The 285,819-nt window shown below is 42.6% G+C and overlaps 5 protein-coding genes across 8 annotated transcripts in view; all 5 read left to right on the plus strand.

Annotated features, from left to right (window-relative positions):
• Nucleotides 1-11,745, plus strand: part of usp43 (ubiquitin specific peptidase 43) — a 361,500-nt gene extending 349,755 nt beyond the window's left edge. For both annotated transcript variants that reach the window (XM_033044012.1, XM_033044011.1), the window contains 3 exons: nt 5,715-5,873; nt 9,083-9,241; nt 9,996-11,745. In XM_033044012.1, the coding sequence (XP_032899903.1) occupies nt 5,715-5,873; nt 9,083-9,241; nt 9,996-11,230 (1,553 nt within the window). In that variant the 3' untranslated portion in view covers nt 11,231-11,745. The remainder of the gene's footprint in view (nt 1-5,714; nt 5,874-9,082; nt 9,242-9,995) is intronic.
• Nucleotides 11,746-28,342: 16,597 nt separating this feature from the next.
• On the plus strand, nt 28,343-104,221 carry pik3r5 (phosphoinositide-3-kinase regulatory subunit 5). Its single transcript, XM_033044013.1, has 19 exons — nt 28,343-28,555; nt 41,945-42,051; nt 52,153-52,253; nt 60,702-60,770; nt 62,228-62,366; nt 69,552-69,621; nt 73,662-73,836; nt 74,771-74,921; nt 77,256-77,339; nt 77,710-78,397; nt 79,621-79,765; nt 81,597-81,728; nt 84,075-84,206; nt 86,683-86,776; nt 88,303-88,379; nt 94,684-94,777; nt 95,753-95,835; nt 97,522-97,637; nt 100,362-104,221. Exons 2-19 carry the CDS (start codon nt 41,958-41,960, stop codon nt 100,507-100,509), a joined length of 2,592 nt encoding a protein of 863 aa, XP_032899904.1. The 5' UTR covers nt 28,343-28,555; nt 41,945-41,957; the 3' UTR covers nt 100,510-104,221.
• Nucleotides 104,222-108,795: 4,574 nt separating this feature from the next.
• Nucleotides 108,796-166,164, plus strand: pik3r6 (phosphoinositide-3-kinase regulatory subunit 6). The gene is made up of 21 exons (XM_033044745.1): nt 108,796-108,996; nt 130,357-130,513; nt 131,320-131,391; nt 132,925-133,032; nt 135,610-135,701; nt 136,282-136,347; nt 136,822-136,954; nt 138,070-138,139; nt 139,992-140,175; nt 141,108-141,264; nt 142,362-142,448; nt 143,131-143,590; nt 144,413-144,515; nt 146,381-146,503; nt 148,949-149,059; nt 151,396-151,486; nt 153,278-153,348; nt 157,855-157,933; nt 158,837-158,907; nt 162,072-162,187; nt 165,860-166,164. The coding sequence occupies exons 2-21, from the start codon at nt 130,501-130,503 to the stop codon at nt 166,011-166,013; spliced, it is 2,361 nt and encodes a 786-aa protein (XP_032900636.1). The 5' UTR covers nt 108,796-108,996; nt 130,357-130,500; the 3' UTR covers nt 166,014-166,164.
• Nucleotides 166,165-172,003: 5,839 nt separating this feature from the next.
• Nucleotides 172,004-182,215, plus strand: mfsd6l (major facilitator superfamily domain containing 6 like). Of its 3 annotated transcripts, none has more exons than XM_033044017.1 (2): nt 172,004-172,122; nt 176,543-182,215. In XM_033044017.1, the coding sequence occupies exon 2, from the start codon at nt 176,585-176,587 to the stop codon at nt 178,502-178,504; it is 1,920 nt and encodes a 639-aa protein (XP_032899908.1). In that variant the 5' UTR covers nt 172,004-172,122; nt 176,543-176,584; the 3' UTR covers nt 178,505-182,215. The 3 variants fall into 3 exon arrangements, with proteins under 3 accessions (XP_032899908.1, XP_032899907.1, XP_032899905.1); XM_033044016.1 differs by lacking the exon at nt 172,004-172,122 and adding an exon at nt 172,426-172,562; XM_033044014.1 differs by lacking the exon at nt 172,004-172,122 and adding an exon at nt 172,582-172,604.
• Nucleotides 182,216-190,997: 8,782 nt separating this feature from the next.
• LOC116987798 (bMERB domain-containing protein 1-like) lies at nt 190,998-218,469 on the plus strand. Its single transcript, XM_033044018.1, has 6 exons — nt 190,998-191,285; nt 199,257-199,377; nt 203,831-203,904; nt 207,739-207,853; nt 207,986-208,059; nt 217,659-218,469. The coding sequence occupies exons 1-6, from the start codon at nt 191,210-191,212 to the stop codon at nt 217,775-217,777; spliced, it is 579 nt and encodes a 192-aa protein (XP_032899909.1). The 5' UTR covers nt 190,998-191,209; the 3' UTR covers nt 217,778-218,469.
• The last annotated feature ends 67,350 nt before the right edge of the window (nt 218,470-285,819 follow it).

The raw sequence follows: 285,819 nt of genomic DNA on the forward strand, positions 1-285,819 counted from the left end.
CTCTGGACCACATGGATAGGCAATGTTTAGTTTAGTTTTGTTTATTGTCACGTGCATGAGGTACAGTGAAAAGCTTTTGTTGCGTGCTAACCAGTCAGCGGAATGACAATACATGATCACAATCGAACCATCCACAGTGTACAGATACACGATGAAGAGAATAAGGTGAATAATGTTTAGTGCCAGATAAAGTCCAATCAAAGATAGTCCAAGGGTTTCCAATGAGGTAGATAGTAGCTCATGACTTTCCCTCCCGTTGTTGGTAGGATAGTTCCGTTGCCTGATAACAGCTGGGAAGAAACTGTCCCACTATCTGGAGGAGTGCGTTTTCACACCTCTACCTCTTGCCTGATGGGGGAGGGGAGAAAAGGGAGTGGTCGGGGTGTGACACATCCTTGATTATGCTGGTGGCTTTACGGAGGCAGCATGAGGCATGAGGAAGGGAGGTTGGTTTGTGTGAAGGTCTAGATTGCGTCCACACTTTCCGCAATTCCTTGCGGTCTGTTGCAAAACCACACTATGATGGATCCCGATAAAATGCTTTCCACGGTGCATCTGTAGAACTTGGTGAGAATTGTTGGGGGCATGCTGAACATTTGGGATCAGGAAAGCATGAAGAAAATGAACTAGATCTTCAGAGTCTGCAGAAGGGTCCCGACCTGAAACATCAGAATCAGATTAGAATCAGAATCATTTTATTGGCCAAGTTTGTACACGTACAAGGAATTTGACTTGGTGCTTGCACGCACATGGTAACAGCACGATATACAGCAGACAAGTTAAAAAACATTATTATTTTAAAATGTAAAATTAAAGTGCAAGAGTAAAAAGGTGTAGCTTTGCTATATCTTGCAAATGAAGATATCTAAATTCCCCTTAGAGAGTTCATGAGTGTTTGGCTTACAGACCAGAATGTAGTGGTGTAGTGCGGCTGTTAAAGTAGGACTACCACTAGTGGAAAGAAGCTGTTGTTTTGTCTGGATGTGGAGGTTGTGATAGTTCGGAGTCGCCTCCCAGAGGGGAGAACCTCAAATACTTTGTGGTCGGGGTGAGAGGAGGTCAGAGATGATCTTACCCACTCGCTCCTTGGTCCTTGGTTCATCGATGGGGGGACGGTTGCTGCCAATAATGTTCTTAGCTGAGCGAAAGATGCAAGGCAGCCTCCGGGTGTCATGTCTCGCGGTTGAGATGAACAATGATGAAGGAGGTGAGGACAGACTCTGTGATGGTAGTGTAAAACTGGACCATCATTGCCCGTGGCAGGTTGTGTTTCCTCAGCTGCCGCAGGAAGTACATCCTCTGTTGGGCCTTTTTGACTGCGGAGTCGATGGTGGCCTCCCAATTAAGGTCCCTGGATATGATGGTTCCGAGCAACGAAAATGTCTCCCCGTTCAACAAACATCGCCTACATTGTCCTCCAGAGATGCTGCCGAACCCGATGAGTTACTCCAGCACTTTGTGTTCTATGCAGGCAGCACAATCTGGTGGAGGACACTGAGATAGCTTGTGGGAACGTCTAGGGAGACTTCAGGTGTTGAGAAGAGACTTCTCAGCATCAGTTGGATGGTTTTAAGATTGGAGAGAACTGAGTGCATAGTTGCGAGTTTGTCAGGACTGTCAGTCCATCCCAGGACCCGGTTTTGATGTGGGTGGGAGATTCGAGGGCACCATGGCAAAACGGACAAGGGTTGAAGAAGGGGTTTCGGAACGTGAATGGCCCATGACAAGGACTGAGGCATGGAGAGATGCTGCTCTGGTAATGGATGGGTAGAGCACATCTCTGTGTGAGGAGTCTCGTTGGAGCTTTGCTTCCATCTGCCTCTTGAGAGGGCAAACAAAGGAAAAGGGTTACAAACAAATGGAAAGGGAAACGGAAAAGGGAAATGGGATTCGGGATAAGGGAAAACAAGTACAGCCAAAAGAAGAAAGGAAAAATAGAACAGGGATACAGGAATAGGGATAAGGGAAAAAGGATTCAAACATAGGAAAAAGCGGGCAAACAAAGGATAATAGATACAAACTGACCAACTTTAACCACCAGAACTAAATCCTGCCCTGTTGCTACAATTTTTCTTTGGATTTTTTTTGCATAAAATGGTGATCTAGGAATTCAGTTTCACTGGACTTTCGTTCAGCTAAAGTTTTCCACCTGCGACTCGACCTTCAAGGAACCATGCACCTGTACTCCTAGATCCCTCTGCTCTACAACACTCCCCAGAGGCCTACCATTTACTGAGTGGGCCCTGCCCTTGTTTTGAGTATAGGAGCAGGGAGGTTCTACTGCAGTTGTACAGGGTCTTGGTGAGACCACACCTGGAGTATTGCGTACAGTTTTGGTCTCCTAATCTGAGGAAAGACATTCGTGCCATAGAGGGAGTACAGAGAAGGTTCACCAGACTGATTCCTGGGATGGCAGGACTTTCATATGAAGAAAGACTGGATAGACTCGGTTTGTACTCGCTAGAATTTAGAAGATTGAGGGGGGATCTTATAGAAACTTACAAAATTCTTAAGGGGTTGGACAGGCTAGATGCAGGAAGATTGTTCCCGATGTTGGGGAAGTCCAGGACAAGGGGTCACAGCTTAAGGATAAGGGGGAAATCCTTTAAAACCGAGATGAGAAGAACTTTTTTCACACAGAGAGTGGTGAATCTCTGGAACTCTCTGCCACAGAGGGTAGTCGAGGCCAGTTCATTGGCTATATTTAAGAGGGAGTTAGATGTGGCCCTTGTGGCTAAGGGGATCAGAGGGTATGGAGAGAAGGCAGGTACGGGATACTGAGTTGGATGATCAGCCATGATCATATTGAATGACGGTGCAGGCTCGAAGGGCCGAATGGTCTACTCCTGCACTTAATTTCTATGTTTCTATGTTTGACATCCCAAATTGCAACACCTCACACTTCTCTGTATTGAATTCCATCAACCATTCCTCCGCCCACCTGGCCAATCGATCCAGATCCTGCTGCAATCTTTCACAACCATCTTCACTATCTGCAAAACCACTAACTTTTGTATCATCAGCAAACTTGCTCATCTTGGCCTGTATGTTCTCATCCAAATCATTGATGTAGATGACAAACAGTAACAGGCCCAGCACCGAACCCTGTGGCACACCACTAGTCACAGGCCTCCAGCCCGAGAAGCAACCTTCCACCATAACCCTCTGCTTCCTTCCATGGAGCCAATTTGCTATCCATTCAGCTATCTCTCCTTGGATCCAATGCGATCTAACCTTCCAGAGTAGTCTACCATGCGGAACTTTGACGAATGCCTTAGTGAGATCCATGTACACAACATCTACAGCTCTGCCCTCATCGACCTTTTTGGTCATCTAAGAGTCAACTAAATTGGTGGATCTGGATTTACGTAATATGCCAGCCTGGATAACTGGGTTCCTTTCTGGGAGGGCTTTAATTTAATTTAATTTTTTTATTTTAGAGATACAGCACGGAAACAGGCCCTTCAGCCCACCGAGTCTGCACTGACCCGTGATCCCCGTACAGTAACACTATCCTACACACATATGGGGCAATTTACACACACACCAAACCAATTAACATACAAACCTGTACGTCTTTGGTGTGGGAGGAAACCGAGGATCTCGGAGAAAACCCACATGGTCACGGGGAGAACGTAAAACTCCGTACAGACAGCACCCGTAGTCGGGATCGAACCCGGGTCTCCGGCGCGGCCCTGCACTGTAAGGCACTAACTCTACCGCTGCGCCACCATGGCCGCCCATGAAACGGCGACACAAGGAACTGCAGGTGCTGGAATCTTGAGCAAAACACAAAGTGCTGGAGGAACCCAATGGGTCAGGCAACATCTGTGGAAGGAATGGACAGGCGATGTTTCAGGCTGCGATCCTTCCCAGAAGGGTGAAATAGATGGGTTTCACGACAGCCCAATAGTTATAGGATTAATTTTACTGAGACCAACATCGTTATTTAAATTGCAGATTTATGTAACTTGGATTTGAATTCCCCAGCTGTCATGCTGGGGTGTGGACATCCCAGATACGCCAAATGTCCATTTGCAATGCACAAAAATTGACTGTATATTAAAGACAAGGCACACTTGTGGTAACTTGATACTTAACTTGATGGAGCTTGTTTTAATTATGTGACAGCTGTTCACAGCAGACTGGGGAGGTGGTGACTGTAAATGCAAGTATCGAACCAAGCTTTCCTGGATATTGACAGGAAAATTAATCTTTGTTGTGACAGCTCTCTCTGTGCGCCATGGGTCTTTGGCCAATGAATATAATATTGTCAGATGATGAAGTTTTTGTCTCTTCCCTACTGGGAGAATTCCAATCAAAGCGAGATGTATTCGACTCTGTCCTGCATCCAACAGCGGCAACAGTCAACAAATCACAGCGCAAAATAATCCCATCAAATAAATGGCAAGTGTATCACAAAACGTGAAGGTCACTGCGGGCTTTGGAAGGTTGAGGCTGAACAGAACTCTTGTACATGCCATGTTTCTCCTGCTCCATTTAAAAAGACATTTTTGCAGATCAATGTTATTTCTTTACAAGAGACTGAGTCCCCAGGGATGTGATTGACTGACTGCAATAAATGCCAGGGAATGGAGTGTTCATGACATTGCGGGAGAATTTGCTGCTTTACCATCAGTTTTTGCAATACAGCGATCATTGAGAACTGAAGTCTTCAATAAAAGCACAATAGATACAAAATGCTGGAGTAACTCAGCGGGACAGGCAGCATCCCTGGATAGAAAGAATGGGTGATGTTTCAGGTCGACTCCCGTTTTCATTAAAAGCAACTTGAAATATACAATCAAATAGCTCCTTAAACATCTCATCAAGTACAACAACTTCACTCTGTAGTGCTGTGCTCATAGCTGGCTTATAATAACAGGAAGTTACCTTATCAGATTGCCTGCGGGGGAGATTGTTATTGACTGTTTCCTGATTATATCTGCACTAACGAACCACACCTCTCTCAGCATGTCTTCTTTTCTCTGCATAACATAACAAATTGAATTTGCACATCTTTCATAAATTTTCAAGCAAGTTTTATTTTTCATCCTGCTACATAACGAGGGAGGAGCCCTCACTTGGTAAATGTGGTTAAAGGCAGATGTACACAGGCAAAGGCAGGCGATGCACACTAAATTCATCAAGCTAGCTCGCCAGGAATAAAGGCTATGACATTTATTATCCCCCCCCCTTATCCTCCTGAACCTCCTGGAGCGGCCCAGTAGCGCAGCGGTAGAAAACCCACGCGGTCACAGGGAGAACGTACAAACTTCATACAGGCAACACCCCTGGTCAGGATCGAACCCAGGTCTCTGGTGCTGTAAGGCAGCAAATCTACCGCTGCGCCACCTTTATTGGCACCATTCATCATTGGTCGGTGCGGACCTGGTGGGCCGAAGGGCTTTCATGGATGCCAACAAGTTAGTTATCAAATGACCCTCCATGTTGGGCCAATTCTATCATATTCCCAAGTGGTGAAAGCTGAATGATGGACAACACAGCAGCTCCAAACACATGGCCTGTCTCCATTATACATCAGCTATGTAGATGTCTACAGTAATTATCAATACTCCTACTAAAAAAAAATAATGTTTTTAAAGAGTTTAATTACCTAATGCAGCCAATTGTGTAACTGGGATGTAATGGAATGAAATGCTTAGGAACAGCTACATGGTCCTGAAATACTGACATCACTCTATGTTTACCAGCGTTCTGCAGGAACTCAGTGGATGGACAATGGTATGGCTACGATGACAGCAATGTGGAATTTATCCCAGAACAAGAGATCTGTACTCGTAGTGCCTACATCCTCTTTTACCAAAAGAGGAACACTATTCCACCCTGGTCAGCCAACAGCTCGGTGACAGGTGCGTGGAATGCGTTACTGTAACAGTCAGTGTGCTATTCAATGTGCTCCCCTGTTCCGTCAAAGAGTGGACCTAATACATCTGGAAGTGAATCGCATGATGCCCAGGGTAATTGACCAGGTGTTGCAGGTAGGTTTCCTGATAGCTTGGTTGTGAACACAATAAATTCAGGCATGGGATAAGAGGTGGTGAGGGGTAGGGAGAACAGTATTGGGCAGGATATGTTGACAGTATTGAGCGGGATGTATTAAAAATTAGTCAGGGTGAGGATCAAGGTGTAGAGGCCAGAACGAAAGATAATTGAGAGACCCAAGGAACTGCAGATGCTGATTTACCAATAACAAGACACAAAGTGGACTACCTCAATGGGTCTGGGGAACATAAATAGTTCATGTACATAAGTCATAGGAGCAGAATTAGGCCATTTGACACATCGAGTCTACTCCACCATTCAATCATGGCTGATCTAACATTCCCTCTCTCCTGCCTTCTCCCCATAACCTGTAATACCGTTACTAATCAAGAATCTGCCCATCTCCGGCTTGGCTTGGCCTCCACATCCGTCTGTGGCAATGAATTTGACGGATTTACCAGCCTCTGACAAAACCATTTCCCCCTCGTCTCCATTCCAAATGTGCGTCATATTCAGAGGCTACGGCCCTAGACTCTCCCACTAGTGGAAACATCCTCTCAGCATCCAAACAAGGGAAGTTTCATGTCAGGAACTTATTTATGTTCGCCTATTTATGTTCTCCCAAGAAAGATAATTGTGTGGGTGGTGGTCGGAGAGCTTGCGTTATGTGGAATGAGCAGGAGGTGGGGGAGGGGAAGGGGAGGGGGTATCAAAGAGTTGCAGTATGGAACGATAATTGGGGGAAGACAGATAGAGGAGAGAGGGAGGGTGATTGATGATTGTGGGAAAGTGGGTCAAAATGAGTGGGAGGGTATTGAAACAAGGGACAACAGATGCTGGTTTACACCGAAGGACACAAAGTGCCAGAGTTACTGAGCGGGTCAGGCAGTATCTCTGGAGAACATAGATAGGTGACTTTCTTAGTTGGGACCCTTCTTAAAGAACGATTTGATAAAGACACTTCCTAAATAAGGAACAAAGACTCTTCATTGGAAGGATCTTTCTGAGGAAGACCCTTCATTGAAAGGATGTGGACCTGAAACGTCACCTCTCCTTGTTCTTCAGAGGTGCTGCCTGACCCGTTGAGTTACTCCAGCACTTTGTGTCCAGTGGTGGGATGGTGTTGGTTAGACAATCAATATATCAGCAGGCAGAGATTGGGTGGGATTGATCATTGGGAATGAGAGTGGATGTCTCAAGCTTCCTGGTAGTAACCCAGGCAAGGTTGAGTGCTAAAACAGGCATCATTACATTGGTTAAAGCCCAATGTGACACAATAGTGCAGCGGTAGAGTTGCTGCCTTACAGCGCCAGGGACCTGGGTTTGAGCCTAACTTTAGGTGGTGTCTGTACGAAGTTTGTACGTTCTCCTCATGACCATGTGTGTTTTCCACGGGTGTTCCGGCTTCCTCCCACATTGCAAAGACGTACAGGTTTGTAGGTTAATTGGCTTCAGTAAAGATTGTATGCTAGTGTGCGGGGATTGCTGGTCGGTGTGGACTCGGTGGGCCGAAGGGCCTATTCCGGTGCTGTACCTGTAAACTAAACGGAACTAAACAGTCTGAAGAAGGGTCCCGGCCCAGAAACATCACCCATCCTTTTACTCCAGAGTTGCTGGCTGACCTACTGAGTTACTCCAGCATTTTGTATCTGTCTTCGTCTAAAAGTAAACTAAATGTCAGACCAGTGCCATTTCCAGACCCAATCGGTTCATGAACTTCAGAATGATAACAAAAACAGCTTGGGTGCTGCTTGTGACCAATGGATGTGTCCAGTGTGTTACTTCACCAGGTGTGTCATGCACAGAGGGAACTCTGACCAGAAATGTGATTGAAGAGAAAAATCTATTTTGTAATTTTAAAAATTTGCAAAAGTAGTAGAATATCTGATTTAGTTAGTACACAATAGATGTTTTAAAAAGCAGAGGATGTTGTTAATAGATAATGCAATAGTTTTAACCAAGCAATGGTTTACTGACTAGCAAGCACTGGATACACAATGAACTGCAAATACTGGAATCTGGAGCAAAACATACAGGTCTGGAGTAAAGGGCCTGTCCCACGAGCATGCGACTCCATGCAGCAAGCGCGACCTAACGTGGTCGCTTGAGCCGTACGGCCTCGCGGGGCCGGTCCCACTTCGATCGCCGGAGCCATATGGAGTTGTGCGGAGCTGATCCCGACATCGCGCGGGGCTCCGAAAAACTGACCGTGTTCAAAAATTCCGCGCGGCAACGGCCTGCCGGCCCGCAGCCGCCTCAACTGGCATACGAAGCGTCTTGACGCCGTACGTCACACGCGAACTTCCCGCGGACTTCGCTCGAACTTCACGTCACTCACTCGACCTCCGCGCGGCCCCCCCTTCCGGTTTGGTCGCGCTCGCCGCATGCAGGCGCATGCTGGTGGGACCGGCCCTGTACGGGGATCACTCGACCTCCGCGCGGCCACCCGCTTCCGGTTTGGTCGCGCTTGCCGCATGCAGGTCGCATGCTCGTGGGACAGGCCCTTAACTCAGCAGGTCAGGGTGCATCTGTGGAGGGAAAAGATAGGCAGTCTTTTGGGACAGGACGCTTCTTCAGAATGATTTAGATTGCTGGGGCTGTTTCGAATGTGAATTATTTTGAGAGTGTTTAGCTCAATATATTTCGAGGTTTGATCTGATAAATACTCACATGGGTTTGTTTTTATCACAGCTATGTCCGTATGTCTGGTGTTAACTGAAAGTAACATTTACATTGGCCTAAATAATTATAATGCTGTAGTAATTGGATTAGAAAAGTAGAATCTGATGTGTAAATGTTGGTAATAGTCATTCATAACAATTGCTCACATCTCCACAGACAACAAATGGATGTTGGGAAGATATTTGTCTCAGAAAAGTTTTCTCAGCAACTATGCACATCAAATTGTAATTAACTTAATGATGGGATGGTAATGAGTTAATCGTTCATTTTAACCAAAAAGCAATTGACAAATATAATTCCCAGAGTTGGCCAGAGGGTAACAGACTCGGAGTGATTTGGAGTTGAGTCATAATTTAACCCTGTAGATTTAATAGAATTATTTCTTTTAACGCAGGTTCCACAAGTTCATCGATCTCCGATCATTGGCTCAACCGATTAACTGGAGACAACAAGCGAGGGAGCTTAGTATCCCGAGGATCCACAAATTGCACATCCCTTCCTTCATCTCCGGATTCTCCTGTCTTCCCTGATAATCCAATAAAGGATAAAAATGGTAGGATGTGGTCAAAGTGTGGAGCTTCGGTCATTACTGTCAGGGTCTGTTCCACAGTGCCGCTCAGGTGTGACTTTCACTGGTGTGGAAGGTTTGCAAGGAGTGGTCAGGTGTGTAGGAGTGTAAACAGTTCGATGTATGGACAAGTGCTAGACCATCCAGGCAGTTCCCTTCCAGCCTCCCTTCCATTGACTCCATTGCCACTTCACTCTCCCCCAGCAAGGCCACCAGTGTAATTATGGACGAGTCTCACCCTGGTCACCCCTTCTTCTCCCCTCTCCCATCAGGCAAGCGGTGTAGAAGTATGAAAGCACACACCTACAGATTCAGAGACATTCAACCCAGCTGTTATCAGGCAACTGTACCACCCTATCAAAAACTAGAGAGCACTCCTGAGCTACTATCTACCTCATTGGAGACCCTCAAACTATCTTTCATCGGGCTTTACTGAACTTTATCTTGCACAAAATGTTTAGCCAATATCTGATTGTTTGGATCGCATGCAAAACCAAGCTCTTCACTACCTCAGTACATGTGACAAATATAAAGTCTAAAGATATTTCTCGACCCTCTTCCATCCATCTGTATGTCCTGCCGTTCTTAATACTCATGTGATGTTTGTAATGTTGGACATTTTGTATTGGTAAAAATAATATTTCCAAGTGCTAGATTTTGGAAGAAATCAACTTCAGGAAGATAGTATCTAAAATTGTTTGGAAAAATCTTTTAATTGATGGTCTTGTTGTCTTCCCAGGGGGTTTTGAAATACGTCCATTTGTGCGTGGTATTCAGGGAAGGAGCATAAGCATGAAGGGGTCACCTGCTGCTTCTGTACCTAAAGATGCAACTGTAAAAAACACACCACTTCGTTGGTCACTGGGATCTAAGGACAGACCAAAATCAATGCCCGGTGCCCTAGTGGAGTACTTGGAATCTGGTCGCCGGCCCAGATGCACAAAGAAGTCCATTGTCCCAATAATGACAGGTTCGACAGACCTTGACTCAACGCCAACCGCAGATGGACCAACAGATTGTAATGCTGACAGTGCAAAGCAGACGGGAATGGGATTGAATGTAGATCACTGCCCAACGCCTGCTGCAAACAGGGATGGAAAGACACTTTCAGAGCAAACAACCGTCTCTTCCAACAACCTTCAGAGAAGCTGTAGCAAAGAGAACTCTATCGATGAAAAGACAAGTACACTGAAGAGAGACAGCAAACAAAGAGGCACTGGGACCTTGCAAAGAAAGTCATCTAAAATACCAGTCGATAAATCAGAAGGGTCAAAAGGTGCACCAATTGTTAAAACTGAAGAGCCCTTACAACCAAGAGACAACAGAATAAGTAAGAGTAATAGTGGATATAGTATTGGTTCTTTGAGCAGCTTAGCTCTAAGTGACACTTTGAAGAGAAGGAAAGGACATCATGGTATTGAGAAGATGGAGAAATCTCCCTCCCAAAGGAGTACGGATCTTGAACTAATCTCATCTTCAATCCCTCAGGAAGCAGAGAAGGACAGGAACACTGAAGAAACAAAGCTCATTGACAGAAAGTTTTCATTTTTGAAAACAAACTTTTTGAAGAAGGATTCTAAAAGGTCCAGAGAATTTGAGAAATGTCGGACTGTCGAGAATATCGGTGTGTCTTCAAGGATCTCTCTCTCCAACGGAGCTCTGAATGGTAAGCACAGGGCAGACTCTATCAACGAGAGCAGGGCAAAAGTAGAAGTAAACGGTGCCAAAAACTCTGTCAAACACAGGGAGGAATTAAACAACGGCAGAATAAGCCTTTCCGGAGAAGAAATTCGACGATCACAGAGTTCGTCTAACATTGTGGTCAAGGATGATTTGGCCTTGAAGAGGTCGACTTCACTTCAGAAGAATGGGCCGGTTTCACAACAGGCCAGAAAATACGGTACAATGCAAAGGATGAGATACAGCACTTCCTCACTGGGAAGGAAAAAACCTGTGCCTGAATCAAGTTTTTAACCAACTGCTGAGTGATTGAACATAATGAAGTGATTGTAGTTTTATAATTAGTTGCACTATTTTTCTGTTCCTTGTTTTACATTCTTCAATTAATATCCAATATTTGTAAGTAATGTTTGAAATTTTACACCTATCTAAGGATGAACCTAAGATTATATAGATTTGTTAACTTTCTGTGTCATAAGCTCAATCCTTTCCCTTTAACATAATTGGCTTATTTTAATCAGAATGCAATAAGATTTCAATGTAACTCAAGTAATGTTAAAAACCTACAGCAATCTCCTTAACAAATTTTAATCATTGATTTGTTATAAAAGAATACTTTTGTAAAAAAATAAATTTGTATTGTAGATAAATTTTAATGGTGTAACCAAAAATATTAATATTTACAGAAGTTGTTTTGCTGCCAAAACTTGAATGTCACCTGTTAACATCTATTGTGTATTAAATCATCATTTATGTGAAGGAATATGGCACAAGATTTCATATCAATTAAATACTATCAGATTACTGCACACTTTCTGTTGAGAGCCTGTTTTGTTCAGGGATGAGCTACATTGCTCAAACCATCCGGGCAGCACGGTGGCGCAGCAGAAGAGTTGCTGCCTTGCAGTACTTTCAGCACCAGAGACCAAGGGTGCTATTTGTATGGATTTTGCACGTTCTCCCCATGACCGCATGGGGTTTTTTCCGAGATCCTCGGTTTCCTCCCACACTCCAAAGACGTACAGGTTTGTAAGTTAATTGGCTTTGTATTTAAAATAATGGAAATTGTCCTGTTTCTGCACTGTATCTCTAAACTAAACTTAACTATAGAGATATTATTGTTGTTAGTTTAACTTTTCCCTTTTTTCATGAAGCTAATGACTCACCTTGAGGCACACGTCAGCGATGCTGCTTTCTAAGACTCCATCAAAGTCACGGTTCTGATCAACCTTCCTCGATTCAAAATGAGTTTTCATCTTGTCTTCAAACAGTACTCATCCACTTGCAACTTCAGGCTAGGAATGAAGACAGAGAATTCTTGGCAAGACAGAGCACGATTCACACCAGCATTGTTGCTCCAACTGCCATTTTGGTCATCTTTAAAGCAATTGGGGATTCAAACTAGTTACACCTGGACCTTCATTAGACATTGTTTTCAGTAGCTAAATCGTCAATGAGTATTGAAGATGGTGAGGTCATGTTGCAGTCATACAAGACATTGGTGAGGCCACATTTAGAGTACTGTGTTCAATTCTGGGTACCATATTATAGGATGTTCTCAAGCTGGAAAGGGTGCAGAGAAGATTTACAAAGATGTTACCAGGACTCGAGGGCCTGAGCTATAGGGACAGATTGAGGAGGCTGGGATTCTATTCCTTGGAGCGCAGGAGGATGAGGGGTGATCTTATAGAGGTGCACCAAATCATGAGAGGAATAGATCGGGTTGACGCCCAGAGTCTCTTGCCCAGAGTAGGGGAATCGAGAACCAGAGGACATAGGTTTAAGCTGAGGGGGGTATAGATTTATTAGGAACCTGAGGGGTAACTTTTTCACACAAAAGGTGGTGGGTGTATGGAACGAATTGCCGGAGGAGGTAATAATAATAATAATGGATGGGATTTATATAGCGCCTTTCTAATACTCAAGGCGCTTTACATCGCATTATTCATTCACTCCTCAGTCACACTCGGTGGTGGCAAGCTACTTCTGTAGCCACAGCTGCCCTGGGGCAGACTGACGGAAGCGTGGCTGCCAATCTGCGCCTACGGCCCCTCCGACCACCACCAATCACTCACACACATTCACACACATTCACACACAGGCAAAGGTGGGTGAAGTGTCTTGCCCAAGGACACAACGACAGTATGCACTCCAAGCGGGATTCGAACCGGCTACCTTCCGGTTGCCAGCCGAACAAATAGCCCATTGTGCCATCTGTCGTCCCAAGTAGTAGAGTTAGGTGCTATCACAACATTTAAAAACATTTAGACAGGTACATGGTTAGGTTTAGAGGGATATGGGCCAAAAGCAGGCAGGTGGGACTAGTGTATAGGGAACATGTTGGTCGATGTGGGTCAGTTGGGCCAATGGACCTGTTTTGTATAACAATGACTCTATCAGGGTGTATGCAGTTATCAATTCATTTCAAAGAAGGATCTAAATGCTACTTGCCTTATAGAAGTGACCAAATTATCAGTGTTTGTGGGAACCTTTATTTTGTAATGTGACATTCAGAGCTGCTGGTAGCATGATTGAAGCATCCTTCATCAGCAACCCAAGAATTGACAGAAAATATTTTGCCAGTTGTATACATTCTATATACTTCTGCCAACAATTGAGCAAAAATGACATTTTGAGATAATATCTCCAGTACTGTCTACACTTTTGTGATTGAAAGGTACAGCATGGAATCAGGCCCACCAAGTTCACATGGACCATGGATCACCCATTCACAAGAGTTTATGTTATCTCATTTTCACGTCCATTCCTTACACACTAAGGACAATTTAGAGAGGGCCAATTGACCTAAAGACCATCACGTCTTCGGGGTGTGAGAGGAAACGGGGAGAACACGCAAACTCCACAAAGAAAGAAAAGAAGATTACAATAAAATCCGGGTAGCTAGCGCTGAGAGGCAACAGCCCTACCAGCTGCTCCACTGTGCTGCCCGAGTTAGATTTAATAACATATAATAAATTCTAAGAAAAAGCCCAAGGTAGGACTAGAAGCCGCGCGCATCGAGACAGAATCGGTGTCATTGCTCACGGATTTAGGGAATAATGCAGCATTGTAAAACAAGTGATGTTTTTCTTATCTGCAGATGTATATTTAGTGTGTAACAAAAAGCTCAGGGCTACAGTGACAGAAAACTGCCAATAGAATTGGACAAAAACTTAAGATTATAGTTGAGATAAAAGTGTGATAGGTGTGTGAATTAACATTGTCCATTTTCATAAAATAGTTTCAGAAGATTTATGTGTAAGATTGCCTCCAAGCCATGTTTAGATCTGTGGACAAATCAATTGTTTTATAGCCCTGATGTGTGTAAGAGTATGGAAAAATGATGAAACGAGTAGCTATATCATCCTGACTGATCCATTGATTCAGTTAATATGTTATATGCCTTTGACATTCCAGTCATGCACTTTACACCATTGCAAAAACAGAATCCATGCTTTAGATTCATAGACCTAGAATTTTTCAATTTTACCAATATTTATTGAAAGACTTTCCCAAACACTGATTTAAAAAAAACTGATTTCCTTTTATGTTCATAGACCATGTTGGCAATATAATGTTATGCTTTATTATTTATGAATGCAGACATTGTATGCAGACCACTGAGCAGTTGTTATTTTTTGATCTTGGACACTGGACATCAGTCTGAAGAAAGGTCTCGACCCGAAACGTCACCTATTCCTTCTCTCCAGAGATGTTGCCTGTCCCACTGAGGTACTCCAGCATTTTGTAGCTATTACTGGACAATGATTGATTGATTGAATGATGGAGCATAGGAACCGAGTTCACGCCAACTGTTAGGTGACATTTCTGGTCAGGAGGCTTCTTCCGCCTGGTCTGCACTCTTAAGAAATGTCCCAGTCTGAGGAAGGGTCCCAACGCGAAATGTCACTTATCTATTTTCTCCAGAGATGCTGCCTGACCCGCTGAGTTACTTCAGCATTTTGCAAGTAACTTTGGTATAAACCAGCATCTGGAGTTACTTTTTATTGCACACTAGTTCAATGCTATCCCACTTTCCCATCCACTCCCTACACACTAGAGGCAATTTACAGAGGCTAGTTATTGTAAAACCTTGCACGTCTTTGGGATGTGGGAAGAAACTGAATCACCTGGAGAAAACCAACACGGACACAGGGAGAACGTGCAAACTCCACGTAGACAGCACCTGGGATCACCAGGCTCTCTGGCACTGTGAGGCAGCAATGTCACTAACTTCTCTTTGGTCATTTGTCGATTAGTAGTAGTCCCTGGCCTCTCAACTGAAGAGTGACCGCAGGTCTCTCAACCTCCTCGCTACACACCCTGACCTCTGACCTGCTGATGACCTGTCCGAGCAGAGTCTGGTCTCTCTCCATGGATCTGTCACATGGACAAACAAGACTGAAAATACTGAGCAGATCCATGTGGAAGGAGGAACCAAATTAACACTGCAGTTTGATGACTTTTGATGTACAAAAGGAATAGATCAAGTAAAATGTGCAAATTCATGAGAGGAATATTTTTATCTCTGGAATTATACTTAAGCATATTTTTGCTTTTCAGGTTCATGTGAAATAAACTTGGTAATTTTGTAGGGGGTTTCCTTGGAAAGGAAACTATATATAGCAATAATTGCAACAATCCCTGGATTGGCGGGACCGTCATATGAGGAAAGATTGAAAAGACTAGGCTTGTATTCACTGGAGTTTAGAAGGATGAGGGGATATATTATAGAAACATATACAATTATAAAAGGACTGGACAAGCTAGATGCAGGAAAAATGTTCCCATTGTTGGGCGAGTCCAGAACCAGGGTCCACAGTCTTAGAATAAAGGGGAGGTCATTTAAGACAGAGGTGAGAAAAAACGTTTTCACCCAGAGAATTGTGAATTTATGGAATTCCCTGCCACAGAGGGCAGTGGAGGATAAATCACTGGATGGATTTAAGAGAGAGTTAGATAGAGCTCTAGGGGCTAGTGGAGTCAAGGGATATGAGGAGAAGGCAGGCACGGGTTATTGATAGGGGACGTTCAGCCATGATCACAATGAATGGCGGTGCTGGCTCGAAGGGCCGAATGGCCTCCTCCTGCACCTATTTTGTATGTATGTATGTATGTATGAATAGATCAGGTGAATGCACAGAGTGTTGCCCAGAGTAGCGGAATCGAGAACCAGAGGACATAAGTTTCAAGTGAGGGGGGAAAGATTTAATAGGAGCCTGAAGGGTGACATTTTTTACACAAAGTGTGGTGGGTGCATGGAACAAGCTGCTGTTGAGGCAGGTATTATCATAACATTTAAGAAACATTTAGACATACATGCGCGGCACAGTGGCTCAGCAGTAGAGTTGAGTTGCTGCCTCGCAGCGCTTAAAGCGCCAGAGGCCCGGGTTCGATCCTGACTACGGGACCCTCCTGTACGTAGTTTGTAAGTTCTCTTCGTGACCACATAGGTTTTCTCCTAGATCTTCGGTTTCCTCCCACACTCTAAAGACGTACTGGTTTTTAGGTTAATTGGCAGTATAAATGTAAAATTGTCTTAGTGTGTGTAGGATAGCGTTAATGTGTGGGGATCGCTGGTCGTTGCAGACTCGGTGGGCCAAAGGGCCTGTTTCCACGCTGTAGAACTCTATGACTCTTAACATAATAAACCATAATAAAAACCAATATATTAAAACCCCAATTTTAGAGCATGAGAACATGGCCAGAGTGGTGTAGGCCCTTGATAATGCTGGCTGCCTTTTGGAGGCACCACCTCTAATAAATCAGTACCTGTGATGGACCGGGCTGTGTCCACCAGTGTTTGTAATCTCCTTCGTCCCTGGGCATTTGAGTCACCAAACCAGGCAGTGATCCAACCATAGGTACACAAAATTGCTGGGGAAACCCAGCGGGTGCAGCAGCATCTATGGAGCGAAGGAAATAGGCGACGTTTCGGGCCGAAACCCTTCTTCAGACTGGGTCTGCCTGCCCTCCAAGTGATCCAACCATGCTCTCTACCACACACCTGTAGGAGTTCACTATGAGGTGAGGCGGATATATGTTCAAGGCTTGTTGCAAAGAAATGCTATTTCTTTCTTGATAGAAGTAATCTTGAGAATCATAACCTGGTTCATTTTATTCGACTCGGAACAAGAGGTTGTGTACTTAATGGCAGTGCCCCAGATAGTGTGCAGCCATGATCAGGCATGCTTAAGTTTTAAAAACCCAACCTCAAGGTTGTTTGAGATGGATTGCTAATAACAGTGAAGCAAAGGGAAGCTGGAGTCACAAAGGACTGCAGATGCTGGAATCCATAGCAACAAATAATCTCTTCAAGGAACTCAGTGGTTGAAGCAGCTTCTGTGGCTGTGTACGTTACACCCCAACGGAATGTTTGATATTAGTTTAGTTTATTATTGTCGACCCTGTGTACAGTATCGAGGTGCAGTGAAAATATCAGTGAGTGAAAAGACTACACATGATTACAATCAAGCCGTCCACACTGTGTAGAGAGTCTAGAGAGAAACTGTAGATGTTGGTTCATACTGAAGATAGGCACAAAGTGCTGGAGTCACTCAGCGGGTCAGGCAGCATCTCTGGAGAAAAAGGATGGGTGACGTGTTGAATCAGATCTCTTTACACAGCGTACAGTTGCAGAATAAAGGGAATTACATTTAGTGCAAGATAGAGTCCAATGAAAGATAGTTCAAAGGTCTCCAATGAGGTAAATGAGGTCAGGACCGCTCTCTAGTTGGTGAGAGGACGATTCAGTTGCCTGATAATAGCCGGGAAGAAACTTATTAAATCTGAACATTGAATTCTGCAATTTTAGGTGACCTCTTACTAACCCCGCCCCCAAATCCTCCTTTCCTTTCTCCCACCCCACTCCCTTTCTCCACCAACCAAATCCCTCATTATGCCCCACCTTGACTCCCATCTATTTCTCCTCTCCAAACCCCCCACCACCCTCCTCTCCAAACCCCCCACCACCCTCCTCTCCAAACCCCCCACCACCCTCCTCTCCAAACCCCCCACCACCCTCTCCTGATATTTTCCTCCCTTTGGCTTTGCAATCCACAACTCTTCAAACCTGCTTCACACCTTCTGCTCTTATCCCAACCATCTGCCTATCAAGACCCCTCTCGCCTATGTCCACATATTACTGGCCGCATTTAGTCCTGCTTTTCCCCTTTTCCAGCGTTTCTTCTACCGTCCCACCCCGCCTACAATCAGTCTGAAGAGGTATCCCAACCCGAAATGTCCATGTTCTCCAGAGATGCTGCCTGACCTGCTGAGTTGGTGTCTGTATCGTGGGTAGAAGGATATGTTGGACTTGGCTGGAAATACTAGCAACATATCTCCTTAATGAAATGTAGGAAACAAACAGAGGACATTATCATTAAGCATTAGAACCTCTTGCGTAGAGTAGAATAAACCAGATTGTATTTTCCCAATATTACATTAATCAAAAAAGAGACCGCATTTCTCTGCATCAGAACTTGAAGATATATCTGCTTTTCCTTATATTGAGGGCAAAAGGGTGATTAATGAATTGGTTCAAACCGGCTGCAGAAAGAAAATCGACTCGTTTGGAATGTGAGAGAAATTCAAAGGAAATGTAAAGCTTGAGAATTACTGAGATTTTAATATTTCCTGCAATGCATTAAATTGTATTTCAGCAAGAAAGATCATTAATAATTGTCAAGTTATTAAGAGAATATTTATGCTATTACTTACAAAGTGACTTTTTTTTAATGGTGAGCTTGAGAAGCAATTAATATGCAAATGCTGCAGACTTATAATATTCACTGGGTGAATAAGCAGGGTTGATTGTATTTATGAAATCAGCACGAGGGCCGTGTAAATTTGCCAGTGAATGCAGCAATTTGCAATTCATACAGCGTTCCTTCCTTGCCACAAGCTGCTGTCAATTTCCATGTAAACAACAATATGTTTATCCCATTGACTACTGCTTTTCAGTAAAATCAAGGTTCATTGAATCAATGATTCTATTAAAAATACTCATTTATTTAAATACTGATAACATTGACAGTAATCACCATTGCCTTTGACAAATTCTAAGAGTAAAAGTAATTAATTATATTTTGAACATACTTACCAAGTGCCTTATTTTTATGGAATTAATTATTGAAAAATAAAGCAGGGAAACAGGCCCTTCGGCCCAGAGATCATTGATCGGGCAGCACAGTGGCGCAGCAGCTCAGCGGGTAGAGTTTCTGCCTTATAGCACTTGCAGCACTTGCAGCACCAGAGACCCGGGTTAGATTCTGACTATGGGCGCTGTCTGTACGGGGTTTGTACATTCTCCCTGTGACCGCGGGGGTTTTCTCTGAGAACATCAGTTTCCTCCCACACTCCAAGGACGTACAGGTTTGTAGATTAATTGGTTTGGTGTATGTGTAAATTGTCCCTAGTGTGTGTAGGATAGTGTTAATGTGCGGGGATCGCTGGTCGGCATGGACTCAGTGGGCCAAAGGGCCTGTTTCCGCGCTGTAACTCTAAACTAAACTAAACACCCATTCACACTAATTCTATGTTATCCCACTTTCGCATCAGCTCCTTACATACTAGGGGAAATTTACAGAGGGCCAATTAACCTACAAACCCGCACGTCTTTGGGGCGTGGCGGGAAACCGGAGCACCCGGAGGAAACCTACAGAGAGATCGTGTAAACACACAGAGAGCAACCGAGGTCAGAATCAAACCCAGGTCTCTGGCGCTCGGAGGCAGCAGCACTACCAGCTTCACCACTCTGCTGCCTGTGGTACAGTGGAGGTTCAAGCTAATTAATTGTATCTCATTATTTTTGTCATGTGGGTAAACACCCATCCTTTGTAAGTCAAGAGTGTTTAATAGACGAAGATAGACACAAAAAGCTGGAGTAACTTGGAGGGTCTGGGGTAGGTGATAGCGAGTATAACGACTAGGGTTGGGGAGGGATGGAGAAAGATGGTTACTTGAAGTTAGAGTCACAGTTAATGAAGCTAAAGGGCCTGTCCCACTTGGGAGATCTCCACCGCGACCTCTGGCGACCTTAAGCGACTTATAAAAAATCAAGGTCGCGGTGACCTACGACCTCCTATGACCTTCCTCGCTCTATGTGTACGACCTCCTACGACTTTGTTGAAGACTGGCGTCGACCATGTACGTTTTACTCGAGGATGGTCACTGGCAAATTGGCCCGTGAATGAGCACGACCCCCTTCCACCTCAGAGGACCAGACCGAAAACCAACGAGGACCAGTGACCAGTGTCTACAGCTCAAATGATCACCTGATAAAATGGTGTCATGTCACTAAAAACATGACATCAGCTTTTTAAAAAATCATTCTGAACCATGCAAGCAAGGAAGGAACTGGTTTGGAGGATGTCAGTAAAAATACAATTACTGCTGTTTGCAGTAGCCCTTTTGCTTCAGCAGCCTTTTAAGAAAGGCAAAAGGGGAAGAGCAAAGGTGAAGAGGAAGCACAAGAAGAGGCCTCAATGGGTGAATTGAGATGATGTGATGGACTGTCCCAGTACACCAGATGACTGGAAGAGAGTGGCGCTGGGCTTTGACAAAAGATGGAACTTTAAGCACACATGTGGGGCAGTGGATGGCAAGCATGCCATTCTTATCCCTGTCCCTGTACCCCTCATTTTCCTTATCGTACAGGATGGCATTCTGCTGGAACCATTCCTCAAAGTCCCACTCCTGCTGCCTGGTGATGGTGGAGGGCATATCAATCCTAGGGTCAGCTCCAGAGTGAAACTGAAAATAGACACAAAATACTGGAGTAACTCAGCAGGTCAGGCAACATCTCTGGAGAAAAGGAATAGGTGGCATTTCGGGTCGAAACCCTTCTTCAGACTGAGAGTCAGGTTGGAAGGAAACTATATGTATAAAAATTTCAGAGCAAATCAGAGCTGGCACAGGTGACCAAGGAAGGGTGGAGCCCACAATGGTCCATTGTTGGAAAAGGAATATATGGATGCGAACAGTGGAATTGGCAGGGCGAATAGGGTGAGGGAGGGTCGGAGAGATGAGAAACTCAAGGTGTGACCAAGACAAATGAATGAACCAGTTAATAAAGAATTCCACACATCGATGAGCCCCAATACCCATTTTACTACACAGAGTGAAGCAAACAAACTGAGGAGATTTTACCCCTGTGGAGTAGGCATAATGGGACAATGTTATACTCCAAATCCACAATATTTTACAGATAGGCTTCAGTAAAATTAAATTATTCTGGAATAAAGTTGAGTTGAATGCATGCAACTAAAACAATAATTGGAACATTAAAACCAACAAGCCTATTCCAATAATTATGATACTGGGACTTCAACAGTCAAATATGCCCCCTCTGGCCCGGGGTCTGGAACTAGCAGAACCATTCCCATAGCCAACCTACGAGGTCACATTTGTGGGCCGTTATCTCGGCCCTTGGTCGGCCTTGGCGGAACATTCCAGTACCTCTCGGAGGCTGGGACCTCTGTTGGTCTGGCAGAACAAATCATCCGGAAATGGCTCTGGAACTAAGGGTGCCGCAAAATCAGTGGTGGAACGGTTTATAAAAACACAAGAGGTATAGATAGGGTGGACAGCCAGAACCTTCTTCCCAGGATGGAAATGTAATATACTAGAGGGGTTAAACTGAAGGAGAGAGGTGCGAAGTTTATTGGAGATGTGTGGGTCAGGTTTGTCACACAGAGGGTGGTGCGTGCTGGAACACACGGCCGGGGGTGGTGGTTAAGGCAGATATGATAGTGGCCTTTAAGAGACTTTTAGACTTGGATAGGCACATGGATATGCAGGTAACGGAGGGATATGAATTATGTGCAGACAGATAAGAATTGGTCTATGCATCAAATTCAGCACAGATATTGTGGGCCGAAGGGCCTGTTTTTGTGCTCAATGTCATCTCATCTCAATAACTTATTTATTTTAAATTGTCTCTCCCTCGTGTTATATATGCTACATTAGTCTGAGCAATTACATTATATATGGAGATAATTTCAGTATTAATTTCCATCAGTAATTCTGTCTTGTTGCTTTATAACAGTCTAGTATCTGGTAATTTGTATCTGATGCACTCCAGAAAAGTAAATCATATCAGACCAACAAGAGATCTGTTTCTACTTATGTTTAATTGTACTATAAATTACTCTTTCAGCAAACTGCGAACATTTAAATGTGCTTGAAAAGTCATTGTAGATTTAAATATTTTACCTTCATTTGATCATTTGATCATTTGGTCATTTAAGAGTCAATGGAGAATAACGTTTAATTGCCATATGTACAAGTAATAGAACTTCTTCCATGCTGCAGCTTTACAGGCCCATTGAGGCAAAACACTCAAATAAATATACAATAATCAATACCATAAATTAATAACCAGGGGTGGCACAGTGCCGCAGCTGCTGCCTGACAGCGGCAGAGACCTGAGTTTGATCCTGACTACGGGTGCTGTCTGTATTGAGTTTATACATTCTCCCCGTGACTGCATGGGTTTTCCTGGGTGCTCTGGTTTCCTCCCACACTGCAAAGATGTATATGTTTGTTGGTTGATTGGCCTCGGTAAAATTGTCCCTAGAGTGTAGGATGGTGCTAGTCTCCGGGGATCGCTGGTCGGCACGGACACAGTGGGCCGAAGGGATTGTTTCCGCTTTGTATCTCTAAACTGAAGACTAAACAACTACTAGCTAACCAGACCATACTCATGCTAAACTGAAGTCCTTAGTGCAACCAAAAACAAAATCCGTAGTTGATCATAGCTGCTGAGGTAGTAGGAACTGCTATGCAGTGTTCAGGAGCCTGAGGTTGCAGGGAAGAACTTGTTCTTGAACCTGGAGGTCATGATTCTTCCTGATGGTAATAGTGAGATGGCCTGGCCAAGCCCTTCAGCCTCGTGCAAGCAGACACTACCAAAAGGTCACGCAGTCCCAAGCGCCCTTCCAGAAGATCGACACCGATCCAAATGGGGGCTACCTTTTATAGATCAACGAACCCCGAGGGGCCAAACTACATAGGGGTGGCACCCCTTAAATGCCAATCCCACATATTGATTACATTTAGGTATTATTGACAGTTCCCCAACCCAATTACAAAGAGTCCCAAACAATGTTTCTACAGAAGCTTCTGGAAGGAAGTCAGCTAACTGAATAATGCAACATTTACCCTGGCAGTACAAACAATTCAGCCAGGGCTTCACACTTCAGCCAATCATCAAACAGCAGGATAACTGTCCTGCAACATTATTAATATTATTCACAATCCCTTTGCAGCAATCCAATCAAAGCAATGCATTTAAAACATCTTGAAGTTTCTTTGCAGGGTCCTCATACATTGTATCAATTGGGAGGACTTCTGGATCTTTCCCCATACTGCATATCAATCTAGGGCTCAGACTGGCTGGCGCCATTCACAGCCTATAATTTCCCACAGGTTAAGCAAATCTTACAAATGCAAGGATCCTCCATTTTATAGTGTCTTCAATTTGGTCAATATTAACAGGAGGAGGTCATTACCTGTGATGGGCCAGGCAGACCAGACTTACCATTCTCTGTAATCTCCTTCATTCACTGGAGATTCACTGTGATGGATGTTTGTGTTAAATTGTGTTCATTGTGTGTTTTGTTGCTTTTTTCTGTCATGACCGCATGGTACGAAATTTCATTCAAACTTGTTTGAATGACAATAAAGGAAATTCAATTCAATTCATTTCAATTCCTGAGCACTCGAGTTGCCAAACCAGGTTGCTAATATGCTAAAGATAGACACAAAATGCTATCTGAAGGGTCTCAACCAGAAACGTCACGTATTTTTCTTTCTCCAGAGATGCTGCCTGACGGAACCACTGAGTTACTCCAGCATTTTGTGTCTATCGTTGGTGTAAGCCAGCGTCCTACACATTTTGTCTGCTGATATGCTAATATGCTTTCTACCATACACCTGTAGAAGTTCAAGAGAGAAACTAGAGACATTTGGAATGTTCTCAATCCACTAAGGAAGTACCTGCGTGCATGTGTTGTCATGGTTATTGCATTGATGTTTTGGGCCAAGCACAGATCTTCAGCTCTGCCCACACACTCATTTCACTCTTGCTAACGGGAAGAAGATACAGGAGCCTGAAAACTGTAACGTCCAGGTTCAGGAACAACTACTACCCTACAGCCATTAGGCTATTAAACACTACTACATCCAAAATGTCTAAACTACATAGACTTGGGAGGCATTGGTTTTGTCTTTGTGCACTATTATTGTTTGTTTGTTTATTATGTGTATGTATGTGTGTGTGTGCGTGTGTGTGCGTGTGTGTGCGTGTGTGTGCGTGTGTGTGCGTGTGTGTGTGTGTGTGTGTGTGTGTGTATGTGTTTGTGTGTGTGTGTGTATATACACATACCCACACACGCATACATTTATTTTTGTTTAGGTCATGTCATAAGTGACAGGAGTAGAATTAGGCCATTCGACCCATCAAGCCTACTCAGCCATTCAATCATGGTTAATCTATCTCTCCCTCCTAACCCCATTCTCCTGCCTAACCTCTGACACTTGTACTAATCAAAAATCTCTCTATGCCTTAAAAATATCCACAGATGGCCTCCACACCCTTCTGTGGCAAAGAATTCCACAGATTCACCACCCTCTGACTAAAGAAATTTCTCCTCATCGCCTTCCTAAAAGAACGTCCTTTAATTCTGAGTTATCCCACTTTTACATCCACTCTCTACACACTAACGGTAATTGACAGCAACCAATTAACCTACAAACCCGCACATAATGGGGATGTGGGAGGAAACTGGTGCACCTGGAGGAAACCCATGCGGTCGCTTACAGGGAGAACGTGCAAACACCACTCAGACATTGCACCTGAGGTCAGGATCAAATCCAAGCCACTGGTGTCGTGAGGCAGCAGCTCTACACCGCTGTGCCACTGTGCCGCCCTATAAGAATATTAGAATGATAAAATGTAAAATGTTAGAAGAATTAAGATGTTTAACCAAATATCGTTTAGAACAAGTCAAAGGTTTTTACGTATACAGAAAGTAATGTAATTTACCACCTCTAGAAGTTACAGAGCCAGTCAATTGTGCTCTGTGGCAGCAATGTTTAATCTCAGTGTGTTTTATGTGGTAGAGGTGTTTACTGCGAACCATTTGAAAGCTGCAGAGGTTCAGCCTAAAGCAGTTGCAAAGACTTATCTGGTTTTGTGTTGCTTCCTGTATTTTTATTTTTATTTTTGCTATTCCTGTTTCTGCTAACTAGGTTCTTTCAGGATGCCCATTCCCCTAAACATACGGATTGGACATGAAACTTCCTAAAATAATTGTGCACTGATGCTACTATCAATTTAACTTGCATTTCATGTGAATGAAAATGAATGAATAAATAAGCACATATGGTTGAATTTCTGTTTGAAAGATACTACATGTTCTGCTAATTCAACATGAAACATATTGGAAAGAAGGTGATATTTGATGTTTTCTTCCATTTGTAACGATTCCAAGGTACTACCAATGCGATGGAATCCAGGATTCCTCAAGGCAGTTGTAGCTTTTCTATCAACATTGAAACAGAATTGGGCACATTCACCATGTTCAGAGTGTTTTTGACTCTTTGTGCAGAGGTTTGAAGTTGATAAAACAATTCTGAATGCATCTTTCATGAGGATTTGTTTTGTTCCCGGAGGAGCAAGCCCAACTGAGAGCCAGCCACATGCCAGCCAGCATGTGTTCAAGCCTGCGCAAAGCTCTCCAAGTTTTTTGGATGCTGGCAAAATGGGAGCAGAAACAGTCACGGCACAGATGACCAGTCCCGCAGAGACAATCGTGGATTTGCATGGATTATGTGCTTCCGCCGTTCACGGAACGATAGATTTTCGTCGCAAAATAGACACAAAATGCTGGAGTAACTCAGAGGGCCAGGCAGCATCTCTGGAGAAAAATGTTTCAGGTTGAAACCCGGTTCTAGAGTTTATCTTGATCTTGATCCAATGCCGATCAAAGAGTCGAATTCCAGGAGTAAGGAAAGAGTGACTGCCAGTGATATCAATGCAGCATTTTGACCAAGTGTCTATAAAAAAAACCTCAGGAAAATGGAAATCAAAGGTCATTGAAAACATCCTTATGATCAGAAAGGAAACTGGATATGATTGTTGCAGGTAAATCATGCCAACTCCAGGACATCAGAACGTCTTCAGGGCTGTGAAATTGGACTGGCCATCTCCATCATTACATCAGAGGTCAGGATGTTTGCAGGTGAGAGTAAACGGTTCAATTCCTTTCTTAAATTCTCAGGAATTGAAACAGTATTTGCCAGAAGACCCAGAAAACATCCAGGCATTGTCTGGGTGAGGGATTGCACCACAAAAAGTACCAGGCAGTGATAATCTTCAATGAGACAGAGAGCGTAACAACCACCTCTACAAAATATTCACTTTGTTAGACTTTAGAGATCCAGCGTGGAAACAGGCCATTCGGCCCATCGAGTCCACGCCGACCAGTGATCACCCAGTACACTAACACTATCCTATACACTAGGGCAAATTTTACATTTTTACCAAAGCCAATTAACGTACAAACCTGTACGTCTTTGGAGTGTGGAAGGAAACCAGAGAACCCGGAGGACTGGAGAGAACATCCAAATTCTGGTCGGACAGCACCCGTAGTCAGGATCGAACCTGTTTAATCTATTGCTACACCACTGTGCTGCTCTTTGTATTATCATTTCTAACAACAATAGCCAACAATATCCCGGTGATCACCAAACACAATAGGACAGGCCACATAAACTGTGGCTACAGGTGCATATCAGACGCTAGATATCCTACAAGTGATTCACCTCCTGCATTCCCAAAGCCTTTCCAACATCTGGAAGGCACACTTCAGGAGCGTGATGGACCATTTACACATAAGAATGCACCTCCAAAATGCTAGACAGTACCAGGCAGCCCACTTGATTGATATCCCATCCATCTCTTGAAACATTCATTTCTAACAATAGCCAACAATATCCCAGCCCAAAATTGCTCGCAATACTCCAAATTGATGTTGTGGATGTGGAAAATGTGTGTTACAAAGCTGTTGTGGTCAATTGCAGGTAGAACAGTCTGAATGTTCAGTTGGTCAAAATAAATCAGGTGAGGGCATTTGTCTCCTTCATGGCTCCCAATTCTTTGGTCATTTGTTCCTGGAACAAGCTGATTGGTCATCTTCTGCCAGATTACCAGATATAATAATAATCTCCACCATATATATGCTCTGCCCTACCCTTCCTCTCCGCTAGCTTTCCTCAAACACTCACCAATGTTGCATGTGCCTTGATGCAAAGATGCTCTTGAATGTCTGAAACTCTCAAGTCAATTAGTCAACAAATGGCTTGGCAGGTGTGTGCACTAATGAGAGTGTAATGATCACTATACTTGCTGAAAAGGCACAAATGCTCTTGTCCCAGTATCTCGTATCCCAGGGACACCATTATGAACAGCAACAGGTTCCTCGTGCAAGCGCAAGGTTAGTGCTTCTGTTTAGTTAAGAATATATTGCTGCCTCCTGATTTAATTATTCACCAGGAGCCCTTCTGAATTGATATGTATTGGTGAGACCACACCTGGAGTATTATGTACAGTTTTGGTCTCCAAATCTGAGGAAAGACATTCTTGCCATAGAGGGAGTACAGAGAAGGTTCACCAGACTGATTCCTGGGATGTCAGGACTTTCATATGAAGAAAGACTGGATAGACTCGGCTGGTACTCGCTAGAATTTAGAAGATTGAGGGGGGATCTTATAGAAACTTACAAAATTCTTAAGGGGTTGGACAGGCAAGATGCAGGAAGATTGTTCCCGATGTTGGGGAAGTCCAGGACAAGGGGTCACAGTTTAAGGATAAAGGGGAAATCCTTTAGGACCAAGATGAGAAAAACATTTTTCACACAGAGAGTGGTGAATCTCTGGAATTCTCTGCCACAGAAGGTAGTTGAGGCCAGTTCATTGGCTATATTTAAGAGGGAGTTAGATGTGGCCCTTCTGGCTAAAGGGATCAGGGGGTATGGAGAGAAGGCAGGCACAGGATACTGAGTTGGATGATCAGCCATGATCGTATTGAATGGTGGTGCAGGCTCGAAGGGCCGAATGGCCTCCTCCTGCACCTATTTTCTATGTTTCTATGAAATATCCAGGTTTAATAACAAGATATGGAAGTACAATGAACATATTTTAAGCACAGGATTGATTCACCTGCATTTGATGTGAAGTAAGCACCTAATGGGAAAATAGACCCACAGCAGATAAAACCTCATGAAAAACAATTGTGTGATTGGATTAGAACTGTCACTTCCACACCTCCTGACTTAGTTGCTAGTCCCACCTACTTCCTGTGCTTGAGTCTATAGTTTTTTTTTCAGTTCCTGTTTGTTTAAAGTACATGCATATCAGACCACTGAGAGAGAGATCGTGGATTTCAAGGTTACCAACACTATTCTTTTACCCAATATCTTCTTCATCAAGGATGTGGTTAAACTCCATTTCATTGGGCTTGTACACGGCTGTGAAGTTACACTGCAGTCAAAAAAAGTATTAGAGGGAATTATTCGAGAGGGAATAGGAAGTCTCCAGATGCCTTGAAAACTCAAGGTAAGTTTAGAAACTGGTTCTTTACAATGTAAGCCTCTGTCAACTACTTCAGTAAATAATAGTAAGAATTTCCTGGAGTCTGATAACGTAATATAGTGTAAACCTTGGGAATCATATGTGAGAGAACCATCTAAACACACCTCAATGCATCTGTCTAACAAGGTCAATGAATGTTGAACAACTAATTGTCTAACTGCCTCATCTTTAGTTTAGTTTACTGTCACGTGAGCCGAGGTACAGTGAAAATGTTTTTCTGTTGCCTGCTATCCAGTTAGCGGAAAGATGATGCATGAGTACAATCGAGCTGTCCGCACTGTACATACAAGGATCGAAGACAATTTGAAGAGAAATGTCATCACTCGTTTGATGAACATTTTGGGTTCCCCGCCTCAGCCACTAAATATATTGAAGAAGGAGGTAGATCGATTTGTACACCCAAAAAGCACCAGAAGAGCGGGAATCTCATTTTGAGATACTGGATGAGTGTTGAACAGCAGAGCAAGTTTAAAGTACCAAATGGCCTGCTCCAGAACCTCTGTGTTTCTATGTATAATGTGATGCACTGTGACCATGTTATTTCAGGGCAATGTAAATTAAACTCATGAGTGTTTAATGTGATACCTACAAACACGATAATTCAACAAACACCCAACAATTCTAAGTCTGCTAGTAGAAGATTTACTGAGAGAACTAAGTGGAACGTTGTTTGCACTTTACTTTCACTACTAGTTCCTAAATTCTAACGCAGTTGAGAACTCGAGAGTGAGATTATTTTCTCTTTGCCTGTAATGGTTCTAAATGATCATTTAAATGAGGCCATCTTAATCCACATCTGACCAGGCTTTGGAGTTGGGGGAGGCTGTGGAGGGTTAATATGAATGCAGTTATGTCATTGATATTCCACATTATAGAGTCCCAGCACAAAACTAGAAATAATTCAGCAGAAAATGACAAACACAATTTGGTAGAGCATGATGTTTGCATATAACAAAAACACTTATCTGCACCCTCCGCTGTGCCTTTAATTTAGTTATGTTGTTCTGTTGCAAGAGCCTGCAAAACTCATACAATAAAGAAAGCCAATAGCTATAGATGTGATAACTTCTTTTTTGAGGGTATATCTCACCAACATCTTAATTGAATGGGAAATGATATTACCTGCTTATAACATTTATCTTTGCAGAAACACTTTTTTATGGCCTTTCTACACACATAAATGTGGCTTAAAGCTGAGGTTATTCTTGCTTGTATTATTGAGGCATCTCTGTACCAGGCTTGAAGCTGGAGACAATTAGGTTATATTCTTGAGGGTAATAACTCTTGTGATCAACTGAGACTATTTCAGGGAGGGGGGGAGGGAGGGAGGGGGGGGGGGGGGGGGGGGGTTAAACAAATTTAAAGGCCGGTTAAATCTTCCAATAAAATTGCACTGAAAAATGTGGGTGGGGGAAATGTCTGAAGTTTTTGTCAAATGGTTAAAGTTGATAATACATAGTAAATCATGTAATTGTTCACATGTATCTCTATCAGTGTCACTCTGCATCACAATATCTCTGTCTCTGTAAGTATATAATTAGATCTGCCAAGTTCATCATTATCCTTTTCAATATGCAGATGCACCTGAGCAAAATAAGAACATTAATATTTCATTGAGACAGTTAAAAGCTGCATGTTTATTTACTTTAGTTTAGAGATACAGTGTGGAAACAGGCCCTTCAGCCCACTGAGTCTGTGCCGACCAGCGGTCCCTGCACACTAACACTATCCGACACACACTAGGGAAAATCTATGAATTGCGCTAGCCAACAAACCTGTAATTCTTTGGAATGTGGGAAGAAACCGGAGCACCTGTAGAAATGCCAAGCAGGTCATGGGGAGAACACAAACTCCGTACAGGCAGCTCCCGTAGTCAGGATCGAACCTGGGTCTTTGGTGTTGTGAGACAGCAACTCTGTTACTCCATTGTGCCACATGTGTACTGCATGCATGTGCATGAAGTGGACGATGGGCTGAATGGCCGAATTCTGCTGCTACATCTTATTGTCTTGTTGTGCCTGTGATCAGAGGCAATTTGAGTTTCCTGGATGAGTTTCCACTGATGTGCACTGCAGTTACTGAAGTCAAGCTGGTTTATCTTGTAGTTTTATACACAAGGTGAATAACAAGAACTAACCACTTTAAGTTGAAAAAAGCATCGAAGTGAAGTTGGAATGTTGCTTTAGGGAACAAAAGCAATTCCATGAAATTCATTCCTAATTCATGCTGTCGATGGGTTTAACTGATTCTGGTGCTATTCTCTTTGATTATAGTTCAAACTGGTGTTATTTTGACTCTGGGCTCTTCTATCCCCACTGCCTTCAGTCACGAGAAACATTGCCTACATTTTGCTTATCCACTAATCGGTCAGATGATGAACTCAATTCCATGAAAGGTTCGGTGCCATCATCTGTTGCTACTTGGTGATAAATGAATGGCCATTCCCGTGCCAGTGGATGCTACAAAAACCATGAAGCTAACTCAACAAGATCCTTGTGACAATAGCCAAGGTGATGGCCTCTGTAGCTATACCCTCGGATGGAATTTGCCAGATATCCTAAACAAATGAACATTGAATTCCTTAATTTCAGATATCCTCTAACAACCCCCCCCCCCCCCCCCCCCCTCACCACTCCCCCCTTTCTCCCCCACGTCCCTTCCCTTCCCTTGTGCCCGGCCAGGTCTCTCACCTATTTTTGTCCTCCCCATCCTCCTACATTCCTTCCTCTGGCTTCACATTTCACAACTCTTCAATCCTGTCTCACATCTTGTGCTTTCATCTCTGGCCTTTGTTACAACTATCTGCCTATCTCCCCCCCCCCCCCCCTGCTTTTATCCATCTATTACTTGCCATGCTTTGTCCTCCTTCTCCTCTCTTCCAGCTTTCATGTCGTCGTCCCCCCCCCCCCCCCCCTACAATGTCTGAAAAAAGTTTCCAAAACAAAAAGTCACCTACCCGTATTCTCCAGAGATGCTGCCTGACCCACTGCGTTACTCCGGCACTTTGTGTCATAAAATCATAGACTCGGTAACACAAAGTGTCCTCTTGTGTAAACCAACAACTGCAGTTCCTTGTTTCTACATCCGAAAACAATAGGTCACAGGCTTCCATCTTCCATTCTTCTTGGAAAGGGATTTCATAGGAATAAGATCACACAGTTGTTGCTCTCAGTGCAGAGGCATGGGCTGTTGGCTTGTTATTGTTAACTTTTAGTAGTAGTTCTAGGCTCAACATATGCATAAATGATGGTCAATTGGAGGGAAGGTTTTTTTTACCAGAACCAGTGATGTCCATAACATAGAGTTCTACAGTGATTTGTAGATGGAATTATTTTGTCTTCTGGTAAATAGCAGACTGGGTGCCAGTCTCTGCATTTGTGGCCACCATAATTCTCCTCCTTGATGCACTTTGGGAGAGAGATGGAATACAGTGAACGGCAAGACCCTTAACAGCATTAATGTGCAGAGGGATCTTGGAGACCGAGTTCATAGCTCATTAAAGGTGGTGGCACAAGTAGATACGGTGGTAAAGAAGGCATATGGTAGGCTTGTTGTCATTGAAAGGGACATTGAATATAAGAGTCAGGAAGTCATGATGCAACTCTATAGGCCGCATTTGGAGCATTGTGTGCAGTTCTGGTCACCCCATTACAGGAGAGATGTGGAGGCTTTGGAGAGGGTGCAGAAGAGGTTTACCAGAGTGCTGCCTGGATTAGAGGGCTTCAGCTGAAAGGTGTGGCAGACTTGGACTGTTTTCTGTGGGACATCAGTGGCTTCGGGGACACTTGATAGAAGTGTAGAAAATTATGAGAGGCATTGATATGGTAGACTTTCAAAACCTTTTTCCCAGGGTGGGAGTGTCCAACACTAGAGGGCATAGCTGTAGGATGAGAGGGGTAAGTTTAATGGAGATGTGCGGGGCAAGTGTTTTACACAGCGGGTGGTGGGGGCTTGGAAAGCCTTGCTACTGGTGGTGATGGAGACAGACACGATAGTGCCATTTAAGAGGCTTGTAGATAGGAACATGGATCGCTTGCAGGCAGATGAGATCAGTTCAGCCGGGCAACATGTTCACCACAAACATTGTGGGCCGAATGACCCTTTCCTGTGCTGTACTGTTCTATGTTCTTGTAGTGAATGATGCTTTATACCAGTTGCTTAAAGAAATGCCCTCGATTACATGACAAGAGTCACCACACAAACATTTTCTGCTGTCTCCAGTGAGTAACGAGCTGAATGAAACCCTGCCTGTACTTGGATTGAGCTGAGATGGATTGTACATATCATTTCTATGTGTATTGCTGTAATTTTTAGTAGTGGCTTAGACCTTTACTACAGGAGAGATTTCCTGTCAGCCTCTAATATAACCGCCAAAAGTGAGAATGTTGGACTTCAGCGATGTATACAACATCATGGGAGATAGCTGAAGCAGACCCAGCCAATAGCAAGGCACTAACACACTCTGTAGTTCACAAGAAATTAAATTCAATGATTCAATGATACTTTATTGTCACATGTACCTAGGTATGGGGAAAACTTTAACCTGATAAAGGCTACAAAGTAGACCTCACCTGGGCAAAGTCGCCATGTTTCTGGCACCAACAACGTTATAAAAAGTTAATCATCAAACAGTTTTACCTTCTGCTCATAGCGGCAAACCAGGCCTTCCACCTTCATTCTCGGTGAAACCACCCCCGCTGGATCTCCCCTTCGTTCTTGGTGCCCCCCTTCCCCCCCCCCCCTCACTCTCGGCAGGTTCCCCTTCACTCTCGGCAGCCCCCGCCAGGCTCATTGACAACACAATATGGTGATTGGGAACTGTTTGATACTGGCAGGCATGCAGTGCAAACTAACTGATGGTTTAGGTTTCCCCTTCACACCATCAGTCTGAAGAAGAGTCCTGACCCAACATCTCACCTGTCCATTACAGATGCTGCCTGACCTGCTGAGTACCTCCAGCACTTTATGTTTTGTGCACGGTTCCAGCATCTGCAGTCACTTGCGTCTCTGATGTTCTCGATAGATGCTTCTGCCTTCCGCTTGAAATGACTCTAAGGTGTGGACATTTGAGCTGTGGTGACCTTACTGATCAAATGAACTGCAATGGCAGCTGCGGCAGTGAGCTTCAGATCACTGTTGAAGCAAATTTCATATTGCAGTTTTCCAATTGTATCCAATGAGAATCTTAATCATCTCCACCATTGCATCTCATTGGGATCTGTAGATAATATAAACAGATAAGAATGCACTGCAAGAAGCCTTGCAACTCTCAGCCCCATTGTAGTTGCTGTATCTAGAGGCAGCAAATACAATTAATATTGGTGCTGTATCTGCTTGTGGCAAAGTATCATGAGATACGAACATTGGTAATAAGATCCCTGACTGAATTCATCCTGAAAGATACGATAGTGGCACAAGGAAGAGGCTATTAGATAGGCACATACATGGAGGGATATGGATCACATGCGGACAGAGTAGATTCATTTATCATGGCATCATGTTCAGCACCAACATTGTGGGCCGAAGGGCCTGATCCTGTGCTGTTCTTTCTTCTATATCTGCACATGCGGGGTGGCACGGAGGCGCAGCGGTAGAGTTGCTGCCTTATAGCAGCAGGGACCCGGGTTCGATCCTGACTACCGGTGCTGTCTGTACGGCGTTTGCATGGTCTCCCTGTGACCTCCTGGGTTTTCTTCAAATGCTCCGGTTTCCTCCCACACTCCGAAGACGTGTAGGTTTGCAGATTAATTGGCCTCAGTAAAATTGTCCTTGGTGTTTACGATGGTGTCAGTGTACAGGGTGATCGCAGGTTAACGTGGACTCGGTGGGCCGAAGGGCCTGTTTCCACACTCTATCTCTAAAACACACAGAAGGTGGTAGGTGTATGGAACAAGTTGCCAGAGAAGGTAGTTGAGGTAGGCACAATAACATAATTTTAAAGATATTTGGACAGATACATGGATGGGAAAGGTTTAGAGGAATATGGGCCAAGTGTGGGCAGGTGGGACTCGTGTAGATGGGGCATCTTTGCCAGCATGGACAATTTGAGCTGAAGGGCCGCCTTCTCTGCTGTGTGAATCTATGATTATCTATTTTGTCTGAAGATGCTTCCTGACCTTAAACAACGCCTTTCCATGTCCTCCAGAGATGCTGCCTGACGCGTTGAATTACTCCAGCACTTTTGCATTTTACTATAACAGCATTTCAAAGACATTTAGAAAGGCACATGGATAGGGAAGGTTTAGAAGGACATGTGGCAGGTGCAGGCATGTGGGACTAGTGTTGATGGGGCATCTTGGTCAACATGGTTGTGCTCTATGACTCTAGGACTCTGCAAATCTATGATTCTAAGATGAAGTAGAACAAGGACGCAGGTGTCGAGGACATTCATCATCTGCAGATTTACCTCCAAGATGTATGCCAAACCAACATGGAAATAAAGTGCTATTTCTTCAGAGCCTTCAAGTTTAAATCCTTGACCACCCTGCCAGCATTTCGGGGGGTGCCTTCACTGTCGGTACTGCTGTAGTTCACCGCATCCCCAACAAGCAATTAGGATTGGGCAATGCCGTTGCCACTTTGCAAGTGATGCTCGTATATCCTGAAAAAAGAATCGACTATTTTCTTTGGTGTGTGGCCAATGTGGAAGAGAGGTTTAATTACTTGGACTTTAAAATTCTTGAATCTATATAGCAATGGCTATTTATTAGGCATGAAAGGTATCTGGAATTGTGATGAATACATCAGTTATTCATACTGTACTGGACAGTGTTTATGAAATGGATAAAAAACATGATCAATACCACCTTATAGCAATTATGAACAATTTGCTTCTTTGTATATGTTGTATGATTATTTGAGGCCATTATACCTGAAACAAGTGGAATGTTACAAATGGAATGTGTTTAGTTAACTACTTTTGGATAAGAAACGGTATAATCAAAACCAAAATACTTCATCTGCTGTATCCTTGAAAAAGGAAGTAACTGTCAAACTTCCTCTTGGAAGGAGTGTCACTTCCTCTTTTCAGCTGGTAGGAGCATTCCATTGGCTCTTTGCTCTGCAAATAGGGAAGTTGGTTAGGATGGAAAATGAACACCATAAATGAGGCTAAATGATTCATCTTGTTGTCTTACTTCAAACAAGCTGCGCTTGTCACAGGAGCCAACAGATGGGAGTTTTAAAAAACATTGACCGGTGGTGGAATTACAAAAGAAGTTGAGAAAATGTCAGGAAAACTCAGCAAATGAGGCAGCATTTGTGCCAGGTGAAACTGAGTTTATATTTCAGATGCTGGACCCTTTATCAAAAGGTCTTTGATCCAAAATTCTAACTCTTTTTCACTTTCCATGGAGGCTGCCTGACCTGTCGAGTGTTTGTAACAGACTCTGCTTTTGCTCAACTTTTCCAGTATCTGTACTTTTTGATTTGTTGCTGAATTATCTATTCCTTTTCTTGTAGCTGTGCCACATTTTCAGACGTTTTCCTCTGGCCTGAACTTGGTGGGCCAAAGTGCCTGTTTCTGCATTGTATCTCTAAACTAAACTAATCTAAAAAGATAGCTGGAGATCACACGAGAGATACAGCGTGGAAACAGGCACTTTGGCCCACCAAGTTCACGCCAACCAGCGATCCCTGTACACTAACACTATCCTACACACAAGGGACAATTTACAATTTTACCAAAGCCAATTAACCTACAAACCCATATGTCTTTGGAGTGCGGGAAGAAACTGGAGGAGCCGGAGAGAACTCACGGGGAAAACATACAAACTCAATTCAGACAGCACTCGTGGTCAGGATCAAAACCTGGGTCTCTGGCCCTGCAAGGTAGCAACTCAACCACTGTGCAAGCATGTTGTCCTTTTGTCTTGCTCGCCTTCGAAGCGGGAATGCAAAGTACTGGAGTAACTCAATGGATCAGGCAGCATGTCTGGAGGACATGGTCAGGCAACGTTTGGGGTTGGGACCCTTCTTCATATTCCATCACTGCCTGATATGTCATCTGTCCAATTCCCTTCACAGATGCTGCTGTTCTTCCAGCACCTTAGCTGAAGATTACGACATCTGCAGACTTCCATGTCCCTCTGATGATCTAGATAGATGCTTCTGCTTCAAATGACTATGGCGCCTGTAATGTGAGGCTGTGATGACCTTATTTATCAGATGAATTGCAATAGTAGTTGTGGCAGTGAGCAACATGTCCCATTGAAGCACATTTCATATTGCAATTTTCCAATAGAATCCAATGAGTATTTTAACCATCTCCACCATTGTAACCCATTGAGTTTCAGCTCGATTTCCTGCTGTCTGTTGGGTGGAGTTGTCCCGGAACCATGCTGTGATGCATGATGAGTAAATGCTGTCTACAGTGCATCTGTAGAAGTCAGTCAGGGTTGTTGGGGAGAAGCCAAATGTCCTAAGCCATCTAAGGAAGAAGAGACATTAGTGTGTGTCCTTGTTCATTGCTGTAGGGTCTGGCAGATCCGTAGAACAGAAGGATCAAGGTGTACAGGCACACAGTTCCTTGTAAGCGGTGTCACTGGTAAATAGAGTGATAGAGAAAGCATTTGGTACATTGCCTTCATCAGTCAGGGTATTGTGTCAGAAGTTGGGGCATTAGGTTATAAATTGTACAAAGCATTGATGGGGCTGTATTTGGAGTATTGCATTCAGCTTTTGTTGTCCTGCTTATCCACTACGCTGGAAAAAGGGCAGAGAGGATTTATGAGGATGTTGCCAGAACACAAGGGCCTGAGCTATAGTGAATGTTGGAGAAGCTAGGAGTTTATTCCTTGGAGCACAGGAGGCCAACGGGTCATCTTTTGAAGTGTATAAAATCATGGAAGGGTTTTGATGGGGTGAGTGCAGAATCTTTTACCCAAGGAAGGGGAATCGAGAACCAGAGGACAGAGGGGAACGATTTAAACAACCTGAGAGGCAACTCTTTTAAAAAGGGTGGTGGGTTTATGGAATGGGCTGGCAGAGGAGGTCGTTGGCAAGTAAAATAACACAATTGAAAAGACTTTTCGACAGGTACATCGGCATCCCCTGCACTTTTCCACATCTGCAGTGTTACTCTTTTACTGCCATGCATTTTGTGTTTACATCTAAACAGTTTTAGCAATGCTTTCCCTTTCATCTCACGCTTCATCATGTTTACTTCCTGCTGTTGACCAGGCGGCATTACTAACTGATCTTTGACTAACTCCACAACTTTGCATGTCTGCATGATGCACCTCTCCAGAGTTAACTCTGTCTAATGATGTCAGTCATTTCCACGGATAGTCTTCTGGATTCCACAAAAAAACATCTGATCTGTGATAAGCAAATGTTGCAAATTTGCAAATCTGCAATTATTGGTTTCTAGTTGTTGCATGTGGCAGGATACAGACAAACTTTGTTTTGCATGGTTTCCAGGCAAATCATATCATACTTGAATACAATCAAGCTATACACAAGTACAACAAGGTGTTGTAGATTTGTTCAGAAAATATCAGAGGATTATCTCTGTACATCTTTGGAGTGTGGGAGGAAACCGGAGCACTCGGGGAAAACCCACGCAGTCACAGGGAGAACACACAAACTCCATACGTAGTCAGGATCGAACCCGGGTCTCTGGGATGTAATGTTAAAATTGTACAAGGCATTGGTGAGGCCAATTCTGGAGTATGGTGTACAATTTTGGTCGCCTAATTATAGGAAGGATGTCAACAAAATAGAGAGAGTACAGAGGAGATTTACTAGAATGTTGCCTGGGTTTCAGCAACTAAGTTACAGAGAAAGGTTGAACAAGTTAGGGCTTTATTCTTTGGAGCGCAGAAGGTTAAGGGGGGACTTGATAGAGGTTTTTAAAATGATGAGAGGGATAGACAGAGTTGACGTGGAAAAGCTTTTCCCACTGAGAGTAGGGAAGATTCAAACAAGGGGACATGACTTGAGAATTAAGGGACTGAAGTTTAGGGGTAACATGAGGGGGAACTTCTTTACTCAGAGAGTGGTAGCTGTGTGGAATGAGCTTCCAGTGAAGGTGGTGGAGGCAGGTTCGTTTTTATCATTTAAAAATAAATTGGATAGTTATATGGATGGGAAAGGAATGGAGGGTTATGGTCTGAGCGCAGGTATATGGGACTAGGGGAGATTATGTGTTCGGCACGGACTAGAAGGGTCGAGATGGCCTGTTTCCGTGCTGTAATTGTTATATGGTTATCTCAGTTCAATCATTTCAATTCTGGGTGGGCTGCTGTAGTGCTTACAGTGCCAACCTGAACAATTCCCAGAGTCTCCTTTCAAGCCTTTATGGCACAGTTATCTGCCTTTGTGGCCAAAGATAGGGTGGCACGGTGGCGCAGAGGTAGAGTTGCTGCCTTACAGCGCCAGAGACCCGGGTTCGATCCTGACTACGTATGGAGTTTGTGCGTTCTCCCTGTGACTGCGTGGGTTTTCCCCGAGTGCTCCGGTTTCCTCCCACACTCCAAAGATGTACAGGTTTGTAGTTTAATTGTCTTTGGTAAAAAATATAAAGTGTTCCTAGTGTGTACGATAGTGCTTGTGTGTGGGGATTGATGGGCGGCGCGGACTCAATGGGCCAAAGGGCCTGTTTCTGCGCTATATCTCTTAACTAAACTAAAAACAAAAAATATATAATCTTTACTTTCATCTCTTCTGGCTTATCTTGCTTAAACCAGTGCTACTTACACTCGACTGTGTTATTGTGTGAAGTGTTCTCTCCAGGTCTCCATTCTTTAGAAAGGTTTATTTGCCACAAATCCAGTGGCTTCAGTTTGTCAGAGAGTCACAGCCCCAAAAAGTTGACTGTTTCTCTTTCTCCTGATGCTGTCAGACCTGCTGAGTTTTTCCATTGTTTCCTGTTTTTAGTTAAGTATAATTTGTTTTAGTTTAATGATACAGCGTGTAAACAGGCCCTTCGCCCCAACCAAGGCCTCACCCCTACACTAGCTCTATCCCACACGCCTGGGACAATTTACAGCAGCCACTTAACCTACAAACCTGCCATCTTTGGACTATTGGAGGAAACTCTGGGAAAACACACGTGGTCACAGGGAGAACGTACACACTCCACATAGACAGCACCTGTAGTCAGCAGTGAACCCGGGTCTCTGGCATTGTAAGGCACACAACTTTATTGCTGATACACTGTGCCTCCCCAACACAAGTCTTTTGGTACAAGACTTTTTTTCTTTTTCATCATTGATCCAAAACTCAGAGGAAAAACCTAAATGTATATTAACCCATTTGGCCATGCCAGACCTGTTGCCAAAAAACCCAAGATATTTCCTGAACAGGCAAGGCAACATATATAGTGGGGTAATTTCTACATTGGACATCATGGTATTTGCAGCTGGAAGTGTAGTGAGAACACTCCATTTATTTAGGGTTGTTATTTATTATCGTCACGTGGACCAAGGTGCAGTGAATAGCTTTTGTTTGTGTGCGATCTAATCAAATCAGGTAATATGATACATTAATACAGGCAAGCCAAGCTCAAGTACAGAATTAAAGTGAAGAGAAAGATGCCAGAGTGCAGAATATAGTTGTTAGCATTATAGTGTAACAGTTCCAGAGACAAAGTCCAATGTTACAAAGAGGTAGGTATCCAAATACGTGCTATACCGGACTTTATGGGAAAACATTCTGAGGGGAAGAGGCTGTTCCTGTGTCTGGTGATGCATGCTTCAAGCTTCAGTATCTTCTATTTTCACATACTATATTTAGACTGTTTTCTAAATGGGAGAGAATCCTGAAATTTGAGTTGCATAGGGACTCGGGAGTGCTGGTGCAGGATTCACAAAACGTTAATCTGCAGGTCGAATCGGTAGTAAACAAGGTAAAGCAATGCTAGCATTTATTTCAAATGGGTTAGATTAGAAAAACAAAGTGATGCTGAGGCTCTAAGGCTGCATTTGGAGTATTGTGAGCAATTTTGGGCATCATATCTGAGGAAGGATGTGTTGGCCCTGGAGAGCCAGGAAGGTTATAAGAACGATCCCAGGAATGAGTGGGTTAACATATGATGAGTGTTTGACGGCACTGGGCCTGTACTCACTGGAGTTTAGAAGAATGAGGGGGGGACCTCATTGAAATGTACCGAATATAGAAAGGCTTGGATAGAGTGGATGTGGAAAGGATGTTTCCACTAGTGGGAGAGTCTAGGACTAGAGATCACAGCCTCAGAAGTAAAGTATATTCCTTTTGGAAGGAGTTAAGGAGGAATTAATTTTGTCAGAGGGTGGTGAATCTTTGAAAATTGTTTGCCACAGAAGGCTGTAGAGGCCAAGTCAGTAAATATTTTTAAGGCAGAGATAGATAGATTCTTGATTAGTACGGTTGATTTATTGAGCTTTCTCTCTGTATGTGAAACGTTTGCCATTGGAATTAAGTGTAAAAAGCCACAGTCAACATCAGCTGTTTCTGACAACGTTTGAAATCAGATGATGTGGAAAGTTTACAAAGACAGCACAAATCAAATTACTTTTTTTGTGGTAAAATACATCAGATTGTCTTGTAGATTGATCTGACTGTACATATACAAGAGTATATTGTGACACTAACAATTGCAGATGCTGGAATCTTGAGCAAAGGACAAAGTACTGGAGGCACTCAGCGGGTCAGGTAGCATCTGCGGAGGGAATGGATTGTTGGTGTTTCGGGCCGGGACCCTTCTTCGGGTTGATTGTTGTTGGGGGTAGTAAGCTGGAGCAGAGGTAGTGGCGGGACAAAGTCTGGCAAGTGATGGGTGGATACAGTTGGGGGGGTTGATTGGCAAATGGGTGGAGTAAGTGACAAAGGTTAGAGATGAACAGGAGACAAAGGGGTGTCAGATAAAGGGGGGGGGGTGGGAAATGTAAGGGGAAGAGGGCTGGATAATGGGAGCAATGGGTATACATTTGGGTGAGGGGGGGGAGGCATGGGAAAGTGAGAAAGCAGTGGAAGTGTTGTTTAAAATTGAAGCATTTTGTTGAGATGTAATATTTCTTTTTGGTGTATTTTTCTTTGGCACATTTGCAACTGAGTGCTCAATACCATGACCTCATTTAGTTTGCTCTCGTAGTGACATGAGACTTCCTGAGTTTAGTAAAACTACTTGACGTTATGAAATTGAGGAAATGTTATTCTTTCCTCCACAAGAAAAAAACGCTCTTTAAAGTTTCAAAAAATGAGAAAGCCTCGTCAAAGGTCCAAGTCTCCACAACAGCAGCTTTATCAGTTTAAACTGTGGGTTGAGTATTCGCTTCTTATATCCTTTGTTATTTTATGTTCTTTAACCTGAATAGTCAGCTCTTCTCTATTGAAGTATCATTGAAGTTCTTCAATGTCTTTTGGTTCTTTAAGGAGATGATATAAAATGCAGCATACTTCCTGCACAGAAGATCGCATTTATCACGCTCTGGAAAGATGTTTACATGGATTGGACAGAAATAGTTCTTCGAATTGGAAAGGTGAGCCTCTTTGTTCCAAAATATACACCTGCTAGTTGTTAATGGTTTGTTTAACTTGTTGAATTTTTAAATCTTTCATGGTTCTCAATGATGACTTAAAATGCCTTTAGTAAGATAGTGAGATAATATTGCTAATTGAAATTAGTATTTGCATGTTCTTCTCAAAAGGCACATAAATTGTAAAATGTTTTAGTCTTTGGAGATACAGTGCGGAAACAGCCCCCGACCCACCGAATTGGCACAGATATGTGTTCACCTGTACACTAGCACCATTCTACACACGTGGGTCAATTTACAATTTTACCAAAGCCAACAACCTACAAACTTGTTCATCTTTGGAGGGATCTAGAGAACTCGGAGGAAACTCACGCAGTCACAGGGAGAATGTACAAACTCAATACAGACAGTACCCATAGTCAGGATCGAACCTGGGTCTCTGGTGCTGTAAGGCAGCAACTCCAAGCACTGTATCGCCACTTCTGTATATTGTATAGATAAATATCTATTGTAGATAGTATATCTATATTGTATAGATAAATTAACAGTAGTTCATTGGGAGCTGTAAATGCATCCTTACATTGAACTCTGAATTGTAGATCTGTACTAAAATGTACTTTGTTCTAAAATGGTGGACTGCTAGTCCAAAGAAAACATAAAGTGCTGGAGTAACCCACGAGTCAGCAGTATCTGTGGGGAACATGGACAGGAGATGTTTCAGATCGCGACCCTTCAAAAACACCCAAAACCTAAAGACCAAAGTAGTTACTGTCATTCGCCTGTTCTTCTCTCAATAGCTCGAAAATATTTTACCTTCAAATAATTAGCTAATTCTGTTTTTAAAGCCACAATTGTAACTGCAGACACATTTTCAAGAATAGCATTCTGAGATCATGAAGAAGGATCATAAGTTGGGTCCCGACCCATAATGTCACCTATTCATGTTCTCCAGCAACACTGCTGACCCACTGAGATACTCCAGCACTTTGTGTTTTACTCAAGATTCCACCACCTGCAGTTCCTAATGTCTCCCCACTGTTGGTCCAAGTAACAAATAATATGGACGGGCCTGGTCTGACCATTATAACAGAAACTTGCTTCAGGTGGGTCACTGTCCATACCATGACAATTCCAGCTCGGAATTCAAGCAGGGAAATGATTTCATAGTAATTCACATTGACACTTGCTGATGAATGAATGAATGAATTAATCTCTTTATTGCCATTGCACATGGTACAACGAAATTTAAAAGTCAATCCCATGGTGCAATTCACAAGAGCAATTTTAAATATATAAGAAAAGGTAAATATATATACATAAAAAATTACAGATAAATAACAATAGCAGCTGAGGTAAAACCATTCAGTTGAATGTGAGTGTTATTTCTTATTTTGCATTGTTAAGTTCACGTATGGCTATGGGGTAGAAGCTGTCTCTGAGTCTGTTTGTGCGAGTTTTGAAAGACCTGTACCGTCTGCCAGAGGGCAGCAGGTGGAACAGGTTGTGTCCAGGGTGGGAAGGGTCCTTCAGGATGTTGGCTGCCCTGCCAAGGCAGCGAGAGCTGAAGATGTCCTTCAGGGAGGGCAGTGGGCAGCCAGTGATTTTTTGTGCGGTGTTGATGACCCTTTGAAGGGCTCTCCTGTCCGCTGCAGAGCAGCTGGCATACCATGTGGTTATACAGTACGCCAGCACACTCTCGATGGAGCCGCGGTAGAAGGACACCAGCAGCTTCTCCTCCAGGTTGTTTTTCCTGAGGATCCTCAGAAAGTAGAGTCGCTGCTGGGCCTTCTTGATCTGATATGATGACTGTTTAAAACTGTGTAACATCCTGAAATATTTCTACATGTCTTTTTAAAGTGGAGTGCGTAACAAGATGAAGTCATTCATGAAAATTATCCTCACGTAGCTATTTCAAAATAATTCTGATGTTAGATCATAAATTTTCTTTAGAAGGAGGGTTTGTGTTGGGATAACCCTTAGTTTCCCTTGATCCTGCCAATAACGGCACCTAGTCGGTGTCTAACTGCTATTGGAATGGTTCTGGGATCAGCCCAGACAGAGATCCCTGATCACCTTGGGCAGTCTCACTGAGCTAGGTTCCACCTTAGGCCCAACCTTAGTAAAACAAAATGCTGGAAGGGAATTAGATCAGTTGAAAACTTTGGCAGAGAAATGACAGATGGAGTTTAGCCCAGAGGGGTGTGAGGTGACGTGACAGACTGCACATGGCGGGAGCCTTGATGTACAGAGGGATTGAGGAGTTCAAGTCCATCGCTCCTGGAAAGCAACAGCACAAGTGGATGGGGTGGTAAGAAAGGTGTATTGTGTGTGTCACGTTCAACGGTGGAGGCCCTGAGGACAGGAGCAGCTGTTGAGGAAGGCAATGGTGGAATGAGAATCAGGACACCTTATTCTCGCTGGTGCAGAGATTATCATTGATTTTTACCAAGTGCTACAGCCACAACTCTAGTATCAGAGCTGGGCTGAGATCATGGTGTTGAAGGCTTTGAATGTTTTCACGTCTGGCTTTTCCTGGACTGGTGCTGGAACTGTTAGCAGCATATTACTATTGGCCGTTCACCAGTTGCTACTTAAAGAAGCTGCTTGTGAATTCTGCTCTTGCCTGCATGCCTTGTGTATTTGGTCATCAGTGTAATCAATCTGTAGAAGGGTCTCGACCCGAAATGTCACCCATTCCTTTTCTCAAGACATGCTGCCTGTCCCACTGAGTTACTCCAGCAGTTTGTGTCTGCCTTGGTCCCACCGGTTATGTCACTAGTTGTCACATGCCTGGTGGATGATCACTGGCTTTCAGTGAAGGAGGCTACAGATGTGGTTTAAACATTACCTAGATCTGGGCGTGACACAGTGGCACAGCGGTAGAGTTGCTTCCTTATGGTGCCAGACACCCGGGTTTGATCCTGACTACAGGTGCTGTCTGTGCAGAGTTTGTACCTTCTCCCCGTGACCATACATCTCTAAACCTTCTAAATGTTTTCTTTCCTTAGGGAATGAGTGACTACTGAGGAATGACAGTAAACATGGTTGATGGAGTCACTGCTAGGTAGATGGGGCTTCCCCTCAGCCTTTGCAATAATCAGCTGAAGTTAGATGATGCAAACCCTTTAAATACTCTATTCCAAGATGAGCTGCATGACCTCAGTCCCAGTTTCAACCGCAGCATTGAAGCAGTCAGTGGAATGGGAAATGAGACTCTGGTCAGCAGACATAGGAAAGGGTTCCAGACTTTGTTCATTGTTCTATGCCATGTTTAGTTTGGTTTATTATTATCACATGTAATGAAGTACAGTGAAAATATTTTTAGTTATGTGCTATCCAGTCTGCGGATAAGACTATACATGATCACAATCGAGCCGTCCACAGTGTACAGATACAGGGTAAAGAGAAGAACATTTTGTGCAAGGTGAAGTCAAATTAAAGATAATCTGAGCGTCTTCAATGATGTACAGTAGATGGTTGCTCAGCACCAATCTCTAGTTGGTGATAGGATGGTTCAGTGGCCTGATAATAGCTGTCCCATCTGTTGTGTGCTTCACACTTACACAAACGTAAACATTAACTGTTAACTTCCTGACAGGGTTAGCGATGAATCAAATAGTTAGCTGTATGCTCACATGAAACATGCAGATGCTGGTTTATACCCAAGATACACATAGTGATGGAGTAACTCAGTGGGTCAGGCAGTATCACTAGAGAAAATAGGTTGGGTAACGTTTTGGGTTGGGACCCTTCTTCAGACTCGACAAAATGTAGAAACAAAATACTACAGATGCTGGTTTATACCAAAGATACACATAGTGATGGAGTAACTCAGAGTCTGAAGAAGGGTCCTGACTCGAAACATCATCCACCTTTTCTTCAACAGATATGCTGCCTGACCCACTGAGTTACTCCTTGATTATGTTGGCTGCTTTTCTGAGGCAGCATGAAGTGTAGATGGAATCAATAGTGGGAAGTATGGTCTGTGTGATGGACTGGGCTACCTCGACTACAATCTGCAACTTCTTGTGTTCTTGGGCAGAGCTGTTCCTAAACCAGGCTGATGTGGAATCCCATAGTATACTGTCTATGGTATACATTAATATAATCAAGTCAAACACAAGGTACAGTTAGAAATAGTGATAAAAGTACAAGTGGAAAGGAGATTTAAAAGTGTGGAGTGATTGTGTGCTGGATGATAGTAGATACCCCTGGGACCATCAACTATCTAAATGGAAGGAAATTGCAAAGAGTGAAGCGTGCGGAGCTCTAGAAATTCTTGTGCATGAATCACAAGATGTTAACAGGCAGTGCAATAATTGTTAGAATGGCCACTGGTATGTTGGCCTTTTTGCAAAGGGTTTGGAGTTCAGAAACAGGGAAGTATTATTACAATTGCACACAGTGCTGATGAAGCCACACCTCGAGAATGAGGTGTAATAATTGCAAGATGTTCAGCAATATTTATCCTGACAGATCCTGGCTACTGTTAAAGTTGTAACTGATTAATAATGGTCACAGATTTGTCTTAAAACTGTTCATTTAACCTAAGGAGCTGGTTTCAGCACATGCTCTTGAACCTCGCCCTTATCAACATTTAAAAATCATATCTTGTATGACATTTACGAGCCTGTTCTGAAGACAGTGAACTGAGTTGTACCCAGTGGCACTATAATGTAGCCAAAGGGAACATGAAGCTGGTCTGGGTTCTGATTCTCGTTCTGGTTTCAATGGTTTACTCCAGCATTTTGTGTCTATCACCCTTCCGTTGACTCCATTTACACCTCACATTGCCTCGGCAAGGCCACCAGCATAATCGATAATCAAGGGCCAGTCTCACACCGGTCACTCCCTCTTCTCCCCTCTCCCCCAGTAGGCAAAAGGTACAGAAGAGTGAAAATGCACACCTCCAGATGCACTCAACGTTATTCCCTTTATCATGGACGGCTCGATTGTAATCATATATTGTCTTTCCACTGGCTGGTTAGCACGCAACAAAAGCTTTTCACTGTACCTCGGTACATGTGACAACGAACTAAACTAAACAAACTCCACATTTTGGCCTTGTAATGTGCCATCAATTTTAAAAACATTCTAAGATCAGGTGAGACCACTATTCAGGTCATGTGACAGTATATTTGACCACTCTGATTTCACTTTATGACTGACCTGCTTTAATGATGTAACACTCCCATTTTCTTTTAGTTTTTCCACAAGCATGTTTGGCATACCTCATTTTACCTTCTCATTTCTAAGAACACATCTATCTCTGCAGCATCTCTCGCTATTTATACCACCTCTAAACATTGCTATTTACAATCAGAAACATAGATCATTAAATTCATTGAGATTGTGAAATGCAAATTTTGTTGAAAATATGTGTAAATTAAACAACTCAATATTTTTCAGTCCACTACATTAACTAGTGTGATTTACTAAGTTGATGCTTACTAAGTTGATGCTTTAGTTTAGTTTAGTTTTAACGATACAGTGTGGAAACAATTTAGAGATCCTCGTACACGAGCCCTATCCCACACACTGGAGACAATTTACAATTTTTACCGAAGCCAATTAAACTACAAACCTGTATGTCTTTGGAGTGTGAGAGATAACCAGAGCACCCAGAGAAAACCCACACAGTTACAGGGAGAACATACAAACTCTGTACAGACAGAGATCCGTGGTCTGGATCGAACCTGGATCCCTGGCGCGGTAAGGCAGCAACGATCACTGTGTCGCAGGTACATGTGATTAATTCAGAAAATGAGTAATGTTTTGTACTTTGTGCTTTGGTGAACAAGCATGTACGGCTCAAATCGCACTGGTTGTGGGTGTAAGGTGTGGGGAGTTTGATAAATGGATGAGATAAACACATTTGCATCATTGAAATAATGTATGATATAAATCATCAGTGATGCAAAGGTTGTGTTTGCTGAATGTTATTGGTAATCGGTGACAAAAGGCCATGTTTACCAAATGCAATGTGCACTGTTCATTCAGATTTTTATTTTAATATTGACATCCTCTCCATTTCTAAGAACACAAACAAGCCTACATTATCTCTCACTATCTGTAAGCCCTGGGTCGTGTGTAGCCTTGAATGTTGTGGTGCCAACATACACGAGGTGCAACAACTACTAAATAAAATGTAATAACAAAGAACTGTAGATGCTCCTTTACACAAAGGATGGACACAAAATGCTGGAGTAACTCAGCGGGTCAGGCAGTAGCTCTGGGGAGCATGGATAGGTAATGCTTCGTGTCAGAACGCTTCTCACTGATGCTCCAGCACTTCGTGTCTTTCTTCAAAGATAAAATAAGTTTGATTAGAAAGGAGGGAATGCTTCTGGAATACTAATCCTTTGTTAATTTACAAAATAAAATATTTGACTTACATGGAAAATAGTAGTTAGGACTAATAAAGTCAGGTCCTGACCCGACATATCACCTATCCAGGTTCTCCAGAGATTCTGCCTGACCCGCTGAGTTACTTCAGCATTTTGTGTCTATCTCTGATCTAAAGCCACAACTGATTCAGTCAAAAAGAAATTTCCTTTTCAAAATTAGTCAAGTCATTTGTAATGTTCATATATTTTCTTGCTATTAGATTAGCATTTGGATTTTTTTGTTTGCTTTGTTTCAGTGGTGGTCTATTCATCTTTTGCGTAAGAACGTTGTGAGTTCATGTTCCATTCCAGAACAATGGGCAGACTATGTAAGAGTTGAACACGGTTACGAGGGAGCAAATTAAAGAGCAGTCTCGACCCGAAACATCCCCTATTCCTTTTCTCCAGAGAAGCTGCCTGACCCGCAAAGTTACTCCAGCATTTTGTGGCTAGCTTTGGTGTAAAACAGCATCGCAGTTCCTTCCTACACAATGAGGGAACATTGAGGTGCCAAAGTTTGGACCGTTTGGCAGTAAATTTGAATCTGGGGAATTTGCTGCCTCAGGCGGGAATGGATGATTCAATGGATGATTCAATGGATGATTCAATGGATGATTTCAAGAGAGATTTAACTTTTAGGGCTAACAGAATCAAGGGATATGGGGAAAAAGCAGGAATGGGATACTGATCTTGGATGATCCACCATGATCATATTGAATGGGGGTGCTGGTTCGAAGGGACGAATGACCTACTCCTGCACCTATTTTCTATGTTTCTAAATTAACATCTATTTTCTCAAGTGGATGTGATAGATAACATGCTGTTATTTGAAGAAGAGGCAAGTTCTCTTCATAAAACACAAAGTGCTGGAGGAACTCAGTGGGGCAGGCAGCATCTGAGGAGGGAATGGATCGGCATTGCTTCAGGTCAGAACTCTCCTTCAGACTGATTCGCATTAGTTGATAGTCTGTCCTGTGTGTTTGATTATCTACACATAGTGGTTTGGATTAAAGGGTGCTTTTGTCAAAATTCAACCACTTATTTTATTTCCTGTCCATACCCTTAACGAGTCAAATTAACTAGATTAGGCAGGAAACGCAACTGTTGGTTTGCAAATAAAACAAGAGCTGGAGTAACTCAGCAGGTCAGGCAGCATCTCTGGAGGACATGGATAGGTGACGTTTCACAGAGTGCTGGAGTAACTCAGCAGGTCAGGCAGCATCTCTGGAGAACATGGATAGGCAACGTTTTGGGTCGGGACTCTTCTTCAGACCATTCTGTCCTTTCATCTCTGGTCTTTGTCCAATATTATCTACCTATCAACCAACCCCTCCCCCTGCCCCCCACTCGCGTGTATCCACCAGAATTTGTCCCACTCCTCCCCACTTTAGCTTTCTTCCCTGACGTTTCCCATCAGGACCCTTCTTCAGATGGACAGGCGACTTTTCAGGTTGGATCCCTTCTTCATTTTGAATAAGGGTCCAGACCCGAAATGTCACCAATCCATGTTCTCCAGAGATGCTGCCTGAGCCGTTGAGTTATTCCAGCATTTCTAAAAATAGAATGGGTATCATTGGAAATAGTTTCTGCCTGTAGATGTGAAACTGGGTTATTTTTAGCTTTGTAAAGGAAAATCATCAGCACATTATATATTTTCACTTGAAAACATCAAAAAATACATTCCAAATGAGAAACAGTGTAACTTTGGTTCCAAACCTACGGTAATACAGTCTATAAATAGAGCCTTTATGGTAAGTACGAGCACTCTGGGGTACATTAATTACTCAGCACTATATGGAGCAGTTTTTGTTTGTACATCTGTGTGGAAAATGGGAACTAGGTTGAAATTCAATTTTCAACTTGGTAAAACTTTAAAATTAGCAATGTACTAAATCAAGTCATTACCATTTCCTATTAGCCCATGACAATATAAATCTTTTTCAAAAAACAATCCTTAAGTAACAGTTTCCTCAACAACCATAAATGTTCTGAAAGATAAAGCAATATGTTTAGTTTATTGTCACGTTTACCGAGGTACAATGACTATACGTGATTACAATCGAGCCACAATCCACAGTGTACAGAACACGGTGAAGGGAATTACGCAAATAATGTTCAGTGCAAAATATAGCCAGTAAAGTCCGATCAAAGACAGTCCGAGGGTCTCCAACGAGGTCTGTAGCAGCTCAGGACTGCTCTCTAGAATGTTTGTATTGCCTGATAACAGCTGGGAAAACATTGTCCCTGAATCTGGATATGTGTATTTTCACACTTCTGTACCTCTAGCCTGATGGAAGAGGGGCGTGGAATTGTGAAAACGCACACGTCCAGATTCAGGGCCACGTTCTAAATTAACATGCGTATTAGTTTAGCACCAGCTCAACCCGACACATTGACTATCCATGCTCTCTCGAGATGCTGCCTGACTCATTGAGTTACTCCGTATTTCATTCAGTTTAGTTTAGCTATGCAGCAAGGAAATAGGCACTTTTACCCCCCAAATTCATCCCAACCATTGATCACCCGTTCACACTAGTTCAATGCTAACCCACTTCTGTAGGCACTCCCTACACACTGGGGGAAATCTTACAGAGGCCAATTAACCTGTAAACTGGCACGTCTTAAATGTGGGTGAAAACTGGAGCACCTGGAGGAACCGATGCGGTCACAGGGAAAATGTGCGAACTCCACACAGACAGCACCCGAGGTGAAAGATTGAACCCGGGTCTCTGGCGTTATGAAGCAGCTGCTCTCCCAGCTGCACCACTGGGCTGCCCTAAAGTCCTATAGTGTTACCAGGCATGTATATTCATAAAGAGTTTATAACATTTGAATAAAATTTGATTAAATCTGATTTAATGGGAGTCTGAGGAGCTGGTGAAGCAATGATATTTAGTGAAGTATGCAGATTCCTGGGCTTCGACACCTACAGGCACAGTAATCCATGGTAGAAGCATTAAAATGTTGAATGCACAAGAGGCATTTGGCTCATTCCTATCTGGTAATAATCATTGCGACAGGTTAACTGTGGGCGAGAGCTCAAGAATCCTTTTTATGTTGAAATGAGACTCGAGTAAGATGCGAAACAGGTGACCAATTTAGACATGGGGGACTGCAGATGCTGGTTTACCAAGAAAAGATACAAAGTGCTGGAGTAACTCAAGTCGGGCAGTATCTTGGGAAAACACACATAACTGATAGGGATGTTTCAGAATGAAGAAGGGTCCCGACCCAAAGCGTTGCCATTCCATGTTCTCCAGAGATGCTGCCTGACCTGCTGAGTTACTCCTGCACTTTGTGTCTTATTTCGGTGCCAATGTAATTTCTTCAATTTTTCCGCTCAGTAGTAAAAATTACAATTGACCCCAGCAAACGCAAGGGCGGCACGGTGGCGCTGCGGTAGAGTTGCTGCCTTACAGCGCTTGCAGCGTCAGAGACCCGGGTTCGATCCTGGCTACAGGTGCTTGTCTGTACGGAGTTTGCACGTTCTCCCCAAGACCTGCGTGGGTTTTAGAGGGCAAAGACGTATATGTCTGTGGGTTAATGGCTTGGTATAAATGTAAACATGATCCCTAGTGTAGGATAGTGTTAATGTGCGGGGATCGCTGGTTGGTGTGGACCTAGTGAGCCGAAGGGCCTGTTTCCGCGCTGTATCTCTAAACTAAAATAATCACTCGAAGTTAATCATTGCTCTTCCAATGTTGCTTTTCTTTCTCAGCTGGGTTCTGTATGAACCGTTGGAGCCTCGAAGAGCTCGTAAGCAGAGATCCCCAGAGCTTCTTAATCCTGATTGAAAAGATATTGCTCAAAACCAAGGAGGTAAGCGTAATAACGCATCCATATCGGGAAGATTTAGGGGAATTTTCTGACTCTGAAATCAGAAGAGTTGACAAGTTAAATGCATAATGAGTTAATCAAGAAACAAATGTATGAAGTTATATCCACACTCTGGTATTTCTGTCTTGGTTCAAACATTTGTAATTGTGTTCAGCTTGATTGTATTCATGTCTGGTTTTATTTGAATTGAATGGATAGCTTGCAAATGAAAGCTTTTCACTGTACCTCTGCACACATGACAATAAATAGCGATACTTGAAAGCTTCAAGTTGTTAGGAATAAATGTCACCGGCCACTTATCATGGCCCAGTCACATGGAAGCTATGGCCATGACAGCACATTGATGCCTACAATTCCTTAGAAGGTTTGGGCAGTTCGACACGTCTCCAACAACTCTCACCAACTTCTACAGATGTGCCATAGAAAGCATTTTATCGGGAGGCATCACAGTATGATTTGGGAAAAGCTCCACCCAAGACTGCAAGGAATTGCAGAGAGTTGTGGATCATAGACCATACGAACCCCAGCCTTCATTCCATTGACTTCATCTACACTTCTTCCCTCTCCCATCAGGCAAGGGGTACAGATGTTTGAAAATGCACACCTCCAGATTTAGAGATAGTTTGTTCCCAACTGTTATCAGGCAACTGAACCATTCTATCACCAACTAGAGAGTGGTCCTGAGCTCCTATTTACCATTGGAGATCTTCAAACCATCTATAATTGAACCTTATTGGACTTTATCTTGCACTAAACGTTATACCATTTATCCTGCATCTGTACATGGTAGACAACTTGATGGTAATCATGTCTAGTATTTTCTTTGATTGGAGAACATGCAACAAAATGTTTTCACTGTACCTCAGTACACATGACACTAATAAACCTAAATGTAATATTCAAAAAGCAGTCTGTGTCACAGGCAATATTTTGCCAGAAATGGTGTTATACATAATGGCCTTTCATCGGGCAGTTGCATCTGAAGATGAAGAGTTTCTAATTGATGTTTTGAGGTTAGATGCATGGCACATTTTCACCTGATACTTGCTAATTTAGGCCAAGATATTTGAAAAAAAAGTACTGAAATATTGAGCAAAATTCCAAGGTTAACCTACATTCTGTGTTTAATAATTCAGGGCTATTTTTAACCAACGGAACAAAGTAAAATGTACTTTAAGAATGTGCTTCATTAACTGTTCGACAAGGATTGAAAATAATGGCTTTCAAAAGTCACTTAGAGTCATATAATCATACAGGCCCTATAGTCCAACTTGCCCATGCCGACCAAATTACATTAGTCCCATCTACCCACGTTTGAACCATATCCCTTACATTTATTGGACACATTGGCCCATGTCCAAATGTCTTTTAAATGTTGTTATAGTACCTGCCTCAACCACCTCCTCTGGAAGCTTGTTTAATATACCCACATGTGAAAAAAAAAGTTGCCCTTTTGTTAAATCTATCCACTCACCTTCAACCTCACCTTGATTCCTCGACTCTGGAGTACAGTAATACAAAAGCTTTTCACGGTACCTCAGTGACAATAAACTGAACTGAGAATTGGAAAATATCTTACAGACATTTCTGCTCATCCAAACAAATCATAGAGTTATATCGCACAGAAACAAGCCCTCTGGCACAACTACAGAGTATTTGGTGTTGGACAAACTTTCAGGCAATTTTGATATAGTAGGTAGAGCTGGGTGCAATTGAACTGTAATGGAAACTGATGGGGATGCAAGGAACTGTAGATGCTGGTTTACCAAAAAAAGACAGAAAGTGCTGGAGTAACTCAGCGAGTCAGGCAGCATCTCTGAAGAACACAGATAGGTGGTGTTTTGGGTTGGGATCCTTCATCAGAAACTGATGGCCTTTGCGTGATATTGTCAAGAGGTATGTAACAATTTACCAGCATCTGAAAATTAAGTATGATATCTTTTGCAAAATTGACAAAGGTACCAGTTATTAGTAATAAAAAATCCCATCTTCATTTTGTCGATTTGGCTGCAGTCATAGTTCCCTCCTATGAGATGGGTTTAAGTTTATTATTGTCACATGTACCTCGGTACAGTGAAAATCTTTGTTTTGCATACTGTCCAGTCAAATCAAATAATACTATATATAAATGCAATCAAAACAACACCAGTACAATAGGTAAAGTGAAGAGAAACATACAGAGTGCAGAATGTAGTTCTCAGCATTATAGGAAGGAACTGCAGATGCTGGTTTACGCCAAAGATAAAATGCTGGAGTAACTCAGCAGGACAGGCAGCATTTCTGGATAGAAGAAATTCCTTCTATCGAGAGATGCTGCCTGAATTACTCCAGCATTTTGTGTCTATCTCAGAATTGTAACACAGCAGGTTCAGAAACAAAGTCCAGTGCCTGCAATAAGGTACAGAATACCCTCGCTTATGGAAGGATTGTAAGAAGCCCCGATAACAGGGGAAGCTGTTCCTGAGTCTGGTGGTGCACACTTTCAAGCTTCTACAGATGATTGCATTGTATAGTTGATGTGTTAATTATCCTCATTGCTGCTAGAACTGCACATATTTTACTGGTGTTGTTGCTGTTGCTGTTACTATTGATGTTGTTCGTGTTACCTTTACTTGATCATCTACCTTCACAGCTGTACCACAAATCTCTTGGCCTCAGATTAGAAGGTCTTTTCTTACTTTGCATGTCACAGTAAAGTCTGATGTGTTCAGCAGTGCGCTTTTCAGAGAAATAATAAAGGTCGGGTCTGGTGTTTGACCAATTACTTCATCCCATAATATGGAAAATATTGCAGACGCTGGTTTACACAAAAACACACAGAGTACTGGAGTCGGGCAACGTCTTTGAAGAACATGGATAGGCAAAGTTTTGGGTTGGGACCTTTCCTCAGATTTAATCCCTTGTCACTCTCAGCTGTTCTGAGGCTGCAATGGTAGTTATGAAGTTTACTTTGACCGGTTTGGGAGTTCCTGTGAATCCGGATAATCAGAGCCAGATTTCCATCCCAGAAGCACAGTCCAGAATCAGAAAGTACTGTGGTCTGAATTGTGTCCTGACCCAAAATGTCACCCAACCATGTTCTCCAGAGATGCTGCTTGACCTGTTTTGTGTCTTTTATATTGGAACTTTAGAAAATAGGTGCAGGAGGAGGCCATTCAGCCCTTCGAGCCAGCACCGCCATTCATTGTGATCATGGCTGATCATCCCTAATCAATAACCCGTGCCTGCCTTCTCCCCATATCCCTTGATTCCACTAATGAAAACATAGAAAATAGGTGCAGGAGGAGGCTATTCAGCTGGAGAACATATAATACACAATATTACAGATTAACTAGTGGCAGCACAGTGGTCCAGCGGTAGAGTGCTTCCTTCTAATAATAGAGACCTGGGTTCGATTCTGACCACAGGTGCTGTCTGTACAGAGTTTGTACGTTCTCCCTGTGACCACGTGGGTTTTCTCCAGGTACTCCAATTTCCTCCCACACTCCAAAGATGTTCAGATTTGTAGGTTAATTGGTTTCTGTAAATGTTAATTTGTCCCGAGTGTGTCGGATAGTGTTAGTGTGCGGGGTGATCACTAGTGAGCACAGGCTCAGTGGCTCAGTACTAAAGTAAACTAATCCTAAGGCATATTGAACAATCGAAAAAGAGAAATATATTTCTCCGATGTTTTAAATTTGATCCATAGCTTGACTTCCTGCTAAATGTTTGAATATGGTCTAGGGGAGGAACGCTGCATGTCCATCCATCAAAGTTCTTTCATCCTCAAATGCAAACAAGTTGCAAATTTGCAGCCCATTTACAAAACAACACTGAAACAAATAAGCCTCTCTGTATGGCCGGCTGTGTGAAAATTCTTGGTAAATGACTTACCACAGAATACTAATCTTCAGCGGTTCATAGTTTTTACTTGAAGTCATAACCACAACAAATAAAGCATTACATTTCCCAAGTCTGAATATGGGTCTCGACCCAAAACGTCGCCCATTCCTTCTCCCCAGAAATGTTGCCTGTCCCGCTGAGTTACTCCAGCATTTTGTGTCTACCTTCGATTTAAACCAGCATCTGCAGTTCTTTCCTACATGTTTCCCAAGTGTTTGTCGAGTTTTATCTGTGGGTAGTTTCTCACCGTGAGCATGTACACAAATGAGAACATTAAAAAATAATCAGAGGAACCATAGTCAGGATTGAACCTGCGTCTCTGGCGCTGTAAGGTGGCAACTTTACCGTTGCGCCACTGTGCCACCGTGCAGTCCATTCCAACCAAGTCGGCGCTCTGGATTAGTCCCATTTACCTGCATTTAGCCCATATTCCCACAAACCCTTTCTATACATATACCTGTCTAAATGTCTGTTAAAAGTCATCTAGTCTTGGACATTTCCACCCTGGGAAAACAGACCTGATCATCTATCTGATGCCTCTCTTAATTTTGTGTACTATACTTCAATCGGGTCTTCCCTCAAACTATGGCGAGTCCATGACAAATGAGGTACTGCAGCCCTAACTATTTATAATCCACATCACCACCATGAATGATGGGATGAAGGATTCCATGCACTGCCTGAATATTTACGCATCTGTACACTCTGAATGACTCAATTGTATTTATGTATTGCCTTTCTGCTGACTGGTTAGCACACAACAAAAAGCTTTTCTCTTTTATGGCCAGCAGCAGCTGGGACTGTGAAATGGCACCAAAACCTGCCATCTATTACATGTGGACTCAGTGGACAGTTTCTTTGCATTATGTGCGGGGATTGTACTAGTGTGTGGCAATAATAGAAACACAGAAACATAGACAATAGGTGCAGGAGTAGGCCATTCGGCCCTTCGAGCCTGCATCGCCATTCAATATGATCATGGCAGATCATCCAAAATCAGTACCCCTTCCTGCTTTTTCCCCAAATCCCTTGATTCTGTTGGCCCCGAGAGCTAAATCTAACTCTCTTTTGAAAACATTCAGTGAATTGGCCTCCATTGCCTTCTGTGGCAGAGAATTCCACAGATTCACAACTCTCTGGGTAAAAACATTTTTCCTCATGAATTAATGAATTAATTAATAAGTTTATTGGCCAAGTATTCACATACAAGGAATTTGCCTTAGTGCTCCGCCCGCAAGTTTTCATCTCAGTCCTAAATGGCCTTCACCTTATTCTTAAACTGTGACCCCCCCTGGTTCTGGACTCCCCCAACATTGAGAACATTTTTCATGTGTCTACCCTATCCAATCGATTAAGAATTTCATATGTTTCTCTAAGATTCTATAATCTCACTGGATTCTATGCAGAAAGAGAATCTCACCATACCTTGGTACAAGTGATAAGAAAGAAACCCCATTGACCATTGAAGAGTTGCCACGTTTCCCAAGCCATCTTGTGCCCTTCAAGTCACAAGTGCATATATAGTGTGATGTCATTGGCATGTGCGGAATGACTCTGGGCACGTTTTGCTGCACTTGCACAGTTCCTGGTGAAACCACTGACATCGCAAAATTGGATCAGGAACTTCCCAGCGAGCTTTGCCAAAACATGCTGATGCCATTTCTCTGCTGAATTCCACACACGCACTGATGTTGTTAATGAGTTTGTACACTTAATCAAAGATCCTATAGCGGAGCTATGCTATAAGATCTTTGCACTTAATGGCAGAAATGGGATTCAAAAGGCCATTGTCACTAGCACGTGGTACAATGCTGTGGAAAGCTTTGTTGTTGTGTGCTCTCAGCAAAAAGACTATACATGATTACACTCAAGCGCCCACACTGTACAGGTACAGGATAAAGAGAATAATGTTCAGTGCAAGTTAAAGTCCAATTAAAGAGGGTCTAATCACAGAATGTAGCTGGGGCAGTGACTTATGGTTTGGTCTGGGGTCCAATCCTCACCCCAATATGTTATTCTTTGTACTATGTGTTGTATACTTTATCCTTTGTCTGTGCATTGTGGATAACTAGATTGTATTCATGTATAGTCTTTTCTTAGATTGAATAGCACACACACAAAAGCTTTTCTCTGTATTTTGCTACATGTAACTAAACTAAAACTAAATGAAACTAAACTAAACTCATTCTGATTTCATGCTAATCCAGACTCCTGTCTACTCCCTTAACCCAGGCAGCCAGATGACAGCACTGCATCTTGTCAGCTGATGTGCATTCTCATACATCCCTTCCTGCCACCCTCACATATCCCCTCCCCTCCACCTCCTCGTCCCACATGACCAGCCCAGTGCTGAGCAGTGGGCAGAGCTGAACTACTATCTACCTCTTTGATGACTTTACCTTGCTGGCTTTACCTGGCACTAAACATCTTCACCTTATCATGTATCTATACACTGTAAATGGATCGATGGCAATCATGTATTGTCTCTGCTGGTTGGTTAGCACGCAACAAAAGCTTTTCACTGTACCTCGGTACACGTGACAATAAACTAAACTGGAAATGATTCTGGGGACCTGCAGGTTTTCCCTTTCTCACCTTCCTGGTAAATTCCTTTCTTCTTTCCATTCCCCATCCTTTCCCTATGTTCTCTGCCCCCAATACATCACTTAACCTAAGGCTAGTCTCTAGGTATCTCATTAATAGTGCTGATCCATGTCCCATGGGTCAATACAAGGATGTCCTGGCGTTGTAATTCTTTTTCGCAGATTTGCCAGTAGCATCAACGTTACCATACATTTATGGCATTAAAAATATGCTCAGTCCAATCGCAGGGCATTAATCTTTGAAGTTTAGTTTAGAGCTACAGCATGGAAACAGGCCCTTCGGCCCACCGGGTCCGCGCCGACCAGCCATCCATGCACATTAACACTATCCTACATCCACTAGGGACAATTTTTACATTTACCAAGCCAATTAACCTACAAACCTGTACGTCTTTGGAGTGTGGGAGGAAACCGAGTATCTCAGAGAAAACCCACGCAGGTCACGGGGAGAACATACAAACTCCGTACAGACAGCACCTGTTGTCGGGGTCGAACCCGGGTCTCCAGTGCTGCATTCACTGTAAGGCAGCAATTCTACCGCTGCGCCACCGTGACTGCCCAAAGTTGTACTTTGAACTTTTATATATAAGTGTTAATATCATATTTTAGATTGAATTTACACCATCAAATTGAACCATTCAATTTGAGCTGATCGTTATACATGTGGTTCTGCTATAACATAAACATAATGCTAATTGAATGTTACACAATTGACAAATTAGAAAACACTAATTGTATTACATGGGCTGAATTGCATATAACAGGATATCTATCGGGAACTAAAGAACCACTTAAAAGTAACTTTGGAAATTGACAAGCATAAAAAAAGCTGTCCTGGCAGAAAACAGTTCACGGGGAAAAAAATGTTTCCAGGTAACCTCCCCTCAATACTCAGACACCATTGTCTCTAAGGAACACAGGCAGCAGGTTTTACCGTGGGTGGCCATTGTTCAATCACTTCGATTGCCACGTGCAATTTGACATTATATATTTTTTTAAAGGAACATGCAGCCTTTAGTATTCTTAGCTTGCTGTAACAAAAATAAACTTGTAGCTATTAAAAAAAGACTTGGTATTTTAAAGACCTGCCAGGAAAAATAACTTTGTTATTGTGAGACTTAAAACTTTCTTGCCCTTTAATCCTTTGTCCCCATTGACACAAATGTTATTATCGAACAATTTTCTAAAATGTGAGGTTTCTTAGGAAGGTTCATGATGTATGCTCCACAGCGATACTTGCCTATTCCCTAGAATTGTGCATTACTTCCAGCTAGGAAATAATTAGAAACCTACTCTTCCAGCTTCTCCTCCCCTTCAATCAGTCTGAAGAAAGTTCCTGACCCGAAACGTCAGCTATCCTTGTGTCTCCAGAGATGCTGCCTGACGTGCTGAGTTACTCCAGGACCTTGTGTCCATTTGATTACAAAAATAGTTTCATTGACACATAATTTGAGGGATAGATATCAGTAACTTGAGATCGGTATGGACATACAGTCGCTGAGGTAGATTGTTGAGTGAATTTCTGAATGTACCAATAAGCCTAGGAAGTCCCCACCCCTCCTGTGGTTTGTTACATGCAAATCTGCATCCTGCCAGCGTAAGACCGGCCAACTTGAGAACCAGCACAAAATAACCTGTTTTGAGACAAGAAACAAATTGCTGGAAGATATCAGCGGTTGCAGCATCAACTGCGGGGGGTGGTGGGGAGAGGAAATATTGATGATTGGTCAAGACCCTGTACCAAATTTCATCATCTGCAGTCTTTGTTTGGTCTCCACCCTTTCTGTTTTGGTACTTCATATTTCTTGGAGAAAGCCAACATTTCCTTTGAATGACTGAAATACAAATAAATGCCAATTTACCCACCCGTAATGTTACATAAATCAATGATAAATCACTTCTGAAGATGGCAAAATGTCTTACATGTATGAATAATGTTTTGCAGGTGCAGGAGATGTGTCAATATGACCTATTAGTGCCACTGGCTTTAATGTTTTATTCTTCTGCATTGCAAGTGAGTATTAAGGACATGCATCATAGCATTGATTTGCATATTGCTACGGTACTTTATAGAACTCAGAATGTTGGAGCGATTTATAAAGTAATGGAATTCTTCATTGCCTTGGGTTTTAGTTTATTTTTCCTAAAGTTGAGTCCTATTTTTGATTGAATAATACAGTTTGGAAACAGGCCCCTTCGGCCCGTGGAGCCCATGCCGAACATCATTCACCCATTCACACAAATTCTATTTTATCCCATTTTTATATCCACTCCCGACACACTAGGGGCAATTTTATAGTGGCCAGTTAGCCCACAAACCCACACACCTTTGCGATGTGGGAGGAAACAGGAGCACAGGGAGATAACCCATGCGACCACTTGGAGAATGTGCAAACTCCACATAGACAGCACCCAAAGTCAGGGTTGAACCCAGGTCTCCGGCATGTGAGGCAGCAGTTTTACCAGCTGCACCACTACATCACCCATTATCCTGAAAACATTCACCTGATTAATTATTTTGTTTTTACCTCGACCTCCCTGCGCTCTCTTTCATTTTTCCTTTTTGGTTGTGGTTTAAGTGAATTCCTTCTTCAATTTGTCAACCTCTTTTCATTGATTCACAGAGAGATACAGCATGCAAACAGCCCTTTGGCCCACTCAGTCTATCCTGACCATCAAGTGCCCATCAACACGAATCTAACCAAAACGGAATGTCCCCAGTTTCTTCCACACACAATGCACTTTACAGAGGCCTTCCGGCCTGCAGCTATTCGGCATGTGGGAGGAATCTCCAGCACTGGAAATGGAAAGGGGGGGGGGGTTGGGGAATTGGGATTGAGAAGAGGGTGGTTAGAGTGTGAGGGGGAAGGAGTCGGGTAGACGCAAGGGGAGAACATGCACACTCCACAATCCACATTAATAGAACCAGAAGCAGCAGCTCTACCAGTTGTGTAACTGTACCACCAAACATTTTTGGATCTGAGGGCCCTCCAAGGTCTTCCATTTGATCCAACTTCATCCTCACATTATTGAGCAGTCCCCCTCGATATATTTTACTGCGTCTATATAAATGGGCAACCGCAAAGGGAAACTTACAAATTCTGGCACAGTTTCACATTTGAACAACGCAAAATTATATTGAATAAAGCAATGAATAAATTAATTAATTCATAAGTTAATTTTTATAAGAAAATAGAAAACTACAGCACTGGAAGAGGCCCTTCGGCCCACAATGTCTGTGCTGAACATGATGCTAAAATAACCTAATCTCATCTGCCTGCACGTTTTTTGATCTGAGGGTCCTCCATGGTCTTTGTACTGAAAGTTATTCTGAATATCAAATTATTCTGATATTCTCACTCAGAAGATTCTGACCTTCTAATTTACTGCATTTTCTTTAAAGTTTGCTGTTTCAAATGGATTTTAAGATGTTATATCAATCTTTTCAATCTGGTGTCTGGTGGTTTGCAGATTCCATTTTTTCCTCCAGAGTCGAACTTGCTGAAGAACGCATTCAGTATCTACCACAATCTCTTGACCTGGCCTGTACCTTACTGTGACATTTGCAAGGACCTTCTAACATTTATCAATGATGAATTGAAGGCACCAGGTACGAACAGTTTATTATCAAAAGATTACATTTGTCAAATAGCTGGGATGATATTCTACAAACAGTACATAGAACATGGAGCAGTACAGGGCAGGAACAGGCCCTTTGGCCCATATTGTCCGTGCTGCTGAGGAATGATCTTATGGGTGCATAAAATGAGAAGGGGAATTGATTGGGTGAACACACAGAGTCTTTTACCCAGGGTAGGGGAATCATGAGCCAGAACACATCGGTTTACGGTGAGAGGGGAAGATTTAATGGGAATCTGAGAGGCAACAGGTTTTCAGAGGGTGGTGGGTACATGGAGGTAGTTGAGGTAGGTTCTATTACAACATTTAAAGGACACTTGGACTGGTACATGGATAGAAAATGTTTAAGGGGATGTGGGCCAAATGCAGGCAGGTGAGATTAGCTTGGATAGGGCATCATAATTGGCATGGATGAGTTGAGCTGAAGGGCCTGTTTCCATGCTGCATGACTATGACTTTAAGACATGCTTGTCATCATTGGAAATTATTAGTTATATTCTTTCCCTCTCCCTGACTCTCAGTGTGAAGTACGGTCTCGACCCAAAACATCACCTATTCTTTTTCTCAGAGATGCTTCCTGACCCACTGAGTTACTCCAGCATTTCTTCTTATTAATTGTCCTACCTAGTTTATGATATGCCGCATTGGATATACTCGTTGATTAAAATAAAATGAGCTAATTACACTGACTGCATAAACCAGTTCAAGGTCTGTGACTTCCAGCATGAATTGTAAAGATCTTCTTAGAAAAGCAGCATCCTGCATAAATATAGTACATGCTTGTGGTTAGTTTTGTTTAGTCATGCAAAACGCTCTCAGGGTTCATCTAACTAAATTGAATTCTCAGTCTCTTCATCAGTTTATAATTTATTGTGTTTGTCAGTAATTTCACCCACAAAATACTAACGAACTGCAATAAATACAAGGCACTCGGCCCCTTTGCTGTCAAAAGTCCACCTAGTGCATGCGTCATCTCTGGAGAAAAGGAATAAACGTCACCTTTTCCTTTTCTCCAGAGATGCTACCTGACCCGCTGAGTTACTTCAGCTTTTTGTGTCTAATGTCGGTGTAAACCAGCATCTGCAGTTCCTTGCAACCCCATCAGTTTCCATTGCAGGTTAAACATATGGTGCATGCACCTTACATCATCACAGAGCTAAACACAGTTTATTTAGGAGTAGGGTTGCCAACTTTCTCATTCCCAAATAAGGGACAAAGGGTCACAATATGGGACATATTTCTGATGGCAATTCATTGACCGACTCGGCCGTGGCTGGGTGAATGATGAGTTGGCCCCGGGTGCTGGACTGCACACAAAGCCCAGCCAGTGGGCCAGCTGAGGAGGTTTAACCAAGTCCAGCACCCCATCCAACTCATGAACCGATGATCGGCCATGAGAAGGAAAGGTCGGAAGGTTGGTCAGGTGGCCGGGCTGCTGACCGACGGGGTCACGGGCGAGGTGCTGCTGCTGCACTCCATGGGCTGCACTACGTCGGGACGGGTGAGGCGGGGCCGGACACGGTGCTTTGACCCGACAGTCCCCTCCACCCGGGTTGCAGCAATCAAATACGGGACAAGGTCGGTCCCATAACGGGACAAAATACGGGATGTCCCGGCTAATACGGGACAGTTGGCAACCCTATTTAGGAGACACAAGAGATGGTAGGTGCTGGAATCTGGAGAAAAACACAAACTGGTGGTGGAAACTAATGGGTCAGGCAGCATATGTGGAGGGAAAGCCACAGTTAACATTTAGAATCAAGATCCTTCCTCTGGAATCTTGACCCAAAATGTCAACTGTCCATTTCCCTCCACTGCTGACCCAATTATTTGCTCCAGCTGTTTGCTCTGCTCCACAACACATTATAGCTCCACTAAGTGAGTTACCGAGAATCATTGAACACGGCACAGTAGCGCAGCGGTAAAGTTGCTGCCTTACAGCGCCAGAGACCCAGGTTCGATCCTGACTGTGGGTGTTGTTAGTAGGGCGTTTGTACGTTCTCCTCGTGATGGCGTGGGTTTTCCCCGGGTGCTCCGGTTTCCTCCCACACTCCAAAGACAATGCAGGTTTGTAGGTTAATTGGCTTCTGTAAACTGTAAATTGTCCCTAGTATGTAGGATAGTGTGAGTGTACGGGGTGATCGCTGAGCGGCGCAGACACGGTGGGCCAAAACCTCCTATCTCTAAAGTCTAAAATCATTGCCATTATTTGGTCTGGATAACATACCAGTTGAACTGGGTGACCAATCTTCCTGAAATATTGTCAACTTTTCAAGTGGATTCTCTTTACTTTGCTTTAATGGAGTCGATCTACACAACATTCAACTGCAGAATTCTCCTCAGTGGAAAACCAATATCATTTGTTTTTTTACAGTCTCCTTCATGCCCTTTGAATCAATTAAGTTTTCTCTCAGGCCATTAATCAGTCCCCACCCACTCCACGTTACTTGACTACCTCTTTACTATTCCCGTGGATTTTATAAGACATTTTGCTTCCCTTTTAGATCGCCTACTCAACTATTCACAATCGTTCATCCTTGCCTTTGTGATCTGTTTTAATTTTTCCATTAACCACCTCTATTCAACTTACTTCTCTACTGAATAATGAGCCTGGGATATATCTTCCTTTTACTGTTGCCTTATAATAATTATATCTTTAATCATCCAGGGAATGTTGCATGTACTTCCTTCGACCAAGAATGTGACTGAACTAGATCTTCCAAGGCTTCCCACCGCTCACTTACTGTTCAATTTGTCAAACTTTGAATCCATTACACTGGGGCCAAATCCCTTTGCAAGATATCGGAATCAGTCTTGCTTCAGTTAAATACTTCCACAACCAGTGGTTCCTTTCTCTTTTCCACAACTACTCTAATCCCGGTGATCCCGTTTTCCTGGCCCATTCCAATTTTTGCACCAAGATCCACATGGCATCCTTCCACGTTGAGTCATGGAAGTTTGCCAACATATTTTTCAAGTTAAGTTTATTGTCATATGCACCAGTACTGTGTGATACTGGTCCAATTACACATAATAAAATTCTAACAGAAAGAAAAACAACGAGACACTAGTGGAATAAAACACACAATTAGAAAAGCAGAAATTCCTCCCCCCTCCCTGTCCCTTAAATATAATGTTTCTTCCTCAGACTGATTATAGTTTTTAATATCAATTTTTTGTTCAATTTTTCAATGGCTGACTTCACCAGGTCGCTGTTCACTCACCAAAATTAGATATCCTTTGCAGAAATGGGTGAGTGTCCTGCCTCAACATTCTATTAGTACTCTTAAACAGACGTTGGTTCAATTGATTTTTAATTATCAGTGAAATCTGCTTTAGACAGATTCTTTAGTCACTAAACACTAACCTTAGATGTTAACCCTTGACACTTGCTTTCCCTATTTACATCCGGGTAATTGAATTCCCCACTGTCATCACTGGGAACTTCATACTTGAAAATGTTCTCCACTCTCTTCCTTTGATAATTTGGTGGGCTATAATATGCAGTAGACAGGAGAATAGTTCCCTATGGAGCTGCAAGAGACTGCAGATGCTAGAACCTGGAGCGTAAAAGAAACCACTGGAAGAGGACAGTGGGTCAAGCAGCATCTGAGGAGGCATGGGAATGGGCAACGTTTTGGGTCGAGACTCTGTTTCAATACTGAGGGTGCAGAGGAAAGAATTTAAGTTTAGATTTACTATCATGTGTACCCCAGGTACAGTGAAAACAGTTTGTTGCATGCTAACCAGTCATCGAAAAGATAATACATGATTACAATCGAGCCATCCACAGAGTACAGATACATGATAAAGGGAATAACGTGAATAATACTTATACACTCCAGTAAAGTCCGATCAAAGATAGTCCGAGGGTCTCCAATGAGTTAGCTAGTAGCTCAGGACTGCTCTCGGCTTTAGTTGTCGGTTCGATGGTTCAGTTGCCTGATTACAGCTGGGAAGAAACTGTCCACAAAGATAGCCAGAACATAGAAATGAAAGGGAGGGGCGAGACAGAGGCTGATAGGTGATAGGGGAACCAGATAATGGGGCAGGAGGATTGGCAGATGGAAACAAGGGAGTGGAAAGATGATGGCACTTTAAGGCAACTTAATTTTTACGACGTACTTTTTGATTTTTGAAGTTCTTCAGATGTACCTTCAGAAAGGAAATAAGCAATTTCTTTAGCCAGATGGTAATGATTCTGTGGAATTAATTACCACAGGCGGTGGTGGAGGCTAAGTAATTGGGTATTTTTAAATAATTGGGAGATTGACAATTAGTATGGGTGTCAACGGTTATGGGAGAAGGCAGGAGATTGGGGTTGAGAGGGAAAGTTAGATCAGCCATGATTGAATGGCGGTGTAGACTTGATAGGCTGAATGGCCTAATTCTTCTCCAATAACTAATGAACTTATCAACTTATCTGCCTCCTAGTTGGCCTTTCCCCATCCCAATTACCCTCCTCATCCCCTTGCTGTTACAGGCTTGTTCTGTGCCTGTATACATTTATACACATGTCAGCACTTCTAAAATGTTTAAAACTAGCTTTTCCAATTATTTGAATTTTATATATTTTTATACTTTTTAATTATTAGCTTATTAGAAATTGAATGGCCTCAACATCAAGACTAGAGGAGGGCATATTGATGGAAAAACAATTATTGATAAATATAGCTTAATTTTTAATTGATCATTTAAGGGTGCGTGCGTGCGTGCTGGCACATTTTTGTCTACAAAATATGTACTGCTTTGTAGCAAGGATGTACCCCAATAAACTGAAATCGCCTCTTCATTTTGCTCCAAAATGTAATTCATTAATAATTATAATTTAAAAGTTTACAGTAGGAAGCAGAAGTGAAAATCTCCCAGTATTAGAGTCTGAGTGCGTACGTAATCTTCATCAAGCAACAAAACAACGTGGTATTTTTTAGGGGAATTTTGAGTTTTTTTCAAACAAATTAGAACATTTTCCATCAGAGGAACCCTTCCATTTGTATAATCCTTTATGCCTTTCTGTAATGCTGTAGGGGAATACAACACACAACTCCCTAATGTAGGCACAGGAACTGCAGATGCTGGAATACCAAAAAAAGGCACACGGTGCTGGAGTAACTCAGTGGGCCAGGCAAAGTCTCTGGTGGACATGGATAGGCAATGTTTCAAGTTGGGACCTTTCTTCAGGCTCATTGTTGCTGGAGGCAAAACACTGGAAGAGAGATGGGGTGGGACAAAGCCTGGCAAGTGATAGGTGGAGGTACACAAAAGTGCTGGAGAAACTCAGCGGATGCAGCAGCATCTATGGAGCGAAGGAAATAGGCAATGTTTCGGGCCGAAACCCTTCTTCCAAGTGATAGGTGGATACAAGTGAGGGGTTCCTTAATTGTACAGAGCGGAACAGTGGTGCAGTGGTAGAGTTACTGCCTTACAGCACCAGAGACCCAGGTTCGATCTGACTACGGGTGCTACTTTGTACGTTCTCCCTGTGACTGCAAGTTCTCTAGGTGCTGCAGTTTCCTCCCACATTCCAAAGACATTTGTAGATTAATTGGTTTCTGTAAATTGTCCCTGGTGTGTAGGATAGAACTATTAAACGGGCGACTTCTGGTCAGCAGGGTAGGTGAAAGGGCCTGTTTCCCCACTCCTATCTCGAAACCAAATGATTTAAAACTAAATAATCAAGTTGAAATCGATCTCCCGGAATACTTTGTGCAATAGTCATTAGGACTGGAAAGATGTTTTAGGATGTTTTAGATGTTGGTATTCAATGGGTTTTACACTGCCGAAGAAGGCCCTTCAGCCCATCATATCTCTTCTGGCCCTTTGAAGGACCTTATACTACTAATCGTATTCCCTGTTCTTTCCCAAAGGCTACGTCTGCCAACTTCTCCCTCAACAGATTCTCTTTTGGAACCATTGAAGGATCCCAGTCTTGCTTTGATTCCCACCATTAACACTGATAAATCTCCTCCAAGACCCTGCACCTGAGTAGAATTGAGGTAGAATCCACAACTCATTGATTTCAATGGGACCGTGAAACTTTTATTTAGGAGACAGAGGGGAAATTAATTTTGCTTAAAAAATATTTTCATTTCAATGATTTTGATGATGTGTTCTTTAGTGTTTTTCGTTAACTTTGTTTTCATTTCTGAATGCTAAAGTCATTTAAAAACAATTAAAAATCACTTGCAGCTTGGCTTCTGCTGCTAAGGGTTATGTTAGCTACAAGAAGAATTCATGTTCATGTTATAGGAGTAGAATTAGTCCATTCGGCCCCTCAAATCTACTCCGCCATTCAATCTAACTTTCCCTCTCAATCCCATTCTCCTGCCTTCACCCCATAACCCCTGACACCCTTAAGGGCCTGTCCCACTTGAGCGTCATTTGCGCGTAATTTACGCGAGATCATTTACGTGTCGTGGTGCGCGCATGGTGCGTGGTGACGTAGGCAGTGGCGCGCGGTCACGTGCGGCGCTCTCAGATTTTGGGATGTACAAAATCTTCGCGCGACATCTGCGTGACACGCAAATGACACCCAAGTGGGACAGGCCCTTGACTAATCAAGAATCTATCAATCTCCACTTAAAAATATCCATTAACTTGGCCTCCACAGCCGTCTGTTGCAATGAATTCCATAGATTCACCACCCACTGATCAAAGAAATTCCTCCTCATCTCCTTTCTAAAGACAAGTCCTTTTATTCTGAGGCTATGGACAAACTTGGGTTGTTTTTCCCCAAGGGTCAGAGGTTATGGGGAGATTGATGGAAATATATAAAATTGTGATCAGCGTAGATAGGGTGGACAGCTACGTGTCTGAAGTAGAGTCCTGACCTGAAACGTCACCTATCCATTTCTCCAGAGATGCTGCCTGACCCGCTGAGTTACTCCAGCTTTTTGTGTTTCTTGAGGAACTGAAAGTTCGATTTCAAATCTGGGAAAGTTTTAGAAATTGGATTAATTTGTTTTCCTGGTCAAGAGGAACTGGTCTCCCTGAATTTATACGTGAGAATGAAGTGCTACACTTGATGTTTCATGTTATTCATTCTTTCATTCGTTCTAAAACAATGTTATTTCTTTACTCAATGATAACAATTTTATATTGAAGGTTTAATTTGCCTGTTAAATTTAACGTAGTAATTAGACTATTTCACCCTTAGGAATCTCATTCCAGAGGTTGGTGAGAGCTGAACAAGGATTAACAACCAAAAATCTTCAAAACAAGACCATGTAAGGGCCAAATGATATATAAAAAGTACTGAAAATGTCTGTGTATATGTCTTGTTTTCCCTGGAACGTTGAGGGGAGACTGGAGTGAAGTATATACAATTATGAGGCATAGGCAGGGTAGACAGTTGGAACTTTTTCTCCGCAGGGTTGAAATGCCCAACATTAGAGGACACGGCTATACGGTAAGAGAAGGAAATTTTACTGGAGATGTACGAGGCTTTTTTTTACACACAGAGAGTGGTGGGGGCCTGGAACACATTGCCAGGGGTGGTGGTGGTGGAGGCAGATATCATGGTGGCGTTTAAGAGATTTTCAGATAGGCACATGGAAGTGCAAGGAATTGAGGGATATGGATCATGGACAGATAGATGAGATCAGTTTAACTTGGCACCAACAGAATGGGCCGAAGGGCCTGTTTTGTGGTTTACTATTTTATGTTCTCTGTTCTAACTCATTTGCATCAGGTGACATCTGTGAAGATAGAGTGAGGATCGATGTTTCGATTCCAGATCCTGCATCAAATAAGATCATTGGGATAATTGGAAAAAACTGTAGCATTGAGCAGTAAGATTAGGCCTTTGTGGAGATATTTGTCCCAAATCTGCCACCTACTGGCAGAGATACACTTTATTCTTATTAAATGCATCGCGAGTGGTTTGGAAAAAATGGTGTCCCTCTGTAATGGACAAGTATAAGCTTTTATAACCCAGTCAATTTGATTAATGAAACCTTTGGTGCTTCATGTGAAATATTTGCTTTTCCAGTGGATATTTGTGTAGCTTCAGCTATTGAATATTATTTTAATTCAAGGTGCTTTCTTTTAAACTTAATCAAACATTATTTGCTTGAGAAAAAAAAATCACTTTCTAGAAATTTTTGGAACAGTTTAACGTCTTGTAGATAGCACGGGTGAACTTTAGAATCCAGGCATGAGCTTGGTAGAATGAAAGGGCAGCACAGTGGCGCAGCGGTAGAGTTGCTGCCTTACAGCTCCAGAGACCCAGGTTCAATCCTGACTAAAGGCGCTGTCTGTACGGAGTTTGTGCGTTCTCCCCGTGATCCCGTGGGCTTTCTCCGGGTGCTCTAGTTTCCTCTCACATTCTGAAGACGTCCAGGATTGTAGGTTGTGTACATTGTCCTTCATGTCGGATAGAACTAGTGTATGGGGGCGATCATGGTCAGTGTGGATTCAGTGGGCCGAAGGGCCTGTTTCCACATTCTATCTCTAAAACTGAAACTACTGGGATTGCTGAAAGTCATTTATCACTGAACAGTAAAATATTGCATTTGCTGAAATAAAAGCAGAAAATGCCGTAGATACTCAGTAGATTGTTGGGTAATTATTTAAATGGTGAGTTAGTAATGGTGCTATGGGGAGAAGGCAAGAGAATGGGGTTGAGAGGGAACAAACAGATCAACCATGATCGAAGGGGGAAGCACACTGAATGGGCTGAATGGCATCATTCTGCTCCTATGTCTTCTGATCTTATGATCAGACAACATCTGTGGAGAAAGAAGCAGAGTTAGTGTTGCAGGCCAATGAAAGGCCCTTTCATCTGGTTCTGATCAGTGATCTTGGACCTGCAATGTTAGCACTGTTTCTCTCTCCACAGATGCTGCATGACCTGCTGAGAATCTTCAGAATTCTTTTAAAGTAAATCATATTGCATCTCCATTTGACAACACGACTAATTTTTTCGAAATGCACCAGAAATCTGACTCTGAGCCACACACATTGTCCAACTCCTGTTAGAGTCATAATCGTAGAGTCATACAGTGTGGAAACGGGTCACCCGGCCCAAATTGTCCCACCGACCAACATGTCCCAGCTACACTAGTCCCACCTACCTGCATTTGGCTCATATCCCTCTAAGCCTGTCCTATCCATGTACCTGTCCAAATGTTTCTTAAATGTTGTGATAGTACCTGCCCCAACTACCTCCCCTGGCAGCTCGTTCCTTACCCCTCGGGTTCCTATTAAATCTTTCCTCCTTCACCTTAAACCTCTGCCCTCTGGTTCTTGATTCCCCTACAATAGACAGAGTTGCTGATCTATTCCTCTCATGATTTTAGACACCTGGATAAGTTCACCCCTCATCCTCCTGCGCTCCAAGGAATAAAGTCTTAGTCTCCTCAACCTCTCCCTATAGCTCAGGCCCACAAGTCCTGGCAACATCCTCGTAAATCTTCTTTGCACCCTTTCCAGCTTGACAACATCTTTCCTACAACATGGTGCCCAGAACTGAGCACTTTAAATGTGACCTCACCCACGTCTTGTATAACTGCAACATGTTCTTCCCGTATTGTAGTATACAGACCTGACGACCCTCGACTCCAGATCCTTTGGATACCCTTTGCTCATGCCCCCCCTCTCTCCAGAGCCCAGACTACAGATAGTGTTGATCCATGACATTCCACTACACCAATCCCACCCCGACCTCTTTCAGTAGCTCTACATTGGCTGCCTGCTACACAGCTCTACCTTAACACTGCAGAATCCCCAGCCGATGTACTTCTTACTAAAACTTCACCACAACAGCTAACTCAAGTACGCACAAACACAACGGAAAAGGGCCAGTTAAGAAGCAACAGTTAAATAATAGATTTCTACATTTAATTGTAATTTTTTTTGTGAAGAGCATGTCTCACATTGCCACTTCAAGGGTGGCACTTTGGCACAGAGGGTAGAGCTGCTGCCTCACAGCCCCAGAGATTCAGGTTTGATCCTGTCCTCGGGTGCTGTTTGTGTGGAGTTTGCACGTTCTCACTGTGACCGCTTCGGTTTCCTTCAGGGGTCCGGTTTACTCCCACATCCCAAAGACGTGCAGGTTTGTGGGTTAATTGGCCTCTAGATTGCCCCCTAGTGTGCATGGTGTGTATACAGAAGTGGGATAACATAGAACTAGGGTGAGTGATCGATGGTTGGCATGGACAAAGGACCTGTTTCCATGCTGTATCTCTAAACTAAATTAAAGATACAGATCCTCAGGAGTAATTAATTCCCTGTTCCAGCTATTCTGTCTCGGGTTAAACATTAATTGCTAATGGGATTAACTTAAATGAGGCATCATGATCAGTCTGGATGAGTTGGCCTGATGGGCCTGTTTCTGTGCTGTATAACTACGACTCCTTAATCTTCTCCGAACATTAACAATTAGGGCGACACAGTGGCAGAGATTCTGCATTACAGCGCCAAAGTCCCAGGTTCAATCCTAACTACAGGCGCTGTCAGTTCGGACTTTGGACATTCTTACTGTGACTGCGTGGGTTTTCTTCGGGTGCTCCACTTTCCTCCCGCACCCCAAAGAGGTGTAGCTTTGAAACTTAATTGGCTTCTGTATATTGTCCGTTGTGTGGTGTAAGATTGAACTAGTTTGCGGATGATCGCTGGTCAGCATGGACTCAGTGGGCCGAAGGGCCTGCTTTCCCGCTGTATCTCTGAAACCAAAACAACTAAAATACTGAGCGTTAAGTTTTCATAACTTTCTGCTTGGTCTGAATTTTTTGACTTCTTGAGCATAACATCTCTGGGTTGAACTGCGTCGAGCTGTGTCCGGTTTAACATTGCCTTAATAACATATGTTATCATTTCATAACTGGCTCAGAGTCTATGACTCGTAGAGTCATACAGTGAGGAAACAGGCCCTTTGGCCCAATTTGCCCTCGCCGACCAATATGGCCCATCTATACTAGTTCCACCTGCCTGAGTTTGGCCCATATCCCTCTAAACCTGTCCTACCCATGTACCTGTCCAAATGTTTCTTGAACATTGTGATAATACCTGTCTTAACTGCCTCCTCCGGCTTAGTGTGGACTAAACTGGAATTGGAATAGTAATTAGTTGGTGAAATAACGGAATACTTGGTCCCTTGTCCCACCCTGCCCACAGCCGACAGGTCCAAGCTGTTTACAACTTCTACATGTAAAAATACTTCTGGGGAATTAGATTAAATGTCAGAAAGAAAGACAACTTTTGTTGTACGTACTGACAATCGAATGTGTGTTCACGGCCTTTCATGTGTTTTATCTCTCTCCTGCAGAACTGTGCTTTTGCTTAATTCCTCTGAAGTATCCAACAACTTTATATCAGTGGCTGAGAAGATGAGTGGCAAGTGTGAGCCCGCGAGAGATTCCCACATCACTCTGATTAAGCACATGTACCAGGCGACCTTTGGTATGAAGTACAATTTGAATGATATTCAAAGTGCCCTTGAGGTAAAGAAGCATCCTGTTAATAGGAATGCATAAATGTGAAATAATTACATTGTGATGATGATGATTTTAATAAAATCCTTGAGAAACGCAGCTTTAAATAATGCAATGATAATGACTTGGTCTGTACAGTGGCCAGCCTGAGGATAATACAAGACAGGTTTATGTCAAAGGGAAAGACATCTAACGCCTGTAGATAGAATAAATCAAAAATGAATATTGGTACAGAAAAACGAGGCAGGCAACTGAATGAGTCACCCTCTATCATCCTTTACAAAACAAAATATCGTAGGTGATGGAGATTTGAAACACGAACAATATAAGAAAAATGTCTGGACTAACCCAGTGAGTCAGGCAGCCTCCCTGGAGAACATGGGTAGGTAGACATCTTCGATCTATCTCGACCCAAAACATCCACCTATCCAGTGATTCTACCTGACCGGTTGAGTTACTCCAGCACTTTGTGTCCTTCTATGGAAAACTAGCATCTGCAGTTCCTTGTTTCTAGAAAATGCTGTAAGTCAGAAAGAATGTGCCCATTATTTGTTGGACATTTAATGCGTCTCGTTTAAAAAAAAAAGAAAAACATGGAATGATATCCTAAATATGAGCCGTCTACATCCAAGATGAAAACAAGATTTGGGGGATTTTTCATGATACAGCTGAGGACTTAATCCATAACGGCACCCTGACTTACTGCAATGGATTTGTTTTACTTCAAAGTACATCGCAGGCGTCTGTAGTACATAGTTTATTTAATAAACATTGGTGATGTCCTTAGGGTATCTATTAAAAAAAATTAAGTATCATTGATTACTTTTTACATCCATGTAACCAGTCAGATGGTTAATAAATGATTATAAATATTTAAAATTACTGGCAATAATTAAAATCTTCAAACTCATTCTACATGAAACCGTCTTGTGTTTATCTTCAGTCTAAAACTGCAAACGACCTCTTGGACATTTTCTCAAACTGTTCTGATGCTCTGGAAATCTCAGCTGCGATGAAGGACGTTGCCAAAGCCAGAGAACATGTTGAGACCAAATTAGAGGAGTTTAGAGAGAGGTTTGGACTCTCAAAAGCAGGTACATCATTTGTTGTCACCATCATTATGAACATATTTGTGTTTCATGCTCCATATAGGGTGATTGATGGGAGACACTGTGAACATTAGAAGCTGAGTAGACCATATTGGTTTCTCGATCTTATTCCAATCTGATATTTAATCTCAATTTCATTCCAATAGCCAATAAATTGATTGAGTCTGAAGAAGGGTCCCGACAAGAACGTCACCCATCCTTTTTCACCAGAGATGCTGCCTGAACCGCTGAGTTACTCCAGCACTTTGTGTCTATCTTTGGTATAAACCAACATCTGCAATTCTTTGTTTCTTCAATAAAATGATGACATATGTTATCGACCTTGGCTTCAATTTCCTTCCTATTTCCCATTATCGCTGATATTCCTAGACTCTCTCACCAGTGGAAACATCCTCTCCATATTCACTCTATCTCGGCAGGCCTTTCACTATTCGGGAAGTTTCAATGAGGTCCTCCCTCTTTTGTCTTCTTCTTATTCTTTTTTCTTAATCTGTGATGTAGTTAACATTTTACAAGCCAGTGTTATAACTGTACATGGAGATGCTGTTACCCTGACTCGCCACTTAGTGGTGACGTTGATTTGTCTAACAGTTATAAAACTGGATGGCACTCTAATCTGATCAACAAGGCTGTTTAGATTCTGCATTAACAAACTGGGAAATAGGAATATTAATTACATTGTTTGAAAGACATAGCTCTACAAAACCAAATTACATCCATAGCATTAGTGTATGAGGCTTACGTACGTAAAAATTCAACATGGTGACAGAAAGGGTGGCACAGTGGTAGTGTTGCTGACTCACAGCGACAAGGACAATGGTTCGATCCTGGCGGGGGGTGCTATCTGAACAAAGTTTCTACATTCTCCCTGTGACCGTGTGGGTTTTCTCCGGGTGCTCTGGTTTCTTCCCACATTCCAAAGACATACAGGTTTGTAGATTAATTGGCTTCTGTAACTTGTCCCCAGTGTGTAGGACATGGGTGGTCGCTGGTCGCTGCGGGCTTGGGGGCCCAAAGGGCCTGTTTCCATGCTGTATTACTAAACTAAACTTCTTTGTCTTGGCAAAGTAATGGTATTGACAATCCCTCAGCCCCACCTAACACTAGCCTGTGTAGGCACTGAGGTAATAAAGTGCTGTACACTCATGGCTCTCATTGTTCTATTGCTATAAAACAGTCTATTGTGTGAAACATTCAAAAGCAATTTCAGCAAGGTAAGAAGCAGACATTGCCTAAAGCCAGATATAATTCCAGTAGCATGCAGCAAAAAAATATCAACCCCTGATGTCTAATGTTGGTGATACAAGGAAGTGCAGATGCAGGAATTTTGAGCGAAAGTGCTGGAGGAACTCAGCGGCTGAAGAAGGTTCCCTGTCTGAAACATCATCTCCAGGCAGTCCTAACACAAAGATGAACATCCATATGAATCTGATTCTAAATTAGTTATTGTGCCATGAAATACCCACAGGATTTGATTGATCCCCAAATGAAACATGAAAGCTCAGTGAGATTCTGAAGCAAAATATGAGGTGCTGCTCCTCCAATTTGCAGAGGAGGCCTTAACCTTCTCAATGCATCTCCTAATATCTCTATGAATTCCCCTAATACATAAGTAAGGATGGAACATTACAATTGTTGTTGATTTTCCATGTATTCATCAGTAGTTCACAACCTAACAATATGAACATTGAATTCTCCAACACCCAAATCCTTCCCTCTCTCCACCCATATCCCTCCCTCCACCCATATCCCTCCCTCCCTCCACCCATATCCCTCCCTCTAGCTTTGCATTACACTTCTTTTCTCCCTGTATCTGACACCCGTTGTCTTCTTTTCACCTCTAGCTTTCGTCACTTACTCCACACATCTGCCATTCAAACCCCCATCACATTTATCCACTTATCACTTGCCCTGCCCCCATCTCTCTTTTCCACCTTTCCCTCCCTCCTACAGTCAGTCTAAAGAAGAGCCCCAATCCAAAACATCACCCATCGATGTCCTCCACAGATGCTGCCTGACCTGCTGAGTTACTCCTGCTCTTAGTGTTTTATTCATATCAGTAGATGGCAGGTGTGGGCACCTTGGGTGGAGTCCTCCACAGGTGTGGACTGTTTGGGTGGAGTCCTCCACAGGTGTGGGCTGTTTGGGTGAAGTACCTCCAAGAGTATAGGCTTTATGAAAGATCCTATTTTACATCCAAAGTAAAAGCCTTTATGAAGAAAAAACACATTTGTATATAGTCTGGGATAGAATTACTTAAACAGTGACTATTTGTCACTACATTAAATGGAATGTCTAATCCTTTGTTACCTTTTATAGACTGTGACAGGATGGCTAAACTGCAAACAATCCCTCTGCCGGTTGCAAACTGCTACAGTTATCACTGGGACCAGGATAACTTTGGTAAGTCATTCTCCACATCACAGATTTGGTGTCGGTCTCAGTTTATTATAGCCACGTGTACCAAGTTATAATGTTTGTGTGCTCTCCAGTTTAGTTAAGGTTGGTTTATTATCACGTGTACTGAGGTACAGTGCAACGCTTTGTTGTTCTAGCTAGTCTGCAGAAGGGTCCCAACCTGAAATGTTGCCTGATCCATCACTTTGTATCTCTCTATGATTTTATGCCTCTACTTCACAACTGGAGAAAGTAGCCTGATTTTAGTTGTATGATGCTGTGTGTGAATTATTGCAATGGCAGTCTTGAACCTTGTAAAATTCTGGATCAATGTGTATGCAACAATATAATTCCATTTCTTCATTTTTTATTTTAGATGTTTTACAGGAAGTTCTCCTGAAAGAGTGTGAGGTTCCTGACACTGTCGTGCTTCCATTGCACCACAAAAATAATGAAGAGGAAGAGAAGGATGTGGAGGAAGAAGACGATGTCATTGAAAACGAGCGGGATTCTGTGCTCTCTACAATATCTCCCTCATCCAATGACTACATGAAATCCTTTGTCTCAAATCTCTCGGATTACATGGACAGTGGCTATGTAGAGGATGGAGATGAAAGTTCATCTGAAATGATGGGGACATCGGAGCAGAAAGAAGAAAAACTGAACACGGTGGGAAAGAAATTGACAAAAAAATTAAGCAAGCTCTTCAAAACCAGAAGCACCCTGACAGCGAAGGCAGATCCAAAGTACAGTCTAAACAACTCTTACTCAAATCTTTGTAAAGGAACTTCCATGTCAGGATCATTACCTCTTCGACGAGCTGAAAGTTTGGGCTGCACTGAAATAAAATCTAAGCCCCCAATGAAATCCAGGCGTTCAAACTCTTTGCCGCAACATGCGGGCTACAAATGCCAGCACGAACGAAGTTTACAACAGAACACCTGCTTCAAACGTAGACCATATCTCAGCTTTGAGGATGATTGCAAAACCATGACATTGCGAGTTGTCGTCTTTGGTACTGACAAGATTCTAGGGAAAGTTGCAAGGGCTTACAGCAAACTTAGGTACGATGATCCTACATCTTTAACCAGTTTGTTTATCTTTAAAAAGCTGTGTAAAGTGAGCATCTTTCCCAGAACTAAATCCAGAGAGGATGTTTCCACTGGTGGTAGAGCCTAGGACTAGAGGTCATAGCCTCAGAATTAAAGGACCTTCTTTTAGGAAGGAGATGAGGAGAAATTTATTTAGTCAAGGGTGGGGAATCTGTGGAATTCTTTGCCACAGGAGGCTGTGGAGGCTGAGTCATTGTATATTTTTTAAGGCAGAGATAGATTGAATGGCGTAGACTGATGGGCTGCATGGCCTAATTCTACTAATATTCCTCACGGCCTTATGAACAGCATGGTGGTGCAGCTGGGAGACCCACTGCCTCACAATATCAGAGACCTGGGTTCGATCCTGATCTGGGATGTTGTGTCTGTTTGGTGTTTACATGTTCTCCCTGGTTTCCTCCCACTTTCCTCCGTGTGCTCTAGTTTCCTCCCACATCCCAAAGACGTGCGGGGTTGCAGGTTGATTAGCCTCAGTAACATTGCCCCAAGTACCCAGGGAGTGGAAAATTTCACGGAAGTCCCAAATGTCACCAGGATTGAAAAAGGCTGTAAAGTGCTTGTGAACGGGACGGGACTATCATGCAAAAGTATTCTCGTCAAAGGAGTTACTTTATCAGCAAGTGCCCCTCTGTGCTCTGAGAATTCATCCCAAGGTGTAAACAAATCACATTGCTATTCTGCAGATACAAGGAATTGCAGGTGCTGATTTACAAAAGTAGACACAATGCTGAAGTAACTTGGCAGATCAGACAGCATCTCGAGAGAACATGGATAGCTGATGTTTTGGGTTCCCGACCCGTAACAACATCAATCCATGTTTTCCAAAGATGCTGCCTGACCCGCTGAGTTACTCAGGCATTTTGTCTCTATTTTTTCGCATTGTTATTGACAGGATACAACCCTAATGTGAATAGTATCTAACCTCTGTGTAGGAAGGAACTGCAGATGCTGGTTTGCACCGAAGATAGCCATTCAGCCCTTCAATCTCCTCCTCCATTCAATCATGGCTGATCTATCTCTCCCTCCTAACCCCATTCTCCTGCTTTCTCCCCTTAACTTCTAACACCTGCACCAATCAATAATCTAACCTGTCTCTGTTTTGTCTGCTTTGAAGGGGGTTACAATCTGGCTCCATCAGAAATTTGTTGGGTATCTAATTATGCATTTTCTTTCAGATTAAAAGAAAGCAAAACACCCTTTCTAACAAAGTACTTCAAGATGCAATTTTTTTATATTCCTCTGCATCAAAATTCACTCGGTAGCCCCGTGCAGGTCACAAACTCACCCACAGACTATCAACAAAGGGCCTCCGTGCAAATGGTAAATACATCTCACTTTGTTGCATGGATGAACAAGTAATAATTGGATTAACCAGATTTAATTATTAATGTCTAATATTTTGATAGCAATCATTATAATCATATCATGGTTTGAGTTTTATTGAATGCTGTTTTTCTGTTCATATAGCATCAAAGTATAATTTCATTGCCTTTGGATCTGTGTTAAGAATAAATATTCACCAATTTCTCTCTCTCTCTCTCTCACACACACGCACACATACACACACACACGCACACGCACACACACACACACGCACACATACACACACGCGCACACACACACGCACACGCACACATACACACACACACACGCACACTCTGTGATTATAAAAGAAAAGTAACATAAATTGCACATCTTTCTGTCGCACTCCAAATCAAGGATTAAGGATGGCATTTCATTAGAATTGGTGTTGTACAAATAAGGCGTGCTTACATTTAGGTCTGAGTTTAGAACATTGTTTTAGTCCTAATATAGACACAAAATGCTGAAGTAGGTCTCTGGCAGCATGTCTGGAGACACGGAAGTGGTGACGTTTCAGGTAGACTGAAGTATGTTAATACCATGTTGACTGTTCCATCACCACTTGTAGCCTGTGATTCCCCGTGACATTTAGACACGGATACAGTGTAAAGGGCAGTCTTTGGGCAGGACCTTAGTTTGTTTTGTGAAGTGTAATTGGTGCACTGAGCTTAATATCCCCTGAATAGTGCACTAAGATGAATAGTATTTACGGAAGTTCCATGGGCAGGTGTAGAGAAGATTCACCGAGATGTTATCATGAACGGAGCTTTACAGCTGTGAGAAGATAAAGATAGGCTGGGTTTGTTTTCTTTGAGCTGAGAAGGTTGAGATTTAATTTGATTGAGGGAGCGTGGATAGGCAAGGGATAAAGAAACCTTCACACTTAGCGAGGTGTTTGTAACCAAAGGGCATTGATTCGAGGTAAGGGGTCGGAGAACTGGAGAGGATTAGAGGACAAAGACACACTGACCACCAAGCTTGCAGTGACACCAATCCCACACAAGTCCTGTTTCATTCCCCCTACATTCCCATCAATATGCTGCTGATTCTACCTCACCTACACTAAGAACAATTTACAGAGACCAATTAACCTACCAACCTGCTTGACCGTGGCATGTGGTACACAACTGGAGCACGCAGTCGAGACTCACATGCTTACAGTGAATAGGTGCAAACTCCACTAATCTCATCTACCTGTATATGATCCATATCCTCTATCTATTCCCACATTTCCATGTGCCTATCTATCTAAAAGCATCTTCAATGCCACTATCATATCTGCCTCCACCACCATCTCAGGCAATGTGTTCCAGCCCCTCTGTGTAAAATAAAAGGCTTGCCCCACACATCTCCATTAAACTTTCCCCCTCTCACCATCTAGCCATGTCCTCTAGTGTTGGACATTGAAAAAATGTTCTGACTGTCTACCCTATCTGTGTCTCTCATAGTTTTATAAACTCAGGGTCAAAGCCAGGACGTTGAAGATGTGGGGCAGCAGCAGTATCAGTGGTGACACCTGGCTGCCTTTCATCAGGGCTTTGGGATCTGCCCAGCAAACTAGCAGGTGTGCCAAGTTCATGCGAAAGATCTCAGACCTTTCCTTTCTGAACATAAATAAGAATTTTCAGCAAAGCATGAAATGTGTTTGTCTGTTTGCTTTGACTTGAACTGAATGCTTGGTAGCGGTACCAGTTCTGGGTATTTTTGCCAGAAGGACTGATTCAAAATTAAATACAATGAAATAAATACTATTCTTCCATACCTCATTTTGGCTTTATTAACACTTTAGGATTTTGGCTCGAATGAGCCCACAGAAATAGATGGCACCAATAACATTGCCCGATACATTGGCATGTTGGACTCTTGGTATGAGCGCAACATTCTAGACTTGCAGACCTTACCAACAACTCTGCTTTGCCAGGTAAGCATAAATGGGCCGGGATTGTGGGAACCGTTAACCTTTAAATTACATGTTATTTACAGGTTTTGTTTTCTTTGCTCTCGAATAGTGGAAGGTAAGACCTTATTTTCACCGTTTTATTCCACCAGGGAGGTCTTACCTTCCACTACCTGCAACCTCCGTCAACCACCTTCAACTAGCATCGCAGCCGGCTACCACTAAAAAAAATGACCGATTTTTAAAACGGCAACCTGTTTTTAGTCGCGGCCGGTTTTGAATTTTTTGAAATAATCGTCGGAACATAGAAGAAGCGGAAACCACTTTCGACCATTAGGGAGACTGACAAAAACCTCCGGGAACCGCACGGAAGCCTTGGGTGGGGTGCAAAGTCTCCAGAGGTTTTCGTTCAGGTTTCCTAAGTGGGACAGGGGCATTACAGCGCCAAAGAGCTGGGTTCAATCCTGACTACGGGTGCTGTCTGTACGGAGTTTGTACATTCTCCCTGAACCGGGTGCTCTGGTTTCCTCCTCCTGGACAGGTTTGTAGGTTAATTTGGCTTTGGTAATTGTACACTGTCCCCAGTGTGTGGGGTAGTGCTAGTGTATGGAGATGGTTGGGCCTTGTTTCGTGCTGTATCGCTGAAGAAACCTACACTAAAAGAGGAAGAGGAACAAGTTGGCCACGAGAGTAGAGAAGGGAAGAGAGTAATAGATTTCTCTATTCAGAGATCATTCAAATATGATGAAGCTTCTTTGTATCATTTGTTGCAGATATGTATAATCTGTATAATGAGCAAGATAACAATTTGTATGTCTAGTTTCTGTTGATCCCAGTTGGAAACTGGGCAAATACTGAACAAACTGTACAACACTGATGTAACACAAACTCTGATTGTTGCATCCCACCACACTGGTTTATCCACCATGAGCACGGAATTGCTTCTAGAAAGTGTTCAACATGTGAATTGAAAGGGAAAGCAGGCAAGTCAAAAAATGGGGTCAGTTGAAAACAAATGATGAACCATGATGATAACAAAATAAAGTTGTGAACTCTGCAACAGAGGTGGAACTAGAGAGATGAAGAATTAACAAGATTATTTTATCTTAACATGTCTGGAACAGACATTGTGGCCCTAAGGGCCTGTTCCTGTGCTGTATTTGTGTATCTGTGAAGACCGGTTCCGACCCGACACGTCACCTATTCCTTTCCTCCAGAGATGCTGCCTGACCCGCTGAGTTACTCCAGCATTTTGTGTCTTATCTTCTGGATAAACCAGCATCTGCAGTTCCTTCCAACATGCTGCATTTTTCTTAAGTTCACATTATGGCTGATCTATCTTTCCCTGTCAACACCATTCTCCTGCCCTCTCCCCATAACCTCTGACACCCTTACTAAGCAAGAATCTGATAATCTCTGCCTTAAGAATATCCATTGATGGCCTCCACCGCCATCTGTGGCAATGAATTCCACAGATTCACCACCCTGTGAATGTTTCTATGTTTTATAATGAAAGGTTAAGTAGGCTGGAACTCTACTCTTTGGAGTTTAGAAGAATGAGAGGCGATCTCATTGAAACATATAAGATCGTGAGGGGCCTTGATCGGGTGGATGCACCGAGGATGTTCCCAATGATCGGGGAAACTAGAACTAGGGGACATAGTTGCAGAATAAGGGGGGGCTCTTTTAGAACTGAGATGAGGAAGAACTTCTTCACCCAGAGGGTGGTTAATTTATGGAATTCACTGCCCCAGGGAGCAGTGGAAGCAGAAACTTTAAATATATTTAAGACTAAAATAGATGGTTTTTTAGCTGCCAAGGGGATAAGGGGCTACGGGGAGAGGGCAGGGATATGGACCTAGGTATGGTTAGTATAGTAAGACCTGAGTGATCTCCTGGACAAGTGTCGATCGCCTGGATTGGGGTCGGAGAGGAATTTCCCGGATTTTTTTCCCGAATTGGACCTGGGTTTTTATCCGTTTTTTTGCCTCCCCCAGGAGATCACGAGGTTCTTGGGGTGGAGAGGGGTGATAGCGGTATAAAGGGGAGGGTAGTGTCTTGTGTTCTGTGTCTTGTGTCTACTGTTTGTGGGTAAGTGTGTCTGTTTAGTGTTCAGCCATGAGCGAATGGCGGTGCGGGCTCGACGGACCTGGTGGTCTACTCTCGCACCTACTTTCTATGTTTCTATGTTTCTATGTTATATGGGGAATAAGGAGAAACACAACTTAAGGCAGAATGGATGCATATTTTTTGAAATGTGGATGACCATTGACCAGGCAAATGTTTTCTGAATTATTAATAAACGTAAAATATTATGAACTAAGGCTTTTCTGATGAATGCTACCATGTGATTGTTGTCTGTTCTTGTAGGAGCCTTTGAAGCCAGAGAACTCTTCAGCTGAGCAGCGGCTACCAGAGAGGCTTCCTATCATGGGTGATCTGATTCTTTATTACTGTCGAAATGCCACTCACCCAGTGTTAATCCAACTTTACCAAGCAGAGGTAAATGTACATGTTTGCCCGGGACCCAGTGAGGTGAAAGTCTCACACCAACACTGTTATCAATGGTTCAATGGTTCGTTATTGTCACATATGCACCGCACAGTGAAATTATTTTTGTGTGCTCCCCAAACAGATCAGATAGACCATACATAAATATAATTAAATAAACATGGGTAACTCACCATATTTTGGCGCCATTTACAAAAGTCTATATGCTGGATGTACTGGAGCAACTCCCGATCCAGGTAAGCTCCAGACTGCTGCAGGACCTCCTCTGTCACCCTCCACTAGCTCAGCCCACAAACCGATGTTCCTCTCCTCGCCCGACCACCAGCCACTGTGTCCCGGGGAACCTCCTGGAGCCGACCTTGAAGGTGCAGGGGGAATGCAATCTCCTACCGGCCTACTCCTCACAACCGGTCCAGGGGGCCGAGCTCGGGCCTGAGGGCCGCAGCCCACCGGGTCCTTCATTGCAGCAGCAAACCAGGCCTGCTGTTTGTCTCTCTCAGTGTGTAAACTGAACCAAAGTACACAGCCAGCTACATTCCGCATATCCGTTTCTGAGGTTTACACATTAAATTCTGGTGGCATTTCTTTCAGGAAATCTTTATTTGGTGTGAAGTGATTTATTTTTATTAGTGCCCAGACCTGCATTCCGCACTCTGTATCTTTCTATTGTATTTGAGTTTGAACTGATTTTCTTTGTGTATGGTCTGTCTGAGCAGTTTGGAGAGCATGCAAAAACAAAGCTTTTCACTGTATCGCAGTACATATTATAATAATGAACCTAAACCTAAAAGAAAGTTGGGCTTTGGTTTCAATTGGAAGTTCTTAAGATAATTGTATGAATGCAGGCATATGAGATTAGTTTTACCTTGGCATCAAGTTTGGCACAGACATTGTGGGCCGAAGGGTCTGTTCTGTGCTGTACTGATCCATGTTCAGTGTATTATCTCCATGAGCTATATTGGCTGCAGTGAGCCAACACCAGTTCTGCCCCTTTCTCCACATTGTGTGTGCACCCTGCTTGCATCAGGAGCAATGAAACAGGCCGACAACTGGGTCAATATCAGGCCTAGAACTGAGTACGGGTGAGTTCTTCTCTTGATAGATTCAGGGTGTCAGCAATAGTGGTGTTTATGAGCCTTTTAGATAAGTGCATGGATATGCAGGGAATGGAAGGGCATGGAGCATGTGCAGACAGATGAGATTCATTTATCTTGGCATCATGTGTGGCACAGTACCCATAGTCAGGATTGAACCTGGGTCTCTGGCACTGTAAGGCAGTAGCTGTACCACTATGCTACGGGGCTGCCAACCATAGCAGGGTAGAAAGTTCTCCTCCACATACCTCGGATGATAATTACTTCTGAAATAGGTTATCTCTAAAGTAACTCAAGCTCCGTACTGCACTGTAGTCACTGAACGGATATGAAAACTTGTGCCATTATTTCCTGTTTTTCTTCTTGGAGATTGGGTTCGCCAGATAAATGACTTCATAGCAAATGCTACTTCCCCATCTAAAATGATAAATGACTAATCACTTTATTTTAGTTCATAAATGGGCATTAAAACTTTGATTCAAAGGTCTTTATTATCATGCACGCATTAATCAGCTATTCAAAGCATCCAAACTGTTAGTGTATAATGTGTAGGAAGGATAATGTGTATGGAATGGTGTGTAGGAAGGAACTGAAGATGCTAGTTAACACCAAAAATAGGCATAAAATGCTGGAGCAACTCAACGGGTCAGGCAGCATCTCGGGAGAAAAGAAATAGGTGACATTTTGGGCTGAGACCCTTCCTCAGACTGAGTCAGGAGAGAGGGAAACTAGAGGTACGAAAAGGTACAAAACAAATGCCAATGACCAAGGAAAGGCAGAGCCCACAATGGTTCATCTTCGTTATCGTTCTTCCACAGTCAACAATGGACCATTGTGGGCTCCATCTTTCATTGGTCATTGTTCTGTACGTCTAGTTTCCCCTCTCGCCTGACTTTCCGTCTGAAGAAGGGTCTCGACCCCAAAAACGCTACCCTTTCCTCCACAGATGCTGCCTGTCCTGCTGAGTTACTTCAGCAATTTGTGTCTATCTTCTGTTATTCAATTGTACTGGAGAAACTTAGTAGGTCAGCCTGCATCTACGGAGGGAATAGGCAGACAACATTTCAGGTTTGTACCCTTCTTCAGGTCAGAAACGTCGCCTGTCCATTCCCTCTACAGATTCTGGCTGACCCGTTCAGTTCCTCCGGCACTCTTTGTAATTGCTCAAGATTCTAGCATCTGCAGTTCCTTATGTCTCCGTTATTCCATAGTATATCCATTGAAGACTTACAATACACATGATTTAAAAATTCAGTCTATGTCCTGACAATGTTGGTGGTACTCGACTTTTTGCAAAGGCAGGTCAGAGAAAATATTGCTTCCAAACTTAAAGTATAAAAATAATTCAGATGCATGATGTCTTCTTTTGACAGTTAACTCTGGCTGGTGGAGAGAAGAGATCGGAAGTTTTTGTTTATTCCCTCGAGCTTGGACAATCTGCTGCTACTAGAGCTATTAAAGCCTCGGGTATGTTTTATTTTCTGTGATGTTCAGAAGATATGTCTCCCATTATTTTTGCTGAAAGACCGATATGTTTCTTTGGAAAGTGTATGTTTGCAGTTCTTTGACACGGGACCCTGGCTGGAGTTGCACTGAACTCCATTTGGAACTCCACTTAAAAGACTGTGAAATGTTAAGGGCGGCACGATGGCACAGCGTTGTAGCTGCTGCCTTACAGCACCAGAGACCCAGTTACAATGCTGACTATGGGAGCTGTCTGTAAGGAGATTGGACCTTCTCCCTGTGACCCCGTAGGTTTTCTCCGTGTGGTCCAGTTTCCTGCCACATTCCAACGATGTGTAGGTTAATTGGCTTCTGTAAATTCTAAATTGTCCCTAGTGTTTAGAATAGAACTAGTGTACGGGAATCCCTGGTCAACTCTAAAACTACAATGAAAACCATGACAACCACTATCTTATCACCAACTAACAGCGGTCCTGAGTTACCTCATTGGAGACCCTCGCACTATATTTTATCAGACTTTACTGGACTTAAACTTACACTAGACTTTATTCCATTTATCCTGTATCTGTACACTGTGGATTTTCACTGTTCACTGTACCTCAGTACACCTAACAATGATAAACTAAACTAAACAATAATCAAATTTTGCTGCACTATGATATAATTTTGCTTCATTTTTAATGTTACTGATAACTTTTATTCATTTTAATGTGCTGATACAATATTTGTAGTTTGTTTCATAATAAGATGAATTCCTCATTGGATATTTTCTCAAATATCCGAAATTGCGAAACTTGAATTCATCTTGAACTTTGCTGTAAAAAGTATTTAAATATGTATATTCAAACTAACCAGAATTCAAATTGAGTTTAAGCCTTGATTCATTTTGGAAATGGATGGAACTATAGAATTTACATTTTCTCAAATAGCTGGAATGTAGAATTTAAAATAATTCTGAACTGTGCTGTAACATGTATTTCACAGTGTACAGTTGAGGTCATGGTCATTGGCATTAAAAAAAAGCACTTTGGCCCAATTTGTCCACGCTTGCCAACATGTCCCATCTACACAAGTCTCACCTGCCTGTGTTTGGCCCCATATCCCTCTAAACCCGTTCTATCCAAGAACCTGTGGAAATGTTTCTTAAACATCTGTCAAAGCAGAATTTGAATTTAGTTTTAGGCTGATTTCGTTGCCTCAGTTCAAAAGGGGAGTTTTGTGGTGTGTTGAAACAATAGATCTGTAATACAGCTGGGTGTAACTGTGCAGGAACTAACACCACACACTCTAATTTCATTTCCATGCCAACTTAGTTCCCTGCATTGATTTAATCATAGTAAGTTCCTGAATGTTGAAATACTGGCTAAGAGTGGTTCATAGTCATACTGTGGGGAGATCTGAACACTGAAAGATTTTATTGTTTAAACTGTGTGGTTAGAAATGGATGAAAAATAATGAAACAGGTTTGTGTTGGTGCGATTTGCTGACCTGTATTTAATTTAATTCTTGTTTGTTTGTAAACAATGTAGGTCCTGGGTGTAAAAGGCTTGGGATTGATGGTGACAGAGAAGCAGTACCATTAGCTCTGCAGATTGCCTACTGCAAGGTACGCTATGATACTCTGACCTCTGGTACTGTCTGTGTGGAGTTTGCATGTTCTCCCTGTGACCACATGGGTTTTCTCCGGCTGCTTTCGTTTCCTCCCACATCCCAAAGACGTGCGGGTTTGCAGGTTAATTGTCCCCTGTGAAATTGCCCCTATAGCATCAGGAGTAGATAAGAAAGTGGGATAAAATAGCGTGAACCGGTGATCAATGGTCGGCATGGAATCCGTAGACCAAAGGGCTTGCTTCCTTGCTGTGACTCTAAACCAAACAATTGAGAAACGGAGTAAAATACAAAGTGCTGGAGTGTCCAATTTGTCCTCTTTTTTTCCTTTGTTCCCAAATGTTTCCCCCCGCACTCTACACTACAATGTCTGAAGAAGGATAACTGACCCGAAACATCACCTATCCATGTTCTCCAGAAATGCTGCTTGAACTGCTGTGTTACTCCAGCATTTTGTGTCTATCATTGGTGTAAACCAGCATCCACAGTTCCCTTTTAACACAATAAGATCACCCTGTTATGCTGCTAGTCATTGTGCACAGCTCTGCCTTTGAAATTGTAATACTGAATAAGCTCATCCCTAAACTTCTGCACTTTGATCTTGGGATCTTCATCTTCACTTGGCTTCTTGACTTTGTGACAGAACTCATTCAATTTATATTGGTCATAGAATCTTCCTCACCCTGACACTCGACGCTGGCACTCCTCAAGGTAGTGTGATCAGTCCCTTGTATTACAGTCCGCACACCCATAACTGCATGGCCAAGTACAGTGCCAACTCAATCTCTTGGTTTGACAACCAAAAGGACCTGGGCAGATCAAGTACCCTGTATATATTGGCCTGTGTCCAAGGGTGGTGACAATAGTGAACACGTTGATCGTGACATCGCAAAATCCACTCAATTCTGGGAAAGTCATGGCAGATTGGGGAAGCACAAGAGTTTTATTCATGAAAGAAGGGAAGAGGGAAATCAGGAACCTAATGTCACGTCAGTCTAACTGTCAACGTAAGGAAGTAGTGGCAGAGCTTTTTGCAAATCATCGCACAATAAGCAAATTAATTCTGATTTTATTAAAGGGAAATTATGTTTGATATATTGTTGGAATTACCAGGAAGCAGAAAGGCCAAGTAGTGGATTAAGAGTGTCTAGATTTTCAAAGCACGTTCACTGAGATGCCATATAGAATTTAACTGCACCAAGTCAAAGTTATTTTCCTTGGGTCTGATGTATGATTATGGAACAATGAATAACAAACAGTGGAGGGAACATTGAGAAATGTTCCAGTTCTTAAGCTGTAATTAAAATTTTGAAAAGAATGGAGGCTAGAGTGTCAAATATCAACGATCTTTGTTATTGAGTTATTCTGAGATAATTTATTATTGATTTTGGACAATGACATTTAGGTTTTGTCACGTGTACTGTGGCACAGTGCAAAGCTTTGTTCACATGCTGTCCAATGAAATCTGATTATACCATGCACAGTTAGAATTATGCCAAACTCAAGTACAATAGGTGGAACAAAGGAAAAGATACAGAGTCAAGGACTGCTCTCACCCCAGCCACAGACTGTTTACCCTCCTCCCATCCGGGAGGCGCTACAGGTCTCTCCGTTGCCGGACCAGCAGGTTCAGGAATAGCTTCTTCCCTGCGGCTGTTACACTACTCAACTCTGTACCTCGGTGATTGCCAGTCACCCCCCCCCCCCCCCCCCGGACACTCCTCCCCCAGATAAATTGCACTACTACGACTGTATGCACGTATATATATTTATTGCTCATTATTCTTTGTTCGCTCTCCTGGGGAGATGTTAACTGCACAGTTACCATTTTAATAAATGAATATAGAACGATCACTGTACCTCAATAGAATTAAGTTTAGAGCCTGATTTTAATTAATAATTTCATCTGATATTCATATTTGCATATTTAATAAAATAATGGCAGAAGACTAAAAGTTATATTAATGGTATTGTGAACGCTATCATTTACAGAATAATCTTGCTCTAGAATTCAAACAAAATGACAGGAAAAAGTTTTTAGAGGCACTGAGAATTTGGCTGAATTTTGGATGATTTGGAGGTCTTATCGGGAGTGATAGACATGCAGCATGGAAACGGGCCATTTGGCCCAACTTGTCCATGCCAACCTAGTTGCCCCATCCACACTAGTCCCACCTGTACACGTTTGGCATATCTCCCTTTAAACTTTTCCTATCCATGTAAAAATGTCCAAACATCTTTCACATAACACACATAGACACATAGTATCTGCCTCAACTACCGCCTCTGGCACAAAAGCTGGAGCAACTCCACGGGACAGACAGTATCTCCAGCGAGAAGGAATGGGCGATGTTTCAAGTCTGAAGAATGGTCTCGACCCGAAATATCACCCATTCCTTCTCTCCAGAGAAGCTGCCTGTCCCGCTGAGTTACTCCAGCTTTTTGTGTCTATCTTTGGTTTAAACCAACATCTGCAGTTCCTTCGTACCCCCTTCTGGCAACTTGTTCCATATACCCATAACTATGTGAAAAAGTTGTTCCTCAGGTTCCTATTAAATTTTCCCCCTCTCCACTTAAACCTATGTCCTCTAGATCTTGATTCTCCTATTCCGAGTAAAAGACTCTGTGCATTCACCCTATCTAGTCCCCTAATTATCTTACACACCTCTATAAGATCACCCTTCTGCCCCCTGCGCTCCAAGGAATAAAGTCCTAGCCTGCCCAACCTTTCCCTGCAGCTCATGCACTGAAATCCTAGCAACATCCTCGTAAATCATCTCTACACTCTTTCCAGCTTAACATGAGCAGCCATGATGCTGATCATGTTACCGTGCAGTTCATGGCAAGGCAAGGGGAGTACAGGTCAAAGGTTTAATTGAGATATAAATTTGCTTATCTCTAAAAGGCGGAACTGGGTTCATAGTTAAATTGTTCCTGTTTTCATGCAGTCCATTTTGTAACGAGCATTTGCTGCCAACGCAGCTCCTGTTCACTAAACTATCTGGCTGAACAGTTAAATACTGTCAATGCAACCAATTGAAGCTGTGGGTTTAAATTTAAATAGAGTAATGTTTAATTATAACATCATTTGAGACTGCTAATTAACAAATATACTCACTTATGGTAATCAAAAGGCAGAGAATGCTGCACTTCACAGCGGTCGAGTTGCTGCCTCTGGGTACGATCTCGACTCTTGAGTGCTGTCTGTGCAGAGTTTGCATGTTCTCCCTGTGATTGTGTGGGCTTTGCAAAGATGCACAAGTTTGTAGGTTAATTGGCTTCTGCAAATTGCCTCTAGTGTGTGGGACATAGAACGAGTGTATGGGTGATCGATGGTCGGCGTGCACTTGGTGTCAAAGTTTCCACGCTGTATCACTAAACTAAACTAAACATTAAACTAAATGTAGAACTTAAATGTTTTATGTTGCTCTTTGAGGGCTGTCAGAATTTTAATAAAATCATTATTAAAAGGGATGATCACTGAACATTGACCCTTTACTCAGAGCTTAAAACAACAAGTGACAGATTTAGCTTCAACTGAGTTGGAAGATTGTGATTTCAAGATTGACCAGAGACTCATTAGCTAATTAGTAAGAATATTCTGGAAATTATCAGCAGGCCACGCAAATCTGTTGAGAAAGAGGAAGAAAGTTAATGCATCTGACTCATAATAGTTCATTGGAAGTGGGAGAAGTAGCAAATACTTTTTAGCTTGTGGAGCAAAGTGGATATGACAATGGCAATGTTGGCAGAAGGGTCCCAAGCAGAAATGTCGACTGCCCATTCCTTCGCTCCATAGATGCTGCTGCACCCGCTGAGTTTCTCCAGCATTTTTGTGTACCCTTATAGAGAGACAGACAGCGGGCGATCGATGGTCACACCAGAGTCGACTGCCTGCCCCTATGTCCGTGCTCGTGTGTCCCTGGAGACAACATGCGGTGTCCACGGGGACTACCGTGATCGCTGGTCACCGCTGGGGGTCGAGTGTATTGTAGATAAAGATGGCACGATTGCATTATAATGATTGCCTGATGTATTGTGACATTTAATAGTATTTGTGCCTTCTGGAACACTGTAAATTGCAATTACTGAATCAAATCCTTGTAAGAAAAATAAAAGATGCTGGAATCTTGCCTAACAGACAGAGTTATGGAGCAACTTAGCAGGTCACACACCCACAGATGCTGCCTGAGTTCCTCCAGCACTTTGTCTTTTGCTCAAGGTTCCAGCATCTACACAATACATCTGCTACTTAGCAACGGCTTGTGTCTACAAGGCAAGATCACAATATCTGTAAAAGTTCGGAAGCAAAGAGAGATTAAATGACACAGGCAGTCTTGGTACCGACTGAGAATAAACGGTAAAAGCTTATTCATTACAACTGAGCTACCTGAAAGTGATGTAAATAGATAGATATGCCATTTATTGTCACTATACATGTACAATGAGATTAAAAGCAGCTCGTACTCAGTGCATACATATAATTTAGTACAAAAAACAAGAAACAGAAAACAAAACAGGGGGGGGGGGGATAGGTGCACAATTCTGCGGCGCTATATACATATCTATAAAGGCAAAATGGTGAAGGATGAATAGGTAGGATTCTTAGGCAGATGTTTAAAAGTTATATTAAAATATTAAAAATTATTTAAAAAATATTAAAAATTACAGTTACAATACACATTACAGTTCCAAATTTCAGTACGTGGATAGAATAGATGGAAGTCCGGGTGTTGGGCTGTGAAGTCAGTGCATGTATGAGTTAAGAGTAGTTATGACTTTCGGAAAACAACTGTTCCTGAGTCTATTTGTCCTAGTTTTGATGCACCTATAGCGCTTTCCAGAGGGCAGCAGGTCGAACAGTCCAAACGCAGGATGGGAGCTGTCCTTGATGATGAATAGAAGGTGATGAAAAGGAACTGGGATAATGGCCAACTGCAGTTGTTGGGATATCGGGAATCAAAGCAGATGCTGGAAACAGGCAGCAGGAGAGGCAGAATATGTGGAAGAAGATAAAACTGAATTAATGTTAACGGTTGCTGGCATTTCACAGACTGGGTAAGCAGCAGAAAAACTATCAGATTATTTATTGACGAGTACAGGAGTGAGATTAGTAGCTCCTCTTTACTACGGGTCCACCACCGATTGTTCGGCACCCTTGGTTCCAGAGCCTTGCCATATTATCCATATTGCCGGACCAACAGAGGTCACGGCTTGAGGGGACGAGATACTGACCCGCCATGGCCTCAGAAATCGGTTATGGGAATGGATCTGCTGTCTCAGGCCGGGCCAGAGTTCTAGAGCCATGGCCGCAGGGGGCAACACTATGTTGCCAAAATACCTTTGTTTCAATTAGATGTTTGGAACAGAAAATATTGGGAACACTCAGCATAGAAACAAATATCATAAATGAAGTAATGTAGAACATAGAACACTGAACATAGTACATCGAACACCTCAGGAACAAGCCCTTTGGTCCACAATGTCTGTGCCAAACATGATGCCAAGTTAAACTAATCTTCTCTGCCTCCACGTGATCCACATCCCTCCATTCCCTGCGCATCAATGTGCCTGTCCAAAAACCTCTTAGTTGCCACAATCGTATCTGCCTCCTCCAGCATGTTCCAGCATGTTCCAGGCACCCACCACACTCTGTGTAACACAAAAACAATTTACCCTGCACATCTTCTTTACACTTTATACCTCCTGCCATTTCTGCAGCTGGTCTATATTGTGTTGTATAAGTTGACAACCTCCCTCACTGTACGCAACGCTGCCAATGTTGGTGTCACCTGAAAACTAGCTAACCAACCCGTCTACATTTACGTCCAAGTCACTTTTATATATATATATATATATACACATATATATACACACACACACACACACACACACACACACACACACACACACACACACACACACACACACACACACACACACACACACACACACACACACACACACAAGCACACACCACACATATATATCTATATATATATACCTATATATATCTATATCACAAATGCAGATCAAACGGCATCTGTGGTCACTGACCTGAAAGATTAATTGTTTTACTCTCCACGTGTTACCTAACCTGATGAAAGTTTCTAACATTTTCTGTTTTTATTTCAGAATTCCAACACCTGTGATTTTTATTTCCATATATTGATATGTTTCTTCTAAAATTGCAACTCTAAAAATTTTTGTTTAAACATATACTTTAGAAATAACAGCACATCAGCAATGTGTTATTCATCCTATTTTCTAATAGTTTACAATAGATATTTCTCTTCCATTAGGCCACAGTCAGCAGAAGGAGCCAATGGAATAATGTGGAAAAAAACTGCACATCTATAAATCTAAGCAAGGCTTGCAAGAAATATGACGAGCTAGGTAATCTTAAATTGCGACACTATTGCTTTCTTGAAATGAAAAACCTGATCTTCTATAGTTTTTTGCTGTTCAGGGAAAATTTCAGGTAAAATTCAATTGCAAGATCATAATCATACTTTATTAGCCAAGTATGTTTTGCAATACACGAGGAATTTGATTTGCCGTACAGTCATACTAATAAAAAGCAACAGAACACACAAAATACATTTTAACATAAACATCCACCACAGTGACTCCTCCACATTCCTCACTGTGATGGAAGGCGTAAAAAAGTTCAATCTCTTCCCTTCTTTGTCCTCCAGCGGTCGGGGGCCTCTAACCTTCCGTTGACATGACGATCTTACACCTGTAGCCAGCGGCGAGCCTCTTCGCCCGGGCGGTCAAGCTCCTGCATCAGGGGGATGTCAGCTCCACGACCGGGCAGTCTGACCCCGGGTCAGGACTTGTCGAACGTTGTGCGGTTTTACTGCTCCCGACTCGGTATCTACCCAAGACTGCGAGCTCCGCGATGGTGCCCTTACCAGGCGACTCTCTGGCTATTGGTCCCAAAAGTGGATCTGCAATCATTCATTATAATCGCTCCACTCTGTTAAACCTTTATTCCAGCAACAACATTTCATACTCTAACTATGCTCACTAAACGTTATTCCCTTTATCCTGTATCTGTACAGTGGATGGCTTGATTGTAAATGTGTATAATCTTTCCGCATACTGGATAGCCCCCGACATAAAATCTATTCACTGTCCCTCGGTTCACATGGCAATAAACTAAACTAAATGTGAATCCTCTGTAAATAGTACTTATCATGAAATGTGATTCATTCCATGTTAAATCATCAGTGTTTAAAGGTACAAATACCATAAATGCCATTCAAGCACATATGCAAGGTAGCTACATCTGTCAGCAAGATTCTATATCTTACATCTTAGTCATTTCTAGCCATCGCTTCTAAAATATATTCTTATTTCTGTCAGAATTCAATACAGAATATCTTCACCTTTCCATGACTGAGGTGGTGAAGCGACAGAACTCCAAATCCAAAAAGAGTTATAATCAGGTACGTACAGGTTTGTGCAAAACGCAAAAGTGCTGTAGGAACTCAGGGGTCAGGCAGCAACTGTGGAAGGAAATGGCGAGGCGATGTTTTTGGTCGAGACCCTTCCTCAAACTATTTCAGTTGCTTGCATCTCAAAGCACAGGCTTGTTGTGAGGTTTAGAACCCAAGTCACTTGCTTTGAAGAATCATGATTGATCGGGAAAGTTTAGCCACTGTCTTGGGTAATTAGGGAAATGTTTAAAATATTCAAAGATGTTTTTCTTAATTTTTCACCGACCTTCAACATTATGGGTGAGTGAGTGGGCACCCACCCAGCTTTGTGTCATCTGCAAATTTGCTAATGTTACTTTGAATCCCTTCATCTAAATCATTTATGTATGTTGTAAATAGCTGCAGTCCCAGCACCGAGCCTTGCGGTACCCCACTAGTCACTGCCTGCCATTCTGAAAGGGACCCGTTAATCCCTACACTTTGTTTCCTGTCTGCCAACCAATTTTCTATACATGTCAGCACTCCACCCCCAATACCATATGCCCTAATTTTGCCCATTAATCTCCTTTGTGGGACCTTATCAAATGCTTTCTGAAAGTCCAGGTACACTACATCCACTGGCTCTCCCTTGTCCATTTTCCTAGTTACATCCTCAAAAATTTCCAGAAGATTAGTCAAGTATAATTTCCTCTTCGTGAATCCATGCTGACTCAGACCGATCCTGTTACTGTATCCAAATGTGCCGCTATTTCATCTTTTATGATTGACTCCAGCATCTTCCCCACCACCGACGTCCCTCTGTAAATTGGCCCTGTGTAAATTATTCCCAGTGTGTATAGAGTGGATATAAAAGTGGGATAACATAGAACTAGTGCGAAATAGGTGATCGATGGTCGGTGTGGTGGCAGTGGCTGAAGGACCTTGCTGTATCCATGCTGTATCCATGCTGTATCCATGCTGTATCCATGCTGTATCCATGCTGTATCCATGCTGTATCCATGCTGTATCCATGCTGTATCCTTGCTGTATCCATGCTATTTCTATGATGTATCTCTAAATTAAACAATACTTTAGAATTAGTCCTTTATATTCTTGTCCATAATGAGGTTACCAAGGTGGACTGAGCTTAAATATACAGCATAACGATCTCTATGTCTGCGTTTGGTCTCGCCGATATATACAGTAGGAGCCGACACCGGGAACACCATGCCTCTTTATGTATGCAGCCCAGAGACAAAAGGTGTTGCCAGTCCAAAGGGAATAAGCATAGTTTATAAGGTTTAAGGTTAGTTTTATTATTGTCGCAGGTACAGTTTTGCATGCTGTCTAAACAGATCAGATATACTATACATAAATACAATCGTCAGACCCATGTACAATAGACAGGTACATGAACAGAGGTATATGGGCCAAATACAGGCACGTGGGACTAGTGTCGATGGAGGGGGAGGGTCTTAGTTGGCATGGACAAGTTGGGCTGAAAGGCTTGTTTCCATGTTGTATGAATCAATGACTATGATTCTATGAGATAGAGCCAAGGAGAAGATAACAAGAATTAACGTTTACAATGATTAAGCAAATGCTAGCAATTGTATTGAAAGCAAATTTAGTGAATAGAACATTTGGGTAATAAGTACATCTTCCATAGAATGATTGACCAATGTATGTTTGGAATTTTTGTTTTCTCTGTTTCAGCAAATAAATATATCACAAATCAAGATTGACAAGGTGCAAATAATTGGAATTAATAATACCACATTTGCAGTTTGTCTAGACCAGGATGAGAAAAAAGTTATTCAGAGTGTTACCAGGTGGGATAATTATATTATAACCTTCATCTGTTATTTTTTCAAATTCATCTTTGTATAAAAATATATTGTAAAATCTGCAGACATTTTGAGATGGGTTTATTTTTGCTTTTGCACAAATACAATGTTTATGAATAGGTGTCTTATTGTTGCATATACTAAGGTGAAAAGCTTTATTTTGCATGCTACCCAATCAGTCTAGATAATATATATAAATCAAGTCAAACTCCAGTACAATAGGTAGAGCAAAGGGGAAGATACAGAGTGCAGAATATAGTTCACAGCATTGTAGCGCATCAGTTCCACAGACAACATTCCACTGAGATAGAGGTGAATCAGAGGTGAGTACTCTGGTCATTGGAAGGACTGTTGAGAAGCCTGATAACAATGCTGAAAACCACTTCCTGGTGGTGCTCGATTGTAATGACCAGGATGAGACTAGTCTTTGGTTATGTTGGCTGCTTTTCCAAGGCAACACAATTAAAGACTTGTCCCACCCCGGTCATTCCTTCTCCCTGCTCCTGTCAGTTTAGCAGAGTGCAGTCACAGTTTCTGAGGAAAATGTGTCCTTTTCATATCACACGAATATAGTGTAGCTGGTCAAGCTGATCATTGAGGTAGTATTGAGCAGGAAAAGTCCCCATGCTTCCTCAAATGTTGAATGGGATTTGTAACCCCCTTCTGCAAGTTTGTTGCACATCCTCCAGTGAGGGTCCTTGCAGCAGTGCAATAATGCCTTCCCCCATTCTATAATGCATTGTAAGCTGCATCTTTAGCCTTCTGACCCAGACACAAGGGAGCGAGCGGTGCACAATGTGACCAACAAGGCACAAATAGCTGAGTCAGCTCATAAATAGCTCGTTCTAAGCTCCCCCCCCAGTCTAGTTTCAGTCAATAAGATACTGAATCAAGCATTTGCGCAAATAAACTTTATTTTGGAAAACACAACACAAATTCCCCAATACAATACCTAACCACCGCGGGTTTGATCCTTGTATCTGCTTGGCCAAGCCCCTCTAGCCTCGTGCAAGCAGAGACACGCCAAACGGTCATGCAGTCCCAAGCGTTCTTCCAGAAGATCGAGATCAGACCTCGTGGGAGCTACTTTTTATTAGTCCCCGATCCTTGGGGGGCCAAACCACATGGGGGTGGCCTCTATACAGTCCAATAACACATATCGATTAACACAGTATATGATAGACAGTTCCCTAACCCAATAATACAGTAAGTAATACATTGTATCTGACGAAGCTTCTAGATGGAAGTTAACAGAGATTAATTATGCAACATGTGCCTAGATATTCAAGAAACCCAGACAAGGTTCAACACTTAACCCAATCAACATCTAGCAAAGTAAAGCTTTGCAACATTATTTACAGTATGTACATCTGGTTTGCAGTGACCCAATCAGTTCCATGCAATTTACACCTTATTGTAAGAATCTGCAGGATATCCCATTCTTTTCCTGCAGATCTTATCTAGGACAGATAAACTGGCACCATTCAGCAGCTTGTCCCAGTTCTACAAAAGACTAATTTATATTGACCAAAATGGCCTGGCAGCACACAAGCCTTTACTCAATTTTAATGTCCTGGCAGCTCCAATTTGGCCAGAATTAACAAGCTCTTCCCCTTTAATCCACAATCTGCAGTGTTCGATTTGCAACTGATACATAATGTTTAACTTCATGCACTGCACCTCTCTACCGAATGGAATCAATAAACAGTTTTTGCTACGGCATGCAAGTGCTGGGTCTTGTTTTGCAGCTTAAGGATGACAAGTTGGTTATAATTTACAAGATCTGCACTTATTCAAGATAAATGACCCTGACACTGGTGTGAAGTTGAAAACTAGAGACCATAAATTAACGGACAGAAGTTTAGGGGTAACATGAGGGGGAACTTCTTTACTCAGAGAGTGGTAGCTGTGTGGAATGAGCTTCCAGTGGAGGTGGTGGGGGCAAGTTCGATTTTATCATTTAAAAATAAATTGGATAGGGATATGGACGGGAAAGGAGTGGAGGGTTATGGTCTGAGTGCAGGTAGATGGGACTAGGGGAGAATAAGTGTTCGGCATGGATTAGAAGGGCCGAGATGGCCTGTTTCCGTGCTATAATTGTTATATGGTTATATGGTTATAAATATAATGTGGACATAAAGATACCCAATAGATTTAGAAAACATTATTCAGGGGAGTGATTGGAATCTGATCTGACTTTATATCTCTGAGATGCTGCAATCACAATTGATTACATAAAACTTGACATTTTCTCATGATATTTCTCAGTGAGTATTGTGAACTGTGTTCATTGTTCTAGTGTTATCTGCGATCATTAAATGTCTGATCACCGTAAGTACATGGAAATCCAAAGGAAAACTCATTTTTGGTCCACTATCTGTCCAACAATTGTGAACAAGTGTTTGCATTTTGAAAGACCCAAATGGGCCAATGAATTAAAGAATACAAATATATAGCACAAACTAAATTACAGCTCTGTATCTAGTGCAATCAAGGTAGGTCGTATTTCAAAATTCAGTTGTAGTTCATTGTGTTACATATTATATTATATATTACATTGATAGAGCAGTAAAATATATACATCAGTTCTAAATATGCCTCGGGTCAACTTGTGCTGCTTAGAATGATTTGTGTGGAACATGCTCTTTTTCCAATTTGAATCCTTTATTGTTAATGAAGTGTTATTTATCTTTCTTTTGTCTCGTTTAGATGTGAGGTTTCCGTATGTTACAAACCTGAAGACAGGATGCCCCAGAAACTGGGCAAACACGCTTCAATGAAGATGTTTCAACACCCATCAAAGTCTTGCTCCCTTCTTTGTCTTCCAATTGTAACCTTCAGTGGTGCTTTGTCATAGTGCTGGCCAATGAAGACTCAGTGACCCTAATGCCTGAAAATACTGTCCAAACAATGGTCCTGACTCTATATTGTGTTCTGGCAGTGTTACAACTATATATGGCGTACAGTGCATGTGGCCCTTACAAGTGGAATAGAAAGGCCCAGCCAGTTTAACTTGAGATCTCACTGGTCTCAGTTTAATAGCTATTGATAATGAGACTTCTTGGGAAAGGAGAGAGAAAATGTTTCCTTGATGACTGTTGGCTAAGTTATTCCTGAAACTGTTTCAGAATATGGAACCTTCTGTGTCATTTAACACACCAGCTTTTGCCCCAAATGCAAACATAAAATGATTGGTGGACACATTCACTTTTTGTACCGACCCGCTGTAGTAGATGAGGAAGCCAGAGGTCATAAGGTTAACTGAGTGAGGTAGCTCGGTTAGAATTCGATGGGGAAAATAAGCTGGTGCAGGGGGGAAATGGTGCTTCATTTAGTCTTTAACACTTGTAGGGCATTAGTGTGCAAAACAGTCAATTAGAGGAAGCAAAGGTAAATAACATAAGGATGAAAGACTATGGTATCTAGTTCCCAATGATGTTCCATTAGCATCCATTCAGCTGAGGTAGATTCCTGACCTGTTGATACTGTCGAAGGTAGACACAAACTGGAGAAACTCAGTGGGTGAGGCAGCATCTATGGAGAGAAGGAATGGGTGACATTTCGGGTTGAGACCCTTCTTCAGACCGATCGTTTGATACTGTGTTTGTTACAGTGGTTGATAATTGGTTCTTGAGTAAAACATATAGCTGTCCTCTTGCGAAACAAAAAGAAGAAATTTACTTTGGTATGGATATCGAAGCTCCCCGCGGTACTCCAGTGTCATCTCACCAGAGTCCTCTGGAATTGTCGCAATCATGTTCCCACTTTTGCTCTCCAATACCCTTGCAATAATCACCAATGCACCACCTTCCTTCCTGAATTGCTTCCCAAGATCTTTTTATCTCAGCACCACTTTTTTGCACTAAAAGCATACACATGGAAATAAATAGTCTGCAAAACATATTCACAATAGGTTGGGGAAGAAATATATGAATAAATTGGGGCCATGTATTATAAAATGAAATCATAAGAATGATAACTTGAACTCTCCCACAATTAATTGGCCAGAAGTAACACACAGGGGAAAATGAAACCACTTCCTACAAGATGTACAGAGCTCCTTGTGAACTCAATACCACCAAAAATGGGAGGGTTTTTTTAGCATTGAATGAATGGGATCATACAAAATACATGTAGGAGCAGCATTAGGCCATTTGGCCCATCAAGTGTGCTTACCCATTTTAGATAATAATTATAATAAAGTCTAGATAATAGTTACCATTAGATAATAGATTTTTGATAATAATTCAAAGGATGTTGGTCTATTGAAGACCCAACCATTGATTGGACAAAGTTTAATTTTGAGGCGTTTTGAGTAGGTTGATAAAATTAAGAGAGCAACAACAATATTGGCAAAAATATATTGTGAGATAACAATAGGTAACCTACTAAGCACAAGATGAATTAAACACAATGAATAAAGGCATTAAGGAAAGTAACCAAAGTTAAGGGAAGAGAGACTCATTGGGTAGCAGAGCAAGAGAGAGCATGACAAAGATGAATACAAATACATTCAGAGTGAAGTCAGCATAAGATGACCATACAGATTCATTACATTAAATTATCAAGGAACATAAGATATTCTGCAGCACAGAAAATGTTTAGATACAAATAAATTCAAAATGATTGGAAGGATAAACGTTACAGGTACAAATAGTGAGAGAAATCATAAATAATGTAAGAGGTGTCAAAGTTTAAATGAGATGTGTGGGGCAAGTTGTTTTACACAGAGTGGTGGGTGCCTGGAACATGCTGCCTGGCTTGGCGGTGGAGTCAGATATGGTATAGGCATTTAAGCGGCTTTTAGATGGGCACATAATATGCAAGGAATTGAAGGATATGGATCATGTGGAAGCAGAAGAGATGAGTTGAACTTGGTATTGTGTTTGACACGGATATTGTGCACCAAATGGCCTATTCCGGAGGTGTGCTGTTCTGTGTTCTATGTACTTGGCTTCAGTATTAACTCAGGGAACAGACTGGGTGTTATGTCATTGGAAAGCGAGATTAGACGGCATTCAATCTGGAAAAAATAATATTAAATGAAATAATCAAAGTCAAAGAGAAAAATACTTTGATCCAGAAAGATTATCTGTGCCTCTTTAAAAGAATCTAACAAAGACTTTGCAAATAAATCATAATATGTGTAATATTTAATTCAAAAAAGATGTATGCAGAAGTGTTGCAAATAGGTAATACCAAACATATATCTAAGATGGGACAGAGGGGTTGTCCATGGAACTATAAACCAATGGAAGAAATATCATGTAATCCCACTGAAAGATTAAAAAAATATATTTAGCAATAAATATTCTAATATGAAGAGTAGGCATGGATTTCAGGAGGGTAATCTTGTTTAATCAATCTCAATGTATTTTTTAGACCGCTGATGGAATACTTTGAGCTATTGTAGTAAATCGAACATATGAAGATTCCTCAAAGGATTTGCTGAAATAATAAATTGATATAGAAGGTCAGAGTATCCAGATTAGATATATTGGAATTAAAAAATAATGTTTAAATGTGTGGATGACACCAGTGGCAATGCATTAGTGAAGGATGGTGTGGTTATGGGAGGTAACTGTTACTGAACAGATTTTGATAAATTACAAGAGGGGATGAATACATTTGCAGAATGGGACTATTAATTCATAAATTAATCTCAACAGATACCAAAATGAATCAGGATGTCACACTTTATTGTATAAAATTAGCACTTGTTCTATGTGGTGACTCTTAGGGAGCATAGCTACAAAAATCACTAAATATATCAATGTTGTTATTAGAATCAAGGTAAATTATGAAAAATCATTATTATCAAACCCTTATGAAAGATACTTTTTTTTTTAAGAGGGTAAGCCTTAATTTTCTTCAGGAACAAATATGGTGAAAGCAAATCAACAACAGATTAAATGTTTTGGGTGACATTTTTAGGGTCGTGTCCCTTCTCGACCCAAAACGCCACCCATCCCTTCTCTCCAGAGATGCTGCCTGTCCCAATGAATTACTCCAGCATATTGTGTCTATCTTCGGTATAAACATGCATCTGCAGTTTCTTCCTACATATTAAATGCTTTTCCCATGTTCATTTATGTCCAAGTGAATTGGCTCAATAAACCAAATAGGCTTCAATTAATGACTGTGACATAAATTAAGTGGTTCTTGTCCCACTAAGGTGCCGACAAGGATAAACATGTTTGGGGACTAATCACACATTTATCAAGATTCTACTGTGTGGGCAAGTAAAATTGACCCGTATTTGCTCATAAATCTTGTTCTTACTTATGTTGCATTACTTATATTCCTCACGTACAAATATGTCACTGATGACGTATCTGAATTATTTTAATTTCCTTTAAGTTTAATACATGCAAGCAAAGTTATAGCCAAGGAATAATGTACTGCTTGTGTTAAAAGTGGTGTTGCACTGAGCAACTGTGCCAATGTGGAGTATATTCCAGCCATGTTATTCTATCCTGGTCTGGATAGAGTGGATGTTTCCACTAATGGGGGAGTCTAGGACCAGAGGCCAGAACCTCAGAATAAAAGGACATACGTTTAGAAAGAAGTTCCGGAGACATTTCTTTAGTCAGAGGGTGATGAATCTGTGGAATTCGTTGCCACAGATGGCTATGGACATTTTTAAGGCAGAGATGGACACATTTTTGATTGGTATAGATGTCATGGGTTATGGGGAGAAGGCAGGAGAATGGAGTTGAGAGAGAAAAACAGATCAGCCATGATTAAATGGTGGAGTAGACTTGATGGGCCGAATCGCCTGATTCTACTCATGTAACTATGAATTTATGAAGAGATTATCAGCTGGGTTGTGGTTCTCTAATGAGAGGCATTAAGGGGAGCCTTAATGTATCTCCACTGGCAGAAGTGGAGCTGAGAGCATCAGAGAATGGGCTTCATGGGAAAGGGGCAATGAAGAAATGGTCAACGGGTGACGGAGTGCTGGATAATTGGTTGGACAAAGTCTCTGAGTTGGTTGGGGTGAGTGGGAGAGTAGTGGGAAGTCAAGCACTCAAACAGCCCCCCCCCATTGACATTGGTTGTGAGGGTGAGGATGGGGCTTTGAGTGAAAATAAAGTAACATTTTTAAGGGGACATATCAGAAGATCAATGACTCAAATGTACTCGTCTTGGGTTAAGTAATTTGCAATTGTTGTTTCTGCAAATACAAACATAAAACAGACGGGGAAAAATTCCTGACAACGTTAAACAAATGGGACCTCAATTTAAATTGACCCAATTATCTATTTTTTATTAACCTTGTATTAAGAGCCAGTGGCCTTACAGCTTCAAATCTGGTCTTCCTGGACTTAATGTAAAATGTGCAATAATAGTGTTTCAGTTCTGACTTCTTTCTGATTTTGCTCAGTCACTGCCGAGAGTGCAGTGGCATTTATTACTTCCCCTCAAGCGAGGGTTGTACATAAAATGTCCAGTGATTCAGAGAATTCCACTGTCTTTGCAGTAATGGGTTGTACACTAAACTGTAAATATTGTATGATTAAGGTACACTATACAAAATATTTCACTTCTGCACCATTCATTTGATAATGCTTTATTAAAATTGACATGATTCACAATGCGTTTGATTGTTTTTGTTAAAGTAAGATGTCATTCCTGACTGTTTAAGCAATTGGTCTCTGTCCATCCACAGTGAACATAGACATGATAAGGAAATAATGTTTAGTGCAAGGTAAAGCCAATAACGTTCAAGGGAAGTGGAGATTAAGGAGATCACAGTTAAACTAAGAAATGTTGCTGTATGAGTAAAAATGTTAAACTGTGGAACGATTGTAACGTGTGATTGCATATCCGCTTCGGTGACAAGAACACAAATAGTCGCCTGGGTTAGACGCCAAATGTTCGCTTTACCGTAAAGAATAGTTATTCTCATGTGCCTTCGCCAATTTAATTATCTTGTCCACATTTGCACCATTAGCGGTTGAACCAAGGTGTGGAACTCGAGGAGTTTTTAAAGACTTTGACAAACGTGGTTTTAATCACGAAAGCCTTTATTGAAGCTTTATAAAGTGAGGCTCACTTTCCTCATGAAAGGGAGCTATGAGTGTGGAATCCAAGACCCCTCAATTGAGACTGAACTGCACACCTCCATTCACTTTGTTATAGGAGAGTATACACAGCACATTTATGAATATGTTATATGTTAATGATTCAGATGATGGAATTGATGGCTTTATGGCCAAGTTTGTGGATGATATGAAAATGGGTGGAGTGGCAGGTAGTGTTGAGGAAGCAGGGTGTCTGCTGAAAGACTTGGACAGGTTGACAGATTGGATTGGAAGCGGCTAATGGAATACAACACAGTAAAGTGTGTAAACTCTAGTTGCGAAACAGTTACTTACCGCAAAGTGCTATCAGATGTAAACATGTGATTTAAGGTCACACTAACTCAACAATTATTCCAACAATTACCAACATTAGAAGTTGGACATGGTTTTTTCTGGCATCATTCTGGTAAATTTATTCTGTACCGCCTCCAAAGTCTTCACATCCTTCCGGTAATGGGGCAACCAGAACTACACACAAAACTCCAAATGTGGCCTGACCAAAGTTTTATCAAGTTACAACATGACTTCCTGATCATTATCGCCATGGCCCGGACCGATGGTGGCAAGCGCACAATATGGTGGACATTCATGTTAAAATGTATTTTGTGTGTTCTGTTGCTTTTTATTAGTATGACTGTACGGCAAATCAAATTCCTCGTATGTTGCAAAATATACGTGGCTAATAAAGTATGATGTTGATGTTGAATTACAAAGTTTAAAATCTAACCTGCAGAGAAGGGGAGGCATGGAGAGAACAGGGGGAATGTTTATTATAGGGTGGAGACCAAAGATTGCCAGAGATGGTAGTTTCAGTTGAAAAAGGAAGTTGAAAGCTAGTTAATCACAACTGAAATGCCTGGAGGAGATGTATGTAGGAAATAAATTAGGAGGTGATATGAGGGGGGGTGGAGGGGAAGCTTTCTGGAGTGCTAGCAAGGGTGGTGTGGACCAATGGGACTGGTTTCCAGAGGGCTAGTATGGACATTGTGGGCCAAATGGATTCTTGGGCTGGCAGCTCAGTCACTGAGGCCTGGCAGCTCAGTCACTCAGGCCTGGCAGGCTGGCAGCTCAGTAACTCAGGCCTGGTGGGCTGGCAGCTCAGAAACTGCCAGAAATTCTGCCAAGCCAGGTGACAGAATGTGAGAGAGAAGGGGGAGAGGATGGACAATCAATTTTAGACATTTTCATCTTTGTTTATAGATCACAGCCATGAAGGAGGAAAGTCTATCCTTGCATGAACCTCTGGAGCGCTAGTCTGGGTGTTGTGGGCTGAAGGGACTGGTTTCCAGAGGGCTAGAATGGACATTGTGGATGTATTCTTGGACTTGCAGTTCAGTGAGTCATGGCTGGTGGGCTGGTAGTTCACTAAGTCATAGCTGGTGGGCTGGCACTTCAGTTACTTACAGCTAATTGGCTTCTGTAAAAATTGCCCCTAGTGTGTAGGATTGAACTAGTGTATCGGTGAATGCTGGTCAGCGCGGACTCGAAGGAACTGTTTCCACACTGTATCTCTAAACTAAAATAAAATAAACTCCACTTGTCAGGCAGCATCTGTGGAGGGAATAGTCAGACTACATTCTCTGGATGCTTTCAAGAGAGAGCTAGATAGGGCTCTTAAAAATAGCGGAGTCAGGGGATATGGGGAGAAGGCAGGAACGGGGTATTGATTGGGGATGATCAGCCATGATCACATTGAATGGCGGTGCTGGCTCGAAGGGCCGAATGGCCTACTCCTGCACCTATTGTCTATTGTCTATTTTGGGTTAGGAACCTTATTCAGACTGATTGTAATAGAGAGGAAACAGCTGAAAAAGACACCCCCCCCCCCCCCTCACTTGTATCGACCCATCACTAGTGTAGAAAGGAGCTACACATGCTAGTATATACTGAAGTTAGACACAAAGTGGAGCAACGCAGCAGGTCAGCTAGCATCTTTGGAGAAAAAGGATGGGTGACGTTTCGGGTCGGGACCCTAATCATCACCCTTCCTTTTTTCTCCAAAGATGCTGCCTGCCCCACTGAGTTACTCCAGCACTTTGTGTCTTATCTGTCATCTATCACTTGCCAGGCTTTGTCCTGCCCCCACCTCTCTTTTCCAGCTTTCTCTCCCATTCTTCTTTCCCCGAACCATCAGACTCTTGAATTCCATGTAATGTGCCGCCACAATTGTCTATTTTATCTTTTTATCCATTTAATAGCCATCAGGCTATTAAACCTGACTTGGACAAAACTCTGATTATTAATAACCAATTATCTGTTATTTGCATTTTATCATTTTATTTACTCATGTGTGTATATATTTATATTATGGGATATGCACACACTGATCTGTTTTGTAGTAAATGCCTACTATGTTCTGTGTTCTGAAGCAAAGCAAGAATTTCATTGTCCTATCAGGGACACATGACAATAAACTCACTTGAACTTGAACTTGTTATTTTATGTTGCACGGGGACCCAGATGCAACGAAATTTATTTCAGACTTGCATTTATTGGTGTATTTCTGAATGACAATAAAGTATTTGATTGATTGATTCCTAATTCTGACCGAGAGTCTTTTTTTCTGAAATGTCAACTCTTGCTTCCCTTTCAGGTCAAGGACCCTTGGTCAAAACTGGGAGAAAAGGCTGGAAAATGGGGGGTGTTTCCCGCATTTTCTGTTTCCGTCTCAGTTTTCCAGTATCTGGAACACTATCGTTTTGGGATTTTAAGATAAGTTTAAATTTCTCTCCCGGGTATCGAGTTAATGGACATTTTCAAATCCATTGATGAATTTCATGCAAATCGGGCCCTTTATTACGTTGTCAAACTTGGAAAACAATCCTTAGATATTTCCAAGTAAATAACGAAAGGGTGAACTTTGATTCGGGATTCCGTTGCATTTGTATCCATCTAGCCGATGGAACTATGCTACAGGTTCGGGGCCGGGGAGGTTGTCTGCTTGAAAACCATTTATTGCCTCTACTCCGCAAAAAAATACCCGGAGATACGCGCTCACTTTCACTGGTGATCTTTCACTGGTTGCATTGTTGGACGGGCGACAGCGGGGCCAATGAGAGTCTACAGTTGGTTAACACCAACCCCAAAACACCGGATAACTCGGCTGCTAATCGGACCTCGCTCTTGTCTGGTGGAGATGAGTCTTCGAGCTTTCTGTCCAGAATTGTTTAATATTGGAGTTCCCTTTACTTAAGTGTCCCGTTCAGAGTTGGAACTGGGAATCAAAGACAACTGCACCTGTCGATGAATTTTAACTGGTGAGTTCCACTTCTATTTATCTTTCTCTTTGATTGTGGAACTGTTGATTCGGCTGCTCGCGTTTATTTTGATGAAGCGCTTTAAGTGGTCTTTCGTTCTACTATCTTGGAGACACAAGAAACTGCAGGTGCTGGAAGCTTGAGCAGACCACAAAGTGCTGGAGGAACTCAGTGGGTCAGGCAGCACCAAATGAAGGGATGATGTTTCGGGTCCGGAGAATCCTTCCTCAGGCTGATTGGAGTCGGAGGCAGATAACTGGTCAATAGAGGGGAGGGTGACTGGCAGGTGGGTGGAGTAAGTGGCAGGGGCCAGAGGAGGAAAGGAGAAACACTGTTAGATAAGGAGAGAGGAGGGGGTGTGAAATGTAAACTAAATGGGAGCGATGTGGGTAGAAGGGGAGGGGAAGGAAAGTGAGAGGGGGGAGAGGGAAGGAAAGATGGAGAAAGGGAAGAGGAGGGGAGGGGGAGGGATGATATAAGAGGGGAATGTGGGATGGGTGATGAGTGGAGGGAGGAGAGGAAAGTAGTGGGATGACTGGTGGTGGGACAAGGGGGTTAAATGTATGTATGCAGGGGTAGGGTGGTCTTGGCACATGCATGTGTATTCCACTGGGCCTGGGTCCGATATCCAGGCACTGGTGAAGTGTTATAATAAGGAACTGCAGATGCTTGTTTACCAAAGAAAGGCACAAAGTGCTGGACTAACTCAGCAGGTCAGACAGCATCTCTAGAGAACATAGGTGAAGTTTCAGGTCAGGATCCTTCTTCAGACTGATTGGGTTATTGAGAGCCAAATTGCTGGACAAAGGTCAGAGATGGAAAAAAATAGGTGTGAGCCCAAAAGGATAGTTGCGCATTGTGAAGTGAGGGGACAGAAAGGGTGAACGTTGTGTAGTCAGTGGAAGGAACGTAGGGGCAGGGGTGAAACCAGTGTTCAAGAAGGAACTGCAAATGCTGGAAAATCGAAGGTAGGCTGGAGAAACTCAGCGGGTGCGGCAGCATCTGTGGAGTGAAGGAAATGGGCAACATTTTGGGCCGAAACCCTTCTTCAGACTGATATGGGGGGGGGGGGGGGGGTGGAGAAGAAAGGAGGAGGAGGAGCCAGTGGGCTGAGAGAGAGCTGAGAAGGGGAGGAGACAGCAAGGGCTACCGGAAATTGAAGAAGTCAATGTTCAAGCCGCTGGTGTGTGGACTGCCCAAGCGGAATATGAGGTGCTGCTCCTCCAATTTCCGGTGGTGCTCACTCTGGCCATGGAGGAGGCCTTGGACAGAAAGGTCAGATTCAGAATGGGAGGGGGAGTTGAAGTGCTGAGCCACAGGGCGATCAGGTTGGTTAATTCGGACCGAGCGGAGGTGTTCGGCGAAACGATCGCCAAGCCTACGCTTGGTCTCACCGATGTAGATCAGCTGACATCTAGAGCAGCGGATGCAATAGATGAGGTTGGAGGAGGTGCAGGTGAGCCTCTGTCGCGTGGAACGACTGCTTGGGTCCTGAAACCAGTGCAAGGTCAGACAGAGTTTAGGGGGAAAAGGGGCTGGGTGTTTCTAGAAGTTGCCTAAAGTTGGAACATTCAATATTTATACCATTGTTGAAGTGTGGCTGCTGGGACCTAGATCTGAGGTGAAACCAAGCAACATTTACTGGGAGGCTTTGTATTATCAGCCTTGGATGCCAACTTGGAAAAGATACTGTTGCCTCCCAAGACTGTGAATAGGTATCTCTGTGTAGCCACCAAAGCCAGGAGATAATGAGGAAATTAAATTAAAGAACCAAGAAAGTTGGACATGGATGTGAGCACTAAGTCTTGAATATAGGAATGTAGATATAGGAGGTGCTTCTGAGATCAGGAATTGGAATGATGGTTCTACAAAGTACAGGTTGTGAGTTGAATATCACTTGGGTTGTTCTGCTTCCTTGTAATATGCCTCTAGATTATTTGTAAGGAGGAATGTACTGACTTTGGAAGCTGCTCAAAGTTCACCAGGTTGAATCCTGTGATTAAAGGTAGATACAAAATGTAGGAGTAACTCAGCTGGTCAGAAGTCTTCATTGTGAAAAAGGATCCTGACCCAAAACAACACCTGTCCATTTTCTCCATAGATGCTGCCTGACCCATTGAGTTACTCCAACATTTTGTGTCTATCATTGGTATAAACCAGCATCCGCAGTTCATTTGCATTGCATCTTTGATAAAGGTGTTGCAATACAAGTAAAAGATGGAACAGAGACATCAGACTGCAGATGCTGGAATCTTGAGCAAAACACAAAGTGCTAGAGTAACTCAACAGGTCAGGCAGCATCTGTGGAGAATATGGACAGCCAACATTTCAGGTCGGGAACCTTCTTCAGACTGCTTGGAGCAGGAGGGGGACAAATTGGAGATGGAGGTCGAGACAGCTTTCTCCCCTCCTTCATACCGAAGAACGGTCTCGACACAAAATGTTACCAGTTCTGCTCTCAGTTCTTATATTTTCTCTTCTTTTGATATTAGCAATTCAACTCCCATTTGTTTTTTGTTTTTTTCAGATGTTTAAATATGTCCTGCATGTATTACTCGGATAATCTAAAATGGCGAGAGGCATGTAATGATCATTTTAAGCAGTATAGATTGTTCCCAACTAAAGATAGCTGAATTATTAGCTAGAAAAATATGGTGGCAAGGTGGCGCCTGCGATCGATCCTGACCACGGGTGCTGTCTGTACGGAGTTTGTACGTTCTCCCTGTGGCTGCGTGGATGCTCCGGTTTCCTCCCATACTCAATGTTTGCAGGTTTATAGATTAATTGACTTTGGTTAATTTGGTTAATCCCTAGCATGTCAGCGCAGACTCAGTGGGCCGAAGGGCCTGTTTCCGCACTGTATCTCTAAACTAAACTATCCATAACATATTGACGATGCTTTCAAATTGTCACAACATTTCTTACTAGGTTTTGGGTTATTGTTGTCACATGTACCGATGAACAATAACAAGCTTTATTTTGCATGCCAAGATAATACTGTATGTACATACAATCAAACCAAATACTGTTCAAAAGCATGATAAGAGGGGAAAGGTGTTCCTGAGTCTGGTGATGTGCACTGTAAAGTTTCTGTACCTTCTACCCAACATGAGCAGAGAAGGAAGGTACACAAAAATGCTGGAGAAACTCAGCGGGTGCAGCAGCATCTATGGAGCGAAGAAAATAGGCGACGTTTCGGGCCGAAACCCTTCTTCAGACTGATGGGGGGTGGGGGGGGGAGAAGGAAGGAAAAAGGGAGGAGGAGGAGCCCGAGGGCGGGGGGATGGGAGGAGACAGCTCGAAGGTTAAGGAAGGGGAGGAGACAGCAAGGGCTAGCAAAACTGGGAGAATTCAACGTTCATGCCTATCCGGACGCAAGCAACCCAGGTGGAATATGAGGTGCTGTTCCTCCAATTTCCGGTGTTGCTCACTCTGGCAATGGAGGAGACCAGGACAGAGAGGTCGGATTGGGAATGGGGGGGGGGAGTTGAAGTGCTGAGCCACCGGGAGTTCAGGTAGGTTATTGTGGACTGAACGGAGGTGTTCGGCGAAACGATCGCCCAACCTCCGCTTAGTCTCCCTGATGTAAATCAGCTGACATCTAGAGCAGCGGATGCAGTAGATGAGGTTGGAGGAGATACAGGTGAACCTTTGTCGCACCTGGAACGACTGCTTGGGTCCTTGAATGGAGTCGAGGGGGGAGGTGAAGGGACAGGAGTTGCATTTCTTGCGGTTGCAACGGAAAGTGCCCGGGGAGGGGGTGGTGCGGGTGGGAAGGGAAGAATTGACGAGGGAGTTGCGGAGGAAGCGGTCTTTGCGGAAGGCAGACATAGGGGGAGATGGGAAGATGTGGCGAGTGGTGGGGTCACGTTGGAGGTGGCGGAAATGGCGGAGGATTATTTGTTGTATTTGCCGGCTGGTGGGGTGAAAGGTGAGGTCTAGGGGGACTCTGCCCTTGTTGCGAGTGCGGGGATGGGGAGAGAGAGCAGTGTTACGGGGTATGGATGAGACCCTGGTGTGAGCCTCATCTATGGTGGCGGAGGGGAATCCCCGTTCCCTGAAGAACGAGGACATTTCCGATGCCCTGGTGTGGAACGTCTCATCCTGGGAGCAGATGCGGCGTAGGCGGAGGAATTGGGAGTAGGGGATGGAGTCTTTACAGGGGGCAGGGTGGGAAGACGTGTAGTCCAGATAGCCATGTGAGTCAGTTGGTTTGTAGTGTATGTCGGTCAGGAGTCTGTCCCCTGCGATGGAGATGGTGAGGTCAAGGAATGGTAGGGAAGTGTCGGAAATGGTCCAGGTGTATTGGAGTGCTGGATGGAAGTTGGTGGTGAAGTGGATGAAGTCAGTCAGTTGTGTGTAGGTGCAGGAGGTGGCCCCAAAGCAGTCGTCAATGTAACGGAGGTAGAGGTCGGGGATGGGGCCCTGGTACGTATTGAACAAGGATTGTTCAATGTACCCGACAAAGAGGCAGGCGTAGCTGGGGCCCATGCGTGTGCCCATAGCTACGCCTTGTGTTTGGAGGAAATGGGAGGAGTCAAACGTAAAGTTGTTGAGGGTGAGGACCAACTCCGCTAGGCGGAGGAGTGTGTCAGTGGCTGGGTATAGGTTGCTCCTCTGGTCGAGGAAGAACCGGAGGGTGGCAAAGGTCTTTGATTATGTTGGCTTGTGTATTATGTATTGTGATAATGAGCCTGCAAATGTATTACTAAAGGCAGGGTCTTGATCTGAAATGTTGATGATCCCTCTGCATCCCAGATGCTACTAGATTCACTGAGTTCCTCCAGCAGTTTGATCTTTTTTGTTAAAGAATTACCAGTTCAGAAATGTAATTGCTGAAAGAGTTTCATGATGTGTTTCACACCTTTCAGTTAGTCTTGCTGCAGTTTTGCAGGTGGTATTTCCTGTTCATTCCCAGGTTTTTCCACTTTGATTGAGTTGGAGGTTGCATTGAAAATGCTTCTCTCTATTTGGCATGTTGGATGCGGACAAAAGATTTCTGTTTTTTTAAAGTGGCTCAGAAAAGACGAGCTTGAAAAATAAAGAAACTGCTGCATGTTTACGGTTCTAGTTGAAGTGAATCTGTACCCTTGGTTATTTAGTGCTTTCAGTGAGGGCATTAGATAGGTTTGAGCAATGTTGATGGCCCTCCTCTCATGTGAATGGAAAATACAACTGTAAAATGAAAGAGAAATAGGAAAGAAGTACTGGTATGTTTCTCACTGGTTTGAAGCTCTAATTCTTTCTTATGATTGTGGTTTTTAAGTACTGTTTGTGGTGTTTATTTATATTTTCCAGCCTCCTCTGCTTTGAAGCCCAAACCATAACCATCTCATTGCTCAACAAGTCTTCAATAATCCCTGTAGCTCTGTCGGACTTTGGTTAGGCTGCATATTGCGTGCAGTTCTGGTTGCCCCATTACAGGAAAGATGTGGAGGCTATGGAGAAGGTGCAGAGGAGGTTTACCAGAATGCTGCCTGGATTACAGGGTTTTAGCTACAGGGAGAAGCTGGGCAGACTTGGATTGTTTTCTCTGGAACTTCGGAGGTTGCGGGGAGACTTAGTAGAAGTATATAACATTATGAGAGTCATAGAGAGCGTTGACAGTCAGAATCTTTTTGCCGGGGTGGAAATGTCCCAAACTAGAGGGCATTACTATAAGGTGAGAGGGGGAAGTGTAATGGAGTTGTGCGGGGCATGTTTTTTTAATGGAGTGTGGTGAGGGACTGGAATGCACTGCCAGAGGTGGTGGTGGAGGCAGATACGATAGTGGTGTTTAAGAGGCTTTTAGACAGGCACATGGAAATGCTGGGAATAGAGCAGTATTGATCTTGTTCAGCCAGATTAAATCAATTTTACGAGGCATCATGTTCAACACAAACATTGTTGGTTGGAGAACCGATCCTATGCTGTAGTGTTCTATGGTCTTAAATGCTTCCAGGCCCATCGTTTCATTCCCAATGCCAGTCTTAATAAAAGTATCAATAATAAGTTCACAAATTAAGGGAGCAGAATTAGACCATTCGGCCAATTGAGTCTACTCCGCCATTCAATAATGGCCGATCTATCTTTCCCTCTAAACCCCATTCTCCAGCCTTCTCCACATAAGTCTGTGGCAATGAATTCCACAATGAATTTCGGGTCGAGACCCTTCTTCAGACCCGAAATGTCACCCGTTCCTTCTCTCCAGAGATGCTGCCAGTCCCGCTGAGTTACTCCAGCCTTTTGTGTCTATTGTTGCTTTAAACCAGCATCTGCAGTTCCTTCTTACACATTAGTGTGAATGGGTTCTTGGATGGTCTTGGTGGCCATAGTGTCTGTTGCTGCTCCATGTGCCTCGATGATTCTATTCATTTGGGGTTCATTTGTTATAGAGATATGTAGCACATAAACAGGCCCTTCAACCCAATGTGTCCATGCCGACCAATATACCCCTTCTCATTTGCCCGCATTTGTTCCATATCTCTCTCAACCTTTCCTATACATGTACCTGCACAAATGTATTTTACTTTTAATAATCCAACCCAGACTCCAACCTTGTATTCTGCTGTTCAAAGGGCAGCATAACAGGTGTCCTTCAAAAGGCCTCGGTGAGAATTGTACACTGTTTTGAAAGATTTTGTTGAGGAAGAATTGCTGCTTATGGCACTGTTGGTAGGACTGAGGAAGGGTTCCTGTACAGGCAAATGAAAGGCTAAGAAGTGCTAAATGATAAAGCAGAGGCTAGCTGCAAAGAATGGTGGAGGAGGTAACTTTTACTGGGGCACGATGACCAGTTTTCAAACTGTGCATGGCTTATCTGGAGGAGAATTACTCCACTAACAGAATCGCTGATAAGGAAACTGATGGTGAATAATAAATACAAACTTTGCTGCCAACACCCATATTCCAATATTACTTATTTGAGAAGAGCATGAAGGAAAGTAAAACAAACACAATCATGTGGCACGTGAATATTCCAGCGTATTTTGCAAGCATCGACTTTTGAAATTTTAGAGCAATGAAAGCGAAAATACAAAGAAGAAACGAGGAACTGCTGATTATGGTTTACAAAAGATAAGCAATTTTCAAATGGTCAATTTGCAAACAGCAAACGTCAAAGTTCCACAAACAAAAAAGAATCTGTTTGGTTGAAGGGCGTGAGTTTGGCAAGAACTCCAGGAATAACCTGCACCGTTTCCAATACTTATTTACATTGTGGTGAGATGGAAGATAGGGTCAGTTTAACTTCTCTGAAATGTTGCACTTTCTTAGTAGAGGATTGAAATGATGGCCTAGAAAGATTGTATCAGTAGTGATGGTGGAACACTTGCCCTTCTGACAGTGGTGGTAATGCTCCTGAAGTTGTGGGGCATGGATGTGAATTTAAAGCAGTGAACTGGGGTGAAATGGAGGTCTATACCTTAGGGCATTGAGGAAGCGGGTTCTGGTTTAAATATAACAAAATAATTAAAGTGGCAAACACAACATGAAATAAATAAAGATGCAGAATGAAAACAAGCCTTTTGGCCCAGAGTCCACAGTCACCATTAACCACCCACCTACACTAATTTAAACCAATTTTAGTCTTTCCATATTTCCGTATTGTCATCAATTCTCCCCCCCCCCCCCCCCCCTCCCCCCCCCCCCCCCCCCCACCCCCAACGTGTAAAAAAACAAAAACAAGGAATTTGAATGATTTGGGGTTGCAGAGTTTATAGGTAAGCTTGCAATGCATTGGAAATAGGTAGGAAGTTAAAAAAAAGAGGAACATGTTATTTTTATATCCATAGCTGCAGGCCTTTATGCATTATTGACAATACAGTTTTTTTAAACTGTGAGGGGAGGTACTAATTAAAAAGGAGGCGGTTTTGTAGTTGAGGGAATGGTAATGGTTTCAGGGACCAGAACTGCACAAGGTAGTCCACATGTAGCCTAGCCACAGATTTATGCAGCTGTAACATAGGTTCCCCACTCAAACCCCCAATAGATGAAGGCAAACATGCCATATACCTTCTTTACCACCGTATCTGCTTGTGCTTCCACTTTCAGGGAGTCATAGACTTGACTCGGATTCAGGCAGGGGCTATCACAACATTTTAAAAAAGTTTGAACAGTTACATGGATAGGATGGGTTTAGAAAGATATGGACTACATGCAGGCAGGTGGGACGAGTTTAGTCGGCATGGCCAAGCTGGGACAAAGGGCCTGTTTCCACATTGTATGATTCTGTGACAGCATAACTCCAAGATACCTAAAACATAGAACAACGCAGCGAAGGATCCCAGACCCTTCTGCCCATCAACGCTGTTACGGGTCATGCCATTAATTGTAGGTTTTCCCTCTATAATTGACCTCCTAAAATGCAATGCGTCATACTTGCTCGGATTAAACTCCATCTGCCATTTCACCGCACATTTCTGTAGCTGAGTTCCGTGGTCACCTGTGTTCGCCTGTTATAACGAATGGGAGTGTTTGATACCGGTGAACATGGGGAAGGAGTGGGAATTTAAAATGAGTGACCACTAGGGATATGAATGAGGCACCAGTGGTAAGCAGCCAACCCACTCCGGGAGAGGTGGATTTGAAACCCACAAAGTCCCCATTACCAGGACTGCACTTGCCTTCATTCCCACCTCCTTGGTGTTGATGATTCCCCTTCTCCCCTGCCTTCTGTGATCTAACAGGGGCAATTTACAGAGACCTTCTATCCTACAAACCTGCACTTCTGTGGAATGTGGGGAGGAAACCAGAGCAACTGATGCGGTCACAGGGAGAACATGCAAACTCCACACAGACAGCACCCGAGGTCAGGATCGAACCCTGGTCTCTGATGCTATAAGGCAGCGGATCTACCAGCTGCATCACTTAAGTGTTGGAGTTGATAGCAAGATTGTTGGTTAAAATGTGTTTCTGGTTTTACCTAGTTTGAAAACACCATTCTAGAAATGTTAAACTTGTGCTAGTATTTTTGGGGAATGGAAAAATATTAAGACCGACGATTTATGTGTCTGAACAGTGAGTGTGAATTTGGTTATACAGGTAACTGGACACTTGCAAATGAAAACTAATATTTAACTAGAGATTCAAATTACATGCAACAGAGAACTATTTTGTGGTTAAGAACAGGAAATGCCTTTTCATGTGATTGTTACAGTAGCCATGGACAAGCCGGGGGGTTGAGTACGGGCAGGATTTCATTGAATCATTCTACATTGAACTAGTGATAAATAAATGACTGCACACTGTACATTTATGAAGATGTTGGTTATGAAGTCCTGGTTACTGTAAGGGAATTTTCAAACATTTGCAGAAAGGCATACATATTATAGATTTATACCTTCATAAATCAGTATTTTCAAAAATCACATTATGATTCCTTCATTTCCTACAGGTTCTGACTGACTAGACAACACAAATGTTTCACTGAAACTTGACACTGTTTTTTTGGTTATTAATCTAAGAGAACTATTCAATTTCCTAGTTCAAACAATCACACATACCTGGCATCTCAGAAAGGGGTGCCCTCTTAGTTATATCCTCTTACCTATTGGCCTTACTTCCTTTCAAGTTCTATTTTAATTTTGATATTTATATAGATCATTAGTTGACTTTCAAAGCTAAATGGATTTTGCTTCATTGTCATTGTGGGTAGCACAGTGGTGCAGCTGTAAGGTTGCTTGCGTACAATGCCAGAGACCTGGGTTCAATCCTGAGTTTGTAAGTTTTCCCTGGGACCTCGTGGGTTTTCTCCGGGTGCTCTGGTTTTCTCCCACACTCCAAAACCAGCTGACATGTTTATCTTATTATCCTCTGGGTCTGTGGGACATGATGGGATGAATGGCTTTCTTCTACATTATTGCAATGGTTATTTAAGGATTAGATGGGGAAAGTTCAAGGAATGGATGTACAAACTGAGCTGCTGGAGGGACTCGGGTCAGGCAGTATCTGTAGAGGCAAAAGGATGGTGGACATTTTGGGTTGAGAGCCTGCATCAGGGGTGAGAGTGTGGAGGGGAAATGGCCAGTATCAAGAGGTGAGGAAAGGGCAAGGCAGGACCTGGCAGGTGATCGGTGGATCCTGGTGAGGAGGAGTTGTTGGGCAAATGGGAGCCTGTTGGAGGAGGTAGATGTGGAGATGGCGACAAAGATTGGGAAGTGATGAGTGGAGGCACCAAAGGGCTGCAGGTGATGGAATCCAATAAGTAGGGAAGGTGATATGGAACCAGACAGTGAGGGATGGTGGGCAGATGGAACCAGGGGTGGGAGGGGAAGGAAACTGGGTTACAGGGTGCTGGAGATGTGGGCGTTGGAAGGAAGGTGTGTGAGAGGCTGAAGGAAAGTGCAAGTAACAGGAGATGTGGGTTACGTTAAAATAGAGAAGCAACTCGTAGGCAGTAAAGCACTGATATGACTTTGATAAGAACACAGACTTGTCTTCCTTTCTAAGGGGATGCATAGAACACTACAGTACAGAAACGGGCACTTTGGCCGCCAGTATCTATACCGAGCACGATGCCAACCATAATCTCCTCTTCCTGCACATAATTAATATCACTCCATTCTAGATTTTGTGTAGATTTTTTAGTGCTGCAGCACCAAATCTGGCCCTTCGGCCCACTGACTCTGGACTGACCGCACTGACCAGCGACCCCCATACACAAGTTCCATCTTACACGCTAGGAGCAATTTACAAAAGCCAATTAACCTACAAACCTGCACGTCTTTGGAGTGTGGAAGGAAACCGGAGCACCTGGAGAAAACCCACGCGGTCACAGGTAGAACGTACAAACTCCACCCAGACAGCTCCTGTAGTCAGGTTCGAACCCGAGTCTCTGGCGTTGTAAGGTAGCAACTCTTACACTGTACCACCTGTGTTCCCTGCACATCCCTGTGCCTTTTTTTAAAAGCCTCCTAAACACCACCATCACATATGCCCCCACCGCCACCCCTGGCAGCGCGTTCCTGGCACCCACCACCCTCTGTGTGTTTGGGGAAAAAAAGAACTTGCCCCACACATCTACTTTAAGCCTTGCCCCTCTCACCTTAGACTGATGCTCTCTAGTGGTTGACAACTGCACCTTGGAAAAAAAGATCAACTCTATCTATTCCCTTCATCATTTTATATAGGTCTAGGGGATGTTTCATAAAACCATAGAAGACCTTTAACTCTAACATACTTGGAATGAAGAAAAGTGGTTGTCAGTTCAGCAACCTTTTCAGGATACTTGGCCTATGTGGTTTAAATGTAGGGGTTTTTTTCCGCAATTTCCGCTTCCTTTCATTTGTCAGATGTTTTCTCTGAAATGATTTCAAAACCAAGCATAAACAATCAAGATGGGTAGTTCATTGAGTTGCAATCTGAATCGTGGGGGTGAGGCTGGCTCTGTCCAACATTACAGAGTAAGGGTGACACAAGACAACAGAGATGTGTAAAGGCGTAACAATATTAAATTGCAACACAAACTAGTGTCTCGGCTTGCCAAGTCCATGTTAGTTTGTGTCCTCCCTTGTGACCAAATAATATGCAGATAAATATTTTAAATTCTAAAGTGAATGAAAGCAGAACACTGTGTGGGAAAGATGATACTAGGGCGATATGTACAAGTGTGTTAGGGACAAAAAAGACAAAAAGTGCTGGAGTAACTTCGGGTCAGGTCGCACCTCTGCCGAACATGGTCAGGTGACTTTCTGATCCGGGAAAGTCTTCAGCCTTTGAGGCCATATACAGAGCATTTTGTTCAGTGTTGTTTATAGGTAAGATGTTGTCAAGCTGGAAAGGGTGCAGAGAAGATTTACGAGAATGTTGCCAGGACTCGAGAGCCTGAGCTATAGGGAGAGGTTGGGCAGGCTAGGTAAATTTCACCAACCCAGGGGGTAAATTTGTTGATTCTGGATTTGTACATATTTTTTCACATTGACTGATTGTGTTTGGTTCTGGTATACCGGTATCTGTTCATCATTAGTTGTTCATAAATAAGTGAAATAACATTATTATGTGCTATTAAAGTTGCCAGGGGTAAACGGGACAAAAAAAGGTTGGGAACCCCTGGATTAAGACAACTAATGACTAAAACTAAATAACACAGGGAACATACATCTTGAACTTGAGCTCATTACAAGGGAGTGTCGGCATCATACAATATTGACTGGGAAACTAATTAGCTTGTGAGACTGTAATTTGTCACCCTACGATTCTCTGCACGGAGGCAGCAGGTATTGCCTTTTCATCATTCCTTGCTCCCAAGCTTATAACATCAGTGTAAAGTAACTGGAGAAAAATATTCATTCAGGCATCTTAGTTGAACTTCTAGCTTTCATTTATTTGTGAGAGTCAAACCATTAAGGCACAATAATGGCTATTGGACAACAATTTCATTTCTATGGCAACAGGCATTGAGAAGCCCAAAATAGTTGTAGCCTCCTGATTGAGAAATAATTGGTTTCTCCTGCCTTCTGGGACCTTTGTACGTTCCTTAATGTAACCGTTGTCTGTTGTTATCTGCAGGATTTTATGGACAGCTCTGGGACTTTCATGGTCAGATGCCTTTGTGAGAGCAGGAGAATATGCCAATCAGTGGCATGGTGGCACAGTGCTAGAGTTGCTGCCTTAGGGTGCCTGAGACCTGGGTTCGATCCCGACCTCAGGTGCTGTCTGTGTGGAGTTTGTACGTTCTCCCAGTGTACATGTGGGTTTTCTCCGGGGTCTCTAGTTTCCTCCCACACTCCAAATACGTACAGGTTTGTAGGTTAATTGGATTGGTAAAATTGTAATTTGCTCTAGTGTGCGTAGGATGGTGTAAATATGCGGGGATCGCTGGTCACACGGTCTCAGTGGACGGATGGGTCTGTTTCTGCGCTGTACCTCTAAACTGAAAAAACAAAATAAACTAAATAATCCGTACCCCCCCCCCCCCCCCCCACCACCAAGTGTTTCGCTGTGACTGCCTTTATCTTTCCCAGGGTAAAGGGAAAAAGTAGACAGCATAGACAAGGTGAGGAGGGAGAGAGTTGAAAGGGATCTCAGGGGCAACTTTTTCAATTAGTGAGTAGTCCTTATTTGTAATGAGCTGCCAGAGGAACCTGTAGAAGTGGTTACAATTACAACTTTTGAAAGACATTTGGGCAGCAGATCTATGGGCAGCACTGCCAGGTAGAGGCTCAACATCTGTGCTGGCTTTTGTTTGAGGTCTGAAAATAGACAATGACACCAGGAGCAATGCTGTGAAATAGTGACATCCACAAGTATATACGCACAGGACCGAGGGTTAATATCTAATCTGAAAGATATGGTTTCTGACAAATGAAGTTTCGCCTCAGCGCAGATCTCAGCCCAGATAATGGTCACAGTGGTGACAAACGCATAACTTTCTGACATCTGAGAATGCAACAATATCTAAGCAAAGCTGACACATCAAATGTGCAATTTTACAGTTAACATTCCACAAACCTATATGTATTTTTCTTTAAACTTCATCCTGCTCCATCACCAAATGGCCCCATTTGTGTTCCCACCATCCCAACTCGTCCAGTTGCAAAATTTTAATTTCAATTTGTCTCCTTTTTTATTGTTAATTATGAAGTGACAAACTGCCAGGGATTATTCCGGATTTAAACTAAGTTGTTCTCTGGTAGGAACGGTGAGTCTGCATCGATGGCTAATTAATAAGAGTAAAAAAATCAAACGTTTTTCCAAATCCTGGGATGTGATGGTTTACAGAAGGGAACACGTTGGTTTTGCTCAGATTTTGGGGAGTATTTTTACTCTGCACAGGGGAAGTGGTTTTTGCCCACACAGCATTAGTAAATCGGTATTCCATTGGCAGGCGGTTAAAGCCAACTTGACTCATGACCAAAGCTTCCCCATTCTGTATTCCGACATACGTCAAGAGTGTTTTATTGTCATATGTCCCGAAACAGAACATTGAATTCTTGCTTCCAACTGTGTAACAGATATGTAAACATAGTAAACAATTATAATAAATTCAATATATATGTATGTGAGGGTGCACACACACACACACACACACACACACACACACACACACACACACACACACACACAGTTTATGTAGCTCAGAGCTTATTTGGAGGTTGTAGTGTTTGATAGCCTGATGGTTGTAGGGAAGAAGCTACTCCTGAATCTGGACGTTACAGTTTTCAGGCTCCTATACCCTCTTCCTGATACCAGGAGTGAAATGAGATTATGGCCAGGGTGGTGTGGGTTAATGGAATGGACCTGGTATTATGGAGTAGACTTATCAAGTGTACTGTATAGTAGACTATATAAAGTAGACTGGAACACACAGTGCTGGAATAACTCAGCTGGTCATGCAACATCTCTGGAGAACATGGATAGGTGACGTTTCAGGTCAGGACCCTTCTTCGGAATCATTGTAGTGGCGGGAGGAGGGGGGGGGGGGGATGGGGGGGGTAGAAAGCTAGAAGAGGGAGAGAGACTGAGATTTATTGTATTACTGGACTATTCCAAATGCGCCCGTTCTTTTCTTGGCCCCAAAACATTGTTTTATGTTGGCAACAGTTGAAAGTAAATGAAGAATATAGAATGGTGTTGTGTTTGAATTGGTGTAGAAAATGCACAGCTATTACATTGAGCCAAATGAACTTGCATTAGATGTAGAGGAAGTTGCTCAGTTAACTTGCACAGCTGGGTGATGGAGAATCAGATCTTTGTTGCCCATTTAATACTGATTTTGAAGCAATGTTGTTTCTCGTAGAGCAGTAGCTATTGAATTGTTGGATGTGTTTGGGATTTGAGAATTTAATTTGGACTCTGGATATGGAGAAGCTGAGGATTTTTTGGATAGGCTAGAAGGTGGGAATATAGCCAAGGATCCTATTGGAAATGAGCAGGTTGAATGTTGCTGCAAGCTTGAGACATACTTCACGCTCCTGCTCTTATTCCTTATGTTCTCAGATAAACTATCGTGTACTATTTCAGGTGATCAAAATATATATCATAGAATGATGCACAGAGGAACAGGACCTTCTTTGCTGAAAATGATGCCGTTAAACTAATCTAACCTGCCTGCATGTGGTCTATATCCCTCCATGCTGTGAACATCCATGTGCTTATCTGAAAGCTTCAATGCCACTATCATATCTGCCTCCACCACCATCCCTGGCAGCGCGTTCCAGGCACATAGAAACATAGAAACATAGAAAGTAGGTGCGAGAGTAGACCACCAGGTCCGTCGAGCCCGCACCGCCATTCGCTCATGGCTGAACACTAAACAGACACACTTACCCACAAACAGTAGACACAAGACACAGAACACAAGACACTACCCTTCCCTTTATACCGCTATCACCCCTCTCCACCCCAAAAACCTCGTGATCTCCTGGGGGAGGCAAAAAACCGGATAAAAACCCAGGTCCAATTCGGGAAAAAAATCCGGGAAATTCCTCTCCGACCCCAATCTAGGCGATCGACACTTGTCCAGGAGATCACTCAGGTCTTACTATACTAACCATACCTAGGTCCATATCCCTGCCCTCTCCCCGTAGCCCCTTATCCCCTTGGCAGCTAAAAAACCATCTATTTTAGTCTTAAATATATTTAAAGTTTCTGCTTCCACTGCTCCCTGGGGCAGTGAATTCCATAAATTAACCACCCTCTGGGTGAAGAAGTTCTTCCTCATCTCAGTTTTAAAAGAGCCCCCCCTTATTCTGCAACTATGTCCCCTAGTTCTAGTTTCCCCGATCATTGGGAACATCCTCGGTGCATCCACCCGATCAAGGCCCCTCACGATCTTATATGTTTCAATGAGATCGCCTCTCATTCTTCTAAACTCCAAAGAGTAGAGTTCCAGCCTACTTAACCTTTCCTCATATGTCAATCCCCTCATTGCAGGAATTAATCTTGTAAACCTTCGCTGCACTGCCTCCAGGGCTAGTACATCCTTTCTTAAGTATGGACCCCAGAACTGTACACAGTATTCCAAATGTGGTCTCACTAATACTGTGTACAGCTGCAGCAAGACCTCCGTGTTTTTATACTCAATCCCCCTAGCAATAAAGGCCAAAACTCCATTGGCCTTCCTGATTGCTTGCTGCACCTGCATACTAACTTTTAGTGATTCATGTACTAATACCCCTAGATCCCTTTGCGTTGCATTACAACGCAGCTCCTCCTCATTTAGAAAATAACTTGCCCTATCATTTTTTTTCCCAAAGTGAATGACTTCACATTTATTAGTATTAAACTTCATCTGCCAAGTTGTTGCCCACTCACCTAGCTTATCTATATCCTTTTGCAGACTCTTCCTATCCTCCTCATCCCCTACTTTTCCTCCCATTTTTGTATCGTCCGCAAATTTTGATATATTACACTTGGTTCCCTCCTCCAAATCATTTATATAAATTGTGAACAACTGGGGTCCCAGCACCAACCCTTGCGGAACCCCGCTAGTTACCGGTTGCCATCCCGAGTATGAACCATTTATCCCCACTCTCTGCTTCCTATTTGTTAGCCAATCCTCTACCCATGCTAATATATTACCCCCAATTCCATAATTTTTTATTTTTAGCAATAGTCTCTTATGTGGCACCTTGTCAAAAGCCTTTTGGAAGTCCAAGTATACCACATCCACCGGTTCCCCTTTATCCACCCGGGTTGTTACTTCCTCAAAGAATTCGAGCAGATTCGTTAAACAGGACTTCCCCTTCACAAAACCATGCTGGTTCTGTCCGATGAAGTCATGTTTATCCAAGTGCCCCGTTAGTGTTTCTTTAATAATTGTCTCTAACATTTTACCCACCACCGATGTTAGACTAACCGGTCTATAGTTACCCGCTTTCTGTTTACTTCCTTTTTTAAATATAGGTGTTACATTGGCCATTTTCCAATCCACTGGGACCGTTCCTGCCTCCAGGGAGTTTTGGAAAATTATCACCAATGCATCCACAATCCCCACCGCTATCTCCCTCAAGACCCTTGGATGTAATCCATCAGGCCCAGGGGATTTATCCTCCTTCAGTCTCATTAATTTCCCTAATACCACCTCCTTGGTGATCTTAATAGTATTTAGCTCCTCCATTCCTACCGCCCCCTGTTTATCCAACGTTGGAATATTTTTTGTGTCTTCTATGGTGAAGACTGATACAAAATACTCGTTTAATGCCTTTGCCATTTCCATGTTCCCCACCAACAACTCTCCAGTCTCACCCTCCAATGGACCAACGTTCACCTTAGCCACCCTTTTTCTTTTTATATAGCTATAAAAACTCTTACTATTAGTTTTTATGTTGTTTGCTAAATTCCTTTCATAGTCTATTTTCCCCGTCTTAATTAATCTCTTAGTTATTTTTTGCTGACCTTTAAATGCTTCCCAATCCTCTACCCTCCCACTATCTCTGGCTACCTTATATGCCCTTGCCTTCAGCCGAATACTATCCTTTATAGTTTTACTGAGCCATGGCTGACTGTTCTTACCCTTACCCCTTTTTTTCTTCATAGGGATAAATTTTTCTTGAAGGTTATACAGTAGACCCTTAAACGTACACCACTGCTCATGTACCGTCTTATTCTTGAGTCTGCTATCCCAGTCAACTTTGATCAGCTCAGTCCTCATACCTTCATAATCCCCCTTATTTAGACTAAGCACCCTAGCCTGAGTTTCAACCTGCTCCCCTTCTATTTGAATATGGAATTCGACCATATTGTGGTCAATTTTACCCTCTGTAAAATTAATATGTGCCCCATGCCTTCTTTTGGACTTTGCCCCTCTCACCTCAAAGATTCAGCCTTTGGCATTTCCATCCTGAGGAAAAAGGTTCTGAATGTCTACCTCACCTATGCCTCTCATAATCTCTCATATATGATTCTAGCAGGCTCCTTTTCCCTCCTGCTGATACCAGGATTGAAATAAGAAGGTGGCATGGTGTGGGTTAATGGAATGGCCCTGGTATAATAGACAATAGACAATAGGTGCAGGAATGGCCCTGGTATAATAGACTAGACTTGTAAAGTGTACTGTAGAGTAGACTATAGAAAGTAGACTGTGGGACACAAAGTGCTGGAGTAACTCAGCAGGTCAAGCAGCATCTCTGGAGAACATCCTCTGATGCTCCAGAGAAAAGCATCCAAGTCTGTCAAACCTCTCCTAACAGCTAATATTGTCTAATCTACACAGCATTCTGGTAAAGCTCTTCTGCAACCTCTCCAAAGCCTGCACATCCTTCCTGTAATGGGGTGGACCAGAACTGCATACAATACTCCAAGTGCAGTCTAACCTAAGTCATGTAAAGCTGCAATGTGACTTCTTGACTCTTATACTCAATGCCCCCAAACAATGAAGGCAAGCATACACCACCTTTACTACGAAGAATTGTGAAATCATACAGGATGGAGACTGATGCTTCTTGATAAGGAGGAAAACATTTGCAGTCCTCCAAAACCTGGTATGTCTTGTGTTCAGCAATGATTTAAAAAATATTAGCTAGGGCCCCAACAATCTCTCCCCTAGTCTCCCACAGTCTGTGATAAATCTCATCAGGTCCTGTGGATCTTTCCATCATTAAGCCTCCAAGGTGCACAGTGGTGAGCACATTGACACGTTGCATCATGGTCTGGTTCAGCAACTTGAACGTCCGGGAGCAGAAAAGGCTGTAAAAAGTTGTGAACTCTGCCCAGTCCATCACCAGCTCTGACCTAAATAAAGAGATTTATCGGATTTGCTGCCTCAAAAAGTCAGCCAACATCATCAGAGACCCACACCATCCTGGCCTCACACTCATTTCGCCCCTCCCATCGGGGAAATAGGTACAGGAGCCTGAAAACTGTAACGTCCAGGTTCAAGAACAGCTTCTTCCCTACAGCCATCAGGCTATTAAACACTACAACCTCATATAGCTCTGAACTACAATAGACTACTATTATTATTGTTGCACTGCTGTTTGTTTTTTGAGAGTGTGTGTGTGTATGTGTATATATACATATGGGTATGTTGTAAGCATGTGTGTGTACATATACACACTGAGCTTTTCTATCCCGTTTGTCACATCATACTATGTTTACATATCCTGTTGTGCTGCAGCAAGTAAGAATTTCATTCTTCTATCTGGGACGTATGACAATAAAACTCTCTTGACTAAACTAAAATAAACTGAGATGCTTCAAAATTGTTTCTCTGCTTGGAACAGAAATAAGGAAAATATGAGCTACTGGTCACTTCATCGATGCAGTTAGGGTTTATATTATGTGCAGCTGTAAGGAAACAACGATGAAGAGGAAACAACGATGAAGAGGAAACAATGATGAAGTGATGCAATACATTTCAGTACCACATCTGAAATGGCATTTAGTCATTGGTCCTTTCACCACTACTACAGTTAGTCACTGCTGTAACTTGGACAACACAGCAGTGACTAACTACAACACTGATTAAAGGATCGATGCCATCCATTTCATGCACTGCAATCTCCATTAAAGTGGAACAGTTTACAATGAGTGAACAGATAGTCTAGTCAACCAGTTTTCCCTTCCCATCCCACATACTGACCTTTTTGGACAGGGCCTCCTCCATTGCCAGAGTGAGACCCCAGGCAACTTAGAGGAACAGCACCTCATATTCACTTGGGTAGCTTACACTCAGTGGTATGACCGTTGAATTGTGTCATTCTCGGCAACTTCTACAGACATTCTCCTTCCCCGTCAGTTCATCAGTTCCACAGTTTACAACAATGTTTCCTTATTAACCAACAACTGGCCTATCGGGGAACCTGTCTGCTTGAAGTCAACTTTCCTGCCCTGATTTGTCTTTTTTTTCTTTTTTCTAGTTCCCCACTCCCCCACCCCCCCACTCCCCACTCCCCACTTCCCCACCCCCCACTCCCCCACTACAAACAGTCTGAAGAAGGTTTCCGACCCAAGATGTCACCTATCCGTTTTCTCTGGAGATGCTACCTGGCCTGCTGAGATGAGTTACTCCAGCAGTTTGTGACTCTCTGGTATTGCTACGTTGATTGAAGGACTCTAGGCAGTATATCCAAAGACTGTTCTTTTATATCCTGTCAAGAGAATAGCATTCATCCAAAATATAGCAGAGCGAGCCTTCCACTCCCTCAATATTGTACTGTTATAAATGAGAATTTTTGATTAAATGTCAGACATGAAACTATAACCAGCAACCGTCAAGTGATTCAGAATGTGATCTTGCTTTTCTGTTTAGTTTAGTTTATTGTTGCCACTTCTTCCGAAGTACAATGAAAGCGTTTTGTTTACGTGCTAGCCAGTCGGAGAATAGACTATAGATTACAATCAAGCGGCCCACAGTGCACAGATAATGGAGTGAGGGTTCAGCATTTAGTGCAAAGATATAACATTGAGGTCCCATAAAGTATTACACTCTGGCTAGGTGTAATATCCATATTTATATAACGTTACTTCACATTGTGAGCAATGCATTCAGAAAGCCTAGAGATGGGATATCTAAGTTGTTAAATTTATGGAGCAATAAACAGCAAAGCACACGGGATTTAATGTAAAATAGTGTATCAGATATTACATTTATGGCCGACTTTTTTTATACTTCAGGTTGTACTAGGACCATTGCACCATTCAGCTGTTTTGCATTCATTGCATCTATTGTTGAATGTCTTCTACCATGTATGATATTTACTCTGAGCTTTATATGAAACGGGGAATATCATTGCATTCTGGTGTATATGACAATAAACTAATCTGAACTATCCGTAATGTCACAGTCGTTTAATGCAGGTTGTAGCTGTTTCAGTCTCAAACAGAGCTTTGACTAAACTCGCTGCTAGCTTGGTAATATTTCTGTGTCGTGTCCAAGGTTTCTGCATTGCTGTTCATAATTCACCAGAGTAGAATTAGGCCATTCGGCCCATCGAGTCTACTGGATCGTTCAATCATGGCTGATTTATCTTTCCCTCTCAACCTCATTCTCCTGCCTTCACCCCATAAGCTTTGACACCATATAAATCAAGAACCCGCCTATCTCTGCTTTACAAATACCCAATGACTTGGCCTCCAAGGCCGTCTGTGGTAGTGAATTCAATTTTGGACTGAACGTACGCACTACCTACACCTGTGGACAAACCACATGCAAATGTGGTGCTTCCCCTTCCCCACCACCATCTTCCTGTTCCCTGTGATGATAAATTGTACAGTTGTACCGATACAGTAGACCCAGCTAAGATCTTCACTGTAACCAGGCAGTTTCAGCTACAACAATTTAACATTTTGCATGTACGTGCTCTAAAAAATATTATATTGCCACAAATATTTTACACAAAAACTGTGACGATTGAACCTAATTCTGGCGCCAACAGTTAGAATTATGTTTGATTGATATTTGCCAGAACTCTGCCAAAATATTTTCTTTTATTTTTGTAGTTTACTTGGTGACCAAACGAAGCCAACTATCGATGCCGTCAGGGTGCACTGTGCCTAATGATACCGTAATTGGGAAAGGAAGCATTTGGACCAGTTAATCTATGTTGCTGCTTGTTGGACTGAAGACACGAGCAACACTTTTACATGGAATCGAAAGGTTAGTGCGACTAAAGTTTGGCTTGAGTTGCTGGGAGGACGGTTCAGTTGCCTGAAATCCAACGATGGTGTAATATTCTCTCCACTCGCTCTCCTCACTCCTGTGCTGCTGAGTGACAACACATGTTGCAGATTCAATGATAACTTCCAACTTTGGATTGAATCTTCAAGGAGAAACGCAATTGCAGAGCTCCGGAGATCGAGCGGGGGAGAGCTTTTTCTCGTGGCTGGGATAGGTACAGGAAGGCAAAATCACTTGTCTGAGCGATTTGTCCTGAAATTTAAAGAATGACGATTTTGCTTTTCAGAAAGCGGTTTGGGTTTATAATCGTCACATGTCCACATGTAGTGCTGAAACCTTTGTTTGCATTCTATCCGATCAAATCAGATAATACCAAACATACATACAGCCAAGTTCAAGTGGAATAGAACAAAGAGGCAAAGAGTACAGAATATAGTACTCAGCTTTGTAGAGCTCCAGTTCCCAAAACAAAGTCCAATGTCCGCAATGGGGTAGAGGTGAATCGGACAGTACCTAGCTTATGAAAGGACCATTCAGAAGCCCAATAAGAGGGGAGGAAGCTATGCTATTTCTGAGTCTGGTCGTGTGCACTTTCAAGCTTCTGTCGAGAGTCGAGAGAAGATGGAATGACCGAGAGGGGACATGTCATTGATTATGTTTTCTGCTTTTCCAGGGCAGCATGAAGTTAGGAAGGGGTTAATGGAAGTAGAGCTGGTTGTGTGTTGTCTTGGTCGCTGCTTCGATGTGTGTGTGAAGGGATCATCATTGTCATTTATCTGTTGCAGTGAAGAACGCTGGGGCAATGTGGGAGAAAAAGCGTGCAGATGAGACGGGCACATTTCAAGAACGGTGCACAAGTAAGTGATTTTTATTGAAATAGTAAATGGATGCAACTCCACGGAGATGCTCTGCTTTTATATAACGTCTCAAGCCAATAGGTTGGGTTTGTGGCTGATGGTATTAAAAACAACTGAAGATTTTGAGGGATTGCGAGGGGAGGGGTGAAGGAAGGAGACTAGAGGGCATAACTTTAAGATGAGATGGCAAAGTGTAAAGGTGGGTACGGGGCAGGGGTTTTGTTTACACAGAGGATGGTGGGTGCCTGGAACGTGCTGCCAGGGGTGGTGGTTGAGGCAGAGACGATAGTGGCATTTAAGGGGCTTTAGGATTGGCACATGGATATGTGGATGATGGATGGGTGGGGATCACATGCAGGAAGATGAGTTGATCTTGGCATCATGTTCGGTACAGACATTGTGGGCTGAAGGCTCTTGTTCCTGTGCTGTACAGTTCTATGTTCTATGTTCAGATTAAGATATACAGTCAGTGTCACATAGGGAGATGGATGCAATTTGGAACAGAAAGCAGGGCAAACCAGTTTCCGTTGGGGTTCCTAAGGCCGTGGATCACAAAGTTAGTGATCAAAAGTGAAACTTTCATCGAGATTTAAGAAAGGTTTATAACATTGATTGAAGGAGCAAAGGGACATTAAATAAAGACTGGAGCACTAGAGTGAAACCCCTGTCCCACGGTACGAGTTCATTCAAGAGTTCTCCCGAGTTTGCCCTGATTCGAACTCGGAGATTTACGGTAATGGCCACTCGTCGGTACTCGGGGCTCTCGTGGACATTTTTCATCATGTTGAAAAATCTTCACAAGTCTTCCCGAGCTTACTTGCCGTTAGCGAGTATTCCCGAGTACCTGCCGTTAGCGCTAAGACACGTCCCCGAGCTCCGACGTACCCGCTACGTTCATTCTCCGTGCTTACCACGAGTTTGATTTTTTTTTTAAACTCGGGAGAGCTCTTGAATGAACTCGTACCGTGGGACAGGGCTATAAGACCACCACTCAGTCAAATTACATGATTCTAATTCTAAATTGGTGAGCAAATTGCATACTAGCGGGCCAATTAACCTGGAAACCTGCACCTCTGTAGAATGTGGGTGGAGACCGGAGCACCTGGGGGAAACCCACATCACAAGAAGAATGTGCAAACTCCACACAGACAGCACCTGAAGTCAGCATTGAACCGGGGTCTCGGGCACAGTGAGGTAGTGGCTCTACCAGCAGCTACACTTCCAATAATCTTCACAAATTGGAACGCATTATTTTAGAAACACTACGTCTATTGAATTTGTTATTTTTTGTTGCTGTTCCTCTTATTCATTTATTATTTCTTGGTGCCAATATCATATTTCTCTAATCTATATTATCTTTAGGACACTATCTAATCGGATGGGGATCTCTCATCAGATCCCTAATGAAGGGAGTTGAAATGTTGTGGTGCTCCCAGATAGTTTTCTATTGATGTACACACGACAACAAGGCAATGGGAAACGCCATGATAGAGCTTGTATTACAACGTGGGCAAATGTGTTTTGTTCCTTCAGGAGGAAGCTCCAGTGCCGAAGCCATTGCCGAAGCTGACATCAAGCACAGCGTACAGGCAATAATACGGGAACTAGACCGAACAAATCCAGCATTCCAGTGCAGTCGAGGTGGGGGAAATCAGATTGTTACACTAAAGATTAATTATTTCTAAGTTAAAATCTCACATGATTATTGAAGCTTTATCAGTCAGTTGAAAGTTTAACTAACTGCTATAAATTTATATTTGGTCACACTATTTGTTTTATGGAAAATCAATTTAATATTTGATTTGTCATTAGTTGCAGGTGCTGACTAATTTGGCAAAATTCCCTCTGCTATTCAAACATGTATATAAGAGGATTGTGTGGGAAGGAGCTGCATGTGGAACTGCATCATAGCAAAAGGATTTGAGTATAGCAGCTGGGAGGTTCTACTGCAGTTGTACAGGGTCTTGGTGAGACCACACCTGGAGTATTGCGTACGGTTTTGGTCTCCTGATCTGAGGAAAGACATTCTTGCCATAGAGGGAGTACAGAGAAGGTTCACCAGACTGATTCCTGGGATGTCAGGACTTTCATATGAAGAAAGACTGGATAGACTCGGCTTGTACTCGCTAGAATTTAGAAGATTGAGGGGGGATCTTATAGAAACTTACAAAATTCTTAAGGGGTTGGACAGGCTAGATGCAGGAAGATTGTTCCCGATGTTGGGGAAGTCCAGGACAAGGGGTCACTGTTTAAGGATAAGGGGGAAATCCGTTAGGACCGAGATGAGAAAAACATTTTTCACGCAGAGAGTGGTGAGTCTCTGGAATTCTCTGCCACAGAAGGTAGTTGAGGCCAGTTCATTGGCTATATTTAAGAGGGAGTTAGATGTGGCCCTTGTGGCTAAAGGGATCAGGGGGTATGGAGAGAAGGCAGGTACAGGATACTGAGTTGGATGATCAGCCATGATCATGTTGAATGGCGGTGCAGGCTCGAAGGGCCGAATGGCCTACTCCTGCACCTATTGTCTATGTTTCTATGTGCTGGTTAGACCGAAGATAAACACTAAAAGCTGAAGTGACTCAGCGGGTCGGGCAGCTTCTCTGGAGAAAAGGAATAGATGATGTTTCGGGTCGGGACCTTGAGATTAACTATATTAGGGGATTGCTCTATATTATATTAGGGGAGCACCTGGCAAAAACCCATGTGGTCACAGGGAGAATGTACAAACTCGATACAGACAGCACCCATAGTCAGGATCGAACCCGGGTCTCTGGCGCTGTAAGGCAACAATTCTACCGCTGCGCCACCATGCCAATGGTTTGGATGGAATTAATTAAACAGAAGTGAGAGAATTTGGAAAAACTATTTTAGATCCTACACATAGATAGGCCCTTAACCAATACGAATTAAGGGATGCTTTCCCAATTCCTCACAGCATTACAGGTATACCTTCAGCAATTCACAGTATCCTTGATCAGAGAACATAGAACAGCACAGGTTCTCTGACCCACAATGTGCCAAACATGATGCCAAGTTAAACAAATCTTCGCTGCCTGCACATGATCCATATTCCTCCATTCTGCATACATGCATAATGCCTCTCCAAAAGCCTTTTAAATGACACAGTCGTATCTGCCTCCACCACCACCCCAGCCACCCACTGCCCTCTGTGTAAAAAATAAAAATACTTGCCCTGCACATCTCCTTTAAACTTTATCCCCTTTCACCTCAAAGCTTTGTCCTCTAGTCTTTGACATTTCCACCCAGTGGGGAAAAAAGTTCAGATTATCTACTCTTCTATGCCTCTCCTTTTATATACTTCAATCAGGTCTCTCCTCTTAAAATATGATCATATAAAATAAATAAATTACATTCAATTTCACCTCATTACATTTTGATACTCGAGTACAAATTGGCTCATTAGTACCAGAATCATTCCATACATGCAGTGTCTTGACAATGATTCTAGTTTCATATCAGTGTAAAACAAACTGCAGAATGTTAGGCAAAACAACACAGTTATTGTGAGCAGTGAGGCAGATACGACAGTTATTGTTCTGTTATTTTACGGTTCCGTTTTAAACTATTGATATTTTTTTCTTCGTTATAAACAAAGTTGTTTTTCTTTTTTATTGCATGTAATTTTTTAAAATTCAGACTTTTATGTATAAAACTTTGAAACGTTCTTCGATTGCATACATTTAAACATGCTGGATACAATTAGCTTGATCAAAGCCATATGACTCGAGGGACGTCACAGTGGTGCAGCGGTAGAGTTGCTACCTTACAGCGCCAAATACCCGGGTTCGTTCCTGACTCTGGGTGCTGTCTGTAGGGAGTTTGTACGTTCTCCCTGTGACCTGGGTGGATTTTCTCTGGATGCTCCAGTTCCTCTCAAATTCCAAAGACCTACAGGTTTGATTGACCGGTAAAATAGCAAATCATCCCTAGCGTGTGTGTGTTAGTGTTAGTGTGCAGGGGTTGCTGGTCAGCACAGACTTGATGGGCCAAAGGGCCTATTCCTGCACTGTATCTCTAAACTAATCTACAGTTTTCTTCATTAAAGAGATAAGATGTGATCTGAGTTTCACACTTTCCTGGGAAACTTGATTGGTTTTGCTGATTTCTGCTATTTTTGTTTTCTTTAATAGGAACTGAGATACAGAAATATTTATTTCAATTCTGACATTCATCAGATCCTTTCTTTCCTTCCCACAGGGATGTTTAGGTGGACATTGCATAAGAAGACTGAACGAGACCCGAACAACAGCAAATATCTGGTTAATATTCTAATGGGTGAACTGGAGCTGGTGAGAAACTATATGAAATAAAAGGGTCAATGGTTACGAAGACTGATAACTGATATTGCATGATGTTGATTCGTTAATTGCCTCTCACTTCATGCAGCAGGCTATGCCTGCACTCTCTCGTCAACATCTACACCCACCCACAATTGTCAGTGCTATTAATGAAGCCAGTCTTTAGTTTAGGGATGCAGCTTAGAAACAGGCTCTTTTCACCACCGAGTCTGCACTGACCAGCAATCACCTCTACACTCGTTCTATCCTACACACTGGGGACAATTTACAGAAGCCACTTAACCTACACATTTGGAATGTGGGAGGAAACCAGACCACCCGGAGAAAACCCACTCGGTCCACTTCAGGGAGAACGGCCAAACTCCGTGCTTACGACACCCATAGTCAGGATCAAAGCCGGGTCTCTGGAGCAGTGAGGCAGCAGTTCTACCAGCTGTGCCACTGTGCCACCTCTGTTCTCAACAGTATTATTTTCTGAATGAATGTATATGAGGTTCATTCTGTCTGTTATTGAACTGATACTTCAGTATTGATTTTTGAATCAAAATGACTGGAGTTTTTTTTCTATTAGGCAAAAGATGACAATAAGCACTACATTTTACCGTTACTGAACACCCTAATGTATGCGATTATTCAGGTGGGTACAGAAAGGCAAGGGTGAGTATTTGTTTGCAGAGTAAGAGAAACAGAGATATTTAACTTTATATCATTTAGCTTTTAGCATTTATGTTTATTTGAAACATTAGTGGTGCCTCCATGCACCTTGCTGTCCACTTTAGATGCTCCTTGCTATCCCCTTACTATAAATAATCCAGCTTTACCCTTATAGTTCTCCTTTGGATTCCTTGAATCTTGTCGTTGACAAGGCCAACTCTACAATATACTGACTTTAAGACTGCTTTAGAGATACAGTATAGAAACAGGCTCTCCGGCTCCCCGAGTCCATGCCGACCTGCGATCACCCCGTACACTAGCACTATCTTCCACAGTAGGGACAATTATCATGAACTAATATCTTTACATATTTGTTGTGTTGCTGCAAGTTAAATTTCCATTGTTCAATTTTGCGACGTATGACAATAAAACACTCTTGACTCATGATCTTTTCCAGGCTGCGTACATTCCTGATAATCTTTACGAAAAAGCATATACATTTTGCAAAGGTCTCCTCTCCTTACCGAAGCCCTACTGCACAATCGGCCATCAATATGCAGTCATGTTAAAGGCAGAGAGAAAAGCACCAGGTATGTGAATACAATCTAAATAAATGCTTAAACCCACTTGATCTCCCGGTTGTTAGACACTTTAAATCCCTCTCCCATTCCCATACCGACCTTTCTGTCCTGGGCCACCTCCATTGTCAGAGTGAGGCCCAAAGCAAATTGGAGGAACAGCCCCGCATGGTTTGCTTGGGAAGGTTACACCCCAGCGGTATGAATATTGCCTTCTCTAACTCCAAATAACACCTGCCTTCCCTTTCTCTCCATCCCTCCCCCCTCCTAGTTCTGTGACCAGTCTGACTGTCCCCCTGGTTAAAGCTTATCTCTGTATGCCTCGTTGTCACCTTCTCCCAGCTAACAATGATCTATTCTACCTTTTCCTTGATTTACATCTTCTCTTTCATGTCTTGTTTTCACCCCTTATCCTTCCTTATCTCTGTGTCTCCCTCTCTACTGACTCTCAGTCTGAAGAAGGGTCTCGACTGGAAATGTTGCCCTTCCTTCTATCCAGAGATGCTGCCTTGTTCCACTGAGTTGCTCCAGCATTTAATGTCTCTCTTTGACTGAACCTTGCATGATGTTTAATGGTGCAGTGTCGAGGGTCCATGTATCATCATTGCTTTATCAATTACCTTTGCTGTATTTTAAGTGTAGCAATGGGGATGTTTGCAGAAGATTGCATGATATTCTGTTCCATTCACAACGTCCCAGGTCATGAAGCAATTCACTGCCCCGGAAAGGGAGTTGGGGACATCTGGGTCAATAAGGCAGAAACTCTTTGTTGCACCACTGTACTAGAGTCATACAGTTTGGAAACAGGCCCTTTGGCTCAACTTGCCTACACCGACCCACATGTTGTAAAATGTTAATCAATCAAATAAGTTCCCATCGTGAATTGCATCAATGATGAAAGTGCGTTTGTTAGAAATTGTGCTATTTCTCAAGCAAATTAAGATTGATTTGACGAGTGGTGATTTGTTATTATGAAAGATGTCTGAGAATTCATAGTCTTTACTAAATATGATATCACAAACTGTTATGGACAGAAAGGATTGGAATAAAATGGATTTATGATGGATCTAAATGTGTACCAGCGATAATTACATTTAATAATCCAATTAAAGCCTATTTTATTGCAGGTCTTTTATACCAAAGGCTCGTTATTTCCGAGCATGGGCTCAAAAATGACACATTTTCACACCGAGATAAGTAAGTGGAATGGAATCAAATAAATCATAAATTAATAAGGTGATAATTTAAAATGTTAGTTACCGTTAATTATCCAGAGCATTCGAGGATTAACAATCACGAGACCCGAGCTCACATTCCACCATTGTAACTACAAAACATAAATGCAATGAATTAACGGCACTTTGGACAACAGCAGCTCGCGTTGGTCGTAATGACCACAACAAATAAATACTGGAATATTCTTGTAAAAACCCTCTGTTTCACCGATATCATTCAGGTTAGGAAATCCGCCATCTCTACCTGGTCTGGCCTATGTATGGCCCAAGGTCCACAACGTTGGGGCCACAGTGGTAAAGCTGCCTCCCAGCACCAGAGACCCAGGTTCGATCCTGTTGGACCTGTCAGTGTGGAGTTTGCACGTTTCTCCTAGATCCTGTGGGTTATTCATGTAGAGTCTTTAGAGATGCTGCATTCAACGTGGAGCTTTCTTAAAGAAAACGCGTCCACAGCCTCAGTTAGTTGTTGCTAGTTTTGCAACATTCTGCATGGAGATCTAATGCCACACTCGTGAGTCTCCAAGGCACCCTCTGTGAAAATCAAGGTCTCATTGACTCTCATCATCCTTGCCTTGGAACTTGCCAACAGTCCTGACATCCCTGAGGTGTAGGCAACCATTGACTGCACATGTGCTTATGAGGGATCCCCTGAAGAACTCTCACCTTCTCATCACCAGAAGAGGTTTCAATTTCCTTGAGTCATGGAAACATGCCCTTTGGCCCAACCTACCCACGCTAACCAACATGTCCCATCTACACTAGTCCCACCTGCCTACATTTGGCCCATATCCCTCAAGTTATTTTTCTGTTCCTGTGCAATGGAAGTTTGTGGATCATAAAGAATTTCCTCATGGAGTATGTGCTGCTTCTGGAAAGCACACACTTGGCTCCACTCCTTCGAAGGAAGTTTAGAGATAGCCTAGAGATGGAAACAGGCACTTCTGCCCACCGAATCTGCACCAAGCATTCATCAAATGTTCATCATACTTGTTCCATGTTATCCCATTTTCCCATCCATTCCCTACACACTAGGGGCAATTTACGGAGGCCAATTAACCTACCAACCCGCACATCTTTGGGATGTGGGAGGAAACCAGAACACCCAGAGGAAACCCTGGGAGAAGTTCTGCAAACTCCACACAGACTGCACCCAAGGTCAGGATCAAACCCGGCTCTCTGGCATTGAGCCAGCAGCTCTACAAGCTGCGCCACTGTGGCATAAATGTACAAGACATGGGAGCAGATTTAGGCCATTCAGACCATCAAGTGTAATCTATTGTTCCAACTCTCCCCATTCTATTGCCTTCTCACTATAACCTTTATGAGTGAAGAACCTAACAACCTTCATTCCAAAAATACCCAATGTCATCACCTGCACCACTGTCTTGGCAATGAATTCCACAGATTCACCACCCTCAGACTAAAGAAATCTCATCTCTATTATAAAGGAATGTCCTTTTATTCTAAGGCTGTGCCCTCTGGTTCTAGACTCTTCCATTACTGGAAACATCCTTTCCACATTCACGCAATAATGGCCTTTCATTATCGTAGGTTTCAATGTGAGCCCCACCTCATCCTTCCAAACTCCTGTGAGTACAGTCCCAGAGCTTTCAAATGCTACATACATTAACCCAATCCTTCCCGGCATCATTCTTGTAAACCTCTAGACCTGTGGACCCTCTCCAATGCCAGCACATCCTTCCTCAGATATGGGGCCCAAAACTGCCCGCAATATTCCAAATGTAGCCCCACCAGCACCTTGTAAAGAAATGGTTAAAATTCTTTGATAAAATAGATGAACTTTTCTTTGTCAGGATTTTCATCTTTGCTGATCCCGACCTTATCTCTGAAGAAGTCATCAACGCTCTTCGCCATGAGATTCACTCTGTGAGTCTAAATGATACATCTGCTCTTTATATGTGTCACATTATTAAGCACAGCATCCAAGCAACACTGGGAGAGAACTGCAACATCAGTAACTTGGATGTAGCATTACAGGTAACCAAGATGGTCAATTAAATCATGGTATTCGGCAGGTGTGGGGGCAGCACAGTGGTGCAGTGGTAGAGTTGCTGCCTTACAGCGCTAGAGACCCAGGTTCGATCCTGACAATGGGTGGTGTCTGCATGGGGTTTGTACGTTCTCCCTGTCACCTGCGTGGGTTTTCTCCGGTTTCCTCCCACACTCTAAAGACGTACAGGTTTGTAGGCTAATTGGCTTGGTAAAATTGTCCCTAGCGCATGTAGGAGATAGTGTTAGTGTGCGGGGATCGCTGGTCAGCATGGACTCGGTGGGCAGAAGGGCCTGTTTCTCTAAACTAAGTTAAACTGAATCTGTGGAATTCTTTGCCACAGAAGCCTGTGGAGGCAAAGTCAGCAGATATATTTAAGGCAGAGATAGATAGATAGATTCTTGATTAGTACAGGTGTCAGAGGTTATGGGGGAAAAGGCAGGAAAATGGGGTTAGGAGGGAGAGATAAATCAGCCATGATTGAATGGTGGGGTACACTTGATGGCCCGAATGGCCTAATTGTACTGCTATCTCTTATGATGATCTAAACTAAACTAAGATGCTGCGTCACGGTTAACTCACACGAACCACGCTATAATTAAATTGTCAGGTAATGGTGTGGGTTTTTTTTGAGAAGGTCACGCATCTCTTTATTCATCATCGATGTTCACACTTCGAGTGGTGTGGAAGAATTCAGAGTTATTTCCTCCACTTTGTGGGCATTGATTGATTCACAGTAAGGAGGAGGAGCAAGATGCCTGTTACCTGCACCATTCATTGAAACGAGACTTAAATCCTTACGACTTCACGCAAGCTTATTGCGCCAGTTAATTTTTCGAATGCTGCATTTGGAAGGTTGTTGTTATTGAAAGAGGTATATGTCATGACGCCACTAATTACTGCTAGTATTGCTTCACAGAATAAAGCCTACAATGTGATCGAGCACTATTTCCAGGAAGTGGTTGCTATCACAGAACAATCATATTATTCTTCAGAGGACATTGCTGTAGCCCACAGGAAGCACAGTAGCAAGTTGCAAGAAATCTACAACATAATAACTAGCCCTGCACAACAAGGTAGGTTAGGACCGATGGTTATTCTGTTTACTGGATGTATTCAAGAGAGAGTTAGATTTAGCTTTTAGGGCCAATGGAATCAAGGGATATGGGGGAAAAAGCAGGAATGGGGTACTGATTTTAGATGATCCGCCATGATCATGTTGACTGGCGGTGCTGGCTAGAAGGGCTGAATGGCCTACTCCTGTACCTATTTAGCTATGTGTTTATGTATTCTATGTTATACGAAGGTTACAATTCATAAATATTCATTCATAATGTGCATGCTCGCATTAGCATGAATAGTGTTTCAAAGATATCAGGCCAAAACCTTCATTGGTCGCTGGGCCATTTAAATTCAGCTTGTTAAAATAATTGAGAACAAAAGGCTTATTTCAAAAGCAGTGACAGACTGTGTCCAAGGTGGCGTGAAAACTCAGCCAGCTCCCCAAAGATCTGTCATGCTTACTGGATCTCCCACTTTAACTCTTCTTTCCTTTCCCATACTGACCTTTTTGTCCTGGGCCTTCTCCACTGACAGAGTGAGGCCACACCCAAATTGGAGGAGAAGCACCTCCAACTCCACAGTATGAACATTGAATTCTCTAATTTTAGGTAACTTATCTACAGGCACTCGCCTTTCCCCCCCCACCCACTCACCCTTCCTCCATTAAAAGTCGGTTAACCAGTACCACAGTACCCTCTTGGGATCACACTGTCCCCAGCCGACAAACATCCTATCAGAACCACACTACCTCAGGTCAACTGTTGCCGGGCCTGATCTGGCCTGGTCTTTTCTTGCTTCCAATTCCTCCCCACGACAATTAGTCTGAAGAAGGATCCCGACACAAAACATTTATCTTGGGCATCATGTTCGGCATGTATAAAGGGCCAGTTTCTCTTCTGTATGATTATATATCCCATTTATGAACGCATCTTGCCCATGGATTAAAAGTAGGTGTGGTCATTTAATTCCACTGTTAAATTTCATACAATCATCACATCTTGGTAGAATTTTATATAATGTAATTTAACAGCACAATTAACTATGCAAAAATCACAAAGGGGTTGAAAATGGTTTTGTTGGAACATTGAGAACTGAGAGAATTTTCTTTTAGTGACTCCTTCCAGTGAAGGTCTCCAGAACATTCCACTGCCAAATCCAGATATCAGTTTTTTTATGTGGAAAGATGACGACCTCCTTTGTGAGTATATTTTGGTTTGATATCAAAATGTCTTTATGGGCCGAATATATAAAGGTAAAAACAAATGATGTTGTACTATTATCAAAACGAATGTGAGCCACTTCCAAATGCACCAATGCTTTGGTTCAGTTTATAGATGCATCATGGAAATAGGCCCTTCGGCCCACCGTCCACAAAGTTCCTTTAGTCTCCCCTGCCCCCAGCCCCTCTGCCAGCCCCCACCCCCCTCTCCCCCCACAGCTCTACTTTCATTCTGAAGAAAGATTCTGGCCTGAAATGTCACCCATCCTTTTTCTCCAGAATTGCAGGCCCTTCAGCAGATTGAGCCCACACCAACCAGTAATCTCTCCGTACACTAGTACTATCCTATATACTAGGGACAATTTACAATTTTAATGAAGCCAATTGACCTATAAACCTGTATGTATTTGGAATGTGGGAGGAATCCGTTTCAACCAGAGAAAACCCACATAGGTCACAGGGAGAACCTGCTTAACTCCGTACAGACAGTACCTGCAGTCGGGATCAAACCCAGGTCTCTGGCACTGTAAATCAACAGCTCTACCAGCTGTACCACAGTTCAGCCCGAGTTTAAAGTTAGTGAAATATGTAAGTTATGCAGTAAACATGTACATTTGGAGTGTCTTGTCTCTTGCTAACACTGTTGGTTTGCTTCTTGCAGGGAAGGAATTGGTGCGTTTTGTTAGAAATCAACTTGACTCTGGCCAGGATTTCATTAACAGTGACTCAGACACTTCTGAGATAAGTGAGTCAACGCACGGTCACGACATTGAGCAAACAAGATTGTCGATCCTATCAACGGACAGTGGGATAGTTAGAGACTGTGGTGATCCAACTACTGGGAATGACACATCACCTTCAAGGTCCAGTGAAGGAAACCAGGCCAAGCTCTCCAGAAAAGGCTGTGTGAAGAAAAGAAACCAAGACTCAGAAAATGCACTGTTTCTTCCGGAACTCTATGATAGTACTGCCACAAGCAGTGATATGAATCTTCATCGAAGGTCGGATTGCAATACCATGTCATTCAGCATCAAACAACTAAAGCCAAACACTGCCCGAGTGGTAGTCTTTGGAAACGACTGCATTTTGGGAAGATTAGCAAAGGCTTTTCATTCCTTGAGGTATTTATTGAAAAACCACCACAGTTTGTAAAACAAAGTTGCAAGTGGGAACCAGGGTCTCGATGATCTTCCAGGGTCTGGAAGGGAGTGTAGGAGTCGGGATCGCATTGAGTGGAAGAGAGTGCAGGAACTAGGGCCCATGTGAGCATGAAGGCAATATGGGAACAGGGGCCCTGGAGCATGAAAGGGGCGTAGGAACTGGGGTTCAAGTGAGTGGGAAGGGAGTGAAGGGACATTACCTGATAAGATACAAAGTGCTGGAGTAACACAGCAGGTCAGGCAGGAGTAACTCAGCAGGTTCATCCCTGGAGGACATGGATAGGTAACATTTTTGGGCTGGTTTACTTAATAAACCAAATGTAGAACTATCTGGATTTCCAAAGAGGTGGGTCGCAGTGGGTACGCGAGTTTTGGGTTATTTATATGTTTGCTTTCTAATCTTTATATTAGAAGAGGTAGTAATCATTTAGTAATTAAGTTAAATTGTTACTGATCCCCTTCTTTCAGAAAACAACATTTTCCTATAAATTTCCTTCCTTGCTTAACATGAAGCATTAGTGTCTGCTAGATTATAGATGTCCATGTTCCAGAAGCAGTCATAGGATGGTCATCGGGAGCAAATGTTTTGATTAATTTTGAAATTGGAGCACCCGGAGGAAACCCTCAGGGTCACAGGGAGAACATGCAAACTCCACACAGACAGCACCTGACGTCAGAATCAAACCTGGGTCTCTGGCGCTGTGAGTGGACTCACTGCAATCAAGTAGATTCAATACCAATGCTGCAAAATGAACAGGTTTTATTTTACTTGTCTTTACGTAGGAAAAGAGAAGCAAGAAGAAGTATTCTAACTGCAAAACTAAACCTGCTGTTCTACCACATACCTGTAACAAATGAGAATGAGAATCCTGTATCCACTGCCCAGGTCAGTCTCCGCAGTCTCACAATTATTACTTGCTGAAATAGAAGTTGTAGCAGAGTAATAATTTTAATTATTCATTAGATATGATTGGTTGTTGCTAACTGCATGCACACATCACAGGGACCACTCTCGGCAAACTAGCCACCAGACATTGTTAATTTTTATTCATTTATTTGTTGTATTACCGGCCAAGCTATCCTTTATTGCCCATCTCTCATTGCCCTAGATAAGGTGAATGTGAGCAGCCTTCATAAACCACTGCAACCATTTGGTGAATAGAGGCCAGAGGGCAAATACATGGGCACTCTTGTCATAAAAACATCTTTAACATTTTCTTTTTTTCTTAAAGCTCTGGAAATTGGAAATAATGTGGAAATTGGACACCAAATCTTTATAAGGGCCAGAGGGAGGTTGAACAGTGGCTATACTGTTGAGCAGTGATTATATTCAATGTGCTGTTTGCATATTCAACAAGGCTTCATTATTTCATAGGGTTTTAACAGTGAATGTAGGACATAGACAGTTGATGTTTGCATATGATTGTGTAAAGGTTTTCTATGTGAGGAGCTCACTAGCTCACCCGCTGGAGGTTTGGAGTATTGCTCGCAGAATCTCTGGATTTTTATCTTCAACCTGGCACTTCGATCTGTGCTCACACTGCTATGGGTTTTATGCCTTATGGTAGAGTAGAGTGGGTGGATGGGTGGATGGATGGATGGATGGATGGATCCTTTACATGAACTGCTCTGTATTTGACTGTGCCAATATTATCAATGTGCTTAGAAATACAAGATACAAGAATTCACCAGGTTTGAATAAGGAATTCCAGGGGGCTTGTGGGCTGTGACCTCTGTTGGTCAGGCAAAACGGTTAATTTGGAAAGGCTCTGGAACCAATGTTAATATTGACCAAATTAAAGACACCATAAAATGGAGGATTCCTGCATTTGTCACAATTGCTTAACCCTTGTCAGTTGAAAATTACAGGCTTTGGATGGCACCAGCCAGTCTAGGCTTAGACTGATATGCAGGATGGTGAAGGATCCCAGTGTTCTCCTTGTTTCTCCTAAATTGACGAAGTGTATAGCAGTTTTGCAAACGAACCCTAAATGCATGATTTTGATTGGATCGCTGCAAGAGCATTGTGAATAGTATAATTAATGTTGCGAGATGGTTACTCTGTTAATTGTTGATTGGTTGAAATGTTGAGCCTTGGAGGAACTGTTTGAATCCCAGGGCACATGTTGCATTATTCATCGGTGTTGGCTTCCTTCTAGAAGCTTCTTTCGAACACAATGTATTTAAGATTATGTTATTGGGTTGGGGAACTATCAATTATGTACCATTATTATCAGTATGTTTGATTGGATTATAAAGAGACCACCCCCATGTGGTTTGGCCCCTCAAGGTTCGGGGACCTATAAAAGGCAGGCCCCACGAGGTCCTTTGTTGATCTTCTGAAAGACCGCTTGGGACAGCATGACCTTTTGGAGTGTCTCTGCTTGCACGAGGCTAGAAGGGCTTGGCCAAGCAGATACAAGGATGGTTAGGTATCGTATAGAGGAATTTGTTGTTGTGTTATCCAAAATAAAGTTTAGTTGCTCAAGTATTTTATTGACTGAAACTAGACTGAGGGGGAGAAGCTTAGAATGAGCTATTTACACCAAGGGTGCTGGAAAATCAGTCGTGGACCTGTATTATAGTATGGAGGAAATACTGCTGTAGTCTCAAAATAGTTAATATGGACTATATTGCAATTAGCAAATCGCAGGTTGTAATTTGCAATTGTTACAGATGTCTTGCTGAAAAGTTGGATATATTATCGACACTTATTAATAAAATTGTAACAACTTTTATGCTTCATATTAGGTCAATCATTTACTACATAGTGACCTTTCTTGTGAACTGTCGAGGTACTTGGGCAGTATAGATCCCTGGTATAACAGCAACATCAACAGTCTACGCAAGATGATACCTGAACTGGCTAAGATGGTAAGAAGAGTTTCTACCTGTTACACCTTCAAGCAATTTGTCAGAGTTCAGTAAACTACCTATTCATGAAAAAAACGTTTTCCTTCTGATCCAAGTTGGTGTAAGTTATTTATTGTGTGATTAGTTGATTAAGGAGTAAGTCAATGGCTTTATGAATCAATAACCCAGATCATTGCCATATAAATCTTTGCGTAAAAAATGGTATATGTATACAGCTTTTGATAAATTAAGATTAAGGTTTGTTATTATGCTTGGTATCTGTTCATGATAGCTAGGGTAATTAAGATGGTGTGATGACTGCAATATCCATTTGGCAATACAGAAATCAACATAGCAATGAAGTCAATTGTAGAGCTGCTGCCTTACAACACCAGAGACCAACGTTCGATCCTGACCTCAGGTGCTGTTTGAGTGGAGTTTGCACATTACCCCTGTGACTATGTGTGTTTCATCCAGGTGCAAAGGTTTCCATCCACATTCTAATGGGCCTGTTACATTTTGGCGACTCTTTAGGCGACTGCCAGGGACTAGTTTTAATGGAATTCACCCACGACACCAGGCAACAACCTACAACAGCCCCTACGACAACACCTACGACAACATGTTGAAAATTTTGCGGCAGTCTCCTGTAGTCGCCCCATAAAATCGCCTAAGTGGGACAGCCCCATAAAGACGTGTGGTTTTATTGGTTAATTGGTCTCTGTAAATTGTCCCTAGTGTGTAGGATGGATGAGAAAGTGGGATAACATAGAACTAGTGTGAGTGGGTGATCGCTGATTGGCATGGGATCTCATTGCAATGCGTTTTATCCCACAACAATGGAGAACATTAAGGACCTGTTTCCGTGCTGATTCTTTCAATTCAATCAATCAATGATATATTTTGCCAACACTCAGTGTTAACTTGGTTGGAGTGTCAGAGATTGGAACTGAAAAATTAATTATTTTAATTCACATTTCACATGCAAACTAAATGTTGTCTTCCAGAGAAGAAATTCAGAAGGATGCAAAATGTGAAAGGATTCTAAAATGATGCATAATCAAGGAGGAGTGCTGTAGAAGCATAGCTTCTAAAGTAAAGGCATAAAATAGTTTTATTTATATAATTCATAATATTAAATCAAGGATATAGCTTTGGAGTTAAATTGAGGTAAAAGTAGGCATTATATGGATGATCTTATTTGACAGTATGGAGATTGTACAAAAAATAACCTTCTACATGTAATATCCAAATGCTTTTTGAACTGTGTTTCTACTCTGACTACACTGATAAACTAAACCTTCACTTGAAAGAAAATCATAGCCTGAAATGTGGGAAATTTCATGGGCTCTAAATAATCTGTAGAACATTAGTTAATATGCTGGCATGCTAGCAATTGTTTGAGCCACTATTCTAAGGCATTATCCCTCTTAAAAATATAGGACAGCTAAATTTGTTAAATAAAATAAAACACAAGATTTTAACATAAGTTCCCAGTATGTTTTGGGGTCAACATGATATGCCTGCACCTCTAAAGAATCTAATAAATCGGTCTGGACTTATTTTGTTTTCTTGCCATGTGACACGTACGACTATTAATCATGCACACCTTCATCTTTATCTCTACCAAAAAAACACTGTGAATACCTAATGTATAAATTATCAACAACTACCACACACATTCCCTTATTTTGCATTCGTAGCTGTGTTTATTATAGATCATCCAATATAATGCACTTGATGTAACAGTCTTAGTTTAGTTTAGAGATACAGCGTGACAACAGGCTCTTCGGACCACGAAGTCCGCGCTGACCAATGATGCCCGCACATTAACGCTATCCTACACACTAAGCCAATTAGCCTACAAACTTGTACATCTTTGGAATGTTGGAGGAAACCGGAGATCCTGGAAAAAACCCATGTGGTCACAGGGAGAACATACAAACTCCATACAGACATCACCCATAATCAGGATTGGACCCGGGTCTCTGGCGCTGTAAGGCAGCAACTCTACCGCTGCGCCAAGTTAAAGCAGCATTGTTAGGATAGACACAAAATGCTGGAGTAACTCAGTGATGCTCAGGATCATCATCATCATCAGGATCAAGAGGACTCTAAGATGCTGGCAGCATCTCTGGACAGAAGGATTGGGTGACATTTTGGGTCAAGACCCTTCGAAGAAGTATCTAGAGATGCTGCCTGTCCTGCTGTTACACCAACATTTTTGTTTCTATCTTCGGTGTAAACCAGCATCTGCAGTTCCTTACTCCAGCATTGGTTTGGAATTGTTTTAAGGTGGCAATGAAGTAATAGTTAGTTTGAATTTCAATGTTAATTGCTGCCAAAAATTTGGCACAAATTAATTGCAAAAGCTGCTTGCCAAGTTGTTTATTTTAGTATACAAAGTGCGTTATGTCCACATGCAATTCAGTTAATCTATAGTACAACGTTTATTCTCCCCCGCAGTCAACAATGTCTGGACATCAATGTGGTGCTGATCCATTTATTGTGGATGTCACATCATACTATGTGCGTATGGGATGTCAGCCTGTTTGCTTTCAAATCTACAGTGTAAAGGTACGTACTTCTATTGCAATTTCAAGTGACGTATTTTAACGGTTTACCTAATAGCACAATTGCATTTCCGTCAATTAATGTCTTTTACCCTGGAGAGGGGAATCAAGAACCAGAGGACACATGTTTAACGTGAGAGGGGAAAGATTTAATAGGAACCTGAGGGACAACCTTTTCACACAGAAAGTGTGGTGGGTGGATGGGACAAATAGCTAGAGTAGGCACTGGAGCCAGGTATTATAAAAGCATTAAAAAAATAGTTGGACAGGTACATGGATAAGAAAGGATTAGAAGGATCTGGGCCCTCAGACTATCAAATCCATTATATGATCATAATCAAGGTCCAGTCTCACTGCCTCTTGTCCTCTCTCACATCAGGCAAGAGGTACAGAAGTGAGAAAACGCACGCATCCAGATTCAGGGACAGTTTCTTCCCAGCTTTTATCAGGCAACTGAACCATCCTATCACCAACTAGAGTGCGGTCCTGACCTACCATCTACCTCATTGGAGACACTCAGACTATCTTTAATCTGACTCTATTGGACTTTATCTTGCATTAATTGTTGTTCCCTTTATCATGTATCTGCACACTGTGGACGGCTCAATTGTAATCATGTATAGTGAATAGATATCCGCTGACTGGATAGCCTGCAACAATAAGCTTTTTACTCTACCTCCCTACACGTGAAAATAAACTAAACTAAATGGGGGTAAATGGGGCGTCTTGGTCAGCATGGCCGAGTAGGGCTGAAGGGCCAGTTTTCATGCTGTATGGCACTGTGTTTTCATGACTATGAAGCGGATGCTGAAAGAGATTTCCAATCTCATTAAAATTCTATTTGTGCAAAAGGCGTGGGTCTTATTTAGTAGCGAGGCAGTTTAGGTTTGTACATAGGGTGACATTTTGTTCCAGTTGGTGGAAGTTACCCTTTGCTCTAGTAGTCAAGACTATTAAATAGTTGCTGATTAAATTCTGTGGCTGCACAGCTTCAAATTAAATTGACGTCATCTTCCAGGCAGCGATCTCCACAAACAATTGTCTTCTGAACAGGTTGCCTGATAATAAGAGTATTATTATTATGCAGCAGCAAACAGACATATGTTGTATTTAACTAACAGCACATATCTATTCTTTCTATTTGTGTCTGAATGCACCAATGAGCCTCAGTGTTCATTTGAGATCTATGTGTGACTTGTGGGTGTGATTAGCTACGCCAACATTGACCTTGCTAGGTTTCTAAAGCAATAAGAGGTCTGTTAAAAGTCAATGGTGCTTTAATGTCATGTACAAATGCACAGGGAAATTATTATTTTTTGCATACGGTTCATTAAAGCATTGCCAGAACCTAAGCACTATCGCATTGCCATACCATTAGCAAAATAGTCCACGGAGATCGCATGCAAGAGTTGCCAAGTTTTAGGACCGTTTCCAAAATCCAGTCTAGTCTGCGCATTTGTTCTTCTGGAGCAGCATCCGATCCAGGCAAGCCCCAGGCTGCTGCATGGCCTCCAGCCATCACCTTCCTCTGGAGCAAACTCTCGTCTCATTCCTCACCCGGCCACCTTCAGCCTTTGACCCGGGATTGTCTCCCACTGCCAACCTTGCAGGAGTGGAAGGCACGACCCCAGTTTACTCTCCTACCGGCCCTTGCTCCTCGCCTCCATCATCGCTGACTTCCTCCTCTCTGGACAATGATATAAATGCAGGACTGTACACCCACAAAGTCCCTCCATTGCAACCTTCCCTACATTGATGAACTGTACACTGCAAGGGCCAGGAAGCGAGCGGGCAAGATCATCTCTGATCCCTCTCACCCTGGCAACAAACTCTTTGAATTACTTCCCTCTGGAAGGCGACTCCGGATTGTCAAAGCTGCCACAGCCAGACATAAAAACAGTTTTTATCCACGAGTAGTTGCTCTACTCAACAGCCAAAAATCTGTAGCCTCCCTTTGATCTGGTATTTTGTTGGTTCACATGCTTGATCAGTGGTGTTTTATCATTAATGTTTTATTATTATTAATGTTTAGTGTTTTATGAGTCATTCGTAACTGTCACTGTATGTCATGTTGTTACTTGTGGGCGGAGCACCAAGGCAAATTTCTTGTATGTGAATACTTGGCCAATAAACTTACTTACTTACTTATATAAGGTCACCAGATTTTCTTCCCTGAAGGATATGAATGAACCATGCAGACTTTGACAACAATCAGTAGTTTCATATGCTCCTTTACTAATACTAGATTTAATTTCAGGTCATTTGGTTTGTCAAAAATCAAACTGAAGTAACTGAGTTAGATTGTATTTGTAATAATTGACATTTTATTCTGTGCCACAGCTTACCTTTTCAAATAAAACCGATGAAGTTGTGGATGACGTTTTTCTAATACAGCTTGAAGTAGGGTTTCCAGAACAGAAGCCTGTCAAAGGCAAGTGATTCTTCATAAAATATCAGATATTTGACTGCCACTGTGCAATTATCAAAGTGTATTGACATTAATGAATTGTTGAGCAAAGTTCTGCGTTTATGAATAACAGTTGTATTGAAATAAACCCTGGGAATATCTACAAATAGTTTTCAATGTGAGGTTATTGAAGCAAGGAACTGCAGATGCTGGTTTACAAGAAAATGGACACACAGTGCTGGAGTAACTCAGCAGGTCAGGCAACCTCTGGAGAACAGAGATGTTCATACGTTATAGGAGCAGAATTAGGCTATTCATTGAAACATAGCAAATAGGTGCAGGAGTTGGCCCTTCGAGCCAGCATCGTCATTCAATATGATCATGGCTGATCATCTGAAATCAGTACCCCGTTCCTGCCTTATCCCCATATCCTCTGACTCTGCTATCTTTATCTAACTCTCCCTTAAAAACATCCAGTGGATTGGCCTCCACTGCCTTCTGTGGCAGATAATTTCACAGATTCGCAACTCTCTGGGTGAAAAACTTTTGGCAATTAAATCTACTTCGCAATTCAATTATGGCTGATCTATCTTTCCCTCTCAACTCCATTCTCCTGCTTTCTCCCCATAACCCCTGACACCCGAATCTATCAATCTCTGCCTTAAAAATATCCATTGATAGCCTTCTGTGGCAATGAATTTCACAAATTCACCACCCTCTGAATTCCACAGATTCACCATCACCTATGGAGACCTTCTTCAGATTGAAGGAATGACTCGACTCATCCATGTCCTCCAGAGATGTTACCTGCCCTTTCACCGTGAAGTTAATGTTTCACATGTCATTCTTTCACTTTAAATTTGCAATTGAAAATTATTGAACATTCAAACATGTTCTGTCTGAAATGCAGGAATGTAAGAAGTGAACTAAATTTAAGTTACTCTAGATAAATTGACATTATTTGTTGTATCAACTTCATTGTAAAAGCCAGTGTGATTAGGAATGAACTTTAAAATGGTTATTTACAAAATGTTATTTAAAACAGCCCCTTATTTTGAGATTTGTTTAAGCTATTTGTCCAATATGAAGCTACACTGCTGCTAATGTATGATGCTTGTTGGCATGTGCCATCTACTGGTAGAAAGCAAACATGAAGGATGGTTCTTGAATGGCTACATGGTCAATTACTTGCAAGTTAGGAAACAGGCAGAAGCCATTCAGCCCAGCAGGTTCCTGCTGGCTCGCAGCAGAACCATTTTCTGAGTTTAGAGATAGTGTGGAAACAGGCCCTTCAGCCCACCGAGTCCACGCCGACCAACAATCACCCTGTACAATAGTTCTATCCTACAATCTAAGGACAATTTCCAGAACCCAATTAATCTACAAACCTGCACGTCTTTGGAGTGCGGGAGGAAACCAGAGCACCCGGAGAAAACCAATGCGGTCACAGGGAGAACATACAAACTCCGTGCAGGCAGTACCCGTAGGATCGAACCCAGGTCTCGGGCGCTGTAAGGAAGGAACTATTGCTGCACCACTGTACTGGCAACAGAGTTCTCCATCTTCCACCTACATCCCTCCCTCTGCCTTTACATTTCACTCCTCTTCTCTTCTCATCCTTTTAATCTCAAGCCTTTGTCCATTTGTCTGCCGCTCAAAACCTCCTCATCTGTATCCATCTGTTAGGAGCTAGGCTTTGAGCTGCCCCAACCTCTCTTTTCCAGCTTTTCCACCCACTTTTACAGTTGTCACCTTCTTGATGGCAATTCCGTTTTGTTCCGTGATGATGGGAAACGTTCTGTTCTCCCCTTGCAGGAGCCACGTTGGTGCGAAGGAGGGGGACATCAGAAGGAGTGGGTGGACACATCACAGTTACGTACAAAAGGGTAAGAGCCAAATTATTATTTTAGTGCTATGTTAGCATCAGCTGCAGTCCCATTTACAAAGTAAACCAAAATTACCAAATAAAGATGTTTCACGTAGTTATGTTGAAAACTATTGGATAGATTTTCATTCTTGGCTTGTATGTTAGATATTCATTCCCATTCATGCTGTATGATGTGTGCTGCTGTTATATACAAGCAATGTAACTGAGTTGATATGTGATCTGCACCAACTTCTGCATCCAACATCCACATTTAATCCTATCATATGAAAAATGCTGATATGTCATTGGTGAAATAATGGAATGCATAATTTTGAGAAATAATTGTGTGCAAAACACAACGTGCTGGAGGAACTCAGTGGAGCTCATCTGTGGGGGAAATGGGTAGATGATAATTTGGGTTGGAGTGCCTCTTCAGTCCGAAGAATAGTCCCAACTCAAAACGTCATCCAATCAATCCCTCTACAGATGCTTAAGAAGGAACTGCAGATGCTGGAAAATCGAAGGTACACAAAAATGCTGGAGAAACTTAGCGGGTGCAGCAGCATCTATGGAGCGAAGAAAATAGGCAACGTGTCTGAAGAAGGGTTTCGGCCCGAAACGTTGCCTATTTCCTTCGCTCCATAGTGCTGCTGCACCCGCTGAGTTTCTCCAGCATTTTTGTGTACCCTCTACAGATGCTACCTGACTCACTGAGTTCCTCCCGCGCTGTGTTTTCCTCAAGATTGCAAGATTTGCAGTTCCTTGTGACTCTGTCTTAAGAATTGTTTGCATTGGTTTAATAGTAGATTGCCTACATATTTTAAGATGGTTTGAGAGATGCAAGTTGCAAAGGCAGAGAAGACCAGAATTAGTGCAGCTACGGAAAAAAAACAACAACTTAGTGAGCTATTTTAATGCAGATGTTCAAATTAAAGTCAAATCAGCATGGACTAGTTGGGCCAAAGGGCCTGCCTCCATGCTGCATGACTCTAATTAAATAATAAAATGTGAGTACGGTGATATTTCTGATTCCTCTAAACCTCACTTTCTTTTTAGATTTGTTGTCCTACCTCTATCCACCTGCAGGAATATTTATCCCCCTTTCTTACTATAACCCATCTGCACATTACTATCTACCAACGTGGGATAACATAGTACTAGTGTGAATGGGTGATCAATGGTCAACGTGGACTCGGTGGGCCAAAGGGCCTGTTTCCAAACTAAACATTCATCTACCCAACACGTACTGACAATCGTATTCATGTAATGCTGCACCTTTCCAGCAAGTACACCCTCAACAAATGCTCTCCATCCATTGTTTAACTACGAATCATTACTCTCATCCTCGGGACTTCTTCACACCTTCCTTGCCGGAGGAGAGGAGACCTCAGAAAAGTTTCACAAGAGGATAGACCAAAGTGCTTGAGTGTTAGGGATAGGCTGGGACTTGGTTTAGAGATACAGCTAAGAAGCCCATCGACCACATGGGTCCACGCCGACCATCAATCACCTGTTCACACTAGTTCTATGTTATCTCACTTTTCACATCCTATATACTAGGGAGCAGTTTACAGAGGCCAATTAACCTAGAAACCTGTGCCTTTGGAATGTGGGAGGGAACCAGGACCTGAAGAAAACCCATGTGGTCACAGGGAGAATTCTCCATAGACAGCACCCGTGGTCAGTATCGAACCCAGGTCTTTGTTACTGTGATGTAGCAACTCTGCCACTATGCAGCTTTGTTTTCCCTGGAAGGAAAAAGGCCGAGTGGTGACCTTGAGGAGATTTATAAGATCACGAAGGCTACAAATAAGGTGAATGGTCACAGTTTTATTTTCCCAGGGTAGGCAGGCATCAGTTTAAGGTGAGAAGAAGTTTTTCCACACAGAAGTGGTAACAGATGGAACAATCTCCCACAGGATGTGATAGAGGCAGTGAGACACTTGGTCGGCATGGAAAAGTTGGGGCAAAGGGCCTGTTTCCGTGCTATATAACTACAACAGAAGATGCTGGGGTTAACCAGTGTGTCACCACACCCACCAAGCTGATGGAGATGAGGATCTACACTACATGGTGATGTTACTTAGTCATCTTTCTACTTGGTCTACAACACTCACACATGCGGTTTTGAACTCAGCAGTCAATTGATAAGTGAACATTGATAAAACTCCCAAACCTCACATCCTGAAGGGGTGATTTACACATACTTTAACTCACCCACATATAGGGCACAGTTGAAGCCAGCTTCTAAATTTCCCTCTCACCCACACCACCAACCAGTTCCAAACCCAGAATGAGTGGAAGAACTGAGTCTACAAGTGCTAACCATATATTCAATCTATATTCTTTCCAAGTGTTGTTTCCACTTGGAGGTACCAAATAGTTTCATGTTTGGTTAAAGAATATCAGCAATATTTAAACTAGTAATATTCTTGAATATAAAGAGGTAGTTGAGACAGGTACTACAACAGTGTTTAAAATACGGTATATAGATAAGAAGGGTTTAGATGGATTTGGGCCAAACGTGGGCAAATGGGACTAGCTCAGATGGAACATATTGGTCAACATGGACAATTTGGGCTGAGGGACCTGTTTCTGTGATGTATGACTCTAAGACTTTATAAGAACATAATAAATAAGTGGGAGTCGACCATTCAGCCCGTTATGACTACTCTTCCTGTCGCTTTTGACCATAAAGTAGAGATAGCTTTTCCTTATATTAAATGTGATGTGTATAAACTTGCTTAGTCAGACAATAATATTATAGAGGATGGTTACCAATAATTCATAGGTTTATGACATAAGAGCAGAATTAGGTCATATGACCCATCAAGTCAGCTCTGCCACGATCATGACTGACCTATTTTTCACTCTCAACCCCATTCTCCTGCCTTCTCCGCGTAACCTTTGATGGCCTTACTAACCTAGAACCTTTCAATATCTGTTCTTAAAATACCCAATGACTTGTCCTCCACTGCTGTCTGTGGCAATGTATTTCACAGATTCACCACCCTTTGGCTAAAGAAATTCCTCATCTCCTTCTAAAGGTGCCTTTTTTTTTTAAAACTGTGGCTTTGCCCTCTGGTCCTAGATGATGCAGTTCCATCCTTACCAAGCGAAATTAACACAATTATTCTTCATGTCTGATTTTTCCATCACAACCTTTTGCAGGAGGGAATAGTGAAGAAGGATATAATACTATGTGATATAATACTATGGGGCATTTTGACCAAGTAAATGGCTCGCATGTTTTCAGGCAACAAGTTGCTGCTGAATGGTCCAATGCAGAATCCAGCATGCATTCACTTATTCTGCATCATTAGGGCACAGCTTTGCAAGAGGGGTAACATTTAAAGACGAGCTGGGCAGTTTTTATATACTGGGAGTGATGGGTGCAAGGAACACGCTGCCAGCGGTGGTAGTGGAGGCAAATACGATGGTGGTGTTGAAAAGGGTTTTAGGTGGGCACATGAATGTACAGGGAACGGAGGGATATGGATCATGTGCAAGAAGAGGAAATTAGATTAACTTGGCGTACCGTTCAGGGTGGTCATTGTAGGCCGAAGGGCCTGTTCCTGCGCTGGTCTGAAGAAGGGTTCCGACCCGAGACATCACCCATTCCTTTTCTCCAGAGATGCTGGAGTAACATACCTGACCCGCTAAGTTACTCCAGCATTTTGTGTCTATATTCTGTTCTGTTCTATGTTATATCTACTGTTCTATGTTATATCTACAAGGTTCTTGGTGCTATATGTTTGCAGTCATCTGTCATGCATTCCCAAAACTCGAGACTAGCTCATTTCCAATGCTGATTGTGTTTCCAGCATGTGATCATGCCAGACCACACATGGACTCTTAAAGAGATCGAGATGTGGCGACACATACTCGGTATAGCCCTGGTGTTGGCCTCATTTTATGACCAATAGATCGCCTACTCTATTGTAACATCCAACATCTGTGGTTTAATAAGTGATCAGTAGAGCCAGGATTTTGCCATAAATGCCATGTGCCTTCTCATGCCTTTTTTGATGATTTCACCAAGATAATGTCTTTTTCACGATCGAGTGCCTAAATCTGCCCAAGTGAAATACCCAAGCTTGTCTCCTCACTACATTTACTGCTGGCTCCAGTCGCAAATCTGAATTGCGAGTGATCTGTGCAAGGCATTCATTGATGCTGGAATTCCACTGTGGAAATTGGAAAACAAATCTCTCAGAGGTTTTTTAGAGAAATACACAGAGGAACATATACCAAGCGAGTCACCATTACGGAAAAATTATGTTGACAGAAACTTCAACATTGTTGAGCAGAAAATTAGATTACACATTCAAACATACTTAGATTGAAAATGCTAGAATTAACAATTTACTTGTTTCTTTAGTAAATATTATATGTCGCTGGCAAACTGATTTTTCAATTTTTTATTAAAGCAGTTGAAAAATTTAGATTTCTTTCTGGTTTATTGAAGGTGTTCATATTCACCACCAACAATATATCCGTTATTTTCTATCTATTTCCATTGTAGATCACACTGAGCAACAGGGAAAGTACAAAACAACTCGCAAGTCATTGTACTGGTATAGTGATGAAAGCAGGAACTGATGGTATGCTATGATCTTATCACAGCTATGATTTAATTTGCAGATAATAAATGTCTGTTATGTCCCAGTATTTAAAGCCCTCTTTTGTATACTGCAGATATTTCATTTTAAATTAGATCCTTGTTTAAATTATTTTCTCCCCCACAAAATACTACCTGATAATTCCATCTGCATTTGACAGTAATTGGATCAAGATTAAATGCTGACTGGTTTACTGCCAATGATCCTCTTTGTTCAAAAGAAGACTAAAACCAATTTAATAACTCGTGCTTTGAAGTTGGATTTTAGGTTTTGGTTAAGGTTTATTATTGTCATGTTTAGTTTATTGTCACATGTACCGAGGTACAGTGCGTTCTGTCCAGTCAGTAGAAAGACTATACATGATTACAATCAAGCCGTCCACAATGTACCGATACAGGATAAAGGGGAATAACATTTAGTGGAAGATAAAGTCTGATTAAAGATAGCCTGAGGGTAGTGAAAAATGCATGCTAGCCAAACAGTTCAGATATACGTTAATACTCAAACTCAAAGGGGTAGATGTAGAGGGTAGAATATAGTTTTCAGCATTGTAGTTCCAAATCTATTTTGTCCGGATTGAAGGAGGTGCTGGCCCGTCAGTTGCTGGAAAATGAATGGTGGACCTATACTTGGATTAGGTTCAGAGGGGCTAAGTAATAATTGTAAGCAAATTATGTGGCATCTATTCTTTGAACAGCATTTGACAGATTCTCTTCATGACATAAATTGGCAATAAATTAAAACCACTGATGTAGAGATGTGGGATGTCTGGAAGATTGTTTGACATGGTGTTACAAACAGAGTTTCATTGACATATAGCCAAAAAATATTTTTGAAGCCATTTAATTTTGATGCCTCCATTTGCAATGCACTTTTGTTTTGCAGATCTTGTTTGCCTAGACGTAAGCATATCGGAGATAACAAGTAAGACAAACCTATCTGGAAAAACATCTTTGGTAAGTGAAAATTAGTACAAGGGCAACAAATTGAACTACAGTGTGATATAAACTGGCCACAATCCTGATATAAACTGGTCACCCTCAATGGCTTATAATGTGCCAGAGTTGCTGTCTTACAGCGCCAGAGATCCAGGTTCAATCCTGACTACGGGTGTTGTATGTACAGAGTTTGTATGTTCTCCCCGTGACCGCGTGGGTTATACCCGGGTGCTCCTGTTTCCTCCCACATTCCAAAGATGTACAGGTTTGTAGGTCAATTTGGCTTTGGTAAAAATTGTCCCTTGTGTGTAGGATAGTGCTAGTGCATAGGGATCAGTGGTTGGTGCAGACTCGGTGGAGTGAAAGGCTCTTTGCCACGCTATATCTCCCAATTCCAAACTCTACTAATACAAGACCATGTGGGTAAAGCCGGCTTTGAGGGGCAGAGCAAGATCATTTGCCAATTTAAAGAGAGATTGGTCTTCATGATGCTATTTGTTCAGTGTTGTTCATTCAATTAAAGTATCATGAAAATTACTTTACAAAATGCATCGTAAAATATCGCAAGGAGTCTTCATAAAATAAACTTTATGTCCAAGCTACATAAATAGAGAGACACAAAATGCTGGAGTAACACAGCAGGTCAGGTAGCATCTGGAGAAAAGGAATAAGTGACGTTTTGTGTCCGAACCCCATCTTCAGACTGTAGTTCCATTTGTTGGCCTTTTAAATAAAGTCTCAGTCTATAGTCTGAAGAAGGGTTCCTAACCCAAAATGTCAATTATTCCTTTTCTCCAGAGATCTGCCTGACCCACTGAGTTACTCTAGCGTTTTGTGTCTATCTTTGGTATAAACCAGCATCTGCAGTTCCTTCCTATACATAAAGAGATATAAGAGGAGATAACAAAAGGCTTGGGTTGTTTAGAAATACAAGATGCCTGGGATACTTTTCCTGCACAACAATCTCATTACATCTGAGAACATCTCTGGGGGAAAGGATGGGTGATGTTTCAGGTCAGGAACTGGCTCACTGGCTGCCTGCACTCATGGGTAATGGCAATGGTGGCAGATCATACAGCCCAAGAAGGTACTGCCCCAAAACGTCACCTATTCTTTCTCTCCAGAGATGCTGCCTGACCTGCTGAGTTACTTCAGCACCTTGTGTCTATCTATGATTGCATAACTTCACTCATTAACCCCCCAGATACTTCATTAACCGCTATGACCTGTACACCTATACCAGCTCTTCTCACCCTCTCTGCAAATTAAATCCAACTTTGTTCCCTCTTTCCCATTATTTTAAGAAACTTGACAAATTAATGAACATTGATCCCTGCTATCTTTTGTCAATTAGGCATTTTCACTTTCTAATTGCACACTGTTGCAGAGTACATTTCACTGCAGTCCCAAAGCTTCCATATTAAAGATTAAACTGCAGATCAGCCGTGAATACTAATTCCAAATGAAAATATAACTCATCATTATGGGAGGAAACCTGTGAACGTAAATTATACTTTTAGACCTGTCCGGCCAGACAGTCTACTTCTCTACAATAGAATTCTGTGCGATTGCAACAAAACTCTTGGATTGTTTTCAAAGTTGGTTTGTTTTCTCCAGAACGACTGGGATTGAGTGGAGACCTCATGGTAGTGTACAGAATTATGAGAGATATAGATAGGCTAGACAGTCAGAGCCTTTTGCTCAGGGTGGAAATGTCACAGACTTAAGCACGTTGCTTTAAGATGAGAGAGGCAAAGTTTAAAGGAAATGTAAGGGGCAAATGTATTTTTTGTACAGAGAATGGTGGATCAACACACTGCCAGAGGTAGTGATGGAGACTGATACAACTGTGGCATTCAAAAGTCTTTTGATAGGCACATGAATATGCGGGGAATTGTGGGATATGGATCACATGCAGACAGAGGAGGTGGCATCATGTCTTGCACAGATATTGTGGGCTGAAGGACCTGTTCCTGTGCTGTACTCTTCTATGTACTGTGTTCTTAGTCTCTCCCTATCCACAGAGAGGTGTGTGGGTAATAATCTTATCTTGGGACCCATATATTTTCTTCCGTGAAGCAGGTACTTGTGTAACTCTTGTTCCATCTGTGGTTAGAGACCGTGGGTAAAGAGAGAACTGGTGTGAGGAAGCAGAGGCTTGTGTTAGTCCGTCTCGTGGACCCATCCCGCCATCCAATACAATGTGTTTTTAGAGATATAGCCTCTTGACCTACTGTCCCCACTGACCATCGATCACCCATTCATACAAGCTCTATGAGATCCCACTTTCTCACCCACCTTACATACTGAGAGCAACTTTTTACGAGGCCAATTAACCTGTAAAACCGCATGTGTTAGTCATAGAACCTTACAGCGCGGAAACAGGCCCATCGGCCCAACTTGCCCACACCAACCAACATGTCCCATCTACACTAGTCCCACCTGCCTGTGTTGGGCCCATATTCCTCAAACTGTCCTATCCCATGTACTAGCCTAAATGTTTCTGAAACATTGCGATAATACCTGCCTCCACCGGCAGCTCGTTCCATACACCCATCACGCTTTGGGAGGCGAGTGGAAATCTCAGCACCTGGAGGAAACTCACTCGGTCACAGGGAGAATGTGCAAACTCCACTCAGGCAGTACCCGAGGTCAGGATCGAACCTGGGTCTCTGGCGCTGTGAGGCAGCGGCTCTACCAGCTGCGCCGCTGTGTTGCCTCAGAAGACTTGGTAGAAATAGGTCTTTTGCTAATGGGTGCAACTTTGCCTCCTGTCCCGAGGTCCGTAGTCTTCCATGATTGGCCATCTATGGCTGTAACGGTGCCTCCTGTGATGAGTGTTGCAGCGATATCACTGCTGAGGTACCCATTGAATGGGTATCTCATCAGCAAAATGCCAGGGGAAAATAAACCCAATTTGCAGTAGCGCACTCTGACTTTGGAATACGTTTGAGTATCCTGCAGTCATTTCTACTGGTGCCCATGTCTCCCCACGATAGCAGTGTCTCTTTAATAATTAGCAACAAACTAGTACAATGTGCTTCCAGTCCCATTGAGACCTTTCCATGATAATTATTGTGTCACGCCTTTCTGCAGTTATTTCAAGCATCTACAAACTTCTAAATCGACAAACTGGTATTAGTTCTGCAGCAGATAACTCCTCAAACAACTATTTCTTACAGATTGAAAATGGCAAGATCAAAACATCTCAGGTAAAGATTAAAATGCAGAACAGTGGAAAATCCATGGTGATTTCTCTGGACAAGGATTCTCGAAGGGTATACAAGGATGTTATCAGGTTGGTATATGCATACCGTTCAATGTATATTCCACTTTGAGTGAGTGATAAGGAAGTACAGATGTTGGTTTACAAAAAAAACAAAGAACTGGAGTAATTCAGCGGGTCAGGCAGCATCTCTCGAGAACATGGATAGGTGATGTTTCGGGCCAGGACCCAAACTATCAGTAGGCAAGTGAAAGATATTGGTGTGGATATGCCCGCTGCTACACTTTTACATCATCTAAGCAAGTAATTACTTTAAAGAATGTAAAATAATTATAAAATGAAGAAAATTTGAACCTAGATTATCATCTGAACTAATTTGTTTGTTGAACTCCTGTCCCCAATTTGTCTTGGACAGAACATAAAAACATTTATTTGCCTATTTGAGCTAATTGTGCATTTCCAGAACCTGTGGGGAGGCCTGCTGGTGCAGCGGTAGAGTTGCTGCCTTTCAATGCCAGAGACCTGGGTTCGATCGTGACTACTGGTGCTGTCTTATGTAATTTGTACATTCTCCCTGTGACCCGATGGTTTTCTCCGGATCCTCCGGTTTCCACCCACACTCCAAAGATGTACAGGTTTGTAGGTTAATTGGCTTCTGGAAAATGTAAATTATCCCTAGTGTGTAGGATAGTGCTGGTGTATGGGGTGATCGCTGATCGATGCGAACTCGGTGGCCGAAGGGCCTGTTTCCATGCTGTATCTCTAAAGTCTTCTAACCACGATCTGACCTGGAGATGGGAACCCTGTAAATAAAATGGGTGAGAGCCTGACAATAGCATGAGTAATATAACTCTGCGTCATTTTCAGGGTGTTCCTGAGGGTGGATGTGTGGAATGAAGTTTGTCCATACAGGCTGAGTGTTCGTCAATGCTCTGCCTCACCTCAAAATCTCAGAATCTTATAAAAGGGACAGCTAGCAGTTCATGAAAGTGCAACAAAACTGCCATTCAACTATTTGGTTTAATACCACATACATTGAACTACCCCTCTCCCCTAACCCATCACTTTCACCTATATCCCTCCATCTTGCTTTACTTTTCACTCCTCTTCTCATCCCGACGAGAGAGGGCCTGTACATCGGGCCGCCCGTAGCGGCGACAACTGGGGGGGGGGGGGTCAAGGCCCCGAACACGGGTGAACAAAAGGAGGAAGACTGACTGAACATTATTGCCTTCCTCACAGTGATCACTATGGTGGATGTTTATGTTAAGTTCTATCGTGTATTGTGTTCTTTTAATTGTATGGCTGCATGTTAAGTCAAATATCACTGTACCTTAATTGGTGCATGTGACAATAAATGTGAACGACCTTGAACTTTAACTCTTCTCTCCTTACCTACATGTCTCCTTTTCATCTCTACCCTTTGTCACTTACTTCACCTCTCTGCGTCTTAGTCCCTTCACCTGTATCCACCTATCACTTACCAGGTAAACACAATGAACGGCAGATGTTGGAATCTTGCGTAGAACAAAAAGTACTGGAGTTACTCGGCAGGTCAGGTTGCATTTCAGGAAGACATGGAGTCTAAAGAATGTCCTGACCCAAAATGTTCCCTAGCCATGTCCTCCAGAGATGCTGCCTGACCCGCTGAGTTCCTCCTGCACTTTGTATTATATATGATCAGTCTAAAGAAGGGTCCTGATCTGAAATGTCATCTGCGCATTCCCTCCACAGATGCTGCCTGACCAGATTCAGCATTTGCAGCTCCTTGGGAATCTACCTGAATTAAAATATTTGGGTGTAGGCACTTGAGCTTTTGTGTATCATATCACAAAAACACTCTGCAGTTGGGCAGAATCTTGGGGAGAAAGAGACAATGATTCTTGGCCAGAACCTCTCCTATTGTGATCAAACATTGTTTAGACACTCCACGACTTATGTAAACACACACTTACGTAGCCAGTTGTTTAAGCCCACTGCTTTATTGCACATCTGGTGCCCCCTCTGTGTCGGAGCTCCCTCGTGGTCTCCCATGTGCTATAAGGTATGAATAGTAAATATAAGCATGCACAGTAGCGCTTCAGTTTCTGACATAACTAAAATGTGATTTATGCAGGGATCCATGGGATGTAACCCTGACGTAAGTCGGGAACGTCTGTACCCGTAGTACTGCTCGTGATCAATGCTCAACTTAATTCTAAACCTAGCAATGTTACAACATTTTGAGATTTTAAAAATCAAGTCTGCAATTTATCCCATCAGATAAAGCATAAAAAGAAGTTTAATTTGACACCTAATTCACTTTCATATCTCAAGTATTAAAAAAATTATGGCCATTTTCATACTCGGAAATTAGCATCTTGTTCCCTATTGATTTTCTATGGACATAACAAAAAAGCTGTGACCGTGTGCAGTCAATAGCCCATAACTTTCTTAAAAATTAAGAGAACTGAATGAAATTTTCAGTTATCATAGATTGAAGCATTCTGAAACTAATATAACATAATCTTACTTGGATGACCTGAAATTAAAGCATATAATTAGTTAGTTACCCAATTGTAGCTAATTTCAAACTTCAATTACTAGATCTAAACATCTATCCATTTCTTAATAAATGATTAACATTTTTAAATAGCCTAAGTGTCCAAATAATATTCACAAATAATTCACAATAAAACATGATTTTTAAATTAATTTATAGGCCAAATGGAAGGAATTTAGTGTTTAATTGCTGTAAATTAAAGTCCATTTAAATCAGCTTACTAGTGGGATCCTGTGAACGCGCTGGTTTAGAACGTTGACATTGCGGTAGATTTGTGCCCTCAAATGCCCAGAAAAATACTGCGGGATATAATGGGGCCAAAATTAGCTACTCACAACATTAAACTTTGTATAAAGGGATCTTAAGAAGCCCTTTATAACGTAAAAATAAACAGCCTACCTTCCATTTTCCCCTGTATGAGATCCGACCCGTTGTCGGCGGTCGCGGGTTTAGAGGTTAATTTTTAACCTACTATAACAAGTAAATAAATCCCTTAAAACTAAAAATAGCTCCAGCTATGGAATCTTCCAGCGATTTTTCGTTAATAATTAACTAGGCTGAAAAACCTCGATTTGAACAGCCTAGGGAAAATCGCGTTTTAAACCCGCCCCCCTCTAAACGGGGCCACTATCGCGCACACGGGCTGGGACAGATTTTCAGCGATCTTCAGGTAGGCTTTGCAACATACCTACTAAACCCTCGGACTATCCTTGATTGGACTTTGCTGGCTTTACCTTGCACTAAACGTTATTCCCTTATCATGTATCTATACATGCAACAAAAGCCTTTCACTGTACATGTGACAATAAACTAAACTAATAATAATGATCAGGGAAATTAATACAGATTTTGAATATCTTTGAAAAAAAATTATATCCCCCCGCTTCCCCCTCTTTATTAAATTCCTCTTATCTGGAGAATAAATTCACAAAAAAACGTTTTCTTTGCTGAAGTAACTCAGCAGGTCAGGCAGCATCTCTGGAGAAAAGGGATGGGTTACGTTTCGAGTCAGAACTCTTCATACCGTTTTCTTTGATTCTTTGAAGGGTTTTCTTTGATTCACATTAAATTGTTGGATTTAATCTTAAATTGGGTTTTAATGTCGATCAACATTAAAAAAAAAAAAGGAAATGAGTCGTTTATTGTTTGAAAAGGTTTGCAAAATATTGCTTCTTAAGTATTTATTTTCTATAAAAACGCAGCGTTGATGTGTCGCCTTGTCTGGAGCCTGGATACAGTCTGCATAAAATGAGGACGTCAAAATTTACTCAAAGCGGAACAGAAAACATTGGATTAGCTAAGTACATGCCAAAATGCCTGTTGTTACCAATCAACACATTTGTAGGTATCTTGTGAGTTAAGATAACCGATTCAACAATTAGTTAACTTCTTGGAGAAACTCATGATTTGGAGATAGAAACAAGGAAGTGCAGATGCTGGCAGACAATAAAAAGAGACAAAGTGCTGGAGTAACTGAGCGGATCAGGCAACATCCCTGAAAGACATAGATAGGTGACGTTTCGGGTCGAATAGATCTGAAGAAGGATGTGACCTGGAAAGGTCACTTATCCATGTTCTCCACGGATGCTGCCTGACCTGCTGAGTTACTCCAGCACTTTGTGTCTTTTCATGGCCTGGAGCTGCTGGGACAATAAAAAGTCACGATAATTACATTGTTTGTTCAAGAGGAAAGGAACAATTATTTGTCGATACTTGGCCAGTCCAAAAACTGTGGTGCTTTTTATTGAGGACGTCAGATTGTGGGTGCTCGGTTGGAATCAACGCATGATATTTGAACAAGTCCTAGGAAGTCACAAAAGGTGACCACCGCACAAATGCAAACACCACATTGATGAAACATTCCCACAGATTATGTGAAGTGATCTATTGTGTGGACCTTTTTCTTGGCTACTTAATACTCATGCATGCTATTGGGTTTGTCTCCAAAACTGGTGGACATTAACCATCTTTTGGTAGAATGCAATATTCAAGGGTGTGATTTATACCCTACAAAATACATTTTTGCAGAAAAGATCAATATCAGATGTACAGATTATATTCCTTCAATTTTTGTTCACAAAAGTCTCTAAATTTTGGATTGAATGTTAGTGAACATATGAGCAAAAAAAAAATTCTGGAGTAACTCAGCGGGCCAGGCAGCACCCGTGATAAGAATGGACAGACGCGTTTCGGGTTAAGACCCTCTATCAGAGGGTAAGGGGAAGAAAGCTGGAAAAGAGAGATGTGGGTGGGACTAAGCCTGGCAAGTGATAGGTAGATACAGGTGGTGTTTGGGGGGGGGGGGTTATATTGGCTGGGGGTGGAGTACGTGGCAAATGTTAGAGATGAGAAGGAGCGAGGAATGAAATGTAAAACCGCAGGGAGGGATACGAGTGGAAAGGATGGGGTGAGATGGGAGGGGGGAGAGGTGGGAGAGTCAAAGAAATTGGTGTGCAATGGATTGGGTACACAGGAAAGGGAGTGGGGGAAGGGGGTTACGACTTAAAATTGGAGAATTCAATTTTCATACCATTCAGCTGAATCTATGATTGGAACGATCACTACATGAATAAAAAATTGCTGGTTCTCTCGGGGGGGAAATGATTGAATTTCCGGTAGCAACTTCATGAGACCTCTGTTTATGCTTGGATGTACAATGTCACTACAATGAAAAGACATCTTTCTCCATGAATTTTTACACAGATGATTCCACTATGCTGATTGATCAACCACTTGGCTACATTTCCAAAGTCTAAGTTTATATTATGTAACTGTGTCTTCAATGTATAGTATTTATTATCTGGTTCTGTAAAAATATTTTACATTAAAATATAATCACCATGCTCAATACTACTGAAAGCCTTTTTATGGTTTTTATTCTTCACTGATCTTCCAATGAAACATCAGTTCACAAGTTTGCAAGTTATAGGAGTAGAATTAGGCCATTCAGCCCATCGAGTCTACTCCGCCATTCAATCATGGCTGATCTCTGCCTCCTAATCCCATTTTCCTGCCTGTATGTTTCTTTAACATACTGTAACATGTATGTTTTCAGGAACCTTACAGTGGATATGACTAAACACTTCACCTGCATGCCTTCATCTGAATCTACTCCACTGTGGATGATAGATTAGGTGAGTGGGCAATAAATTAGTAAATGGAATAGTGTGGGAAAATGTGAAGTTGTTCATTTCATTGATTGATTGATTTAAAGATACGGCATGGAAACCAGCCCTTGGCCCAGACTGACCATCAGTCACCCATTCACAATTGTTCTATGTAATTCTTCTTTCCTACAAATATTTAGCCGTTTTTATGATAATTCTCAATTTTTCATAGTCACTTTTAAAATAACAATTAAAAAAAATAAGATCACAAAATTCCCATGAAAAGCATCACTGCTTCCAATTCATTTATGGGCCTGAACCATTGCTTCGCACCAGTCGCAGGCTTTGATCAAAATTACTTATCACTGGATATCAGTTGTCTTAAGCAGTGCAGGTAGTTCTGCTGCTACGTATGTTTTCATAGTGTGAAAGAGGGTCAGGCAGCATCTCTGGAAAAAAAAGAACAGGTGACATTTTAGGTCGGGACCCTTCTTCAGATTGAAAGAAAGCTGTGGGGGGGGGGGGGGGGGTGTGATGGTTCTCATTTGAGCTGAGAAAAGATGGGGGCCAGCCATAATTGACCTCGGGCAGGTTGGTGCCCTGGTGGGTCCGTTGTTGGCTAGGGATGGTGTGAACTCAAGAGGGATACAACGTGGAGAGCTGAGGAACTGATTAAATGATGACGGGGGGGGGGGGGGGGGGGGGGGGGGAGGGAAGTGTAGGTGGAAGTTACAGTGGCTTCCCAGGCATCTAACCTACCTGGCCATTCCCACAATAATCAGACATCGTTATGTCGCAGGGACATGGTCTGACAGTTTCACTGCAAGTGACCACCGCAAATGACAAAAATGTAACCTGAAAAGTTAGGTTGAGCAAGTGATGATGATGATGATACTTTATTGTCACTTGTTCCAAGCTAGGAGCAGTTAAATTCTTTGTTTTTGCGTACAAAGTACACAAGAGTCACCACAAAGGTGCCGACAAAGTTTAAAAAAGTACTCATTCCTTAATTTCTCTCCCCCCCCCCCCCACTCCCCATTAGTACTTGAAGATTCCTCCCCACCCCCTCCCTCTCACCATGCCAGTTTCCCCTATTGTTCTCGGCATCCTGGAGGCAATGATGGAGGCAAGAAGCAATCAGGATAGTGAACAGGTAAAAGGCAGGAGATTTCTGTTAAACCACAAAGTACTTGTGCTTTAACACCAGGATAAGCACTCATCCAAGAAAACCTAGCTCAATGCCAAAGTAGTATCTAAACTGCTTAAACACACTTGCACTATAGGACAATAAGTTACTACATATTTAGTAATAAACTATATGTTAACAAACATGCAACCAAGAAAGCCAATGCCACATGTGAATCAAAGGTAGACAAAAATGCTGGAGTAACTCAGTGGGTGAGGCAGCATCTATGGAGAGAAGGAATATACATCATTTCGGGTCACGACCCTTCTTCAGACATCGAAGATGGCTTTACACAGTGGTCAAGGTCGAGCCATGTGGGTGTTGGAGGACGGAAGTGCCACCGGGAACAAAGGATGACCCACTGTGGAGGAACCGCCGTGAGGGGAGGGGGTGTAAATGGGGGCATGTAAGTATCGTCTGAGATAATCTTCTTAAGTGGACTCAGAATCAAATATGACTTGCTTCTATCGCAGAATTGTGGAATACGGCCAATATGGGAGTGGCAGACTCTACCTCTGAAGGGGAAAATGGGACAGGCGCTGCATTTCATTCCAACTTATTCCAATGCTCCTGCACATTGACTCAAATTGCACTGTGCTTTATGTGCAGAGAATGGAAGATAATGATTATGTGCAGGCAGATGAAATTAGCTTGTCTTGGCATCATGTTTAGCAGGAAATCGCAGAGTTGAGGACATAGCCTATTTCATCACACAAACCAACCTCCCTTCCATCTACACATGGGCCAAAGATTCCCGAAGGTCTGAAGGGAAGCTTTGAGAACATCCTTAAATCCTTCCTGCCTAATGACCGAGCTAGGAATATCACATCCCTTAACTGATCTGGGGACTTTCCAGATACAAAAAAGGACAAAGTGTGGGAGAAACTCAGTCATAAGTGATAGGAGTAGAATTAGGTCATTCTACTCATCAAGTCTACTCCACCATTCAATCAGGGCTGATCTATCTTTCCCTCCTAACCCCATTCTCCTGCCTTCTCCCCATAACATGACACCTGTACTAATCAAGAATCAATCCATCCCTGCCTTAAAAATATACACTGCCTTCTGTGGCAAAGAATTCCTCTGACTAAAGAAATTTCTCCTCATCTCCTTCCTAAAAGAACATCCTTTAATTCTGAGGCTATGGCCTCTAGTCCTAGACTCACCCATTAGACAATAGACAATAGGTGCAGGAGTAGGCCATTCAGCCCTTCGAGCCAGCACCACCATTCAATGTGATCATGCCTGATCATCCCCAATCAGAACCCCGTTCCTGCCATCTCCCCATATCCCCTGATTCCGCTATTTTTAAGAGCCCTATCTAGCTCTCTCTTGAAAGTATCCAGAGAACCGGCCTCCACCGTCCTCTGAGGCGGAGAATTCCACAGACTCACCACTCTCTGCGTGAAAGTGTTTCCTCGTCTCCGTTCTAAATGGCTTACTCCTTATTCTTAAACTGTGGCCCCTGGTTCTGGACTCCCCCAACATCGGGAACATGTTTCCTGCCTCCAGTGTGTCCAAGCCCTTAACAATCTTATATGTTTCAATGAGAAACCCTCTCATCCTTCTAAACTCCAGCGTGTACAAGCCCAGCCGCTGCATTCAATAAATCTGAGGTTATCCATTTTGGTGGCAAAAACAGGAAAGCAGACTATTATCTAAATGGTGGCCGACTAGGAAAAGGGGAGATGCAGCGAGACCTGGGTGTCATCGTACACCAGTCATTGAAAGTAGGCATGCAGGTGCAGCAGGCAGTGAAGAAAGCGAATGGTATGTTAGCTTTCATAGCAAAAGGATTTGAGTATAGGAGCAGGGAGGTTCTACTGCAGTTGTACAGGGTTTTGGTGAGACCACACCTGGAGTATTGCATACAGTTTTGGTCTCCAAATCTGAGGAAGGACATTATTGCCATAGAGGGAGTGCAGAGAGGGTTCACCAGACTGATTCCTGGGATGTCAGGACTGTCTTATGAAGAAAGACTGGATAGACTTGGTTTATACTCTCTAGAATTTAGGAGATTGAGAGGGGATCTTATAGAAACATTATAAAATTCCTTAAGGGGTTGGACAGGCTAGATGCAGGAAGATTGCTCCCGATGTTGGGGAAGTCCAGGACAAGGGGTCACAGCTTAAGGATAAGGGGGAAATCCTTTAAAACCGAGATGAGAAGAACTTTTTTCACACAGAGAGTGGTGAATATCTGGAACTCTCTGCCACAGAGGGTAGTCGAGGCCAGTTCATTGGCTATATTTAAGAGGGAGTTAGATGTGGCCCTTGTGGCTAAGGGGATCAGAGGGTATGGAGAGAAGGCAGGTACAGGATACTGAGTTGGATGATCAGCCATGATCATATTGAATGGCGGTGCAGGCTCGAAGGGCCGAATGGCCTACTCCTGCACCTAATTTCTATGTTTCTATTCTCTCAGCATATGACAGTCCCGCCATCCCGGGAATTAACCTTGTAACCATCAGTGGAAACATTCTCTCCACATCCACTCTGCACTATCCAAGCCTTTCACTATATTGTATATCTCAATGAGGTCCCCCCTCATTCTTCTAAACTCCAGCGAGTACCAATAATACAGGCCCAGTGTCGTCATAGGTTAACCTACTCATTCCTGGGATCATTCTTGCAAAACCTCCTCTCCAGAGGCAGCACACCCTTCCTCACATTCACATGGTGCCCAAAATTGCTCACAATATTCCAAATGTGGCTTTACCAGCACATTATAGAGCCTCAGCGTGACATCCCTGTTGTTGTACACAAGCCTCCCTTCTCCCCGCCAACGGTGCAGGTGCAGGTGAGGTCACGTGAGCAGTGGGGAAGGGGCGGGGCCGCAGTATCGGTCACGTGAGCCGCCGGGCGGCCAGGTAACCGAGGGGTCACATGGGACAATGGCGCGGCGTGTCACGTGGTGCAGGCCGCCCGGCGCTCAGGTACCTGACGTCGCCTCCCATCGCCTTACGTCGCGACGCACGCAAGTCGCGCGCCGGCGCCCAGACCCGCCCCTCAACGTCACCGCCCCCGGCGCCACGTGACTCCACTTGTTCCTGCTCCTCTATGATCTTTGGGTCTGGGCGCCGGCGCGCGACTTGCGTGCGTCGCGACGTAAGGCGATGGGAGGCGACACGTCAGGTACCTGAGCGCCGGGCGGCCTGAGTGAAGCAGCGCAGGTAGAGCGGGGACTGGTTGCTATGCGGGCCGGGGGCCGGTTGCTATGCGGGCCGGGGGCCGGTTGCTATGCGGGCCGGGGGCCTGTGTGTGGGGCAGTCGGGTTCTACAGCCTATGGCAGGCCGGGTGTCACTTCCCCAACACCGGCCCGGGCGCCAGCTATCCACTGGGCCTGGGCTCCGACACCCACAACCCGGAGCGGGAGGGAGCTGCAGGTGCAGGCAACTCGAGCAACTCGAGCATATATTGATCATATACTGGCAGATTAAATTAGTGTTGGCGTCATGTTCAGCACTGACGCCGTGGGCCGAAGGGCCTGTCCCTGTGCTGCTCCACTTTAAGCAGTCATGGGCCAAAGATTCTCCAAAATCTGAAGGCCCATTGTAATTTTCAAGGGAAGCTCTGAGCACTTCCTTGAATGTTTCCTGCCTAGTGACCGAGGTGGGAATATCACCTCCCTTGACTCACCTGGAAACCCTACAGGTACAAAAAAAGACCCAAAGTACTGGAGTAACTCAGTGGGTCAGGCAGCATATGTGGAGGGGAATGGATAGGTAATGTTTCTTCTTCGTACCCTTCTTCAGACTAGAGTTTGGATGGGGAGGGGGAGGGGGGGGGAGGAGAGAAAGCTTAGAAAGATCGTTTGGAGTGGGGCATAGCCTGGCAAGTGACAGGTGGATACAGCTGGGGCCGGATTGGTGGAGAAAGTGACTGGCTGGAGATGGAAAGGAGATGGAAAGGGGGGGGGGGGGGTAGGTAGAGGATGAGAATAAGAGAGTTGTGTTAGTGGGAGAAATGTATGCATCAGACTGACTGGAGAATAAGAGACAGTGAAGGGGTGTTAGTTAAAACTGAGAGAATTCATTGTTCATACCGTTGGGTTGTTAGCTACCCAAGTAGAATATGAGGTGCCATTCCTCCAGTTTGTGAGTGGTCTCACTCTTGCAATGGAGGTGACCCAGGACAGGGAGGTTGGAATGGGAAGGGCAGGAAGAAGGGTCCCTCCCCAGATGCTGCCTGAACCACTGAGTTTCTCCAGCTGAGGCACAAGGCACTGCACATGCTGGCATTGTAAGCAAGCAGGTTGTTTTTGTTCAAGTTTTCAGCATCTATATCTAGGTATGTTGCAAAGCCTACCTGAAGCGTCTTTGAAAATCTGCCGGTGCGGGTGTGCGCGATTTTGGCGCCGTTTAGAGGGGGCGGGTTTAAAACGCGATTTTCTCTAAGCTGTTCAAATCGAAGATGTTCAGCCTAGTTAATTATTAACGGGAAATCGCTGGAAGACCCCGTCGCAAAAGCTATTATTAGGTTTAAAGGCCTCGTATAATAGTTATAGTAGTTTAAAAATCAATCTCTAAACCCGCGACCAACGGCAACCGCAGGGTCTCATAAAGCAGACAGCTGAAGTTAGGTTGTATATTTTTACATTAAAAAGGGCTTCTAAAGATCCCTTTATACAAAGTTTAATATTGCGAGTAGCTCAATTTGGGTCCATTATATCGCGCAGTATTTTTCTGGGCATTTGAGGCACAAATCTACCGCAATGTGAACGTTCTAAACCAGCGCGTTCCACAGGGACCCACTGGAAAGCTGATTTAAATGGGCATTTATTTACAGCAATTGAACACTAAATTCCTTCCATTTGGCCTATAAATTAATGTAAATGAGATTTAAAAATCATGTTTTATTGTGAATTATTTGTGAATATTATTTGGACATTTAGGCTATTTAAAAATGTTAATAATTTATTAAGAAATGGATAGATGTTTAGATCTAGTAATTGAAGTCTGAAATTAGCTACAATTAGGTAACTAACTAATTATATGCTTTAATTTCAGGTCATCCAAGTAAGATTATTTTATATTTGTTTCAGAATGCTTCAATCTATGATAACTGAAAATTTCATTCAGTTCTCTTAATTTTTAAGAAAGTTATGGGCTTTTGACTGTTCACGATCACAACTTTTTTGTTATGTCCATAGAAAATCAATAGGGAACAAGATGCTCATTTCCGAGTATGAAAATGGCCATAACTTTTTAAATACTTGAGATATGAAAGTGAATTAGGTGTCAAATTAAACTTATTTTTATGCTTTATCTGATGGGATAAATTACAGACTTGATTTTTAAAATCTCAAAATTTTGTAACATTGCTACTATATCACTAGATTTATTTGTGGTAGGGTCCAATGGAAAAGGGAGACACAGGGACTGTGGAAGGTGTCGGGTGTGACAGAATCTCCAACCTGTGTGTTGCACAGCTGATAAAAGCTACTGTCTCAGTGCCATAGACCCAGGTTTGATGCTGACCTCAGTGCTGTCTGTGTAGTGTTTGCACTTCTCTGTGTGAACCATGTGGGTTTCCTCCAAGTGCTCGATCATCTCAAAGACGTGCGGTTTAGTAGGTAAATTTGTCTCTAAATTGTTCCTAGTATGTAGGAAGTGGATGCAAAGTTGAATAGCATAGAACTAGTTTGAAAGCATGAGTAATAGTCGGTGTGGACTTGGGACTGTTTGGATGATCTTTCAATCAATCAAAAATAATTGTAGAAATTGTACAGAAAGAGCCCTTGGTGGTTTTGGCTATGGAGCAAGATGCCTTTTTAATGATAAGATTTCTACCTCAAAAATTTGAATTTCAAAGCTCTATAACCCTTTAGAAACAAATAGTTCCCAGTCGTCCTCATTTTGTCGTCCATTAGCTTTAATTATTAACATAACTGCCAAGGAAATGAACATTTTCTTCCCAGCCAGGGTTCTTAGAAAAAGCATAAACTGCAGGAAACTTGAATAAACTGAAAGGAATTTAAAATAATAAGTGTTCTGTAAATATTTAGTGTAAGGTAGTGAGAAAAAGAGGTAATACTTTAATACTTGCTCCAATGACCCTTTTTCCAGAACAGAGTAGTCTAAATTCAGGGCCTTAAAAAGATATGCCTTAGTGGTTGACCCAGCATTCAGAGTTAACAAGTCTTGGTCAACAAGATTATGGGTGTGCCAAGGTTTGAAAAGAGGTTAATCTGAGAAGTATGAAAACTGTTGCATGTGGGGTGGTCAATTATATGGAAGCGGAGGAGAGGATCGTGAAAGGCGATGTAGTCGGAAGCACAATCTGAGCGTCTGACAAAAAATAGAGAAGCCAATCTTATGGGGTGATTATTATATCTGTAGCAAAACTTGAGAGGGTTTCAGTTACAATATTACCATTTTATTCAGGACTGCTTTGGTGCTATCAGGGCAAACGTTTTATTGAAATAATCTGGGGGAATGCATGTAATTTTGGAAATCAAAAGCATTTCAAGAACTTTGGAGAGACTTCTCATAGGATAATTTTTTACAAATAGTGAAGGATTTTTACAGAAATATAGGTGTTAATGAGTCTGAAGAACATGATCCCATCCTTTTTCTCCCGAGATGTTGCCTAACTCACCTGAGCTACTCCAGCACTTTGTGTCTATCTTAGGTGTTAATGAAGGTTTGAAAACAGGAAGGTGAGTATCATAGTCAAGACACCAAGAGATGGAAATTAGGCGATTAGGAATGAAATTTGGGTGGAATTAGGAGATTTGGGATTGTTTTATAGAGGGTGTACTGGAAAGTAGACCGGAGGCTGAGGTTTTTGCTATACCAGGGGAGCCAGTCTTACCTTTAGAAGGGCATACAGGGTAAAAGATGCAACTTTATGGGTCATCTCTGATAAATACTTCTCTGATCTGCCTTCACATTGTGATGAGGATCTTGAAACTGTGGAGAAAGGTTTAAGATTATGGTTATTATTGTGGTTGAAAATCACCTAATTTGTACATAAAGCCTTTAAGCAGCATCATTAGGAACTTAGTTATTTGTAAATTATATCTAGTTTAGTTTTGTTTATTGTCATGTGTACCGAGGTACAGTGAGAAAATGTTTTTCTTTCATGCTATTCAGTCAGTAGAAAGACGATACAGGATAAAGGAATAACATTTAGTGCAAGGTAAAGTCAGAATAAAGATTGTCTGAGGGTCTCCAATGAGGTAGGTGTTATCTCAAGACCGCTCTCTAGTTGGTGATGGGATAGTTCCGTTCCCTGATAACAGCTGGAAGAAACCCTGGGTCTTGAGGTTAGCATTTTCACTCTTTTGTTCCTCTTGCCTGATGGGAGAGAAGAGGGAGTGGAGCATTCAGGGTGAAACTGGTCCTTGATTATGCTGGTGGCCTTGCTGAGGCAGCATGAAGTGTAGGAGGAGTCGATGGAAGGGAGGTAGGTTTACGTGATGGTCTGGGCTGCATGCACAACTTTGCAATTTCTTGCACTTGGTTGGAGCTGTTCCCAAACCATGCTGTGATGCATCCCGATAAAAATGCTTTCTACGGTGTATCTGTAGCTCAGTTAACCTTGTGTTTAATGTGTATCTTTAAATGGTCCATGTCTCTGTTTTTCAGATGGCTAACTGAGAAAGCTAAGTAGAAGATGAAACTTGAATCATGAAGAGAAATAAACAGTGGAACATCAGCAAAGCACTGGCTCTTGCCAGTTCCTATCATTTTCTTTACTGTGCAGCCAAAGCCTGCGTAATTCCTTTTCTCACCATATACTTCAGACAGCTTGGATTGACTGCGCCATTTGTTGGGATTGTGATTGGAACAAAGTATTTTATATCGTTGATTTGTATTCCGTTCTGGTCCTGCTGTGCTAGACACTATGACAAAAGAAGAATTCTTGTGTTGGGTTCCTTGTTATCATCAATAGGAATTAGCTTTCTATTTACACTAATTCCACCTGTAAATAAGGACATTCAGAGCATGTATTGTAACAGAAGTCTGTACACAAAAGACAATTGGTATCCAAACATACCAGATGACACAGACCATACTGGTGATGTTGAGATGAATGAACTTGCATATACCGTGCCTCCAATAACGGTAAAAGTTGCTTCGTCAAGTCATCAGAGTTCGGAACTCGTTAATGTCCACAGTACTGAGAAGAAAATGAACCTCCACTTGTTGACCACTGTTGAATCACCCCTGGAAAACTTAACCAAACAGCCATCTATGAATATTACGGATTCTGAAAAGTCTCAACAATCAGAAAGAGGTACCACTAGGAATGTGGGCTATTCTGAAACAGGACAGATTCTGCCTACTGAAGGCTCTGGCTACACCAGAACTGTGGAAGAAACTACCACGCACTTTTCTATGCAAAAAAATAACGAGGACAAAAATGGCAGTTTAGATGTTTATTTCAGTACCGCAAATATTCTTGTGAAAAGGCATGCTCCATTGAAGAACGACCCTGAAATGAGCAATAAAATCAAACGGCTCAGCCTTGAGCCAAATCATAGTCATAAAATCCTAGATAATTGGCACCAGACATTGGTGCTTATTCTGCTGGCTGTATCTTTATGGGAAGTTCTAGCATCAACTTTAGATTGGGTTACAGATGATGGACTCTATGACTACTTGGACTTTGTAGACTCTCTTGACCGCTATGGCAAGCAGTGGACCTGGGGATACTTGGGTACTGCGGGAGCAGCTTTTAGTGTTGGTATCCTCGTGGACAGGCTGCACTGTTTCCTCAATGCACAGACTTCTAGAACTGCAGTGCACTTTTACGCTTATGCAACACTACTTGTGTTAACGCTTATTGTCGGAGTATTCTATCCAATGCACACCGCCAAGAAAAATGATGCATTCAACAAGACTTTTAAAGCATTTCACTTGTTGGGAAGTGATGGGAGAGCTATGCTATATGCAGTTACAGTCTTTATCACTGGAGCCATTGGATCTGCCATCAATAACTTCCTCTTTTGGCAAATGCAGGACAAAGGAGGTAGTGAGGCATATATGGGTGCTGCTGTGGCAATAGGCTTCATGACTGAATTTTTATTTTACCTTTTCAAAGATCGAATGTTAAAAGTCCTCTCATTCTCTGGAACAGTTGGATTTGGGCTAATCTGCCTTGCAGCTCAACTGCTCTACTATTCATTCCTGTGGTCACCTTGGGCAGTATTGCCTATTCAAGTTTTGAATGGATTTAGCAGTGGTGCCTTGTGGTGGGCTGTTTTGAATCAGTCTGACGATTTAGCTACCCCTGGCATTGAAAGAACACTCTATAAGATCTACCATGGGATATCTTTTGGTCTGGGTGCGAGTTCTGGCAGCTTTTGCAGTGGCTTCATTGTGGAGCGTTTTGGCATAGGAAGGCTTTATCAAGCATGCTCTGTTACTGCCATGCTTTGGGCAGTGGTCTTTGTCTCGGTGCAATCAAAAATCCCTCGGCAAAAAAGATTAAACTACTCACGACTGTTAGCAGCTGATACTAGTGATATGAGTGACACAGATGATGAGCAAAATAACGACTGGCTTGTTAAAGCTCTGAAAAACGATGACTTTATAATGAAGTAGCCAGTTTACTTTTTCCTTGTTTCCTGTTGAATAAACAAGAAATTTAAATAGTCAGCATACATTGTCTGTTCCTTTAACAACACAAGCCCAGACTAGAAACCCGTGGCATAGGAACGTTCTGATTTGGTAAACTAGATTAACTGATTTATGCTGTTAAATACTGTATACCTATTCCAAGAGGGTTTTTCATTAAAACAGGCACTTTTATCTACAAAATTGCAGGATTATTTTTTTAATTAAAGTTATGGGAAATTGAAAGCTTTAGAGTAAGTAAAATATTTGAAATAAAAAAGTTTCTGTAAAAGAGTGTAATGTGGATGTAATTGCTTATGTAAGGTCCCTGACATAAAATGTGCCTATTTGATTTACAGTGAGCAATTGAAGGATCAGATGTGTTCAAGACTGAATATATTTTATGATCCTCATTTCATTGCTTTAAACGAGTAGGACCTGAATATCAATGTATGCAAAAATTCAATTTATGCAACTACTTTACTGTACCATGCTCTCAGGGCAATCAAAAATATACCACAGCCAAAACAAAATTGTATGCATTTGTCACATGCTCAATAAGCATTCTTTCCTCAGCTGTGTCTGCTCTGGCTACCTCCATCTCATTAGTGCATGAATTTTTCATCATTTAAAAAACATATTTCTTCTCCACTGCCACCCAATAGAATATCTGCAAATATTATCTTGCGTCTACATTCAGGTTCTTGATTAGTTGGCAAGCATCCTTGGTGGATGTTTGCATCAAATTCCTGATTTATCCCTTTTTTGAAGGGAATTTCAATAAGATATTGTGAGGGGCTTGTAGGTGGAGGGGTGCTATCACAGTGTTTGTAAACAAAATGGGGGACTGAGAGGTTTTAATTTAAAATGTGGACTGAGATGAGATCAGTTCAATAATTCACACTCGGTCTCTTTTCTAAATGGTTAATGCAATAACATGCATAGAATAGAAGCGCTGCACGAGTATCATGAGTTTCGTTTGAAGCCTTTGGGAGTTGAACGCAAATAAAAATAAACAAAATATTTGAGATATAATATAAGCCAACAGTTGACAAAACAAGTTGTACAAATGGAAACGTTTGCATTGATGCATGGTGCAGTAATCCAACAAAAAGGAAGCTGAGATCTAACAAAAACTCGACTAACCGATAATAGCTTTCTTCTCTTCTCTTCCCTCCCCCCCCCCCCCCCCCCCCCCCCATACTCGTACAATCAATGTGAAGAATGGTCTTGAGCCGAAAGTCACCTATCCATATTCTCCAGGGATGCTGCCTGACGCACTGAGTTACTCCAGCACTTTGTGTCCTTTTGTGTAAACCAGCATCTGCAGTTCTCGGTTTCTACTAGCTGACAATGCACATGATACCATTATTAGCAAACAGCTATTAAACATTAATAAATTGGACAGAGATTAGATGGGGTTTTTTTTTGATTATATGCCAGTTATTCATAAAAGCTAATGTATGTCGCTCTTTTAAGAAAAATACAGTGTTGGTGGAACTCGGCTGGTCAGGCGGTATCCCTGGAGAACACGGATAGCACTTTGTGTCTTAATTATATAAACCAGTATCTGCAGCTCCTTGCTTCTACTGTAGCATTGAATATTTTTTTGTTTGTCAGCAATTAAAAAGAAGTGAAGTAAAATATATAATAATGAAGCCATTTTGGCTGCTTTGGGAGAAATAAGATGTTTTCTGTCTTCCATCATGTGAGTTAGGGTATTTGCAATCGGAGTATAAGGTTTGTTTAGACTTTATTTGTGAGAAGGCACTCTAATTTACGGACAAATTTGCAGTTGGACTATATCAATCTAGTGTGGCAGCTATACAAATGAGAAATTTCTAGTGCGCAGTTTCTGTTTTTTTTCTGGGTTGGCTACAAGTGTACTTTTAAGTTCCGCTTCCCTTAATAAAGACAAGGAAGGATGTTTTCTGTTTGTGTTTTTGGCTTAGTGAAGCCGCAACCTTATTGAAATGTGCATGCAAATGATTGTTTGGCTGATGTTTTAGGGAAAGACTTTACTTCCCCTGAAAGGAATGTAATTTCTTTTAAGAAAAGCTATACTGGACAAAACACACCCTTATAAGACATTTGCAATGCATGCCACAGGGTTTGAAATCATGCATGAAATGCAATGTTAATGTAGAACTACACATGGCAACAGATGGTCTTTCATTCCTTTATGCACCTGTCCAGCTCGTTGAGAGAGTTGTAGATTGTTTACCAATTTGTGGTTTGAGCTTTCCTTTTCATGCTGTCCCATTCTTTCAATGACCTTCGAGGTGTCTGCTCAGTCTTTTCTGACCTCGTCACACAATGAAGCAATCATCTTTGGGAATCTCAATATTAAAGTAAATACTTTCATGCATGCATTCTTCCTAAGTCTTACTGAAATATGTTAATATTCTAGTATGCCAGTACAACTAGTTTTTTGTAATGGTGCCTGAGCTGCTTTTTGCTGCCTCACTGCATCAGAGACCTGGGTTTGAACCTGATTACAGGTGCTGTCTGTACGTAGTTTGTACTTTCTCCCTGTTGCCATGTGGGTTTTCTCCCACTTTCCAAAAATGTGCAGATTTGCAAGTTAATTGGCTTTGGAAATTGTCCCTAGTGTTTAGGATAAAACTATCTGAACTAACTGAACGTGATTGTGGCTGGCACCGACTCGGTGGGCCAAAGGACTTGATTCCACTCTTACCTCTAAACTAAATTAAAACACAGCGATATAGCAAATTTATTTTCTTAGCTGCTCATGGGAGAGTGGAATATTTCCTTGATTTACAGAGCTTAATTTCTGAACATTCTACATATTTTTATATGCAATTTTGAAATGAAAATCTTTGCACAGAAATTTGTGGCCCAGTTTTCTACCAGCAAGCCAATAAATAGAAATAGATAATGTGGAACAATGCTCTCTTCCTCAAAATAATTAGCAATCTAATGCAAGTGCTGTTGTGATTGCATTTGGAGAACAAAAAAACTATTATACCTGACGCATATACTTTATGATATTGCTAGACTGCATGGGCCTCTCCATTTCTACAAAGGAAACAATGAAGGAATAAGGGTCAACTATGCCTTAAAGAATCCAACCTTAGTTCCTAAGGTTAGTTAGCTCCATTACTGAAGTGAGCTTCTCTAACATATACCTAGCCTGGCAATTTTTTCCCTCAAAAGAAAAATAGTTCTGAAAACTTTGCACCACGTAAAGTTATCCATGTTATTGTTTTGGTAGATTCAAGTCAGATTTTGATCCTTCTGCTCCATATATGTCACGTGTAGTGAAAATAACAAAACATTTTTGATTATCATGGGCAGCGTTAGTTTAAATCTAGTGAGAGCTTCTACTGGCATGGGATTGAAAAGTGTGATTATTTTCAAATTATATTACAATGATATGCTGTAAAAAAGTGATTTGTGGTAAGGTAGTGGTTTAGATACATTTTTGCACTTCTAAAATACTCCTGAATGTGCCTTACTCTGGAAAAGATGTTATGTCTGTGTCTTCTATGGTAAATAATCCTGGTGAAGGTAATTAAAAGTACTTTAGTTGGTAATCACTGCTGTGTAGCAGTTTATGCACTTAACATATTTGAATGTTAAATATTAGTAAATGTATTATTAGATTATTTATTTTGGTGAGTGGAAATACTGTACTGATTTTAAATGGTTCATCTTATTAAAATTTGGTCAACCCTATGTTTTTTTGCTGAGTTTGTCAATTGTATCAATTCATTTCAACTCTACGCACATTCTGTTTCCCACCAAAGTTGAAAGTATAAAGAGAAGCTGAGATTTGAACCAACAATTGCAGCGGAATCCAAATAAAATTCTAATCAATTTGAATTGTTCTGCAATTAAAATGCAGCTTTAATTAACAGTGGCATTTGAGGGCTTATTCATTTTTTTTCTCTAAACCCGACTTATTTTTTCAGCAACTAGAAGAATCCATTAAGCTACTTAGTTTAGAGATGCAGCATGAAAAACGGGCCCTGTAGTCCACCGGGCCCATGCCAACCATTGATCACCCGTTCCCACAAGTTCTATGTTATGCCGTTTATAGTTACACTCCTTACACATGAAGGGTGATTTTATAGAGGCCAATTAACCTACAATCTCTCACCTCTGGGAAATGGGAGTATCCGGAGGAAACCCACGTGGTCACAGGGCGAATGTGCAAACTCAAGACAGACTGGAGCCAAAGTCAGGATTGAACTCTGGTCACTGGCAGCTCTAGCAGCTGTGCCACTGTGGGGCAGCAGCTCTAGCAGCTGTGCCACTGTGGGGCAGCAGCTCTACCAGCTGTGCCACTGTGGGGCAGCAGCTCTACCAGCTGTGCCACTGTGGGGCAGCAGCTCTACCAGCTGTGCCACTGTGGGGCAGCAGCTCTAGCACCTGTGCCACTGTGGGGCAGCAGCTGTGCCACTGGGGCAGCAGCTCTACCAGCTGTACCACTGGGGGGCAGCAGCTCTACCAGCTGTGCCACTGATGCTGGGAGAGCGTAGTCTGCAGATTGCCTTTGCTTTCGATCCATGACCACTTGAGCACATTAATGCTCTTTTTTTTCAACATCTACTGATTACTACTGTGAGGCAAAGTGAGTTTTAATATGATCATATGATGTAATAGTTCATTAGGGTCGTTATCACCTGAGAGCTGTCTGAATTGATTTCAGAAAGAAATATGCAATAAGGTGATTTAATACATTTCTATCTGATGTGTACTTGGATGGAATCTGCAGATGTCCTTAGCTGCATAATAACTTAGATTTTGAAATCTTATTTTTAATTTCCTTTCTTCCTGGTTGAATGCCAATAGTCACACTAGCAGGAAATATGTTACTGAAGAATCCAGTTTGCATTCAGGACTTGAATCTTATTAAAATAGTTTGGAAAAGGTGCAGTTTTGACACATGGATCTGCATTTTGTAGGTCTGGCCTTTCATTATATATACATGTTTTCTCCTGGCTGACAAAAACCCAACATTTGAGTTATCTACAGAAATCTCACAGATGCTGTCCTTGATTCACCAACAGATGCTGGGTTGTGGGAAAGCATTGATAAATGACAATGATTCCTGCTATCACTGAAGAACTTGGGCAGGTATTTGTTTATGTTTTAAGTATTTATTGAACACCAAGTGTCTGAGAGTTTCATGTATTTAGGCTTTTAAGTTAATCTATAAAGTTTACAATGTTAGTTTCCTTTGTCTTTAGAAGGTTGGCTTTATCCAATAACTACATTTCAGAATTAGACTATTCAGCCCCACATCTACTCCACCATTCAACCATGGCTGATCTATCTTTCCCTCTCAACCCCATTCTCCTGCCTTTCTCTGTAACCCTTGACACCCTTACAAATCACAAATATGTCAATCTCTGCCCTAAAAATACCCAATGATTTGGACTCCACCGCTGTGGCAATGAATTCCACTGATTCTTCACCCTCTGACTAAAGAAATTCCTCCTTTCTAAAGCTATGTCCTTTTATTCGGAGGCAATGCCCTTGGGTCCTAGAATCTCCCACGAGTGGAAACATCCTCTCTGTATCCACTCTATCCAGGTCTTTCACTATTCCGTCAGTTTCAATGAAGTCCTCCCCTCATCCTTCTAAACTCCAGCAAGTATGGTCCCAGCGCCATCAACACTCATCATATGTTAACCCAGTCATCCCCAGCATCATTCTCGTAAATCTCCTCTATATCCTTTAGTTTAAAGACACAGCACAGAAACAATTCCTTCGACCGTCCAAGTCCACAGGCACTATTGTACACATTAGAAACAATTTATAGAAGCCAACTAACCTGCAAACCTGTATGTCTGAAATATGGGAGGAAACCAGATTACCCGAAGAAAACCCACGTGGTCACAGGGAGAACGTATAAAGTCCATACAGACAGCCCCTGAATCAAACCCAGGTCACTGGTGCTGTAAGGCAACAGTTCTACCGCTGCGCCACTGTGCCGCCCCATTCATCGCCTGTTGACATTGCAAATTCTGTTCCCTCCCCATTGATGCACTGATCTGCTGACTATTTCCAGCATGTTCGGTTTTTTATTCCTTTTAGTTTTCTTTTCAGTTTTTCGAGAGACAGCATGGAAACAGGCCCTTCGGCCCATCTAGTACATACTGACCACTGTTTATGTGTTATCCCATTCTCTCATCCACCCCCTACACACTAGGGGCAATTTACAGGGGCCATCTAACCTGCATGTCTTTGGGATGTAGGAGGAAACCAGAGCACCCAGAGGAAACCCTGGGAGAAGTTCTGCAGACTCCACACAAACAGCACCCAAGGTCAGGATCGAACCCTGGCATCTGCCAGCTGCACCACTGTCCTGTCCAGGTTATTCCTCCTAAGTATTTTTTTGTCTGATGGTTAACGGAAATGAAGCAGTATTGAGAAGAAGTGTTTTAGGCAAAGGCCATGAATGCCTGTAGATAGGTGGAGACAATTCTGAAACTTTTGACAAGACAGTGACTGGTATGTTTATGATGTGTTTCATGACAACATTAATAAATTAAATTGGCTTATAAATTAGCTTATTTTCTCTAGTAAAGAAATTAATTGCCTATTGGCATTGCAAACCCTGTAAGCACATCTATCAAAATGATTTGAGTTATTAAGTCTGAGGTCAAAGTTGCTTAATTATTAAATATATACAATTGGGCATGAATTATTTTTTAAGTCAATCTTTCTCATGACATTTATCAACATTTTCATTTTTAAATGATATTATGTAGCAGGTGGTGTGTATTAAAGAATTGAAAGATAGGTGAAATGTTCTGCTTTCATGAACAGACAATGGAATGCAGCATGCAGGAATACTGTTGTCATGGCAGCACAGATAAATTCTTTATATAAAATGAATATAGAATGATGTGTGACGAGTTTGCAAATCGGTCAGGTCACTTAGTTTGCACAGATTCACGATCATATGAAAATTAAAATGTGACAACTACAGTACATGTAGGTCATTATTTCCAATGAGAACTAAATTGTGCTAATTATAATCAAACCATCATTCCCTAACTTACTCTTTATTACTCAGGGTGTATGCACTGATTCCAAATTTGTCAAATTCTTCCTTGTTATTGAATAATCTCATCATTGTCAGTATTAAATAACGTTGTCAGTACTAACTAACAATAACTGTTACGGCGGCACAGTGGCGCAGCTGGCAGACGTGCTGCCTCACAGCGGCAGAGACCCTGGTTCGATCCTGACCTCGGTTGCTGTCTGTGTGGAGCAGTAACTATTTCTCTCCCCCACAAATATTGTTTGACCTGCTGAGTGCTACCGTCAAAGGTCACACAGTATGGAAACAGGCCCGACCTGTCCTTGCTGTCCAAGATGGCTTATCTAAGCTCGTTCCACCTGCTCAGACTTGGCCCTTATTCCTCTAAACATTTTCTATCCATGTACCTGTCCAAGTGTCTTTTAAATGTTATTATAGTACCTGCCTCGACTACCTCCTCTGGCAGCACGTTCCATGTACCTACCTCAACTCTGTTTGAAATGTTACACCTCAGGTTCCTATTAAATCTTTCCGCTACCTCTGTCACATCATACCTGCCAGCATATTGCAGCACAAATCAGCCATGTGTATGAGCACAGGTGCAACACTGCTAAGCAGAACAAAGCACCTTTTGTACTGTGGCACCGAACTGTCTATTCTCCCTGCGTGCAAGCTTCTGTTTTAATAAGTGTTACTGGTATGAAAGACAGGATGGTAATGTCATTAAATAAAAGTATTGTTCCTGTTTTAGAACATATAACATAGAACAGTACAGTACAGCATAGGAACAGGGTAATTTTAGATAACTTTGTCAAACATTCCCCTCCCCTCCCTTTTTTCCCCCCACCTTGCCCTCCCACTTCCTCCACTAATAGTTGATTAACCAGTTACACAGTACACAAGGATGATTCTATCTTGGGATCACACCGCGCCCAGCCAACAATTGGCCTCTCAGGGAACCACCCTGCCTGAGGTAATCTGTTGCCAGCCATGATTTGTCCTGATCTTTTCTTGCTTCCAGAACCCCCCACCCCCTTCCGCCCCACTACCTCTGCATACAATCAGTCTGAAGAAGGAACCCAACACAAAACGTCACCTATCCATTTTCTCTGGAGATGCTGCATAACTGGCTGGGTTACTCCAGCACAGTAGTTCCTTTTTATTACAGGACAGGCCCTATCTCCCACATTGTCTGTGCTGAATACGATACCAAAATAAAATAATCTCCCCTGCCTGCACGTGATCCATATCTCTCCATTCCCTGCATGTCCATGTGCCTGTCAAAAAGCCTCTTGAATGTCACCATCGTATCTGCCTGCACCACCACATCTGGCAGCGCGTTCCAGGCACCCACCTGCGTTAAAAAAAAACCTACCCCGCACATTTCCGTTTGATTTTTAGTTTATGTAATTAAAGCAAATCCGTGAGAGTTCAGCGTTGGTACATTTTGCTCACTAGATGTCAGTGGTGCTATTTAGAAAAGTGCTCCAGCTACCATTACAAATTGTAACTCTAGCTGGGTGCTTTGTGTTGAGATAGGTGTGGACACTGAGAATGTGCAAAGCTTTATTTTGCAGAGTTGTGTTTTGTACATATTTTCCGTGCTGAAATAAAGTTTCATTTTGGTTAAAAAAATCTGACCAATCAGGTTTTTGATGTAGAAACAAGGAACTGCAGATACTCGTTTACAAAAAAGGACACAAAGTGCTGGAATAACTCAGGGGGTTAGGCAGCATATCTGGTGAACATCCATAGGTGATGTTTCGGGTCAGGAACCTTCTTCAGATTAATTATATTGGGAGGGGAACTGTGAGAATGAAGGGGCAAGGGGCAAGACAAAGCCTGGTAGGTAATAGGTGGTCACAGGCGAGGGGTATTTCTTGATGGTCAGATAGTTGGACAAAGGCCAGCGATTTAGACAGAAGATCTTACAGACAGAAGGACAGAAGGTCAATAGTTAAGAACAATTTAGACAGATGCATGGATAGGACAGGTTTAGAGGGTGTAATGACACATTTCTGACTCTTCCAGTGTCCAACTTTCCGTTGCCATTAGTACACAGGTAAGTTGGAGTGATCTTACGCAGATGTTCGCTGCAGAGACCGCTCCCTCCGTAACTCCCTTACACTCTTCAGTTTTATCCTGAAAATTGTCCACCTAGTCCCAAATTTTTGGCACCTAAGATAAAAAGTTATTGCAATATTTAGCACCATCTTTGCTTTATTTCAAAAGATACAAAGAAAGGCGCTTTGATCCTTGACGTAAGGATCAAGCAACAGAGCTTGATCCTTGCATAGGCAGAGTTGAATGGATGATAAAATAATTACATCTCTAATGGAATCAAAGTGAAGGTAAAATGATTATTTGGTCTGGGTGCTTATCTGTGGCGGTACGCTGTGTATTCATTTATCAAAGCAACCTCGGTCTCAGGAAGCTGCATTTTACAGTTACGGTGAGAGGGCAAAGATTTAATAGGAATCTGAGGAGCAACCTTTTCACTCATACGGTGGTGGGTATATGGAACAAGCTGCCAGAGTAGGTTGTTGAGGCAGGTACTTTAACAGCATTTAACTTGGACAGGTACATGGATAAGGAAGATTTAAAGGGATATTGACCAAACGCAGGCAAATGGGGCTAGCTTAGATAGGGCATCTTGGTCGGCATGGACAAGTTGGGCCAAAGGGCCAGTTTCCATGTTGTGATTCTATAACTCTATCCCTAAGCAACGGGGAAATGTTGATCTATGCCTTTCTCTACAGTGAATGAAGCCTAAATATTGCCAATCCTGAATGGGCACAAAGTGCTGGAGTAACTCAGCAGATCAGGCAGCATTTCTGAAGAACATGGATAGGTGACGTTTAGGGTTAGGACCCTTCTTCAGATTCTCAGTCTGGTACCAGGGCTGAAATCCAGGTGAGTTGAATGCCCGGACCTGCTGGCAGTCGGGGGAGAGGCGAAGGTCGGCGTAGTCAATGGTCGTGGCCCGTGGACGGTCAGAGTGCAGGTAAGGGTTGCTGGCTATGGTGGTAGGCATGGCCTGTAAGTGCTGGGTATGTGGTGTGGGCAGTAGGTCCAGAATGGAAGTGGCTGGGGAGGCAATGGCAGCCTTGCCTGGTGGTGAAGGTCAGCAGGTTCATTCACTACAACCAAAACCTATTATAAAGAGGTCCATAATAACGAAGGTTTACTGTATTTTCATAGAGTCTGAAGAAGGGACCAGGCCCGAAACATCGCCTATCCATGTTGTCCAGAGATAGACACAAAATGCTGGAGTAACTCAGCGGAACAGGCCTTATCTCTGGAGAGAAGGAATAGGTAGCATTTCAAGTTGAGACCCTTCATCAGAGATGCTGCCTGACCCAGAGTTACTCCAGCACTTTGTGCCTTTTTATGTAAACATAGAAACATAGAAAATAGGTGCAGGAGTAGGCCATTTGGCCCTTCGAGCCTGCACCGCCATTCAATATGATCATGGCTGATCATCCAACTCAGTATCCTGTACCTGCCTTCTCTCCATACCCCCTGATCCCTTTAGCCACAAGGGCCACATCCAACTCCCTCTTAAATATAGCCAATGAACTGGCCTCAACTACCTTCTGTGGCAGAGAATTCCAGAGATTCACCACTCTCTGTGTGAAAAATGTTTTCCTCATCTCGGTCCTAAAAGATTTCCCCCTTATCCTTAAACTGTGACCCCTTGTTCTGGACTTCCCCAACATCGGGAACAATCTTCCTGCATCTAGCCTGTCCAACCCCTTAAGAATTTTGTAAGTTTCTATAAGGTCCCCCCTCAATCTTCTAAATTCTAGCGAGTACAAACCGAGTCTATCCAGTCTTTCTTCATATGAAAGTCCTGACATCGCAGGAATCAGTCTGGTGAACCTTCTCTGTACTCCCTCTATGGCAAGAATGTCTTTCCTCAGATTAGGAGACCAAAACTGTACGCAATACTCCAGGTGTGGTATCACCAAGACCCTGTACAACTGCAGTAGAACCTCCCTGCTCCTATACTCAAATCCTTTTGCTATGAATGCTAACATACCATTCACCTTCTTCACTGCCTGCTGAACCTGCATGCCTACTTTTAATGACTGGTGTACCATGACACCCAGGTCTCGTTGCATCTCCCCCTTTCCTAATCGGCCACCATTCAGATAATAGTCTACTTTCCTGCTTTTGCCACCAAAGTGGATAACCTCACATTTATCCACATTATACTGCATCTGCCATGCATTTGCCCACTCACCCAGCCTATCCAAGTCACCTTGCAGCCTCCTAGTATCCTCCACACAGCTAACACTGCCCCCCAGCTTCGTGTCATCCGCATACTTGGAGATGTTGCATTCAATTCCCTTGTCCAAATCATTAATATATATCGTAAATAGCTGGGGTCCCAGCACTGAGCCTTGCGGTACCCCACTAGTCACTGCCTGCCATTGTGAAAAGGACCCGTTTACTCCTACTCTTTGCTTCCTGTCTGCCAGCCAGTTCTCTATCCAAATCAATACTGAACCCCCAATACCGTGTGCTTTAAGTTTGTATACTAATCTCTTATGTGGGACCTTGTCGAAAGCCTTCTGAAAGTCCAGATATAACACGTCCACTGGTTCTCCCTTATCCACTCTACTAATTACATCCTCGAAAAATTCTATAAGATTCGTCAGACATGATTTACCTTTCATAAATCCATGCTGACTTAGTCCAATGATTTCACCACTTTCCAAATGTGCTGCTATCCCATCTTTAATAACTGATTCTAGCAGTTTCCCCACTACCGATGTTAGACTAACTGGTCTGTAATTCCCCATTTTCTCTCTCCCTCCCTTTTTAAAAAGTGGGGTTACATTAGCTACCCTCCAATCCTCAGGAATGACTCCAGAATCTAAAGAGTTTTGAAAAATTATCACCAATGCATCCACTATTTCTGGGGCTACTTCCTTAAGTGCTCTGGGATGCAGATCATCTGGCCCTGGGGATTTACCGGCCTTTAATCCATTCAATTTACCTAACACCACTTCCCGGCTAACCTGGATTTCACTCAGTTCCACCATCTCATTTGGCCCCCTGTCCCCTACTATTTCCGGCAGATTATTTATGTCTTCCTTAGTGAAGACAGAACCAAAGTAGTTATTCAATTGGTCTGCCATGTCCTTGTTCCCCATGATCAATTCACCTGTTTCTGACAGCAAGGGACCTACGTTTGTTTTAACTAATCTTTTTCTCTTCAGCAACCAGCATCTGCAGTTCCTTTTTTTCCAACCTGCTTTCAATTGACTCACTAACGTAAAATAAAATGCTGTAAGATATTTTAAACAAAGGGGAGGCAATCGTTGCCAAGAAACCCAAAGATACCCCCCCAATAGCGGCAGTTCCTGCGGAATCCACCAGAGGTCTCTGAAACTCACCTCTGCGGGCAATTTCAGAACTGAACCCGGGAAGGCAACACATCCGTGTGAAGTGATGTCGCCTCCCTCTTTGCTGATGTATCTAATTGTTGCACGCCTTGAAATAACGGACTAAACCAATGCCACTGCATTGCATGACTCGAGTCCTGGAAGATTACTGACCAAAACAAAACAAGAATCCCTGAAGCGTGGGGAAGGGATTGTTGGCTTGCGGTGGAGAAACTATATGTGTATGTGTGTGTTTTTTTATTAATACTGAATTTAGGAATCATGGAAAATGAAAAATCATGCGCAAAACATTACGGGTCTCTTGAATCAACTACATGGACGGCAGACGTTGAAAAAGGTAAACATAAAATATTCAATTATCCGAGCATGGTACTGGAGTTTAAATATGCAATCTTATTGCAGAAGTGGGAACGGTGCAAAGACCACTGAAAAATCAATGTTAATTTCTTAAGCACGTCAGTGATACTAGGGGTTAGATAGCTTCGTTTGGTTTCATGACAAAGTTAACATCAGATCACCTGTAAGGCATTGCCTTTGTACTATTTATTGAAGGATGTTATTTGTTGCTGAAGGATATTTTTGTTTTTTTTGGACTGCCTCTTTTGATTCGTACAAGTAAATTCATAAATGCCACCGGACAGGTAGATGAAATATTCGGAATGGTCGCACTCGCATCAAAGCCACTCCCAAAGCCAAAGTTTGTTGTCACCATTCTGTGGAAGCCTGAGCTTCGTTCTCGGAACGGAGTGAGTTGAAATGTTTGCACGTCCGAGGGAGAGAGCGGATGATGGCAACATGTCCGATGCCCTCACGTCGGCGGAGACTCCTCGATCTTGCAGCGTGGTTAGTGGACGAAAAAAGAGGCATTTGCAAAACCTGCTAACTGGAGAAAATAAATTACTGTTGCCCAACTCAATCCAAATCAGCTGCTAGATTTCAAAGAATAAATACAACTCATTTCTTTTTACTGAAATAATGTTTGCCAGTAACAATGTTTTTCTAATGACAGCAATTTTGGATAGTGTTGTACATTGTACAGAATGAGAATTAGGTTCTTGGAGCAAGAATCCCTCTCTTTTGCATCTGCTTCTGACCTGGGAGTTATGCCATGCAATGGGAGATTTCGTGTTATAGGAGCAGAATTAGGCCATTAGTCTACTCGAACCAGGGCTGATCTAATTTTTCTTCCCAGCCCCATTCTCCTGCCTTCTCCCCATAACCGCTGACACAGCTACTAATCAAGAATCAGTCAATCTCCGCTTTGAAAATATCCATTAATTTGGCCTCTACATGTGTCTGTGGCAATGAATTCCACAGATTCACCACCCTCTGACTTAAAACATTCCTCCTCTTCTTTCTAAATTCATAAGATTTATTATACCTAGTGTTAAACCAAATGTTTTTGTAGTGTATAGAAGTGAAATTGGATTGAAATCTATGTGTGGGAAGGGACTGCAGATGTTAGTTTAAACCGAAGATGGATGCAGAATGCTAGGGTAACTCGTGTGTCGGGCAGCACCTCTGAAGAAAAGGAATAGGTGACGATTTGGGTCAGAACCCTTCTTCAGACAGGTCACTTAAAATCTAGATTGGCTTTCAAAGGAATTTTACAAGATGTTATGTGATAGTATCTATTGGTCAGCAGAAATTATGAACATCAGCCCTAATTCCACAATCCCACTCACTGATGAATTTTGTGAAGGTGAAGCAAATAGAAAGAGCTTTACTCAATGGCTGGTCCAGTCCTAACTAATCTGAGGAGAGCTGGATTGTTACAGTCATGGTACATGATATATGTATGTGTCTCCTGCACTGCAGTACTATCTCAAATCTAGATGATACCGTCAAAATAATGTTGTAGTGAATGCACTATATTAGACACATCGTGTGGAAATGAACTGCAGATGCTGTTTATACCGAAGAGAAGGAATGGGTGACATTTCGGGTCGAGACCCTTCTTCAGACTGATGTCAGGGGAGTGGGTGGTACAGAGATAAAATATAGTTGGAAGTAGTAAGACTGGTGGGAGAACTGGGAAGGGGGAGGAGATGGAGAGAGAGGGAATGCCGGGGCTACCTGAAGTGAGATAAATCAAAATTCATACCACTGGGGTGTAAGCTTCCCAAGCGAAATATGAGTTGTTGTTCCTCCAATTTGCATTTAGCCTCACTCTGACAATGGAGGAGACCGAGGACAGAAAGATCTGTGTAGGAATGGGAAGGAGAATGAAAGTGTCCAGCAACCGGGAGATCAGCTAGGTTCAGGCGGGCTGAGCCAAGGTGTTCCGCAAAACCATCGCCCAGTCTGCGTTTGGTCTCGCCGATGTATAAGTGTCCACATCTTGAACAAATTGCTCCTGTATAGAAATGCTTGATCTTGATTTCAGTGCAATCTCCTTCTGTTCACATTTGTATCTTATCCAGTACACATGACATTATCAACCAGTCAAGTTTATTGCATCTGAAGAAGGGACTCGACCCAAGACGTCACCTATTTTCTCCAGAGATTCTGCCTGACCTGCTAAGTTACAGCTTTTCGAGCATCTTCAGTGTAAACCGGCATCTGCAGTTCCTTCACGATAGAGCGAAAGTCCTCTATATCATGGCCAATGCCTTGACATAATGATAAAGGCCCTTTGCAGCTTATAGCAGTGACTAATGGTGGCACAGCAGTAGAATTGCTGCCTTACAGTGCCAGAGACCTGGTGTCGATCCTGACTATGAGTCTTGTTTGTATGGAGTTTGTACGTTCTCCCCGTGACCACGTGGGTTTTCTCTGGGTGCTCCAGTTGCCTCCCGCACTCCAAAGCCTGCAGGTTTGAAGGCTAATTGACTTTGGTAAAATTGTAAATTGTCCGTAGTGTGTCGGATAGTGTTAGTGTGCGGGGATCGCTGGTCGGCGTGGACTCGGTGCGCCAAAGGGCCTCTTTCTGCACTGTGTCTCTAAACTAAACTAAAACTAAACCCAATTTTAATTTACCGTTCAAGTAAACCAAACTCTACTTTAAATATGAATCTTTTCCTTCTGAATATAACTTTCTCAGTTGTCACTTTTCAAACAGTACTATATTAATTAATATGGTAACTTGCTGATATTTAATTAATGTTTCTCAATTTCGAAGTAAATGAAAACTAATTTATTGTATTTTACCTCTGGCGTCTACTGAAGGAAAAAATATTCCATAAAATCATACTAACTATAATGAGGCATAGAATTATACAGTTAGAAAACGGGTCCTTCAGCCAACTTGTCCATGCTGATCAACATGCCCTGTCCACACTAATCCCACCTTTTCGACTTTACTTTAGAGATACAGCATGGAGACAGGTCTTTCAGTCCACCGATTCTGCACCGACTAGTGATCACTCCATACACTAGCACTATCCTACACAATGGGGACAATTTACTATTTTTACCGAAGCCAATTAACCTACAAATCTATATGTCTTTGGAGTGTGGGAGGAAACCGGAGCACCCATAGAATACCAACGCGGTCACGGGGAGAACGTACAAAGTCTGTACAGGCAGAACCTATAGTCAGGATCGAACCCGGGTTCCTGCCACTGTGAGGCAGCAACTCTACTGCTACGCCACTGTGCTGCCCCACCTGCCCGTGTTCAGCCTATATACCTCTAAACCTTTTCTATCCATGTAAGGCAATACAGTGCATTCAGAAAGTATTCAGATCCCTTCACTTTTTCCACATTTTGTTACGTTACAGCTTTATTTTAAAATGGATTAAAGTCTTTTTTTTTGATTATCAATCTACATACAATACCCCAGAATGAAGTAGCGAAAACAGGTGTTTAGAAATGTTTGCAAAGTAATTAAAAATAAATAACTGAAATATCACATTTACATAAGTATTCAGACCCTTTGCTATGACACTCAAAGGGTGTCATAGCAATTGTTTATCCTGTTTCCATTGATTATCCTTGAGATGTTTCTACAACTTGATTGGAGTCCATCAGTGGTAAATTAAATTGATTGGACATGATTTGGAAAGGCACACACCTGTCTATATAAGGACCCACGGTTGACAGTGCACGTCAGAGCAAAAAGCAAGCCATGAAGATGAAGGAATTGTCCGTAGACCTCTGAGACAGGATTGTGTCGAGACACAGATCTGGGGAAGGGTATAAAACATTTTCTGCAGCATTGCAGGTCCCGAAGAGCACAGTGGCCTCCATCATTCTTAAATGGAACAACTTTGGAACCACCAGGACTCTTCATGTAGCTGGCCACTCGGCCAAACTGAGCAATCGTGGGAGAAGGGCCTTGGTCAGGGAGGTGACCAAGAACCCGATGGTCACTCTGACAGCTCCAGTGTTCCTCTGTGGAGATGGAAGAACCTTCCGGAAGGACAACTATATCTGTGGCACTCCACCAATCAGGCCTTTATGGTAGAGTGGCCAGACGGAAGCCCCTCCGCAATAAAAGGCACATGACAGCCCGCTTGGAGTTTGCCAAAAGGCACCTAAAGGACTCTCGGACCATGAGAAACAAGATTCTCTGGTCTGTTGAAACCAAGATTGAACTCTTTGGCCTGAATGCCAAGCGTCACATCTGGAGGAAACCAGGCAGCGCTCATCACCTGGTCAATACCATACCTATGGTGAAGCATGGTGGTGGCTGTGGGGATGTTTTTCAGCGGCAGGAATTGGGAGACCAGTCAGGATCGTGGGAAAGATGAACGGAGCAAAGTACAGAGACCCTTGATGAAAACCAGTGCATTCTGGACCTCCGACTGGGGTGGAAGTTCACCTTCCAACAGAACAACGACCCCAGACACAGCCAAGATAACGCAGTAGTGGTTTTGTGACAAGTCTATGAATGTCCTGAAGTGGCCCAGCCAGAGCCCGGACTTGAACCCGATCGAACATCTCTGGAGGGACCTGAAAATAGCTGTGCATCGACGCTCCCCATCCAACCTGACAGCTTGAGAGGATCTGCAGAGAAGAATGGGAGAAATTACCCAAATACAGGTGTGCCAAGCTTGTAGCGTCATACCCAAGAAGACTTGAGGCAGTAATCGCTGCCAAAGGTGCCTCAACAAAGTACTAAAGGGTCTGAATACTTATGTAAATGTGATATTTCAGTTATTTCTTTTGAAGCACTGTAAATGTTTCTCTGGTGTCTATTTCTACTTGGTATTATTATATTTGATAAGAGCATACCATCCCCAGGTTCATATGAGTTAGCTGTGAAATTGGTTATCAAATTAATATGCAGTGTTTGCGATATTTAAAAGTAATTTAAATTTAATTCTTTGTACAGTATCACAACTGGGTACATGGAGTGATCTTTATTTGCTCTGCACATGAATCATCCTCCATAAAAGCAGTATACCTTCTCTGTTGTAGCACCTCGAGGGAGTTACTGACTCGGTGGGAAACCAGTGCCAGATTCATGCCAACAACTCGAGCTGAATTGAGACGGCATATTATCTGCTTGCAAAGAAAATGATGCAAGTCACCTTCCACCCTCATGTTCTGTGAATGATATGGAGCAGGAAAATGTACTGAGCTGATTATTTGATGTAAAATATTCAGTATACTTTCTAAAAAGACCAAAGGAAATGACAGCAGTCGGTCATTTCTTGATTAGTACGGGTGTCGGAGATTATGGGAAGAAGGTGATAGAATGGGGTTAGGAGGGAGAGATAGATCAGCCAGGATTGAATGGCACAGTAGACTTGATGGGCCGAATGGCCTAATTCTGCTCCTGTCACTTATGATTTAGTCCCCTCATCTCTGCCTCATCATTGAATAAGATCATGGCTGAGCTGGCCACCAGTTAGAGGACCAGGCAGAATGTGACCTGCGGGGAGAGAACTGCTGAGCTGGCCCATGCTTGTCCCCCACGGCTGAACGCCAGACCCAGCGGACCACAGCCTACATGGGGGAGGCTGCCAAGCCGGGCCCTGCCCGTCTCCTGAAGAACGGAAACCAGGAGGATGGAACTGTTGACGATGGACACAACGGGCCAAGAACAAGGTCGGTAGGAGTGGGGATCGGGATCTGGCCTTCCGCCTCCTCAAGATAGGCTGCGGGAGGTGTCCCTGGGGACCAAAGGTGGACGGGCAGGAGCAGCTCAGCGTTTGCCTGGATCGGGCACCATTCATAAGATGTAGAGCGCGGTCTGGACATGAAAATGGTGCCAACACATGGAACCCTTTGTACGCGGGCTCAGTAGAATATTACTGTACACTTACTTATCGGTGATGTGCTTCGGGTGTAGGAATACTGTATGGGGCTGTATGTAAGAAATACATTTTTTGTAGGTATTTCACTGTGACTAAAGTGACTTTAATTTACAAAAACCCATAACATTAAACTGATCTTAAGATGAACCCAGATCTTAAGAGCAAGAATCTGATGATCACTTTGGATGGAAAAAGACTGGACAAGTTGCTGACATTTACTTAGACAAACAGATGCTAGTACTATTATTAAGACTAGTATTGCAGTCCAGATGCTAGTGGTACTATATGATACTATTTATTTCCCATTATAGAACATTGCAGCACAAGAGCTGGCCCTTTGGCCAACAATGTCTGTGCCAAGCATGATGTCAAGACCATCTCTTAATTATCTCTGCATAATCCATATCAGTTTAGTTTACTGTCACGTGTACCGAGGTACAGTGAAAAGCTTTTGTTGCAAGCTAACCAATCAGCAGAAAGACAAAACATGATTACAATCGATCCATTTACAGTGTAGATATGTGATAAGGCAATAATGTTTAGTGCAAGGTAAAGCCAGCAAAGTCCGATGAAGGATAGTCCAAGGGTCACCAATGAGGTAGATAGTAGTTCAGCATTGCTCTCTGGTTGTGGTGGGATGGTTCAGTTGCCTGATCTTCTTCTTATCGAGTCCACACACAAGATTAGAAGTTGTTCAGCAAGAGCTGAACACACTTCTCGGCATCTGCACAATGGTGTCTGTCTTGCGCTTCTTGTGCGTCTTGTGCGTGGTGGTGGAAAGATTGGTTCAAACAGGGCCACGACGTGAACGCTCTTTCCTTGACCCCAGTTGCCTGATAACAGTTGGGAAGAAATTGTCCCTGAATCTGGAGGCGTGCGTTTTCACACTTTTATACCTTTTGCCTGATGGGAGAGGGGAAAACAGGGAGCGCCCAGGGTGCAACTTGTCCTTGAACCCTGTGCAGCGTGAGGTATAAATGGAGCCAATAGAAGGGAGGTTGGTTGAGTGATGGTGTGGGCTGTGTCCACAATTCAATGCAATTTCTTGTGGTATTGGATGGAGCTGTTCACAAACCAAGCCGTGATGCATCCTCCCTCCATTCCTTGCCTATCCATGTGCCTATCCAAATGTTTCTTAAATGCATCTATCATGTATTTTAAAAAACTTAATTTCACTGGTGTGTCAATAAATTATTAAATCATTCAGTCATATTTGTATATGATGTTTAATAATGGGTAACAGAGGTAATTGATTTAGAATCCTTGCATCTCCTGATGACAATTCAGGGACAGTTGCTGCCAGGGTTTGATGCTTTGATACCATCACGCTGGGTACCAGTCACGTTTGCTTTTGACGCCCATGGGATGGATTTTACTTGTCTTTAGATTACCACATGCTAGGTTCAAATTGACACCCGCAGCTAGGTAATAATGTTCCACAAGTTCATCTGTTATCCCTCAAAATACATTTGATTTTCAATTAGTTTAGTTTAGATACAACGCACAAAGTCAATGCATAACATGACGCCAAGTTTAACAATTGTTGTACCATTCTCTCCATCTCTTCACCTTCTCTATAACGTAAGGTATTTAACATTCCCTGTTCTTATGGAAGGTCCTTGATCTAAAATGTTATTTCTAACTCTCTCTCCGCAGTTGCCAGCTGAGCTGCCTGAATATCACCAGCAATTTGTTATAACTGCAAGATTCACGATTAGTTTCACAAAGGGTGGTGGGTGTATGGAACAAGCTGCCAGAGGAGGTAGTTGAGGCATGGACTATCCCAACATTTAAGAAACAGTTAGGCAGATACATAGATATGACAGGTTTGTAGGGATGTGGACCAAATGTTGGCAGGTGGGACTAGTGTAGCTGGGACATGTTGGCCGGTGTGATCAAGTTGGGCTGAAGGGCCTGTTTCCACACTGTATCACTCTATGACTCTATTACAAGGGTTTTGGGGAGTAGGCAGGAGAAGAGGTTGAGGGGGAAAGATGGATCAGCCATAATTGAATGGCGGAATAGACTCGATGGGCCGAATGGCCTAATTCTGATCCTGTGACATAAACTTATGATTCCTTTGTTATATATTTTGTGTTCCAGAGACAGATATTATATCAATGGCAGATTCCACCACTACAGTGGATGATATTGAGGGTGAGCTATTTAAAATTGAAAGGATAAGAGATATACTGGTTCGAAGAGAATCCGAACTCCGATACATGTGAGTAAAATAGATTTCCTTCATTTAATCTTTTTAGCCAAATACGCGAGTTCGATCCCGACTACGGGTGCTGTCTGTACGGAGTTTGTACGTTCTCCCCGTGAACACGTGGGTTTTCTCTGAGATTTCCAGTTTCCGCCCACACTCCAAAGATGTACAGGTTTGTAGGTTAATTGGCTTTGATAAAAATTGTAAATTGTCCCTGGTGTGTGGGATTGGGTAAGCTGCCCAATTGAAATATGAGAGGCTGTTCCCCCAATTAGTGTTAGCCACACTCTGACAATGGTGGAGACCTCGGACAGAAAGGTCAGTGTGGGAATGGGAAGGGTAATTCCCCTGTCCAGTAACCGGGACATCAGGTTGGTTCAGGCAGGCTGAACAAAGGTGTTCCATCAAATAATCGCCCAGTCTATGTTTGGTCTCGCCGATGTATAAGAGTCCACATTTTGAACAACGGATACAGTAGATGAGGTTGGAGGAGGTGCAAGTGAACCTCTGCCTAACCTGAAAGGACAGTCGAGGTCCCTGTTGATTCGAGGGAGGAGGTATAGGCACAGGTGTTGCATCTACTGCGGTTGCAGGGGAAGGTACCTGGGGAGGGGGTGGTTTGAGTGGGAAGGGATGAGTTAACCAGAGAGTTGCGGAGGGAATGGTATCTGTGGAAGGTGGAAATGGGTGGAGATGGGAAAATGTGGCTAGTGGTGGTATTTTTTTACACAAAGGGTGGTGGGTGTATGGAATGAGCTGGTGGAGGAGGTGGTTGAGATACGTACCATTGCAACGTTTAAGAAACACTTAGGTACATGGATAGGACGGGTTTAGAGGGATATGGGCCAAACGCAGGCAGGTGGGACTAGTGTAGATGAGGCATGTTGGTCAGTGTGAGCAAGTAGGGTCTGTTTCCACACTATACGACTCTATGAGAATAGCCACAGCAAAACATTTCTACAGCGAGGCGAATATTGCGTGTAATAAACCTCTGTATCTTGGTATACATTTTGCAGATATCTTTGGATTAAAAAAAAAACCCTGATGGTGCATTGGGGCTTTTGAATGCAGGGTTGGACAAAGATTGTGTGGTTACAATACTCCTTTTCCACATGTGGTGTGTTGCTTTGTCACATGTTCAATTCAAGGGCATTCATGAATACCATAATATGAGGGACAGGTGGGCTTTCTTTGCACAGTATTACTCACTGCAGCACTATTGTGGAGGAGTACAGGCAAAGCTTAATAATGTTACAGCAAATTGTGTTCTGACAATTTCCGCAGTGCATTCATAGGATCAGAGAAATGGCCACACGGCCAATTGACACCAGGCTGACCCACGGATGAACAATGTGTGGTTGCGAGAGGGTCACGACTGGCAGCTCAATGTTCCAGATTGAGTTTCAATGTCTCAGATGTGATCAAGAGGGAGGCAAAAGAGGTGGTGGAGTTACTGATCACGGCTTCATGGCAACTGTCCCTCAGCGGGTCAGGCAGCATCTCTGGAGAATATAGATAGGTGACAGTTTGGGGTTGGAAAGCTTCTTCAATCTTTTGATCTTCAGTCTTCAACATCTAGGTTTGTCCCCGCCCCTCACCACAACCAGTCTGAGGAAGGATCCTGACCTGAAATGTCAGCACAGACAAATGGGGCCGAAGGGCCTGTTTCTCTGCTCTATCTCCATACTAAACAAAGCTTTGTGCCTTTTTTTGTAAACCAGCATCTGCAGTTCTGTGTCTCAAGCTTCAACCTTTCAACTTTGATAAAGGTTTGATTACTTTGATCAAAACCAAAGCTATTTAGTTTCTAGATTCTCCACATTACCCTTCTTCATTGTCTGCTGCTGCCAAGCAAACCCATTGAACATTTCTTTTCATTGGATCCAAGAAAGAATCCTTTTCTTAATAAAGAAGCCCTTGTCTCCCCACAATTTGATCAGTCTGAAGAAGGGTCTTGACCCGAACCATTACCCATTCCTTCTCTCCAGAGATGCTGCCTGTCCTGCTGAGTTACTCCAGCATTTTGTGTATATCTTCGATTTAAACCTGGATCTGTAGTTCCTTCCTACACAAGAATTTGTGCAAACACAATAAAAATCCCACAAGTACTTTATATTTCCTGAACAAATATTCTGCTTCATATTTCTGCAGTGTGTTTGGTTCAATTTCAATTCTCTGCAGTTTGCTGCACTGCTAAAAAGATTAATTCTTCTTGAGCTGTAAACATATTCACCAGCACACACACACTGTTCTAAATACATTTTAATTGTTGGTTTCTTTGTCTGTGTTTGAAAACTGTTGTTAAAAAAAATGAGATGGTTTCCACAAGATGAAGGTTTTCATGTTGAAAGAGGACCGAATGGACAATTAACACCTATTCAATTATAAATAATTAATTACCATTATTAAATTATCAATGAGAATTATTAAACAATTAATGAGAATTATTGGAAAAGCAACATCCAACACGTTATCCAGAATGTGATTTCATAATGTAATATTTCAATAGGCACATGTGAAAAATGATGGGAATTGCCATTAAGTATCTTTCTTGCAAGATATCACCATTTTGATGTAAAATTTGTTGGAGGCTGAGGGGAGATTGCCAGAAGGATATCAAATGATTAGATCCATAGATAGGATAGACAATCAGAACCTTTCTTCCCTGGGTGGAAATGGCAAAAACTAGAGGGCGGAGCTTTGAGGTGAGAGGGGCAAACTTTGAATGAGATGTATGGGGCAAGTGTTACATGCAGAGGGTGGTGAGTGCCTTAACGCACTGGTGGTGGAGGCAGATTCAATGGTGACTTTTACGAGGCTTTTACAATTTTGTACGTGCATGCGCGTGCACACAAAATCCCCACGCAACAGGTGGCACGGTGGTGCAGCATTGGAGTTGCCGCCTTACAGCGTCAGGGACGGGTTTGATCCTGACTACGGGTGCTGTCTGTACGGAGTTTGCACGTTCTCCCCATGACCTACATGGGATTTCTCCGGGATCTCCAGTTTCCTCCCACACACCAAAGACATAGTGGTTTGTAGGTTAATTGGCTTGGTATAATTGTCCCTAATGTGTGTCGTGTGCGGGGTTGAAGCGAACTCGTTGGGCCGAAGGGCCTATTTCTGTGCAGTATCTCTAAACTAAACTAAATTAAAGTGGCTTTGGGAGAAAACTGGCATGGGCTGATTGAATAGCTTCATAATGGAAACAGAGGGTTAGAATGAACAAGTCAGAGAGATGTCACTGAAGAAATGCTGTGGACCGGCCCGTTCATAATCTTTGTCAATAATGACGGCATGGTGGTGCAGCGGTAGAGTTGCAGCCTTACAGAGACATGGGTTCGATCCTGGCTACAGCTGCTGTCTTTTGATAAAACTAATTAATTTTCTGATTCCGTTGAACATTGTACATGTATAAGCAAGCAGTGAAGCATACACTTGTCCGATACACATCCAACCTTTAAAATCCGCTTCTGGAAAAGACGATCAGTACTGATATTTCTTGAAGCTATAGTAAAAAATTACATCAAACCCAAGCTCATAATGTAATGAAAATATGTAAATACCATGAAGAAAAGTTATTATTTTGGAATGTTAAAATGAAATATAAAGTATTACATTAATTTACAAAGCATGGTTATCCTTAATAGGGGCCAAACTAATATGTAATGTAACGTGGAATTTATGAGGTACATGGATATGCAGGGAATAGAGGGACTGGATCACATGCAGGCAGATAAGCTTGGTTTATTGGGGCAATCTTGGGAGAAGGGCAGGTCAGGGAGGTGACCAAGAACCTGATGGTCACTCTGACAGAGCTCCAGAGTTCCTCTGTGGAGATGGGAGAAGGGCAACTATATCTGCAGCACTCCACTAATCAGGCCTTTAAGGTAGAGTGGCCAGATGAAAGCCACTCTTCAGTAAAAGGCACAAGTTTGCTAAAAGGCATGAGAAACAAGCTTCTCCAGTCTGATGAAACCAAGATTGAACTCTTTGGCCTGAATGCCAAGCGTCACATCTGGAGGAAACCAAGCACTGCTCATCACCTGGCCAATACTATACCTACGGTGAAACATGGAGATGGCAGCATCATGCTGTGGGGATGTTTTTCAGCGGCAGGAACTGGGAGACTAGTCAGGATCGAGGCAAAGATGAATGGAGCAAAGTGCAGAGAGATCCAGATGAAAACCTGCTCCAGAGATTTTATCGTGTTCAAAAGGGAACTGCAGATGCTGGAATATCAAAGGTACACAAAATTGCTGGGGAAACTCAGCGGGTGCAGCAGCATCTATGGAGCGAAGGAAATTTCCTTCACTCCATAGATGCTGCTGCACCCGCTGAGTTTCCCCAGCAATTTTGTGTACCAGAGATTTTATCAATGTTTTAACATATTGTTATTGGGAAGATATTGTTCCTATTGCATTTTTATTGCTCATCTCATTATTATTTTAATATTTGTTCCTAGGATGGACGACATACAACTGTGTAAAGAAATAACACGACTCAAGAAAGAGCTGCAAAAACTGGTATCAATACCAGGTGGGTATTTGAATCATTCTCAGTATTACCATTAGTACAGTGATTGGACTTTATACTAATCACTGATGTAAAGACTGTTTCCATTACAGATGTTCGCTGGGTTATGTAACCTGGCTTATGGACTCCCCTTCGTACGAACAAGCTCCTAAAATGTTAATAAACTTAAAAGTCTGACGTGTGTACAATGTTCATTTCTACGAACAGCAGAACTAACTTCCTTTCCTCCTCCATAAAACATAGAACAATACAGCACAACGGCCCACAATGTCCGAGCCAAACATGATGCCAAACCCGACTCGTATCTGCTTACGCATTATCCATATCCCTCCATACCCTCCATATCCACACGCCCAACTACAAACCTCTTAACTGCTATGGTTGTATCTTACACCACACCACCCACACCTGCACGTTCCAGGTGCTCACCACCTTCTTTACGTGGCCCTGATGTTAGTAATCGTTCATTCTTATCAATCTTTTGTACGTTTGATGGCAATCTTTGCAGTACTGTGTGGGAATGGTTGGTCACGTGACGTATGTGTATTTTCCTGACTCACAGACAAAGTCTATTTACAGAAATCTGTAAAACTGGAACCTGCTCGTTGCCGATGGGTAACTTGTACAGATTAGATTTTTCAGTTTGATAATTTATCAATTTATTTTAATTTGTCATCCGATCTTTATTAACCCAGTGAGTTTCACAGAATTGTGAACAGCCTGTGATAAACTAAAGATATGATTTCAAAACCTGAGCTATTTTTTGCAAAGTGGAAAATGTGCAACTTGGTGTTTAATATCTAGGTTTAATGATTGCGTTAATCATGATTTACTTAATACTTGGTGGTTGAACAAACAAGGGAGGTGTTACCATATAGACTAGAATGTTATTTTAATTTTACTGACATCAGCAATGTTACCGCCGATACGATACACCGTCCGTCAGTGAATGAAGCCAGTTTGCTCAGGGCCATCTCTGAATTATGATTCAGTAATTGAAGTAAATCATCGTCTACAACTATCAGTGTAGAACTAAGTCTGCTGGCCAAATATAAATGACAAGAAAACCAATTCTGCTTGAGAACATAAGGAGTCTATATCTTGTATGTAGCATGTAGAAGCTACAACCACAATGCTCCTTTATCAACAAAAAAAACCCTCAGGCCCTTATGGTGGAAGAAACAAAAATGATTTCTTCCTTTTGCATTTTTGTTTCATGTTTTACACTCCGCCTGGGAAGAGAAGTATTTTTCTGCATTATGAACCGACTGAATCAACCATGAATCCTCCTGGAACAGATTTCCTGCACACTAATTGCAGGATTCATCAAGTCCATGCCGACCATCGATCACTCGTTCACGCTAGTTCGATGTTGTTCCAATTTCACATCCACTCCCACACAACAGGGGCAACTTATAGAGGCCAATTACTCTACGAACCCGCATGTCTTTGGGATGTGGGAGGAAACTGTAGTGCTGGAGGAAACCCACGCAGTCACAGGGACAATGTGCAAACTCCACAAAGAGAGCACTCGATATTTTGGGTTGGAACCCTTCATCAGACTGATTGTAGTAGGGGGGCAAAAGCTAGAAAAGTGGTGGGGTGCTCTAAAGCCTGGCAAGTGATAGGTGGATACAGGTGATGGATGGGGGGGGGGGGGGTTGATTGAGAGAAAGGTGGAGCTTGAAATGAAAAGGAGATAAAAGGATGTCAGATAAAGAGAGAAGAGGAGTGAAATGTAAACCCAGAGGGAGTGATATAGGTGAAGGGGACACATGGGGAGAGGGTGGGGAATAGGTGTGGCATATGGTGAGCACTGGGAGGGTAGGGAGTGTGGGGTCACAGGGAAGACAGAAATGTTCAGGAGATGACAAAATGGCAGAAAAAAAGGCAGCACTTTCATATTTGGTGTAGAATGTGCATTTATTGTTATCTCCCAAACATGAGCTACCTGACCTTTTTGTGAGCATGTGACTGAATGTGATATGCCATGCATTACAATGCATTGTTGGTTATTATGACAGCTAGAACTGGAGAATTCAACATTCATTGTACAAGGTGTAGAAGGTGCTGACCCTCCAGTTTGCGTGTGGCCGCACAAGGGCCATGGAGGAGGCCCAAGACAGAAAGGTTGGTATAGCAATAAGGGGAGTTAAGATAGTTAGCAACCGGGAGATTCAGCAGGCCTTGGTGGACCGAGTGCAAGAGTTCTGCAAAGTGGTCAAGTCAAATCTATCAAGAGGGGCATAAATGCAAGTCAGAGTGAGTGCTACCAGCTGAGTCATTACAGTATTTTTTTCCCCTTTGTTAATCTATGGCCACTCATAAGTTGTAGTACCTCCATTGCCATCGCACATCACACTGGTGCAGCGGTAGAGTTGCTGCCTTTCAGCGCCAGAGACCCGGGTTGGATCCTGACTACAGGTGCTGACTGTACGGAGATTATACATTCTCCCCGTGACCACGTGGGTTTTCCTCTGGTGCACCGGTTTCCTCCCACACTCCACAGATGTACAGGTTTGTAGGTTAATTGGCTTCAATATAAAAATTGTACATTTGCCCTAATGTGTAGGATAGTGCTCGTGGACGGGATCGCCAGTCAGCGCGGACTCGGTGGGCCAAAGGGCCTGTTTCGGCATTGTATCTCTAAACCAAACCAATTGTAGACAGACTATGGATCAATAAGTGAAGATGTGACTATTGATTGGAAAGCTCACAATCATTAGGTATGTTGCAAAGCCTACCTGAAGCGTCGTTGAAAATCTGCCGCTGAGGGTGTGCGCGATTTTGGCGCCGTTTAGAGGGGGGCGGGTTTAAAACGCGATTTTCTCTAGGCTGTTCAAATCGAAGATGTTCAGCCTAGTTAATTATTAACGAAAAATCGCTGGAATACCCCGTCGCAAAAGCTATTATTAGTTTTAAAGGCCTCGTATAATAGTTATAGTAATTTAAAAATCAATCTTTAAACCCGCGACCGCCAGCAACGCAGGGTCTCATAAAGCAGACAGCTGAAGGTAGGCTGTATATTTTTACATTAAAAATGGCTTCTAAAGATCCCTTTATACAAAGTTTAATATTGCGAGTAGCTCATTTTGGGCCCATTATATCCCGCAGTATTTTTCTGGGCATTTGGGGCACAAATCTACCGCAATGTGAACGTTCTAAACCAGCGCGTTCCACAGGGACCCACTGGAAAGCTGATTTAAATGGGCATTTATTTACAGCAATTGAACACTGAATTCCTTCCATTTGGCCTATAAATTAATGTAAATGAGATTTAAAAATCATGTTTTATTGTGAATTATTTGTGAATATTATTTGGACATTTAGGCTATTTAAAAATGTTAATCATTTATTAAGAAATGGATAGATGTTTAGATCTAGTAATTGAAGTCTGAAATTAGCTACAATTAGGTAACTAACTAATTATATGCTTTAATTTCAGGTCATCCAAGTAAGATTACTTTATATTTGTTTCAGAATGCTTCAATCTATGATAACTGAAAATTTCATTCAGTTCTCTTAATTTTTAAGAAAGTTATGGGCTTTTGACTGTTCACGATCACAGCTTTTTTGTTATGTCCATAGAAAATCAATAGGGAACAAGATGCTCATTTCCGAGTATGAAAATGGCCATAACCTTTTAAATACTTGAGATATGAAAGTGAATTAGGTGTCAAATTAAACTTATTTTTATGCTTTATCTGATGGGATAAATTACAGACTTGATTTTTTAAATCTCAAAATTTTGTAACATTGCTACAATCATTAGTGATATTTCAGTATAATTACAACCAAGTGACTGAAACTAACCTTCATCCCTGTTTAAAAATGTAGATAAAGACAAATCAAATGACGATAAGCAGAAGGAAGAGGAATTACTGCAGCAGATTCATAAACTAGTGGAGACAAGAGATTTCCTCGTGGATGATGTTGAATTTGAACGACTGAGGTATAGTGAAAGCTGGAGAAGTACATTCATAAGTTATGTGTGGTTTGGATTGCCACTGATTTCAGATGTGTGGAATTAATTTCTATGCCGGTTTAGTCTAATGGATTTCCAATTGAATTGCTTTTATCACAGAGAACGAGAGGAAGACAAAGAAATGGCTGATTTCTTGCAGATAAAACTATCGACGGCCAGCTCTAAAAAAACAAGTAGGTGTCCAATTGCCCTTTATTGCGGCCTCTCTCCTCTATACACTTCACATTGCTGAGGAAAAAAATTACTAAAGATATCAACTCTGAGTTATGAAGGAGAATTCAAGAAATTGGAGGAATGGGGGATGGTAGTTGCATATATTCATAAGTTCATGTTATAGGAGCAGAATTAGGTCTTTCGACCCATCCAATCTACTCAACCTCTGGTCCCAGACTCTCCGATCATTGGGAACATCCTCTCCACATCCACTCTATCCAGGCCATTCACTATTTAGTAAGTTTCAATGAGATTCCCCCTCGTACTTCTAAACTCCAACGAACACAGGCCCAGTGCTATTCAACCAGTGATCGGTATAAATACTAGTTGTGTCGAAGATATTAAGCATATTATTCAAATTTATTGGATCTTTATATTGATTTCTATTTAAGAATGCAGATCAACTCATCATAGTGCCTCTACCCAAGGTATTTAGATGGATATGGACACATTTTGGATGCAATAGTAATCAAAATTATAGTTCTATTATTGGGGTTCTTGGTAATTCATCTTGCTTTTTAAAATATATTAATACTCTCACTGAGTCCTGCACTTAATTTTCTATTTCTCTTTTATGGTATTTATATGAATCATGTTACAAACTGAAATGCTTCAGCAATTAAATGTTTTGAAGTTGGACTCATTTTCGTTGACCGATATCAAATAGGTTGAAGTTTATATCTGTATACACTGTTAAGTATCTGTGCTGTATTCCCGGATGCAGAGCTGCTTCCCACCTGTTCCTGCTGCCTTTGCTTCCAGGATATATTGAATGAATGATATGAATGTAAATATATGAAAGACAAGTCTTTGCTTGCATTCCTTGCCAAGGTATGCAAATAGTCGCCCATGAAGGGCACTTACAAAATTAATTCTCTCCCCCCCCCCCCCCCGTGCTAGTTTCCCCCTCACCCTCCCCATCATGGCGGTCCCCCCACGCCAGGTCCCCGTTGTCCATTGTTCAACACCCCCCTCATGGTGGTCCCAATTACTTAACGTGATTGACAAGACTTAGGTGTAACTTTGTGCACATGTGGATGGAATTTTAGAAATGCTTTACCAATTGGTCCCATACAGGAATTGTTCTGTCAGGTTTTGAGTATGTTTTCAAAGATGTAAGGCGGCGCTCGGGAAGATTTCCAGAGAATAGGTCTGAAATGGCATAAAAATCTCGGCACAGTGGTGCAGTGGTAGAGCTGCTGTCTTACAGGACCAGAGACCTGGGTTTGATCCTGGCTATGGATGCTGCCTGTACGGAGTTTGTAATTCTCCCTGGACTGTGTAGATTCTCTCCGGGAGCCCCAGTTTCCTCCCACAATCTAGAGACATTCAGGTTTGCAGGTTAATTGGATTCTGTAATTGGTTCCCAGTGTGTAGGATAGAAGGAGTATAAGGGTGATTGTTGTTTGGTGCAGACTTGGTGGGCAGAGGGACCTGTTTCCACACTGTATCTCTAAACATCTAAACAAATGGTGGGGTGAAGGGAACCAAGGCCAAAGGAGATAAATAAATCATATAAGACATTTGAAAGAAGGATCCCAGCCTGAAACGTCACCCATCCATGTTCTCCATTGAGGATTCTGACCTGTTGAGTTACTCCAGCACTTTGACTTTTTTTTGTAAACCAGCATCTGTGGTTCTTTGCGTCTGAGATATTGGCATGAAAGAGGTAACAGAAGTAGCAAATGGGATGATTACGACAAATTGCTTTTGAAATGCACTCAGTGGGAGGAAATAAATCAGATGGTATAAAATATTTACCCAATGGGGAAGAAAGGAGATTGATATGGGGAGACAAGCTTTACTCTTTACTTAATGGAAATATTGAATGGCCGAAGGGAATTTGCTTCACTCTTCTAAAAAAGCATGAATTTGTGGCAATTCCTCAGCATAACTATCGGGAAATACTGCAGTGGAGAATCCCGAGTACAATATGGTTCACATTCTTTGAAATAGTTACATTTGCTTCCATGCTTTACATTTGTTTTTATGTAAGTTTTAATAACATTTTGTTGTTTACTTGTTTAGTTGTTTTTTACATTAGACATTTTTGAATGTGGACGGGTATTCAGAAATAGTTAGGGCATTTGAATGCTTTGGCATTCAAAAGTGAAAACTTTTTCACACAGAGGGTTATGAATCTGCTGAATTCTCTGCTTCAGAAGGCAGTGGAAGCCAATTCTCTGGATGCTTTCAAGAGAGAGTTAGATAGAGCTCTTAAAGATAGTGGAGTCAGGGGATATGGGGAGAAGGCAGGAACGGGGTACTAATTGTGGATGATCAGCCACGATCACAGTGAAATGTGGTGCTGGCTCGAAGGGCCGAATGGCCTACTCCTGCGCCTGTTGTCTATTGAATTTGAACGTTCTCCCTGTGACTGCGTGGGTTTTCTCCGGGTGCTCTGGTTTCCTCCCACACTCAAAAGACATGCAGGTTTGTAGGTTAATTGGCTTCAGTAAATTTGTAAATTGTCCCTAATGTGTCGGATGGGGTTAGTGTACAGGGATCGCTGGTCAGCACTGACTCGATGGGCCGAAGGGCCTGTTTCGGAGATGTATCTCTAAAGTAAAGTGAAAGGACACTGAGTAAAGTAAAGGACACAGAGTGCTGCAGTTACTCAATGGGTCAGGCTGCTTTGGTGGAGGGATGGATAGATGATTGGAGTCTGAAGAAGAGTCCCGACCCAAAACATTCATTCCCTCCACAGATCTGCCTGACCCACTGAGTTACCCCTGCACCTTGCATTTTGAATGGGTCCAGAAAAGGTAGGTGTGTAGTTGGCATGTATGCAAGGATTGAATGTAAAAGACTGATGGTGTCAATTAGTTTGTAGATGGCTTTGCTCATTGTTGAGTTTGCAAGCATTCCCACTGTGCAAGCTTTATCAAGATTGATGCCAATCAATGAATCAGATAACATTAGGTTATTGACTGCATTCTGTGCAGAGTTTGTCTTTGAATGATTAGAATTAAGATTAGTGGAATAATTAAGACCAATGATCAGGCTGATTAATGCACTAATGTCATGCATTAAATGTATTAGTTAAATCAGCCCACATTAGGGATATTTTTCAACTTTGGGATTAACTTCAATCCTGACTTTAGGTCGATCGTGTCTTGTGTGGAGATTGCACATTCTTCGGGTGCTCCAGTTTCCTCCCACATCCCAAAGACGTGCGGGTTTGTAGGTTAAAGAGCCTCTGTAAATTGCCCCTGGTGTGTAGAGCAGGGGTTCCCAAACGTTTTTGTCCCGTTTACCCCTGGCAACTGTAATAGCACATAACAATGTTATTTCACTTATTCAACAACTAATGATAAACAGATACCGTATACCAGAACCAGACACAGTCAGTCAATGAGAACAAATATGTACAAATCCAGAATCAACACATTTACCCCCTGGGTTGGAGAAATTTACCCCAGGTTGTGAACCCTTGATGCGGAGAGTGGATGAGAAAGTAGTGCAACATACAACTAGTGTGAACAGGTGATCCATATGTAAAAGTCGCATCAACAAGGTGCCATTTTAAACAGTCTAGGCTGTCATGAAGGCCCGTTGCAGCCATCACCTCGTGTGGTTCACCAGTGAGCCGTCCTTCTCTCCTCTTCGTGCCCCGAGACGGGAAGGGGGGGGGGGGGGTCGCCTCCTGCTGCCGACCTTGAAGGTGTGGAAGGTTAGACTACCCTGGTTCTACCGGCCCTTTGTCCAGCGTCCACTGGTGTTTGCCGACTCTCTCCTCCTTCCGGTTCCTGGTCTTCGGGAGCGAGCAGGAAGCACGGACCCACTCTAGGCGGGCTGCCCCTGGTGCCTGCCTGGGTTTGGCAACCGTCCGCACGACCCTCCGAGAGCGTTAATGGAAGAAATGATCCTGTAAGTAAAACGATCCATGAACTTGCTATTGCAATTACATTTCCCAGATTGCCACGTTGGAGAAAATCCTCGTAACCTTCAACTGACCTCAATGTTTAGCAGTCATACAGTTGTCTTTCCATGGGTTCTGCTGGAATGGAGTTGTGGTGCGTGTCAGTCAGCGCTGTCTTCTGCCATGTTCTGCACTGACCAGTGTGGACTGCATCCTCACAGTGTCTCCAACTCTTGTGTTGTTAATGGACTTTGGCGCCTCTAGGCTAACTTCGTGCCATCTATTTTTAATATTTCCAGTTCTCTTCCTATCTTGAACTTCTGGGTTTCTCTGGGAATCTCAAATCTGGCATTTTGAAACATCAGCGCAGAATTGACCAAATCACTAAATGATGTGGAAATTCAACAGGTCAGCCAGTCTTGAGTCTGAAGAAAGGTCCTTACCCGACCCATTGCCTCTCCATTCCCTCCACGTCTGCTGCCTGGCCCGCTGAGTTATTCCAGCACTTTGTGTTTTTAACAAGTCAATGTTAATGAATCTAGAAAAGGCAATTCTGTAGTCAGCAGGGATACAAACATCGAATGTCAAAGACTCATGGTGGCAGCTAGTTTTCTGATGGCTTGGCACATTGTTCAGACTGGAAGCATTCTTACTGCCCTTAAAACTGTGCAAATGTAACTAGCTCGTTCCAAGTTTAACACAGATGAATAATACAACATGTGCCCTGAGATTCAGGCAACCCAGACAAAGCTTAACATTTCAACCACTCAACAACTATCCAAATAAGGCTTTGCAACATTATTTACTTTATGTACATCTGGTTTGCATTGAACCATTCAGTTCCATACATTTTACACCTCATTGTAAAACTTCTGCAGATGTCGCATTCTTTCTCTGCTGACTTGTCTGGGCCACAGACAAACTGGCATCATTCAGCAGCTTGGCTCGAAGGGCCGAATGGCCTACTCCTGCACCTATTTTCTATGTTTCTATGTCTCAGTTCTGCAAAAGCACATTTAACTTGACCAAATTGGCCTAGCCGTACATCAGCGTTTACTCCATTTTAATATCATGGCTGCACCAATTTAGCCAGGATTAACACAAACTTGATCAAAATTAATTAAAAGCAATGAATCAGATAACATAAGGTTCCATGCTGCACAGAATGCTGCCAATGTGTTTGGATAATTAAAATTATGATTTGTGGAATAATTTAGCCCAGTGCTCAGACTGACTAATGCATTAAATCTATTAGTTAGATAAGTCAGTCCACGTGAGGGTTTGTTCCAGAAATAGATGAATACTCTCCTACTTTTGCTATTGCTGTTAAATCAACTAGATTATCACGTGACAGAAAATCCTGGTAACGTTTAATTTCTAGCACTCGTTCAGTTGTCTTTCGATTGTCTCTGCTTTGGTGGAATTGTGTGTGTGAGTCCTGGATACTGCCAAGTCCAATATTGTTTAGAGATACAGTGCGGAAACAGGCCCTACACTGCACCGAGTCCATGCTGACCAGCGATCCCTGTACACTAGCACTATCCTACATAGTAGGGGCAATTTACAATCAAAGCCAACTAACCTACAAACCTGTACGTCTTTGGAGTGTGGTAGGAAACCGGAGCATAGGGGGGAAAACCCACGCAATCACGGGGAGAGCATACAAACTCTGTACAGACAGAAGCCATAGTCAGGATCGAACCCTGGTAGCTGGCGCTCTAAGGCAGCAACGCTCCCATCGTGCCATCCTAATGACAGGTTTTGGTCATTTGTCCACTATTTGACCAGTGTGGACTGTATCCTCACTGTGTCCCAACTCTTGGGTTGTGAAAGGATATTGGACCTCAATGTTCATAAATTCATAAGTTATAGTAGTAGAATTAGGCCATTCAGCCCATCGTCTACTCCGCTGACACCCTTACTAATTAAGAATCTGTCAATCTTCCCCTTTAAAATACCTAATGATGGTCTCCACAGCTGGCTGTGGCAATGAGTTCCACAGATTCACCATCGTCTGAATAAAGAAATTCTGGCTCATCTACTTTCTACAGGTACACCCTTAACAGCATGCTGTCTTTTTAATGCTTCCAGTTCTTTAGTTTAGAGATACAGCAAGGAAACAGGCTTCAGCCCATCGAGTTTACGCTGACCATCGATCACCCATTCACACTAGTTCTCTGTTATCCCACATTCTCATCCACTCCCTAGGGGCAAATTCACAGAGGCCAATTAACCCACAAAGCTGTGCGGTTTTGGGATAGAGGGGAGGAAACTGGAGCACCCGGGGAAAACCCACGCAGTCACAGGGAGAACATAAAAACTTTACATGGACAGCACCTGAGGTCAGGATTGAACCTGGTCTCTGGTGTGGTGAGGCAGCAGCTCTACCAGCTCTACCAGCTCTACCAGCTCTACCAGCTCTACCAGCTCTACCAGCTGTGCCACTGTGCCACTGTGCCACTGTGCCACTGTGCCACCTTTCTCTTCTCACTTTGTTTTGAACTTTTGGGATTAGCAGCTTCCTCCTATTGGGAATGGAATTTTAGTGTTCTTCATAAGACTGCTCAGTGTTCCTTAGATGGGTTGCAGAAGACCAGAATGCATAAACAGGTACTGACTCAGATCTGTGATTCCGTGCTTTTACCCTTATTTATTCATCACATGATCTTATCCACTTCTATAAGATCATTCCTCATCCTCCAGCGCTCCAAGGAATAAAGTCCTAGCCTGGTCAACCTCTCCCTGGAGCGTAGGCCCTTGATTCCTGGCAACATCATAAATCTTTCCTGCACCCTTTCCAGCTATATAATCTTTTCCTGTTGTATGATACATTACTCCTATGATGTTTGGTGGACTGTGTGGGGTGGGAGGACCAGTTGCTCCTCCTGTGCAGCAGGTGACGCTGCATAACACGGAAACTACTCCGTCAAAAACCTTGGTTGACAAGTAGATGAGTGAGAAATGGCGCCCAACTGGTGCAGTCCTTTGGATGAGAAGTTTAGCTGGGGCTCCAACTACTGTCTGGTTGATGTAAAAGATAATTGATAGACCAGGGGTATTATCCCCTCTTACCCCTGCAACCAGCATGAAAGGCCAGTTATCCCTTTGCCTCCACAGATGCTGCTTGACCTGCTGAGTTACACCCAGTTTTTATTTTAATCCCCTTTGCCCTGGCCAAAGCTTGTCCTTTAATAAAATAAATCCCCAAAAGATGTTATTATCATTATCTCATTGGTGTTTGTGGGAATTGTCTGGACAGGGTTGATTAAATGAATCAATTAAAAGATACAGCATGGAAACAGAAATCTTCGGCTCACCGAGTCCATGCTTACCATCGATCACCTATTCATACTGGTTCTATGGTATCCCACTTTAACATCCACTCCCTACACACTACAGCTAATTTACAGAGGACAATGAACCTACATCCCGTACATCTTCTGGACGTGGGAGGAAACCGGAGCACCCGAAAGAAACCCTCGGGGTCACAGGAAGAACATGCAAACACCACACAACAGCACTTGAGGTCAGCATTGTTAACGGGTCTTTGGCGCTGTGAGGCAGGAGCTCTACCAGTTGTGCCACTGTGCCACCCAACATCCCTATTACTATATGACAGCAGTGATTACCTTTAAAAAAAAATATCACAGCTTTCTTATCTATATACTTTTTTTAAATGCGGAGATTTTTACAATTTCGGTAGGGATTGAACTTATGAGTTCAGAAATCCACTTCTTCGTCAATTATTTCCCCAGATTTTGAATAAAATTGTTCACAAAACTCAATTTTTTAAATATAAACGCCGCTCACCTGCTGCTGACGTCACAATGCCCACATGCCCACCAATCCAGGCCCACCTGCGTCCTGGCCCCGCTCCCTGCCGCTGTGGATTAAAGGTGTAGAAATGTCGAGAAAGTTCTGTAGAACAAAGATTCTACAGCTGCGTTCCGCTATAGCTTCTTTGTTCAACAGATCTCGGGGCAGTCTGTCCTCATGCGCTGAACTTCTCCTCATAAGTTCCGCTGAACTTTCTCTTCGCAGCCTGCACAGCACGCGAAGCCCTACCCACTTGCGCGCCCCTCCCATCCCCTGCGCGCTCATTCCAGCTGTGGGTTTCCAGAGTCCGAAGCCGGTGCTTCTTTGTTGTGAACGCTTGCTCCTGGGCAAACGCGTCTTGCCTTAGCGGCTTTAAAGGGCTGTTGTCAGCTGGCAGTTATCAACAGCTGCGGGCGTCGCGAGGCCGAGATACGTCAACACCCATGCCCTGCCCCACCCCCCCCCGACGTGCGCTGGCATTTGGCTCTCTGACTCCTCCCTGTTCTGTGTTCCTCTCTGTGAATGAGCAAGTTCTGCAGATCCGGAGGACAGGCGAGATCCTAGGGAGGTGAAGAGGGGGAGTGGGGGGATTGAGGGAGAGTAGGGAGGGAGAGGGGGGATTAGGGGAAGTGAGGTGGGAGAATGTGCGAATAGAGAGGAGTGGGGGTGATAGGGAGTGGGGAATAGATGGACTGCCCCTACCCACTCTTCCCCCTCTCTCCCCCTACCCCTCTCCCCCTCCCTCCACACTCATCCCCCTCTCTCCCCTACCCCATCTCCCCCAACGGGTCCCCCTTTGTCTAGTTGGCTATAAAAGGCTTGACACATCCTGATATCATGGATGTGTACTGATCTTTATATCTGTGGTGTCAAAACACCCTAACCTTTAAGTGACTCCGTACTTGCATCCCTAATAAGGGACTAAAACTCTGCACTCTCCCAAAATCGTGTGGAAATACAGGACCACCATCAATTTCCCAGCAACTGATGGTCTGGAGCCTTCATTAATCCAGACAAAATTACGAGACAGCACATGAAGTCCCCCCCGCACGTCTCCCTGAAAACGAGGCATGGGTGAGGCATCCGATTTCAACTTCATTGGGACTTCCATGCCGATCGAGATATAGCACGGAAACAGGCCCTTCGACCCACTGGGCCGTGCCGACCTGCGATCCCTGTACACCAGCACTATCCTACAAACTAGGGATAATTTATCATTTTTTATCCAAGCCAATTAACCTCCAAACCTGTACATCTTTGGAGGTGAGAGGAAACCGGAGTACGTGTAGAAAACCCACACAGTCACAGAGAGAATGTACACATTCCATCCAGACGGCACCCGTACTCAGGATCGAACTTAGTTCTCTGGTGCTGTAAGGCAGCAACTCTACCACTGCGCCACTTTTCAGTTTGCATTTCCTCCTTCATACAGATGTCTAACTGAATAAATATATAATAAACAGATAAATTTCCAATTGTCTAAGTTGTCTGATTTGCAGTATCTTCATTCCTCCTCTCCCTTGAAGTTTACATTTTCTAATTCTTTGAGGAATGTAAAGTCAGATAACATGATTGCAAGAAAATTAATGCATCAGATCCCCTGTGGTGCCAGATTGATAGTGAAACCATTAAAAATCTTTTAAACATTTGTGAAATGTAATCTCCATCACTTTTAAACAATCCGTGGCAAAATAATTTCCCTTGTCCTGGTCCATTTGGTCAAACGAAAAGCTGGAACCAGTAGATCCAAATTCAAGCATGTTTAGTTCACCAAAGCTGGGTGGACGTGCTGAGTTTCTCCAGCACTTTGTATTTTCTGTTCAGAATTCCAGCATATGCAGTTCCTTGTGTCTAACGAAAAATCTTGTTTTCTTCTCACAGAGTCTGCAAAGGAAAGGAAGACAACATCTAGAGCACAACAGACATCCAAACCATTCATGGCAAAGACTGGCCTGACCTTGCTCAAAGAATGCTGTGGATTCACCTGTTCCATCATGTAGAAGTCAAAGGCTTTGGAAACAGCATGTCTGCAGGAATCGCTGCAGGAGTTTATCTGGGTCTATAAATATTTCAGTGGTAGATCATTCCAAGCCAATAACAATTGTGTAAAACTCAATCCCATTCATAAACAGCAACGTGATTTATTAATGGGACCAGCAGCCAGTGACCAAGGTACTGTAGAAGGCCATTCATTCTCAGAGCTTGTTCACTAATCAATGATATTGCCTGGTGTAAAACATAACTTCAATCACCTGCTCGAGATTCATTTCTTTTGAAGCTCTTAAAGGAAATCGGTGAATCTTAGCCATGATTGAATCCATTCATCATCCATTACACCTCGATAAAGAAAATTATCCATTTCCACTCCCCATTGCGTGCAAAATACTCCTGAATGCGCAGACCTAAATGCAATGATTCTCAATTGCTCACCGCAGGAAGTTGGACCTGCCCCACTTCATCTTTTTCCGACACCTCAATTAGATTACTCTCAACATTCTAAATGAAAGTGGATACAAGTCATATTTATACAACCTGTTCTCACTTTATATTTCTTTAATCTCCAGTATTATTCTGAAGATCGACTCAAAGTGCTGGAGAAACACGGTGGGTCGGGCAGCATCTCTGGAGAAAAAGGATGTTTTGGGTCAGGATTCTTTGTCAGACTGAAAGGAGGGGTCGCAGGGGAGGGATGGGAGTGAAGAGCTCCCCATCACCCCCACCCCCCGCTCCCGCTTCAGTCTGAACAAGGATCCTGACTCAAAACATCACCAGTCCTTTTTCTACAAATAAACTGCCTGACCTATTGAGTTTGGCCACCACTATGTGTCTAACTTTGGCATAAAGCAGCAACTGCAGTTCTTTGTTTCATCACTCTGCTGAATCCCACTTTGTTGATCATAGCTCTGGGGTGCAAGCTTCAAAATGGATCGTAGTTCCTGACGAGATCTGACTGCAAGAAAGATCAGCATTCCATTTTGTCCTTTGAACTTCATTAAATGGGTTTGCACTAGCCATCAGTGAATGGCCAACCTACACACAAATCCATTTGCACTTCAACACTTCTTAGTTTTCCTTCATTACAATATTATTGTTTTACTTGGAAAATGACCTCACATTGATTCATCTGCCACAGAACTCATGTAATCTTTAGACTTTAGAGATACAGAGTGGAAACAGGCCCTTCGGCCCACCAAGTCCACGTTCCGACCACTGAACTGTAAGTATTGAAAGGATTTAAGCACAAATTGTGACCAATGCTGTCAAAATATTACAAGCACATCCCCTTTAAAGATTATTGAGGAATTTTGATTCGAACCACAATATTAATGCACCATGAGCAAGCATTATACACAGATGCTTTTTAACTAAGAGATGTGTCTTGGTAATATTAGATATGTTACTAATAATTATCGTCCCACAGTAAATACTCACTGGGTGTTCTCGTCACAGATAATAAATGGGTAATTTGCTTAATGCGTAATTGTACACCCACATGTAACATGCTTTGTTTCACGTATTTGATCCCATAACACTTAGCCTAAATATATGCCCCCTCCCCAAACCATTACGTCCAACCTCCTATCATCCTCTACATTCCTTTTGGGTATTGTTCAAGATCTCTTACTCCATGTTAATGAAAAGAGAGAGGCGGAGAGATGGAGTAAATTCACATTATGCAAAGATATGCAGCATCTAGACTGCAGCAAGGAAGCAACTAATCCCAATGGTTCTAAAATAAGCAAAATCCCTGTTTAATAAACGGAGTGGAATGCACAAAAGATGAGTCATGTATTACTAATGGCTGTTATGAGAGTGAGTGAAGAAGCTGTCATCTGATGTAGAGCACGTATTAGTTTAAGGAGGATACCTGTCGATTACCTGGTTAATGCAAATAAAATGACTATTAATGGCATGCTTAAGAGCTGTTCCATCCATTTAAATGCCCAAGATGTATCACATCCAGTGAAGGTTGTTCTTTCTTTCATGAAACAGTACCTCAAGCAGTGTATGCTTCATTCATGCACAGTCGCTAACATGTCTTTGATGGTCCATGTTTTAGTGTGTTATTAAAGTATATAGAAAATATTCTTTATCTTGCATATGGCTTTTGGAATATTCACCTAACAATTGTTGAAGCTTCTGCATTTCAACTTTGTGAGATGCTACAAATGTGTCTTATGTTCTGTATTCATGCGCGCTATCAAATGCTACCTTATATTAGGTGTTGTTCAATGTTATACTCAGATAACTAACTCAAAAGCTGGCTGATGCAGTACTATTCCCTTATAAATGTGCTTTCTATTGTAAAGTGTACTAAATGTTCCAAACTTTGTAAGGATTTTACAGAGTTATGCTCGCTCTGCAGCTTGTCACAAAAAAAAGCATGCTTGAAAACCTGGAGCACAAGAGTGAGGAAATATTGCTGGATGAATCCAGTAGCATTTAGCATTGATCAATCGTTAAATGTGTGAAATAATGCACATTGATGAAATTAACCTACACAGTGTTATAATGTGATATGTGCCTTGATATTGCACTGAGATATTACAAATACACAAACTGCTTTTCTATAGGAGTAGATAGCTCTATCTGCAGAAATTATTGAATGGATGCGAGTTGAATATACAACAAGATATAAATGATGGGTTCAGGTAAAAACATTTTATATTTCCCTTGCAACATAAGAGGACATTTGGTCCCAGTTAATGGATATTTTCAGGGCATTTCCTCCTCTCCCCAACTTATTTTCCTGCAATCTATTCTCTCTTACATAGTCATACAGCATGGAAAGAGGCTCTTCGGCCCAGCTTGCCCATGCTGACCAAGGTGCCCCATCTACACTAGTCCCACATGCCAATCAAACCTTGATTGATTTTCCTCTCACTCATAAGTTCATGTTCCAGGAGCAGAATTAGGCTATTCAGCCCATCATGTGTACTCCACCATTCTATCATGCCCGATCTATCTTTCCCTCTCAACCCCATTCTCCTGCCTTCTCCCCATAACCCCTGACACCTGCATTAATCAAGAATGTGTCAATCTCTGCCTTAAACATATCCATTGACTTGCCCTCCACGGCCCTCCACTTGCCCTCCACTTGCCCTCCACGACCATCTGTGACAAATCACTATTTTGAACTACTCACCGATACTGGGGAGAATTAATCTTCCAGCACGTCATTGGGATGTGGGAAGAAACCAGACCACACGGAGACAACCCATGCTATCAGAGGAAGCACATGCAAAATGCACGTAGACAGTGTGGGAGTTCAGAATCTATCGCGGGTCACCGAAGCTGAGCAGAGGCATGATGTTGTGAGTTATTTAATGTGCTTGCAATTCTCTGCCACACCATCAGTGTACTCCATCTTGTTTTGACCTTATCTTACATTTCTTCTTTCCATCGCCATTAACACTAATGAAAGTAAGGCAAAATGTTCAGCTCCTCCCGGAATGTCAGGCGAATAATGCAATGAATCGCAAGATCTGATAGAACATCAGACCAATTCCAAGGAAGAATTACCAAGAATACATTACCTTCTGTACATTTTGAGCAAACCTACATTGTGCTCCAATGAGGACCTAGTGACAATTGTGATAAATGCAGTATAAACATTACAGCTGGCATCAGATACACAACTTATAATTTATTTGTGACTACATTCAAAATGGCAAAGTGGACCTGCGTCAGATTAATTCTGATAGCCATTTGTGAAAGAAGGATTGATTTTCCTGAGGAGGTAGTGTTTAGGTGAAGTGATTTGACCATCCAGCTATCTGCTTTATAATCCATAATGTGCTGGAGTAACTCAGCAGGGCAGGTCAGATCTTTGGATAGGTGACATTTCAGGTCGAGGACCTTCTTTTGAGTCTTGACCTGAAACATCACTATCCATAGATGCTGCATGACCTGCTTAGTTACTCCACCACTTTGTGCCCTTTTGTGTACTTCACCAGCATCTGCAGTTCCTTGTTTCTACATTTCATTCACTTGGGTCACTCAAACTCTTGATGTGAACCTCGATCTTCGTAGTGTTGCAATACTCCTCTTCGTATTGACAAATTAGTGATCAGCTAAGATTTCTGTAACCTAAGATTTATTTTTGCTTTCCAGAGAATAACCAGTGAGCAACCATCACTAATCATGTCCTGGTGCTTAGTCCTATTGTCTTAGCTTCCCTCATTATCAGAGTCAGGGTTGCAGATCGGTTTTATTTTGTGTGAATCTTACAACAGGTCTCTCTCCCCCCCGCCCCCCCAGTCAGGGAAGGTTAACCGTGCCTCATTAAAAGAGCTTTGGTGTGGAAGTGACAGAACTCCCAGGGCATTACAGGAGAGGACAGATGCCATGTCACCCCTCAAAATACCTCTGGAAAATTCTTCTGCAGTAACAGCACACAATTCAAGAGGAGCAGTTATGTATTTGTTCTCTCATGTTGATTAGTACTATTAATAATTATTAATAAATAGTTTTGAATAAAAATTACAATGTTTGATTTTTAATTTGAAAAGGAACTACGGGAAAGTCTGTGACGGATGTGTGAATCCATTTCAAGATGAACTATTTCCTGACACATGGATCTTCTGAAACATTATTATCACGGGTTCAGGCTTACTGAGGGCAGAGTGCAGCTTTTATTCTGGCGCCACAGAGTAGAGCTGCTGCCTCCACACACAGCTCCAGAGAACCAGGTTTGATACTGACCTCGGTTGCTGTCTGTGTGGAGTTTGCATCTTCTCCTTGCGAACACGTAGGTTTTCTCCGGGTGCTCCGGTTTCCTCCAACATCCCAAAGACGTGCGAGTGGGGGTAAGTTAATTGCCACCTGTAACAATTGCCCTAGTTTCATAGGGAGCAGGTGCGAGAGTGGGATAATGTAGAACTAGTGTGAATGGTTGATCAATGGTCTCAGTGAGCCTGGAGGGCTGTTTCCATGCTGCAGCACTAAAGAAAACATTGAAGGCAGTATGGGTTATAGCTTTATGGTGAGAGGATCAATGTTTAAAGGAGATGTGCGGGGCATGTTTTTTACACAGTGGCTGCTTGGTACACAGTGGTGGAGGCAAATTGGGACATTTAGAACATACAAACTCCATACAGACAGCACCCATAGTCAGGATCGAACCCAGGTCTCTGGCACTGTAAGGCAGCAACTCCACTGTTGCGCCACTCACTGTGTCACCCATCATTTCAACAGTTGATCCCACAACAATCGTCTGACCTGCAAAGCTTGAATCGGATTCCAGTGAGAAGTTCAGCACTATCTCTACATGGGGAGAACTGACAGGGTGAATACACAGTATATTTTACTCTGTAGTTAAAGGGTAGGGGAATCAAGAACCAGACGATAGAGGCTGAAGGTGAGAGGGGCATATTTTTCACACAGAGAGTGGTGGGTATATGGAATGAGCTGCCAGATGGGGTAGTTGAGGCAGGTATAACAGCTTTTAACATACACTAGGATAGGCACATGATAGGAAAGGTTTAGAGGGATATGGGCCAAATGCAGGCAAACAGGACTAAATTAGTTGGGGCAATTAATTGGACTGAAGGGGCCTATTTCCATGCTGTAAGACTATCTCTTGTGTCTCATGAGACTTCTCTTAGAGGGTGATGGGTATATGGAATGAGCTGCCAGAGGAAGTAGGTATTATATTGGGTGGGCTCATGGATATGTAGGGAATGGTGGGATATGGACATGTGCAGGTAGATAAGAGTTTGTCTTGGCATCATGTTTAGCACAGACATTGTGTTTGCCAGAGGAAATAGCCGAGGCGGGTATTATACCGGCATTTAAAAGACACTTAGACAGCTACATGGATAGGAAAGGGCTAGGGGGATATGGGCCAAATGCTGACAAATGGGAGTAGTTTAGATGAGGCATCAAGATTGGCTGCACCACTCTAAGACTTCACTTAAAAGTAAAGTGAAGCCAGTATGAGAGTGGTCAGATATGGCCACACTGCCCTGATGTAAAGGCTACAGAATCCCTGCAGAAGTGTGCTACAATTTCACAGCACAAGTCCAGTTTCTTTGAAAGATTTAGTAAGAAAGCAGACAATACACAACAGGACACGTACCACACCAACTACATGCTGTGGTCATTATTTTCAGTTGAACAGGTGACACTGATCTTGAAGGTTATTATCGACTGCAGAAGCAGTAATAAATGTCTTTTACAATTGATGCTTAGTCATAATTTGTGTGACCATAACAGGAGGAAGATGCAATCTTCTTGGAAATGTTGAATTGCTTTGACCAGGGAAGTAGTGGATGCCAGGGAGAGTAGACCGTGTCAAATCTTATTTATCTACCTATTTATTAGTGTTCTAGAAACTTACTAATTATTCCTTGTACATCCAAATCGTTGATGTAGATGATCAACAGCAATGGGCCCAGCACTGATCCCGGAAGCATCCAACTAGTCACAGACCTCCAGTCCAAAAAGCAACTTGCCACCACTCTCTGCTTCCTACTATGAAGCCAATTCTGTATTGAATTAGTTAGCTCCCGCTGGATCCCATGCAATCTAACCTTCCAGAGCAGCCTTGAGGCTTGATGAAGTGTACATCGACACAAACAATGGTCCTGCCTTCATGAACTTTCTTCATTACTTCTTCAAAAAACAATCAAATTCATGAGACATTATCTCTCACTCAAAAAAACGTTGAATATCTCTCATCAACCATTTTTCCCAAATACAGGTGTATCTTATCAACCAGTCTCTTCTCCTGTAACTTTCCTACCACAGATGTTAGGCTCACGGATCTGGAGTAAACAGGATTTTATTTGCAGCTCTTCTTAAATAGAGGCATAACATTAGCCATACCCAGTCTTCCAGCACCTCACTTGTGTCTAATGATGATTCATATATCTCATTTAGAGCTCCTGCAATTTCTTCCCTAGCTTTCCACAGTGTCCTTGGATATATCTGATCCAACACAGAGGATGTATCTACCTCCATACATCTCAGGATGTCCAGTACCTCCACAACTGTAATATGTACTATCCTCAAGACATCTCCATTCACTATCCCAACATTTCTTGTGTTATTCCATCAATCTGTGTCTTTTTTTTTGTAAACCAGCATCTGCAGTTTCTTGTCTCCACAATATTCCAATAGGTTTTGGTTCCTATCATTGTAGTCTTTATGCTGAGATTCCTATTCTGTGTCTGTAAACACAGGGGATGTGAGAGTGACCCATCACATTCCTCCCTTCAACCTTGTAAGTAGCATTGACGCTTGGAATGTCTACGAAGGTGCCATCATTAAAGTCTGTATGGCTGTAGACCTGGTCTGGTAGACATTGTATTAGTCTCGTTTAGTTTAGAGATACAGCATGGAAACAGGCCCTTCGGCCCACCGGGTCCATGCCAACTAGCGATCACCCATACACGAGTTCTATCGACACACTAGGGACATTTTACAGAGGTCAATCAACCTACAAACCTGCACATCAAAATCAGAACACTCTGAGAAAACCCACGCAGTCACAGGGCAAACATACAAGTCACCAATACAAACAGCACCCGTAGTTAGAATCCATCCCGGGTCCCTGGTGCTGTAAGGCAGCAACTAAACCGCTGCGGCCATTTCATTCATTTTCTGGTCAAGCACAAATCAGTGAAGATTAAGTGAAGAAATCGCTGGGTAGCCTTTTGTTTAAAGATGATTTGATTTAGATTACATGAACATTATCTGCCACTTATCAGTTCCTGTCTTCCAAAGGGCTGTCATTGTCAGCTTTATGGTTTAAATGGAGATAAAGAGCGCAGCAGCATGAGTGAACAATCCCAGTTTTGCGACTGTTACTGAGATAGATCACAAAACACTGCACTGGTTGACTAGTGGCTTACCTGTAGATTGGCAATTCAATCATCATTTCCCTAATATTTCTCTCACTTTCTTTCTGTCATGGCTGCCAAAGGATTCGACTCATACTTGCACTATTCTTCATAGAAGTATTAGATTATAAAGGGAAGTACTCAGGAATATGGCCATTAATTTTAAATATTTTCATATCAAATTTATTATCTTTATCCATTCACCGTATTATTCTTTGTATCTCCTTCCAAGAAGAGTTGTTTGGTGAGATCCACAGACCTGAATCTTTACGTTACTCCCACTGAGTCGTTCAGAGTGTCACTGAGATTATTCATCTGGAAAGACATTTAGGACGCTGTTAATTAAACAATACAAATAAAATGGATAAATTAATGATTGCCGTTCATTTCTGGGAAGCCCCAGGCAGAATGAATGATAGAAACAAACACACACATTTCAGAGGAAACATGCAGGCACAGCGATATCCAAAAACACTCAAAGGAAGACACAAAGTGCAGGAGAAACTCAGTAGGTCAGGCAGCATTGCTGGAGAACATTCACGTTACATTTTGTGTTGAGACCCTTCTTCTGAATGTCTCGTCCTGAAATGTCACTAATCCATTTTTCCCAGAGATGCTGCCTGGCCCACTGAGTTACTCCAGCACTCTGTGTCCTTCTGTGTATTTCACCAACATCTGCAGTACTTTGTTTCAACACAGGGGTCTGTGCCTAATTTAAAGTATATTTCCTATCAATATGGTGTAGATCAAAATGAACCAATTATCAAGTTCTCGCCTTATCTTATAGCCTATTGTATCCTTTTATCTCTCGCCTTTGTCCACCTATATGGAACAAGCTGCCAGAGGAGGTAGTTGGGGCAGGTATTATCACAACGTGTAAGAAACATTACAACAGGTACATGGATAGGCTAGGATTAGAGGGATATGGGCCAAATGCAGGCAGGTGTGACTAGTGTAGATGCATCATGTTGGTCGGCGTGGTCAAGATGGGCCGAAGGGCCTGTTTCAACGCTGTATGACTATGACTCTGACACAAATATTAAGGAAAAAACAATTTATAATATATCATCCATTTAGTAGCATGATTCACTGTGAAACTCAACTCAAACGCTAGTGCTCACTCGATCTTGCCAAGAAAACAAACAGCTCGCTTGTCACTCTTTGTAAGTTTGCAAATTTTGGGAAACAAAATTGACATCTTTAAACGACTTCAAATCCACAGATTAGAATGTTATTATTCAGAAGCTTAAGAAGATTAATGCCATTGCATTATAATAATCCACTTAGATTGTATTGTAACCAAATTACACATTCTACATATCCCCAGAAGATATAAATGAGATTAAGTTTACCTGAGAAAGCTATAAAGTTAGTGTTTATTCTCATAATTATAGGGAGAAATAATACAAATTATTGATGTCTATTTGTCTCATAAGAAATCAGTGCATTGGAGATCAGTGTGAATACTATTGCTGCCAATTATGCTATCATTTCCTGAGGCTTACTGTAAGTATGGCTGAGAAGCATTATGAATTAAATATGATCATATGTTCAGATGTGTTACGTTAAATCAACTAGCACTTGTATGGGCAACACTGAGGAATAGTTCCTGTGAGAACAAGCATGCATTGATAATAAAGATCTTTCCAGAGAATGTTGCCAGCATTATTATTCACGACTAGATAGAGCCCAACTTGCCCGCGCCAACCAAGGTGCCCATCTACACTGGTCCCATCTGCCTGCATTTGGCCCATATCCCTCGAAACCATTCCTATCCATGTCCAAATATCTCTTAGATGTTGTTATAGGGCCTCCCTCAACCATCTCATCTGGCAGCTCATCCCATGTTTCAACATCCATTTGGGTGAAAACATTGCTCCTCAGGTTCCTGTCATCTTGCCCCTCTCACCTTAATCCTCTGGTTCTTGATGCCTCTACTCTGGGTAAAAGACTGTGTGTGTCGACCCTATCTATTCCCTGCATGATCTTATACACCTCTATAAGATCACCCCTCATCCTCCTGCACTCCAAGGAATAACTTCATAGCGTGCCCAACCTCCATAGCTCAGGCCCACGTCCTGGCAACATCCTTGGAAATCTTCTCTGCACTCTTTCCAGTTTAACAGATGTTGAATAATGTAATTGCAGACATTTTTAGTCCAAATTATTCTACAACATTAACTCTAACACATCATAGGTACACAAAATTGCTGGGGAAACTCAGCGGGTGCAGCAGCATCTATGGAGCGAAGGAAATAGGCGACGTTTCGGGCCGAAACCCTTCTTCAGACTGATGGGGGTTGGGGGAAAGAAAGAAGGAAAAAGGGAGGAGGAGGAGGAGCCCGAGGGCGGGCGGATGGGAGGGTGGGAGGAGACAGCTAGAGGGTGAAGGAAGGGGAGGAGACAGCACAGGCTAGCCAAATTGGGGGAATTCAATGTTGATGCCATAAGGACGCAAGGACCCCAGACGGAATATGAGGTGCTGTTCCTCCAATTTCCGCTGTTGCTCACTCTGGCAATGGAGGAGACCCAGGACAGAGAGGTCGGATTGGGAATGGGAGGGGGAGTTGAAGTGCTGAGCCACCGGGAGGTCAGGTAGGTTATTGCGGACTGAGCGGAGGTGTTCGGCGAAACGGTCGCCCAACCTACGCTTGGTCTCACCGATGTAAATCAGCTGACATCTAGAGCAGCGGATGCAGTAGATGAGGTTGGAGGAGATACAGGTGAACCTTTGTCGCACCTGGAACGACTGCTTGGGACCTTGAATGGAGTCGAGGAGGGAGGTGAAGGGACAGGTGTTGCATTTCTTGCGGTTGCAACGGAAAGTGCCCGGGGAGGGGGTGGTGCGGGAGGGAAGGGAAGAATTGACGAGGGAGTTGCGGAGGGAGCGGTCTTTGCGGAAGGCAGACATGGGGGGAGATGGGAAGATGTGGCGAGTGGTGGGGTCACGTTGGAGGTGGCGGAAATGGCGGAGGATTATGTGTTGTATTTGCCGGCTGGTGGGGTGAAAGGTGAGGACCAGAGGGACTCTGCCCTTGTTGCGTGTGCGGGGATGGGGAGAGAGAGCAGTGTTACGGGGTATGGATGAGACCCTGGTGTGAGCCTCATCTATGGTGGCGGTGGGGAATCCCCGTTCCCTGAAGAACGAGGACATTTCCGATGCCCTGGTATGAAATGTCTCATCCTGGGAACAGATGCGGCGTAGGCGGAGGAATTGGGAGTAGGGGATGGAGTCTTTACAGGGGGCAGGGTGGGAAGACGTGTAGTCCAGATAGCCATGTGAGTCAGTGGGTTTGTAATGTATGTCGGTCAGGAGTCTGTCCCCTGCGATGGAGATGGTGAGGTCAAGGAATGGTAGGGAAGTGTCGGTATTGGAGTGCCGGATGGAAGTTGGTGGTGAAGTGGATGAAGTCAGTCAGTTGTGTGTGGGTGCAGGAGGTGGCACCAAAGCAGTCGTCAATGTCTAACACATCATGTCTGCTCCGCTATTCGATCATCGCTGATCTATTTTTCCCTCTTCTGCCTTCTCCCCGTAACCTTTGACTGTTACCAATCAAGAATTTATCGATCTCTACTCAAAATATCCAATATGTGTACAAAAATGTTGATGTACCAAAATATACTTTTTCATGGTAAAATTCCCAATAGTAGTAAAAAGTAGATCTAGATATCCAATGATGTTTGGAAGGCAGAGATGGATAGATTCTTGATTAATACAGGGGTCAGGGGTTATGGGGAGAAGGCAGGAGAATGGGGTTAGGAGGGAGAGATAGATCAGCCATGATTGATTGGTGGAGTAGAATTGATAGGCTGTGGTCTAATTCTGCTCCTTTCCCTTATGACATGACCTTATGAACTAAAAATTAAATAAGTGACTTTTGCCATCCAACAAGACAGATTCCTGTCGCTGGATTCAACGTTGCACTGGGCCAGACACAAAGTCTCCAATTCTGCTTTCATTTACACATGGACAGGACTCTGAGACTAGCTGACATTTAAAAGGCTGGAAGCCAAGAAGCACACACTCCAGTCAGCAAGGTTCCTTTCATTGTCACAATGATGCAGACATGTTTTTGTCACTAACTAGCTGAACATCAACGGACCCTTTCTCATTTAAAAACAGAAATTGTGGTAAAACATTCTGCAGGTCAAACAGCATCTGCAGAAAGAGAAATAAAAGTTATTATTAACAGTCTTCATCCGAGCGTTAGCTCTTTGTGTGTCCCATTGTGTGTCCCACTGTACGTGTCTGTTCCAGAATCTGAACCTCATTCAGTTGACAAGGAGATACCTAGAATTGCAGATGCTAGAATCTTGAGCAAAATTCAAAGTGCTGGAGGAACTCAGCAGGTCAGGCAGCATATTTAGTTTAGAGATACAGTGCAGAAACGGGCTCTTCGGCCCACCATGTCCGTGCCAACCAGCGATCCCCGAACACTACCACTATCCTACACATACTAGGGACAATTTACAATTAAACCAAACCAATAAACCTACGAACCTGCAAGTTTTGGGACGTAGGAGGAAACCGGAGCACCTGGAGAAAATCCACATGGTCAAAGGGAGAAGGTACAAACTCCGTACAGACTACACCTGTCGTTAGGATCGAACCCAGGTCCCTGGATCTGTAAGGCAGCAAATCTACCGCTGCGCCACCGTGCCACCCATATGTGGAGGGAATGGACGGATGATGTTTCAGGTCAAGACCCTTCTTAATGGTCAGACAGCATCTCTCCATTCCTTCCACAGATGCTGCCTGACACACTGAGTTCCTCCAGCACTTTGTCATTAGTTGACACAGGAATAGTATTAATCCCCACGTCAACTTCATTATTTTTTTGCATTTAAGCAATTTAATTGTTAATCATGGATCTTTATTGTTTGTTTTTCTTCCTCTTCTATGTGTTCATCACATTTTCCAACAAATCACTGGTAGCAAGTTCACTCCTCTGGTGCACAATATCTCATCATTTATGTCTGCGTTATTAGTCTCTAGATTCCTCCTGTGATACTACTAAACAATCCTCAAATGGTGACTCACTATCAACAGATACTTAGACCTACTTTTTAATAATCTGTTGGGAATTTTATTACGGAAAAAGTATATTTTGGCACACCAACATTTTTGTACACATTTCTCCACAAATGTAATTCTTTCCAGGAGGTGTCGAGTTGGTGATAAGAAATGAAACAAAATGGTCATCACAGCAGCTTGTTCCATCCAGAGAATATTTTCAACCACATGTATCTGAAGTAAGTGGTGCTACACAGAAGGATACTTAGATATCTAGGACGGCACAGCTGTAGAGTTGCTGCCTCACAGTGCCAGAGACCTGGGTTCGATCCTGACTACGGGTGCTGTCTGTACGGAGTTTGAACTTTCACCCTGTGACCTGTGTGGGTTTTCTCCAGTTGCTCTGGTTTCCTCCCACATTCCAAAGACGTACGGGTTTGTGAGTTAATTAGGTTTTGGGAAATTGCCCCGAGTGTATAGGATGCGATAGTACGATAACATAGAACTAGTGTACGGGTGATCGATGGTCGGTGTGGACTCGGTGGGCGAAGGGCCTGTTTCCACAGTGCATCTCTAAACTGGAAAGTTTGTCCAGCATTGCGGGAACCAACATGACCATTAGATTGTGATTCATTTTGTGGCTTGTGAGACCTTAGTATCTGCAAATTGGTTGCAAGGTTGTCCTACATCCAATGGTTCCTGCCCTTCCAAAGTAACTTAATTGTTTTGACTGTTTGGGAATATTATGAGGAAGTGACAAATTTGTGTAAGGATTTTTGTTTTCTTCTTACACCCATGGAGTATCATTATCCCCCAGGAACCCTTCCATTCATTGTAGTAAACCACTGCATAGGAGGATTAAATGTTTTTAATAACATTTCATTTTTATATAAGAGCAAGTTTATATGGACTAGTTAAATGGAACGATTCTTTCCCAAGGTACATATGATTGAACTGCCATGTACTTTGACAACGGCAATGTTTCTTAAATGTCAAATCATTGAGCAGTTGTATAGATATAAGGCCTGCAGTGAAATGTTAAAGGTAAAATGTGCTGATCTTTTTCAGTTCCTATTTGCAGCTATGTTACAACTCAGTTGAATTCTTTGTAGTGGACAAGTACAAGCAAACCACAAAAATAAAGGACTTTTTAGTGACTATAGCTCAACATGATGTATACAAATAGGTTCAGGGTTTAGGTTTAGGTTCATTATTGTCACGTGTTCTGAGGCACAGTGAAAGGTTTTGTTTTGCCTGCTATCCAACCAGACCAACCAATGATAATATGCATATGCTTTTCAAGAGATATTGTGCGCTATTTGTTAAACTTGAAACAACTGCCGTTTAATCTTGACATGAATGACAATGATGAACTATGCAACAGCTGAGTGACTTATCATGCCAGACACGTGGACAACTCATCAATAATGACGCTGGGAGAAAATGCAATTAACACAAGGTGATTCAAGGGTTCAAGAGTATTTACTTGTTATATGCAAAGGAGCAATGGATGTTACTTGCTGCACCTTTACAACAACAAATAAATATACCATCTATTATCATTGATTCTAACTAAACCAGATCATGATAGTGTCCAGAAGAGACCAACAAAGCAGTGTAGGAAGGAACTGCAGATGCTGCTTTACACCGACGATACACAAAACGCTGGAGTAACTCAGCGGGACGGGCAACATCTCTGGAGAGAAGGAATGGGAGACTGGAGTTTGAAGAAGGGTCTCGACCCGAAACGTCACCCGTTCCTTCTCTCCAGAGATGCTGCCTGTCCCGCTGAGCTACTCCAGCATTTTGTGTCTATCTTCAGAGATCAGCAGAGATGTGTATGGCCTGAAACATCAAGCTATTGACTTTCTCCACTGCCATTCCACGGTGAGATATGTTTATGGTCGCTTGGCTTTCTCTGCGTGAAGTCACCAATCTGCTTTTTGGTCTTGCTAACGTTGAGGGAAAGTTTATTGTTCAGGTTCTATGGTTCAATGGTACATTATTGTCACGTGTACCTAAATACCGTGACGTTATTTTCTCGCATACAGTTCAATGACAATCCTACTGAGGGAGGAAACTAGAGTACCCTGAGAAAACCTACATGGTCACAGGGAGAACGTACAAACTCCACGCAGACAGCACGATCGAACTCTGGCGCTGTAAGGCAGCAACTCTACCGCTGCACCACTGTGCCACTCCAATCAGAATATGCACAATCATACTAAGTGTAAGAGTGTAAGATAGTAGATCACACATGAGTCCAACATTTTGGGCACCATCTGGAGGTCTGATTTTTTTTTTAAATGTTAGAGACTTAACTTGGCCATAAGTGTACTGGCGACGGCACTAGGTCAGAGGTGTAGGGGTCATGCTGGCCAGGTGATGTGTTGATGGTCTCTACCATGCTCCACCATTGCTTTGCTTCCACAGATGCTGCTTGACTCGCTGAGTTCTTCAACCAACCCTCCTGTTTCCAGCAATCTCTCGTGTCCCCAACAATAAAAGTTCAGTCGTTCAATGAAATATCCCGAGGCAAGAAAACATACTTAGAATAGAGCAAACTTTCAATTGCAGGGAAGTAAATAAGATTGGGACCTGTTCAAAAACCCAAACCAAAACCTCTCAGCAAAAACATTCCCGTGACACATAAATTAGGTTGAAGGAGGATTTGCAACTAATTTTCAGATTTTGGCTGTACATGTAGTTGGTTCCAAAAATAAATCCGAAAATGCTGAGAGATTTAATTGTCTTGATTTGTATTGCCGCTGACTTGATTCATGGTTGCCAAGGAAACTGCATGGGCATTTGTGTTGCCTAAATTGCAATACCTCAACAACAATGAATCAGCTGGAAAAATCATGTTGGAAATTCTCTAAATGTGAAAGGTTTCCTTTCTTTCTGGTATCTTTTTTTTAATCTATGCCTTTATGTGAATTCATCATAATCTCTCTGCATCTGTAACACCATGATTTTTAAAGGATTGTTAGCAGGTACAATTGTCCATTTTGCAGCACACATTGAAATAGTCCTCTTGCTCAACTGAGCAGTTTCAGAACTGGCGTGGCCTGTGCTAACATAATTTTTATTAAGACCAAACTTTACATTAGGATTTTTAGAATGCAGAGCGGAAACAGGCCCTTCGGCCCATCAAGTCCGTGCCAACCAGCAATCCCCGCACACTAACACTATCCTGCACACACAAGGGACAATTTAAATGATACCAAGCCGATTAACCTACAAACCTGTTTGGAGTGTGGGAGGAAACCGGAGATCTCGGGGAAAACCCACGCAGGTCATGGGGAGAACGTACAAACTCTGTACAGACTGCACCCATAGTCAGGATTGGCTCTGGCGCTGTAAAGTAGCACCTGCACCACTGTGCCGCCACATGTTTTGACAAGCACATTAGAATATCACTTGAGTCACATTTGGGTAGGCAAAGTGGAATTTACATATATTTCTGAGGAAATATTTCAAACCCAGCATTTTTCCTTGTGAAAGCTACCTAAAATATATAAGGCAGGCACTCTTGAATTGTACAAGACATTGGTGAGGCCACTTTAGAGTACTGTGTTCCGTTTTGGTCACCCAGCTATAAGATTGATGGCATTAAGACTAGGGAGAAGATTTACGAGGATGTTGCCAGGACTCGAGTGCTTGAACTATAGGGAGAGGTTGGGCAGGCTAGGACTTTAATTCTTGGTGGCTGAATAATAATCTTCTAAAGGTGTATATAATCACTAGGGAAATAGATAGGGTGAATGCACAAAGTCTATTACACAGGGTAGTGGAATCCTGAACCAGAGGACATAGGTTTAAGGTGAGAGGGGTAAGATTTAATAGGAACCAAAGCGGCAATCATTTCACACAGAGGGTGGTGGGTATACGGAAAGAGCTACCATTGGAGGTAGTAGAGGGAATTTAAAAAACATTTGGACTGGTATATGGATAAGAAAGGTTTAGGGGCAAATGAGACTAGCTTAGACACGGAATTTTGGTCATCATGAACAAGTTAGGCTGCAGAGTCTTCCGCCATGTTGTGTGATTCTATAACAAGACTCTAAGTATAATGGACAGTTTAGGCAAATGGATTATACCCAGAGAGTGGTTAGTGTGTCGAATATGCCACGCTAAGTAGGAGTTAAGGGCCTGTCCCACTCTCACGAGGTAATTCACGAATTCTCCCGAGTTTTCCCCTTGATTCAAACTCGCATAATGTTCGTAACGAGTCCGTAGGAGGTGGTAGTAGTTTGTAGATATATCGTAGCGGCTCGTTATGCCAGTCGTAGGTACGCGTGGCATCAGGTAAGTCGGGACGTTTTTTCCAGCGCGATAAAAAATTTAAACGAGTAAAAAAAATGGTCGGGATGAAAGAAATTGCGACTTTTTACTCGTAAGGAGGGCATGGAAATAGTCGTGGGAATTCGTAGACATACTCGTAGGAGTTTGTGAACATAGTCGTGGAAGGTCGTAGGAGTTCGTAGATCACCACAATCTTGATTTTTTTTTAGGTCCTTTAAACTCGGCAGAGGTTTTGAATTAAGTCGTGAGAGTGGGACAGGCCCTTTAATCAGCATGGATTTGTTTCAAGTTCAAGTTCAAGTTCAAGTGAGTTTATTGTCATGTGTCCCTGTATAGGACAATGAAATTCTTGCTTTGCTTAAGCACACAGAAAATAGTAGGCATTTACTACAAAACAGATAAATGTGTCCATATACCATGATATAAATATATACACACATGAATAAATAAACTGGTAGTGCAAATAACAGAAAGTGGTTGCTAATAATCAGAGTTTTGTCCGAGCCAGGTTTAATAGCCTGATGGCTGAGGGGAAGTAGCTATTCCTGAACCTGGTTGTTGCAGTCTTCAGGCTCCTGTACCTTCTACCTGAAGGTAGCAGGGAGATGAGTGTGTGGCCAGGATGGTGTGGGTCTTTGATGATACTGCCAGCCTTTTTGAGGCAGCGACTGCGATAAATCCCCTCGATGGAAGGAAGGTCAGAGCCGATGATGGAATGGGCAGTGTTTACTACTTTTTGTAGTCTTTTCCTCTCCAGGGCGCTCAAATTTCCGAACCAAGCCACGATGCAACCGGTCAGCTTGCTCTCGACTGTGCACCTGTAGAAGTTAGAGAGATTCTTCCTTGACAATCCGACTCTCCGTAATCTTCTCAGGAAGTAGAGGCGCTGATGAGCTTTTTTGATAATTGCGTTAGTGTTCTCGGACCAGGAAAGATCTTCAGAGATGTGCACGCCCAGGAATTTGAAGTTCTTGACCCTTTCAACCATCGACCCGTTGATATAAATGGGGCTGTGGGTCCCCCTCCTACTCCTTCCAAAGTCCACAATCAGTTCCTTAGTTTAAAGAGTTTGGTTTAAAGAGAAAATATTGTTTCTTTAAAGTAGTTGTATACTTTCTCAAATGAAAGTATCTTCTCAAAGCTGGAAAGTGGGCAGAGAAGATTTACGAGGACGTTGCCAGGACTCCAGGGCCTGAGCTATTGGGAGAGGTTGAGCAGGCCAGGAGGGATGATCTCATAGAGGTGTACAAAATTATGAGAGGAATAGATCGGGTAGACTCACCAAGTCTCTTGCCCAGAGTAGGGGAATCGAGAACCAGAGGACATAGGTTTAATGTGAGGGAGGAAAGATTTAATAGGAACTTGCGGGGTGACTTTTTCACACAAATATTGGTGGGTGTATGGAACGTGCTGCCAGAGGAGGTAGTTGAGGCAGGTACTATTGCAACATTTAAGAAACGTTTAGACAGGCACATGGCTAGGACAGGGTTAGAGGGATATGGGGCAAACACAGGCAGGTTGGACTAATGTAGATGGGACATGTTGGCCGGTGTGGGCAAGTTGGGCTGAAGGGACTGTTTCCACACTGTTAGACTCTATGACTCTACACGAGAAGGGAATAAAAGGTAATACGGATGGTGTTAGTAGAATATGGAGTTAGATGTGGCCCTTGTGGCTAAAGGGATCAGGGGGTATGGAGAGAAGGCAGGTACAGGATACTGAGTTGGATGATCAGCCATGATCATATTGAATGGCGGTGCAGGCTCGAAGGGCTGAATGGCCTACTCCTGCACCTATTTTCTATGTTTCTATGTTTCTATAATGTGGAGTACAAATTCCATTGCAGAACTGTAGGGCTGAATGTCCTGATTTTGTGCTGCAAACACTATCTAATACCATAAAAAATGAGATTTGCCGTGAGCTGTTCATTTAATTACTTTTCTGATAGCTTGTCTGTGTAAATTGTCTTTTCAGTTGACATAAAGCTATTACTGTGCCCAGCCACTGCACATGGTCAAACAATGATTCACAGTGCAGTCCTAGCCAGCAAACAGCCAGCCAGAACCGCAGATAGCAACGGGAAAGAATGAGAGATCTTTTAGAGCATTATTAACATTGATATATCTCTTCGTAATTGGGAATGTGAACTTATACTGATCTTTAACTGTACAGCAATTTAACATTTTAGACAGCGAGAAAGAATGGGTGAAGAAAGAATGGGTTGTTAAAATAGAATGAGCATTCAGCTACACAACATAGTTTTCATCATTGTCTAATTACCAGTTAATTAAGTGAGTGTCCAAGGGATGATAAATATAACCTGAATACACGTCCAGTTCAACATTCTAGGCACCTGCCGCTGGCATGTTCATAATCCACCAAATTGAAATACTCAAGCTTCATCTGGGAGATGTTATCCAATTTAATTGGTAATCGATAGTGAAGGTTGTGTTGCTACAGAATTCCTTCAATCATTCATCAACCAGAAATTACAATTGTAACTTGTTAGGCAGCATGCACTGGGAGTTGGATAGGCAAGTGTTTTAGCTTGCTGGTAATGCCTGGTAAAATGCTAGGGGCACAGCTTTAAAGCGAGGGGGGCAAATTTTTACGTAGACCTGTGGGACATGTTTTTTACATAGCGGATGGCAGGTGCCAGGAACGCCCTCCCAGGAGTGGTGGTGGAGGCAGATGTGATAGTGGCATTTATGCAGCTTTTGGATAGGTATATATGCAGGGAATGGAAGAATATGGGTTATGTGCTGACAGGTAAGAGTTGGTCTTGGCACACAGATATTGTAAGCCAAAGCGCCTGTTCTTGTGCTGTACTATATTCTAATACGTTTCATTATTTAGATGTGTTGCTTACAAATTGAATCACTTTTCTTTCCTTTTATAGATTGTTCGAAGCAATTTCCCCTCAGACACACAATAAACTGCCAGCTAAAATATGTAAAACTTGAGTAGATATAACATCCGCTTTTCCAATGTAAGGCTTTTTACTTATGTGCATTTTGCCTGCACTCTGAAACAAATCTACGCAGTCATGGGGAGAACATGCAAACTCCACAAAGACAGCACCCAGGGTGAGGATCGAACCAAGGTCTCTGGTGCTGTGAGGCAGTAACTTCACCAGCTGCACCTCTGTATTTGGATCTCTAGCATAAAGAGCAGCTGCCGGTAGAAAGATGCTATTGAATGGCATCTCAGTGTACATTTATCTTTTTCATGCCTTTTATTTTCTTGCTGTAAGTTGCTTTTCTTCAATTCTGCTTTCATCTGAGAAAACTGCTCAGATGACGCTGCTCCAGTCAGTTCCACAAAGAATTGGACAAAAAGTGTTGCGTATTTATTGTACTGTGCCCTGCAGCATAGAAACAATCACAGTGTACTTTTATTAAGCAGGCCACTGTACATCTGAACCCAGACCAAGGGGAGGTGAGTTAGCAAGCAGAACATTATTAATCAGCAACACTATCCCCATTTTAAATTCATGCATTCTATTCATATTTTCAAATTCCAATTACAGTATAGCCTCCGCAAACAACAGTGACAAGTTTACATTTAAATCTAAGATAGATCTGTACTTAGTTGGTACATTGTAAGGATCAGAAAACTTTGAATATATTAGAGACATTTTATTACTGAGGTTATAACAATTCCATACTGATCCTGCAGACAATTTTTTTATTACATTCACATCCTTTCACCATCTGGTTTAGAAACAAAAATAGACATTAATTTCCTCTGAACAACATAATATTTACACTTTAATTATTTTTATATAACGGAATTCAATTACTGTACCTAACTATTCATTGCATTCACTAAATGCTCCTTATTTAGGGATGACAGTAACATTTCTGATTCAAACTCTCTTCAACACATGGAGGGTGATTCACAGTGTTTTAAAATAACATTGCTCTTCATTTATCAGGCAATAAATGTTAATTTTATTTGAGCTGGTGCATTATTGACTTGATAAAGAATTCAGTTGGAAGGAATATTTAAGGAGGGACAGGGGGGAAAACTGTTCCAATTCTAAGCACTGAAACATTATGCATAACAAATCAACATCTCAGCCTTGGGATAGCCCTGCATTATTCATTACATCTACCGCGCTTTTCCTTTTAGACAGTATTTAGTGTAATTCAGCTGCCTTTGATTTTTACACTATAGGTTACTTTGCTCACAACTAAACGCATCTCTGCATGCGTAAGTTCTGTCTTTGTGTGGAAGAATTTTGAAACTATGTGTTACTTCACTAAGGATGAAAGGATGTTACTTTACTAAGGCATTCAACGAAAACCTGCATATTTTATAAATGATGTTTAGAATTGCTGGAGAGAGTGCAGAGAAGATTTACAATTGCCAGGACTCGATGGCCTGAGATGTAGAGAGATTGGACAGATTTGGACTTTATTCCTTGGTTTGTAGGAGGTTGAGGGGCGATCTTGTGGATCGATCATGTATAAAATCACGAGGGGTTTAGAAAGGGTGAAAACATAGTCTTTTTCCCAAGGCAGGGGAATCAAGAACTAAAGACATAGGTTAAAGGTGAGATTTAGGTGAAGTTAAAGGAAAGATTTAATAGGAACCTGAGGGGCACATTTTTCACACAGAAGGTGGTGGATGTATGGAACGAACTGCCAGAGGAAGTAGTTCAAGTAGATGCAGTAAAAAATTTAAAAAATATTTGGACAGGTAAATGGAAAGGAAAGGCTTAAAAGGATTTGAGCCAAATGCAGGCAAATGGAACTAGATTAGATGGGGTACCTTGGTCAGCATGGAATACTTGAGTTGAAGGGCCTGTTTCCATGGTGTATAACTATGACTCTGAATCATATTTCATTAGCTATTGTGGTTCACTTGTGAATCTCAGTAATGATCTATCTATCTACTGTATCTATGTATCTACCCATCTATGTGTAGGAAAGAACTGCAGATGCTGGTTTAAATCGAAGGTAGACACAAAATGCTGGAGCCCTTGCTTTCCCCCTCTATCCCCTCCCCCTTCCCAATTCTCCCACCAGTCTTACCGCCTCCGACTACAATCTAAGCCTGTTCCGCCCACTCCCCTGACATCAGTCTGAAGAAGGGTCTCGACCCGAAATGGGACTCTGGGTGTTGTTACAAACTAACACATACCTACTCCCATTATTTTCCAGGTAAAATACTTCTTATCAGCAATGGGAAGAGGGTTGCAGAAAGCTATTTGAAGACACTAGAAACTACAGATGTTATAATCGAGAGCAGAAAGCAAAGTGCTGGAGGAACTTAGTGAGTCAGGCAGCATCTGTGGAGGCAGAAGGATGGTTAATATTTTGGCTTGCGGCATTGGAAGCAAAGAGCAGAGACAACTAATATAAGGAGAAGTGATTCTTCCCATTATCAATTAGTCGACGATGCAGTGAATGTTATTTTATCAGCCTATCTAAATGATTCTCCACACTGCCCTGAGCCCAGTTGTTTTGATTCAATTTTTAGATTAAACCATGGTTACCTCAACTAATTTGCTGCCGTTTAATTATGTTGCAAGTGTATTTAAGTTACAAAGTGTGGAAATCCTCTTGGGCATCAGTATAATTATGTTAGCAGTGAACTAGCTTTGTTCAATCAGTGATAGTTGGCTTCAGTTTTCACTTGAGTTTGTAACCTGAGTTGACTTCAGTGTTAGGCTGCAGGTTGGGAACAAAGATCCACCATGATCTTTTTGGAAAGGAAGAGAATTCTCTGGGAGTCATGAGTACATTTCCTTTCATCAATCAGCACTGTCTCACACAGATTCAATATCACTTGATGTGTGAAATTTGGTTGCTACGTTGGGCTATATGATAGTATTGAAAACTTATTGTACGCAGAACGCTCGGGACCATTCCAAACCATGCTCGTTTCCAGCTGGAAAGGGTGCAGAGAAGATTTGGAGGTTTGAAGTTACGTGTACTGAGGTACAGTGAAAAGCTTTTGTTGTGTGCTAACTAGTCAGTGGAAAGACAATACTTGATTACATTACATTACACAGATACGTGATAAAGGGAATAACACTTAGTGCAAAATAGAGTCCGATTATAGATAGTCCGAGGGTCTCCAATGAGGAATTAGTTTCTATTTGTAGATATCTTCTGCCTGACCCTGTAGTCATTAATTGTCTCTTCAGTCCTTGGTGTTTGAAGGCAGGAGAATGGGGTTGAGAGGAAAAAATAGATCAGTCACGATCTAACGGTGGAGTAGAATTGATGGGTTGAATGGATTAATTCTGCTCCTATGTCATATGGTCTTCTGGTCAGGTGCCAAATATGTTGCTCGCAACGATTTGGTCGCGATAACTTAGAAATACATCGTTCAAAGCTTTCACATTGTCTTTGTATGAAACCTCCAGTGTAGTTTATTGAGCTGCTAGTCTAACCATCCTCCCTTATGTTCCCTCCAGTAACAATATCACCATCATCTCTACAGGTGTCATTGTATATAGGGTGGCACAGCAGTGGAGTTGCTGCCTTACAGCTCCAGAGACTTGGATTTGATCTTGACTACAGGTGCTATCCGTATGGAGTTTGTACGTTCTCCTTGTGATAGCATGGGTTTTCTCCGGGTGCTCTAGTTACCTCCCACACTCAAAGACGTACAGGTTTGTAGGTTAATTGACTTTGGTAAAATTGTAAATTGGCTCAAGTGTGTAGGATAGTGTCAGTGCAGGGAGCGATTTCTGTTCAACATGGACTCAGTGGGTCGAAGGGTCTGTTTTCCTGCTATATCTCTAAAATCTAAAATAAAGTCTATTTCTTAGTTCTGTGTTATATAACATATAACCATATAACAATTACAGCATGGAAACAGGCCATCTCGGCCCTACAAGTCCGTGCCGAACAATTTTTTTCCCTTAGTCCCACCTGCCTGCACTCATACCATAACCCTCCATTCCCTTCTCATCCATATGCCTATCCAATTTATTCTTAAATGATACCAACGAACCTGCCGCCACCACTTCCACTGGAAGCTCATTCCACATCGCTACCACTCTCTGAGTAAAAAAGTTCCCCCTCATGTTACCCCTAAACTTCTGTCCCTTAATTCTGAAGTCATGTCCTCTTGTTTGAATCTTCCCTATTCTCAAAGGGAAAAGCTTGATCACATCAACTCTGTCTATCCCTCTCATCATTTTAAAGACCTCTATCAAGTCCCCCCTTAACCTTCTGCGCTCCAGAGAATAAAGACCTAACTTATTCAACCTATCTCTGTTCTCCCCCTTTGATAAATCATTGACCTAAGCAGCATCTCCATTCATTACATTCACAACATGAATGTCTAAGATCAGTATACTCTCTGGGAATTGGACTCCCAGTAGTATCTAGCAGTTCCTGCCATCATCAGGCAGTAACTATTGGCTAAACCACATGATAATAATGTATCAAAGTCAAAATGCATGGGACAGTCAACTGTTTAGGTTAGCTCTAGTTCAGAGATATAGCATTGAACAGGCCCTTTGAGCCACTGATTCCATGCCATCCATCAATCTCTCATTCACACGAGTTCGAAGTTATCCCACTCTCGCATCCACTCCCCACACACGAGGGGCAATTTACAGAGGCCATTAACCTACAGATCCGTACACTTTGAGATGTGGGAGGAAGTGAGAGTCCCCGGATGAAACACAGGGAGAACGTAACAACACCACACAGACAGCACCGGAGGTTGGTATTGAACCTGTACTGTGTAGTGTAGTGTTGAGGAGCACTGTGATGCAGCAGCTCTACCAGCTGCGCCATTGTGTCGTGCAGAAGCACTGATATCCTAGCTTAATCTCCAATGTAAGGGTCTTACATATAGGCACTTTTGTCATATAAATAAACAAAGGTAGAGTTTACCAACAGAAATCTGTTTTGAAGACAATCTATCTTGCTGAAATAGCAGTTTCATTATGTATTGAAATCACCATGCACGAGTCAAACGGTTCCTTAGCTTTAGTTTAGAGACACAGCATAGAAACAGGCCCTTCGGCCCACCAAGTCCATGCCGTCCATCAATCTTTCATTCACAAGAGTTTGATGTTATCCTACTTTCTCATCAAGTTACAGAGGCCTATAAACCTACAAACCCGCACATCTGTGGGATGTGCAAGGAAACCGGAGCACCCGGAGGGACGGTTTTCAGTCACAGTGAGAAACTGCAAACTCCTCACAAACAGCACTCGAGATCAGGAGCATTCCCAGCTGTGAAGCAGCAGCTCTCCCACCTGCACCACCGTGCCACTGACAAAAGTATAACTGGCATTCCTATTAATATTATTTCTATTGTTTCCAAATATCAAACAACATTAATGGACACTTAAACATAAACCACCAGAATGATTCTGACAAACTTTTAATGCGTTTTAAGATTTATAAATAATTGAAATGTGGTTTATAATAATCAGAATGTCAGTTAATCATGACAGATATAATAAGATGGACAACTGCAAAAATAAAAAATAAAATAATTCAAAGCTGAATGCAGCGACGGTTTCCTTGCAGACAGATTTTCTGTCAGAGATTGAAATTATCCCTGCCTACCTCCACATGTAAGAACATAGATGGGTTCCAGTACAGGCAATGACAAGATAAATAACCTGTCAGAACCTTTCACCTCTTGGTGCTTTCTCTCTGACAGCCAATAATTTACAGCATTCCACACAAAATGTCGTACTCTTGATTCATCCTACAAACAGCTCAGGGCAAATGCATCACACAATAAATGTGTATCAGCAGAATCATAATAGATGCAGTAAATTATAATTGAATAGGTCATTAGAGATGTTACATTGATAGAATGCAATCCTCACAATCAAATGTATGAGCCTGGATATTTTGTTTAGGCAATCACATAGAACCATAGAAACATTGAAACATAGAAAATAGGTGCAGGAGTAGGCCATTTGGCCCTTCGAGCCTGCACCATTCAATATGATCATGGCTGATCATCCAAAATCAGTACCCTGTTCCTACTTTTTCCCCAAGTCCCTTGATTCCGTTAGCCCTAAGAGCTATATCTAACTCTCTCTTGAATATATCCAGTGAATTGGCGTCCACTGGCTTCTGTAGATCTCCCACTACTTTCTATGTAAAAATGTTGCCCCGCATATTTCCACTAAACCTAACCCTCGCGTCTCATAGCTCTGCCTTTTACTGTTGGATATTTCCACCCTTGGAGAAAGGATCTGGCTCTCTACCCTATCTATGCCTCTCATAATTTCATGTCCCTCCATCAATCTCCCCTCAACACATCAACATTCTAGAGACAGCAATCCAAGTTTATCCAACCTCTTCTTGGAGCTGAAATCCTCTAATGCAGATACAATTCTAGCAAACTTCCTCTGCACCCTCTCCATAGCTTCCATAGCCTTCCTGTAATGGGGTGACCAGAACTGCATGCAATACCTGAATGTAGCCTAGCCAAACCATAAGGAGCCTGATTTCGAGTTGTTTCAAGACTGTGCATGTTTAATTTACTCAAAATTGATTTGATTGTGCTAATTGTTATTTATTCCAAATGAGCTACTGGGACAAAAAATGATCTATTACTAATACGGAATTTAGATTTTAGAGATACAGTGCAGAAACAGGCCCTTCGGCCCACCGAGTCCATGCCGACCAGCGATCATCCCGTACACGAACACTATCCTGCACACTAGGAAACTAGGGGCAATTTTACAATTTTGTCGAAGCCAAACAACTTACAAACCTGTACGTCTTTGGAGTGTGGGAGGAAACCAGAGCACCCAGAGAAACCCCACATGGTCACATGGAGAATGTACAAACTCTGTACAGACAGCACCATTAGTCAGGATCAAATCTGGGTCCCTGTCCCTGTGAGCCAGCAACTCTACCGCTGTGCCATCATGCCGCCCAATGCACCACTGTACCACACTGCTCCTTACTGGAGTTCTGCCCCTGAGGTGTTTAAAATTGGATCTGATTACATCCTAAACCATCCCAACTCCAAATGTACATCCTGGAAATTGCAAAGGGCAAGATTTGTCTTTACCCTAATATCTGATGCTTAAAGGTTATTTATATCAGTTAATGAAGTAAATTGAACTTGCATAATTATATAAGGGATATTGTGTTGCGGGTTTAGTAATAGCCTACATTAAACTCATTATGGTATGGAAACCTTTCATAATAAATATAGAAATATTTCAGTATGTGAGAACAAAAATGATAAGTCAGTTTGAGCTTGAAGGTGTAAGGTGCAGAGATGGCCCATCGTGTATGGATATTTCAATTACATTCCAAACAAGGCAAAAAGTTAGTCTGATGGAGTTTATAAAGTATTAGGGTCTATCAGCAACAAAAATAACTTTGTGCTTAACACTGCATTATCAATGTATGTGTATGTGACCAGTAAAAATAACCTTTGAACCAATCATGATAAGAATACTAACAACTAACTAAGAGGAGCATAAATCTGTTTCTGAGCATTGGCATAGCGTACCTGTAAAATATCAAACATTATTATTTTCACATCGACCATTGCACAGATTTGTCCACAAAAAAATACTGCCTAAATTATACTGACTCTTGGCTCTTACACGTGTAGAATCAAAATGTTCGGCTTGATCCTTGAATATTTAAGAGAACCTTTCGAGTGAGAAATTTTAATTGAGTATTCTCATTAATTAATTAATTGTAAGCAATGAAAATGTTGCTTGAGCTGCAAGAGATGTTAGAAGGAATTGAAGCAATAAGATTTATGTTTGTTAAAATTACTTTCTGTCAATGTGCAGATAACTATTTTTGATCTGTTCTCCACCATACTGCCTTTACCTTTTAATCATTGATGCCTTTGGTAATGCATTCATTTGTTACATCCCACTTTTAACTCCAAATCTCATTTTGTTTTAGTTTAAGTCTTACAATGCCATTAGCCTTGCTGTTCATGTGTAATGATACTCATTAAAGAAAGCATCTCACAACAAATTAACATGAAATCAAAGATTTAGTTTAGTTTAGAGATACAGCACGGAAACAGGCCCCACGGCCCACCAAGTCCACACTGACCAGCGATGCCCACACATTAACACTATCCTACACACACTAGGGACAATATTTACATTTACCAAGCCAATTAACGTACAAACCTGTACGTCTTTGGAGTGTGGGAGGAAGCCGAAGATCTCGGAGAAAACCCATGGGGGGAACGTACAAAGTCCATACAGACAACACCCGTAGTCGGGATTGAACCTGGGTCTCCAGCACGGCAAGCGCTGTAAGGCAGCAACTCTACCACTATACCACTATGCCACTCTAACCTACAAACAATTGTGAAGGTTTGTCCCACCTGCCCACGAGCAGCGGCCTCGCCCACAGCCTGTCTCGTCCCTTTCTTCTTGTGTTGTTTTTAGTCTATTGTTAAGTGTATGTTTTAGTGTACCTTTAGTTTTGTATTATGTGGGGGGTGGGGGAAACTTTTTAATCTCTTTCCTCGATGGAGATGCGACTTTTTCCGTATCGTATCTCCGACCGCATTGCGGCCTAACATCGTGGAGCTGGCGGTCGATTGGTTAGGGATCGACTTCAGGATCGCCAACTGCGCGAGCTTTGATCGCCCCGACTGCAGATGGTTCAACTGCCCTGTCCGCGGGAGAATAAGGAGGAAAGAAGATAAGACTTTATTGCCTTCTATCACATTGAGGAATGTGGGGGAGCTGCTGCGGTGGATGGTTAGGTTAACTTTTATGTAGTTGTGTGCCTTGTATTTTTCTGGTATGACTGTATGGTAAATCAAATTTAATTGTACCTTAAATGGTTCACGTGACATTAAAGGACCATTGAATCATTGAACCTATCCATGTACCTGTCTAAATGTTTTTGTAAAGTTGTGATAGTGCCTTCCTCAACTACCTTCTCCGACAGCTCATTCCATACACCCACTACTGTGTGAAAAAGCCAACCTTCAAGTTCCTATTAAATCTTTCCCCCCTCACTTTAGATTATGTCCTCTGGTTCTCCACTCCCCTACTCTGGGCAAGAGACTATGCGCCTACCTGATTCATGATTTTATAAACCTCATCCTCCTGCGCTCCAAGGATTAGAGTCCGAGCTTGCTAAACCTTTCACTATAGCTCAGTCCTGGCAACTTCCCCGTAAATCTTCTCCGCAACCCTTTTCAGCTTGACAACATATTTCCTATAATGGTGCCCAGAATACAATACTCTAAATGCACTTTCACCAATGTCTTGTATAACTGCAACATGACCTCCCAATCCCTATACTCAATACCTGTCATATTTAATCAAAGGTTAGAGTGACCCACTTTTGTATTTTCAGTGTGTCAGCCTGCCCTTCTTTAATGAAGCCATTTAAATGCTGCATAGATACAAGTCTACACAATCAGGACTGAAGAAGGCATTATGACTCAATGTACAAGTGACTCAGTCTATTGTGTGACAGAGTGACATAACACAAGTCAATGATTCACAATGCAATACCTTCCCAATCTCAGGCAAATCTCAGGCAAATCTGAGGCAAAAGGAATCATAAATGTTCCTGGATTCCTCCAGTGGATCTCATGTGAAGCAGCTAAAGTTTCATTAAATGCAAGTCATATCCTGTTTGAACAGCCCAAGGGAAGATTTTTAGAAGGAAATAAATGAAAGTAAAATTTGCTGTGGCTCACAGGGTAGCATGGTGGTGCAGTGGTGCCTTACAGCACCAGAGACCCTGGTTCGATCCTCACTCCGGATGCTGCCTGTACTGAGTTTGTCCGTTCTCCCTGTGATCACATGGGTTTTCACCAGGCGCTACAGTTTCCTCCCACATTCTAAAGGCGTGTGGGTTTATAGGTTAATTGGCTTCTGTATATTGTTACTAGTTTGTAGGATAGAACTAATGTATAGATGATCGCTGGTTGGCATAGACACGGTGGGCCGAAGGGCCTGTTTCCTCATTAAATCTCTAAACTAAACTAAACTAAACACTGAAGGGATGTGGTCATCAGGGAAGTTGGTTATTGACTGACTGACTGAAAGATACAGCATAGAAACAGGCCCTTCAGCCCACCATGTTGACCATCAATCACCTGTTCACATTAGTTCTATGTTATCCCACTTTCTCATCGACTCCCTATACACTCTGAGCAATTTATAGAGGCCAATTACCTTACAAATCCGCACGTCTTTGTGATGTAGGAGGAAACTGGAGCACCGGACAAAACCCGCACAGATTTTGGGGAGAACATACAAACTCCGTACAGACAGCACCCGTAGTCAGGATCAAACCCAGCTCTCTGGTGCTGTAAAGCATCGACTCTATCGCCATGCCACCATGCTTTCTGACTTTCACATTATGTTGATGTCTTCATTTTTAAATGTTCTTAAATGGCTTGTAATCTATGAATTGATTGCAGATTAAATCGATGTGGCACGATGAAGACACGTTAATGATTGAAAATGAATACAAACTCTGGTTCCTATCACACAGATTTAAGAACATTCTCATAATTTAAGTAGCAGATGGGACTGTTTAGTGGTTAAAACTAATCTAACATCTGCGAAATTGTCACTGCAATTTGCCTTGTTCACTTTGGCATGCAGGTGCAACAGAAAAGAGGCAACAAGAGTAGGCAGTGTTGAAAACTGTTGAAGGATTGAAGGAGATAACTGGATCATTCAGCATTGTGTGGTCATTGAGGCTTGAAATTGTTTTGATCATACTTTTTCTTTGTTTTTTTCTTTCTCCTAAGAATTTACATTTTCTGCCCAGTTGTTAGGCAACTGAACCATTCTTTCACCAACTAGAGATTGGTCCTGACCTACCATCTACCTCATTGGAGTCCTTCAGACTATCTTTAAATGGATCTTGCACTAAACATGATACCCTTTATCCTGTGTCTGTACACTGTGGACAGCATGGTTGTAATCATGAACAGTCTTTTTGCTGACTGGATAGCATGCAACAAAAAGCTATTCACTGTAACTCAGTACACGTCACAGTAATTAACTAAATATTCTTGCATTAAGTTTTCCTCTGTTTACTCATATGTATTATTCCTTACTGATGGAACCAAAAGGGCAGGTTTATGACATTTTTCTACGATCCATTACAAAACAGTCCAGAATTATTCACCCTGGGTTATTTATACTGTAATTCATTTGTCCACAAATTTCCTTTGTGCAAAATCACTCAGCCTCTACTTTGCACCTCCCTATGTGTTACAGCCAAAATGAGTGACTTGATTAACTAATTGAGTGCACAATCTTGCATCTTCCCAGCCCATGGCCCAGAATATTGATTGGCCTGCAGACTGCAGAACAAAGCTACCATTCAAAAGCTATTTTATAAGTCGCCTCAGAGTCTGCGGCTTTCAAATCCGCACTTCTTTGTATGTACGCGATTGTTTTTGTGCCTTAATATTTGAGAGTACCATGGTGGTAGAGTTGCTGCCTTACCGCACCAGAGACCCGGGTTCAATCCTGACTACCTGTGCTGTCTGTATGGAGTTTGTGCATTCTCCCCGTGACCTATGTGGGTTTTCTCCAAGTGCTCCGGTTTCCTCCCATGCTCCAAAGGCGTACAGGTTCCAAGCCTAATTGGTTTGGTAAAATTGTCCGTCGTGTGTGTGTAGGATAGTGTTAGTGTGCGGAGATCGCTGGTTGGCGCGACTTCAATCAGCTGACCGTTTCTGCGCTGTATCTCTAAACTAAACTAATCCCCAGTTTTCTGGCTGCCCCACTTTGGTAAATTTCAATGGGGATCTTCAGAGACCAGCAGCTTGCAGTCGGCATGCGTTGACCATAGGATCGTTGCGTTCTCTGGTATGACACCTTGTGGTGGATGTTATTCGCTCAGTCTACCCCTTTCAGGAACACTGTTTTGTTTATCTTTTTATCCAGCCGTTGAAACTATAAATTGCTCATTCTAAGCTTCCCCGCAGTGTAGTTTCAAAAACCACTGAATCAAGCTCTTGATCAACTGATCTTTATTTTTAACAAAACACAACCACAGTTCCCACCACTGAACCTAACCACCGCGGGTTCGATCCTCGTATCTGCCTGTTCTAGCCCTCTAGGCCTCGCTCAGACAGAGACACTCCAGAAGGTCACGCAGTCCTAAGCGTTCTCCCAGAAGATGAATATGGGACCTCGTGGTAGCTTTTATAGGTCCCTGGACCTTGAGGGGCCGAACCACATGGGGGTGGTCTCTTTACAATCCAATTACAGATATCGATTAACCCCATATCAGCATCTAATTATTACATGATTTGAATTATTATTGATCTGTGATAACTAGTCTGTTTTAATTTCAAAAGTAATTAATAAAATTCTTCAAAATCTTATTAATTACTTTTAAAATTAAAAGGACTGTGATTTTATTTGCTGACTTAGAAGGATTTTCTTCATCAATCTTCCATTTTCCAGTTATTAAAATGTCCCTGTAACAGGGTGGCACAGTGGCGCAGTTGACTGAGCTGCTGCCTTACAGTTCCAGAGACCCAGGTTCGATCCTGACCTTGGATGCTGTCTGCGTGGATTTTGTACGTTCTCCCTGTGACTGTGCCGGTTTTATCCGGGAACTCCGGTTTCCTCCCACATTCCAAAGACGAGCAGGTTGGTAGGTTAATAGGTCTGTGTGAATTGCACCTAGTGAAGATAGGCTTTGGAAAATTGCTTGCAACAACTCTGTGCTTATAACATTTTTTAATATAGTCAAGAAACCTCCCATTGTACCTCAGAAATGTTGGAGAAACTCAGCGGGTGAGGCAGCGTCTATGGAGAGAAGGAATAGACGATGTTTCAGGTCGAGACCCTCCAGACTGGAATGAAGTTCTCCTCCCATTGTACCTCTGCAGTTCTTCCAAATTAGCCAAATGCAGGCAAACGGGACTAGCATGGGTGAGTTGGGCTAAAGGGCCTGTTTCCATGCTGTATGACTCCATCAATCCATTATGCTTCATGGGAACAATTATTAAAACTTGTCACCAGTAGATATGAGGAGATATTTGGTTAGGAGTCAAGAAACCATGGTCAAAGTGGTGGTTTTAAGTTTGTTGGCAAGGGCAGAGAGAGAGAGGTAAGTGGTTTTAGGAGACAACTGCTTCATTGCAAATCTCTTCCAAATATGCCCACATTGAACAAGTTCTCCTCTCTCCACCCATCAGTCTGAAGAAGGGTCCTGACCGGCAACGTCCTCTGTCAATTACTTCCGCAGATTTCTTTAAGATACCTCTTAAAACCCAACTTGGCTCAAGCCTGCATTCACCTGTCCTAACAACTCCCTGCGACTCAGAGTCACAACTTGTTTGGTAACATGTCGCAGATGACTTTGGTAATGTTAAATATCATGTTAAATTTGGGGCAGCTCAGTGGAGCAGCGGTAGAGTTGCTGCCTTACAGCGCTAAAGACCCAGGTTCAATCCTGACCTCGCCTACTGTCTGTATGGAGTTTGTACGTTTTCCCTGTGACCGTGTGGGTTTTCTGCAGGTGCTCCGGTTTCCTCCCACACTCCAAAAATGTGCAGATTTGCAGGTTATTTAGCTTCTGTAAGTTGTAAATTGTTCCTAGTGTGTAGGATAGTGCTAGTGTATAGGGTGTATAAGTTGTTCCTAGTGTGTAGGATAGTGCTAGTGTATAGGGTGATCGCTAGTCAGCACGGACTCGGTGGGCCGAAGGGCTTGTTTATATGCAGTATCTCTGAAATCTAAAATCTAAGATATACCAACAAATATTGTGTTTTATATTGTTGTGCCAAGGATGGGGAAGCTCTGCCAAAAATAACGCATAGACTGTAATTGTCTTGAAAAGGGAAAAAAAATCCCAATTACAAACATTCTCAGATGCAAAGCTGTTTGCTTGGACTGGAACCATGTCAATTATATCTTGCTTACTGCTGTTCCATTTTATCAGCAAGAGGTAGTCACGTCTCATGCTATCTTGAATAAAGAAATAACATCAACCTATTTCAGCTTTCCCCCTCCTATGATCGCACCGCCATTCTTTATAAGCACACAGTGGTTCATCTTACATCTGGATACTGTGGTGTTACATTGTCCAACACTCCTCCCGGGCAGATTGCAGGAGGATGGAGATTTCTTCCTGGTATGTTGCTGCCATTTCAGCCTTGGCACAGTAACACAACCTCATTGCAAGGACCAGGCTTTTACATAAACATTACGACTTCATAAACACAGTGGGCTTCCAGTGGGAGAAAATTAATTTAAAAGCTGCAGTTTTTCACAAACTCTGACAATAAAAATGCTATCAACATTTACAGAATTTCAAAGATCTTCATGGCCCACTATGTAGCAATGTTAATGTACACTATGTAGGAATGTTACAACATTTTGAGATTTAAAAAATCAAGCCTGTAATTTATCTCATCAGATAAAGCTTTAAAAGAACTTTAATTTGATACCTAACTCACTTTCAAAACTTCAGTATTAAAAAAGTTATGTCCATTTTCTTACTCGGAAATTAGCATCTTGTTCCCTATTGATTTTCCATTGACTTAACACAAAAGCTGCGATCGAAGACAGTCTAAAGCCCAAAACATTCTTAAAAATTAAGAGAACTGAATGAAATTTTCAGTTATTATAGTTTGAAGCATTCTGAAACATATATTACATCTTACTTGGATGGCCTGAAATTAAAGTATATAATTAGTTAATTACCAAAGCTAATTACAAAATAGTAAGCTAAATACAAAATTAACCGTTGTGACGGAAATAGTAATAAACACCCAGACTACCTTGAAAATTCAAAAATGTGATATTCTCAAGATCAGAACTTTCATATTATTGGAATGTTAAAATCAAATAGTAAATACCCAACAAAAAATCATTTTCATCAATGTCATCAAATTAATTAAATTCATCTAAATTCAATGACTAGATCTAAACATCTATCCCATTCTTAAGAAAAGGATTTTTAAATAACCAAAGTATCCAAATAACAAACTGATCCCATTCTCACAAGAATTCACAATATAACATGATTTTAAAATCTCACTTTGTCATGAATTTTTATGCCAAATGGAAGGAAATGAATGTTAAATTCCCATAATGTTTACTCTTTCTCACTCCACAGGCAAGGCCCATTTTACACAGACATTTGTTCAAAATCCAGAAACATCCACTCTCAAGATAATCAAAATCATTATTTTTTGCACAATCATGCCGTAAGAACATCTAATTAATGTCTATATTTTGTGTTATCCACGATCAATATTTTCATACTAAACATCTCACTAATACTTTATTGTGGAAGTTTTCAGATATTTAGTATGAAAATATTGATCATGGATAAGCAATAACACAAAATATAGATGATTTAGATGTTCTTATAACATGATTGTACAAAAAAATAATGAATTTGATTATCTTGAGAGTGGCTGTTTCTGGATTGTGATCGATCGGAATGTGGCTGCAAAATTTATGATTTACACCCCTATCGGCAGGCAAGTCACGGCCGTTATCGCATCGGGGCCTAAATAACATTTTTCGCATCATCAGATTAAAATGAAACCACACCAAAAAGCAAGAAAGGATGTTAAATAAACGACATTCCTTTTGTTTTGTCCTGCACTTGCGATCAGTGATGTTGAAGGCGTTAGAAACATAGAAACATAGAAACATAGAAAATCGCGTTTAACTTCAATCCAGCGATGCAATTGACCAGCAACTTTAAAAAAATTGGGGGCGGGATCGCAGATCGATTTTTGTTCATCAACTTGAAGTCCGAGCAAATCGCTCTCAGACAACCAATACAAACCTACATTTTAATCCTCCCCCCCCCCCCCCCCCACACAGCCTTCAGAAATGCACGCACAGGCAGTGGGCAGACCTGGAGCGCCACTGATGGTAGGGTTTTGTAACAACGCTACACTATGGAGTTTTCATTTCTCCTCATCCTGATATGTGAAAGAAAAATGATTCAATGTTTATTTAGTTAAGTTTAGTTTAGTTTAGGAATACATTTTGGAAACAGGCCCTTCAGCCCACTGAGTCTGTGCTGACCAGCGATCATCCCATACTCTAGTTCTATCCCACTCACCAGGGCAATTTACAGAAGCCAATTAACCTGCACATCTTTGGGATGTGGGAGGAAACCAGAACACCTGGAGAAAACCCACACGGTCACAGGGAGAACGTGCAAACTTCACACAGACAGCACCCATGGTCAGGATTGAACCCGGGTCTCTGCGCCCCTCTGAGCAAGTATTTAAACATAAATACAAATAGCACATTCCTCCAGAATAGTTCATCACTGGCTGGATGATGGATGTTGGTGGAGCAAACGCAACTTGTTCTCAAGCATTTATACAGGAGCACAACAAAAGAGTGTATTTGGATAGAAAAGGTTTAGAGGCATATTTTAGAAATAAAGAACTGCAGATGCTGGTCTCAAGAAGGGTCTCAACCCAAAATATGAAGTCTGGAGAAGAGTCCCGACCCAAAACATCACCTATCCATGTTCACCAGAGATGCTGCCTGACCTGCTGAGTTACTCCATCGCTTTGTGTCCTAGATTAGCACATTGATATTTAGTGTGCTGCTGGACTGTACAAAATGAAAGGTCTGCAGCTTAGCAATATTTCTTGTCGAGTAAGTTGATATTTGCCAAGGCATTAGATGGAATAGCTACATTTGCATTCGTCTCTCATCCAACACCACCAGAAATCAAACCAGTCGTTTATCAGTTTCCTGCTTTTGGATAGTTTGCAAACTTTTGTGTGCACAATAACAATGACGATAAGGAAAGAATAATACATTGGATGTCCATGTCTTTGGCATGAAAGGTATGTGACTTCACACAGCTGCAAGTGGGATCTCCTGAAGGACAATAATGTTGGTCAGGGGTGAGAGATTGCAACCTTCACGTGGTCCGCCCTGTTTCGACGAATGCAATCAACCTGGCGTGCACAATCAAATAAAATCAAATAGAACAAGTTGTCCTACAACTTTAGGCTGTGCACGTCATACGCAAGAAGCAGAATGTTGGTCAAATTGAGCTCTGGTGAGATGTGACCCAAAGGTGAACAGAGAATTAACACTCACAGTTAAGGGTTAAGAGGGAAAAATATATCAGCCGTGATTGAATGGTGGAGTAGACTCAATGGGCTGAATGGCCTAATTCTGCTCCTATAACTTTTGAACACTAAATTGTTGAAAGGTTGGGCATGATGGTACTGAGGACTTTATGTTGTCAGAATTAACATAGAAAGGATGCAGTTCCATCTTTTAAATGATTCAATCGATTACCGTATAAGATATTAACTTCATTAACCTATTACATCATGGCTGGGACACTTAAGTTTCCTATCGATATCCAGAGTAAAACTTTCCACAAAGATTTCCATTAAGAAAACTTTGGCAAAGCCTGGCAAGTAAACAAGTAAACACGAAACCAGAGAAGATTTTTTAATTGTAAAAAAAGTTAGCAGCACGTTAGCGCAGTGGTTGAGTTTGCAGCGCCGGAGACCCGGGTTCGATCCTGACAAAACATGCTGTCTGTACGGACCTTGTATGTTCTCCCCGTGACCTGCGTGGGTTTTCCCCAAGATCCTCGGTTTCCTCCCACACTCCAGAGACGTACAGGTTTGTAAGTGTAAATTGGCTTGGTGTAAGTGTAAATTGTCACTGGTGTTGGTAGGATAGTGTTAATGTGCAGGAATCGGAGGTCAGTGCGTACTGGGTGGGCCGAAGGGCCTGTTTCCACACTGTATATCTAAAATTAAAACAAAAAAAAGTATATTTAAAAAGTGAGCAGTGGATACAGGTGAGGGGGGAGTGAAAGACAGAGGGACAGAGATAATGACTTGATATTTTGCTCATGATTCCAGCATTGCATGTTCTTTTGTCTCCATCAATCAAATTGCATAACTACTTCTGACTGGGAACAATGCTAACTTGCCAAACATTCATTAAGTACTCATTAAATATTCATTTTCCTATTAAAATGTTATGAGAAGCTTAAAGAGCTTTCAGTGTGATGTTTGCTGGCAAATCACTAAGATGTCATAGATTTTTCTGAATAGAATGTAAAAATTTCCCCTCAAATTACTACGAGAGATGGAATTTTTACCAATACACTGCGTGGCACAGTGGTGGAACTGACAGGGCAGTGGTCTCACAGTGCCAGAGACACGGGTTCAATTCTGACCTCAGGTGCTGTCTGTGTAGAGTTTGCAAGTTCTCTTTGTGACTGCGTGGGCTTCTTCCGAGTGTGGTGTTTAGTTTAGTTTAGAGATCAAAGGTTCAAAGGTTCAAAGGTTATTTTATTGGTCACATACACCTAGGTGTAGTGAAATACTTCTTGCCAATGCAGCACATAAAGAAAGAATACAGACATAACAATAATAAAGACATTTAAACATAAAAACATCCCCCCACAATGGTTCCCATTATGAGGGAAGGCGTAATGTCCAGTCCCCATCCCATGTCCACCCATAGTCGGGCCTATTGAGGCCTCCACAGTTGCCTTTAAGGAGGCCCGATGTTCCAGGCCGTTCTCGCCGGATGATTGTACTCCGGCGTCGGGAGAATCCTCTCGGCGGCATGGGAACCCTGGAACGGCCGCTTCCCTCACCGGAGACCGCGGCTTCCGAAGCCAACAAGGCCGCGCCGGTTGGAGCTCCACCACTGGCGATCTCATCGAGAGATCCCAGGCTCCCGATGTTTAAGGTCAGCGCCGCCGCCCGCAGCTGGCTGCTCCAAAGACCCGCAGCTCCGCGATGTTTATCTCGGCGGTCTTCAGCTCACCGGAGCTCCAGCGCGGCGACCCGGGCAAGGCATCGCCCGCTCCGCTCCACGATAGTGCTCCAGCGCTGTGCCGCCACCGAAGCCGAGGTTCTGGGCGGTCCCCGACAGGAAACACCGCTCCAGGCCCGCTGGTAGGCTGCGAGGACGGGTCGAAACTGCAGCCCAGAGGACTACACTCCTCTACACTAGGAAACCGGAGGGCCTGGGGAAAACCTGGGGAGAACGTGCAAACTCCATACAGACAGCATCATAGTCAGGATCAAACCCGGGTGTAAGGCAGCAACTCGACCTCTATGCCACTGTTCTTGCTGAATGTGTAGGGATTGGATGTGAGAGTGGGATAACATAGAACTAGTGTAAATGGGTGATCAGTGGTCGGTGGGGACTTAGTGGATCAAAGGGACCGTTTCTATGCTGTGTCTCTAAACTAAACAATTACTTAAAGCAGTTGAAAAGAGTCACAGTTGTTTGGATGTTTCATGTTGTGTAATATCCCTTTTTTGATATAGATTCTGTGTGATGCTGTCTGGACAACAGTCTGGCAGGAGGGGAAAAAATGTGGTTACATTTTACTGCTATGAACTGCAAGCAAGATTTACATTGGTTCCTCCCTGCAGTCTCCTGTTGACAACAGCTAAGGTTCAGCTAAATAGCAGAATATATGAGCACTGCAGCAATAGGTATTCTGGAAGACATTCTTCAGGCTTGATCAGCCTGGTGTAATCGGGTAGTGCTTTACACCATAGCATGATGCAGCTCCACAGAGAATGAATAAAGCTGAGAAAATGTCTCGTCCCAGGGGATCGGTGACTCACTGGCTTCCTGTGTCATTCACTGTGACTGAAAGAGCAGCTCCATTTGATCTTACGCGGTTGTCAGGCTGAAATCTTCCAATGCCTCTGGAGTGCTCAGAGAGTGAAATTAATGCAGAGATATTGATAAAATAGCAGGGAGCCATGTTCTTAGTCGAGTCTCTCACTTCAGTCAATTTAGTTTGCTGTGGAATTTAGGGAACATGATCATTTGGGGAAAGATCTAAAAAAAGACTTGGATTTTAATCCTACGTAATTCAACTGACAAAACATGTGTACACAGATGCACTATTCTACACACAAGGGACAATTTACAATTTTTACTGAAGCCAATTAACCTACAAACCTGCACATCTTTGGAATGTAGGAGGAAACCGGAGCACCCAGAGAAAACCCACGTGGTCACAGGGAGAGCGTACAAACTCACAGACATCACCTGTCGTCAGGATCAAACCCAGGAATCTGGCGCTGTAAGGCAGCAACTCTACCGCTCCGTCACAAATTTAACATTATATTTAACTTTATCAATTTAACTTTATATTTAACTTTATCAAACGAATTTAGTGTTTAATTCCTGTAAATTAATGGCCATTTCAATTATCTTGCGAGTGGGATTTTGTGGAACGCGATCATTTGGAATGTTGCGGTTGCGGTGAATTTAAACCCCATATCGGCAGGAAAAATACTGCCGGTTCGTATGAAGCCTAAATCACCTTTTCGCTACGTAAAATGTGGATGAAGGTCATCCTAAGAACCACGTTTATATGTAAAATAAACGGCTTTCCTTTAGCTGTCCCATACCTGAAATCCGTCCCCGTTGTCGCCGTTCACGGCATTAGAAGCGGCTTTTTATTTTACTCCAGCGCTGAAATGGTCCAGCGATTTAAAAAAAAAAATTCACAGAACGGCCGTCGGAACAAATCTTCAGCATTAGTTAGCTCCCCGAGAAAATATATCCAGGACAGGTGGTAGAAAACCGCATTTTAACCCCGACCCCCCCCTCAAAGGCGCCAGTCGCGCACACGGCCAGTGACAGAACTGCAGCGCCGCTGAAGGTAAGTTTCGTAACATACCTACTAACCCTGACCTTAACCCTATCCCTAATCCTAACCCTAGCTGTACATTTGTTCTTTATCATTTTTATTTAATAGTTCACAGCAAAACTTTATAAAGATAAATCAATTGAAAAACAAAATTATCAACAAGGTTAGCATTACCTTTATCCTTGGAAACCTTGTTATTGTTTTGATGTAATGAGGAGGCAGCCATGAATCCAGTCCTCGCTGCCAAGCGACCATAAAACAAAGCGCGGGATTGGTCAATTTGCGTCCGACCTCAATGTCAAATGTGCATTGAGTGGACAATTGCTACTCGGACATTTTGAAGTTTTTGTCATATTTAAACAAAATGTGCAGGTTTTGTTCTTGATGAGTATCAGGTGTGATTTATATAATATTTTTACACAATATGTTAAAAATTCAGGCAGTGCTGTGAGTTGGGTCACTAACCTGAACGAAGAAGCTCCTCGGCCCACAGCCTAAACGGATATGAGGAGGAATCTGGGGAATTAATTGCTGTGGAAGCCAAGTCAATGGATATTTTTAAGGCAGAGATTGACAGATACATGATTGGTAAGGGTGTCTAGGGTTGTGGGGAGTAGGCAGGGGAATGGGATTGAGGGGGAAAGATAGATCAGCCATGATTGAATGGCGCAGTAGACTCTTTGAACCGTATGGACTACTTATCCTATGACTTATGAACTTACCTACTTCAATCCTAACAGGGACTGCGGAATGTTCAATGATAGCATTGATCGAAACCAAAACGATGGAAGATTTCCAGTACTCTAAATAATTAAATAATGCTGTGATTCTATCTGCTTTACCCATCATAGCTTCAACTTTTATTTTGTTAAGGCTTGTATACCTAAAGCTCATACCAATATATAGAGATTAGTAACATCAGGTCTTGTCTGAGTTTGTATGTGTCTTGTAAAGTATATCTTACTTTATCCTTTGTTGGAAAATACATACTTTTTAGTTTGGTTTACATTAGAGATACAGAGTGGAACCAGGCCCTTTGGCCCATCAAGCTTGCACCAACCAGCGATACACACCAGGGACAATTTACAATTTTTACCCAAGCCAATTAACCTACAAATCTGCACGTCTTTGGAATGTGGGCGGAAACTGGAGCACCTGGAGAAAACCCACACAGTCACAGGGAGAACGTACAAACTCTGTACTGACAGCATCCGTAGTCAGGATTGAGTCCAGGTCTCTGGCGCTGTAAGGCAGCAACTCTACCGCTGCGCCACTGTGTTGCCTCTGCAAATATACAACAAGCTTCTACACAATAATACTCCTCTTCGTACAAATGTTGAAACCTGTGATTTAACTGGCACCTGTAATCAGATAATCATTGCAATTATATTTTATGTTTTAATTAATGAATAAAATTGGTGCTGCGGCATTTTGCATGGTGTGTGGGATGTGAAAACAGGCAAACAACTTAAACACGATGACTCATCTTTTCCTTGTGGGGATTGCAATGTGAAATCTGAATACGTATTTAGCCTTTTGTTCATATCTTGATCAGTTAAGTGTTTTGTCTGCAATTAATTCCTCAAGGAAAGAAAATCAGGTATTCCAGTAGAGGGACAAATAATAATTGCCTGGAATCCTGCCTGCCCAGAGAATTTAGTTAACTCACAAATTAAAATGCTAATGGAGATATACAAATTCTACAAAATAACAACTCTATTTTATGTATGTACTTCTTTAAAAACAAGTCATAGACTGATACAGTGTGGAAACAGGTCCTTCGGCCGAACGTGTCCACACCGGCCAACATATCCCATCGACACTAGTCCCACCTGCCTGCGCTTGGTCCATATCCCTCCAAACCCGTCCTATAACCATATAACCATATAACCATATAACAATTACAGCACGGAAACAGGCCATCTCGACCCCTCTAGTCCGTGCCGAACACGTATTCTCCCCTAGTCCCATATACCTGCGCTCAGACCATAACCCTCCATTCCTTTCCCGTCCATATAACTATCCAATTTATTTTTAAATGATAAAAATGAACCTGCCTCCACCACCTTCACTGGAAGCTCATTCCACACAGCCACCACTCTCTGAGTAAAGAAGTTCCCCCTCATGTTACCCCTAAACTTCTGTCCCTTAATTCTCAAGTCATGTCCCCTTGTTTGAATCTTCCCTACTCTCAGTGGGAAAAGCTTATCCACGTCAACTCTGTCTATCCCTCTCATCATTTTAAAGACCTCTATCAAGTCCCCCCATTAACCTTCTGCGCGCCAAAGAATAAAGCCCTAACTTGTTCAACCTTTCTCTGTAACTTAGTTGCTGAAACCCAGGCAACATTCTAGTAAATCTCCTCTGTACTCTCTCTATTTTGTTGACATCCTTCCTATAATTAGGCGACCAAAATTGTACCCCATACTCCAGAATTGGCCTCACCAATGCCTTGTACTATTTTAACATTACATCCCAACTTCTATACTCAATGCTCTGATTTATAAAGGCCAGCACACCAAAAGCTTTCTTTACCACCCTATCTACATGAGATTCCACTTTCAGGGAACTGTGCACAGTTATTCCCAGATCCCTCTGTTCACCTGCATTCTTCAATTCCCTACCATTTACCATGTACGTCCTATTTTGATTTGTCCTGCCAAGATGTAGCACCTCACACTTATCAGCATTAAACTCCATCTGCCATCTTTCAGTCCACTCTTCCAACTGGCATAAATCTCTCTGTAGACTTTGAAAATCTACTTCATTATCCACAACCCCACCTATCTTAGTATCATCTGCATACTTACTAATCCAATTTACCACACCATCATCCAGATCATTGATGTACATGACAAACAACAGTGGACCCAACACAGATCCCTGTGGCACCCCACTAGTCACTGGCCTCCAACCTGACAAACAACCATCCACCATTACTCTCTGGCATCTCCCATTCAGCCACTGTTGAATCCATCTTGCTACTCCACCATTAATACCCAACCATTGAACCTTCTTAACCAACCTTCCATGAGGAACCTTGTCAAAGGCCTTACTGAAGTCATATACAACATCCACTGCTTTACCCTCATCAATTTCCCGAGTAACCTCTTCAAAAAATTCAAGAAGATTAGTCAAACATGACCTTCCAGACACAAATCCATGTTGACTGTTCCTAATCAGACCCTGTTTATCCAGGATGCTTATATATATTATCTCTAAGTATCCTTTCCATTAATTTGCCCACCACTGACAGTCAAACTAACAGGTCTATAATTGCTAGGTTTACTCTTAGACCCCTTTTTAAACAATGGAACAACATGCGCAGTACGCCAATCCTCCGGCACTATTCCCAGTTTCTAATGACATTTGAAATATTTCTGTCATAGCCCCTGCTATTTCTACACTAACTTCCCTCAATGTCCTAGGGAATATCCTGTCCGGACCTGGAGACTTATCCACTTTTATATTTCTCAAAAGTGTCAGTACTTCCTCTTCTTTGAATCTCATAGTTTCCATAGCTACTCTACTTGTTTCCCTTACCTCACATAATTCAATATCCTTCTCCTTGGTGAATACCGAAGAAAAGAAATTGTTCAATATCTCCCCCATCTCTTGTGGCTCTGCAGATAGCTGTCCACTCTGACTCTCTAATGGACCAATTTTATCCCTCGTTATCCTTTTGCTATTAATATAGCTTGTAGAAACCCTTTGGGTTTACTTTCACCTTACTTGCCAAAGCAACCTCATATCTTCTTTTAGCTTTTCTAATTTCTTTCTTAAGATTCTTTTTACATTCTTTATACTCCTCAAGCACCTCATTTACTCCATGCTGCCTATAATTATTGTAGATCTCCCTCTTTTTCCGAACCAAGTGTCCAATTTCCCTTGAAAACCATGGCTCTTTCCGATTTTTACTATTTCCTTTCAACCGAACAGGGACATAAAGATTCTGTACTCTTAAAATGTCACCTTTAAATGTACTCCATTTCTCTTCCACATCTTTCCCATAAAACAAAAAGTCCCAATTTACTCCTTTTAAATCCTTTCGCATCTCCTCAAAGTTAGCCTTTCTCCAATCAAAAATCTCAACCCTAGGTCCAGTTCTGACCCTCTCCATAATTATATTGAAACTAATGGTATTGTGATCACTGGTCCCGAACTGTTCCCCAACGCATACCTCTGCCACCTGACCCATCTCATTTCCCAACAGGAGGTCCAGCACCGCCCCTTCTCTAGTAGGTACTTCTATATATTGTTGCAAAAAACTATCCTGCACACATTTTACAAACTCCAACCCATCCAGCCCATTTACAGAATGTGTTTCCCAGTCTATGTGTGGAAAATTGAAATCTCCCACAATCACTACCTTGTGCTTACTACTAATATCTGCAATCTCCTTACATATTTGCTCTTCCAATTCTCGCTCCCCATTTGGCGGTCTATAATACACCCCTATAAGTGTTGCTACCCCTTTCTCAGTTCCACCCAAATAGCCTCCCTAGACGAGCCCTCTAATCTATCCTGCCAAAGCACTGCTGTAATATCTTCCCTGATAAGCAATGCAACACCTCCACCTCTTGCCCCTCCAATTCTATCACACCTGAAGCAACGAAACCCTGGAATATTTAGTTTCCAATCACAGCCCTCCTGCAACCATGTTTCACTGATCGCCACAACATCATACTTCCAGGTGTCAATCCAGGCTCTAAATTCATCCACCTTTCTTACAATGCTCCTAGCATTAAAATATACACATTTAAGAAACCCACCCTCTCTTATTCTCTGTTTATTGTCTTTTTCTTCTCTCTCCCCTACATTTTGGGTCAGAGTGCTACCATTCTCTGCCTCCTGCCTTACACACTGACTGCTAGCTTTCCCAATTTGAGTCCCTCCCCCCAACCATACTAGTTTAAAGTCTCCCCAGTAGCCTTTGCAAATCTCCCCGCCAGGATATTGGTCCTCCTCGAGTTCAAGTGCAACCCGTCCTTTCTGTACAGGTCGCGCCTTCCCCAAAAGAGGTCCCAATGATCCAGAAACTTGAATCCATACCCACTGCACCAGTCCCTCATCCACGCATTTATCCTCCACCTCGCTCCATTCCTACTCTCACTGTCGCGTGGCACAGGCAGTAATCCTGAGATTGTTACCTTTGCACTCCTTCTCCATAACTCTCTACCTAACTCCCTAAATTCTTCTTTCAGGACCTCTTCTCTTTTTTTACCTATGTCGTTGGTACCTATATGTACCACAACCTCAGGCTCCTCTCCCTCCCATTTCAGGATTTCTTGGACACGTTCAGACACATCCCTGACCCTGGCACCAGGGAGGCAAACTACCATCCGGGTCTCTTGTCTGCGTACACAGAATCGCCTATCCGACCCCCTGACTATAGAGTCCCCTATTACAATTGCCCTCCTCTTCTTTTCCTTACCCTTCTGAGCAACAGGACCGGTCTTTATGCCAGAGGCCCGGCCGCTGTCGCTGCCCCCAGGTAGGCTGTCTCCCCCACCCTTACTCAAACATGAGTACATATTTTCAAGGTGTACAGCCACCGGGGTACTCACCAGTCCCTGCCTCTGCCCATTGCCCTTCCTAACTGTGACCCAGTTTTCTGTCTCCCGTGGTCTTGGAGTGACCACCTCCCTGTAACTCCTATCTATGACCTCCTCGCTCTCCCTGAGCAGACAGAGGTCATCGAGTTGCTGTTCCAGGCTCCTAACACGGTCCCTTAGGAGCCCCATCTCGATGCACCTGGCGCAGATGAGGACGTCTGGAGGGCACTCAGACTCCATGACCTCCCACATCTGACATCCAGAACAGTAAACTGCCCTGGCCCTCATTCTCCCCCTTATCCGAATACAATAAAGCCTTACCCGGGATACAAGCCAATCAGCTGCTTCCTCTAGTCCTGTAACGGCTGCTTCCTCTAGTCCGTTCGACCAATCAGAGGCTTCCACCAGCCCCCTTAATTTGAAGTGTGATCTGCGAATGGAACGTTGCAGATTTTGATCGCTCCTCCCTCTGTAACGGCTCCCGGGCCTCTGTTGAGACAAGCCTCGCGATGGGTTTTTTAACTCACCACACGGAGGTCGCTCCTCCCTCTGTAACGACTCCCGGGCCTCTGTTGAGACAAGCCCCGCGATGGGTTTTTTAACTGACCACACGAAGGTCGCTCCTCCCTCTGTAACGGCTCCCGGGCCTCTGTTGAGACAAGCCCCGCGATGGGTTTTTAAACTCACCACACGAAGGTCGCTCCTCCCTCTGTAACGACTCCCGGGCCTCTGTTGAGACAAACCCCGCGATGGGTTTTTTAACTCACCACACGGAGGTCGCTCCTCCCTCTGTAACGGCTCCCGGGCCTCTGTTGAGACAAGCCCCGCGATGGTTTTTTTAACTCACCACACGAAGGTCGCTCCTCCCTCTGCAACGGCTCCTGGGCCTATTCGTATACCTGTCTACTAGTGACAGTTTAGTTTACTTTAGGATAGTGCATTGTTTTAATTTAAGTGTACAAGTTTCATTTTACATCTGAAGAAGGGTCTTCACCCAAAATGTCACCTATTCCTTTTCTCCAGAGATGCTGCCTGACCCGCTGAGTTACTCCAGCTTTTTGTGTCTATTTTTATTGTACATTTCTTATGTGGTTGCAATGTGTACCATTTACAAAATGCAATTAGACTTTATACTTTAGACTATATACTACACAGGGTGGAAACAGGCCCTTTGGCCCACTGAGTCTGCGTCAACTAGCGATCACCCCGTATGGTAGCACTTTCCTACACATTAGGAACACACTCTCGTGAAACATCACCTATCTATGTCCTGCAGAGATGTTGCCTGACCCGCTGAGTTACTCTTTGTGCTGCTTTCTTTTTCATGTTATATGTAATATTAGGGCTGCAATGTGTGCAACTGAAAGAGCTGGTGTATCAGAATGTTAGAGACTATCTGTGTCCCATGTAGGTTTTCACTGGGTGCTCCCACTTTGTAGGTTCATTGGCTACTGTAACAAAAATCTTACCGGATATTTAGAATCAGAATCAGAATCAGAATGACATTTTATTGGCCAAGCATGTATACATACAAGGAATTTAACGGTGCTTTGCTCGCATATGGTAACAGCATGATATACAGTACACAATTAAAAATAAAATCTTATAATTTAAACATGTGAAAATAAAGTACCAGAGTAAAAAGAGGCTACAGACTTTTGGTTGCTGAGTAGAGCTACTGCTCGTGGGAAGAAGCTGTTTTTATGTCTGGCTGTGGTGGCTTTGACAGTCCAGAGTCACCTCCCAGAGGGAAGTGCTTCAAAGAGTTATAGGTGTGTCATATTGAATGAGCTCCAGTATAGGTACAGGTACTATGAAGTCAACATCCTACCAAAGTACACTGTAGGGCCTGTGCTTAAAACAGAATCACTTGGTCTCAGGGAGATTTGCTGCTGGTGGAATCATACACCAGAACTCACGAGCTTGATTTCATAAAGGCGCCATTCATTTGACTAAATACCATTTGTTCTGTGAGCTGACACACAAAACACTCCACTGAGAAATGCAAGGCAAATTATGATTGAAATTTCAAAACCAATAGCCATTCCCAGATTCAGGGCAAAGAATGTTTTCTGTGTTTCTATTTTTGTTTCAGATTTCCAGCGTCTGGAGATTTTTTTGATTTCCATCCACTATAGTCTCTGCTCCTTCAACAGGCGAAGAACACACACAAAACTGTCCTTAAAACTAATGTTTATCAAAGCTTAACTGTGACATTGAGCTCCTGAACATAGTGGCATGTCCAAGAAGATGAAGACAGCTTGAGGTTGAAAAACAAACCAAAGGATCCAGAACAAATATTTTTTCATTGCAGGATCCTGTTGTTATGGTTCTATAATAAGTCATATTTTCACAGGTCAAAATTGGACATTTGATCCGAGCCTTCGCTTGCTGCGATTGTGTGAGTTTTCATCCGGTGGGCCAGTTTCTTCCTACATTCCAAAGACATGTGGGTTTGTGGGCTAATCGACCTCTGTTAAATTGTCCCTAGTGTGTAGGGAGTGGATGAGAATGTGAGATAACATAGAACTAATGTGAACAGGGCAATCAATGGTCGGCATGGACTGGATGGGCTGAAGAGCCTGTTTCCATGCTGTATCTCTGAACTAAATAGTGGAAGGAATAAAAACCGGAGGAACAAATATGAGGCTAAAAAAACAGGGAACAGGAAATGGGGAAAAAAACCGTAACAAGCATTGTAAAATCAGTTATGTGGAAGCTGTAATCTCAAGTTATATCTGCACATTGGTTCCTATCAAATGCACCTCTGCAGGCATGTGGAGAAGTACAGAGAAATAGCATTGCAACCACACGTAGAAAATGGAAAATAACACAAACATAGAGAGATGTTAATGTTTCATTCCATTGATAACTCAATCAATAATCCATTGGCAGCTCAACCACAATCCACAATTTGGGAACATGCATTTTAGACTTTACACTATAGAGATACAGTGTGGAAACAGGCCCTTCGGCCCACTGAGTCTGCGCCGACCAACGATCACCCCATAAACATTAGCACTAGATTACGCTTTAGGCACAATTTACAATTTACAGAAGCCAATTAACTTTCAAACCAGCGCGTCTTTGGAGTGTGGGAGGAAACCAGAGCACCCAGAGAAAACCCACGAGGTCATAGGGAGAATGTACAAACTCCATACAGACAGCAATTGATAACCTCTCCCAGATCTGGAAAGTCAATGGTGAACTAAATGGATTAAAGTAGACAGATTTAATTCTAAATCCAAACTTTGGACCTGCTAGCTTGGATATTCAAAGATAATGGTGTATTGGCACAGATCACACTGTATCTGCTCTGACACATGCATGTGCTGCCCTTAAAAATAATTATTGAAATCATTTTATAAAGTCAGTACGAATATAAATGAAGAGCACATTTAAATATTTATAGGCAATAAAAACACAAAAAGGAATATGGGCCAAACGCAGGCAGGTGGGACTCGTGTAGATAGGGCATGATAGATAGCATGGGCACGTCAGGCCTAAGGGCCTGTTTCCATACTGTATGACTCTAAAGATAGTCTCATTTCCAAATGAATTGCAACTTGAATAATTGGAAATCATTTGAGTGAATTCAATACTCTTAATTTCTTAATTCATATCATAAATTCTGCAATACAAGTGTTACTGGTGTACAAGTCTTCCTCCTTTTTGAAATTCGGAAAAAATATTCTTGAGTTTAAAATACATCTAGCTTTGTGCCTAATCTTGAATAAAAACATAGAGTCATGTTATGAAACCCTATTTATTCCACGTGTACTGTGCAATATACAACCATTTTGGGACTAATAAAGTTCACTAAAATAATAAACATGAAAGATATCTACAAATCAATGACAAAAAAAACAGAAAGTGCTGGAGTAAATCAGTGGGTCAGGCAGCATCTCCGGAGAAGATGGATAGGCAACATCTTGGGCCAGAAATCTTCTTCAAACTAATTGTAGTGGAGGGGATAAAGCTGGAAGAGAGGGATGGGATGGAGGAAGGGATGGGGAGAAGGGGAAGGGGGGGTGGGTTAGTGGGAGAAATTGGTGTGCATCCAGGTGGATCACAGGGAAGAGAGTGGGAGGAAACATTTTAGTTACCTAAAATTGGAGAATTCAATGTTCCTACCTTTGGGTTTTAAGCTACCACAGCAGATTTATCTACGAATCATGATTTTCAAAATAAAAGCTAAATCATACTAAGCCAAACTTTATTAGTCAAATAAATCAGCATATAAATTACACAGAATATCAAGTTGCCTTTCAGCTCCATCTCCTAGCCCTTTTAACTTTTTCCAAACATACCCATTGAGTAGATCTTCATTGCAGTTTTCATAGTAATTCTGGACTTTAAGTAATTGTGGATTCAATAATTCCCTTAAAGATAAATAAAACAAATGCTGCCACCTTCTGATAGTAATGTGAACATGCTGCTACCGTGGGTAAAACTGTTTTTTTTTCCAAATCACACTTTTTTCATGACTAACTTGTTTTTTTATATGTTTGCAAATGTTCCAAAGCAACATCGAATGGCTGACGGGTTGATAGATCTCAGAATAATCAACAGAAGTGATTTGGCATCTCAAAGGAATCATTTTTGGTGCACTGATTGAGATTCAGCATCAGATCTGTGCATGAGCTTGTTCAGAGGCAAGATTATCTTTTACAATGAACAAAAACATATACAGGATGCAATGTCACCGGAGTTTGCAGAGGCCAGAGGGACGATGGCATCTTCTTATAATGGAAACTGACTGCTGGTCTCCACACCAAAACTACACCGAAACGGACAACTGGGCTCCACACCAAAACTACAGGCAGTAGATGGCCTCTATTTCTGGTAACACCAGTCCTAACCTCTGCTATTTGCTCCATATGTACTAAGTATAGGTCAGCTAAAATTGGAAGGGCCTTTAATTACGAAGTCCATTGTCTCTACTCAAAGAAGAGCAGCACAGTGGCGCAGCGGTCGAGTTGTTGCCTTCCAGCGCCAGAGAACCGGATTCAATCCTGACTGCGGCGCTGTCTGTACGGCGTTTGTACGTTCTCCCTGTGACCGCGTGGGTTTTCTCCAAGTGCTCCAGTTAGAAACATAGAAACATAGAAATTAGGTGCAGGAGTAGGCCATTCGGCCCTTCGAGCCTGCACCGCCATTCAATATGATCATGGCTGATCATCCAACTCAGTATCCCGTACCTGCCTTCTCTCCATACCCTCTGATCCCCTTAGCCACAAGGGCCACATCTAACTCCCTCTTAAATATAGCCAATGAACTGGCCTCGACTACCCTCTGTAGCAGAGAGTTCCAGAGATTCACCACTCTCTGTGTGAAAAAAAGTTCTTCTCATCTCGGTTTTAAAGGATTTCCCCCTTATCCTTAAGCTGTGACCCCTTGTCCTGGACTTCCCCAACATCGGGAGCAATCTTCCTGCATCTAGCCTGTCCAACCCCTTAAGAATTTTGTAAGTTTCTATAAGATCCCCTCTCAATCTCCTAAATTCTAGAGAGTATAAACCAAGTCTATCCAGTCTTTCTTCATAAGACAGTCCTGACATCCCAGGAATCAGTCTGGTGAACCTTCTCTGCACTCCCTCTATGGCAATAATGTCCTTCCTCAGATTTGGAGACCAAAACTGTACGCAATACTCCAGGTGTGGTCTCACCAAGACCCTGTACAACTGCAGTAGAACCTCCCTGCTCCTATACTCAAATCCTTTTGCTATGAAAGCTAACATACCATTCGCTTTCTTCACTGCCTGCTGCACCTGCATGCCCACTTTCAATGACTGGTGTACCATGACACCCAGGTCTCGCTGCATCTCCCCTTTTCCCACACTCCAAAGACGTGCAGGTTTGTAGGTTAATTGGCTTTGGTGCAATTGGTGCAATTGTAAATTGTCCCTCATGTGTAAATTGTCCCTCATGTGTAGGATAGTGTTAGTGTACGAGGTGATCGCTGGTTGACGTGGACTCCGTGGGCCAAAGGTCCCGTTTCTGCACAGTATATCTAAAGTCTAAAGATCCTATTGAAGGGTCTCGACCCGAAACGTTGCCTATTTCCTTGGCCCCATAGATGCTGCCTCACCCGCTGAGTTACTCCAGCATTTTTGTCACCTATTGACCTCCAATATATTTATTACCACTGAATCTCTCCAACATTCACGTAAATCTCATTAATTTTCAACAAAGCCACCAATTTAATAACTTAGAAACCTTTCACCTTACACAGTATTGATTATGTATTAATACCTAAACAGTTTGAGTTTTAAACTTAAAAATACCTTTGTTTAAAAAGTCCACCAGAGGTCAGCATTGAACTATTTTTTGATTTTGCTTAAAACACTTGAGATTTATGTTTAGTCGGCAAGTTCACCATTTAATGCCCAACCTTAAATACTTTGAGATGGCGATGCCTTGCAACTGTCTTCATTTGCTGCTCTCCTGTGAAATACATTCTCCCACTAGACTCTAAAGTGTGGTTTCCTTGGGTTTTAACCCAGCAATGTCATGAGTAAAACATACACTTCTCTGGTGTGTGGGAAGGATCCGCATTCAGGCACAAAATGCTGGGGTAACTCAGCCGGACACACAGCATCTCTGTAGAAAAGGAATGGGTGACGTTTTGGGTTGAGACCCTTTTTCAGACCGAGAGTCAGGGGAAAGGGAAACAAGAGATATATAGACGATGATGTAGAGATAAAGAACAAATGAATGAAAGATATGCAAAAAAAGTAACGATGATAAAGGGAACAGGCCATTGTTAGCTGTTTGTTGTTTCCTTCCTACATAAGGAACTACAGATGCTGGGTTAAACCAAACATAGACACAAAAAACTGGAGTAACCCAACAGGTCAGAAAGCATCTCTGGAGAAAAGGAATAGGTGATGTTTTGGGTCGAGACCCTTCTTCAGACTGAGAGTCAGGGGAAAGGGAAACGAGAGATATAGATGGATATGAAGAGATATAGTCCCTGGATTCCCTGTCACGTTCATATATGACGGAGCATAGCTTGACCTTCCTTTGGACCTGTAAACCAAGTTTGTCCGGATGGTTGAGGCCACAAGTTTGGAAGTTGCTGTCAAAGAAATCTAGGCTATTGTTCGAGCAGTTCTATGAAACAATATAAAATGCAGTAATGGTGTATCAAGTTATCCAGACTTGCTGTGTACAGGAATAACAGGTATATTACCTGACAATTTGCAATTGGAATTGAAGACTGGTCAGTCTTAAGCAAGCGATCCCACTTTAGTTTAGTTTTGTTTATTTTAGTTTAGAAATAAAACACGGAAACAGGCCTATCGGCCCGCCAACCAGCGATCCTGTACATTTGTGCTATCGTACACATTAGGGATAATTTACAATGTTTACAGAAGCCAATTAACCAACAAACGTGTGTGTATTTGGAGCATGGGAGGAAACGGGAGCACCCGGGAAAAATCCATGGAGAACATACAAACTCCGTACAGACAGCACCTGTAGTCAGGATCGAACCCTGGTCTCTGGCGCTGAAAGGCAGCAACTCTATCACTGCGCCACCGTGCCTCCCCTTCTCAACGTGTGATAAAGGAAAACTCATTAATGAAGATGTTGATGGTGGTCCGGCAAAATTACACTGACCTGATGAGCTCGTGTCCTGGGAGATTGAAGACTTGCCTTTAACAACAATAGTCATCTTCCTTAGTGCTAGCTTTGATGCTAATCAACAAAGGAGCATGCTCACTGAACCCCAGTGAGTTTGTCATTATCAATCATCGCTGAGGAATGACTATGACATGGGAGGAGCTCCTCATATCTATGCTCCCTCCTAACACGCTAATCTTGTTAGTCCTTCCCAAATCAGCACTGTATGTTCTGCTTTCTCATGAGCACGTTCAGTTTTAGATACTGATTCCACCATCCATACACACAGTGGATCAAGATGCTCAACACTCTGCATAAAAAGCTTCTCCTCATATTCCCAATCATCTTGTAGCTACTGCATCTAAAATCCTTCCAAATACCACAGTCACATCTGCTTCCACCACCATCTCTGGCAACATGTTCCAGATACCTGCCACCCACCATGCTGAAAAACCAGGCCTGTACATCCCCCTCACACTGATGTACATACAAGGAATGGCAGAAGCTGGTTTACAAAAAAAACACAAAGTGCTGGAGTAACTCAGCGGGTCAGGCAGCATCTCTGGAGAACATGGATCGGTGACGTTTCACAGAGTGCTGGAGTAACTCAGCGGGTCAGGCAGCATCTGTGGAGAACATGGATAGGTGACGTTTCACAGAGTGCTGGAGTAAATCAGCGGGTCAGGCAGCATCTCTGGAGAACATGGATCGGTGATGTTTCAGGTCGGGTCTGTGGAAGAGTCCTGACGGGAAGCATGTAGTTTTCGTTAGAGAAACAGCGTGGAAACAGGCCCTTCTGCCCATCGAGTCCATGCCAACCAGCGATCAGCCATACACTAGTTCTATCCTACACACTGGGGAATATTTACAGAAACTATTTAACCTACAACCCCGAACGTCTTTGGGATGTGGGAGGAAACCGGAGCACCTGGAGAAAACTCACGCTGTCACAGTAAAACTCCATATAGACAGCATCCGTGGTCAGGATCGATCCTGCATCTGGTGCTGTAAGGCAGCAACTCTACCGCTGCACCACTGTGCCACCCCTAAATAGGTCATCTATCCATGTTCTCCAGAGATGCTGCCTGACCAATTGAGTTGCTCCATCAGTTTGTTATTGTGCTCAAGATTCCAGCATCTGCAGTCTCTTGAGTCTCCGTCTATTGCTTGCAGCGTAGCTGCTGCTGGCTCCGACGATGGCTGCCTCGGTGTACTGCTCCTTGCTGTTTTGTATGTGTTTGTTCGTTTGTGTCGTCTGTGAAAACCCTACAAAGATCACTTTCAGAAGGGAGGTACTCATTAACATCAGACATACAGTACCACCACACATCGTTCCTGATTTCTCTCTTATTTAATTCACATGCTTAATCAACAATGATTTATTATTAATGTTTAATGTTTTATGTGTCATTCCTAACTGTCACTGTATGTTGTTGTCACTTGCGGGCGGAGCACCAAGGCAAATTCCTTGTATGTGAATACTTGGCCAATAAACGTATTCATTCATTCATTCATTCATTCATTCATTCATTCACAGACTTCCCTTCTCCATCTCCCTCTTTTACTTTGATGGCCTGAGTTCACACACTAATGCCGCTGATGAAATGCCATTCTGCAAGCAAACTGATCCTTCACACACAGAGAGTTTCAATTGCAGCAGATCTCTGTTTGTTTGCATTTAGAGATCCATTTAATAGGTTTATCTTGACAACCATCTGAACCGTTAACATTTCCAAACATTTTGGGATGGATCCAGACTTTTTGGAGCCCAGGTTAGTATTGTATGTCATGGATGTCAGAGTCTTGTTGATACTGTAAAACCAAAGGAAGTCAGAGAAAAAGAGTCTGTATAAGATGCAAGGTTTAGTTTAGTTTATTTTATTGTCATGTGTACCGAGGTGTTGCGTTCTAACGAGTCAGCGGAAAGACACTACATAATTCCAATCGAACCATCCACAGTGTACAGATACATGATAAATGGAATAACGTTCAGTGCAAGATAAAGTCCAGTAAATCTGATTAATGATAATCTAATGGTCTCCAATGGAGAGGCTCAAGACCGCTCTGTAGTTGTTGATAGGATGGTTCAGTTGCCTGATAACAGCTGGGAAGAAACTGCCCCTGAATGTGGAGGTGTGCGTTTCCACACTTCTGTATCTCTTGCCTGATGGGAGGGGGGAGAAGACTGGGGGGGGGTGAGACTTGGCCATCATTTGGTTGGTCCTTGCTAAGGCAGTGTGACGTGTAGCTGGAGTCAATGGAAGGGAGGTTGGTTTACGCGATGGTCTGGACTGCGTCCATGATCCCCTCCAACATCTGTCTTCTCAGAGCAGGTCCATTTACAGAATTCTCTTAGTATTTAATATTAGATTTTGATTAATTTGTGGGTATTTGAGTGACAGTGTGCCTGAATTGCTGAACGGCTTCGCTCAGTCCGCTTGTCAAACACTTTAACTCACCTGCCCATTCCCATACTGACCTTTCTGTCCTGGACCTACTCCACTGTCAGAGTGAAGCCAAGCATTGCATATTTCTCGGGCCGAAACCTCACCTATTCTTTTTCACCAGAGATGCTGCCTAACCCACTGAGTTACTCCAGCCTTTTGTGTCTGTCTTCGGTTAAAACCAGCATCTGCAGTTCCTCCCTACACAATGTGCCTTTATTGGTCAGCTGCCCAGTCACACCAATGTAGATCGAGGTTATCAAAGTCTTTGCACAGGAATGGTCACATGGCCTGACCAGAGGTACGGAAGAGCAGGATCTCTTTGCTGGATCCCCAACGGGTTAAATGTGCCATAGCTGTGTCTGAATTTGGTAACTGAGTCCTGTTCCCTTTGTATTTGTATCGTCATTGTAACCATTGAAAGAGAGAAATAGTTAGAAGTAAATGATGGGATTATTAATGTCTCATAATTTAACTTCTAATTATTTCTTTCATTGCAGACTGTCAACCACCAATCCTACATGTACCTCACTTTTTGTCTTAGTCCTAAAATATAGTCAGTTTTCTTTAAGCAGAGATAATGAGTGGCTACCCTCATGCAACAGCAGGTAATTCACTGCACAATATTCCAAATATTCCCAACTCCATTTTAGCATTGACAATTACTTGTAAAATGGTCCCAGCCTTGTTCTAGGATTGGGGTGGTGTCTGGAGAAAGCACAGGGCTTTTGAGAAAACATCCTTACTGAAACTCACACATCTCACTCAACGGTCACTTCTTATGGTTCATACGACCCTCTTCGGATCGTTGACCTTGTCGTGGTGAAGATGCGTGCATGTCCCCATGATTCAGAGAGCGATGCCGTCGGAAGCACCAGCTTCTATTAGGGCCACCCTTGGCGGTAAGGTCGAGGATGAGGGTCCAGACTAAGAACGATCCAACCTACAAGACCTCAACGGCGGACCAGGCGGACAAAGTTATCTTGAACTCAACGGCTGTGAAGGCGGATGAAGGCTGCAACAGATCTATCAGCTCCGTGTGGTTCTTGGAATGCACCATCAGGTACACGTTAAACAAACACACGCACAGGCGTCTTCGTTCTGTGAGCAGCACAAAAAAAGCCAGGATTGGACTCATAAGCCACCTGAGAGCCAATAAAATCAACAGAACGTAGACCATCATCCTCGTACTCGAGGGATAGCCACGACGACGACACTTGCACCTTGGACACTTGGGGAGAGATGGAGCCTTGCTGAGATCTCCCCCCATTACATCTTCTCTCTTCCTGGTGTTCACCCTGTTGTTTGTGCCCATTTGTAATGTTCCCAGTGAACCTATACTGTGGAGAATGAATCTGAATGCACCTTGTCTGGGAACTATGGGTTTCACACAGTGGCCAATGCATGGTAACCCTGTACTTTATTGAATTTTAGACAGCAGAAAATATTTGTACAAAGCCATTGCTGTGCAGCGGAAATCATCCGGCAACCAACCTGAAAGTGGCTGACGATAGCTTTAAATATATTTGGCAGGGAAATCACTCTTGGTATTGAACATATGTCCAGCCGTGGGAGTTGAGGGAATGTTCGCTGGAATGTTGACTTCTAAAATAATGGTGCTCGGAGTTCATGTTGCACTTCCTGCTTCACCCACTGAATTCCTTCAGCAGGTTTGTGTTTTATTTTGCACCAGACTCCAGCATCTGCAGTCTCCCATGTCTCCTGTCAACATAGTTTCCTCCCTCTGCGTAGCATCTGAAAGAATTCGCTGTATTATCATCAGGTTAATTCCCAGGATGGCGGGACTGACATATGATGAAAGAATGGATTGACTGGCCTCATATTCCCTGGAATTGAGAAAGATGAGAGGGATCTTATAGAAACATATGAAATTATTAAGGGATTGGACAGGCAAGATGCAGGAATAATGTTCCCCATGTTGGGGAGTCCAGAACTAGGGGGTCATAGTTTAAGATAAGGTGTAGGCCATTTACGACTGTGATGAGGAAAAACCTTTTCACCCAGAGAGTTGTGAATCTGTGGAATTCTCTGCCACAGAAGGCAGTGGAGGCCTATTCACTGGACGTATTCAAGAGAGAGTTGGATATAGCTCTCAGGGCTAACGGAATCAAGGGATATGGGGAGAAAGCAGGAACGGGATACTGATTCTGGATGATTAGCCAGATGATTAGCCATGATCATATTGAATGGCGGTGCTGGCTGGAAGGGCCGAATGGCCTACTCCTGCACTTATTTTCTATGTTTCTATGTTTCCTGCTTCAACTACTGAATTCCTCCAGCAGGTTTGTGTTTTTTTGTACCAGCCTCCAGCATCTGCAGTCTCCCAGGTCTCCTGTCAGTTTCCTTCCTCTTCATAGTATCTGAAAGTATTAGCTGTGCTCATGTTAATACCCTTTGCCAAAGTGGCATCCAGTGAGGCCTGTACTTCAGACGTGCCCGTACCAGATGCCACTTTATAATAAACTAGACTAAGTTGGGTCCCAGTATCACATGGGAGGGCTGGTCCCCAACACAATATTCCACCTCTCCACTAATTCCAAAATTGGTGGCCAATGTGGGTGGGGGAGGGGCTTTCTGGAGTGCTAGTATGGGTGTTGTGCGCTGAAGGGACTGGTTTCCAGAGGCTAGTATGGACATTGTGGGCTGAATGGATTCTTGGGCTGGCGGATCAGTCACTCAAGCCTGTTGTGCTGGCAGCTCGCTCACTCACAGCTGGTGGGCTCGCAGTTGACTCACGGCTATTCCTTGAAATTCCATTTCAAGCAGGGTGCAAGGCCACTAAAGACAGCGAGTCATGACCTCTCCCTCCCCCATCTTGCAGAGACTGAGCCACGCCCACACTTCCGGGATTTATAGTCCCTCCTCCCCTCCCACCAGAAGGGGCGTGGCGGGAGAGAGAATCGACAGGAGAGCGAATCTCAACATTTTTTAAACACTAATAAGTCTTTTATTTTTCATCGATGGGAAAAATCATCAGCACCAGATGGGCGGAGGTGGACTCTGAGTTAGATGGCCAAAAATCACAGCCATATGTGGTAGCGTTTTTACTAAAATTAATATATAGCGCAAACAGGAAGTGAGCAAGATTAAACTTTTAATTATATAGAAGGCAAGGCAGCTCTAATTAGGCACGGCAGTTCTAAGTAGGCAAGGCAGCTCGCTTTAGCACTTTCAAAACCAAAGGCAAGGCAGCTCACTTTAGCACTTTCAAAACCAAAGGCAAGGCAGCTCGCTTTAGCACTTTCAAAACCAAAGGCAACACAGCTTTAGCACTTTCAAACGTTTGCAGTTGCAAACTACATTTTCAAACCACATTAAGGGCACCGACAGGTCAGTAAACCCACTCACAGTTTAGTAGACATGTGTTCAGTGTTATTCACAGCTCAGACTGAGAATTGCGACCTCTCGCTCCCCCATCTTGCAGAGAACTGAGGCACCTCCACACTTCCGGGTTTATAGTCCTTCCGGAATGGGCGTGGCCTTCAGGTGAGAGAATCTCAACATTTTTTAAACACTAATAACTCTTTTAATTTTAGTCGATGGGAAAAATCCTCTTGTCCTGCACAGCGGAGGGGGACTCTCAGTCAGATGGCCAAAAATCACAGCCGTAAGTGACAGCGTTTTTAATAAAAAATGTACAGAACAACAGGAAGTGGTCAAGATCAGACTTTTAGTAATATAGAAGATAGATGAACACTGATGGCATGCAAGGAACCAGCCTTAGGAGGCGGCATTTGTGCTCTGTAACTCTATGCCCTGGGGTCTCAGAATCCCATCTTATTGTGCTTTATGCTTGCTCATTGCTGGCTAGAGTCAGTCAAGCAAGAGGCAGTTGATATACAACTTCCTGTTGAGTTATTATGCAGAACAACTGTTACTCCAAGTCTATTGAAAATATTTCAGAGTTCACTGGAGGACAATTATATGTCTCAGTTGTGGGAGATCCATGTGAATGTCTAGAGACTCCGACTAATCAGCTTATAATGAAAGGCCACTGAGAAACATGCATGGAAACATTTCTGAATTTCTGTGGGTTAAGGGCATATACTAAATTAAATCTCTATGCATACATAAGAATTTATATATCTTTTTGAATATGTGAAACACCTACAGGAAAACGTGCTTGAGAAATAGCGTGGATATTATCTGAAGAAGGGTTTTGGCCTGAAATGTTACCTATTTCCTTCGCTCCATAGATGCTGCCTCACCCGCTGAGTTGCTCCAGCATTTTTGTCTACCATGGATATTATCTGTTTGTGCCAACATTTGGGTTATAAATACATGGTTTGTTTGCATCTGCGTTATGGCACTGTCAATGCAGAATGTACAATCCAAGCAGCTGATAATTACAAGGTCACATTTCAATCAGCTTTGGAAGGTATTCATGTCCTGTTTAACGGAAGATTTTGGTCAGCCTGTTTGAAACTCTAAAATTGAGTAACTTCTAATTTCTTAATTATTATTCAATTATTATTCAAGCTGTCATACTTATTAGAAGATTTGTGCCTATTTCATTTTTGCTTCTTTCTTTATGGGTTGCGAGCAATCAAATATATGTCCTGAGACGGGGAAAGGATGGATTGGGAGCTGCGGGATTGAGCTGCGGTCTGCATTTGCGGGATTGGGATGGGATATGTAGTGGGGTGAGTTATGTATTGTATGTATGTGTGGGGTATGTATTGGTATGTATGTGTGGGGTATGTATTGATATGGGCGTCATGGTGGCGCAGCAGTAGATTTGTTGCCTTACAGCGCTTTCAGCATCAGAGACCCAGGTTCGATCATGACTATGGGTGCTGTCTGTACAGAGTTTGTATGTTCTCCCCGTGACCCCAGGCGTTTTCTCCGATATCTTCGGTTACCTCCCACACTCCAAAGACGTACAGGTTTGTAGGTTGATTGGCCTGGTATAAATGTAAATTGTCCCTAGTGTGTATAGGATAGTTAATATGCGGGGATCGCTGGTCGGTGCGGGCGGACTCGTTGGGCCAAAGGGCCTGTTTCCGCACTGCATCTCTAAACTAACCTACTGGTATGTATATATATTGTTATGTATATATTGGGGTGGGTTATGTATGGTGTGGTGTATGAATTTGTGGGATTGGGATGGGATATGTATTGGGGTGTAAGTATTTGGGGGTAGGTATGTGTTGGTAAGTATGCATGGGGTATGTATTGATATGTGTGTACTGTATATATTGAAATATATGTTCTGGGGTGGGGTATGTAGTGGAATATGATTTTGTGGGAGTTGTGTGGGATATGTAGCCAGAAACAACCTTATCACAATCAAACAAATGTTTTTTCTTGGGAGCATGGAGCAGCTGTGAAAATTATATTCAGGATTGGAAAATAGGCAAGAAGGCGCTGACAGTAGGTCAGATGCTGTTTGTAAATGGCATCATCGGGCTATCTATTATGACATTGGACATTTTCACCTATTAAATGCAATCCTACCAGTCAATCATCATCTTGCTTCAATAAATGACTTCATTCACTGCTTTTTGCTTTCCATGGAATATGTGGGTCAAGTAAGGCCAGTCATTATCACCATTCCTGACCACATTAGAGAAGGTTGTGGTGAGGCAGGTTTAGGAGCCACAGAAGTCCATGTGGTGAATGAGATCCAAAGTGGGTTCATTCAAGTAGGAACTTCCAGGATTCTGCCCCAATAACAAAGTGACCAAAGCAATACAGTTCCAACGGAGAGTTTGAAATTTGGTGGTCATGGAGTTTCTGTCTGCCGGCTATCATTGCCCTTATATGGTAGAGGTGAGATGTTTAAGAACCTTTTCTTTACTGTTTAAAGACCTTTTGTTGCAGTTCATTTTATGGAGACACGACTAGTGAGGGGAATAAATATGAGATTAAAATCAGGTGATAGACAACAAAATGCTGAAGTAACTCAGCAGGTCAGGCAGCATCTCTGGAGAAAAGGAATAGGTGACGTTTTGCGTAAAAATCCCGAAGCAGCACCTATTCCTTTTCTCCAGAGATGCTGCCTGACCCGCTGAGTTACTCCAGCATTTGTGTCTATTTTCGGTGTAAAGCAGCATCTGCAGTTCCTTCCTACACATTAAAATCAGGTGAGTCCTTTTTTTTCTGGATGGTCTGGAGCCTTTTGGGTTATATTGGAGCTACACTCAACTAGTCAAAAGGAGAGTATTCTATTATACTCCTGAACTGCCTTGTAGCTGGTGGAAGAGTTTTGGGAGTCACTCGCAACAGAATGCCCAGCCTCCGACCATTTCTAACCATATTACTTATGTGTTCATTCCAGTTATGTTCCTGGACATTTGATATATCCTTATCCATTTCCCACACTCCTTTGCTCCACCCTAGGTGAGGAATTTGGTAACAGTATTGTCTTTGCTTGGTATGTGAAGAGGTTAGCCTCTCATTTGTTGGAGATATCCATTGCTTGGCACTGTGCAGCATGAGTAGCAATGTTACCTGTCACTCATCAGTCCAAGTCTGGATGTTGGCCAAGACTTTCTGAATGCAGGCATGGATGGCTCCAAAATCTGAGGAATTCCAAATTCAACTGAATGAATCATGATCATCAGAGAATGTTCATATTCATGTTATAGGAGCAGAATTAGTCTATTCAACCCATTAAGGCTACTCCACCATTCAATGGTGGCTGATCTATCTTTCCCTCTCAACACCATTCTCCTGCCTTCTCCCCATAACCCTTGCCAAATTGGTGAAGATAAATACTAGGGCCATGGGTTTTCTATGCCTTCTAGTTCTTAAAAAAGTGTATTTGACCTGGAACATTAATTATTTTGTTATTCAAAATGCAGACAGACCTACTGATGGTTCTATAATATTCTAGGCTTGAGTTTTATTCCTTGGAGCGCATGAGGGTGAGGATGGATCTTACGGAGGTGTATAAGATAATTAGGGAATAGGTGCGCAGGTTTTTACCCAAAGTAGGGGAATCAAGAACCAGAGGACATAGATTTAAGGTGAGGGGAATGCTTTAATACGAACCTGAGGAACAACTTTTTCCACACGGAGGTTGGTGAGTATATAGAACGAGCTGCCAGAGGAGATAGTTGGGGCAGGTACTATAACATTGAAAAGACATTGGGACAGGTATATGGATAGGAAAGGTTTAAAGGGATATGGACTAAACGCAAGTAATAACCATTTAATTTCAAGTGAATGTCGATACAAAATGCTGGAGTAATTCAACGGGACAGGCAGCATATCTGGAGAGAAGGATAGGTGACATTTTAGGTCAAGACCCTTAATTTCAAGCACTGATTTGATTGATGAATTGAAAGATACAACATGGAATCAGATCCTTCAGCACACCAAATCCATGCTGACCACCAATCACCCATTCACACATTGATTCTATGTTAACCCACTTTATAACTCCATCCCAGCATAAGGAGCAATTAACTTCCGAATCCACATGCCTTTGGGATGTGGGAGGAAACCAGAGCATCGGGAGAAAACCCATGTGGTCACAGACCATGCAAACTCTACACAGACAGCGACCGAGACCAGGATCAAAGCCGTGTCTCTGGCGCTGTGAAGCAGCAGCTCTACCCGCTGCGCCACCATGCCACCCTATTTTTGGTGTTGGCACAGGAATGAAAAACCATTACTTCATATTATTTTTGCTTTTGCTTTTTAAAACATCACTTTATTCATGTGAAATTATAAACATATGTGGCAAAAACAACAGAACAGAAATGTATCTCCTTTAATTTAATCTAGTAAAGCACAATAAATGTCAATGATTTGCAGACCATTTATATCTGTGTAACCCCAAATAGGGCTTCTGAATCGAATTCCTTACTCTGGAAAACACAATAACTTTGACAAGATATTTGATGCATAAACTGACCATCTCATAAAAATAGAGACTTTTCTATTTGCCAACCCTCCTCCTCTATTCCCTGTGCCCCATCTGGATGTGCACCCATTTCTCCCAATATCTTGTTTCCACCCTTCCCCCCCTCATCCCCTTCCATCCACATTCTTCCCCTAGCCTCACATTTCATGCCTCTCTTCTTATCTTAGAGCCTTCAGTTACTTTTTCATCTCTGGTCTTTGTTGATCTATCGATCATCAACACCCCCCCCCCCCCCCCCCCCTCTGCCACACCTGTATCCACCTATAACTTGAATGCCATTGTCCTATCCCCACCAGCTTTCTCCCCCCCCCCCCCCCCCAACTACAATCAGTCTGAAGAATGGTCCAGACCTGAAACGGCGCCTATCCCTGTCCTCCAAAGATGCTGCTTGAACCTTTGAGTTACTCCAGCACTTTGTGTTTTTTTTGCCAGACAGCATTCCCATTAATCTTCATCTTCCTAAGAAATGACACATCTTAAAACAAAATTTCACATAAATCAACGGCAACATTCAGGATTCCTCATAGCCTGTGGCCAAGGAACAGATGAAATGTTAATAAATCAAAGACCAATGGGACATTTTAATCTAGGGAGTCATTGCTCACTTCATAAAACAACAACTCAAGATTCCAGCATCTGCAGTTTTTTATATCTCCACATAAAATTAAACCATATTACATAAACAATCTGCATACTTATAAGAAAAGATGTAACATTCGGAGAAAATTGGATGGTAAGTAGGAGCTGAATTGGTGTTTTAACATCTCTGATTGTAAAGTCACTAAGAATAATTTAACACAAAAACCACAGAAAATCATTCAGAACTTCCCAACAGATTTTTCACACCAGTAAATTAATACAAGAATAAAATAGCAAGTCAGAGACAGTGAGTAAAATGCAAAGTGCTGGAGGAACTCAACATAACAGGTGTTTTGGGCGAGGATTCGTCTTAGACTCAGTATCACACATGAGTCCGAGTAGGTTCCCGACGCGAAATGCCATCTGTCCATCCTCTCCACAGATACTGCCTGACCTGCTGAATTCCCCCAGCAAATTCCAGCATCTGCAGTTCCTTCCTACACACCAGGGACAATTTACAGAGACCAATACAAATTCATGAGACTCTTGGTTGTGAGAGGTAATCAGAGCATATGAAAGAAACTCTTGCAGTCATGGGGAGAACGTGCAAACTCACCATGGACAACAGCCCAGGTCAGGGTGGAACCTGGGACTCTGGCACTGTGAGGTGCCAGCTCGACCAGTGTTGTTGAAGCTGCTGCAGTCATCCAGGCAAATGGACATTGTTTCATCACTTTCCTGACTTGGACATCATCTATATGGTGGCAGTTGCACATGTGGTATATATAGCACCATTGAAACATCAAAGTATTTTTATACCATATTACGTGTCCATTCATGTGGGATGATCTTGAATGATTCTATACTGCAAACAAGACAAGCCAACCCACTAATTGGGACTGCACTGTGGATATCTATGTAGAGCATTGGATCGCTTGGGAAGCTTACAACCCAGGGGTATGAATATTGATTTCTCTAACTTTAAGTAACCCCTCTCTCTCCATCCCTCCCCCACCCAAGTCACACCAGCTTTTCATTCTCACCTAGCAAACAGTTAACAATGCCCTGTTTCCTTTATCATTGTTATTTTTTCGCACATCTCTCATTTATTTGTTCTATACCTCTCGACATCATCGTCTATATCTCTCGTTTCCCTTTCCCGTGACTTTCAGTCTGAAGAAGGGATTCGACCCAAAACGTCACCCATTCCAGAGATGCTGTCTGTCTCGCTGAGTTACTCCAGCACTTTGTGTCTATCTTTGGATCCAGTTCCGGATTCCCTCCGCAAAGCCAATTTGGAGAGCATGTCCATCATGGATGTGTGCAAGTTTGAAAGAGTGCAGGACCGACTGAAATAACAAATTCTTCATTTTGAAGAACCTACTGATATTTGTACATAAAATTGAGGACAAGACTCGGTTTTAATTGCATTGCCCCATGATGACCAGCACAGTAATGTACACGATGCGTGCCTAGACACATGGCCATACAATAAAAAAATTATAAAGAATAAAGCTTCACGGGTTGAGTTTTTCAATGAACAATAATTCCCTCACCATCATATTAATGTAGAAAATTATTACTTAAAATGTTTCTTTGTAGAAAGTATTATACCTAAATTAGCTTTATCAGGCATATACAGCACTTCTATTAATGAATTTATTCTGAAATATTAAAATTATGGAGAAATATATGAATTACATGACATGTGAAATCCTGCCAAGGTGCAGGCATTTGAAAGTATGCTTTAAATTATCCATTGATCTAAGGAATAACGTAATGAGTTGAACAAAAATGGCTCTTCCTGTCTACCTTATATGAGGTGTTCCAACCGCAGTGTTATCTCTCCCAAACCATCTGCTGAGTTATCTGACCTTTGATGACAGACACAAAAATCCCTGCCGTTTCAATTAGTGGAGACGTTTTTGATTCCAATGCAACGCTCGCACACTGACACATCACTAAAGATTGTGCACTATGAGAAATGTGCTGTCAACGCCGGGTCATTTGGCGTTGCAATGTGCAAGACTGTCAGGATAATAAACGCATGAACTGCTGTAAAAATGATAAATTCTAACATTTTACTGTTAACTGCATCTGAGTTTATCCCCGTTTTAGGTTCAGGCTAACTCACTATTTCGACTGCTAGTCCAATGTAGTTTGTGTCTGTGAAACCAGACGTACTACTGATCCCACTAGTAAGTGATGTAACGGCTTACGTGTGTGAATTGGACCAAGTGCCCACACGCCTCATTTTGCCTTATATGGCCAATGAATAGCCTCTCGCTACACAGATGTTTCATATGAGTGATAAGGTGGAGAAAAGCCAATTAAAATAGGGAGAGTTTCTGGATGGGGGGGGGGGGGGGGGGGTCTGTCTGATGGATGAGCTGGCTGAAGACAAATTTAAGAAAAGTACACTATGTAAAAGAATTTCCTCCTTTTTCTTGCATGATAAAAAACTGGATTTGCTACACGTGCACACCATTATGTAGGCTGATTTATTAATTTTAAAGATGCAGTGCATAAACAATTGGACATTGGATCTAACTTTTTTTTGGAACAGTAAACAAGAATAATCCAACCTGCAATTCAAATATTTGTTTCAGAGGAATAAAGGTCGGCGTTGTTTTAATCCGGGAGGTTCAATTATACTCGTAAGAGCCTTGCAGCAGCCGCGGCTAGCGTGCATTAAAAGTTTTTCCACGTAACAGAGATGGCATTTTGCACGTTCGGTGTTTAATAGACTAGAGGGGTCACATTAAGCAGGACGGTGGCGATTGTTGTCACTGGACGGCGCTGCAAAGCCGCTGGTATGTGTAACATCCCCCCGCACAGACAATGATGTCATTGCTGAGCAGGATACGGTTCAGCAAGTGGCTTCACCCCCGCGGGGCTCGGGCAAGTGTTTTCGCCTGGTTGGATTTATTACTTCAAATTTTACATGGGAAACCCAAATCCTGAATCTTTTCGCTGCATTTGAATGCATTTATTAAGCAGAGAAAAAAAAGTCAGTTATAAATCATACTAATAGCCTGCTCACATGCACTCGCAATCCAGCCTCCCCTCTCAGCCTCCTCTCTCCCCTCCTCTCTCTCCCCCTCTCAGCCTCCCCCTCTCAGCCTCCCCCTCTCAGCCTCCCCCTCTTTCCCCCTCAACTCTCACCCCCTCCTCTCTCACCCCCTCCTCTCTC

The sequence above is a fragment of the Amblyraja radiata genome, chromosome 26 (genome assembly GCF_010909765.2).
Source record: "Amblyraja radiata isolate CabotCenter1 chromosome 26, sAmbRad1.1.pri, whole genome shotgun sequence".
Lineage (NCBI taxonomy): Eukaryota > Metazoa > Chordata > Chondrichthyes > Rajiformes > Rajidae > Amblyraja > Amblyraja radiata.

Excerpts from the sequence above, each read along its gene's own strand:
- pik3r5 (XM_033044013.1), top strand. The coding sequence starts at position 41,958 with ATGCAGCATACTTCCTGCACAGAAGATCGCATTTATCACGCTCTGGAA. Across the intron at positions 81,729-84,074 it reads CAACAACTCTGCTTTGCCAG|GAGCCTTTGAAGCCAGAGAA; the intron begins GTAAGCATAAAT and ends CTGTTCTTGTAG. Across the intron at positions 97,638-100,361 it reads GTTATTCAGAGTGTTACCAG|ATGTGAGGTTTCCGTATGTT; the intron begins GTGGGATAATTA and ends TGTCTCGTTTAG.
- pik3r6 (XM_033044745.1), top strand. Across the intron at positions 138,140-139,991 it reads ACATTTTCACACCGAGATAA|GATTTTCATCTTTGCTGATC; the intron begins GTAAGTGGAATG and ends TTTCTTTGTCAG. Across the intron at positions 142,449-143,130 it reads GAAAGATGACGACCTCCTTT|GGAAGGAATTGGTGCGTTTT; the intron begins GTGAGTATATTT and ends TGCTTCTTGCAG.
- mfsd6l (XM_033044017.1), top strand. The coding sequence starts at position 176,585 with ATGAAGAGAAATAAACAGTGGAACATCAGCAAAGCACTGGCTCTTGCC.
- LOC116987798 (XM_033044018.1), top strand. The coding sequence starts at position 191,210 with ATGGAAAATGAAAAATCATGCGCAAAACATTACGGGTCTCTTGAATCA. Across the intron at positions 203,905-207,738 it reads AAAACTGGTATCAATACCAG|ATAAAGACAAATCAAATGAC; the intron begins GTGGGTATTTGA and ends TTAAAAATGTAG. Across the intron at positions 208,060-217,658 it reads GGCCAGCTCTAAAAAAACAA|AGTCTGCAAAGGAAAGGAAG; the intron begins GTAGGTGTCCAA and ends TTCTTCTCACAG.